Below are 288,358 nucleotides of genomic sequence, written 5' to 3'. Positions count from 1 at the left end.
CTGATGCATTTATAAGTCTCTCTAGCTTGTCTTTTTTTCTTCTGGAATTATAAAGTGCTGTGCCTTGCTAAATAAGCAACCCCCAGCATTGCTCACCTCCAGTTTAGATAACTTAAAATCAGTCAGATCAGCAGAAGACACAAGCAGGGGGACTTCTTTGAATTTATAAAAATACAGTAATTAAAACTGCAGTGCAGGAATCCAGTCCCAATTCCCATTTTGTTTTATTTCGTTCTTTCACTGCTTCATAGGAGTTTACTCTTATCTTGCCTTGGTTGCATTAAAAAATCCACATGAAACTCACTGAGAAACAGGATAACGATTGTTTTTTCTATTTTGAATGTCACTTTTCCTTTTTGTAGTTTTGTCATTCTCATAGATATGCATGTGCTGAAGTAAATTTGTTCAATAGTAGAATTTACAATTGAAAATTTTATAGATAGAACTAGGAAAAATAAAGTCAATTATAACATCACAAATAAAGAATGAATCTTGCGTTACATAGGAATCATGCAGGTAGTGAATTCCACTAAGGATAGTAATTGTTCAAAACTTCAGATCTGGAAAATATTTTGAAATGCTCTTGAAAGTTGAATGAGTAGAATATTCTTTATCTTCAAAATCAAGTTCAAAGAACTTACCTTCAAGCAAATGATGGCATTTCCAAGCAGTGATCACACTACAGGGTAAAAGTTAAGGGGAACTAAACTTAAAGCAGCCTAATATAGAAGCTTGGCTGAAATAAAACTTGGAAGGGGTTTCCCAGAAGATGATAAAAAAAAAAAAAAGTTGTGGCCAAAAATAGTAAGATGAATGAAGGCCTAGGACATTCACACCAAATACTTCCCTCTTCCACTTTTACATGTGTGTTGCAGAACCATGTCTCAGTGCAGCTGAATCCCATCAAGGGTCCTGTATAAGCCTAATGTTTTTCTTTCATTTGGAAGGAAAGGTTTATTTAGTACTATATAGTTCTGTGTAAGTGGTACAGGTTTTGTGTGCAAAATCAATTTGATCTTCTTTCCTCTACTAGTTTTAACTTCATAAATAGTGTTTGCAATAGGTGAAATGAGTAAAACAATGTAGTAAAACTGCCTGTCCCAAAACATTTCAAACACGTAAATATCAGTTAAGATTTTATGCCTAAATATTTAAAGCTTAGTTTATCAGGATTCCAGAAAATAAGGGTAGTTCAACAGGTAAATAAAATGCCCAGAATCTTTCCTCTTGCTTTACCTGCCCCCAGGATTTGTAAAGATGAAAACCTGTCATATCTCAGGGCATAAGCCAATTGGTGAACTTGAGCTGCTTGAAGAGAGAATTTTATAGTCTTTCTCTGCAGCAGATGGTACTGGTCAACATAGGATATTTGATGAATAGACTGAATTTCTCTTTCAGAACAGCCATTCCCATATTTCTTCCAGATTCAGCTTTTCTTTCTCCTTTCTCAGCTGCCAAGATTATATTTACCCCAACACACCGCTCATGGTCTTGTTTTTAAAACTTTCATTGAAGACAGATTTATTTGGACTTCTGCTAACCAGTTTAGAGGAAATGGTCCTTCTGGCAGCAATATCTCCAGTGAATCTGTCAGTGTTAATTCTTTCTTTAGCTGTTGAGGCAAACCAGGAGTCAAAATACGTATTTAGGAACCCAAATAAGTTTTTCAGAGTTTCTGAACATCAGCAGCTTCCACTCTGGTCAGTAACAGCTGATGGTCCCCATCTCTGACTAGGGCACTTATTGGAGAAAGCTCTTAACTCTTTTATGTATCAAGGGATGGAACTAATTTCCTTGTGCCAACGTTTGCATAAAGTCATGTTTAGGAAGGAAATTTAATTTAGAGATTTAATAGTATGAACTGGTCATAGAAGCAAAACCCTCTTGCAATGTGCTCTCTGATGCATTTAAGCTAAAGCAATTTGTGTTGAAAAATTCAGCTCCAAAGGAGCAGGATAGAAACCCAAATTCAGGTCTTTTGTGGGTCAGATTGAACATGTGTCAATGATGTCCCTCAGTCAAAACATTCAGATTTCAATTTCAGAATAAAAATTCTGATAGAATTTCCTTTTTTTGCTTTGAGCATATCAGAAACCTCCAGAGTAGAGATAGAACATAACTGTTCCCTTTGGGGAACTTTTCACTTAGATCTGCCTATGTGCAACCTGATTTTCAACAGTTATGATGAGGGCACAGGCACTCTGTAAACATCGACAGGGTCTGATCAAGGACAGAAGAAAAGTGGAGTGGAGAGGTGTGTGGCAGAAAGGTTTGCTTTTCTGAAACCTAGAGAGAATTGAAGGATTTCAAGCAAATATAGGTACATATGCATACATATATAAATGGGAAAGACTAAGGTCCCTCTGTTTGAAAATATTGCTCTGAAAGTTTTATCATGTAACTGATGAAAGAACAATTTACATTAGTTTTCTATTAAATTAGTTTTCTATTGAAATTCTTAGAAAATTTTAATCTTTTCTTGAAAATATAATCTGCTTTAGACTGGAATAAAACAAGCAAACTTGGTTTGCAGTTACTGAAAACCGACATTATTTAGCTGGAAATGCTTCCAAACTTAGAAATATCTGGTAAGTACCCCGAAGGAAAGAAAATTCTAAACTTCTTTCGTGCCTTCAAGTGCCTAATGATAATTTACTGGTAAGCAACTGGGAATTTTAACAAATGAGAGCAGGTTAATGATATTCACCTAACTAGAAGACCAAAAATAGAAATTGAATACTTGTCTCTTTGAACACTTGATTGTCTATGGTTAAATCCTATAAATCTTTGTTGTTAATCTGAATCCAATATGTAAGACAGAGATGTATTTGCCTGCTTCGGAGATAAGGGAGAACTCTTAGAAAAGAGGTTAAGAAAATCTCTTAAATGTTTACTGCGGTTCAATTTTTTTAGGAGGTTGGCTTTTTTAATTTTTTTTTTTTTATTACACATTTGATAGTAGCATGCAATATAACTATACCAATCTGGCAAACAGACCAGGTAAAGGACATTTCTCACTACTTTCAGGCGCACTCATATTCTTCAGTGCAGGATTTGTATCATATAAATACAGCAGAAGTATATTCTCAACTGCTGACCCAGGTATTGTTATGGATCATTTAGTTATGCAGCTCACGACCACTAGACTGTAATTTCTTTTGACACAAATACACCATTCTACAGATTCCAGTTTCTTAGGCTAGATAAATTCTAATTTCCAGGGGTATATGTTTCTTTAATTTCCTTCTTGAATACTTTGGTAAGTTCCAAGGTTATGCATTACATTACAAAGTATGCAATTTTCACAATGCTATTTCTTCTTTTGCACGTTAATTAATAACAATTAATTAGTTATTAATTAATAACTGTGTTAAAATGCTTTTGCAAAAAGCAAGATTATACTTTACTTTAAAACTGCAAGAAAAAAGAAAGGCCTTTGAGTAACATTAAATCCATCTAAATGTAATTACTCATTGGAAGTTCTGAATAACAGTACCCAATATCAGATGGCATATATATTGACAACCGCTCAACGTCAAGAATATTTGACTCCTAAGAATCTATCTGAGGACTTTGTCAGACAAGGTTCTGTTAGGGTAAGAGGACTTTCAATTCCACCACTGCAATATGACTTGCTATCTTGCCCAGAGTTGTTACCTCCAAAAGTTGTTCAATAAAACTCTGATAAGCTATCCGTGGAATTTTTGGCACGAGTTCTTTGCTCATTGGGTGACATAAACAGTTCCCAAAACTACCTTTTCCATTTTTATAGGAAAACATTTCCCACCTTGCATGGTTAAGGGCTGTTTTGTCAGCGTAGATTGTCTCCTCTGACAAACAGACCATGCAACTAGGACTTCCTTTTCATTAGTATCTGTAGATTCCTTATACCTGAAGAACCATCACACTAATCTCTTGTTTACCACCCTTTCCCGGTCAGGCCATATCTGTCCTTTCTTTGGAAGGCTCATTCATATTTTCTAATTTTCTAAGCTGTCATTTGAAAAGACTACTCTGGAAAATGTTTCCTCGCATTTGGGCCTCCTGGCTGAGCACATGTTATGGTCCCTTCTCTTCTTTTGTGATTCTAGAAGCAGACTCTGAGATAGTGGCATTTTTAAACAATTAGACATTGCAATTATCAACTTTGAAGCACGGAGGTGATGCCACTGCCTTGGCTGCTCTACTTTGAAGCAGAACATACAAAAATTTCAATGCACTGTAGACCAGCAACCTCTCAATAATAAAGGATGTCATTTCTTTTCTCTCTGAAAGTTCCAATACTTGCTCAAACAACATGCATTTTCTTAGCCTGAAGGTGTCAGGATTAGGTTGGATTCAGAACACACCCTTCTTTTCAATGAAGGAATCTTCCTTTTAGGTTATGAAACAGCTGGGAGAAATACATTTAGAAATTGCCCTTGATCCACTTTCTCTGGGAACAGTTCAGGAGCACAGGATTTATTTCTTCATGATTGCTTCAGAATATTTTAGTGGAATTTGTTTTCTCTCCCAAAGAGACTTTCTGTGAAGCCTTTTAAGAGGTGGCTGCTAAAATATGTATAAACATGCACATTCTATTTGAGGGATATTGCTTTATACTCAAGCAAATGTTTGGAATGCTACAGATAATTCATTTTCTAATTACGTAATGGGAATATTTGCTTTCTACATGGATGCCTTGCTGCTTACTACCATATTAGCTTAATGTAAAAGATTTTTTTTTTAGTTTAGTTTGATGTCTGTTTTAGGCTAGGGCAAAGACATGACTTGTGGGTTTGTTTTTTTTTTTTTGAGATGAGGAAGAAAAGAGTAATTTTTCAAAAAGGAAGTGCTTTCTCATCTTGTTTTCATTACTTCTTGTTTCCTTCTCTACATCCCTTCTTATGTCCATTCCTTCCTCAGAGAAGATAGTTGAGTTTGGACATTCTGGTTTGAAGAAGGTGCTTGTAAACTTGTTCTAGATAGACTTGAATTCCTCAGAGTCATTTATACTCTGTTTCTGGACCGTGGAACTATTATTTAACTAATGGGAAGAATAAGCAGTGGTTGTTTACAGATAGACTTAGGAAAGGAGGAGGAGGAGATTATGATAGACTGAATTAGTAGCAAATAATTCTTTCCATAGAAAAGTGGATCTGTGGTTCTGTGAAAAGGACTTATAATCTTCTCTGTGAGTCACTAATTTGTTTACCTTCAAGTAAAATCATATCTCTGGAGCCAGCCAATTTTTATACTGAGGTGTAAAAGAGCTGTCCTGTGTGGCAATGTGATGGATAACTTCATTATACAACTTAAGAAGCTCTTCTTCCCTTTCTTGTACCTTTTCACACTCTAGTTAATCACCTCACCTTGGTTTAACCAACTGACTACTTCAGCATTAAAAGTATGCAAAATTAACATTTTACAGTGCCATTCCCAGATAAAAGCAGACATCTGGAGAGCAGACAGCCTTTTTGAAATGATCCTAGCTTCTCTACCTGATTTGTAGTCCTGCTGATGCCATTCCTAATCAAAGGATTGAGTCGTGCTCTCATCGTCCGTCTCTTCTCCATCTTTTTCATTGTAAGAATATAATGTAAGGATGGCTGTCTTGGGCTGTTCCTGTCTTTGATAGTGGCAGATGCTGACTGTGGAGTGTTTATGAACAAGAGGAGGCTACAGAGATTTTTCTCCAGAATAATCTGTCAACCTCCAGCAATTTATAGTTCAAGTGCTGAGTCCAGGATGGTGGAGTCCTGGTTATGTCACTGGATCTGATCCTGATCCTGGATCTGCAAACTGACATCCTGCCCAGCCCTGGCCTGTCCCCAGGGAGGTGTCCTGAACATTCTCTCTTCTCCATTGTATTTAATATGAAATTACTCTGATGATTCTTTCATCTTGTATTTTTTCCAGCTTTTTGAGATGGAGGGTAGACCTAGACCTGTATACAGGATTCAGCCTATTGGTTCATTTCAAATTTATACAGCACTATGACAAGATATTTTATTTTTATTTTTCATCTCTTAAAATGCTTTCTTAATCATGATTTTAAGTTTGTAGTTTCATAAAACTGAGTGGAGATTGTTTTCATCCCTGGGGCTCAAATCATGTACAACCCTTTTACAGAAATTGCTGCAGTTTTTAATAAAAAAATATATATCTGTTTGAGAGTCTATTCCCAACCACTGAGAATATCAGTCTTTCTGTCTTTTTGGAGTCTTATAGTAAGGATTTGTATCTGTAAGACCTTATCTGCCCTTCCTATAAAGATATCAAGATGGATTCTTCTGTTGCAAGACTTTACAGGGTAAAATTCACCGCACTTTCTCTTTGCAAGCAACACTTGTCAACTCTCCCTAAATTCTGGGATTCTCGGATCAAACAATAAGAAGCTGTATTTTGAGGTTTTTTCTTCTTTATTTTCAACCGAAACATTTATCCTCAAAGCTCTTGCATTAACACTTCACTGTTTGAAAATGAAAACCAATATGACATCACATTTTGTCCCCATCAATCATTTGCTATGCAAATTGAGATGCCTATAGGACTTCAGAGAGTTCAAGGCCTGCCTGCGCACAAGGCTTGTAGGAGCAATGAAAGATTTACAATGTGACTAATAAGCACTTTCAGGAATAGTCCAAGTATAAAAGGATATGGATAGAAAAAGAAAAACATAGCAAATGATGATCACAAAAGGGATAGAAAGGGAATAGTGAACACATCTGGTAAAATGGTTTTATGAAACACTTATATTTAAAAAATATACATTAAATTCTTTTGCCCAAAACTCCTGCTTACTTTCCAAATTATCAGCAACTTTGAAAATTAAATATTTTGATAAAGTCCCAACAAGAGATCAGAGCTGCATCCACAGGTCATGTCTGAGAGGTTCACAGAGGATGCCTGTGCTAAAATGAATTTCCAAGGTAAGACTAGAATGATGCTATCCCAGGCTTCAGCCATTGTCAGATCAGGATGTGAGATGAAAGTAGTACCTCTGTGTTTTGACACCCCTGATTTTTTTTCCTGCATTAATTTTTTCCGATTCCTTTTTGACTTCCTCTGCATACCATCATTTGCAGTATCCCGTGGCAAGGATTTCCAACATATTCATTCATTGAATGAAGTGCCATGTTTTGCTTATTTTGAACTTGCCACACGCTAATGCCACGCTGTGATTCTTGCCTGCTGGCATTCACTAGAAAAGTACACTCAGTATCTATCAACAAAAGAATTGAGGCTACTGTATAAAGGCAAATCAGGTTGGTAACATGTTTCCCATTGAGACAAGACAGGGCAGATTGAGGTCGTGTTAAATGAAAGTCCCAAAGCTGCCACACTTCCCAAAAGACAGAACACATCATTCCTCTTTCTGGTAGAGTACTCCCCAGTGACCTTCCCCAGGCCTGTTTCTGAAAGGATTTTCCAGCTCTTTTGAATCCACTGGCAAAGTTGGGTTAAAGATAGACCTCAGCTGTAAAAATAAAAGAGGCTTTAAGTGGACAAGTGCAGATTGGATTGAATATAGAAGGTAGTGACCATTATCAATATTAGCGAATGGCAAGTTGAGGGGAATAATCCTCGCGCGTCCTGAGGGCTCCTCTTTTATTGCCTGATTATGGAACCGGAGAAGAAGCTGCATTTACAGGCATGTCCCTCCACTCTTCCCCACTATTATGAGTGACTTGATAATCATGATAAGTTCTGACCAGGTTTCGGACCATGTAGTGTCTGTAGGGAAAAAACTTACTTCCAATTTTCAACCTACCAGAGGGCTGCGGACTAAGAATTTGAGTTGCCAGTCTCCAAGAAAAAGGTGTGTCTGTGTGCAATCACTGACATTAAACTGTATCCATAGTTATATATAAATAATAATAACAAAAAAGACAATGTGATATACATCGTTATCTGGTACTGAAATATCACACTCAGTCTTTAAGCCTCTGCAGTAGTAAAAACCAAAAGATAACTTGCAGGCAGTGTTATAGGATAATGAGTTTCATTCTACCCAGTAGACTTTGAAAAGAGATCTGCATCCAGGTCTTCGATGGCAACATTTTATTTACTTCTCTTTGGAAAAAAAATATCCGTTCAATTTTCTATCATCAAACTAGGCACAATCATATGATGAGGTATGATAAGCAGTAAAAGCAACTGATACACTGATCTCTTGTAAAACCAAAGAAATCATATATAATAATACTGTGCCACTGCAAAAGCAACCTGTTCATGGCACTGACCATTATATATCAATTAAGTACAATCTGTTAGAATAAGGTCCTATTAATTATCTATTCTAATTTTAGTCAGACACTTGCTGGTTTATACACTGAAGGAAGGAGGTTATTCTATGGAGATGTCCCAGTGTCCCCACTGTTTTCCATCTACTTTCAGAACACTGCAAGTCTCCTGTATGTTTTCTATTGCATTTACCACATGGATCTCTTACAATAATTTAGATAATGTTAAAGGTCTCTATGTGTTGTGTTCAGTAAACAGAATGACCCCCTTCCACACTGTTAATATTTGAGCTGTTGGGTTCAATTGTATGTTACTATATGCAATGAGATCTTCTGATCCCTTTCAAAAAAGAAAAGGATGAAAATCCTTTCTAGGTCGCTAGTTTTCCTTTTTTTTTCTGCAATGAGGAGACAAATAGGAGTTCACAATTTGCTCTTACCTTTGGATGCATTATTTTATTTCTCTTTTACATATTTCCTCTACACACGAAAGAATCCTGAGCTTAAAAGTTTTCATTTCAAGGAAATCTGTTGTTGTATTTGCATTAGTGTTTTGTGAACAACTTCCATTTGCACTCTATTATTCATTTTAAATAAGGTGACTGGAATTAAGCACAACATTCAAAATCATAGAATCATAGAGTCATAGAAAATTCATACAAGTCTGGAGTAGCATGTAGTGTGTTGATGTCCACAACACAGACCTCTTGCCTGGAAGATATTCCAATGAAATTTTAAAACAGATGGTAAAAAGGTGAATAAATTATAGAACTGAGAAAGGAAAAGTGTGCAAGGAAATAAAATGGTTTATGAGAAATTAACACAAACCCAAATAATCTAATTTATGAGGATTATATGTAATTTTTCAAGTATTATCTTAATAAATTTTAAAATATATTTTAAAATTTAGTTCCCCAAATCCACAAATAATTAATAAACATGCTAATGGAGATGCCAACAATGACTCATTGTCTCCTATGCCTGACTCTCAAATGATTATTATTCACTTAGACTTCATGAAGGTGTATCATCAGCTCAGATCATCTTGAATGTTTTACCCCTCACTGTACATTAGCATGCCTTTGTTAACATGGAGTTTTAACTGCAGTCAGGCTGTGCAGTTGTCTGTCTTTTAAAGTGCCTCTGGAATTCCACATTGTTCTTCCTGGTTTTCAGTAACCTAAATTATTTTGACATCTGTGAATATGCCACCTTGGATTTCACCTTTTCCCAAATAATTAATAGACATATTAATTAATAATTTCCCTCTATTTTAAAAAGAGTTCTAATTTTAGTTCTATTGTTTATGCAAGGAACACAGTACAGGCATAATCACAGAGCCAAAGTTGTAACATATTTCCTGGGTCATTGCCTATAAAAATAACTATAAACTGGTATTTTTGAAATTAGAAATTATTGCTAAGCAAAGACTGAATGTAATTCCTTACTCTAGGCCTTCCTTAAGTAGAAGGAAGTTACAGTCACTGGTTGTTCTGAGCCAATGGAGGACATTAACTCCAAAGCAAAGCTGCCTTTGATTAGAAAATGCTGATTGTACCTCTTCGGTTTGAAATGAAAGGTATTCAAAGGTCTCAAATGCAGGAATGTGTCCTGAGAAAACTTACAGTGACTCAGAAAGAAAAGGCAAATTAGGACTGCACAGGTAAAAAGCAGTGTCTTAAAATTCACCTAGAAGTAGGTGTTACAACCCGTTGACAAGAGCAGAGGCAGCATTTTAAAATAAATCTCTAATATAAGCATGAGTTTTCAGACTGAGAATAAATTTAAAGATGTGGCTTCAGATAGATTCCACTGCAATATTTTGATCTAGAAATGCCAATAAAGTACGGTGATCGTCATTTCAGAGGTATATCTTAGCTAAATGTAGCTAGAAAAACAATTCTGATCATAGCAGCTTCTTTTACATGGTCAAATAGCAGGGAACCTCCGTTTTTGAAGTAGTGGACTGTGATACAAAATGTAGTGCTGTAAATTACCTCAAAGGACTATTTGTACTTACCAGGGTTTTCAAAAGCTTGAAGATTTTGAATTGTTATTGAAAACAACAGAAAACAGGCAGTTTCTAAAAAATCCACTAAACATCTGCATCTAAATTCCTGTATTGAAATACTGGAAGTGTTATATAAATTTCTGAAAATTTGGATTCCGTATGTTAATTACTTACAAGATTTAAAAATTTTACCTTGGATACTTTAGTAGCTTGTGGGGCAATGACTGACCGCACTCTTTTTCCATGCCAGATAATTTCAGCTTAAGACAGTAAACAAAACTGAGGGAAACTGGGAAAATTATCTCTGAACAGAATAAAGATTTATTAATGGTTTTCCTGCCGAGAGTAGATACATGTTACTTTCAAGGCAATCTGTTGTTCTTAGGAATGAAAATTACTTTCTTATAGACCCTACCAGTTTGGAGAGACAAAGATTGAGAACATAAATGATTGTAATATAGTCAGCACATCAGTTACTATCAGCTTTTTGTCACTTCTAGTTCCTGTGTTTTGTTTTCTGCCCTGGAAGAGTTCCTAGGTATAGACAACACTTCACAAAACTTTGTTGGTGGCAGCTGATATTGTTTCAGTTCTGAATTTCACATTACTAAAAAGACCCTCAGAGAAATTTAGAGAACAACAAAAATAATCTGGACGGAAACAACGTGAGACAAAATTGTTTTATGGAGACACTGTATAAAACTGAGACAAGCACAGCTTTGTCAAGAGGTGACTGCAGAGGAAAGGTGGGAAGAAAGAGAGCAGCACAGTAACTGTATATAATGGCTAAAGCTTTTTCAACTGCAGGAACTTCATATGATTTAAGAAGATGCAATTATGAGTAGTAAAAAGACACTGAGAAAACCAATCAGATACACGAATATTGCAACATCAAGACTATAGTAGGAACCTGCCTTGGGGCTCCAAGACGCTACTGGTCATGTTGGTAAAATTTCCTTTGAATTCTGAGGGAGCTGAGAACACTCACCTCTGGTTTGTGTGCAGATATCTACTGAAACACCTCAAGCAATGTTTCAGAGTCCAGAACTGAATCCTGCTTTAGCTGTGTTTTATCTTTCTGTGACCAGGTAATTTCTGTAGTTAAATCATAAAGTTATCTGCAGATTATAGCGTAACTCTAACTTTAAAAGATCTGGAAATTAGTTCTGATGTGTAGTTAAATGATAGTCTGTCTTTTCTCATACAATGCTCTTAGAATAACATGATAGAATTTCGGTGTTTGGTTGAATGAAGTCTTAACAGTTTTGAAAATTATTTGTATCTGCCCAACTTATTTTGTGAAATCTTTTGGAATAGTAAAAATCTAAGCAAAAATGTTCCAAATCCTTTCCTGTTACCATCTCTATTTACTTTGGTAATGTCAAAAGTTCCACAATTCTAAATAACTTAATTATTTAGCATTATCTGAATAATATGTAATAAAAAGAGACAAATCATCATGTTTTTTTCAGTAGCAAGTGCATCATACCTGAGTAAATGACCTGACTTTTCCATTAGAGATGACATGGCATGCTCTGAGTACTCACACTCAAAAGAAATGAAGATTTATTTTTAACAGTTTGATGAACATTTAAATACAGAAATGGTTCAGCAAATCTTTCCAAGAGTTTTTGCCTTTTTGTGTCTAGTTCACATTATAAATAGATAGCACACAATTTCAATTTAAAAACTATTTTGATATTTTAAGAATCAAAATATAAATGTGCATCTCAGAGTTCAGTACATGCAATATCTACATCAAATCACCTCATTTCACTAGTTTTAATGGGAAAATAAAGTTTTACTAAAATTTTGATGCTTGGGAAAACCCCAAAACCACAACAGTAAAAGCATGCTTTATTTTCTTGTTTCAAACACACAAATAAATTTTAGTAAAATATGGTTTTATATATTTTACAACCTACTTGACATGCAATTAAATCAATTATAGTTTCTGTTAGGACTAAGTTTGGTTTCCTTAACTCATGAACAGCCACTCTATAACAACACGTTATCAGAAAAAGTGCATCTATAGAGTTATAGAGTTGACAAACCACATACCATGCTTCAAAAAGATGAAAAAGCCAAGATAAACTATAATTCACTGTATGAAAGGAAAATAAAAAGCTCAAGCCTTGAACCAAAATATTTTATTTGTCTGAAGCAGAAAGAGTTGTTGATATTCTGCATTGTGCTTTCCTCCTGCCTTTATCTTCAATAAAGCATGACAGTTTTACAAACTTCTGGAAGAGGTCGAGCACTGTAATTTTTATCAAATGTAGTATCAGTAGTTTTCTGTAGTGGTTTTGGAACAATGGTAACTGCTTTACTTTTGCTTGGGAAGTGAGTTGACTGCTTGCTTTGTACCAGCATTTTGATCCTTGTGGTGAATTTTGAGGGTACACTGAGAAAGCTAAATAAGCACTCCAAAGACGGTGGGGTTGGTGTGTATAAGGAAAACAATGGTTGCCTTTTAATTTATTTTGCTATTGGTTTGGTTTTTTTGTCAGTATATCCCATTTCTGAGTACTGAATCACTGTGTAGATCAAAATCATTTAATGCAGCAGTTTCCCAGAGCAATTTGTTAAGATTGGGAAATGACAGACTTGCATAGTGGATGAATAATAAAGCTAATACTTCTCACATTTGACTCTTCAGTGGATAACTCTATATCTAAACTTGTCCTCTAAGTTGCATTTAATAGTGCTATTTAATGTAACTTGCTTGGCACTTAAAGGTATGAAGTTGAAAACCTCTTATATTAAATAAAGAAATCACAGCTTCTGCCTGCGTAACAGCTGACAACAAAGCATCCCTGTGAAGGAGGAATTATCTGTACATCTTAACTGTGTATAGTAGCAGGGGATATATGACCTGGTTTTCTGTGATTAGGTAGCTGTCTTACTGTAACTCATGTACAATATGTGTCAGGGTTTGCTTTGCACAGGGATCTTTAGTGCTAATTTCACATAGCAACAAGATTATGCAGCTTAGTGCATAGTAGAAACACAGGAAAACAGACTTTGGGTTCTGTTTTCTGTTCTGTAAGTTAGAAGAACTCAACAGAATAACAGGTATGAAAGGCATATTTCAGGTATCTAGATAAATGTGTATTCTTGTGGAAAAATTCATACATAGGAAACTAAAAATAATAGCAATTTGAAAAATATCGAATAATTTGATGTATGTAATTTACTGTCACATTCTTTTATGTCCATATACAGAGCCAGAAAAATGCTATGTTTTTGCATATTAGACTGTAAAAAATAAATTTAAAAGTGTTGGACCGATATATGTGATATGTGTTGCTAATACTTCTTAAAAGAGGAGGTATGAGCAGAAGCAATGAGCCAAACAAATTTGTGTTTTGTGCCAATGCACTAATGAAATCACTAATGACTCTGTTAAAAAAAAAAAAAAGCGAGAGAGCTTGTTTTACAATGATTGTACCTGTTAGGGGAACATGGTAGATTCGACTGGAAATTAGATACACTTGTGTCTTTAAGACAGGCTTGTGATATGATGACTCCCCAAAGTCTTCACTGAGGTAAGCAGGAGTTAAACAAATAGCAGAGTCAGTGGGGTGTCATGGGTTAAGCAGCCTTTCAAATCAAATATATTTGGCAAGTGAAAACTGGGGTAGCAGTGATGAACAGGCTGGTGGGGGGAATAAAGTGCACCGGTAATTTAACACTTCCTTTGACAGAACAGTGCTCTCTTATTGATCAAAAAGCTACAGATTCATTGGAGAGACTCAGATGGACTTTTGGTGTACTGTATGGTAAGGGGGCGTGCAAAATTTTTGCTTTTTAGGCCATGTATGTTCAGCCTTAGATCTTAGATCTCATACCCTGTCAAAGTATTACTGAAGTCAGGATATTTCAGGCAAGTGAGGCTACGATTCAGCTCCTCTTCTTCCCCAGACATCTATAAAAATAACAAAACCAAACTGCATTTTTAACAAAGGAATAAAGATTTAAAAGCATAAAACTAGTTACAATTGCAGTGGGAAACAGAGTAGAAAAGGAAGCTTAGTTCCTTCAATCAATAGTCCTCTCTCTACCTTCTGTGCATGCTTCAGTAGCTCTCTTTCCATTCTTCTGTATTAAGCCACTTTGTAGGATTAGGACAGATGAATGATTATAGCTAAAATCTAAACTCCACTGGGATTAGGTCAAAACTTTCCTAATCGCTTCCTACTTCTTCAGTGATAATATTTCAGACATTTTTCTTTGAAACAGCCCAGAGCAGGGATCTTGATCCTTCTGCCTCAGCTTTATGTGTACCTAGGGCTCTGCAAGACCCACCTCAGCATATTGAACCCTATTATGCACCCATTTAAGTGCTTATTCTCAATGGAATTTCAATAGGATTACAGTCACTGTAACAACTTCAAAATATCTGAATTTATGCTGAGCACTGGCCTTCAGTCAAGAAAGCTGCAGTTGTTATGAAGACATAGTCTAGTTTCAGGCCATAGTCTGTGCTTTGGGTGTGTTTTGTTTGTTTGTTTGTTTTGGAGATTTTATTTTTATTTTTTTCTCAGCTTGAGTGATTTGAAAAAGTCTTCATGCAAACAGAGAACACTCTACATAAGCACTTTCCAAAGGTAAACACAAAGGGAATATCTTGCAGCATGTATTTGGTAAGCCATAGAAACACAGGTCATCCAACACCAGATTCTGCTAAATCTTCTTGTCTGTGTATAACACATCTTTCTCCCTAGATAATTCCACTGATTTCAAATAAATAATTATGTTTATTAATATAATTATGTTAGCACAAGAGCTCTCTCTAGTGGAGCCAATGACGCTTTACTGGTTGTGTTGCTGAGATACTGAAAATAGAAGAAATACTTAATCCTGCTGACTCCCAAATAGTCAGAATAGCATTACAGACACACAGTATATGAGGAATACTATGTGTGTGAAATATTTAAAAAAATAATTTACAAAAGGTGCTAGAATGAAATCTTTATCACGCACTAACATCACTGCCTCAGCAGACCTTGGATTTTTTTGAAGGTCTCCATAGGCTATTCAAGAAGAATGTGAGGTTGTTTCTGAACAACCTATTGTATTTGTTGAGTGTTTTTTTCCCCCACTGTTCTTTTCTGAGATAAGGTGGCTAGAACAGGACAAAATACAGAATGTATTGATGCTGCGTCTGTTCCATCAGAGGACCATGACATTGTACTACATTCTCATCTCTCATACTGCTCCTTAAATAACAACCCAATCTCTGCTATTGTGCCAGATGCAGCAGCTTTCAAGAAAACATTGTAGTAGGTAAGGAACTTTAGGAGATGAGTGGTCCATCCAAAATGCCTTTTCTCTCAGCTTTGTGGTTGGCTTTTAAATGCAGAAGATAGTCATTGAGAGAAAAATCTTACATATATGCGCAAAATAATAGGTCATTTTACATTAATCACATGCTGGTTATGCTGACTTTCTTGTTACTTTGCCCCTACTGGTGGTGGGTAAGGAGAAGGAAAAATTTAAGACAGTGCTTTTGGAGAGAGTGAGAATTAATCTACATTGCATATTGTTTTCTCTATTTTATTTAATGATCTTTCAGTTTTTCATGTGTTTGGCTTTCATAGCTACAGCTATTTTTCCCTTAGATTTTCAGAAAACCCTTATGAGCTGCTAAAGAAACAAACTTGTTCTGCTATGGGAACAATATTGTTTCGATTGGAAATCAGTTAAATTGACTAGTAAAAATAGCATGTTTCTGTGATGGTACATGGTTAATAGGGAAGTGCTCCAGAGTTTAATGTAATGGTCAGCATTGTTTTAACAAACTCATTTATGCTGGTGAGTGTGGGATGACAAAATCCATAGCAGACAGTTATTTGGGTTCACTGCCATCAGGAAAGATGAAGAAAAACTAAGTAAGCTGTGAGATGTAGAGAGTTGAGGAAGTTGAGGTAAACCACAACACACCAGGAGGCATCAGAGGATACTTATGCCCTTGTAAATCCATTATCTTCCTTTCAGATCAGGCAAAGAAACGTGGACCTGCATCTTAAAATAGGAGCAAATCTAAGCAGGAGTGGCTAAAAGCAGTTCCACTGAAATGTCTTGGGTCAGTGCTGAGGGTATACAATGCAGAGGGCTGAGGGCCTTCTGTTTGCTTGGCAATTTAGATTGAATGATCAATTGATGCCACCACTAGAACTGACAGATGTTTCATAAAGAAATTGCAGCTTGGAAACCTACCCTTAAAGTAAGTACTTATTCTAAAGTAATTCTAATCTAAGTGCTGTTCTAAAAAGAGGTCTTAGCGGTAGCCTGGTTGAACACTAGACACTTTCAGAGAATTGAGGAGCCTGTGGTCAAGTTTCCATCTTTTTTTCCAAAAGCCAAATCTTTTGAAAGGGAAACATGGATTTCCCTCCTTCGGGGCTTCTCCTGCATCTTCCTCGTATGCCTGCCCCGTGACTAGATTTATGTTGAAGCAACCGTCTAAGAACAGCAAATAATTTTTCCAAGGAGCCTATTTCAGGAGACAACGCTGGGGAGTTTTTGAAAGTCTCAGCATCTGCATGGTAGCATTTCTTTGCTCTGCTCCTGCCTGTCTATCCCTTGTTGTAGCTAATGATCTTTATTACTTTGGATGTCTGTTTTTTTTTATGATTGGCCTGCTTTTTCGAAAGTCATTCAGTCCTTGTCTTTATATGACTCATCCTTCTCAAATGTCATCAGAGGCAAGTGGGATAGTATTCATGCAAGCGTCTGTACTCCTCATCTTTGGCTTCTCTCAGAATTAAAGGACAGAAATGTGCACCTTTCGGGGCTCAGATCACATCCTTTCAAAACCAATATCTGAAGTAGGTCATGTAAATCATGACTTAACTATTTTATACCCTGTTTGTGTATAAAAGGAAAAGCTAGTGGACAGTCTCCTACTGCCTTCAGGGATAAGGCAAAAGTATTCTCTGCTTTTTTATGTGATAGGAAAAAATGTTTCAAGAAGCAGCTGACTCAAAGATGTTACCAGGAATCCAAATAGAAAACAATATGAGGAGTTGAAAAAATGTAACTGAGAGTCTAATCTGGTTTGCAGGAGTAGTAGTATCAGGAAGAAGACTGTGGTCTGTCCATCTATCCTGTTGGAATTTGGCAGGGCTGGCAGGTGGAAGGTTGTGGTTTTCCTCTAACACTGAACATGCTGATATGGCCATCATTTGAAGCTGAATCTTTAGGTGTTAAAATTATTATTTTTACACATTTACTTCTTAAAATAGGTGTTCACTTCAGCTTTAATTTTGTACATTGGCATTTGAAGAAAAGCAAGCTTCCTTCATGCCTTTTCTTCCTTTTCTTCTTTGATTCGTGCAATACAGAATCACCATCCCTGACAACGACAAACGCATTTCCAATTCTGGGTTGAACAGTTAGTGTATGAAGTGTTTTATTCATGGGCACCATGTGCAAAAAGTGAGTAGTTTTCCTACTGTGGAAAAGTAATGTTATGTTCAGAACTGCCAAAGTTACTTGAATTTGACTTAGCTGTGTTTGCAGGTGAACCTAGAAATAAATGGAAAGTTGAAAAAAGCAGCTACATGTTAAATACATAGTATACCTGTAGTTTTAATTCTTTTAGGTCAAAAAATATTCAAATGCATTCACAGTATTTTTGATTGAAAGAATTTGTAATTGGATTTCCAAACATGCTGCTTTCATCTTGGGCAGTACAATATGCACTTTGATAATAACATGGCTATGTCATTAGAAAGAAGTCCATTTACTAGTTTAGGCATAAAATGAGATACAGACGAAGACAATAAAATGCTTTCTAACATAATGCACCTTATTTTTTATTGTATTCAATAGAGGCATGATGAATAAGTAATCTTATAAGTGCATCAGAAGTACACCTAGGCTGATCTCTTGGAGGTGTTGAGATTTCACTGCTATTGAGATTATTCATAATATCACTTTAATTTCTAATAAAGTGCATAGAACTTTATAATGGATCAAAATATGTGCCCACAAGGCTCTTAGATCATCTGCTGGAAGACGCAAAATTCCACAGTGTAAAAGTAATCCAAGATATGAGGAAAGGAAATTAAATGAAGATGAAAAGTAACATCTTCAAAATTACTTCTTTTTTAAAAGATAAAGCCTTAAATAATAATTCCCTTATTTTCACTTATTCACACCCTTTTACTGGTAGTTGAGCTATATACCTATAAGCTGTTCTGGGCATTAGTTACATTTTCCCCTGTGTTTAATGTTATCTCATGCAAATTAGATTTGCACCAAACTAATCTGGTCCAGGTAGTAAACGTCACTGCTTGAATTATTTTATTCATCCGTTCCTTTTTTTTTCTATAGCATTTATGCAATTACCACTGCTAGTGGGATTCTCCTCTTCCTCCCCCCATGAAATCAGAAAAAATTAAATCCAAGGAACCTAAATAAGGTTTATAATTTTTTCTAAGTTCTTATTCTCTAGGAGAAAGAGAAAAAAGCTTTATTTGCTTTTAAAACATCCACAATTTAAAATTTAATATCAGAACATAAGTAATTTTCCTGATAATAGCAGCACTTATATTCATAGGAAATTCTTGAAACTGGGTGATTTTGCAACCTCAAAGACAATAACAAAACCAGCAGAGTCGTTCTTTGTCAGAAGGTGTGCAGCTCCAGTTTTGGACTCTTAGCATTTCATACATGGCAGCTCTGCCTGCTTTATAATAAAGACACTCTTATGATTGCAAGTGTATCTAGACTGATTTTACACAGTGTTTGTTTTGAATTTTGTTTCTTATAGAGAGCAAAGAAGGCTTTTGAGCTGATGACTTTTTCTTTTTTAAAATAAATTTGAATTGTGTACTTTATTGGAAAAAGTGTCACAAAATAAAATCTAGTAATTGCTTCAGGATCTGAAAATGTAAAATATACATTGGTATTAATTTTTTGATGTTAATAATATTCTTTCTCTAGATCTGATGAAACATTGAAAAAAATTGGATTTTTTTGTTTGTTTGTTTTCTTTGTTAGGTGAAGGAACACTTCAGGAACACAAAAAAACAGTTCATGACATATAGCACAAATTTAAAGCGGAAAATATCAGCTACTGTAAAGGCTCATTAGTAGTAATTTATTGCTTATACCTGAAGTATATCATAGTTGAATTTCAGTGCCCTCATCCTAGTTGTTCCTATACTGAGGTAGGTACTGTACAGTTTTCCAGAACATAGCCCTTTTAAAGAAATGAAAGATACCAGAGATTTTGACTCTATTTTATTCATATATATAATTTATCTAAAAAACAAGCGTTTCATTCCAATGTTTTCAGATAATGATTGTTTTCCATGTTGATACTCTTGTCATTTAGAATACTGCCAAAACTGATGGTAAAAAGAAATTCAGGTCATTAAAAGATGAGTAGCAACATAAAACTGTAAATTTAGAGTTTATCATGAGTTTTAAATTACATTTTAAACTTTTCTTATATATAAACATTCATATTATTCATTTTTTTTCCCATCTGAGTAAATATAAAGCAAATTAGTGACAACATTAGTCCTGTTCCTTCAAACAGTTGTGCACATATTTAACTCTTCCCTTGCAAGAAGCATCTTTTGTTTTAGCTGGTCTGCTCCTGGTGTTGAAGTTAAACTTATGTGACCAGAGACATTTTCAGATCAAAAGTTATGTAAGACTGATGTAAAATGCAGGAAAGAGAAATAATTTTTAAGTAAATCAACATTGTTTGGTTACATTTTCTTGCCCTCTATGTTTTTTTTAAAATCTGATTTTGTGACAGGATAAGAATTACTATTGTTGCGTTGTTTCCTTTTTCCAGAGTGAGAGAGAAGAAATCCAATAGTTATCTCTTCTGCTCAGTTCCTTTGTGTTAGATCCATGAACAATGTTACTGGGTGAGTGGACTTTAATTTTTTCTCACCAGATTCAATGGCAGATGACCTTACATATAGAAATAGTCAAAGCTTTTTATTTTTTTTAATTATCCCTTATAATTTGCCAGTCCAAATCAATTTTGCTATTAAAACAGGCTTATTTGCAGAGGTAGACCAGAGTCTAAATAATGATGTGTTGTGATATATACTGCAATTTGCAACTAGGGAGGTTAAAGATTCTCTTCAAAAGTGTAAAGAACACAAACCCACAACTTTGTCAGATTCTCCAAGCCTGCACGCAAATGAGCTGAAAAAGCAAACAAAGATTTTATGTGCCCTCAGCCATGTCTGCTTTCAAGAAATCTTAGAAAATGGGGGAAAATTCCAGGACAAGAGTGTCCCTCATGTTTCCTTGAGACTCCAAGAGGGTGCATGACAAGGCCTGGGAAATGGTAGGGTGGGTGTCATGCCATGGTAAATTAGGAGAACACCTTGTGGTCATAGTAACAAAAAAAAAATCAGACCGAAATTAATGTTAGTCAGTGTGGCTTAATGGAAAACATCTTTGTTAAACAAGCTTGATTTTATTCCTTGGTGATGATAAATATGGCTGATATGGTAAATGAGTAGGTGTGATGCACTTAGACATTTAAAAGGCATTTGACTTTCTACAACATGCTGTTTTGATTTTTAAAAATGCTGTCACTTGACTATGTCAATAAAACACGTGTTAAATAGATTATAAGCTGGCTAGCTAACAGGTAACACGGGTAGTTGTCAATGGAGAGTCATCATCAAGTGTGGGTGTTTCTCATGGCCTTCTGTAGGGACAGAAGCTGTACTCAGCACAATATAACACTTACCTCAGTGTTCATGAAGCTAATCCAGGATCATTGTTGATAGATTAACAGAATGGTAAATAATCATGAGGACAACATAGTTATGTGCAGAGACTGCCACTTGCCAACCACTTTAAATTGATTTCTTTTTCTCTGTTTGAACTTTGATCCGTGGTATACATTCATATTCACAGGATATGAGATTATCTCACTGAAGAGTCTACAGAGTAGTGGCATCTATGACAGGACAAGAGGGAATGGCCTCAAGCTGCACCAGGGGAGATTTAGGCTGGACATTAGGAAAAAAATTTTCACAGAAAGGGTCATTGGGCACTGGAACAGGCTGTCCAGGGAGGTGGTTGAGTCACCTTCCCTGGAGGTGTTTAAGGCATGGGTGGATGAGGCGCTGAGGGGCATGGTTTAGTGTTTGATAGGAATGGTTGGACTCGATGATCCGGTGGGTCTCTTCCAACTTGGTGATTCTATGATTCTATGATTCTATGAAAAACCTCACTGGAATAACGTTAATGGATTGGTGAGATGGTTTGTTGAATTTCACAGGGAAACTAAGATTTCATGTCGTTAATATAGGACACAGAGTATGGGAAGCTGCGCATAATTAGCATGGAGATGAACAGTCAGCCAGTTATATACTTGATTAAATCAATATTTGTAAAGAGAAAGACATTACGTGGTATAGGGACCATGTCTGAGTCATCAATATAACATGCAAATGGCTAATGTGCTGGTGGTCCTTACTTTTCAGCATTCAAGAACACTGTTGAGTGACTAATGTACAGTGGGGAACATCAGATTTTGCTCCTAATGCTGGTCTTAATCTTAACCTTTTATTTCCTGGGGCTGTGTGTGCAACGTCGATAGGTTTGCAGTGATGAAAATGCCAAAGCCTAGGCAATATCTGCCAAGAATAACATAAATGTAGCAGATTTCCTTTAAGGAATGAGGCTGGACAAGATGACCTCTTGAGGTACCTTCTAGACCTCTGCCTCTATCAACCACATTTGAACTGACGTGGAGACGACAGGCAGAATCTTTTACAGGAAACCCGTTACACAACCTGTCTGGGGATCACATGTGCCCCTGTTTATTTCCTGTACCAGTTCTGGGCTCATGTCCACAAGACTCTGTGTTGTCTGGGCACTGACTGCCTGAGGCCAAGCCATTTCGTACAAGTATACATGGCATCAGCCACAACGGGACTGAGCCAAGAGAGCTTTGATTTTAACCATGAGAGAGCTAAAAGATCTTTTGTGAGAGTCTTAATGCCAAACCCGAACGGCAAGAGATGATTTAGATTTACAGAATCTTTCTTACAGATGGGTTTATACGTCGTTTTCTTAAGGCACTCCCAAAGCTTCATTAGCAAGTTGGGACTGATGTGACTCAGCAGAATTATAAATTAAAATGTCAGTTTTGTAGATGTGCTGCAGGATGGGGCAAAGCATATGTTTATAGCTTAGAAAATAAAATGTGAAAGAAAATAAAGACTACAGTAAGCCTGTAAGAAACACAGAGAATTTGTAGCTGCAATATTGTTTGTCTTGTGAAGGAAACCATGGCATGTATTTCTTAGTAATGTCAGCTGATGGAGCTGAGACCATAAAATGTTCCTTGCCACTAGCGGAACATTTCTATTGGTAGTTATTGATCGTATTGCTAGTTATGGTGAAAAACATATATTATAAATTGCATTCCTTTTTTTTTTTTTTCCCTTATGTGAAAAAAGTTACTGTGTGGTGATGCAGAGGAAGCTACTGCCACACAAATTCTCTGGAGAAAGAGGAGGGCACATTTCCTCTCCACAGCCTAAGTTTAGTATGCCAAATAACAGGCAGGCAAGGAAGCTCATCAAATTTCTTGCGTTTTCAAGAATCCTTGTTTTCTTTGATGGCCACATAGATCCCTCTCATAGTCTATAAGTCTCAGGCTGGTTGAAATAAAATGCTATTCAGTAAGAGTATCTTAGTACAATAGATGATAGATGGTCATGTAAGGAGGTATATAGAATTGCAGATGCTTCTGAAGTGCAAAATCACTAGCTACACTCAAGCGGTAATAAGGTAGGGAAATAGCTAGACATTTAGGCTGTGATTAAGTTCACATACAGAAAAATCACAAATGGAAAAATGCCAGGAGGTTGGCCAGACCAGCTCTTTGCGGGTATGGGCTGTCACAGATCAAAATGGTTCAGACACAAGAAGTCTCTCTCTTGCTTCTGATGCTTTTGTAATTTAATTTGTAGCCTTCAGTTCCACAATGCTTGATTTCTGTGTTTATGCTCTTGATCAGGATGAATGATTATTGTTTTTTTTTTTTTCACAGCTGTAAAGGTAATAATTAAATGACACCTCCACACCTCATCTTTTCTGAGGGATGCTCCTAGCTCCCCGGCTTCCCCATTGTAGGGCTTTTCCCTTCCAGCCAGCTCTCTGGCTATTGCTTTCTAAGCTGTAGAAACATTAATAATTCATGTTCTTGTCTTGCTTTCATTTTCCTCCTTCCAGGCGCAGTCACAGCTAAGGTTCAAGCCTTAAACAAAATGCTGGGCACAACTGCACAATAAGCATCTCAGTGTGCTCCCTAGCTTGAAGGAAGGGCTGGTGGAGCACACCTTGCCTCACAGTCCCCTGCAGCGTGGAGTCATTTCCCTCCCACTCCCAGCCCAGTCTTAGTGGCTCATCCATCCCTGGGTAACATGAAGCCCACTCCTGATGCATGGGTTGGCAAGGGCCAGAGGTAGGCAGGGGCAAGGAAAGCTCCACGCTGCTTTCCTCCTTTCCACTGCTGCTCAACACCAGATTGGTTGTTCCTTTCCTTGATCAAACAACTCTCATGCCTACAAGTGTGACTGCCACTCCTCAGGCTACTGGACTATCAAAAGTTCCTTTCATGTAGCTTATTAATTTTCTTTTTGCCTTGCCCCACATGAAGTCACTGATGTTTTGCTTCATTTCTCACCATCCATCCACCCACCTACCCATCTCTGCTCGTTACCATCCCCTAAGCCCTCCCATAGGTACCAGTTTCCCATTTCTGTCCCATCATCAGTACAGTTACATCTCTCCTCTGCCCCCACCTGGCTTTCACTGCTTTTTGGAGCCCTCTTTCATACATCTCCCTTATCACAGAGATGTCCAGCTGGAGCCGACTTCTCGCTAGAAACGTATTTGCTAACAGTCAATTCTTGCTACTCCTTCTTTTCCACTTTTCTCAAGGAAGTTCATTACTGTAGTCCCTGTCCTTCAGCAGTCTTCTGCCATTATAGAAAAGTAATACGTGACATTAATGTCTGTGTTTTGTTTAGATCAGAACATTTCAAACTCTGGTTTACAGTACTGACTACATGCTTCTAGTACTAAATACCAAAATACACTTTCAGTCCACAAAAAAGCTTTTTTTTGTTTTTTTTTTTTCCTTAAAAAGTGTTAAAAGCTCAAGAGCAGATATTGCTGTTTATCACGTGAAAATTTAAGATTTTTTAGGAATATTCCAAAAGCATTTTCCAAACATTACTTTCATGTGTTGAGTTTCCCTGGAAAGGAAATTATTTTCATCCACTTTCCAATTGCTTAATGCTTTGTATGAAATGCAAGCTTATCGGTTATAATCATTCCACAGTTCTTAAACAAAGATAAAAATATTTTGAATGAAACTGGTTCTGAATAGTTGTTTTAAAGGCTGGTTACTGCTCCTGGCTCTTATTACACAAATCCAAATATGCTACGTTAATGATCAATATCTCATAAGTTTAAAATTAGCTTTTCATTTGCTTTGTAACTAAGCAGTAAAAAATTTCTTTATAATCAGTGAAAATAATTTGATTTTGGCTTAGTAGCCAAATGAGATTTTTTTTCAAGTTGCTTTGATGGTTCACATGCCTTTGAATAATAAAAGGAGTAGACAGAGAAAGTAAAGTTATCTAGGAGCAGATTATCCAGATCAATGAAAGTTCAAGAATTGGAAAGAAAGTAAAAATAAAATATGCCTAAAATAATTACACAACAGATTTCTCTTTTCTCTCCCCTAGCATTGTATTTCATATAGAGTATGTTAAGTGACTCAGAGAGGAGAATGCTACAGGATATATAGACTGGAGAACTGTGCCCATAATTAGCAATATTGCATCCTGAAGGCTTCATATGTGATGTCTTCCCCCTGTGCCAGGAACATTGTTCTGAAAATAAATGTTGGCCAAAGTATTTTTTTAGCTAGAAACTTGATAACATTTTTAATTTCTTCCAAGTAGCCTACAGATAGGGAAAGCATTAGAAAATTGATTTTCCTACTTTTGAAATTGACACTTCCCTCCACGATGTGTAGATAAGTGATGTCAAAATGAGCTGTTTCATGTTTGGGGAGCAAGCAGGACTGGGTGAAGTTTCAGGCATCACATTTGCTCTGTGCATAGTGAACACCATATTTTACTCCAGAGCTCTTCCAGCTTGTTTCTCCCTTTCCATCTGCTCGCTAACTAGCACCACTGTATTGCTCTTGATCTGGTGCTTTTCAGGGTCAAGACAGTGGCTCTGCAGTCATCCAAAATAACTGATAATATCTTTCAGCAACTCATTTAACTCTGATAATACCTCAAATGTCCAACTTATATATTACTTTAAAGATACATGCTCCAAGTCAAAGATTTAAACTCTCCGTGGGATTATCTCCCTATACTTACTTCCATGGTGTTACCACTGCTCTACTCCTCAGTAACTCTGTGGTTCAGCTGAGCTTAGTGGTACTTTTCCCTCCAGATGTGAGTTTAGTACCTGCAGCTACTTGTTTAGTAGCTGCAGGTTCTTCCACAGCCTGGGGTAAGGAAAATTGCAGATTCTGTGGTGCGTTTAACTCTGAACTTTTCATTTTGCTCATAAAATGGGCTGGTTCAAGACTAGAAACAGGACTCATAGGAAGAACCAGCCCATTTTATGAGAACAATTTGTACAGCCTGAGAGAGATATGAAACTAGCATCTATGGAGAAGACTTTTAACAGTGGGGGACAAGCAGAATATATGGTAGATAAAACCATTAAGGGCTATTGCATGCAAAAATGCAGATTAAAAATAAAATAATGGTTTAAAAAACTAAAGAGTTTTGGAAGCTGGGAGGATGCAAGAGAAGAAAGGATCATTTTAGATGAGCTCAGAATGTGAGTGAACAAATTCAGGGTAACCAAAACCCCACTAAACTGACAGCTGTGGAATGCCAAGGTGCTTCTGACTCAAAACAGACATCACCTGCTGCTCAGAGGATGTTCAGGGGAAGTCTCACTGCATGCTTGACAATAAGTGACAATTGTTACAGGCCAGATACTGAGTTATTGGTGAGACCTGCGGTCTGAGCCGTAGCTCTTTATATTCCTGTGTTGTACACTGTTCATGTGGCCTTTCTTGGGCAGATATTGTCAGGAATGTGATGCTGGAAGAAATGATTCTTTACTGTGATCCAGGTGCGGGTTTGTTGCCTCAGAAAATATATCATCACTTCTTTTGTTTTCTTCCACTGAGACAGAGGCACTCGAAGTATTCTTATAGAACACAGACTGGTGCATTTTCTATCATCTCCAGATTTTTTTCCCACTGTCTGTGTGACAGTGAGCTCAATTGTCTGAGAACACACAAGGCATTCTGAAGATACTTTTTTAGCCTTCATCTTAGAGAACACTGTGAGTGAGGGCAGATGAACTTAGTGGCTGCAGTTCTGCTTTGTCTAAAACTCAGTCGTCTCAAAATCTGGCATTCCATGAGCACAGAGACGATTCATACTTGTGGCATTTCCTGGTTAACCAGTGCTATACCTTGAATCCCTATAGCTGCGTCTACAGAGTTTTTCACCTCCAGTAGTTTTTTACTTCTGTGCTCCTGAGGTTTCAGATTATTCCCCCCTGCAGTGGAAATATGTAGGAAGTCAGGTAGTGGTCAATAGGATTTTCCTTTTTGAGCAGGAAGATATTACATAGCCTTTAAAAATGAAAATTGTAAAAAAAATCAGAAAGCTTTAACATTTTTACAATTGCTGGGATCAGTCGTCTTAAATTTTAGTATCATAACTGAGCTCGGGATAAGTAAACAAATATAGAAATGTGTAAGGGTGATGAGAATCTGTCTTTCCAGTTTTCCTATCACAATGTCCTGTCATAGCAATGTAATTTCTTTAATGGTCTTTAATGGTCAATCACACTGCTCTTTAAGTAGATTTCCATTTTTTCCAGGTTATGTAGACAAAAAAGATGGAATTTACGTAATCATGTTTGTATTGGTTATGACACCAAACTAAAAAAAAACCTCCTGATTCTAAATACTTATAACACACCCTTTATATTGGAGATAACAAAGAACTGCAAGTTAAGTCATATCTGAAGGAAAAATGGCAAATTTTTTACCCAGTGATGTATTTTTTTAAGTCCTCTTTCCATTAGGGCACCTGGATCTATAACTTCATGTGATAAAATAAGTGTTATTCATATATGAGTGAACATAGTGTACTGCTCCTTCTTGTGGGACTTACCACTGTTACTAGGGGACCCTTTTCTTTTACTGGAAGCAGTTAGGAAAATCTCAGCAGGCCTTTGTACAATTATTGTGGCCCCTGGTTTCCATCTAGTGCACTTCCAGCTTTGCTATTCCTAGCCAGTGGGAATTTAGCAAACTACTTGGAAGGAGATCTGGTCACTGAGGCATCAAAATCTACCTTCTTCTTGCACACCAGAAGGTACGGATGCAGCCTGAAAGCTGCACTGTACCTTTTCACACAGCAATCTCATCAGGGAGAGAGTCCCACGGTTGGGACAGAGTATCCAAAAATAAACGCTTTTCAAGTGCTTTCATTATGGGGGCTTGTTGCCTTTCCTCCTTTTGTCTTGGCTCTGGAAATCAGGTGAGGTATCTTGCCTGCTTGGCAATGTATAGGAGAAAGTGAAAATTTGAACAGATGTCTGCAGTTTATTAACTTTCCCTGGCTGCCAAAGGCAGGGAGTGAGCTCTCAAAACATCTCTCTTACTAGGAGATCAAACCTGTATATGTCTGTGACAGAAATATTTGAAAGCATGATTAAGTGAAGTTGCCTGAGCCAGACACATTTTGAAAAATAAGCACTGTATTACTTCAATTTGCTGTAAATAGTAATTTACTTTGGTTTTTTCCTTTAATTACAGCGCTCCATCTTTGCACAAGGCTGTACTTGGGAACAAAGGGACCAGTGTCACTGTAAGGTGTATGTTATAATAGAGACATTTGTATTAAGCTTCAGGAGAAGCCTACGGTGTAACCAGCAGTTCTGTGGCTCTTGTGATCACCGACCCTTTTCTGGTTTTGTTAATGTATTTTTTTATATATACGTGCTCATTTAGGCTCTTTCTCATTCTGCTGTGAAGTTCGTTTGGCACTTCAGCTATTACCATGTGCTGTTCTTTCTTTTCTCATAGACAGTATTAGGATAAACCAGGATTAGAATAGCTTCTTCAGTGCAGATCTTAAGGGAAACAATACAAAAAGAAAATTTTAACCTAACAAGTGTTATAAATGAGCCAATTGTTTCAAATTTTTTTACGAAGAAACAGGAAATCAAGTTATCTCGTGAACCTATTTATACACAGTGGGTAACCCTGGGTTGTAGGCAGGACTAATAAACAAAGAACGACAACCCATTTCTTTTAATGACAAGCCGACATATTTATTTTTATTATTTCACAAAAGTATTCACCAGACTCATCTGTCACAAAAAAGACCCATTTTACCTCCCTGCAGACAGAACACGTAGCCTTACCACACTCAGATTTAGTGTAAAAACCCCTAAAACTAACCTTTTTGGAATTAAAAAATGTATAGTTTACTGTACTGGAACATAAAATGTAAGATTTTTCTTGTCTGAATAAAGTTTTATATTGCTTATCTTTGTAAAGTTCAATTATGGCTATAGAAAGTGATTTTTATACTAAAAATTAGCTTTATGATGCACTTAAGTTGAATTTCTGGTTCTCTAGGAAATGAAATATCATTTTCTATAAAATTTGACTGATCTTTCTGCCTTAATAAGATATTTCACAACTTTTAGGGAATTAAATCAAAGCGTTTCTTTAGAAATGACAGAGCCTCTCATAGTATTTAAAAACTACAACAATGATTTTCAGATACAAATTAAGTTACCATAAAATGGGCTTACTTTTCTCCACTTAGTGTGGCATTTTCCAGTAAGAACATTTTCTATGACAAAAGTGAGAATTCAGTTTTGCTCAAAGGAACAATCACCTTAGTTTTGTGAAATGCACATTTTTGTTATTTGTCATTTGTGTAGCACTAACATGGATATATAAAATAATTTAGAGTGCCTTGAACTAGACTTTAGGGCAGCTACACATCAAAATTTGCTTTCCGATCTTTGACATGCAGACGTTATGCATGCAAAACTCACACTGGAAAAGAATGAATATCTGTTTTGCATGTTACTTAACGGAAAGTCTGTTAAGTAATTCAAATGAAATTGAGTTAAGCTATGAAAGTGTTTAGACCACAAAGATTTTTCTTTTTACTGTTCAATTTTGTATAAATACTGTACATAGGTGTCAAGTACAAGGTCTGAGCACTTTACCCCCCTAGAAATATAATGGTTGTTTGGAATATGCAAGAAATTCAGGTCTAGGACCTAAAAAAGATAATAGAATGATAGTGTAATGTGACATAAGTGGCGGTTTCATATGTTCATGTGTATGCATTTTCTTTCTGACATTTATAATAGCTGTTCCATTGTAGGAAATATGTTATTAGTAAAGGAACTTTTATGCTTATTCAAAGAATTGTGTTGTAATAACTAGAGGATAAAGTAAAGGACTGCTAATTTATAAGGTTGTCATTAGTTTAATAAAAAATTTGCATACTGCCCCCCCATTACACTGAAAACAAATGAGAAAAATATTTTTAAATGCTCTAAATTCCATGTATAATTTCATTGTACAACATAACCCATGAACCACTCATTAAACTGATCTTTCAGTTTCATGTAAACACTGCTTACTGTAAACAAGCAAGCAAGTGACAGAACTTTTAACAGTCCTGAGGATTTTATAATTTTAGCTTTATATATAAACACTTCTGAGAGTGAGTGGATAACAATTCTATGAGCACAAAAGCAAAGATAACCTAACCATTTAAAAAATATGACACCAGCATCTGCTTTATTAAATGCTTGAAAACATCCTACAGAGTTGAAACTGTGCTGGTTTTGAATGTGAGCTAATATAAAGATACTGTCATAGCCTCTTATGTGAATTCAAACTTTGTGGAAAATAGTTTTCTTTTGTCCCTCACATGCTTTCACTCAAAAAAAAATCACACTACTTTAGGTGTCCTCAATCCTGCCAGTTCCCTGCACAGTGTTCTATGATACCTACATTTTTATGGGAAAAAATCCAACACAAAATGCCAACACAGTTTTTACATTACCATGGGTATACTAGAAAAGTGCCATTATTGAGTTACCTACCTATCCCTGTTCATTCATGAATGAATAATGTTAGAATTAACACGAGCTATAGTGCATTATTTATTATTTCTCTGGATTTGATTCTTAGCAAAGGTGTTAAAGGATTCATGCCTTTTAAATGTAATTCATTTCCCCTTGTTATGTATCTTGCTGACTAAAAAGTCCCTTCAATTTTGTTTTGCTATTGGTAATTTTGGGTAATACTTCTAAAAATTAGAGTAATATTAAAATTATTTCAAGTAAATAGTTAAATAAATAGAACAACTAATTCTACTTAAAGCAGGTGATTGTTTAGTGTTAGCGAATAGATCCTGAAATAAATTTGAAATCTGTGTATTTGGCTAGTGTCTGTAGTTGCATTATGAAAAGGAAAACAAAATTATGCTCTTATGCTCTTCCACTGTGATTTTTATTTCTGAAATTTTGAGAACTAGGAAGAAAGCATCCATACTAGAAGACTGGCACTATCAAGGTAATGGGAATTTCATTCACAGTAGCATAACCCTCTTCAAAGATCGTTTGTTCTTGTTTAAACAAGACTCTTATTTATGTTGTTAAAAACTCAAGATTAATATTTTATGATTCATAATACATGGTGTAGAAGGTTGGTGAACCAGGCAGTAAACCAGACATTTCCTAAGAAGCATTTTCAGCCCAAGTAAAACTCTTTGAATGTTGTTCAAAGGAGGCTATTCACATGGATCTGAGCAGGAGTAGGTTCCATACAGAAATCCAGGGTACTATTTAGAAGCTGGGTAAACATCCTGTTGAGCTGTAAAAATCTAGCTATTGTGTATCAAGGCCAAACTGAACAGAGAAAGATTCTTACAAGCCACTGTGAGAATGCTTTCTCACCTGTGGGTATATCTGATTATCAGTCTTATGGTTTTGAGGGTTTTGGCAAGACTTGCAAATTCCTGCCATGATTTCTGTCTACTCAAAACAAGCTTTTGGCTAGTGCTGCTGGCAAGCTTAGCATTTGCCGTGAGGCTTCTTCAAAAAAGAAAAAAAAAAGAGTTTCAGTCCTTAATCATTTAGGAGAACGTTTGCTTCCCCAAGGCTTCTGTGTGCAATTTGAACTGATACGTCTCTGCTGTAGAGATGCCATGTGACATGTCTCACAATCACCATAATTTGAATTCACAGAACATATTTTCAAGGGTTCTCTGTGTAACTCTCTGCAGCTCTCCAAACTGTAACTTTCCAAATAACAGCCTGGAACTGGAGTCATAAACCCTAAAAGAAAACCCAAAGCAACAAGATAGAGGTACACAATTTGCAGTGGGTAAGATGGCAGAACTAGAAAGAATTTCCCTCTCTGAAAATTTATGACATAGAATCATAGAATCATAGAATCACCAGGTTGGAAGAGACCCACCGGATCATTGAGTCCAACCATTCCTATCAAACACTAACCCATGTCCCTCAGCGCCTCGTCCACCCGTCCCTTAAACACCTCCGGGGAAGGTGACTCAACCACCTCCCTGGGCAGCCTGTTCCAGTGCCCAATGACCCATTCCATGAAATGTTTTTTCCTAATTTTCAACCTAAACCTCCCCTGGCAGAGCTTGAGGCCATTGATGATAGGACAGAACATCACTAAGTACCACCACATCACCCCAGTTTTCCTCAGATCCTGAGTTAACAGGTACTTCGGCTCACATTAGGTTTCGTATTATTGTTAGCAAATGCTCTAAACTTAAACAGAAGTTGTGAAATTCAACCATTCTGCAATTGCACACATGTCTAAACAAAGATAGACAGATAGCTGGTTGATCAAACTAACTGGACTTGGCAGATGGCTCCTCCTGTAAGCACACTGCACTATCTCATCTCTCTGTAGTGGCTTCTGCACTGCCCAGAGCATCCGCTTGTGAAGCCTAGCTGGGCATTTTTCATATGTGTTACAGGATCTGAATACTTTCTCCCTCCCCGTGTCACTATTAGAAGGCAATGCATAAAATAATAGTTATTAAATATAGTGTTAAAGTCACGGAGTAAGACTAATCTGAAGCCTTACTTTTGTAGAAGGTACAAGAAGGAAAAGCACATTTCATAGTCATTAAGTGCCTGCTAACTTCAGAAATGTAAACTAAGTAGAAAGGATTAGGATGGAAAAGAATCGCAACAGCCACAACTTAGGTCTGGACAGTTTCATTCCCTTTTTTATAATGGGCAAAGACTTAATCCCACAATACCTTTATTTAAATCCTGTTTATTCTAATTGTAATTGTGAATGTAAGCAGGGACTAGACAATGAAATGTGTGTTTTCAGGAAACTGGGTCTGTGTGGTTTGAGTATGATTGTGTTGCAACTTGTTTCCCTAAGGCTTCAAATACCTCTCACCCAAAACTGCGAAGTAAAGTATGAAACCAATGAATAAATAAATACATTTAAACTACCTAATTAATTAAAAGCCTGAAAAATTAGTATTAAAATTGCATTCTTGCAGTAGTAAGAAGATTATTTACAGGTTCTTTCTATTCCATATTGAAATGATAAACTGCTCAAATAGCAAAGAAATTTTGGAAAATATACTTTTCCTAGAACCTTTTAATTTTGTTGTGCAGAAAAGATTCCACACAACTGGAAAAAAACATACGCATATTTTAAAATCCATGGATAATTCATGTATGTGTGTATGATTTACTTTTCTGAAATTTTGGAGGTGTAGAATATTTAGAGATAACCAAATATCCCACCCAAACCATTTCCAGCAATCCAACCCATGCCTTGAATTTATAAAAAAACCCAAAAAACACAACAAAACTTGTAGTCAACACCCATTAAAAAACAACCAACCAACCAAAAAAGCCAAGCACTAAGCAGTAGAAGGTTGGAGTCAGCATGCTAAAGCACATTTATGTGCCCTGCATCTTGTCATGATTGATGTGTTGCCCTCATGTGGCATTTGACAAACATTGTATGGCAGGTACTTAGTCTGATGACAAATTAACAAATAGAACAAACGGATAACAAAGCATTTACATAGTCATTTACGTCTTTTCCCCCTCCGGTCTAGACTACTATAAAGTGATCTGAGACTGGTTACTAAGAGATACAGAAGCTTTACAAGGTGCAGCATGCATCAGGGTGATTAATGCAGAAAAATTAATGAATGTAATTTTGAATCAATAGCTTTCGTATTACATTATTTTCTCATTTTGTTATTAATAAGCACCAAAATCACGATGCTTACTTCATAAATCCTCAAAAGGCTGGCACTGGGCTGCCACAGATAGCACTCTTGAAGTATCTTTGAAACAACCTCTGACAAATAGGGACAAAAGAGATTATCATCCAGGACCAAACATCTGAGAAGCAGGGTGAATTGTCTTGGGTGATGGTCCACTCTATTATGCCAGCAGGGCTTCTGAGTCCTCCACACCCCCCTATATCTGACACTATAAATATCAGTGGGCTATTGCTGAAGTGCCCTGAGGTTAGAAATGACTCAGTGGGGTGTCTCCCAAGATTTTTATGGTAGGGAAATGATAGGAGAAATTTTTCACATGCGTCATCCTTCCAGAAAGATGACTGCTAAGTAGTGATTCTCCATTTGTAGATAGTGACCAAAAGAGTTCCTTTCTGGGAGACACCTCATGGGATCTTGATGTTTCTGCAGAGGCTTCTGTAGCATGAAAATGCCCCTCACTGGGGCAGGTGCCATTAGTGTGCAGTGCTAAGCTGCTGCAGATGGTGCCACACTGCATTCCTGCTGCCTCTTTCTCACTGTGTAATAAGATTGTTAAAAATAGTTTTGTTCACTTACCACCACAGACAGCAAAGATCATGATCCTAAAGATATTCCATGGATGCTTTCCTTTGTCCTGTTTTGGACACATAAACAGAAAGGCAATTTGTATCAAAAGTATTTTGGGTTCATTCTTTTTTAAAATTTAATTATTTAGATGATGTGTATTAAATCTAATGTGCACTGTAAGATATAGGAAACTTTTGATCTTACAAGCTCAGCCTAGCAAGTTAACATGTGTCAGCAGGGCTGTGCTAACTGCCCAATTTTGTGTTCTTTGCCTGTGGCAGCTGTATAATGGTTCAATTTAACTGGCCCTCAGAGAAAGCACCTGCAGAGATTTGGTATACCACGGATTGTTTCAGCTCTTACAGGCATGCAAAGCTGTGAGTTTCTCAGTTTGACCACTGCAGTTTACTTGCATGCCTGTACTGTCTTGGGTTGCAACATATGTATTTGTGGGGGATGTACAGAAAGCCAGCTGAGAGGATTTTCTGAGGTATGAAGCTCTGAACACCTGCAGGATGAGCTGTTTCAGGTACTTCTTACACTCTGGGAGGAGATAATTGCCTCCGCTTGCCTCTATGACTGCTGGAGGACACCTTTTCAGCAGTGGAAAAGTTGCACAATTTTGGCTACTGAGGCGTTGGGGTGAAGAGCCAAAGGCTGGGGTGTTTTGGGGCGATTGGAGAGAGTTTTAGAGAAATGAAGTCTAGCACCACAGATTTGCAACCCATTCTAGGAATGCTAAGAAGCGCTATTTCTGAAGGTGTTTTGCTACAGAAATGCACCACACCCTGTCTGGGGTGCAAAGGGGGAAAAGAAAAGAGAGAATGAAGTAATAGATGAGGGAGTGACAGCAATTAAAGAGTTGCAACAGACACTCTGCCTCAGGGGGCATGGGTGGCATGAACATATTGGAGGAAGGGAATGAAGGAGAGTTAAAGGAGGTGTGTTAATCTCTGTGTAAGAGCTGTCATTCTTAGCTTAAACTATCAGCTAAAAATTTAACATGTTGAATGAAACTCAATGACCAGTCTACTCTGAGGCAGTTGTATGCATTAAAATTCAACAAGAAAAAGAGACACAGAGTAAAAAGAGTGATAAAATAATACTAAAATTAAGAATGTCGTGCTTCTGTGAAAATCACATGTGAAATAATGTGCCTGAAAGCAAGCTCTGGTAGCCATAAAGTAGAAAACACAAAAGTAAATCTATATGATTTTTTCTTTGCATTTCATGAAAACATTTGGTAGAAAATACAATATAGAGATTAACAAACAGAATTGATGACAGAAGGAATTAAAGAAAATTCCATTCAAATTATTATATAAGCATAAAACTGGTATTTAAGGGTATTGGAGATTTCATAATTGGATCATCACAACAGCAAATGTTATATACTTTAGAATTCCATATCCATGCTAGCTGAGGGGTGACAGCATTTAGTCTGAGTGCAGAGCAGCACTAAGGCTTTGTTTCTGTCAACAGCCAAGCTATACCTGCCTGTTGAGTATTACACCCTCAATGACCCATTGGGTTCAACACAGGCACTTCAGCCAATTAACTTGATTAAGCACGTGTGGAGAAAGCAAAGAAATGTTATGTTTATTCAGGAATGTAAGAAATGGAATAAAGACTGTGAGATCTTCAAGAGCTTAGCCCTGTAGCTCACAGGACAGACTCATTTGCAGAAGGTAGGTGACGGGCTTAGGAGAGAAGGGCCTTCTGGATGGCTTCCGAGTCTCTTGAAGCGTTTGAAAAGTTGCCTTGACCATACTGGAGTAATTAATGTGACTTGGCTTTTCTGTGTGTACTTAACTACAGATTTATGCATGGTGAAGCTCACCACTGTCCAAATGTACCTGTAGGGGCTCAGCTAAAGCCTTTGAAGTCAGTATCAGTCTGAAGTGAATGAGAGGTGGATCATGCCCTTAAACAAATATTTCTGGAAAGCCCGCTGAGCATATGGAGAAATATTTTCTTGCTAAGCTGACATTTTAAAATTAAATATTTTTTTGGCTCCAGGCCTTAAAGGAAATGGGACAACTTTCTTTTCACATATAATTTTTTTTTAATGATGCAAAAAATATGTTAAGCTTACTTTTTATTTTAAAGTGACTGCGTATCTTTTTTCAGACTTTCTGAAGAACCCGCCCCAAAATAAAAAACACCCAAGCCCACTGACAGAAGAAAAAGCATCATTATTGGCCTGAAATGCTTCTGAAAGTTTTAAGTTTGGAAAGCAGGGAATAAATGGAAAACTCTTTTGCAACCACAAGAACTATTTCAATCTGTGTGCTAGTCAGTGGGTGTTTGCATGTGTCAGAGCTCCTCAGATAGTTAGTGGGATTATATTTTCCATCCGTTCTTATGAATCACTCAGAAACAGATCCAGATCTGTGCTGTTGCTTTGCTATACGTAAGTGTAAATTGGATAATCCAGATGATTAAGTTTCAGACTACAGTCCATAAACTGATGGCCACATAAGGTGGCTGATTAATAATTTTACACGCAAGCTCTCAGCCTCCCTTTCAGAGAACTAAAACTTTTAAGAAGATTGAACAATGAATATTAAATTAAGTCAGAATTTAATAACAGTTAAAGGACCCCTTTATTGCTCTCTTGTGAGACCTCATCTGGAGTATTGTGTCCAGTTCTGGAATCCTCAGCATAAGAAGTATATGGGACTGTAATGTTAGTAAAATTTTGCTTATTTGAATTGTGCTGCTGAATCAAAAGAATCACTTCCAGGAACTACTCATCATCAGTTTTTCAAGGACACTTTTTGGTTTAGCACATCATGTTCAGAAGTTATGTTTCTGCACAATTTAGTTAACAACTTCAGTTATCTTGGGTGTGGATCCACAAAATCTGCGGAAAAGGAGAACTATATGCATGTGTGCTTCTTGTCACTATTCTGTTATAAGCAATTGTTGTTAGTCCAACAAGACTGTAAAACAAATGGCACTGTTAAAACATATGGGGGATAGATACCAAAAGACCTTCGGAGGTGGTTAGTCCTTGCATGCCCAGCCTTTATGTATTGTTAACACCTGGGTGATGCCTGAGGCATGCCAGCCAATAATTATATACCTTCATATTTCTTTCCTGACAGTCTGTCATCATTAGTTCTAACTGTGAGTTAAAGAGACATTCTTCATGCCTACCTTTTTTTTCCTCCCTGTATCAAATTCTACAATATCTTCTGCAAAATCATGTTTAGTTCACCAGTAGTTTACATAATGGGGTTCATTACAACCTTTTTGCAATACAAAATGAAAACAATGCTCTGCTGGATCTTCTGAACTACTTAAGTGGCAGCTACAGAACAGACTGTTTGAGCAAAGACACTGCAGAAAGTATTTTTAATTAGTTTCCTAATGACCAGATTTTGATCTTATTTCAAACCAAGACTATCATGGTTTGCACCTCAAAGAGAGATGCATAGGATTTGCATGTAATTCATGCACGGTGAGTCCAGTAGCTGACTTTCTGTGGGGGACAAGGAGTCACAGAATGTCCATGCATCCGTAACACATAAAAGTTGGGTTGAAACAAGGGAGTTCAGCTCTTTACATGAATTTGTAGGGTCAAAGGACAGAAGAAATCAGTATGTCATGTGGTCTGATCTCTTGTATAATACGAGCATTTACCTCATTAATGAGGTTAATAATTTGCTATAAATTGGTCTATGTGTTGCATCTGACTCAGTTAAGTCTTACAGAAAAACTTACAGTCTTTAAGTGAAAAAATTAAGATGTGGGAAAACTACATGTCCCTTGGTCACTGGTCCAGGGATTAATCATTCTTGCAGTTAACAACTAGAGCATCACCCACCTAAATTTCTTTGTCCTTAGCCTTCATCTGCTGGGTGTTTGTTTTTTTTTTTTTTTGTTATGCCTTTCCTTATTTATTAAAATTCCTTGTATAGTCACTGTTTTTTTCCCATGTCAATATTTTATGTGTTGCAAGCAAACTATGTCTCACTACTGTTTTTTAAAAACTGAGCAAATTCCTTATTCTCTCTATGCAAGGCATTTTCTTCAAGCTCTCAAATAAATGGGTTGACCCATTATGTGCACCTTCAATGCACTCTTGAAGAAAGAACACCAAACCTAGAGGAACTGTTCCAGTATTTGTCTCACCAGTGCCATAAGGGGTAGCTAAAGTCACCTGGGCTGTTGATCTTTGTGATTCTGAGGATCACAAAGGATTTTGCTGGGGATTTTGCTGGGGACCATAATGGAAGCTTGCCTTCACACATCTGTGTACTTAGATGCCCTTACATTTTTTTCTGCCCCCTGAATGCAATTCCCTAATCTGTGACTATGGTCAACATTTATTTTTCTTAGATGTATGACTTTCCTAGAATCATAGAATCAGAGAATAGTTTGGGTTGGAAGGGGACCTTTAAAAGTTGCCTAGTCCAACTGCTCTGCAATGAGCACGGACATCTGCAAATTAGATCAGATTGCTCAGGACCCCAACCAACCTAACCTTGAATGTTTCCAGAGATGAGGAAACAACATCAGAGATGGAGGATGAGGAACATCAGAGATGAGGTTGTCTCTGGACAACCTGTTCCAGTGCCTCACCATCCTCATCGTAAAAAAGTGTCTTCCTTATATCTAGTCTAAATTTGTCCTCTTTCACTTTAAAACCATTACCCTTTGTCCTATTGGAACAGGCCCTCCTGAAAAGTCTGTCTTGTTGGCTCCTTTAAGTGCTGAAAGGCTACAATAAGCTCTTCCCAGAGCCTTCTCTTCTCCCACCCGAACCATCCCAGTTCCCTCAGCCTTTCTTCAAAGAAGAGTTTGGTCCCTCTGATTCTTTTTGTAGCCCTGTTCTGGACCTGCTCCGATAGGTATCTGTCTCTCCTGTGCTGAGGACTCCAGAGCTGGAGACAGTACTGCAGGTAGGGTCTAACCAGAGTGGAGTAGAAGGGCAGAATCCCCTGGCTTAACCTGCTGACCATGCTTCTTTTGAGGCAGCCCAGGATATGGTTGGCCTTCTGGGCTACGAGTACACGTTACTGGCTCATATCCAGGTTTTCAACAACCAGTACCCCAGTATCCTTATCTGCAGGGCTTTTCTCAATCCTTTCTTCCCACAGACTGTATTAATAGCAGATGGCTGCATAACTGTTTAGAGTTTGGGTATCTGGGCTGCCCTCCTCTCAATTTCATTTGCCATTCAGCTAGACTCAGTGGCAGCTACAGATTTGATTACAATCTTGATTAGCATCAGGCTAAATATGGACCCCACTAGAAACATCTTCTGCTGTAGGTGATTCCCAGCTTTTTGAGAGATCTCTGTGAGCCATTATTCTCAAATCGGTTGTTTTGTCAAGATGTACTTTTCAATGTACTCTGATGGGTGGTGGTAGTATTAACGTTCCTATCCTTTAATTCTTTGTAATGTAAATTCTGCATGACCTTTTCATTAATCTGTCCTGGTTTAATATCAGAATTGCTGGTCTTCAGTTATTCAAGTTGTCTTCTTGACCTTCTGTTGAGAGCTTTCACAAAATTATTGCTCTCCAGGCATCTGAAATCTTTATGCAATTGCAAGCTGTACTGGAGATGAGTATCAGCCAGCAGGGCATTTCAGCTAATTCTTATGGAATTCTTGGCTGAAATTTTCTGAATCTTCTGTTTTTAAGATATTTATCTCTTGTGGATGTTGTTCAACATCCTTCTTAATTACTTACAGACTGCAAAGCACTGCAATGCCCTGCAGACTCATGCATCATCCCTTTGATTGTCTTAGCAGCTGCATTTCTTTGTGACAAGTCTTTAGCTCTGATCTAGGTATACGAGCTGGCAATTGTGGTGAATGCAGTTAATTTCTTTCCATTGTGATTCATAAACACTATAGGAACAGTCTGTTCCCTGACTTGCAGGTGTAATCGTCATTGAGTTCAGCAGAACTTGTGGCAAATGCAGTAAATGAGTCGCACAGCAAGATAACGTCCTCTGGTTGATAAACTGGTCGAATGAAAAAAAGTCATCTCTCACTCTCTACAAACCTTACCCCATTCTGTTGGGACTTGCAGCTGTAGTTTGAACACATCAGCAAAATCGTAAACATGTAGTCTGTGAATGACTATATTTTTGGACATCACTTAGTGTGCATGTTATACTAAAGCCGCTATTATCAGTGTCTTTCAGAATGCTAGTCATGCCCTCTTAGGTCTTAATACTAATCTAGCACAGTTAAATGCAGTTCCTAAAACTAGAACTCTACATGGTTTCACTGGAAAAAAACAGAGAGTCTCAGTAATTGTTGCTGAAAAGAGTCTATAGAGTGTCTAGGAGTGAACAAAGTAGTACAAATCTATAGAAAAGTATTTCCTAGTAGCATTTGTAATGTTTTCGTGATTTTTTGGTAAGGCTTGAAGCTTGTATGTTTTTAAAATGTCAGATTATTTAGAAACAATTATGTTTGACTATTATAAACATATTTTCTTGAAATATAGTGGTAGCAGTTAAATTGGTGTTTGTTGAATAAATAAAATTACTGGAATAATAAGAACTAACATTAATTTAGTTACTATTTTGAATGCATTGTAAGTTCAAGGCATAAAACCTGTATCTTTGGTGGAAAGATACTTCTCAAGAATAGAAAAAGGTATGAGGAAAACCCATGCAATTCAATGAAAGCTGCAAAAAATCACAACATAGATAAAGGCACCTCTCAAAGAAAGGATATGTTTTTTGGCTCTGATTAATACAGCATTGACTCATTAAGGTTATGAAAAATATTATATCAGAGCATTCTGTAATAGCAGAGAAACGCATTCCTACTGGTAACCACAAATGTACACAAACCTAAACAAATTTATGTATATCCACATGTGTAGAGTAACAAACAACAGTAGCCCTAAACACTAATTCAGTGCACTGCCTGGAAAATATTTTGTCCAAGATGTGCTGAAATTGGCCAGGCAACTTTATACTGATCATGCCCTGTTCTGACATGTTTTATTAAAAAAACACGTATTGTATGTATATATCTTCTTCATGCCAACAGTCAGAAAGGACAAAAGACTCAACTTGAGGCTTGAAAAACCTCGGAAATGCAGAACCAAATGACATTCCATCACCCGTTACATGCACTTTCTGCGCTGAGCAGCCTATATTAGAAACAGCATGTGCTAGCAAATATTGGCATGTTATTTCTTTCTTGGTAGACTTCAGAAAAGTCTTCTGCAATTACTTTATGCAGGAGGGTGATGAATAAGACTAAAGTAACCATTACTATGGTAACTTCTGTATTAAAGGTAATTTTGATACGGCCGAGTTACTTTTAGCCCCAAATAAAATCATCCAGCATTAGTATCAGTACATAATATCTAGACATGTAAACAAAAGAGGTGTTTACAAACTGTTAAACAGAAAATGAAACTTGTTTAAGAACACAGTTTTATGACTAAAAACCTATTCTGTAAGTTATAAAGCAGAGTACAATATATAAGGAAAGAGAAAATTAAAAAAGTAAAATTCACAGTCAGCATGAATAAGCGAATATAAATAAGAAAAAAGACCTATAAACTCTGTATAATATATAAATTCTGGCAGTACCTACTGCCAATTGATTCAAGGACAACAGAGAGGCTGTAAGGGTTATACCATGGTTTGGAAAAGAGTAACAGCATCTAAAAAAAATATGAAACCAGCTAAGATAATGAGGTAGATGCCCATCCTAGACAGAATATAAAAATGGCTAAAATGGTACACAACAAAACAGGAACATGAAGCAGTAACACCTGAATTTTCACTGCCCTGACACAGTGATTTCAGGACTAAACCACTGCCCACTTCTTTCTCCTTCACAGCCTTTCTTATCCTGAAGATATTACAGTGACTTCACTGAGAAGATGCAGAATGAAAGCTGTGGACGTGCCACAGAGTGCACAGACACCTATTTTATGCCCTTCATGCTGGTTGTCCAGCATATAAACAAAGCAGAATGCTCTCCAGATGCACAGTGATATGATGAGGAGACATCTGAGAGATTTCTGAATCTATGGTAGTAACAAGGATAAAGCATCTAGTCCCACATTTCCCTAGGAATGGGTCACTGAGGCCAGAGGTCAGATATTTTATCCTGGTGGTGTTATGCTGAGCCTTGTGCATATGGAGTCGAAGGATGGAACAGGAGTTGCTAGTAAAAACTTGGTTAACTTTAGAGCAACGTAGTAATATGACGTATTTTAATATAAGCAGAAACAAACTCAAACCTAAAATATGACTATATTTGCTCATAGCCGCTTCCTCCCCATGAACAAGGATTTCTCATATGCTTAGAATCATAGAATCATGGAATCACCAGGTTGGAAGAGACCCACTGGATCATCAAGTCCAACCATTCTCCAATCTAACCGGTTCAGTCAACATTTTTAGATCTGAAGCAAGTACCTATGTAATTAGGGATCTGAAGCAAATAACATCAGAAAAATTTGTATGGCTTTATTCAGGTGGTAGACTAGAAAAATATAAATGGTGTGATAGTCTCAGTAGCACTGAACAACAGCCATCCTTTTTGGTCTAATATGAATAAAAGCATCAAAAATGAAATAAATGTATTATTTTTGATAAATGAAATAATGTATTAGGCTCGAGTATATAATTCACCTCAGCTTTTTCTACCACAAGCTGTAATATAGCACAAAACACACAAATTGCCACAGACATGTCAGGTATGCTGCTGTCCAACTTTTTCTTTTTTACTGAGAAATGTGTAAGTTGTAAAATAATATCTGTGTTTAATTTCAGACAAATCATTTGCTGAGAGCACCCAGAATTACAGGAATCCAACCTTGCAATGGTGAGAGTCTGGGAAAGCACTTTATTTCTCAATGAGTGTGTCCAGGGGTACTTAATACCTCCCTGACTCTAAAGACAGGTTTGATCAGAGATCAGAATTGCTTAGCTAGAACAAGATAATTCTTTGTACAGAGAGAACACTGACTGTCAGGTGACCCACATTAAGTGAGAAAGTTTGAAAAAAAAAAATCTCTGAATTCCCCTCTCCTGCCCATTGTATCCATCCAGGGCAAAGTCTCCCCCTCATTTGCTTTTCAGATCAGAAACAGTCAATGACCCTTTATTTCTCAAACCCCTTTCTCAGAAAAGTTTTCGTTTCATTCCATCATACCAGGGGAAGATCTGCTCCCTTCTGCACACAGATTTGTGCCAAATCTTTCCTCCTGCAGACTCCTGTTCCATGTCCCCCCTCCTGCTCATACCCTAGAAGCATTTTGTGCCAGGCATGTCCAGGATGGATGCAGTTATCCTCCCTTCAGAGGGTCCCCCAAAGTAGAGCAAACTGGACTAATTGCTTTCCTTTCTCCTGCCCAGGCCTCCTGCTTTCTTTAACCAAACATAATAAATGGTACACACAGAATAAACAGAAAACAAACTATTTACTACTTGCAACATTGCTCTCAATCAGATTGAGAATCCTTTATAAAAAATCCTTGGAATAATCCAACATTTAGCACCATTTGTTGCAACAAGAAAGAAAACCTATTCCCGTATTACATTTATTGCATATGTAATAATTAATAAAATTTAGTTCCATTTGGAAGGACCTGCAGCGTCCTGTCTGTTTCAGAAGAAAAGAAATTCCAAGAGACCACAGCTGTAAGTATTTCAGACATTAAAACAAAAAGGAAGCAAGAAGAAAAGTGAAAGTGCTGACCACAACTAACCAAATTAAAACATAAAAAAACCAAATGTGGTAAGAGAACATGAAAACAAACAAATAAAAAGATGCTGCAGCGTATAGATCTAGGAAAATATTACAGCCACTGTTTTAAAAATATTTGTTTTATTTAATGTGAATTATTTTCCATAATGCATATAGCATCTATGCATTTGTATTTTATTGATATTCAAACACTTGTGATGACTAGCAGAAATGGAATATATAGAGTATTTGCAGAAATTAAGACTCTAATTCATAACTGCCATTCTTGTCCATAGAAAAAATATGGAGAAAATTACATGAGAACGGTAAATCTATAGGAACTCTTTAGAGCTTTTATAGGAATAGAATCCAAACTTGAGCACTTCTTTGATGCTATGGGTAGGTCCTTCTCCCAGTCATTGCACTGGTTGTCAGAGTCTCATTATTGTTCACTTCTGCACAATATCTTTCAGAAGAGATGACCCTGCAACTTCTTCTTCCATCACACCCTGTATATCATTTAGGAGTATTGCACTATATTTCTCTTTTGCACTGCTGTGATTTATAATCTCCTGTTGATATGTGAAATTATTGCTACTGCTTCTTTTTGAGTTGTGAAGGCTTTGATCATTCAAATATTTATTAACATTTTTCTGAAATACATAGTATTGACAATTCTGCTTGCAATTATATCTGAAAAAAAATGAGATAGATTTTTTATATTCGCAATGGCCATACAAGATATGAATGTAGTTTGAATGTAGTAATCAAATATTAAACACATTTTTACCTTTGATATGCATAGACTCTAGGTTGAGTTTTAAGAATAACAGTGTTAAGGTATGGAAAATATTATTTATTCATTTTTATTTTGGCATATTTCTGAGCTCTGAAAAAAAATAGGAATCTCATTTGTGACATGAACATAATAAGCTATTTCCCAGGATGGCTTTTATGCTAGCTGACAAAAGGAAAAAAAAAATCAAAATTATTTGGCTATTAATAAAAAATGGATTTAATATATTAACCATTAAATATTCTTTTAGCATTGATAGAATGGCTTGAATAATAAATACTTTTAGTTGTAAATAATGTATTTTATTTCTAAAACTTTTGAATCTATTATACCCTCAAATATAATTTGACCAGATCTAACAGGACTCAATGGATTTTTCTCCTCTGAATATTGGAAGGCTGCTACCTTTGCTGGGATAACTGGGAGTGAGCATGGCCATTCTGGACACACAGGGAGAAGACCCCTTTGCTTGGACTCTGTTTGGCTTGTTGTTGTTTTGTTTGCATTCCCACTCTCCCTAGCCCTGCAGGGAATGGAGATACTAGAGAACTCCCTCCGCTGCTGCCAGGCCTGGGAGAATGTCACACCTCCTTGAAGACTATTCCTCTCCCTGGATATAAGCAATTGTTGCTAGAGAGCAAATAAATTATATAACGGACCATAGCATTGTCCATAAGCAATAGGCAACCACAGAGGTGTCCATATTCACTTTACAGAATCACAGAATCACAGAATCACCAAGTTGGAAGAGACCCACCGGATCATCGAGTCCAACCATTCCTATCAAACACTAAACCATGCCCCTTAGCACCTCGTCCACCCGTGCCTTAAACACCTCCAGGGAAGGTGACTCAACCACCTCCCTGGGCAGCCTCTGCCAGTGCCCAATGACCCTTTCTGTGAAAATTTTTTTCCTAATGTCCAGCCTAAACCTCCCCTGGTGCAGCTTGAGGCCATTCCCTCTTGTCCTGTGCCCTGTCACTTGGGAGAAGAGCCCAGCTCCCTCCTCTCCACAACCTCCTTTCAGGTAGCTGTAGAGAGCAATGAGGTCTCCCCTCAGCCTCCTCTTCTCCAGGCTAAACACTCCCAGCTCTCTCAGCCGCTCCTCGTCAGGCCTGTTCTCCAGCCCCTTCACCAGCTTTGTTGCTCTTCTCTGGACTCGCTCCAGAGCCTCAACATCCTTCTTGTGGTGAGGGGCCCAGAACTGAACACAGGATTCAAGGAGCGTGACAAGTCACTGGGAAAGCTAGTAGTCCCCAGCGGTGAGGGTGGGTTTTCCTCCATTTAGGCAGTGTTTTCTTTTTGCCTATCAGCTGGCCTGACTTAAGCGGTGCTGGATGTTCTGTTGTGGCTTGGCAACTCAGACACCCTCCATGAGTCAAAGGAGGGAAACTTTAGTCACATGGAAGTCAAGCTCCTACAGGAGGCAAGTTTGCGTTGGGCTGGAGTGTGTGAACACTGTCTCCTCTCACTACGGATGAATGGATGGGCAGCCTGGGCAGCTTCCCACTCACAGTCACCCCAAAGCAAGGAGCTCCTTTCTGACCATGGCAGTAGACAGACATCTGGGGCTAAACACGGCATGTCCTCTGAAGAGGACAGCAGTTTGCTGAAACACCCTTCCTGCTAAAAACACCTGTATAGTCACTGGAGGATCAGTGGGGAATGGGATGGGTGTTACATCCATGCAGAAAGGTTTGGGTTCCCTAAATATTTTTAGGGAGTATAAAGCCTTTAGCAGTGACTGAGATCACTTATAGCAAGTGATAGTCTGGAATTAAGAAAATTAACAGTTTAGAACATGGGTAGTCTTCACTAAGGGCGATCAAAATTTCAATGTAAAGGGAATTCTCTGAAACTTTCAACTGTTTTCACGACGCTCACTTTTCTCACAACCTGCACATTAAAAGCAAAAGGATAAATGATGCCTGTGTCATGACTTTTGCAGTGGTTTTGTTGAGTGTTGCGGTTGTTATGAGGCATTAGCCATGGGAGAAAACAAATCCACTTGAAGTTTTTAATTTTAAACAACAGCAGCCGTGAGTCAACCCCTAGCATTAACCTACCTTTGTTATTTAATGTTGGTCTTAATTGTTTGAGTAATTGTGGGAAATAATTTTACTTCTAGAGGTAATACATGAGCCTGAAGGCATATTTTGTGATTATCACTTTCTTTTTATTGTCCATTACTTTTTCAGATAACAAGGTCTGCTCAGAAATAGCAATTAGGCTCCATTTTTCACCTGAAAGAAGCGAAAAATATTTAACAATAGTGATCATGAAAATAACCTTGTATAATTAAAAATCCAAGAAAATCTTATCAATCTGAAAACTTGTGTATATTCTTCATTTTGACACATCATATTTATGAGCAAAATTTTTAACCAGCATCTTCTGGAATCTTGTTAGCTGTTTTTCTTCTCGCTAATATAAAATGACAAACATACAGCATCGGTAAATGCTCCGGAAGACCATGTAGGCAGAAAAATTATCACATCAACACTTCACTTTCAGCACTTTTTCTGAGTGATGGTCATGTTTGAAGGACAGGAAAGGGTAAAAGGTCATACTATCTTATTGGCTGTCATGGCTACATTCAGTGTAATAATAATAATAACAACAATAACAACAACAACAATGTACAATCAGATTTACCTCTAAAGACTTTAACTACAGTCTTATATAAATTGGATTTTTCTAGGAAAATAACCCAAGGATGGGATCATTGAGGCAAATTTTGCATTAGGAAAATAATACTGTGCTTCAAGGATCATTAAAATATGTTTAGATTAACAATGGATTAACATTGTAAAAACTGAAAACCGAGTGTTGCTAGTGTCTCTGAACTAGACCCAGTTTTTCTGAGCCAAACCTGAACAAATTTTTCATGTGTGGAATGAGGTGGGAGTTTCCAACTTTTCTTTTGCTAAAATTCAGATTAAAAACTCAAACCTATTGATGTATTTGTTTCAGCCAAAGTTTCCTCATGGCTTGGATAGAGTTTTATGTGGAGTGAAGGAGAGGAAAAAAGATTCCAGCCACAGGATAATTCAAGTGAGGAACTGCACCTGGAAAATGAACAAGAAGAATAAAATTAAATGGTTTTATCCTGGGATAAAATATGGCAGATGGTGTAATGCCACCCACTCAAACTGAAGTTTTATCTGTCCTTGCATATAGCAGGGAAACAAATTAATATTTCACAGTTAATGAATAAATTGCTTTAGCTGATTTGGTTTTGTTTTTGTTTTCTGAAAAAGGGGGTAAGAAACTATTCTCTGACTCCTGAAGCTTCTGGACTTTACAGAAAAAGTACTGCTGGTCATATTAACAAAAGGCATTATAAAGCTGTGATACTTACACAAAAACTGTTTCATGACAGATGCAGTCAGCCTTACCAATTGTCTATGCAGTTTATTTGCAAAGAATTAGTAATTATAAATAATTTGCATATTTTGAAGAGACTGTTGTACCATTGTGAAACTAAAATAGATCAAATTTCAGACCAAACTGAATTCTGTAATTCTTGAAGACCTCCACTTTTAACTCTGTTTTATTTATGTAGAAAATCCACTAAATGGAGAAAGAGAAGGATAGGAATGCAAAGATGTTTTTGTCCTCTGCCCTTTCGCTCATGACCCTGGACAGTAACTGGCAGGGACCCTCTGTGCTCCTAAGGTCTTCTAGATTCCTGCTCTATTGGAAAGACTACTTTGAAGTGCCTAATGTCCCACATTTATTTTTTATGTAAAAAAAATTAGAGTTGGAAGTGAAGTAACCATGAGGACATGCCCTGCTGTTGGAAAGGATTGGCAAGCACAAACATGAGCATTAGGCAAATGGTTTGACAAGTTTGGAGGATGGGAAGGGGAAGAAAAAGGTGAAATAATAATATTTTAGCAATAATGTACGGTTAGAAAAGGCAAACAAGAGTGAGGATTTGTTTGGTTGTTTGTTTTCTTGTTTTTTGATATCTCCTTTACCTTCCTGCTTCATTTTTTTAAATGAATTTGTCCTGTGATGCCCGAATTATACACACACAGAGACACAAACACAAAGAGATATCTTGGAAAATTTATTTTATTTAAAAGTGAGCTACAGAAATGTGGGTTAATAGTAATTGCAGCTGTCCCCAACACACTGTGCAGTGGTCAGCTAATTCGTGGACACTGAAGTCATATAGCCACTAGCTTCACAAGAGGAGTGCCCCTGGGTTGCAATACAGCAGTTTGCTCCAGTGCCACTTATTTCTTTGCCTGGAAGCATAGGAGATAAAAGACTAACCTTAAGATGATAGTGCAAGTCAATAGTAAGGTCCTGAATGAAGTGGGAGACGCAGTGCTTATAGTCCCTGCTGGACAGCAGTCAATATCAGACATCACACTTAAACTGTCACAATTTGACCTGACAATCCTTTTTCAGAAGGACCAGAAATAGAGCTAGCCAAGTTACCTTGCATTTCTGAAGAAGGTCATGAACAGGTCACTGACAGATGGAAGTGTCTATTAAAGATGTCAAGTATGAGTATAAGCATGAACATTTTTAGCCTGCATAAACATAAATGTTAAGATGCATAAGGGATTGTTACCATCTATCTGGGACAGAAGCACAGTTAAAAGATCTTTATAAGAAACAGAGAGAGATGTTTGCTCTGTTCATGTGAAAAAAAATATTACTGCAAGAAAAAAAAAAAGGAGACTTATATAGTCAGCAATATATGTTCTAAAAATGCAATTTCCGGATTAATAACAAAGACACTGTTCTAGTTCACTAGTTCCTTTAGGACGTGCGCTTTTGACCCATGCAACATATTGTGCCCCATGGCTCTTAGCTGAACTGTGACTTAACTGTGCCTATTTTTTTTTAAATGTGTGATGTCTATTAAAACTAGCTGGTGCTTGTATCAGGACCCCAGTGGAATTGAAAGAGATGTCTCAGTGGACTGTCCATTGGTTAAATATTAAAGGATCAAACTTTAATATTTAAGTGTCTATGTAGTATATTATATAAAGCAAATTCTCATCTGAGTATTTTAAGTTTTCTCTTTAATCTCAGGAAAGCCAGCGCTTTGACCCTTTAACTCTAATTAACAGATAAAACAGTGTTTCAGGGATATATCTCCTATGAAAAGAGTCAGGTTTTCTGTGATTATATATAACTTTGCTCCAAGGCACTTATTAATTTGCTTAAAAGTCCATGCATCATTTCACAGATTGTTTTAGTACTTGTCATCTTATCAGTCCACGTCTGAGTAAGGCACACTTGAAAAAAATGAAGTCAAAGATTAAGCACTGTAGCATGCTCTACATTATAAATATAACTGTCTTCATTTTACAAATTAATTTCCATAAAAATGGAGTGACAGAAAAAGGTGAGAGGTGATGGAGGACAGTGAGAGACGGTGGGCTTGACAAATGCAGCTGGAGAGGGAATCAGAGGCAGCAGCAGGATAGATACAGCTGGAAATCTTCTAAGCCCCCGCAGGAGCAATACACCTTGACCCCACTATTTCCTGTCTCATGTGCCAAGAGAACAAGAAGAGCAGGTGCTCTGCAGGGGGAGGGTGGTGGGGCAAGAGAGGCAACACCCTGCTGCCTAGGGCTGCTGTCCTGCCCTACCTTAGCAAGGAAGGTAAAGCTGCCTAGTGGTGGTAACCCACTGCCACCATCACCCCAATAAAGCCACCATCAAAAAAAGTGTGACCGGCTGATCGAGGGAGGTAATTCAGCCCCTCTACTCTGCCCTTGTGAGACCTCACCTGGAGTGCTGTGTTCAGTTCTGGAGTCCTCAACACAGGAAAGACATAGATCTGTTGGAGTGAGTCCATAGGAGAGGCATGAAGATGATCAGAGGGCTGGAGCACCTCTCATACAAGGACAGGCTGGAAGAATTGGCCTTCTTCATCCTGGAGAAGAGAAGGCTCCAGGGAGACCTTAAAACAGCCTCCCAGTACTTAAAGGGGGCCTACAAGAAAGCTGGGAAGGGCTCTTTATCAGGGAGTGCAGTGATTACCTGAGGGGTAATGGTTTTAAGCCGAAAGAGGGGAGATTTGGATTATATATTAGGAAGAAATTTTTTACTGTGAGAGTGGTGAGGCACTAGAACAGGTTGCCTAGAGAAGTAGTGGATGCCCTATCCCTGAAGGTGTTCAAGACCAGGTTGGATAAGGCTTTGAGCAACCTGATCTAGTGGAAGATGCCCCTGACTATGGCAGGGGGTTTGGGACTAGATGATCTTTAAGGTCCGTTCCAACTCAAACCATTCTACGATTCTATGATGAGGACGGTCTGCTGTCAGGGCAAGACTATTCTGTCCTTGAAGTAACATAGCCAGCTGGAAACAGAAAAAAAGGGGTCTTCAGGTTAATGAAACTGAGGCCCAGATCCCCAAAAGTATTTCTTCGGCATCCCTATACACACCCACCCACCATTTCAGTGCTCAAAATCTCTGCCAAACTAACACTTGACTAAGTGGGTGTTTAAACCTTATAGCTTGCTGACCAATGACCACACACAGTGTAGCCTAAATGCTGAGGACACCCTGCGAGGTAACAGTGGCTGAGAGCCCTGCCTCAGCATGTAATTGAGTTTTAGATTGCGTCTAAATATAATCTCCAAATCCAAGGCTTGAATATTACCTTCCTACATGTCAAGTGAGGTCTTTCATTATGAGTTGTCTACTCTCTTGCAATCAACATGTCATAATTTGTAGACGGTGGAAGGGCTTCAACAGGAGACCTAGAAGTTCTGCAATGAATAGTGCAGCTCTGTGGACAGGTATGTAACTTGACTCTGAGCAAGATGGCTCCAGAAGTAACATACCTGAATCAGAGTTGTGTTTCACCCAGGTGAATTAGCCCCACATGCAAGAAGCCTAGGAAGTTGTATTTGGGCTGAGAAATCCACGAGGTTACAGGGAGAATAAACGTTAGCTTTGCAGCATTTAAATACCTTTGAAGATCTAGACCCAAAGGCTTAATCCCTATATCGTCATAGTCAATAGGAGCTTCCTGAAAATAGGAAGGGAAATTGAGGCAAGAATGTGAAAATGTTCTTTTATAATTTCTTTTTTATAATTTCTTTTATAATTTCTTTTTTATATTTTCTGCTGATAAAAGCCTTTGAATAGCAATTCTTCTTTGATGCTTCTGCTGTAAAATCAGAGTTCGAAGGGGCTGGTTTGGATCTATACAATAGTCAGATATTTTATTCGTTTTCTTCAGCTGCACAATTACATAAGCAAATTGAGCAGCAGAGCAATTAAAAGAAGTGCTATGAAAATATTGTCAATTTTACCATCTGCTTGGCATACAAGAGAAACTTATCTGAGGAATCAGATTTTGCTGGTTTGGGTGAAGAAGGAGAGGAAGGTGTACTATAAAGTTACAAGTATGGAGAAGCAGAAAGGACAAACTGCAAAAAGAAGGAAGAAATGCAGTGTAAGAGCCACTTATTGTAATTAAGAACTTTGACCTGAAAAAATCAAGATAAATGTTTGTTATTTTTCCTAAAACAAATGAAATATCCACATATGATCTCATATGATGATACCTCTTTTTGCTTATAATTAAATGGAGCAGGTTCAAGATATTAATTTGGTGTGCTACATTTTCTCTATACCTGTCTGAACTGCAGAAGGTTCAGAAAGTTTTGTTATGGAAAATTATGATATAATCTGCTGCTAGGAAAGTTTCATCCTGGTCTGACTCTGGTAGATAAGATAATAGCCATTTAAGTGTTGAATTGAAATCTATCTAATGTAATAGGATGTTCGCACTCTCTGTAGAAATCTCTGTATTTCTTTGTATTCCTCTAAGCTCTTGGTGTCAATGTAATCTTATTCCAAGGAAAACTGTGCATAAGACATTTTATGCATAAGAAAATACTTCCTTTTATCAGGTTTAAAAATGGTTGCATCTCAGTGTTATGGCAGTTCTGTTTACTCTTATATCATGTCAACAGCAAATTTGCCTACTTAACTGCAGCTGAATCACTCTACTGAGAGAAGGGTCAGAGAGTGGTGATACTGAAACTTATTATTCATTGACTAAGCTTGGTGAAATGGTTTATCTGCAGGCCAAAGACATTTTCATTAATTTTTTCCTGCAGCTTTTCCTACTCGTTTTTTTTGAAAATGTTTGTTCCACAGGAATTTTTTTCCCATGAGTCTGGAAAGGAGGAATATTGATTTCCAGATCTGGAAAATCTTATTGGTTTCTGAAAGAGCATCAAAGAGGACAACTGAAGCTGGATTGGTAATGGAAGAAAAGCATCAGATGGAGAAGAGAGGAAATGGAGAAAGCAAGGAGCATCAAGATGAAGAAAAATAAAGAAGTCAGGACTGAGTGTATTCACACTGTATAGAATGGAAGCCAGAGCTTCCTTCCACAGGCTAGAGAAGCAGATATCCCAAAGCACTAGTAGAGAACATTTTAAATAGGGAAACTCATAAAATTTCCTTACAGTAGGAATTACATTTCCTGGCAATGACACAGAGTAGTTCCTTCTCCTTAGCTGTGGGTCACGTACTCGGATACTGTGAATGAGGGAGCGAGGGAGCGAGAAGCTGGGGAACCATCATGCTGGAAACACAGAAATACACAATCTTGATACTGTTGAGTTTTGCTTGACTCCTAGCCAATCCTCTACATCATTTTTCTAGTAGAATAAGTTTCATTATAAGTGATTTTATTAAGGACTTGATACACAGCATGAGCAGTTCTTCCTGTGAAAATGCATAAAGCTCCATATGCTCGGGACACTATGACTAAATTTGTGTGGCAAAAAGTGCCCTGTGTAAAAGCTTGCCTTTTTTTCTTAGCACATTCTTAGAGAAGGCACACTTCTAGAAAATGGACCACGGTGATCCTTGTGTGCTTCAGTCCAAATTATACAGTGGTGTATATTGCAAATACTAAGTATAGGAGAGTGTAGCTCAGTCACACCATCATCTTTAGGATTACACTTTTAGAAATGTAGTGTGGAGGAAACTTGAATTGTTAAGAGAGGCTCTGAATAATTGTATTGTTCAGTGGCAGGCCTTCATGATTTGTTAAAGGTCATGTTAGCTTCCAACAAGAGTAGAATAACAAAAAATGTGGAATTCCTATTTTGAAACACAGTACACTTAAAAAATAGAGTAAACTTGTCAAAGGTTTAACTTAATCACTTTTAAATACAAAATATGTTTTTAAATGAGTTGTCTCAGATATTCCCAAAGTCTGTAATGGTCATTTCAAATTTTGGGGCGTATTACTTTTGGAAAGGCAGTGAACAATCAGACTTACTTATAAGTCATGCTCCTTGTTTAATTATGAACTGAAAAAGCTCCCTCTGTTAATTGAATAATATATTGATAATAAAATCTTAATGTTCTATTTTAATGTTGCCTTCCTGGACTTAATATTAAGTTTTCCACACAGAAAAACTGGCGATTTAAATAAGGTCTCTCAGCCTCCCAACAACAGGAAAAGTATCACTAGCAGATTAATAGCTGGAATGCAGCTGGAAGTTCCCTCTGCCTGTCAGTAATTTAACTGGGATTTTTACTAATCTTTAGCAGTTTTAAACTACTATGCAGCCAAGAGTATATAGCTAGAATTAGTAAAACCTATGAAGAAATTCCACCCTGTGTGATACACATAATAAGCTTAAGCAGATTTGGCTTAGAATAAGTTGTTAATTGACAGCATATGACTGCCTAAAATCACACAGCTGCTTTGCAAACCATTCAGACAACCAGTTCTAAATTAATACACATCTAATTCATTATTTATGTAACAAATTATCTCCTTTCACAGTTAACAGTAAGGAAAAGCATTTCCAAATGGGTCATCAATGTAACTGGCCATAGACTTATGTGGATTGCCATTTTCAAGGGATGAAGAGAGTTTGCAAATGCTAAGAAAAAGCTGAGTTCATACTGGAGCTGGCCTTCATCTCACATCTCAAAAGGAAAGGAACATAAATAAATAAATATTTTTCTAACTGCTTAGCTATATTTATTTTCCATTGCCTCCCTGCCTACAGCAACACGGATGTCCCCTGAGCTCTTGAACCTGTTTATTTCCCACCCGCTACCTGTCCAATTGAAGCAGCACTAATTATCCCAGAAGGCTTTGCTCCTGTCAGTTAAGGCAGAAAAAGCACTCAAAGCCTTCTGGAGATGCACCAGTGCCGCTGCAGGCAACAGGTTGTGGAGTTCCTGGTGAAACACATCTAAAACCTGGAGTCACAGCCTGGAGCTGGAGGTGGGAGGGCATTGAAGTGGAGGAGCAGGGGTAGTATTTAACAAGCCTAATATCCAGCAGCATCTAAGAAACTCATTGTTATGGACATATGCACTTCTGACCTAATTACAGTTAGATTTATTCTACTTCTGTGTGCAATTTATGTTGTTTTGTTCCTGGTGTTGCTGAAAGGAGTTACCTTCTAGAATTTGTATATCTCTCCCAAGATTGTTCTCTGCAGGTCCATTCCTTTTCATTAAGGCCTTTTTCATAGCTCATATGTTTACTGACTGTCTCCAGACTTTTCCAGATTTGTAGTTTTGGAGGAGAATGTTACAGTTCAAATGGGAGAATGCAGATACATGGTCTTTCCAAGCTATGAAGAACTGACACCTCAGGGTCTGCTGGTGACCACCTGCTCCATGAGCTGTGTGAGCACTAAATCAGATAATTTTATAGGGCTAGGGAAAAAATGACTTTAAATAAAAAGTAGTAAAATTATATTAAAATTGTAAAAGCATCCTTCTCATTTAATTATTAGTGGAAATATAAAAGCTATTTCACCTATTCTTTCTGTAGTCACATAGGACCTATATAGACCATAGCATGATGTACAGGCAGATCTGGCTGATGTGCCAGAACTTGCCCTACGCAGGAACAAAGTCACTAAGAACGAAGAAATCTTTCCATCTTCCCTAGTTGACTGCAAGTACATGGACAGGGCAGATACAAAGTGGGTAATAAATATACTCCCAGTATAGTAGTGTTGTAGTTTTACCTCTCCTAGGCTCTGCATAAAAAAGGGGAAGAGCAGATGCTCCTATTGGGGCAGCTACTTGGGGCCTTTGCTCTCAATCTGACAAGAGCCAAATATGGGATGAAGTGTGTGACAAATGAGAGGCACAAAAGTATTCATGCAGGAAACTTGCGACGTTCTGGGATGCACTCCCTTCATATAAATAATTCATTTTGTAGCTGGAGACTCTGCTTATGACATGTGTAAGATTGGCAGCAAAATATAAGACGGGCCATGTGATTGTCGAGCTAGTTGAAAATGAGAATTCAAGTTCAGGGAAAAAAAAACCTGGGAGATTTGTAAATAGATATTCATTCCATATTAAAAAAGAACACGGGACTTTAAAACATTTTTTTTCTTGGTGTAAAACCTAAAAATAAAGAGTTATTCTCAGAATAGCAGTGCTGGAGGCACTTCAGTCAAATGAAATACTCACTCCACAGTGAAATTCCTTCTGTCTGATGTAGACAGGAACTTGCACCTGTGGCTTCCACATCCCATTTCAACAGTCTTTTGGGGAAGAGCTTCTGTCTCCCTTTCTCTCATTTGGATCAGAAATTTAATACCAAATCCAAGGGGAAAATTTTGAACTTAAAATAAATACATCTGGAAGAAGATTTGGGTTTGAATGAACTTGGTATTTCAAAATGAAAAAGGTAGAATAATTTGTTGATATTACTTGTGCAGCTCCACATGCAATATCTATACTCAGTGCTCAGTTTAGCTCAAAGAGATTATTAACGCTTGGTGAAGTCTGTTCCTAGGATAAAATTAATAATTAAGAGATTTTGGTTACCTCCTGTTATTGTTAGGTTTTATAATAGCATTGTGTTATTTTCATTCTTCATCTGGACGTTTTAAAAAATACTGTTTGTCAAAATGAAACTTCATACTAACTCTCGTCTGCGGACTAGCAGTAAGAGCAAGCCTTGTTTTAAATTGTTTTATTGAAGATCATTAACTTTGGAAGAAAATATGGCCTCTTCAGTGGAATATTATGAATTCCTTACTCTACTATGTATAGCTCCTCTAATAAAGATAGGGGTTTTGGCACTGCCTGCTGTATGATGCCATGGTTCAGTTTTAATTTTCCAATCCATAAAAAGCTGTGCTATTGCTTTTCAAGAACACCTCAGTAATGGTGCTGAATACTTAAAATATATACAGGGAAATTTTAATGTATGACATTTATGATGCTGTAATACTCAGCTGTCCATTACAGCCACCCTCTTTGTCCTAGATGATTTACAAAAAGGGAGAATATGGTCATAGCTCAGCTGCCCCCATACACACTCTTAGTCTTGATTAGAGAGGTAAACAAATGCACTTGGCAGAATGCAGAGGCATCCATGGCCTAACCCTTTGGTCTTTCTCTGATTCCACTACCTTGGTGGCACCCTCAGCATTGGGTGGACAGAAAAAAAGAGGAAGCTTCCTGAAGGTGCTGGCAAAGGTGCACTAAGCAAGAAGTGAATTGAGTAGATGAGTAGTTGAAGGAACAAATTCAGATTTCCAAATAAAGGAAAACTCATCCAGCAGGATAAACTCACTTGTGCTGAGGAAAACCAGAGTCCTTCCATAACAAAGTGCTGGGAAAATGTGCCTCATTGCTTAATGTTAATTATCTAACTGATGCACAAGTTCATCCTTCACGATTGTCTTGATGTACTTGTCCACAGCTTGATAATGCATGGGTGTACTTAGCTATGGCCTTTTGTTACAGTCACAGTTGTGTGATTATCCACAGAGAAGTCTGCAGGGCTGTGTGTTCTTACCTGAATAGGTCCACAGGTTGATTCAGTTTGCTGAAACTTAAAGTTCTTTCTGTCACATGAAATAAGGTAACAATGGTTGGTTTATGAGAATTTAGGACAGCAAAAAAATGAGTATTTAACAGGAAAATAGCCCTTGAAGCTTGAACAAATTAACAGTATTACCATGGAAAGAGCTCAACAACAAAATATACTTATCTTCCAGGTGAAAATACAACAAAAAGAATAAAATTATATTTTGTATATATAATAATCTTTATATAGGGGAATACAGATGCAGTCATAAAGGTAAAGATTTTCAGTCTCTCACTGAGAAGACAATGAAGAACTTTTGCCAGGAATAATGCTTGAAACACTAGGACAGCTGATAAAAAACTCTTCTTGCCTGACAAGCACTGAAACTCCACTGAGAATAAGAAATTAGAAAAACATTTTCCTTAAGCCCAGAACCAAGACGTTAAAGATGACAAGGAAACTTATATTACAGAGCTCAGGCTCCTAGCACCCACATTTAGCTTTGGAACCACAGACATTTGGTTAATTAGAGACAGAACCATACGTGAGACACACAATAACATCTCCCACTGCTAGGCAGTGAGCAATGCCAGCCAACAGATTTGGTTGTAGTACACTGCCAGATCCTCTTCAGTTTGAGAGAAAACCAGCTCTGTTGTCCAGCATCCTGACAGAGCATGAAATATCTTTTAGAGAGATGGACTGTGAGGGATGGAGCTGAAGATGGAAAAAGGCCAATGAAATTTCTCAAATTCAGCATTTGTGAAGCAAGGGATTGGTGATGAGAATCTAGTAGTCTGCAGAGATGATACATCTTAGTGTTCACAGAAACTAATCTTCACATTAGCAGAGATGAGAGATAAAAAGAGGATAAACTCAAGGATCTGCACTGTAGTGCAGTAAGCACTGTAATGACAATAAGTTATAAAACATTAAAAATTAGTGTAGGCTAGCAACCTGATTTATTGAAGGCAAAAATAATATGTTTGCTGTTTATGTTAAGAATTATTTTTTCCTGTTAACTATACAGACCAGTTGTGACGACTTGTGCACATCATTTATCAGGTACTGTTATACAGGCATTTCTGTCAGTAGCAGTTCATCCCAAGACCTATTTGAGTGTTATCTATGCTTTTGGGAAGAGTTATTGCCTACAGTTGCCTAGGAATTTTGGGTAAAGTATTTTTAAACCAAATCAACAAAATCGAACCGGACTTTGGACAAACATCATATTGAAAGGCGTTCGTGAGGATGAAGGCAAAGTCCTGTTAAAATCTCACGTAAATTTTTGATAGGAATGTTTGGACTCGATGATCCGGTGGGTCTCTTCCAACCTGGTTATTCTATGATTCTACGATTCTATGATTCTATAAACTGCTGCCCGGTTTCTCATCCACTGACTGAACAAACAGCTTGCGAGTCCAAGGCAACAACCTCCTTGAGACTGGATAACCCACTGCTTTTGGACAATAGGGTCAAACCCCTTGGAGGGAAGGCAGAGAGCTTTAGTGTCTGGTGTGAATGAGAAATGTCTGCCCTGGCAGTACTGATGTTGAAGTAGCTCTAGGGGACTCAGGCATGGGCCCTGACATTGGAGTGCAATCCTTGTGCCTTTAGGGACCTTTCAAGGCTCATGAAGCCTTGGAGATTGCCTGGGAAGCTACCCTCAGGTCCTAGGTAAGCACAAATCTTCCCAGTAGTGAGGATGGCTCTGAGCTCTACATCAATCAAGAAATAAAGAGAGAGAAGTGTTTTAATTTTGCCTTACAGAACAGACTGACTATCCCTCCCCATGTATTTTTTTCATTTGAGATCTGAACTGCAAAGTATTGTCAGTCTTGTATAAACAACGGGGGGCAGAGTGGGGGGACATGACACTTTCTTATGGAACCACAGTCCTCAGTTTTGATTGGTTTTACTGTAAATTAATATTCAGAGACAATCCTATGCTTATCTTTAAGCAGATAGCAAGAGTGACAAATGCAAGAAAAATGCAGGCACTGGGGACTGAAACTGCCTCTATCAAGCACCTATTGTCTTCTGAGGCGCTGGTCCAGACAGAGTCTAAAAGCCCATGTCAAAAAGTGAGAAGGAAGCCCATGGGTTTAAGTTGAGCTACAGCTTTGAAATTTTTATGTTAGAAGTCCTGTCAACCTTTGAGCCACACGCACAAGAACATTCAATTGCAGACATTTGGAGATGCAAAGGAAGACTTAGATATTGTGCTCTTTCCAAACAGCCCCAGCTTTTCAAAGTAGCTAATGCTACAAGGCCTAAAAAACCGAGTAAAAGGTGAATGTAGGAATTGTCCTGATGCAGAGCTGGCAGCCTGTGCTTGCTAAGAAAACTCTAAGAAATGATGGCAACTTGTGCAATCAGAAAAGGAGCTACTGTGTGTGCTCTGGGAAGTTAAATGATGCCATCAAGTTGCCATTTGGCACAACCTGGATTTACCATTTATTTCAATTTAAAAGCATCGTGAAGAGGCTAAGAGGTTATCCAGGAGCTGACGCGCCAGGGCTGTGGCACTGCTGAACCTAGGTGGAAATTTGTTAGTAAAACCTACTTTCACTGCAAAATATCAGTCACTTCTGCCTGAAACATCTCTGCTTTGACAAAAAATCCCTTCCCACTGTCTTTATCACTAGCATTAGTACCAAAGCATCCTGTGGTTGCATTTCTCTTCTGTACAACTATTCCACGTTCCTGATGCGGATACTGTGATTGCCTTACACACCCAAGCATTTCTCCCTCTCCCTCATTTTTAAATTACCAGGTCCCATCAGAAATGCTTTACCTTTTTCATTAAGTGACTCATTGTGACTTACCACTATTGAATTTCATCTTATTTGATTAAAATAATACTTCCTACAGAGACTCCCAATTCTGCTCTTTATTCACAGTTCTTCCCCACATTTTCCATCAGTACATATAATTAACTCAATCCTGCTTCTTGTGTCAAGATAATTAATGCAAATACTGAAAAAAAAGAAAAGTGTCCTAGAACCAATCCATAGGAAACTCCCATTCTAATCATCACTTCAGCCAGATGCATCCTCTTTCAATACTACTCCCTGCTTCCTGCCTTTTACCTACTATTTTACTCGGTTTATAGCTTTTCTAGTCATCATTCTCTTTTTCCATTTAGCTATTAATTCCAATCTTGAGCTGTATCAACAACTGTATAACATCTGAGTAATCATGGTATATATCATCCCCAATATCTTTTTTAAAGAATCATGTCTCTCATTAAAGAAGACTATGTGGCTGTGGAATACAATTTACATATGCTAAATCCCTTCTATCTCCTTTTCTGTTTATCTGCATTTTATTAACCACTAATTTCTTTAAACGCTGTTCTAATGTCTAATGTATTAAGGCAATCATCTTGATGGACACAGACCTGTCTCAGCATGTTTCTTCTCCTTTCATCCTCAAACACAGACATTACATACGTTGTAATTCAATCAGATGGTATTACACCAAATACACTGTGGTGCTGTAAATGCTAGTTGTGAGTGTCAGTTTTCTCATAATACTGGGATAGAGATTATCAGGTTAATTTTTCTTCTCCCCTGCTCTTGCCCCCATTTAAATCTTACAGTTTATCTTTCACTTAAGATGAAGTGATTTCTATTTCCACAAACCTCATTCCCATTCACTATCGCTCTACATTGTTAGTCTTCATAATTTTTGTTAGGCTATTGATTTAGTTTGGGGACTATATCTCAGCTGTCTTTAATCTCCACCTCATTGTCACTGCATTCCTGTTCCCTTTCTTCTTACTATATTCTCTATTTTTTGCTAATTTTTACTTAAGTTCATGCAGCTAAAGTACTTTTTTTCTAATATTTTTTCCAAAATTTAACACAGCGTAATTTTCATCAGTGATTTTATAATTTTCTTCTGATAGTTCTGTCCTCTAAAAGACATCTTTTTATGTCTTGATTAGTTTTTTCTATTGTTAAGACATAGGTTTGGGGGTCATTGTTCACCATTATATGCACATAAGTCTTCCTCATGTGAGATTTTACCAGTTCTATAGAGCACAAATTCCAGGTAATTTTGTCAAACCTACTTCTTGTCCCTTGCCACCAGCAAACAAGCCAAGTGTCTCTAAAAACATCACAATTTCAGCATTGCAATTGGCAGTTATTGACAGTCTCGGTGGAGAGGACAATGACTAGATTGGCAAGGAAAATGAATTAATTTGTCATTCTGAGTGGATCTTCTGTAGGAAAGCTAAAGGAATTTGGCAGCTCATAATTGGAAATCTTGTTTTTTTGCTGGCAGTACTCTATCTATACAGCGAACGATGCAAAGGCTCCAGAGTTATCACTCTGGTGCGCGTTACTAATTAAACATATAGATAAAAATACTAGCCAAGAAATATTAATTCAGCTAAACAGAAACATAAACCAGAATGTGAAGCATACTCTGACTTGAAGTTTACCTTCTCTTGAATAGCTTTCTCATTTGCAGTTTGGAGAGAGCCCTGTAACAGGAACAAGACTTTTAAAATCAGCCCTCAACTGTTTCTCACAAGCATGATGTTTGAACTAGCAATTTTATGGGTCAGAGGGAGGTTTTGCCAGATGCACAGATTTCAGTGCTTTGTGAACAACTACTGAGTTTAGAAATGTGGCAAAAGATTTTTTTGACAGTATCAATTAGATCTTGTATCCATTGGGTCTTGCTGAGAAAGTTGTAGTCTAAGCACTGACTATACAGCATGCAACATGGGCAATTCCCTTTGGAGGCCATTTAAGAAAGATTGTAACCATTTTCTTTTACAGACTGTTTACTTGCAGATTATTTTCTCAACTCTTAAAGCACTGCTAAGCTACACATACATTTGTTTTGCAGTTTCTACCAAAGCTGGTGCCATCAGATGTGAGATTTCTGTCTTAGGCTATAATGGCAAACGGAAGAACTCGTGGTTTTGTATCCTACTTTTCTCTCAAGCCGTCTTATTTGAAAAAAAAAATGACACTACAGTTTTAAGTGTGAAGGCTGAGGACAGTTGTCCTTTAAATGTATTCCTCCTTTCTATAGCAGTGTTTTCTTCTACTGGAGAGTGATTTTCCCTTCGGTCCCTTGGTAGCAAGTATCTTTCTGGAGAATCCCTCTACTTCTTTATTTCCTTTCAGCCTCCTTTTTGTTCCTCACTTGCCCTTTACCACTTTCTGGTATTGCAGCTCTTTCTGTTCATCCCTGTAGTTCCAGGCTATTGTACAGGTTTGCTTCTATTTCAGTCTCCCAGTCCTTTACATTGTGACCTCATGCTTTCTGCCACTCATGTTGATTTCAGAACTTTGTTCTCGTTTCACTATATGTATCTTCTTTATTTTTTAATGTCCCAGACCTAAGTGAGATGCCTATAGAAGTCACAATAGAATAGGATTTGGCTTCTCATCTTAATGCCAGCTTACACACCTCCTGACAACCTGCCTCCTTAAAGCTAAAACCAATACATACATATCACAAATAAGGATAAACAAAGAAAGATTTTCCATATTTTCATGCTTTCTGTGGATCACTTTATGGCTTATGAATGAACACAGTTGCAACTGAGGTGTAGTTTATGCTCTTCAGCTTATTCATAAATGCTCTATAAAAGGCCATACTTTGGTGACAGTTTGCTGGTGATAATTTATGACAGTGAAACTGAAAGTCAGCTGTAAAAGAGGTGCAGAATTATCACACAATACTGAATGGACAAGACAAATGGAAATGCTGGTTACCATTGATGAACATAAAATAATGTACATGGGACAAAAATCCTAATGTTGCATGTATTGTGAGCTGACCATTACTACTTAGAAACAAGAGCTTGGATGTAACACATTCTTTCAGTAGCAGACAAGTAAAAAAAAAAAAGAAAAGAAAATTGAATGTTAGGGGTCCTGAGCAACAGTAGTAAAAACCAGAAGACTAACATTATTCTGCCACCACCTGATGGTGACGAATCCCTGAGGCATAAGCCTGAACACCCTGTGTGCTTCTGGTCTCTTCCTCTCAAGAATAAATTAATAGGACTGCAAAAGGCTCAGACAGGGGCAACAAGGACAATCAAAACTCTGGGATGGTTTCTAAGCCATGTAGAAACCGCTGAGCGGACTAGAGATGGCTGAGGGGGTATGCAACATATTTGTACTAAATCATGAGTGCCATTAAGAGCACAGAAAGGGAATTGTCTGTCCTCTGTATTCTCTTCAAGACCTAGGAGTGAAAACTACCAAATGGTAAGTGCAAAGCAGGTGACAAGAGGTTGTTCTTCTTGTAGCACAGAATTAATGGGTGAAATTCTCATACAGAACATTGTGGGTGCTAAAAGTTCACATGGTTTGAATTGATGTTTGGTTTAGAGAGACTAATATAAAAAAATTCTTCATAGAAGTGATGTTGTTGGAATAGGCTGTCTAGGGAAGTGGTTGGGTTGCCATCCCTGGAAGCATTTAAAAGATGTGTAGATGAGGTGCTTAGGGACATGGTTTAGTAGTGGAGTTGGCAGTGCTAGCTTAAGGGTTGGATTCATGATCTTAAAGATCTTTTCCAACTAAATTATTCTCTGATTCTATGGTTCTATAACTGCATGAATACACTGGGAAATGTTTATCTTGCCCAGCATTTGATATGATAAGGTGAAGAAATAGATGTTACACTTTGCTGTGAAGGTGAATTCATATACTGGTTGTCAATTCTTTGCTTCAACAAGGACATAACGAGCTCACATAATTTTTGCAACTGTCTTGGCAGAACCATAAAGGAACAAGAAGTCAAAATCACTAATCAACCAAAACACAGGATTGAGTCTTTATTCACAATATATCTCCATTACATGCTCACCAGTGAAACTCGATTTAACTAGATCATCCTGAGCTAAGCTCTTCCAAAAACTGTTGTAAGAGTGAATTGACCCAGTTTTTAGTTTCAACTCTTAAGGCAGTGTAAGACTTGCAACTGAAACTTTTTACAATTTACTTTTGAGGACATTTTCAAGTAAGTATTTCAGCTATGCACTGAAGCTAAAGAGCACATATGGAAGTTCTCCTTGTTTTTCATTCTTTCCAACATACCTGCCTGCTTTGTTTTGATCTTAGCAATGCCACTTCGATGTCCATTTCCACACTAACATTTGTGATACAATATCCAACACAATAAAACCCTGAGACTGTGTCTGTAATTCTATTTACTTAACAAATTAAGAAAATCAACTACGATCACCTTCAAAATAGTTCCTTTCTATGTTGACACAGAGCTGCACACAATACTTCCAATGTTCAAAGCAATTCTGCAGATTGTTTTCTTAAAGGCTGTTGAGGATCCCCATGATTTTTGTTTTCACAACTACTAACAAAACATGAGTTCCTTCAAGCATTGACTTGATCTTGAAGTAGAAATCCTCTCACAGAATAACTGAAAAGCCTCTGTTGCAGATTTCTTCAGTTTCACAAGAAACATGATTTTAACTCACTGTTCACTCTTGCATACTGACATTTTCCATCTGAGGGTAAGAATATGTCTATATTTGAGCATCCATTGACTTGTATTGTGTGAAGTGATCGAGTTGAGCCTTTTCTCACTATCACAGGCTAGAACATGTTCTATAACTATCTCTTTCTCTCTCCTTCCCCATTTTTGGTTCCCAAGCTACAGGGATAGTCTTGGGTTTTTATTTGTTTGTTTGTTTTGTGTTTTTTTTTTTTTTATGTAAGAACCCTTAGATATTTTTGTTCTAGGCTATGTCTGGAACTCTAGGAAGTTTGAGAGTTGCCTACCAGTGTTAGGTCACTTTTCTGAGATTTTTTCCAAGAAAAAGTTTCCAAAATCTTTTCCAGGTTTTTTAAAGGACTCATCTCCTAAACAGAAGTTGTACATCAATTATACATTTGCTCCTGTAGCCTCACATATATGATTATTTTCTGAATGAATACATGAAGCTTCATCCACAGTTAGAGTAAATGTATAAAACCATGTTGCCTTTAACTATATTTCTGTGTTCATCTGAGTAAATTAAACGAAAATAACATAAATAATGTGCAATATATAGACAAAATAGTAAATTAGATTGTGACTGGATATCATCAGAAACTGCTTTTTCCATTAATGAGACCATCTGAAAGCTGGCAATATCTGTTAGCCCCTCTTTTGACAAGGAAAGCTGACAGAAAGTTCTCTGTGATGAGCCTCAGCTCTATAAGATGATTTATTTCAGGACATGAGAACACAACTATGTTGACCTCTCCAGTGACACATGGCCCATTTGTTCTCTCCTCTTCTATTTAGAGAAGAAATGGATGTTCGGGTGTTTCTGAAAATGAAAACTTAGAGCAACTCACCATGCAGAAGTCAACTAGAAAGATGGATGAGTTTGTAGGTTGAGGTCTGTTTCTGTATACCCGGGTGATGTTCTGGTATGTCTGCTGTTAAAGACAAGAAAGGGGTTCTCTATACACCATGCACATCTACTGCAGTTTCCAAGGAAGGTCTGGTTTTACAATGGTGATATTTTCTTCTTTATCCTGGCACTTTCTGTACAATTACATGTGCCTTTCAAATAAAAATTTAAGATCCCTGCCTTGTCTTACAATCTACAAAAACTGATGGGCGACCTCATTGACATTACTTACATAATTTGTTTGTGAAATGATGCTCATTCACCATTCAAATGCCCTCTAACTTTTCTTCAGTACCTTCTGAATTTCCAGTCATGACTGTCAATGTACATGATACGTATTATGTTCCTTTCCATTAGCATTTTCTGCACTGCCAGTTCTTGAAGTTATAAAAATGCGGCCAAAGTAAGGAGGTGAAAGTGAGCCATTTCAGCACCTTTGTCTTTGCCTTTCTCATTTCTAAGACATCTGTGGCTGAAATAGCAAGTGCCATGAAGAGAAAAGTGGACTCCATGTCATTTCTAAAGCTCTCTGTGCCATGAATTAGCCTCATTACAATGTTTTAACTACCTTCTTGATTCTTTAAAGTGTTTCTAAAGAATACTTGCATCCTAAATATCCCTTGGTGGGACACTAAGTTTGACCATTAGATTAAGTTTTGGAGCCATGTGAGTATAGCTGTCATCATCTGCCCCCTTACTGTCATTTCTTAGTAGAATTGCTGATTTTGCTTATTGTTAAGTTTCATGCTTTATTTGTTTTGAAAAACTTCCCCTTCCTTTGGATGTTTCTGAACTTGCTTCTGAGAAGCAATTACATCAGATGTCACAAAATTTCTTTCCTTAAACTGTGCCGCTTCCCAGTTAATACGAGGATAATTTAAATAATTTGATACAAGAAAGGACTTAGAAGTTATTGTCAGAAGGTAATATTTGGCATTAATTCTGCTTCCAACAGTCATTCACTTACCTTCAGACTGTGAATTTAAAATGACTGAAGAAGCAAAGGAGAAAACACAGTAGCATTTCTTTTCTAGATCTTTTTTTTTGTAATTGCAGTCTCCTTGTTCTTTAAATGATTCCTTCCTACTTCTTCAAATATGAGTAATATGAAGAAGGGGCAACAAGGTGGAAAGTGCTGTTCTTATCCTTGTTCCTTTCTACCTTCGTGAAAAGAACTGAACCAGAAGACAGGATAGAAGATGGTAGGATTATGATTTGTTGTAATGAGGGATGCCCAATTTCCCATCTGACAGGACTACCTGAAAAAATTTCTTACCCCTCCCCTGGGGCAGGGGTAAGGATAAACCAGACAAAACTATACTTAATGGATCCACTGCAGGATATAAGCAAGAGTTCTATAAATACATAAGATAAAATAAAGCAATATGTAACAAGACAGTGAGTATTATCTCTCTTTTTAGCTGGAAGAATGTGTGCATATACTTGGATATTTTGGAAAACGTTCAAAGTGTTTCTGCGTTTTTAGAAATACACACGTGTTGCTTCCCATTATCCAGGAATGTTTCTTTTCTTGGGCCAATTTCTTCTGTGCATGAGATGAATACAGAAAAACCTCCAGGTAAGGTGTTTAAAGTAATGAAATCATAGAACTCAAAACAATTTTTGCAATGGTTTCATATATTTTTCTACAGTTTTAGTCTATTTAAGGACTAGTATGAGTAAGGAACACTTAAAACATTTGCTTAACACATCCTGGAAAAGAAAAATCATAATGTAAAATGTTTTTCTGTGATATTTCAAGATGAACAAGTACAAAAGTGTTCCTGTAATACATATACTTCTTGGGTTTTTTCACATGAAGAATAAAAGTGACTTGCAGAAGTGTATTTTCAGTGTAATTACATGTAGTACTTCTTCAGTATTTTTTTCCTGAAGGTAGATAAAACTAATCAAATCTTATTTGACTAGCTTTTCTTTAACTTACAATTCAGCCCATGACTTTGTGTTTGCCTTTCCTCCTCTACACCTCTCTTCCTCTTTACGTTTCTTTTCCCTTTATTCTGATGCCTTTCCAATTGAATCATTCCACTTTCTCCTCCACCCTTTGCTTCTGCCTCTTTCTCACACTTCTGTATCCAGCCAAGAAAGCCCCAAATTTTGCTACGTATATGCATTCATTCTTTATTTCTTTTTTTCTGCACATTCCATGACAAAAGAATTTTTTCTTCCAGTAGACATGCTATATTCTTTAACAGAAAGTACTACATCAACAATAGTTGATAAGTACACCATGTACGTAGATGAGTTGCTTAGTTGAAAAGTTCTCAGTATGTACAGAACCTGTTATTACATTTTTTGTAGCTTATTTTCGCTTCAGATATTCCTCATTCAGTACTTAAATAGAACCTTTCTTTGCTTCATCTTAGCAATTATGACTAAAAGATGAATAAAGCCCTCATAATTTATATGCTCTTTCACTCCTCTTGTCTTTTCCTTAACATATTCTTCTTCTTCTCAGTATTTTTTCAGCTGCCCTGATAAACCTGTTTTCCCCTGTTTCCCAGTTTTCCTTGTTCACGTTCCTGACTTTTGAATCAGATAGTGGGTGATTCATTTGACCTGCTTGAGAAGTCTATAGCAGAGTGAGACAGATTGCACCAGAGAATTGCCTTTTTTTTTTTTTGCCATTAACTACAAAGGGATACTGTATGACTAGTTCAGATATTAATACCTACAACGTTAGAGGAACTCTGTTGTGCTCTTTTGCCCAAATAAAGGCAGAAAGCATAGAAAACTACTGTTTTATTCCAGGCTGAATGTAGGGGTGCTTAAAGAATTCTTCCATTCTACAAAGCCTAGAGCTGGGCTGGCTAGGGGACGTGAAATAGGATGTACCACTTAGGAAGCAATGTCAGTCTGTAGCAAAGAAAGGCAAACATCTCACTGAGATGATAAAACATGGAAATGCCATGCCAAGATATGTAAGCAAACCTTCTGTTCTATCAACATGCTTCAAGTATTAGCAAGAGCAAACTATTCAGCTTAGGCTACTCAGAAATATTTGCTATGAGGAACAGTTGAACAACCTGGAGTAATTTAACCTAAAGAAGAAATGACTGAAGAGGGATATGACATTAGCCTTCAAATACATAAAAGATTGATGAAAAGAGGAGAGGCACAATCTGTTCCCCCTGTCCAAGGTGCACAGAAGATGTGAAGAGCCTCATTTGCAACAAGAAATACAATTTAGAGCCCTTTTTTTTCTATATTTCTTTAAGTGTCAACAGAACAAAAAATATCTTAGTCTCTGTGTGCATGTGTGTAGAGGTATATATTTTAAAAGCCTTTCACGTGAAAGCCAGCTGGTAAGTGCTAAGCTGTAAAACTGAGGCTCAGGTTTCAACTGGCTGGTGCCTAGGGAACAAGAAGAGCACTGTTTCTCTGATTCATAAAAGGGGTGTGTGCTTGTCACCATCTCTCTTATTCTTTTGTCTGTAGAGAAACTGGGCACAGCTTGGGGCTATCAGCTGAGAAAACAAACCTTTAAATCATAAGCTTCAGGCAGTTAAATGAAAAGTATCAGTGTTTGGCTTTTTTAGAGGAGGGACTAGCACCTCCGCCTTATTATTGTTTTAGTCTTTTATTTAATTTCATTGGGAACTCAGATACGAGATTTTATATCCGGTCAGTGTTTGAACACCACGTTATCGGTATGTAGCTTCCAGATAATGGAGACATAAAAGCTCCACAGAAATATGAGGTAGAGAGATACTAGAGAAGTGAAAGTTTAAAAACGAAAAATGAACTTTTTCCCTTCCAACATGTTCGACAATGTACAGACAGAACTAGCAGGGAAGGCATACTGAGGTGGATCAAAAGTGACAGAAAGGCAGCTGTGCATATCTGGCACACATTTGTGGGAATAAACCAGCATCTGTATACAATAAGCCTTGCAAATTTTGGTTTTGGAAGTGATGTGCTTTTCCAAGTTTTATTATATATTCCTTAGTGGTGGCTCTAGCAAGCAGTGACTGGCAAATCCATACATATCTGAGTTGGCAGACATCTTTAAAGGATAATGCATATTTTCATCCCGGAGAGAATCGGACTAGGTCTTTATTTCATAAATATTATACAGTCATTTATTTCTGCAACCTCTTCAGCCTAATTCAGTGAAGCATAAGTAAACAGGGCTGACAATGTGACACAACTCACCTTGAAATAAAGAGATGGACATTTACTGACCACAGTAGGAAAAGTACTTGCTCTTTTAAATAATGAACATAGAGGGTTGTATTCTTTGACAATGCCAGTCGGCATAGCCCCAGTTATTTACATTATCTGATTATCTAGCTGATATTTTTGGCGCAGGATAGGAGTAGTATATTTTTTTAATGCACCTTATCAAAGAGTGAAAAGCGAAGTTTTATTCAAAGTGAAGCTTCAAAAGTAATGTTTTTTACGTAACTTCTGCATCGTTATTTATTCCTCTCAGCATATTTTAATGTGCAATTTTTTTTGAAAAAAAAATGGTGATGAGTTAATTATTAAGAAGAGTGATGAAAGTTATCAGTCATCCTTTGATTTCTTAAAAAAATATCTCTCTGACATATATGTACTTCAGTATATATGTATATCATATATATATATACATTTTTTAAGAACTCATAATCTTTTTATGGCACCTCCTCCAATAGTAGTATATTATGCATTGACTTAATCTTGCAACTTGCTTAACATCATTATCACGTCAAATCAAACTGACTGTAGTTACCAGCTTACAGTTAAGATGCACTCTTTTGTAAACAGTACATTTTGCATCTTAAACTGCTTGTTGTCCTGTTGCCACCACAAATTTTAGTTTCTGAATAATAATAGGGATGTTAATATACATCAGAGAAAGAAAATAAGTTCTTAATGTATGCTAGAAAGTAACAGAACTTACAGAAAATGTCAAATCATGTTTTTTCTGTAGTTGATAATTAAGTTTTTTTTAATTTCCAAACATACTTTTTTTCTTTACCTACTCCTAAGAAATTAGTAATGGATTTCCTGTCTGCAGGCTTAATGAACCAAATTTCTTTCTATCAAATTGATCATAACGTTATATAAGGCACAACAACATATTTTAATTAACTTTCCCGCAACTTAGGATGTTTCTGAGTGTTGTATTAAGAAACCTGTACAATCGTATTCTCTCTGCAATGCCACATGAATGCTGAAGAGTCATTAGGAAAGACTGACAAATCTGCTTAATGAAATGATGATGACGTTAGGGAGTCCATAAGAAACTGGATAGCATATCCATGAGGAATCAGGACCTAGATTGCTCTTTGAGTAAACTGAGAATTTATATAAAAATTGAGTTCCTAATACTGCAGTACCTGCAAGAAACTTTCACCAATATATAACACAGCCTTGCTGACTATAGCTGGAACTATGCAGTGTGAAGATGGGCTCTTTCTTTACTCCTAATTATTATTAAAAAGTGATTGCCACTGTCATTTTATGCAAACACAATTCCTGTTGGTATGATAAGTTCTGCCTTGCTCTAGAAAAATCCACCCTAAAACAATATTAGGCAGAGGAACACAAAATGTATTCAAGCTTTATAAGAGCTAGGTTTCAATAAAAAAGTTGTGTTTTCAAACATATATTTTTAAACTAAAAATCTTATCTTAGCCAGAAAATGTCACGCAAAATCAGTATTCATGTAATCAGGAAAAATGCTTTGCAGCAGAGTATTAGAATATTTGCACTTGGGGCTGATCACAAGATAAAGGAGAACAGACTGGCAGACAATATTAACTTCACCCAGATTATTTTTATATAAGTTGTAAAAAGATGAGTTGTTCCATAGGAGAAATATTTTTGTGCTGAACAATTTTGGCTGAGACAGGAGAACAAAAATAATAATAGTGCCATAGTGTCCCCTCCTTCCCCTAGTATAATAAATCACAGTAGAGCTATGAGTTCTTAAGTAAAAACATTGCTAATGGAGCAATGATCTAAATTCCAGATTTACTTTTTATCTTTTTTAAAACATATTTTTATTTTACAAATTTATAATGTATTTTATTATGTTTGGATGTAAACAACATGGAAAACTTTGAAGAGAATACCACTCTTGTAGGTGTCTGTTGTGTTGTCAAAATACATGTTCAACAGCTTTCAGCAGCGTGTTAACAACCTATCCGACACCAAAATCGTGTTTGCTCTTGTGTTGAACTTTTGTCTTGAATCTCCACTTTTAATGAAGGGCAGGGCAGGAGGATTTGAGAGTGGCTGGTTGTGGAGGTCAGTAGGAGGGAGAAACAGCAGTCCTATAACTCACCTTCAGTCAATTTAACTGCAAGACAAACTCAGGATGATCAGAGCTGTGCCAACTGTGTATGTGCACTGACACGCTGCAGAGCGTGTTTCATGATTCATCAGCTGCATTGTGATTGATTGGCCCAGCACCCTGGCACAGCCCAGAAATTTTTTACTTCTCTCTGAATGTGTTTCGTGATTCTTCAGGCAATCTCTGATTGATTGGCATGTGGGCTGAACCCAGATTTATTTTCCACCATGCCTTTGCATATTTGTTTGATGATTCATGATACATACATATTGATTGGCATATTGGCAGAGTCCAAAGTTTCTTTACGTCACAAAATATTGTTTCATAATTTGTTGGATAAATTGACTGTTTCCTGCTGACATTTTTAGATAAATTGTGTGAACTGGAGGGAACAGTATGACCTTTGGCTTACAGCTGGTTTGGTCAGTCAAGGAGGATGGGGTCCCATCGTTTGGTCATAGAGAACAGTTCCTTTTGCTTGAATGCCATTGCACTTTTTAAACAGTTGAAAAAAGCATACCTGGAAGAGATTGTACTAGAAAATGCAAAGTGAGGGCATCGCTTTTACACATTAATTCTTGTTAATATGAGTCTGCTAACTGCACTGAACAGGATACAAAGCATGACTAAATGAAAGAAATGCTTTATCTAAGTCTGTAAAGAGCATAGATTTTTAATGACTCTTTAAACTGTGCCACTTGCCTTGCGTCACCAAATCATACCACTGTTCTCTAATTGGCTTTTAACCACACTCATTACTTGAAAGTCAAAGGAGAGATTTTTAAAAGCTGGCAACAACTTTAGCACTGGCGCTCCAAAATGAGAGTGACAAATCAAATTCTCCTTCGAATACTTATAGGCAATTATTTTTAGGCCATCCTTTTCTCCCCTGCTCATATGAGTAACATTTGTCCAGGGTGATGGATTCACAATTTGTAATTCAGAAAATGATTTATTTAGCATTACATGTCAGTGCGTAAGAATTGACTCTTTGACAAAAGTTTCTGGGAAGTTTATGTTTTCTTTTGTCTAGGAAGATGGAGGCACTTCTTGAAGTCGGGTTTCCTCACAGAGTTATTGAAGCATGGAGACCACCACATGAATTGTATACCTCCTGAACCAGGTAACTATGTATCTTGTACATTTCTACATGGTCTGTGCTCATTTCTCGAAACTCTGTCCACACAGGAACATTTCCACATCTACAGAAAATATTTTGTAGTCTCTTTGGAGTCAATGCAGAACCTTTTTTTTTCAGGAAAAATGGAGCATAGATTAAGCAAAGTGTTGCATGAATCAGTTAACAAAAGTCTTATTCCTGGAGTAATCTGAAGGAATATAGAGTAAAGGAGAAGAGGAAAATATAGGAGTGTTGAAATGCAGAGGAATGGAAAAAAGGAACTTCACTCCCTTCTGAATGGCCTGTAAAATAAAGGCATTAAAAATAAAATTATGTTATAGGCTGAGAAATCATAGCACAGCAATGAAAAAGAAGACATGGAAGAATTGGAAGGATGTCTTTTGATGATGGACACAACCTAGGTAGTGTTAAGCTCTTTGCCAGAAAGAAGAGATTAAGGGCAATATTTTCCAACTGAGATGGCTTCCTAGATTAAGCCATATGGTTCTCCTCATTGAAAGGGAGAACCTTCAACCATTCTTCTTCTTTCCTCCTTTCTCCTTCTTTCCTTGCAGGTTTTCCTTCTCTGGGCTCGTCTCCAGGCATGTCTGTGATGGGAAAGGGCTACCTCATTCTGCTGTTAAAATTGCAAAGAGGGAGGGGAGCAGTGAAGGTCTCACTGCCTCCTAGGCAGGGATCCAACTGTCTCTACAGTGAATATTTGTATTCATTGTTCCTTATGACTTCATGCAGCTGAGACATCATATCATAGAATCATTAGACTGGAAAAAAACTTTGAGATCATAAATTCCAACTGTACCTGTCCTAAATCATATCCCTAAAATCTTCTCGCCTTTTAAATATCTCCAGGGATGGTAACTCAACCACCTCCCTGGACAGCCTGTTCCAGTGCTTGATAACTCTTTCTGTGAAGAACTTTTTTCCTAATGTCTAATCTAAACTCCCTCTGATGCAGCTTAAGGACATTCCCTCTTGTCCTATCACCTATCACTTGAGAGAAGAGACCAACACCCACCTCTCTACAACCTCCTTTTAGCAATAAGCCTCCTCATGCTCCTCTCCTCCAGGCTAAACAACCCCAGTTCCTTCAGTCGCTCCTTTTAAGACTTGTTCTCCAGCCCTTTCACCAGCTTCGTTGCCCTTTACTGGACATGCTCCAGCACCTCTTTCTTATAGTGAGGGGCCCAAAACTGAACATGATATTCGAGATGCGGCCTCACCAGTGCTGAGTACAGGAGCAGAATAACCTCCCTGGTCCTGTGGTCATGCCGTTTCTGATACAAGCCAAGATGCCATTAACTTTCTTGGCCACCTGGGCACACTGCTGGCTCATGTTCAGTTGGCTGTTGACCAACACCCCAAGCACTTCTCTGCCAGGCAGCTTTCCAACAACCCTTCCTCAAGCCTGTAGTGCTGCATGAGGATTTTTGTCCCTTGTTAAACCTCATCCCATTGGTCTCAGCCCAGTGGTCCAGTCTGTTCAGATCCCTTTGGAGCCTCCCTACCCTCCAGCAGATCAACACTTCCTCCCAGTTTAGTGTCATCTGCAAACTTGCTAAGGTTGCACTCAATGCCTTCATCCAGGTCATTGATAAGGATATTGAATAAGACTGGACCCAGCACTGAGACCTGGGGACATCACTGGCTATGTACATCAGGTCTTCTGCAGGTCTCTGATATTACTGTGGTGTGTCCTTTTTAGATCTATAGTTCTTCCTTCATTGAAGAAGGGATTGTTATCAATACTAAGCCAAATCTTTCTTCTAATCTTAACTACATCAAAGAAGTCTACCCAGGTTTGCTAAGAAAGGATTAGAAAAATCACTGTTTCCCCCTTAATTGGCATGTTTCTCTGGATTTTTTCCTACAACAGCCAAACTTTTACTGACTCTTCCACCCTAAGAATGGCTCCTTAAATTTTAAATTCCTTTGCAAAAGAGATTTCAAGTTATTTACAGTGGTTTTTACAAGCACCAGCTAAATGGGAACTGTTTCTTTTTATTTTTTTTTCCTACAGAAAAGATCTCAAATGGTGTAAGGCTCTATTTTCCCTGCTTCTTGGCTTATTTGTACATGTAGCAATAAATTTATAACAAATAATTAATACAGTCCACATGAGAGGGAAGTTAATGGAAATGAAAGCAGAGAAGTCAGTTGTGCATTTTTTAAATAACTGGGTTTCAGTTTCGTCCAAGTCATCATATTTTTTTACCACATTAGGAACTGAAGACCGAGATGCTATTTACGAGTCTTTAGAAATGGCACAAGAAAACAGTCATTGTGCTGGGGCCCTGGGACATGCTCATGTTGCCTACAAACTGGTCTAAAAAGACAATGTGTAATATGTAATGTGCACTGACTTGCATCTTGCAAAGTCACTTATGCACTTGCCAAGAGCAAAATACTGGTGTGTAAACACTTTAATTTTACTTGCTGTGTTTTTCTGTCATCTTGTACATTCTGTGGCCCTTTATGACTGTTCGAACAGTGGAAAATTGTCCTCATAAAACCAGGGAAGATTTTGAGCAGGGTTATCATAAAATCCGAAGTAGATAAAACTGGGGTCAAGGGAGTCAGTTTAAAGATAGTGATCGCTAACAGAAGGCAGCTAAATTTATCGCTAAAGCTTTCTGTGAATCAGATTGACAGATGTCAGTACTGAAATACTGTATCATACATCCTATTGGCCTGATATGGTTTATTAATTTTGTAATTTTATTTTGTATTTAAGTCTTTCTCCAGTTCTAGCTTAAAAACCACAGTTCAGAAAGTGTGTATATTTTCATTAAGCAGTACTTCATGTCTTTTTAAACTTTTGCATTTTAACATAAAAGTAGAATACACTGTGGAAACATAGGTACCAAAAAGATGGCTCTATTTGTATGCAAAACTGAAAATAACACCAACCCCCAATTTTATGCACTACTGGTTCTGCCTACATTCTGCTTAAAAATGGGAAAACAATGCAAGAAAATGTAAACGGAGGCAAATTGAATAAATTTGGGGCTTTAGTCATTTGTGGTGTTGCCATGCAAGAATGCTTGAATTGCTTGAAGGAATGGCAGTCACCCACCGTTTAATGAGAAGCAGTGATGGGCCTTTCACCTGTCACTATATGAAGTGGCATCGTGGAGACCTCCTGCATTCAGGTTAGTAGTTACAGCTGGGAAGAAGAAAGAATAGGCCACTCTTTCCCCCATGCACTTCGAGAGGAGGGTGCTGGCCTCTTCTCCCAAGTGACAGGGGACAGGACAAGAGGGAATGGCCTCAAGCTCCACCAGGGGAGGTTCAGGCTGGACATTAGGAAAAAATTCTTCACAGAAAGGGTCATTGGGCACTGGAACAGGCTGCCCAGGGAGGTGGTTGAGTCACCTTCCCTGGAGGTGTTTAAGGCACGGGTGGACGAGGTGCTAAGGGGCATGGTTTAGTGTTTGATAGGAATGGTTGGACTCTGATCCGGTGGGTCTCTTCCAACCTGGTTATTCTATGATTCTATGATCTCAAAGAACACTACGGTATCTGCGGTATGATTATATGCAGAAAAGTAATAACAAGATACATGATAACCCACAGGTCATTATCTATCCTAGTGAAATCCAGATAAAGACATTGGTTTGTTTGCAGATTCTTATACGAAAGTGATTTTATTTGCAGTTTATTTATTACTGGGCATTCTAAAAGAATGTTATTCTCTAATAAATGAATCTGGCCACTGCCATGTGAAATAAAACCAGGTTGTTCTTGTGCAATAAAATATGCCCTGGCATTAAGACTTGAGAGCTACTGAAGAAGGGTCAAACAAAATTATTTTTTGAGGGTCTCTACTGTAAAACATTTGGCATGCTTTGTGTTGTATGACTGCCCATGACTGATGAGCAGTAACGCTGGTACTTGTTTGTGTATTCACAGGGGTGAGGACAGCTCAAGCCTGGTGTATTCCTCCCTTTCCCGGTCCATGGATTCTGTCAGGTGCATTTTTATTTTTGGTGCCTAGAACTGTTCATTTCCACCTCCTGGGCCTTCAGACAGGAGTTTCTCCATTAATAACCTTTCCAAATAATTATGAGTTACCACAAGACCTCTGACTCCAGCCCCGCATCACACTGCACCTTCACTGAATAAAATTATTTAGATTATATTTTTCATAGAATCATAGAATGGTTTGTGTTGCAAGGGGCCTTAAAGGTCATCAAGTTTCAACCTCCCTGCCATGGACAGGGACATCTTCCACTGGCTTGGGTTGCTCAGAGCCCCATCCAACCTGGCCTTGAACACCTCCAGGGATGGGGAGCGCAAAACTCCTTTGGGCAACCTGTTCCAGAGCCTCACTACCCCTACAGAAAAAAAATTCTTCCTAATATCTAATCTAAATCTCCCATCTTTCAGCTTAAAACCATCGTCCCGTCACTGCAGTCCCTGAGTTTATGAGGAAAAAAAATATCTTTCTGCCTGTCTGAGCAGAAATTATTTCTAAACAGCACACAAAGTAGTGTTTTCATAAAGACACCTAGTAATATCACGGAAAATACTTCCCAGAGTGAACACAGACACACTTCCAGTTACATGTAATTAGTGGCAAAATCCAACAGGTGGCACAAAAGTATTTGAATTTTATATTGATTTAACTCATCCTCCGCTAAATTAAAAAAAAAAAAAAGAAAAAAGCGGGGAGAGGAGGGGGGGAAGGAAAAGGGGGGAGAGAAAAGATAAAAAAGTGAATGGGAGAAGGGTTCCCGCGGTGCCACTGAGGATGCTCCGCGGGCGCCCGGCACCCCCGGCAGAGCAGCCCCGCGGCGCCCGGGCTGGGGAGCGGAGCGGGCGCCCTCCGCTGGCGGCCGCGGGGACTGCAGCGGGGCCGGCGGCGCCGCCGAGCCGGGGGGATGCGGGGAGGGAGCGCGGAGATGCGGGGAGAGACACCGCAGCCCTCCCCGGGCTGGGAAAAAGAGAGGTGGGAGCTGCTGAGAGCTCAGGGAGAGCCGCCGCCCCACGGGCAGCGCTCCAGGGTCGGCCCGGCACGCTAAGAGTCGCAGACTTAGCAGCGTCTTGTCCCGGCTGAGCCTTCCAGGTTGTCCCTTTGGAGAAGCAACTCCTGCTTTTAGTGATGGAAGAAAATGTGACCGGCTTTGTGAAGTAAATAAACCCAGCGTGCTATGATTCTGTGCCTGCTAGGCAGTACTGATGGTGGTTTAGAAGAACTTGGAAGATAACTGAGATAACTCAGCCCCAGGGCTCAGTGCTGGGTCCAGCCCTGTTCAATGTCTTCATCAATGACCTGGATGAAGGCATCGAGTGCACCCTGAGCAAGTTTGCGGATGACACTAAGCTGGGTGGAAGTGTCGATCTGCTGGAGGGTAGGGAGGCTCTGCAAAGGGATCTGAACAGGCTGGACCACTGGGCAGAGTCCAATGGCATGAGGTTTAACAAGGCCAAATGCCGGGTCCTGCACTTGGGGCACAACAACCCTGTGCAGCTACAGACTAGGAGAAGTCTGTCTAGAAAGCTGCCTGGAGGAGAGGGACCTGGGGGTGTTGGTTGACAGCGACTGAATATGAGCCAGCAGTGTGCCCAGGTGGCCAAGAAGGCCAATGGCATCTTGGCTTGTGTCAGAAACGGCGTGACCAGCAGGTCCAGGGAGGTTATTCTCCCTCCGTACTCGGCACTGGTGAGACCGCTCCTCGAATCCTGTGTTCAGTTCTGGGCCCCTCAGCACAAGAAGGATGTTGAGGCTCTGGAGCGAGTCCAGAGAAGAGCAACGAAGCTGGTGAAGGGGCTGGAGAACAGGCCTTATGAGGAGTGGCTGAGAGATGTGGGGGTGTTTAGCCTGGAGAAGAGGAGGCTGAGGGGAGACCTCATTTCTCTCTACAACTACCTGAAAGGACGTTGTAGAGAGGAGGGAGCTGACCTCAACTCCCAAGTGACAGGGGACAGGACAAGAGGGAATGGCCTCAAGCTCCACCAGGGGAGGTTCAGGCTGAACATTAGGAAAAAAAAATTCACAGAAAGGGTCATTGGGCACTGGAACAGGCTGCCCAGGGAGGTGGTTGATTCACCTTCCCTGGAGGTGTTTAAGGCACGGGTGGACGAGGTGCTAAGGGGCATGGTTTAGTGTTTGATAGGAACGGTTGGACTCGATGACCCGGTGGGTCTCTTCCAACCTGGTTCTTCTATGAGTCTATGATTTTTTTTTTAATTGGTTTAGTATTTGATAGGAATGGTTGGAGTCAATGATCCGATGAGTCTTTTCCAACCTGATGATTCTATGATTCTACGATTCTTTGATTCTATGATACTATGATTCTATGACTTGCACTGGAATTTTGTGTGGGAGGTCGTGAAGATTTTCAGATACCTGTGGAAAAAAGTGTTGTAAAAACATGACTTGCCTAGGATGGTGACACCGAGGAGATGCAAGCACAGCTCAGCTTTTCACTTTTGAGTGCAGTACACCCATTGTGGATATTAGTATTGAACTGTTAGTCTAGGCCTTATGAACAGATTCACAACTACGTGACATAAGTTAGGTGATTGCTGTCTTCATTCGTAAATTATTTTAGTGAGTCAGATGGAACTTTACTGACTTTTTTGTTTTCAAACATGCATGTGGGAGATATATAAGGAATAGCTTAAATTCTTACACAATGGTGCACCTAAACCTGGGGCATAAGGGCAAGTCAAAAGTGTGTTTGAGAGGTTGACTAACATAGATGAAGTTGGCTGAATTGACTAAGAGTGACACAGAGGAAGAGAGGGGAAAAACTTTGGCAATCGTAATAAATTAAGAAAGGAGTGCTAGTTTGGCATAAGGTCTGTAAGACGTGGTCTTGTGGTAAACAAAATTAATTCATGCCATTTCACTTTATACATTTATTTTTATTTAAATCAAAGTATTAGAAACCCATTGTCTGTGACTTGTAATAGACCCAGCTTATAGATACAGAATGCCAGCCAACTTCTTGGTGCCCTAGGATCCCGTGGTGATCTGTATTCCTGTGGGACTAAACTAGAGGAAACTGTGTAGTAAATAGCAAATGTACTAGTACAGTCCAGAAGGAAGCTTCATTTTGAATGCAGAAAGCAATGAAGTCACACCACTAAGCAAATGAAAGAGCTACAGACCTTTGAAGAAACTAGTTGTCAGGATGTGGGACTGGGCAAGTGCTCTGCCTGAGTTACAACCAACATCTGGAATATGTATATTGCTGGGTTTGCAGTCCATGAAAAGTTCAGAAGAAGGTCAATCTGGTAAGATTGAGAAAAAACATCATAGTTCATTTCTCTCAGTATCCCATTTTCCAAAATGGCCTGAAGAAATGAATATGAAGACTGGAACTGGAGGAATTGTGTGTTTTTCTGGCCATCAGCGTGCCCAGCCAAGCTCTGCTTGACTTGGGAGATCACAAACTTTAAAAAATACTGGGGTATCCAGGTCTTGTAAAGGTCTGTGAGGTGCCCTGCCAAACCAGGCCCAAGAAAAACATACACAAGAGCCATTTCCAATATTTTAACAGCACTGAAAAATTAAGTGAAATCCCCCAAACTCAGTCATTCTGTGGAAAACAAAACAGAAAAAAATTGCCTCATGGACACAAAAAGCATAGCCTATAAATCTGAGTAGTGCTGATAGTCACAAATGTCAGATATGAAAGTCATTCAGCTGTTGCAGAAATGGAAGGGTATAAAATAGAAACAGCAAATAAAACTGCAAGAGTGACCCTAAAATTTAAGTTCTGGTCTAGGCAGCTGGAGATCAACAACACAGGTCTAGCTGTGAAGTAAACTGTGATGGTGACTTTTGGGGCAAGGAAACCTGTTAGTAGATGTGATAAAAATGAAATTCAAATAATAAACATATAGAAAATAAACAGAAACAGGAAAACGCCAGGACTTCAGGAGCCCTGATAGACCTTAACAGCCTTCACTAGCCTAATCTGGGGGCTCTCCCCATACTCCTGCCTATGGACCCAGAAGTCCCATTTCAGCTCTGGCGTAGGGCTTTAGGTACACCTCAAGTTACACTGTAGGTGTGCCACTAGCTCTTGGAGCCAACTCAGACCTATGTTGTAGACCAATGTGGTCTCCTGGGTGGATGCCTCTAGATGTACTTTATTGCTTGTCTCCTGTCTTGTCTTTGCTTTCTGGATTGACTTTGGACCTGTGTTGTAACCTTATTTCTAGATTTGTCTCTTTGCAGCTGACTGGACTGCCTGCATGGGCTCTGGACCTGGTTCACCCCTCTGCCTTGCTTGCATCTATCAGAGGGCACTGTTATCAGTAAGTACTCTGTGCGGCGTACTGTGTTCAGATGTTGTGGGACTGTGTCCAGGTCAATAAGGATAATGCCTGCATTGGGTCATCCTTGACTCAGGGCTTGCCTTCCCTTAGGGAGTAGCTGACCCTTGTGGCACCCTGACAAAGTGTGACTACTTCTAACTGGTTAAAATTGATTAGGCTGTGGTTGATAAACATGCATTTACCTCAAACTGAGATAACTGAGCCTGCAGATTTGACCACTGAAGAAGAAAGCTGGAATTTAAAAAATAAGGATTGAAATAATAGTTATTTTTTACTCCAATATGACACATAATCACTTAATAAGTGGCAAGGAACACATCCAAAATCTCATCCACAGAAGTTACTCATGCAGTTGTGGGCTAGATGAGGCAAATTGCATGAAAGAAGTATGTTTTGACAGTTGTTTTTTCAGTAAACAAACTTTCCTCGCTTCAGGGATAGAAATCATAATGGCAGCTTGGTGTAATGAATGGGAGCTCAGTGAAGGGATTTGTTGAGTCTTGTCTTGAAATTTTCTTAATAGAATTAAATTAGCAGAATTCCTTGAAATATAAACAGTTGATGGTTTTGCCAAATAACTCTCACAAACAGTAAATACTCAACAAAGGGGAGGGTTGCTGAGTAGCATGAAACTATTTTATCTGGTAAAAGTAGAAACAGGAAAAAAGCACAAAAGGAAAGAGAAACTCTTGTTTCAGGAAGTTGGTAGGATATTTTTAACCAAATAAAAAATTGAGAGAAATGTAACAGAGGGGGGTAGCATAAGCTCTTTTCTGAAGAACGCTGAGCCATTAAGTAGCCATCTGACCAAGTATCCCCATCAGAGAAGAAAGAGTTTTTGGAGGTTATCGAAGAAATGTATCAAGAAGCACGGATGTTCACTATTCCCGACTCCTATTAGTAGTTTGTTGCTTCAAGATTTTGAATTGCAAACTGCAAGACCTGAAAGTGGTAGGATAATAAATAATATAGTGTGGCATACATGCCTCAATATTTATTGCATGGTACAGTGACTTTATGTTACATGGTAGAAACTACTGAAACCGAAACATTACTGGTAATCTGTGATAAGTGCATGGCCAAAAATCTGAAATTAAGCCCAAGTAAACCAGAGCTGCTTTGGAAAGTAGCTATGTCCTTTGGGCATATGGTCAAAGAAGGGGAAATTTCTACTAGTGATGACAACGTATACTCTATAGGGTTTACTAGTACTGTAAGCACTCCCACATGTGTGCAGTTTTACAGTTTCAAAAAACAAAAATTATGCTTTGGTGCACAGAGAAGGAAACCCATTTGAATGTGACTTGGAACTGATACAGTTAAAACCAGCTGCCTATGCTCTTTGGGTTTCAAAACAGATACTTGCTTGCAGGGACTTGGACAGTCATGAAACAAACAAGAAGTCTAACAAGATGAATGGTTTATACATAAAGCCTGGGCTTTACAAAGAAAGAAATAAATGCACCACTGAGTGTTTTCATTTTTTAGGAGTAAAAGAAATTTCTGTGACTGAGACACTGTCAGCATTTGGCTCCTTAGAGCCAATAATCCTAGTGGTCACCCTCTTGACCACCTGGAAAATCTGCAGAGTGATAATACTGTGATCAGACAGAGATGTGGCACTGCTGAAGTCTGAGCTGCAATGGAATCATAGAATGGTTTAGACTGGAAGGGATCATGAAGGTCATCTAGTCCAATGTCCCTGCAGTAAGCAGGGGCATCTTCAACTAGATCAGATTGCGAAGAGCCCCATCCAGCTTGACCTTGAATGTTTCCAGGGATGGGGCCATAGTCATGAAAAGCCAATAGCGGGTTTTTATCAAAGTTGGAGAGAGGGTTACAAATGTTGCATTTTGTGTCTTGCTGCAAGCCTACAGAGGTATTTTCTTAAAGCCTGGATGGTTGCAGGTTATGTAGACACAAATGGGATACAATTACATCAAGTAACTAATGAGCATGGCTATGGAAGCACAGAACTCATCTCAAATTATGAAATTCAAATGAAATTATCCATGAATCTATATTAAGGTGTAAGCAAACAAGCTGAGCTAAGATATGTAATGCTAGAGTACCTGAGATGGCTATCTGAAAATTAATATAGGTTTGATCACATGAACCGTGGTTAAATATTTGTTATAATGTATGTAAAGGCTGAAAGAAATGGAAAAGTTTTAGGAAAGAGATACCAGAAGAAGAAAAGAAGAAAAGAAAGATCTAACTTATGTTATTAGAAATGTCTTGATAAAAATCAACAAGCTTGGATTTTAAGCTCATAGTTTAAATAGTTGTTTTAAGAACTTGGAACCATTAGTAATAGATTAGTATGCTTATTGTTGCAATGGAAAAGGGATTTCCAAAGCTATATCATGATTCAAAATCATCAGACTTCTATCTGCCTCCTACCTATGGGTATCAGTAGCTCATATGAATCATGATTCATTAATGCCTTTCTCTGAGTATATGTGATCTGAAATGTGTTACGTGCTTGTTATCAGGCTGTTCATGAACAAAACCATGATTTAGTTGAAATAGAAGAGAGGTGGTGTGACATAACAGAGAATTTAATAGAGAGTTTTGACTGAGGAAGAAGGGGTCCAAATATCTGAGATGTATTCTCATATTCTGAGATGCAGGATGCAGAGGGGAGTTAAACCTATTTAGATTTTCTCAACAATGACGGTGGAAATAGTCCAAGATCACTATGAAAACGATAGTTCATGGCAAGCCACCAAGCCAGGATGATTGCTTAGCTCAGGATTTTTGCTAGTGATTTGCAGAATCATCCTGAGTACAGGATTTAGTTGTAACAGAGGACTTTAACTGTCTGGATTGTTTTTGGGAAAAGCGCATACCAGGATGCAGATTATTCACCTGGTCCTTGAAATGCACTGGTGATGCTTTTGATACAAATTGTGGAAGAAAACCCTCACCAACAACTAAAGATGAAAGTATTCTAGGTTTGATTTTTGGTTTTTGGAGTGAACCGAGGCTGTTCAGGCAGAAAATAAGACAGATAACAGGGATCAGGAAATGATAGTCTAGGAAGACTACTGGAAATAAAAAATTGGTGGATTTTCAGGAGGCAGACTTCAGTAATGTCAAACATCTGGAAGATATAATTTTCCAGGAAACTCATCTGAGAGATAAGGGAGCCAAAGGAGGGCAGATACTCCCTAAATACATGAATAGTAAGGCATGCATAATTTTCCATTTTGCATGACAGATAAGAAACATAGTAAGATAGAAACTTTTTAAAATCGGGAGTTCTTTATTTAACTCAGGTGAAAGAAGGATGCAGAGAGGAAAAGATGAGGTTACTCTCTGAAGCACAGCAAAACTAGGAAGATAATGACACAGAATGGGAAACAAGTTGCACTAGTAGCAAGAAATAATTGGCTGTGTGCTCTAGTATTAAGAGGAAAGTCAAGGAAATTGTCATTCTGTGGAGGGGACAAACTTGGTTCCTTTGGACAAATAACACCTAGAAGGCAGATGTCATTAATGTGTTTTTTGTTATCAGCCTTTACTAAAATGATCACCTGCAAGAGGCAGGTAAATCATTGTGGTACTGTGAGAAAGAGTGGGTAATCTCAGCCTTGAATGGGGAATATAGTTTAGAGAGAGTTAAGATAAAGTAGGTATTGCCAAATTGGCTGAGCCCGAGGTACTTCCTCCCAGGGTAACTGCAGAATTACCTGCTGTCATCAACAGCCACCACAGTCAGACCTGGGACGGGGTGATTGCTCATGGTTTCATACTTTATGAACTTTGTGTTGACAACTGAAATGAGATTTGTGTTGGTATTTGAAGTAATTTTCTCTTCTGCTGTTCTGTCATTGGAGGGTGACATAGCTTCCTGTCCTACAAAGTTATTCCAGTTTCCCACCTGTAATTATAATAAATTCTGTGAAGCCTGCTTTCCTAGGTCTTGAGATATATTAACAGCCACACGAAAGGATTTTAAACTGGTGTGTGTGCCACGGCAACAAGATATTACACTGGTGTTTGCTGTTTCTACCTGAAGAAGCCAAATAAAATTGTTTTTGTGGTGGAGGGGAGGGGAATCTGTATGTGAAAGGCGATGCAGGTTTTCAAGCATTTGTTTGAGCTGTGCCAGAGAAGCAGAACTAAAACTTTCTCAAGCCACTTTATGCAGCCTGTTTCCACTCGTAGCATGTTAGTTTTCAGAGCTTACTTGTGCATGGTTTTAAATAGGGCATCTCATGGCAGGTTTTGCTTATGATATTTGCTGATCTAAAGGTAGTTGATGAATTTTAGGGCACATTCAGGCTGTTGGTTTAACTTGTGTCCTCAAAAGCTGGGCAAGATATCAATTTCTATAAGTTCACTCCCATACTAGTTTATGGAAAATGGTTGAATAATCCTGATTATAATCTAAAACTGGTGATTTATTTAGTTAAAATAATATAAAATGTAGTAGTCATTAAAACTGTAGTTTTTTTCCTAGATAACAGGTTATGCTCTATGTAAAGTAAATTAGATAAAAGTCTGATTTTTCTGTTATTACAGAGCAACCTTTCAGAACCATTTTTTCAAGAATCATGCCGTACTGAAGGTTTAATTTTTTTAAATACAATTTTCATTCTCTGCTAAATTATGGCATGTTTGGCTAGTATTTTGGAGGGAAAAACAGGTGTATGTATACAAGATCTAAAGATCTCTGTGAAGAGATGTTGTGTATGTATATGGCAGACATACATGTATTTTGTGCAAGTGCACATGTATGGATGCAAAAAAGGTCCTTTTACATACTAAAATGATACTGATGAGGAGAACCTAATTCCTCCAATACAGTTGTGAGGCAAATACAGAGGTACTGTAGTAATAAAGACGTTATTTTACAATGTATGTGTATGTGCATACACACATACTTAAAAAGCCATGTCTGCATCTCTTAGTCCTGATGCCTGCAGTGGACGGTTTCAGTACTTGGAGTGGGTTTGGTTGGTCACCAGGCTGTAGTAGCACACACAAGCCAGGAAGGTCTCCCAGAAATAATTCTGGCACTTGCAGGGTGGTGGGGAATAAGCTATGTGTGACTGTAGCACATCCCACTGTAGTCTGCTGTTACTGAAGTACTGAGGTGCTTTGAGAGAAGCGCTAAAATTGCTTCTTTGTCTTTGGCTGTGCAAAACTACTTTGTGCGTGGTGAGTGGCCAGTAATGATTTTTTTTTGATCTGTGAACTAAAGATTAAATACCAATTAATGCAGTAATTACTGAAACAGGAAAATAATGATGTGGTTATGAAAAGTATCATGGGGTATCTTAGAGTGAGATATGTCTGTAGTCACTCTTAGATGCCTAAAGTACATGCTGCTGATGCTAGATTTGGTCTTGTCTTGTCCACCCTGGTTTCTTGCCTACATTTCTGTCCCATCCCTTGTGCTGGTAACAGTTTTTCATGTAGCAGTGCTGCAAGCTGAATCTGTGTAGTGACCTGAGGGAAGAATAACCTGGGAGGAAGAAAGGTGAGATCAGAACTTGACCTCACTTACCTTACAGCTATGTTAACACTTGAAAAGGTGGATTGTATGGATGAGTGGCTGAGGACAAGGCAGGTATGCAGGACTTCCCACTTGGCAGCAGGCCACCCTTAGCATCTGTATCAAGGGCTGGAGTGACCTCTCTAACTGAGATCAGATAATGTAGTCTTCATGTTATTCTAACTGATGACACAAATATGAATGTCTCTCTGAAAGTAGTCTGCCGAAGTGGGCATTCTCAAATAAATATTTATTTCTGACTGTGCCTGTTTTGTCTGGTTTTGGCTTCTTGGCAGTATCAAGTTCTAAAATAAAAATTAATTCTAAATAATTTTCATCATGGCAGTGTTGCCTAAAAACCAAATAAGTGACAATTTTTTCCTTGCTATATATATTCCATCTGCTGAAATTTCAGATTTCCTGTGGACTACTTTGTAAAAGAAATACTAGTTAATGAAACATTTAATAAATATTGGGTGTATTTAATGAGCAGATTTTTGTGTTAACTAGGACTTGTTGTACAGGGTAAGAATGAGGAGCTATAGAGTACCAGGATTTGTTTATTAAAGAGCTCGGTTCCAGAGACTGAAGATAGGAGCCTATTTTACCTTCAGTGAATATTCCATGCTTTCCTTTTATTATATCATAACCAGTACTCTTAATCAAAAATCCCTGTTGATTTCATTTGGAATCTAGCCAAGAGAAATAATATAATACCAGGTTCTTGGAGACTGCCTTGGCTTGCATATTGTAAAACTGATTAATATGTGTTAAGAAAATGAAGTGTTTGTTAAATTCTGGTAAAACAGAATGATATAGCTTCCATAAAACCCAAGATACTGATAAATATATTTATACTTTTCTAGAACACAAGAAATGTTTAATCAAAGAAATTTTGCAAGCAATCATGAGTGTCAGTAACTTCTGTTCATAACACTTTGAACGTGATTAAAATGGAAAGAAGCAATACATTTGTTTAGTGGGATCATTTTCCAAATCAGGAACAGTGATGTTATTTGGCAACATGTGATTGATGATAGTTGCAAAGAATTTATTCAGGTACTTGTTGCCCTATAGCTTCAATTGCTTCACTATGTTCCTTGATGCAAAAGTAAAGTGTTAATAGTAATAATAGTTTTCAGAAGAAGTATTAACATACTTTTTATCATAATAAAGGTGTTATTTGTGCAATAAAACATGAAATCTGAGCTCTTTACATAGGCTGTATATGCAAACAGCTGAAATTTTGTTTACAGGCTAGTTTATGCCTCTAATTAAGATCTCTGTTATAAACCAGCATTCTTCAAGATACCCACTTCATGAATTCTTAACACAGATTTCCAGGCTTGCAAGGTAGTGCCAGATTTGGTTGGAATTCTGCAGGAAAAAAGAAAGTGAAATAGCTTACCTTTTCTTAGAAACACTCAAAGTTGCATAAATTGCTGTTCAGATATCCTGAAGAATTACTTACATATCCACTTCATCTGAGATGAGGACCCTGCTGTGGCACAGCCTGTTCACTGTCTGAACTGCTGAGAGTTCCAGTGTCAGAATTACAACATGGATATGTAATTGCCATTTGGTTTGGATAAAGAGATCAAGATTAGCTTAAATTTGGCCACTTTGTGTGATATCATACTGGTTCCAGGACCCGCCTGAAAGGTTAAAACCCATATGCCCTGAGTTTAGAGACTTCCTAAGGATGGATCTATGACTGGATCTGTCTGCCATGGTCTGATGAAGGGGGAGAAGGAGATTTTTCCTGTCTCTTTTCAACCTCTGGAAGCTTCTGTGCTTGCTTCTGCCACTTAAGCCTCGTTTATTGTGCCTTGAGTGTATTGTCAGATGCCACTAGCATTGAGGCTTGCCACCACTTTGAACTGCTGGTGGAATGGAGTATTTAGGGCATGCAGCCTCCTGAAATTCTTGAAAATTTCCTCAGTTTGTCCTGTCTTTAGGTTAGGGCATATTCTTGTTGATGGTCTTAGACCTTTGGTTGTATTAGGTATTGTGTTTGTTGGCAGGGATGTGCTACTTTAAAGAGAGGATTGAAGATTACTGCTAAGTGGGTTGTAGTGAATTGATTTTTTGGCAGCATGAGTGAGGTTTGAAGCATGTATAGATCAAAGCACATATTTTGAGTGAAAGGTGATTCTGAGAGCTGTTGAATTCTCAAGATTTCCCAGATCTTCACATCTTTTTTTCTGTGTGGTGGTGAAAAGCTGCAGCCAATGTGGCTGGGTCCTGGACAGGGTCCTGTTCCTCTTTGAGTCTGTGGAGTGGCAAAAAAGCTGTCAGAAATATCTTCATGAAAAGGCAAGGGCTTGAGAAACTGTGTTGCCTTACAAGTCAAAGCTCAACCTTTTGAGGCTCTTTCCAACTTTTTCCTGTGCATTGAGGAAACCAGGGAGGAGGTTACAGTCTCCTCTTTATTATACCTTCTGGTATTGCTTCCAGGAAGTTTTACTCTTTCCCAGCTGAGGCCATAGTGCTTTGAATTTCTGTTACTTTTACCTCATTCGTGATAATTCCTACTCCGTATTGCTGCTGCTATCCATGACAACTCTGATAGTTAGTCATCAAAACCTGTCTGAAAACAGATGCAAAATACTAATTCAGCTTCTGGTCCAGTTTAGACTGTTGGTCTTCGATTGTTTTGTTTTGTTCTTTTAGCTTTGCTTTGCTGTGCTACGCCAAGAAAAATCTTGGCAAGCACCTTTCAATTTCCATGTTGCTGTCGAGGTTAGATGACCCTGATTATTCTCTCAGCATATTTTGACTCTTTGCTTGTAGCTAGTAGCCTACTTTGTGATGGTTCTTAATTTAATTAGATCTAGAGTCCTCTCCAGATGTCTGGGATACAGATTACTAACCATCCTCCTATCTCTGACTTAAAAAATATTCTGGCCTCTGAATTCCTCAATTTGAGTTCCCTGAAGAACTCTCTAAGTTTACAGAAGCTGATAGCTGAGTTATAAAACTACTATTTAAGCCCTTTGATTTAAGTCATGCTAACTCAGCTTTTGATGACATGCTACTCAAGTCTTCATTACATGACAAAATCAAATGTGAATAATGCAAAGTTTTGTTAGGTCCAGCTACTTGTTACACAGGTTGTTGACTGGAACATTCAACAGTGGGTTGCCTCCACCTGTATCATTATCTTCTATTACTGTCTATAGTCATTTCTAATCTTTGCCATGAAGTTTGCCTCCTGTGACAAGAGATATTGTCAGAATATCTAATAGTTTTTCTCCTTACAATGATGTTACAGTGATCTTTATCCTTATTTATATCTGCTTATGGATCTATCATAAACTTTCACCTTCATTCCAGCAGAAACTTCTCTTTTAAAAAAATGGATTTTTTTTTAAAAAAAGCTTTCCTTCATAATGCCTTGTAGCTTGCTGCATGTCCCACTGCTCTTATCTTTAATACTATCTTCCCTGAATGGCATCTGTCCTTTCACATCTATACACAACAGAGTATCCCTGGGGCTAATTCCTTCAAACCTCAACATTCAATGTCCCAGCATGAATGGTGTGTAAAGTGAGTTAACCGACATTTTTATGTTTGTTATGTGAAAACTTACATGTGTTCTGAACATATTGAGTAAATTGGATCTAACAAGTGCTAATGGTTTATTTCTTATGTTCTCTGGTGTTTAGATGTACACTGCAAATCCACCAAGGTGGTGGTACCACACTTGGATGGGGAGACTTTTTCAGGAACTTCAGAATTTATGGATTGAGGAGGTTCTAGGATGAGATGTATTCTATTCTGGGTATTTGACAATGGCATGTTGCTGAAATGCTGAATCAGTCATAATTATACAGAGAGCATGTACCTGGACCCATAAATCAGCTGAATTGATGATTAAGTAAAATTTCTGTGTGGATTTTTAAACCTTTTAAAGCTAGTTTTGTTGAACTTTATATTTTAGTATATGAAGACATGCATATATTTAGGACCCCAGAATCAAGGCCTCAAAAATAACTGAAGTTAGTTGTTTCACAGATGCCTGGAACTTATAGGTGGGCTTCTGCCACTTTGCCATGTTTGCAAATTATTTGTTTCTCTTTGCCGCATTTTTTTCTTCTTCCCATTGCTGTCAAGAGCACTTCAAAATACTTCAATTTAATGACTGCTAATTGGTCAGTAGATACAAAGACTTGTAGAGAATACTGAACTGGCAAGTGTAGCTGAGGGAGATAACAGCAGTGCAAGAGCTGAATAGAGAATCTATTCAACAGGACCAGCTGAATGAAGCTCTTTTGGACCAGAATGTGTTAATGAGTAGGGAATAAATTACCCAGTTTTGCCTAGCAAACGAATGTACATGTTAAAGGGTAGTAGGTTCTAGTTCCCTACTTGATGGTCTCTGGTATATTCGTGCTGAATATCTAGGTGGCTTGAGACCTTTTTTTCCCTCCAGCATGCAAGGCTGTGAACCTGTTTCATGAGGACAGTGCTAGCCACTGTGGATAACTGGGACTCTGAAAGAAACTCTTAAAGGAGCCAGCTGTAACTTCAAATCTCGTGCAGGGTACACAGTGCTAAGCTGAGACTGCAAAAAGCAAACCTCTGTCATATTTCTGTACCCTGATTTCCAAACAGGACTTAATACCAGAAAAAAAAAATATATACAAAGAATACTTCTTTGTGGGAAGAGTGGGGTAACTGAGAGCCTTATTAATACTGAAATGAAAAAATTGGAAAATGTGAAAGGAAGTATAAAGACTGTTTCACTTTGTAACTGCTAGGCCTTGGAGGAGTAAAAAAGAGAAAGGCAATAGGAAAACAGCAAAGCGGCCGGATTTTGTTATTTGATACTGTTTAATTATATTATTCTATAATAAGAGTCATGTTATATGGTTAAACTTCAAATGAAATTAAAATTGTTAAGATAAAATAGCAAACTAAATGCAAGGAGTTTTATGCAAAAGAATCTAAGTGTACAGGGAAAAGTAAAATTCCTCCAGTTGGGATAATTGTCATTAAAAATAGCCGAACTCAAATATACTGACAACTCAGAGCAAATGTGTATTGTCTATATGTGTTCTGAGGGGAAGTCTTTGAATGCCAAAAGAAGGATACTATGGGTAAAGAACATAACTAAACATGCTTTGAGTAAATAAGATTTCTGAAAATGCGAAGTTACTTAAAAATATCAAGATTGTACCTAAATAAGAATAGAAAGGCAATTAAAAAAATGAAAAACAATGAAAGAAAAAATCAGAAAAGAACTGAAGAAATAACTTGAAAGAGGCATAGACAGAATAACAAATCACTTTTCCTCGTGTGTTCAAAAAGTAAGCCTATTGGAGTCATATAAGTCGAAGAGCTGACCAATAGATGAAAGAGTAGACAATATAATTGGAAAATTAAACTCATTTGGTTTTTTTATATGTATGTACATTCAAGAAGAACTTGGTGAGATTTTCCAGATGGTAATCCTTTTTGATCGGGGGTAAAACGTTGGAGGATCTTTCTCAAATCATGTTATTGATGCATGAGGTCTGAGCGAGAAAAACCACAAGAATAAATCTCTGAGCAGACATGGCATTCACTCAGGAGCTCTGAAGAAACTTGTAGATCAAACAGCTGAATTACTGAGACACGGGACACATGACCAGTCATTTAAATCTGTTTTGGTATCAAAGATAGCTAATGTGATATCAGTTTTTAAGCCACTCTCTCTAGGAGCTACACGTCAGTAAATTTAGTGTCAGATAAGCAGGAACAAACTGTTATGAGGAATATAAAAATTAGATGGACAAGTGCAGAACATATATTTGGGATTAGCCTTCATCTTTTGTTTTGTATTGTTTTTAAAAAAAGCAGATCAATCTGTTCTCTGGATTCAATAAACTTATTTCCATAAACAATTTGTCAAGATTTCTCATAAAAATCTTCTAAGACCTAAGAGAACATGGAATAACAGGGGAGGTTCTCACATGGGTTAAATAGTGGATTGTAAACCAGGAAAAGAGAGGACATGGGTAAAACATTGTCACAGTGGAAGGAATTTTCCAGTGAAGTCTACTGTTCTGTGTTGCAGTGTGCCTTTTAGCATATTCATAAATGATCATAAAAAGAATGAATACTGAGGCAACAAAGTTTGCTGGTGATACAGTCTGCTGATGATAAAGAGCTGCAAAGCAATCCAGGCATGCTATGATGAAACAGCTGATTAAATTCAATGTAGATTAATAGGTAAGGATGCCCTCAAGGAGAGAGGGGAAGAATGCTCCTAATTTTACATATTCTTAGATGCGTTGTGAGTGGACTATTACAACCCTAAATCTCGTTCTGAGTGGTAATAGATAGCTTTATAGAAATAGGAGAGCAGTGTTCAGCCGCAGTCAAAAATCAGATAGCATAGTATGAATTATTGTGAAAGGAACAGAGAGCAAATCAGAACCTCATTATGTCACTTTGCAAACCTATCATGTACAATCATTGTCAATATAGTGTGGAATGGTCGTTTCTCAAATTAAAAAGAATATTATCAAATGAGAAAAAGTGTGTAGAATTAAAAAATACCAGATGGTATTGATGTAAGAATGAAGTATCTGAGATTTTAATTTTTGAACAGAAAATACAAGAAAATAAAAAAAATACAGACTTATTATCAGTGTGATGTGGCTGAAAAGCCATTTTCTATTTCTTTCCCTCTCCTTATTTTGCTGATTTTTGCTGGGATTTTTTCACTAATTTCCAGCTTTATGAACAGTTTGTGGACAATATGTGGAACCAAAGTATCAAAAAAGAGCCTACTGTGTAGCCCAGGTTTAAGACTTAACAGAAGTGACTTTTTACTTTGAAGGAGTTTGGTTTAGGCATATGTATGTGGAGTACAGATGCTGACCTCTGACCCTAAAGTCATGATATAGGTTCCAAAATACAGTAAGAACACAGGAAACATACATAACTAAAAGTTACTCAAAAAAAAGTGGAGATGGACAAAAAAAAAAAAAAAAGGAAGTGCACATGGTTTGAGAAGAGGCAAGAATTCCAGTGGAATTATATAACTTTGCAAAAATTAACAAGATCTCAATACATAGCCAAGTATGATAATGATAATATCACTGCTAGAGTGAAATAATTCCCAATAAAGGCAATAGCTAGTATTATAAAATTAATCTGATATCAAATGGCATTTTTTTCTTTTAGCTGAGTTGCGCACTAGCACATTGCCATGGGCAAGGGCAAACAGTAAACCAGAAGATACAAGTGGCCAAAAGAAGATGGATACATTTCAGGGCAAAAACTTTTGAGCATGATATTCTTAAGGAATGTGGTAGAGAAAAGTGAGTGAAACAATGTGAAAATACATAAAAGACTTGTAATGAAAATATGTTGTTAATAATAAAATAATGGTAAACCCTTTCACCAGGAGAAGGTAATTTCTGGAGGAATGAGGGAATTTGAAGAAATGTTTGAGGGCCTCATTCTCGGAAAATAGGAAGATTTTAACATGCACAAGCAGAGCTAAATTCATTCAGTTCTTTCATGACTTGTATACCACAGCAGTTTTGTATGCCTGTTGCTCTGGAGGGCCTAATGCAAGTAATCCAGAGAGAGAGTACAGTTGTTATTCTCTGTAGGGTGGACCCTACCGTCCCTTCCTAAGTGTTTTCTGAATTCACACATCCTTAATAACTGTGTATGTAGAAAGGGGAATATTTTCAGTACTGCGGTTGGAGTAATACAATAAGTAGTGTCTGATGCCCAATGTTGGTTTGTTTTTTTTTTAAATTATTCTTGATGCGGTGATGGAGGTCTGGCAAGTGTCCTGGGAGAAAGTGGTGGTGTACAGACATCTGTATATTTTCAGCAATCTATTTGGAAAACATTTCTTCTGCAGACTGCTATATTAGTTATAATTGGCACACAAAATACTGCACCATCAGGAATGATAGAAAGTTAATCCTGCAGTGAGTTCTAAGATCTATATACAGAACCCTTAGTTTTAGGGCAAGATTTTAGAAATGCATTACAACAGGATACAAAGGAGGCTTTGAAAGGAGCCTGAATGCTCAGCTGAAGTGAACCAAGGAAATGTATACACTCTCATGTAGCACTGTTCCTTAGAAGAGCTGAGTTTGCTTTAAATGGACTTCAGATGAACAGTGATGTTGATGCTATTAAGGCTCGTGTGGTAAGAATATGAGTATAAATAATGCCTTAGAAATGCACTAAAACTATAGGTTTAGTAGGGATAAAGCAGGACAGTCCATCTGGGAAGCACAGGGGGAAAAAAAGATCCCATGAAGTAAAGTGAAAAAAGTTGTTAGCCTTGGCTCCCCATCTGTTATTTCACTCCTCTGAGAAAGACCTCCCTGAACATACTGTCACTAAAAAGGTCACCATGAAATCAAATCCATTTGGGCTAGCCCTCGTGTACTTTAATAATAGCTCCTGTCAGGAGATTAGGCTGTTTGCAGTGAAATGTGGGTACAGCTATGCTATCATAGGGTTGTGAGGCTAGTAAAGGCCCTCCTGAAGAGGAATGCGGGGTCTAATCAGAGGTGTATTTCAGCTACTATGAAGAAAGAAAAGCTTGGTTTTCTGCTTGTTACCATTTTTTTTTTCTCCCCTCAGAGAGCTGAAAATATGCATGTCAATGCCACCAGAATGTTATGCTACCACTGCAGGTGTATACAGGCAGAGTAAAATGAAAAACTCAGCATTTTGACACTCAGGAGAGACTCATAATTCATAAAAGCAATGTTGTGCTATGATGTTACAGAGCTGAATGATTCTGTAGAGGAGAAACGGAAACACCTTGAAATATTATTTTGGAAAAGATAGCATTCCTGATATATCAACATTTACAGCAACAAAGTAGATATTGTCTTCTCAGCATTCAATAGGATCTGAATAAGTGGTCACTCAACCAACTATTTTGCTCAGGAAAGTGCCAGAAAACAGCTGCTGTGGATAGGGTGTCACTGGGGTAGGAAGGGACCAGATGGTTTAGAAACAAGTCCCATGGCCTCTACAGCCATTTTGGGGTGTCATTTTCCTAAAATTAGATGGAATGATGACTAACCACTGCATGATAATACCACAGAGCATTAAGTAATAGGTTATTCAGTTTTTTCTTGGGAAGGGAAGATACGAGTAAAATATCTCAAATTGCTTTTGTAAGAGATTTTTGGAAATCTCTTTCGAGTGGTGTAGGAAGTCATGTAAGCTACAGCCAATCAGATTCTATACATTAAGTGAAACAAGCTTTTGTTGGGCTCCTTGACTCTGAATATTAAAAATCTCAAGATACAGAATGATTTTCTCTTGTTGTCTCAATGAATATTTCAGATTGGAATAGCTTAAACAGGAAAGATTGCAGAGCATCTCAGCAGAATTATGAAAGGCATTGTGTTGCAGATATTCTGCAAGGAGTGGTAAATGAGATCAGATCTCCACAGGTGGAGAGTGGTTGAGTACGTTGTAAACGCAGCATTTTTCTATGGAAAAAAAAAGTTATCTCCTCTGTTTTGTGCCTAACTAGCTCTCCATTCCATTGCTTTGCTGCTTTTGCAATACCTGTGGTAAAAATAAAGCATTTTTCTGGTAGCTATGCTTTCCATATTGTTAAAGAGAAAACAAACGCATTCCTATCTGCTACCATCAACTTGAGTTTCATTTTGCTTGGTCAGATTTTTATGTTCAATCTCCAAGAGGAAATCCATTGGTCACCTAGCCCTGCTCTATGTCTCTTAGTGATCAGCTGCTCCCCATTCTCTTCCAGAATGAAGGGCTTATCCTTAATATGTTCCCTGAACCCTTACATGCCAGAGAGGATGTGACTGTGGCCACCTACGTGCTGCTGAACTCAGTGCAGCGTAAAGCAGTGTGCATCCTTGTGTGGACAGTTTATTGTAGTGGAGATAGGGTAGAGAGCAAAAGGAGTAACATGGTACTTTCACTGAAATGTGTTTAGACCAACTAAATTGGAATAAGAAGCATATAAGTTAAAATAAGAATGTTCATGAGATTTTTTTGTACTGGTTAATAGAATTAATGTTATATCTTTGGATAAAGGACATGGTTCTGATTGTAAATGAGTCACGAGTCTATAAATATTCTTTAGATCACTAAAACTCTAAAGCATATACTAGCACATCTTCAGTGAGCAATTAGGAAGGATAGAAAAAGGATAGAGAATGTTTTATCTTATAATAAATATCTGGTCAGTGTTCAGCTTCTGTCCAAGAATATGCCATAAAACCTTGTTACTGGAACACGCGGATACTGATTACTTACATTTCCCCCCCAGATTTAACTGATGCCATACAGGTGACTTTAGAATGATCCAAAGTTTTGACAAGGAAAAATTGCACTTTGATTAAATGTGACTGTTTTGATGCTTCCAGAAAGTAATTGATATTGTGTTAGAAAGGACCATTAGAACATTAAATTCAAGCTAGCAAAGTAGCAAACCCCCTAGATCCTTACATGCGTAGAGTTTAACAACTCATACTCTATAATACTCTTTCAGAAGGGTAGGCAACTGAAATTTCAAAACTGTAAAAATTATTCATTATTGTATCTCATTACTCCTCTCCACTAGATTAAAGAGCCTTTTAAACACCCAGTGGTTTGTTTCAATGAATATACTCAGTAACTCTAATGAAATCACTTCTTGATCTTCTTCTGGCAAAGTAAACTGGTGGAACTTCAGAATTCATTTACGGTTAGGCTTAGTTCAGTCTAAATCACTTCTGCAATATATATATAACACAATATATATATTTTTTCTGAGACTAGAATTATACTAGCTTCATTGTAGTTCTTGTCAATGTTATGAAGAGATAAAACATATCTTGGTATTCTTACATACTGTTATTCTGTTTATGTACATTCACAGTAGACTTTTGTGTGGCAGAGCTGAGCTGGGAGTTAGTTTTCAGCTGTTTGACTATTATTTTGAACTCATAATGGATGAAGTCACTGTTTTCCTGAATACAGTAATTTAGTCAAGTGATATGACTAACATTTTTTGCCTCTGTGCGCATGGCCATGCATTTGACTGTAATAAGGTATATACTGTATGAATGGGCCTAAACATAATAGATTACTTCTCAAATCACTCTGCACAATTGTGCTTTCTATTTTGCTTAATATTCTGCAGACTTTGGTGGATCTAAACTTGTCCATTGTTGACACCTCTCTCATGTGGTCACTGAAATGTATTTTCAAACTCCTTGAATCAAATCCTGAAGTTCTTAGCTTTTTTTTTTTTCTGAGATATTTGTGATACACGATTGGCAGCCTTTTTAGGAATCACAGTAATGCTGAGTTTGGAAGGACCCCAGGACATTGTCTAGTCCAGCACAAAGTAGAATCGGCTAAAGCAGGCTGCTCAGGAGTGTGTCTACTCAGATTTTGAATATTGTCAAGAATGAAGACTCTACAGCATTTACAGGGAATACACCCCTGACCACCAGTGACTCGCTTACAGATAACCTTGTGTGCCTGACCATAATAATTTGAGCCCAGCTTTTAATCCAGTCATCCAGTTTTTAATCCAATATCACCTGCTGCTCCTTCCATAATTTCATTGTGGAAGGCTATCAGGTTGATCAAACATGATTTTTCCTTCATAAATCCATGCTGGTTGCTCCTAGCCACCTTCTGATTCTATGTGTATTGGGAAATGTCTTCCAGAATTAGTTGTTCCACCATCTTCCCAGGAATTAGAATAAAACTGACCAGCCTATAGTTCTCCTGATTTTCCCTTTTGCCCTTCCTGAAAAGAGGAGTAATGTTTGCCACCTTCTGACTCTCAGTAACCTCTCCCAGTCACCACAACCTTTCCAAGGTAATGGAGAGTAGCCTCACAGTGACATTGGCCAGCTCCCTCAGTACTCAAGGGTGCCCCCAATGAGGACCCATGAACTTGTGGATGTCCAATTTCCCTAACTTGGTCCTTCCCCAACAAGGGTAACTCTTCCTTAACCCAGACGTTCTCACTAATCTTAGGAGTCTGGGATTCCTGAACAGAGTGAAGACTAAGACAAAGTACCTTGGACTTTTCCCATGTCCGTTGTCACCAGACTCCCTGTCCCATTCAGCTTCAGGCCCACTTTTTTTCATCTTGTAATTCTTTTGCTGTTGGTAGGTCTGTAGAAGCCCTTCTTATTGCCTTACATGCCCCTCACTGGATTTGACTCCAGATGGGCTTGGGCTTTCCTGACTCTGCCCTTGTGCAGTCATATGGTATTCCTTCAGGATGACCTAACCCTGCACCCATCTCTTGTGTGCTTCCTTTTTGTGTTTGAGTTTAATCAGGAGCATCTTGTTCATCTGCATGGGCTTTCTGCCACCTTTGCATGAGTTCCTACACATACAGATGAACCATTCTCGAGCCTAGAGGATGAGTTTCTGGAAGAAAAACCATTCCGAGAGCATTTGTAAGCTTGATTGCAAACAGCAAAGGAGAGTCTTGCTATGGCAAATACTGCAGAAACAGAATCATTTTAAAATTACTTGTCAGTTCCCGGGTTAAGTGAAAATGCTACAAAAATATTATTTCCTTCCTTTCCTGTCTGTACATGGATATATAAAAGTGTGCGGAAAAAAAATGAACTGAAGGAATTTGGGGAAGCAGACTCAAACTTAGCAGTGAAGTTTTGGATCTGAACAAAAACCTTGCAAGGGTAGGGTAGCTAGAAATTTAAATGGACTATACAAAATCCTCTTTGATCTTACTGAGTTTCCTCGAGGTATGATGTAATTCCTGACAGGCATCCAAGTCAATAAATATGCCTTCAATTCAAACAAATGCAGCTTTCTAAGATACAAGATAACTTCCATGTTGTATAATGACATGGCTGATGCTTTTGATTGCCATTGTCCCTGTCAAGCAATCATTTCCTGTTTTGCAGATCTGTATAAGACAGCATGCAAAACTGCATTTCCCTTTGCATTAATAGGAAAGATAACACATTTTACATGTTGTTACATTTTCAGAGATAGCAAGGGAAAAATAACCTATAACCCTTTGCCTTCTTGTGGTGGTCCTCAGTGCTCAGCTGCTGAAGTTTGGGAAGGGAGGTTTTCTACAATTTCTCTTCTTAAAATTTGACTGCACTATACTTTGACATCACTTCCATGGAAACAGATTAGAAGTATGAAATATTCCAGTCCTGCAATATAGCAAGGGGAAAAAAAAAGGGCTTTTTTAAAGAAAAAATGTACACTTTTAATATTAACATTTCAATTTTAATAAATAAATTCAGGCAAGAAACTTGAAAATAGAAAAACTTCCATGAGAGTATTTAGATATTTAGATACCGTATATAGTTGAGAAGTGTATATGCTTCAGTGAAAGTTCATTTTGGGTGTGCTGTTTCAGCTTGAGCTCACTCTTTCATTGAAGGCTTATGCTTGTTCAAAGTATTTAATGTTTTCCTTTTCCATTAAAGTCCATTCTTTTAAGTGCATTGGCTTTATAATAGTGATGGCCAGAAGACAGCCAGCTCTATCATTATTCAAATATGAAAGTTACATAAGAACAGGATACGCCAAAAAGAGGAGGTAATGATCTATTTTGTTTTATCTGATTGTTTTAGCACCTTGAAATTTCCTCAGCCATCAAACCAGGCAAAAAAGTGTGAGTCAAAATCAGAAAAAGATGGGGAAGTAATTTGATGCTGTTGGTCTTGTGCATTTTGGCAACAGACTGTGAAAATTTGCAAGAGTGTTTGCAAGTGGTTTGGATGAGTATATGGAAAGATGTGGATCTGAGGTACCTTTTTAAAAATAAAATAAAACACTCTTAACACAAGAAGAGCATTTTATGTTTCCCTGGTGTGAAAATTATTAGCAGCCCCCATCTGAGAATTTGGAACCTGCTGTCTGGTCTTTCAATCAGATTAGTTGGTGATACTAGAAGGAATAAATGATACTTAGAGGAACTGTGCGTAGTTTATAACAACAAAAGACTGGATTGGGAACATGTGGCTAACAGCTCACTGACATCTGGTATAAGCTATTTTCCTCAGGAATTATTTTTTGTTGAATATATATTCCAAATCTTTACTTCTCTAATGTAGCCATTCTCAGGACACTAGATGAATTAAAAATAAATACTGTATCAAAGTTGCAATGCTAACTTGACAGGAAAAGAAAAATGCTAGGTTTGGACCCATAAATTTTTCTTCATAATGTTTTAAGAAGGACTGATGATCTATTGGTGCTGGCTTTTCTGAGGAAACGTGGAGATGAGAGGGATTACATCTTTTCCTGCTCTATTTTTATCCTCAAAAGTATTGGGAATGTTGTGGCATGATTAACAGATCGTGCTGCTGCTGGGGAGCGAAGAAGCTGTAGTCTGTTTGAAAAAAAAAAAAAAAAAATCCCAGTGGACAATTTTCCCTTGGCAGTGGTTTCTCCAGTGCTGCAGAGCTGACACAGTATTTTCAATCCTATCTTCTTTCTAGCTGGGGCTTGAACAAATGAAATAGAACAGACAGAATGCAGGTGCCTCCATATCTTGCTCAGACATTGATTATTGTATCTTGTGAAGAAACTTATGAATTATAGTATGTTGAATGGGCAGAGAATTTCACTTCTTTCCTTTGTTTTGTTAGTGCTTTTCCTAGGAGGATACAGGGAAGTGATATGGGAGGCTGGGATTTTTCCTGTCTGTAACTGAAGAGACAGGAAAGTAAAATATTTAACAAAAGATTTTTCTTTTTTTTTGTATCAGTAGTAAACTTGTTCTGACTGAGCAGTTGTGTTCCGTGTGTATGTAGCTCAAAAATGGCTGCTTTAATTTAAGATATAAACCCCAGCTTTGTTGTTTGACTTCTTTGGACATTAAAATTGTCATATGGTGTTGTAAGAAATAATTCCATGTCTTATGTATTTTACATCCAATATTGATTATTGAAAAAACAAACACATAAGTGAGAGAAAGGGAAGTTTGAAACAGCCTGGATAATACATGAGGACCTGTCCACATGTCCCTTTTTGGCTGCAGTTGTGCTGGCCCAAGATGTTACCCTCAGCAGTCTACCACTGTTTGAGTTTGCAGTCTTCTGTAATCTACTGGCTAAGCTGTGTGTGCCTGCTTGCTGACTTGTTTTTCTATTAAAATTATATGGACTATGCTAAATAGCCTGATCTTGAGATCATGATTTTCGCTATCGAGCACACTTGACTCGTGCAGTCACTCACTTGAGTGTTTTATGTGGCAGATCAGAGATGGGAATGATCTCTGAGCATGTCAGTACAGTCACATGTGGTCCAGGTCTATCTACGTTTGTGTTTCTAATAGCCAGCTTGCACCTCTACCCATTTAGATGTGGCACTGTGCTGATGTCTAACTAAATATATCTTCTGTCCAGCAATGCTTGCTGCTAGAGATCTGGTGCTACAGTTACCCAGCTTCCCTGGGTCTTTCTTCTAACTGTTCTTTCTGCAAGTGACCACTCTGCAGGGAAGGAACTCGGGGATTGCATGGGCCATGTAGGAGTTATTTATGCAATTCCTGTTTGGAGTGCAACCTGGTGGAGTTTGTTTTTTTTTGTCCATGATGTTAATTAGGTTTCTAAAGCATTCTGTTCTTGCCTTCCTGATAAAAGGGGTCATCCCTTGACTCGTATCCAGAATTACAAAGTTCCAATTCAAACATATGGTGTCATAGCTCTTTTTGATTCTTCTAGGTGTTTAATAGTCTACTCCCACAGCAACCTAGATTCTGTGTTTGAAAGATCAGGGTGCCATTGCCTGTCCCATTGCTCCACTGTTATATGATGATGGTGATATTTCCTTTGAAGAAGTATTGGGTAGAGTCAGTTCCCCGAACATGAACTTTTGTTGCCAGTTCTGATGCCTTCAACAGCTGGCTTCCAGTTGGTATCTAGGTACGGAACTTGTCTGCTACCTGGGCCATATCTGTCATGCTGATGTCTCAGGTACCTAAGATGTGTGAAATGGCACTTGTTACCTTTGTTTAGCAGCAGACATTCCTATCTTCCCATTTTTTTTTTCCTTTAGTGTTCTACTGTACTTTTTTACAGCCTGTAAGCTTTTAGGTGCCAAGGATATGTTTATGTGTGTGATAGATGTCTGAGAGAGTGCATGGAGAGTTTATGGCCATGGCAGAAACAGGTAAAGGTTTTTGTCCTAAAGGAAAAAAAATAAATATGACAGTTCAAAATATTTTATTTTATTTTTATATCTTTTGGGGTTACCCAGATCTTCAGTTTCTGACTTCACAAGATGTCCTAAAAATCTCTTTTGTTCCCACCAAGTAAAACAAATAGGTCATTACATTCTTTGCGAAAGCTCATGATCACCAGAGGTATAACTGTAAGGACATGAACTGTCCAGAGATGATAAGCATATTGTCAGTAATCTCATCTTTGCCTGTGTTGTGCCTTTATGATATGTTTACCTGTCTCATTGATTCCTCTCTTTGTGTATGTGTGTGTGCATGTGCGAGCAGTGAGTTATGTATACGGGTGAACTAGTTATTTCTCTTGCACTGCGTACAGTTAGCAAAATAGTACAGGCTCTGAGGGTCACTTGCCTTTCCTTCACAATGCATTAAAGTAATGCAAGCAATTGCTACATTATCAACTGTCAGACTAAAGGTATTAAGAATCAGCCTTAGGATGAGGAAAGAACATATAAACTATAATGTACTTTAAATGAGATAAAATTGTAGCTGCAACTTAATAAAAGTCTCGTGTTTTGAATAGTCCCTGCCCCTAGAGCATAACACAACAATTAAGTGCTACAGTCACGGTGGCCAAAGCATATGCAGCTAACAAGACACAAAGCATTTCAACTGAACATTAATACAGCCTCAGTATTAACAAGCATAAATCAGAAAGGTTATATAAATACAGGGAGTAACAGGCCATAGATCATGTATTTATGAAAAAAAAAGAAAGCCATGCCCTTGGAAGACCAAGACAGCACTAAAAATGCTGGGTACAGTGACCAAAAGCCTGTGGGAAAGAGTGTTGCAGTAACTCCAACTAGGGGAAACAACAAGGGGGTGTTCAACAATCTGGAGAGAAATAAATGCTTGATAGCTGAAATTATTTATTTATTTTCATGTATTTGGAAAAAAAACAGTTGAATGAATGTCTTCCTGCATCACTCCCGTTCAGAACACAGAATAAAATGACCATACATTCCTTTTTTCTGGGGAAGAATTTTGCATTTGAAGTTTTACATCATTATTAAAAAAATCTTGAAAAATAGAAATTTATATGATTCGGTGCAACTCTAAATTTCCAATAGATAAATTAAAATTTAAACATTTGAAAATTGTCAAGAATCCCAAAGTGTCATCAATATGATGTTGACAGTGCCTCAGTCTTGCACCGTTCATAAAACGTCTGAGACATACAGAATCCTATAATATTTTTGTTTCAAAATTTAAATGTTTCATACAAAAAAAGATCATTTTTAGTATTGTAATTAAAAAATACAGTGATAAACGAAATACTCTAGAAAAAGGTCAGTATTTAATAATATGTCACATCTGGACTTTAGTGAAATATTAATGTTAAGTTATGATAAGAAGAGTACCTATTTTCCGTCTTTCTTTTATTGAAATTGTTTAATATTTCATACTTTCACAGAATCACAGAATCATAGAATAACCAGGTTGGAAGTGACCCACCGGATCATCGAGTCCAACCGTTCCCATCAAACACTAAACCTTATCCCTCAGCACCTCATCCACCCGTGCCTTAAACACCTCCAGGGAAGGTGAATCAACCACCTCCCAGGCAGCCTGTTCCAGTGCCCAATGACCCTTTCTGTAAAGAATTTTTTCCTAACGTCTAGCCTAAACCTCCCCTGGCGGAGCTTGAGGCCATTCCCTCTTGTCCTGTCCCCTGTCACTTGGGAGAAGAGGCCAGCACCCTCCTCTCTACAACCTCCTTTCAGGTAGTTGTAGAGAGCAATGAGGTAAACAGAGGGGTAGAGAAGACCAAAGTAGAGTATGATACTGTTTTATTATGCATGATTTTATTACCAGATAGGGTACTTAAAAATGTTTAGAGTCTCATAGGATGAGATACAGAATATTAAAACGATGTAATGCAGTCTCTAGCAGATGCGGAAACCCAAAAATTTTCCTTGTCAAAGGAGACTGTAGATATAAACCCAAAATTTTTAGAACTGTCATTAATAGAAATAGTTACATCGAAGTTCCTTATGGGTCCCTTTCACCTTGAGATATTTTGTGATTCTGTTTCATTGTTGCCGTAAGTATAGCAAGGTTGGTGGGGTTATCTTGTTAGAAAAGGTGGTGCAAGGAATGGCATGTCAGATATGGAGGGTAGCGTAAAGAAGTCTCAGTCAAACCTTATCAGAATGTTAGAACACAATATCTGAAGCCTGATGGAAATGTATGACTGACAGTTGCATAGAGACAACTTTAGATATGAAGGTATCCTACTAACTGTATCTGTCAACTGATGAGACTAATCAAGTGCTGAGACAAAAAATATATTTAGCTGATATTATATAATTTTATTTAACTGATGTATCCTGTTGAACTTTGCTGACTTTATTCTTCATTGCAAAACAAAATCAGGTAACTACTAACCAAGAATGGTAATAAAACTTCACAGGATGTGCAGAAAGCTTACAGAAACAGTATTTTCCAAATAAAAGTGTTTAGAAACATTGAAAAATATGAAAAGACAACACAGCTTGGAAAAGATTTTGGCAATACATGAGAGAGACAGAAAAAAATATCTTCCGAATCAGATTGCTAAACAGAATTTAGCTATCAATTGGTTGACAGTTGCTATTTCATCATATTTTAAGTACTCTGACATAAAGTTACGTAACAGTAGTTTGACACAGGATCTTTGTCCCCACAGATTTGTGAACTTTCAAATTCTTGGAATAGGAATTACAAGCAACCATAGAAAGCCAAACTGTAGTTATGTAAAACCAAATCTATGACAAACCAGTGGCCTCACTGAGGTCATGCTGAGTCATCTATTGTAAACTTTAGGGAACAAGAACCAGATTCCTGTCTCTGTTTGAATCATGTAAGCAATACCTGGCAATAATATAAGATTAGACAGTGATTTGGATTCAATCCCCGAGCAATTCCTACTTTAAGTGAATCTTTGGATTTGAAAAGTGTGTTCTGTTCTTGCAGGGAATTCAGCTTTCTAAACTGAGGCTCACTGTGATAGTCAGAAAGAAGCCAGAAGTACAACTCAGTTAACACTTTAAAAGCATGATTTTTCTGTTACCCAAACCAAAATTTTGTAAATCTAAACCTGAATTGGAGAAGGTATCTTTATTTGCATTACTTGAATGGATAAAATTAAATGATAAACCCACCTTCATATGTAAATTCTGTTAAAGATGAGAAACCCACTTGTATATGTAAACTCTATTAACACTAATGACAGATAATTTCAAGCTATTGTTTCCTCAAAAGTACCTACTCATTAAACACAAAATTAAGCTCAGTTACCTATATGCTTCTGTAAATGACAGATTTAAAACACCAAAGAATGATGACATGATAATGAGCAGCCCTGCAGAGAATGACTTGGGGGTGCTGGTTGATGAGAAACTTAATATGAGCTGGCAATGCATGCTCGCAGCCCAGAAGGCCAACCGTATCTTGGGCTACATCAAAAGAAGTGTGGCCAGCAGGACAAAGGAGGTGATTCTCCCCCTCTACTCCGCAATTGTGAGACCTCATCTGGAGTATTGTGTCCAGTTCTGGAATCCTCAATGTCAGAAGGATATGGAACTGTTGGAATGTGTCCAAAGGAGAGCCACAAATATGATCAGAAGGCTGGAACGCCTCCTGTACATGGACAGGCTGAGAGAGTTAAGGTTGTTCAGCCTGGAGAAGAGAAGGCTCTGAGGAGACCTTATAATGGCCTTCCAGCACCTGAAGGGGGCTGCAAGAAATCTGGGGAGGAACATGTAGTGATAGAACAAGGGGAAATGGCTATAAACTGGAGAGGGGAAGATTTAGACTAGACATAAGGAAGAAATTCTTCACGATGAGGGTGGTGAGGCCCTGGCACAGGTTGCCCAGGGAAGCTGTGGCTGCCCCATCCCTGGAGGCGTTCAAGGCCAGGTTGGATGGTGCCTTGGGTGGGCTGATCTAGTGGGAGGTGTCCCTGCCCGTGGCAGGGGTGTTGGAACTAGATGATCTTTAAGGTCCCTTTCAATCCAAGCCATTCTATGATTCTATCATTCTATGATCCTATCATTCTATGATTCTATGATATTTGACAAGTAGATAGGTGCCTAATGAGGTTTTTCAGAAGTGCTAAAACTTTGTGCTTGAAGCATCTTTGGTTATCTGGATAACCTTACAGTACAGCCAGAGGTGAGGAGGTAATTGAGAGTAGAGTTAGAGAGAGAACACTCTAAGCTTAATAGTCTTTTAACAGAAAATTTTACTTACGTAGTAAGAAGGACAGCTAAAAAATCCACCGTGTTGCAGGGATTAGCATTAAATGGTGTGAATAAGCCTAGAATTTCTGTTTGGTGATCAAAAGAAAACTACAACCTTTTTGGATAAAAGGAGGAAGAAGCCTTGAGTAATTTCCCAAGTTAATATTTCTGCCCCTTTTTTAAACATTTGGTCTCAGCAGTGTAAGATCTTACTCTATGGGCAGCTTTAAGCTCCTCGAGGAATCAGAAATGATGAGATGTGCTCCAAGCACGCCTGCTCACCTCCTGCAACTATGCTGAGTTTAACATCAGGGGAAAGACTCCTGTCCTTGCTGCTGGCATTAGCTTTTGCTATGCCTGATAAGTAATAAAGAGCCTTTCTCAGAAGAAGAGGGTCTGGTTTTTGGATTATTCTCAGCTTGGGAGAGTTTGAATTCATAAGTGAGACTGTTGTTAACCTTAATGGTCCAAAATATTCATATAAATAGGTTATACAATTGCAAATAAAAATATTTCTAAATTTTTTTTTGTTTTTTTTTTTCTCTCAGTGTCTCTCAGTTAAGAATTCTCATTAAAATAGTCTTGACTTAACTTGCCTACCAAACCAGGAACCAGAAATCCGTAAGAAAGGCAGTTTGACTATGATGCTAATATCCCAGACCCCAGATCTTCTGTGTAAAGAAACAGGCAAAGAAGGAAAAGAGAATCATTACTTTCTTGCAGCAGATTGCAGTGTTGGGTCATTCAGCAGTCATTAATGAAATGGGTAGCACCCTCAATTGCACATATTTCTCTCTTAGTGTAAGCTGTCTTCCTTTTTGCGGATTAATAGTTGTACAGAGTGGCTCCTTCAGCAGTCAAGTGCTTTTTCACATGAATCTTTCCTCTGCTGCCGTCTGGGAGTTAAATGTGCTGGCTGATGGGCTTAAGTCTTCTGGAACCGGGCACAGAAAAAGAATGTCTCACTGAAGGCTAAAATCTTTAAGTTACTCTTTATCTTTTATACACAGTTTTCTTGGTGTACATATCCAAGATTAATGGCTTTCTGGTGATTTGACCATTCTCAAAACCGTATGGTTAGTCCTGCTATAATAAATCCTACTTGAAAAAATAATAAAAAACCCCAAGATGTGACATTTTGAAAGTTTAAATATTTATCTTCTCGTGGATATAAAGACAACTATGTAAAATATTGAAAGGCTATGACTGAAAGAAAGACTAGCATGCTCTACTACGTGCATTTCACCTCCTTGGTTCTGCAGCTCCGATTAATTTTTGGCTGGGATTTTAAAAAATGGAGTGTGAGATTTTTGACATTCACATTATAGCTGACATAATTTTTAGTTATAAACTGTGGCATACCGGAATACTAGCAGCGTTTTTGCAGCAGTTTTTTCTTTTATAGTGAATTAGTGATACGCTGACAAAAGGGCTAATGTGATCCTTAGGTGTGAGCTCAGAAGATCACTGTCTAGGTGATTTTTGCCTCTTTAAACCAAGCCAGTAAGACAGATATTGAGAAGCTAAATTTGCTCTGTTCCCCACATTCTGGCTGTGGTCATATTTTAAGAGTGAGGCCAGTGTGTAAATGAGCTGCAAAAATGATGTAGAGGCTTTTGAAGAACAGACTCAGAAACCTCCAGCTGTTCAGCTGGGAGAAGGAAAAGCAAAAGGTTGTGGTAACTTGATTACTGCGTACTAGTATTTCTGAAGTGAAAAAAATGCTGGCTGTTGGTGAGGTCTTCATTCTGGCTGGAAAGGCACAATGAGAGTGCCTCCCTGGGAGCTGCTGCCACACAGTGAGAGTGGGCAAACACAGAAATGTACTGCAGGGTGAACGGGGGGGTTCTTTGCCTGATGTATTTTGGCAAGACCTAGGGCAAATGTTTCTGCATTTGTTGAGCAAATGTTACTTTAGCCAAGGTGCAGTTTTTCAGTGCAGCATAGGATAGCTGGAAGATACCTAATGCATGTTACAATAAATCAGACTGAGTGGTTAAAGAATCCCTTCAGGGTTTAAATTCTATGATGATTTTTCTTTAAGGACTGCTTCTCCTTGCATCTTAAATTTTAGACTTTGCCTTTGGGTCCTCAAATACAGTCACAGACCCTTGTTCTATTTCGTCCTTTACCTTATGTCAGTACTTCAAGAAGTGGAGACTATTGCCTTTAGAGCCAGGATACCCTATTCCTGTATATTTATTTCTGGATATGTTTTCCAAAACATCTCTCTGATATCAGCGTTTCTATTATTTGCACCTTGGACTATGAAAGGAAGGTCATGTCGCTTGGAAAACTTTTTTAATATTACTGTGTACTGCTTTTACAATACAGAATATTTTTCAGAGAAAAGGACCTGCTTTTGCTTAGCAGACTCTGCTAGGGCATCTTTCTTTTAAGAAAATCCCATGTGTACTTCTGTACTTCTGGTCCTTAATTTTCTGAATAAATTAAATAGAAAAACTGGAATATGTTTTCATTGATTAGGTTGACATATCTTATGGTTAAAAGATTTAAGAATAATGGAGAGCATTTGTCTTAAATGTTGCAAAACTGTTGCCAGGTTTCTAGTGTGGATAGTTTGGAGTGAAAAAGAAGCCTTGCTAAGAGAGAAAGACATACTTTATAAAGCTCAGAGAATTTAAGAGAGTCTAACGTGGTGATGGGATTTTTAAAAGAACATCCTTGCAGAGAAAAATGTCAGGACGGTGCTATTGGGAACAACAGACAGTGTCATACCATCTGCTTTCCTTCACCCAGTTGTTGAATCCTTTAGAGAAAAATCTCACCTGTGCAGGGGAAAGTAACTGATCCTGGGACCTAAAATTGTAAGCCTCTCACTAAAGGGTCAGCTCTAAAGGATGAGCAGGTGATGTGCACTGTATACATGGCTGAAGTCATAAAAGTCACTTGCAGACTTTCAGCAGTAACTATTGCATGTTACAGCTGTGGAAAACAAAAGAAAAGTATGAAAGAAATGGGTAATTGCCTTGGATTACTGAAGAATATTGTCTCTGTCAATCGCTGCTGCTGGTAGATGACAGTGATACAGTCTTTTCCCTACCAGCATGCCTTCTGTCCCCTTACAGTTGACTTTCTCCAAACCCTGACTCCTGACCTTTCACCTCCGTTAGTGCAGATGATGGATGAGCCTTGTTAGGCTCATAAGATGTGCTTGGTGTGAAGGAAAAATGCCAGCAGGCATGTTGTGTTTGTTTTACATTTTCATAAGAATAATTTAGCTTTAAAATGGATGCATGGCAGCACAGGCTTAGCAAAATAAATTTGTCACAAATGTTTTGGTGCTCTGCCATTCCGTGCTGAATATTGATGTCATATTGGCAGATAGGGAAAAGTGAGCAAGGCAGGAGACTGAAGGTAATAAGGAATAGACCAGTTGGAGCTGTAAAGGAACAGACACTCAGTATTGCTGCCTGATTGTTAGCTCAGGGAATACAGAACAGCTTGGTTCAGAAAGAGAATAAAGATTCAGTCCCTGGTGCAGTATTCTGTAGAGCTGCCCATGTTGTGAATCATAACTTGAAATGGAAAAATAAAGCACTAAAGTAATGAAATCAGTATGCTGTGATTGTTTTAAGCAGTTTGCACATAAATTTAGTTTGAACTTGTTTCTAATAAGACAAGTGGTATGAACTTGTCATATAAAAATCTTGAAGCAGACCTACATGGTTGAGGCTTTTCTACCTCTTTAAGAATCATCAGGGAAACTTTTCTGTTTGTTTTTTTTTGTTCAAAGACAATTCTCTTCATGTTTAGTGGCAAAGCAGAAGTAGGGAAGGTGTTCACTTTAATCATTATATGGCAAGGTAGAAAAGACATTTCTAAGGAAGGAGAAATAGGAAAGATAATTTCTATGCTAAAATAGTAGATAGGACTTTTATTTATTTAAGTCTAAGAGGCATGATTCCATGAGATGTGTTTTTAAATCTAGATGTTTTCATAAAAATACTTAGATAAGTACAATGCATCCAGTGTTAGAACTCTGGGTGGATTTTTTTGAGACTCCATGGGCTTGAACTCAGAAGTCCAGGGAGCGAATAGCCCATACAGTATCCACAAAACCAACTTCTTTATGTTTGTCAGGGCTCATGAATAAGACCAAACCAGTGTATTTTGGGAACAACATTTTCTGGCAAGGCTTGCTATTTCCTACTCATTATCATTTATCAGATGTAAGCACTTATTGAGAAAAATCTTGCTCTGCCAATCCAATCGCTTGTATTTCTTCTGTCTGTAGTGCACTTAGCACTAGTAGCCTTTTTTTCTAAAGGTTCTAGTTGGCTTCAGAGCCTTTAAGTTGCTGAAGGATAGCTGCCTTAACAGTCCTTTTAACACGATTTTACTTGGCTTGAAAAACATAACAAACAGGAAAGACCCAGATTCTGCTTCTGAAATTTTGTTTACCACTGAACTGCTTTATCATGAAGAGATCATGGAGAGGCAATTTCTTTCATACCACGCCAAGCAAACAAAATTAGCTGTAAGCCTTCTCAAACATTAGCGTTTTAATCAGCCCATGTTTCAAATTGTGTGCTGTCTCCCTGTCATGAAGAGGTTCTGTTTCAGTTGTGGGACCAGTGACTGACCATGCTATGTGAAGAATTCACAGCACAGGGAGCTGCTTCACTGTGCTGAAAGCTCTGCCTATAACATTGGCTATGATTAACTGCACTTTTGTTTTCTTTAGTAAGTGGAAATGTTCTCTGTGAAGGGAATCTTGAGCACGAGTGTTTTGCTGGGTGCCTCATAGCATGGATATGCTTTGAATTTGGGAAGCTTGTAAAGGAGTAACTGCTGTGAGAAAAAGTGTGTTTACTGGGTTGAGTACAGCCACTACTTGAATGGATTTGTTGAGTATGTAGAGAAAGAATATTGAACACCTGGGAATAAAACACATTTTAACTGTCTCTGTACATTACATTTCTGCATTTGGAACAACAATTTCAGAGACTGAAAACAGGGGAAAATAAACCAAAAATTCCATCACAGAAAAGTATGTACAAATATAATTCAAGAATATTTGAATGATCGTAATTCTTTTAGCATCTTGGCAAATGGTGAAGAGTAGGTGTTGAAAATCAAGACTGGTGTTCAGCTTTACAATGAGGCCCAGAATCGGTCGGCTACTTATGCTGCATTTTTGTCCCTAAATAAGATCTCAGGATCATCCTGTGAACACAAAGTTTATTTTCTTTTTTTTCAGCATTGCTTCTCATTTAATGGAAATAAAGGCATGGAAATAAAAGCAAGGCCAAAAAACTTAGAATGTGAGATTTGGAGTAAAGAATATCAACAGTTGCTAAAGTGTGGTGTTTTTACAGTGGCTTGCTTTATGGTTCAATATTCACTGCCTGTATATGAGCAATGGCATGTAGGGGTGTGCTTTAGTGTTTGATAGGAATGGTTGGACTCGATGATCCGGTGTGTCTCTTCCAACCTGGTTATTCTATGATTCTATGATTCTATATGCCTGTACCCTGCTGGCATTAGCATGAAATGAGCTGAAGTCTTGTGAACTGAGGAAGTGGCACCAATGTATCTCCAGGCAGTCATGGGTGCAAACTACATCCACATGAGTAACAACCCTTTATAGCTCCAGAATTGCAAAGTGTTGGAAGGACTGAGCAAAAGGGACACAAAAATAACTTGTGTGTTGAGGCAAGTGAGTTGTAATTAGGATTTCCATCTATCCATTTTAAAAAAAGGAGATTTGAATGTAATGTGATTATAATGCAAAAATACCTTCATGTTCAGAAAATTGTGCACTGTAACTTAAGAGAGAACCAATTAATGGCAGGAAGTTAAAGGCACACAAATTTGAATAAGGAATTAGTCCTAATTTTTAACAGTGAGGGCACTGAAACATTAGCACAGATTACTAGTGGAACTGATGATTTCTACACCTTATGAAGTCTTCAAATCAGCGCTGAATGTGTTTCTACAATAACTGATCTAGCCAAACAGGCTTTGGGAATACAAATAAGAGGAACTGCATGACTTTTAAGGACTTCTGTTACACAGGACACAATAATTGAAGTAATTGTCTTTCTGACCTTAGTTTCTCTGAATTTAGTAAAGATAAGTTTTAGACAGCAGATGAATCACCAGTCTGAACTCATAGTTTTATCTGTTCTTATTCTTGGAATTTCATATAACTACTATTTTCCTCAGTGAGGAATTCTCAGTGAGAGAATCAAAGTTTATGGCAAAGTTTATGGTGTCATCTGGTATATTTATTGTAATTGATTATATAATTTTAATACTTCATTTCTTCAATGAAATTTAAACGTCTACTTTCTCTGATATGGTCTTGTCTGCTTGACCTGTCCTGACCAATCCCCTATTATCCAGGAGCATAACATGGCCATTTCAGAGAGAACACTCCTCCAAGTCACAGAAGAGAAGAAAGATACTTTACTACCACCTGGGGAGGTTACTGCGTGGTCACTGGTGATGACCAGTGAGTCACCTCCCTTAGGTGAGGAGTGAAGCGTCTTTTGTTCACTGGGCCAGAGGCACTTTCCCTTTGCAGTGGACTCGGACTACTTTTCTGCCTGACCTTATTAAGATGTTTTAATGTAAGATCAGTGTGATCAGCTTCTAAATACAGATTGTATAAATATTTCCTTTAAATTTTCTGAGTATGATAAAATACCATTCCTCTCCCTGATAAACATCACTATGCACACATTCTAGCCCTTTGTAGGTAGTAGAGTTGTTTTTCCCTTAATATTAGTGTGTTTGATTCTGTGGGTTTTGACAACTCTATTCTTTTGTCTGACAAATCTGTGCGCTGACTTGTAAAAAAAATCAATATTGTTTTCCCTGGCACTTTCTCTGCAGTTGAGTTGATTTATTATCACCGTTCCCTCTCCCCTCTTTTTATCAGTGTGTTTCTATTGCTTTAGGGTTGAGTACCTGATAACATCACAGGGTAGAAGACACACAGAGAGTTTCCATGACCTTATCCCCTGTGTGATCTTGTCCACTGTGACTGTGAGCTATGGCTATAAAGTGAACAACGATATTATCCAAGCTCTGTGATCAGATTTATGTTCAATTACATTGGAAATAGAGATGAACTAGAACCAATGAACAAAATTTAGATTTATGTTTAAACTGTACTTGTCCAGTATCTCGGCGGTTAAAGGGGAGTAAACATCCACTGAGTAAAAGGGAGTACTATGTGCTGGAAGAGTCATACAGCCTGTAGCCCTTGCAGGATTTAAACCATAAAGGTGAGCTGCTTGTTGCTCCATGAAAACGTTGTTTTATTACTGCTGCTTGTTTTAGCCACTTATATCAAGGTAGTATTTAAGAACCTCAGTAAAAGGTCAGAGATATGTTGCTCTAGACACTGTGGATGTGTAAGAAAAGATAATGTTCACAAGTAGTATTTTGGAACAGATGCAGCCAAATGCTGCAACAGGTAAATGCGCTGTGAGTGTGTTGACAAGAGTGAGCACAGTAATGTGAACAGAATCTGTGTTCACATAGAGGCACCCCAGTAAAATGTAAGTAAGTTTATTTTCCCTGTGCCTACTGTGGCTAGAGCATATTAGAGCCACTTTATTCTTGGAAAAGAGTATCTTCATGTAATGACTTCTGCCTATTGACTTACTTTTTCTGCTAACCATCTTCGTAATTTCAGACCATTCCTTGCCTTGCCACTGGGGACTGCCATTATCTGTAGGCACTGCGAGAGGAATTTGCTTGAAGGTAGGCTGTGAAGTGGGATTTTGTAAAGGATTTTTTCTTATTGGTAGGAAGTAGAAATGAGGAAATGACAGGTGCTCATCAGAGAGGGGGGTGTGTGTGTCTGCTTGTGGCTGGAGGGGTTGGGAGACTGAGGGGGAAACTTGACAGCAAAATAAACTCATACATCTGATTGATAACTAGAGCAGGGCAAAAGGGTGAAGTCTCATAAGAAAGGCAAAATAATGTGTTAACTCAGTTGGTGGAAAGATGAAAAAGTGTGGAGAGAAATGAGAGAGGAGGACAGTTCTAGCAATTATTATACAATGTGATTTGGAGGTAAGCCTCTGGCTAGACTATATCAGAAGAAATGATGGAAGCAAAACGTTTGAGAAAAGTTGGTTTGAAAACCATGCCCTTGCACTGTTGCCCTTTCTTTTCTCTTCCTTTCTTTCCTGCAGGGACTCAGGAAGATTCAGCAGAAGGACAGTGGATGTGGCAATGGAAAGAGCAAGAAGACATGGGTCTCTGGTGCAGCTGCTCTAATGCAGTATGTTTCTTAATTATGTCAGAAGCCTCAATCTTCCTTCAGCGCTGGTTCAAAAAAAGTAAGTCCTGATTGGCTTTTCTTTCTTTTTACTTTTTGATTTTTCTTTTTCTCTCACTTCTTCCAGTAATGTATCAGAGGGATAAAAGGAGGAAGAAGAGAAAGCTTAGTAGCTTTGGTCTTTTCTCTTGTTTTCTTCTCCTCGAGAGAGAGAAAAATCCTCCTCTGTCTTCTGCTCTGCTCATTAGCTGTAGGTCTGCAGCAACTGCAGGCAGTTCAAAGCTGGAACAGGAGCAGATCTAAAGGTGAGAGGACAAGTACCTCTGGTGCTCGTACTTATTTTGGAAGCAAAGAAAAAGATTGCTGTGGAGCTGCAGTGGGTCTGGATTAATTGACTTGCAAAGTGTGTCTACCAGGCCTTCATACATTTTGGTGGTATTTCTTCATGTATTTTTTTGTAAAAAGAAGCATGAAGTTAGTAATATGTTTTATTTTCCATAGACTCATACTCATCAATGTGAGTTTTATTACTCCCTTAAATTATTTTTTAAGACTTCAGCTATTGACAGATATATTTTTTATACTTTCTATTGACTCTTTTAAGATGTCATCTGAACTTAGTTCTTTGTTGGTTTTATTTTTTTTCCCCCATCCTTTGGAGCTTCCCCAGCAATATACTGCACATTATGTATAGTTTTAGCCGTAGCTTTTTTAGCATCTTACTTAAGTGTACTTTTATGGAGAGTATTTATTCATCATCATAGAGCGATATCATCTCTCCTTTTTCCAGATATTGAGCTATAATTTTCTGGAGGCACCATTGTATGATTGTCTTCTGTCTTAATTATGGAGAAATATGTCTTTAAATTGTCCTTAGTTCTGGCATAATGATAGATCAAGTTGTTTTTCTTCCATTCCATTATCAATCTTCTACAATTCCTACATTGTGATTTATATTTATCATCAGCTCCTTGTTTCTTTAATCAGCTAGCAATAGTTTCATAGTTGTTGTCATATGTGTTACAGTAGTTTTAACTTCTAAAGGCATCTTTCTTAATTGCTTAAGCAGAAGCTTTTCAGACTTGTACAGAAATGCTTTCACACAGTTTCCAGTTTATTCTTTAATTTTTCTGCTTAAATTATTTTCCCAATGGATTTGGTCATATGTTGATAAAATAGCTAGGATGTTTGGGTGGTACAAAGGTTCGGGCACAGCAACGTTAGAAGTACTTGTAGCTACTTATTCTGTGAGTTTTTGTTCTCCAAATTAATTGATAATTCTCTGTTGACCCACAGGTGTTCTAGCCTCAAAGTTATTAATTTCTAAAGTGAATAATGCTCATATTTGGCATAGTGCTATGAAGTACAATGGTATATACTGTTATTAACACAACAATGCAACACAGATTTTTTCAATCCCACCTTACGGGTGAGTTCTTCTCTTGCAAGCAGTGCCAGGATACTTTTTTTTGCTGTCATTGAGTCATAATTCAGTTCAGTGCAGGAGAAACCCTTCCTCACAAGAATCATCCACATTGATACATTTCTCTGAAATTCGTAAACTCATTTTTTTCCAGTGCAAATGATCAAAATTCTCTGCTATTTTTACACCTCAAATATTTCAAGTTAGCTACGATATGGGAAAAATTATTACATGATTGTGTAACAAAAGAGTGATCCTTCCTGTCTTCCTCTGGAAGGTGGCATTTTCTGGTTCTGAGAATTGGGACAATCAGAGGTCATGTTCCATCCTTCAAATCCAGGCTGGGAGGGTGGCAAGGATGGTGACACATGCCAGTTCTGTTAAACTCTCCTGTCAGCCCATCTGCCCTGTCTGTTTTCCATTAAGCATCTACAGCTGTGGCTGAGAGTTTGGAGACAACATCAGAAGGGACTGTGAACATTCATGTTGTTGCTTGGCAAACTGCCAGCATTTTCCCGATGGATGGAAGCAAAATATGGTGGGTTTTAGGTGTGTTTCTTTCTTCGGGAGGCAGAGTTGCACAGAACAAAGAGAAGGTATGTCTATAACCAGAGGACTTCAACCCTAGTAGGTATAAAAGGCTGTCACAAATGATGGAGGTGAGAGACCGTGCAAAAGCAAAGGTCACAATTACCTTTTCGAGGAGAAAACCTTCACATAGGTGTCGCTTAATACATAGTTGTGTCTCTGTATATGCTGAGCAGGAATAATTTTTTTTTTACTATTTTTGTCTACCCAAACAGAAAGAGTTCTAGGTCAGATCCTGATTCCTTGCATAACATTAGGATCTACATTGCCCCATAAATTGAATTACTGATATGAGTTGAATTATTTGGAAAGATGCTACTCAGTCTGATGATTCATGTCCATGTATATGACTTACTTACCGTTATTAAGATCATGTGAACAATCAGTCTTTGCAGTTTTAGATATCCATATTATAGTTTGATCATGAGTAGGTGTAGTATTTTCTATTGGATTTGGTAGCAAAAAAAAAATCTAAATACATGGCTGAATTTGTGAATATAACTGACAGCTTTGAAAGCCTAAGAATGTGTGACAATTTTCACGTTTTTCTAAAACCAAACCCTGCTTTTGAGAATGGAGTTGAAATCTGTGGGTGTCATTTACCTTTTATTATTACAAGCTCCTTTCCCTAAAAGAATGACAATAAATGTCTTCCTCTTTCATAGCATACAAAAGAATGGGTTCTTGTCTGCTCTTGTCTATCATATAATTTTTCAAATAGCTCTAGTGATTGCAGTCTTGAGTGTATGAATAGAAAATTGAAATCGTTTAGTTGAGAGTCTTATGAAATTTGCAAACATGCCCCCCAAAAAGACTGTGTAGATAAAACCAAGATGGCTTTTGGTTATAATAAATGCTAAAGATAATAATGAAAAAAACTATTCCAAACCTGCAAGACTCTCATAAATAGGCTGTTCTGAATGTTGAGAAAATCACAGAAAATATAGTAGCTTTACGGTACTTATAGCGTTTTTTTGAAAAATCTACTCTGACTACTGACCTATAATAAATATGCCAAATTGCTTCTGCTATACTTGAAACTCAAACTACAGGTAATTTTGCAAGATCACTTTGCCTTTTAGTGGATGTTTTTCCATACACACAAATACAATAATATTTTCAAGTAAAAAGACAAAGATATTGATTACCGGTGTCAGTCTGAGAGTGAGAAACTCTTATTTTTCTTGTTAAACATTTCTAGTGTCTTCTAGATAAGTGATTTCCTGTCCCATTTGTGAAGATAAGGTTATGATTATGGCTTCACTCTTAGTTAGGCTTTGTGTGCATTTTGTGGCAACAGATCTTCAATTTTCCAAGTATGTCTGGGAGTTGAGATAACTTACTGCTTTGTGAAAGAGTGATGCTAGTTAGAAGGTTTATATGTTAATACAAAGTTTTATCTTAGTTCAATTTATCAAATTTAAAAGAGCAATATCTGTATTATAAAAGGGTTTTTAACTTTTAAATAAATACTTGCATTATAGGCTGCTCTCCAGGGTCATACCTTTTGAGTGCTTTGGTAGGGAAGCTGTGAAATGAGAGTACTGTTGAATTAGGATCTATGGATGCATGTGGGTGGCACATACTATCCTCCTGAAGTAGGGTTTGGTTCTGTGAAAACGACACTCACAGGATAAAGTGGGAACCAGCAGCTGCATGTGGTTGAGAACTGAGCTTTCAGTATTTACCTGATCCGAGTTTTGTAGCTTGCACGGTGGCATGCTTGATCATTAGTCAATAATAATGCTGGACTATTATTTAGTAGCAGTTTAGGAAAGAGTTTATTTAAAGACTTAATTAATGGAGATAAGTGATTATATTAAAATCTTGGCTTTCATTTAGAAATATATGAATGCTTTCAGTCTTCCTTAAAACATAGCACCAAGACAAAAGACCTCAATATATCCTTATTTTGTTTACTCTTCCTTTTTTCTTTTTGAACAACCTCGTGGTGCTTTGGAGTCACAGCAATGATTTTTGAGTGTTTGATATCAGCCCCACTGCACAGCCACTCAGCAAACATTAAACTGTTACAAATACTAAACATAACTTCTGGATCCCGCCTGTCCTGTCCTCCCTCCCCCACCATCTTTTGAAAAATAACATGTAACAAGCATTTTCTAGTAATTACTCATCTGTGATCTTAACATACAGTTCCAAATTAGCAGCTTATAAGTGTCACACATATGTTTTAACAAAACTGTTTATAAGCTGTGAATGAGTTATAAGCCACATAGCTCTTCTATATTGCCACCTTTATTTTTAGCTCTTGGGTAGTCTTGGTGAGATAGGGAGGGAGGATGCAATGAAAAGAGAATTCTGTAGGGGTGTCAAAAAGCAAAAGCAAATGTGAACATATTTTCCTAGTTGATTTTTTTGTGTGTGTGCTTGATTTCTGTGCTAAACATTGAGAACCAAGGTTAAAGATAGGAGATAAAGAGTTGTTCCTGTGAATTCTTGCTGGGAATAACCCTTTGAAATAGAACTGTTTGGAATATGGCTCTTTGGAATAACTAGCAGTATTGCTTCTTGATCGTCAATTGTAAGATCCGTTGTTTGAATTTCTGTCTGTTCAGCTGACAACCTTGTTTTTTAGAGGTAGCTCTTGTGAAAGGGCTTTTCTCTAGCATCCCATCCAGAGGTTTCCACAATGCCGTGGCAGAAGTGAAAAGCAGAATGAACTAGGCATGGGTAGTGGGTTGTTATTTGAATGGTACAGAGGTGTGAATGTAAGCTTAGGTGTGAGTACAGGTCTTCTCTTGTGTCAATGTTTTCATTTACTGTTGGTGTCATGAGCTCCTTTGCCAGAGGGATCCATACAGGCAGTAGCAGACATGATAGGTGAAACAGAAGATAGTAGTGATGCAAGAGAAATTGATTTTATACTAACTGTGACATCCTGCAAGTCTAAAGGGTGAAGATTGACTGAATAAAAATTAGCTTAAGAGCTCTGTACTGTGATATCATGAAGTTTGAATGCTGTAGCTGTATATACTTTACCAGTTGTTCTTTGGTTAATGGGAGCTATCCTTTTAAAACTTAGCTTGGCAGAGAGGGTGACCGACCTGAGGAAGGGGTAGCTGTTTTGCCTGTGAATCAAACAAGAGAAAAAGTCTATCTTATAAATTTCAGAAGGCTGGAAAATCTGCATTGACAGGAAACAAAGATCGTTTTTTTCCTTTTCCAGGCAGAGGGACTAAAAGTCTGAAGTCACTGCTAATTCACCTCCTATATATGAGCAGTCTGCATCCTGCTTATTTCAGACAGGATTGAAAGTGGACCCATCTAATGCAGGCTTCGTAGCCACACCAATAAGTAAGTTTGATAAGGCTCTGCTCTTAACCCCTACATTGATTAGGATGCATCTCTCCCTAGGCCTGTTTACAAAACCCAACATACAGGACCATGAATTTTCTGGGTTCTCTGCCAGGGACTCTTGTGTTGATTGTGAACTGATATCAACAGTCCTGGCAACAGGTTTTTAAAAGCTGGAAAAACTAGCTATAGCAGAGATGTTCATGCAAAGGAATTTTTAAAAAGTCTGATGATAGTGAGTAATTTAGACTGAATTTCAAAATAAAACAAGGCATTTCTCATAGTCTCATGACTTCCAACTGCTGAACTTTTTCTTCTGGTAGTACTGTTCAGATATTTTATTTTCCATAGTTATGCGTATATTTTATATTTCATAGTTTTTCATCTTTCTTTTTTTAAAAGTGGTGGTGAGGGAAGTGAACAATGTTACCTGTTTGCTTACATCATGTATCAAACAATCATGGATTGTGTGATTCCTGAAATTTCATGGCTAAACTATGGAAGAAGTGCAATCTGAGGTAGCTGTGACACAAAATAGGATCTCTGTCCTGTTAATTAAATTTGTCTTATTAAATGTCCTTAACACACACTTAACTACTTTATGATAAAAGATCACAAATACTATGTGACTGATTTTCCATTTTTTTTTGTGATTCAGAGATGCAGTCTTTAAGTGGGCTGTTAAGACTGTCTGTGCTATCCTCTGGAATAAAGCAGTTACAGACAGTGTGGTTTTCTATACTTAAATGAGTTTAGAAACAATACTGGATTTTGTATTGAATAGAACTAAGGTTTCTTGAATGAGAGGAGTAAGTGCAAGAAGCCGGAGATGTAATCAGCTCTACACTATACACTCATAAGAAAATGAAGAAGAAAAGCCCCATGATTCAAAAAAAAAAAAAAAAAAGGTATAAAGGTTGCTAGATGATTTAAGGCCAGATTAACAAATCACTACAACACAATTTATGGCTTTAGATAATGGGAGGTCAAACATGTATTACCAGCTGACTTAAATTTGATTTGACTGAAAGATAAAACTCCGCTACATGAACCATATTAACTGAAAGCCTCTGCTTTACATTTCTCACTGATGGCACCCCAGGGAGGTAACTTTCTTGGCATTTCACATCCAATTTAAGCACATCATTGATAAAAAGATGGCTCAATTGGTGCGTCGTTTTGTAATAAAATATCTCACAAATTGTTTATCTGATCAATGGAGAATGCAGTCTCAAGCTGTTCAGGGCTAATGTGCTCATTGCACTAGAATAGTAAGTTATTGACTGTCAGAGAGACCTGGGAATTCCTAAACTTGGTTCAGATTTCCTGAATGGGAGAAAAATATTACATCGGAACAATAGGTTGTAAGAGATTAACTCTGCTAGCTGAATTCTCACTGAAATCAAATAGATGTGAGTAGAGGGCACTAAGCACTTATCGGGAAATGTTCAGCTTCTCATATGATCAGCTGTAGAGGACAGAAAGTGTCTTATTCTTACCTTATTTTTCTAGGCTTTACACCACTGTAATTCCACTGACTTTATTTGACAAAGCCCTGCAGCACAATAGGGAAAGTCATGCTATATGCGTGTTAGATGTCAAATGTTATTTTTGGAACTGTAGTGAAATATTTTAATGCCTGGGGTGAGGTGGGACCACTCCTTCCCAGGTGGGAAGCATCTGGGTCCTCCTCAGGACCAAAGTCACACGGAGGCTCCCTAGGGTGATGCCTTCTCTTCAGACACAGGCTGAGGCAGCCCTGATGGGAGCTGAGTGGATGTGGTGTCCGGAGAACACAGAGCCCTCCTGTGAAAGGGCAAGGAAGGGAGGGAGGGAGGACAGATACGCATTTTGCCGTCCAGGGCTGGCAGCTATTTTTGCTGGAGCTGATGCCTACTTTGCATCCGAAGGATGGGGAACCAGCACCATAACAGTCTTTAAGTTCAGCTGGCCTCAATCCTGGCCACACAGGAATGCAGTTGTATTACATATGCAACTTTATTCCTAGCATCCATTTCGCTTGTTTTGTTACTTCTTTTTTCGCTATCATTTTCCCACAAAATGAAGTGAATAAGAATGGTTCAGAATGTTTTTTCACAAGAAGCAAGACCTCAGGAGGCCTGTGTTTAGGCTTCTGTCTCTACAAGACTGACCTCATTCACTGTAGATTTGTGTGAGAGAATGAATTTTGTGTTATAAGTTTATTTATTATTTATTTATTTTCTGAGACATGTTCGATCCATCACAGAAATGATTCACAGGCAGAAGCAAACATAAAGAAAAGTGTTTGGTGGATATTTTTGCTGTGAGGAAAGCGTTTTTTTACCCAAGCTGAGAGAGGAAAAGCCTTCTTTCTTTGCAGCCCATGGGTTTACGACTCTGCAAAACAGGGCTTACATACTCCTTCCGTGTAGGAATTGGTAAAAGAGGGGAAAAGAGGTGTAAAGTGCATGCACTAGGAAAGCACCTTCCTTGAAGAGATGTAGGGTATTCCAAGGTGAGTACTCCTTGGATTCTTGATGAAGCTGCTCCACTGTGCACAATAGATTGCAACATCATTATGCCTACAGGGGAGCAGAGCACCGCAGGCTGCTGACCTAAGTGTTTGAGACCTGGAAACAATAGGTTCCCGTGCCCTTCCCCCTAGCAGCCACTGTAATTGGGTAATAAAATTATTGTAATTACTTTATTCAGCCAAAAATACTAGATTATGTCCAATGCAGTAATTTCATTTTGTTTGGCTGAAACTAGTAGTTTTGTTAATGGGATATGAATCATTATTACAGGAAGAGATAGGGCTCTCTCATACTTAAAGCAGTTATTAGTGACAAAGAAAACTCAGTTTGGTCCCCACCAGTGATCCAGAGTACTACAGAGGCCAGATGGCCAAAACACACACTCCTTTTATCTTGTCTGGCTTTTGAAAGTCAAATAGTCCAAGGCCTGCCCCATACTTGAATAAGAGACCTTGGAAATCACGGATAGCAGATGAACAAATCAAAGAATACTGCTTTGTTGCCTGGTGAATCTTAAATCAGAGAGGCTGAATAAGTAGATACACTTAAATTTGACACCCCATTATGGCTCGTGGATGGCTCAGGAGGAGAGAGGTTTTGCTGAAGTACTGATGCTGGTTCTAAGCATGTCTTCAAAATAGTATTTTTTTTTTTTTTGGCAGAATTTGTCACTAATTTAATCCTTCCCTCCCCCAGCGGTGTTTATCTTCAGGAAAACAGTTTCCAGAAGACTTAAGGGCTTCTGACTGTGTGTGAACACCAATGGTTTCTTTGAGATCACAGTTGCCAGGGCTAGTATGCAAACAAGAAATGATAGAAAATGTCTTTGAGGAATTTGCTGTTCAGAAACATCTTACTTGAAAAAAAGTGAAATGAATATCATTTTGTCAAAATGAGAAACAGTGGTAGTTTGGATTTATCTTTTTCTTGATCTCAAAGACTGTGAACACGATTACTCTATTTTAATTTTGGTATTTACTGTCATCAGAGAGAAGATATTGATGAAAAGTTGCACTGAGCAAAATAAAACAAGGAAAATCAAGGAATATACTCCTGATGATCAAGCCCTTTGTATGTTCTGTGGTGTTTTCATCATCCTTAAAGTAATGACACCCTATTGTTTAAAAAAATTAACAGATTTGAAGATGATGGCAGAAGCAGCGGAAACCCAAGTTTACTGTTTTTTACTCAAAAATACTTTCCTTATGTCCTTGTGTTTTCCTGACATTTGCTTATTTTGGTTTTGTGCAAATGAGAAAAGAAGTCTTTACATATTACACAAAATTATTCCACTCCCTTATTAGTCTCGTAACACAAGTTGTTTGTATAAAATCACTTCTAAGAAATCTTGAGTATTCATTAGCAGTATAACAGACTTAATTTAAAATATATTTTTTACATGCACAACCAAGAATACCACTTTTCTACCTAAGTGCTAGTAAATAATTAATTTATATTACTGTTACATTAAAATCAGTGTGTTGATTGTGTCCTTATGATCAGGTGAAGGAAAGAATCCTTAAGAAATAAATTAATCTTTATGATTTATTAGATTATAAAAATCACATTCTTAATAATAGCTACATTCAGAGCAGTACTTTTCATGTCCAAAACCAGGTAGTTTTGCAAGTCTGGCAGATGACATCTCCAGAGTTTTTTCCTCACACAGAGTACTTTAAGCAAAGCTGAAAGGACACATACATAGCTCAGGGAACTGATGATTTGTGTCATTGTCGTTATCACAAGACATGCTAGTGCCTGAATGCCAGACTGAAATTATAGTTCTGGTGAAAATGGAGTTGGAATCTTAAATCTCTTGGTTATCAGAGCAAATCTAATCCTTATTTGATTTCTTTCTTATCCTAGTCAGGGTGCTTTTTCTGCCCATTAGCAAAGTCACTACCAGGCAAGTGTGGACGTACCAGGTGGGCAAATGTGAATCTTGAAGTACCATTCTGACCTTCCAAAACATTAAATCTATCTCTTTTTTCTAGTTTTGAGGCATAGTAAGTGATAACAAAAATATTCAATCTTATCACTAAACGAGGGACATACAGGTATCAAGGGGCTGGAGAACTTGTCTTATGAGGAAAACCTAAAGGAGTGAGGTCTTTTCACCCTGGAGAAGAAAAGGCTCACAGAGGACCTCATCATGGTATTACAGTGCTTAAAGGGTGGCTGCATAGAGGATGGAGGCTCTCTCTCCACAAGGAGCCACATGAAGAGCACAACAGGTAACAGATACAAGTAGCACCAGGAGAGGTTTCATCTTGATATAAGAAAGAAAATTTTCAGAGTGAGAAGAAACTATCAATAGAACAACTTCCCCAGTGATGTGGTAGAACGCCTGTCCCTGGAGGTTTTCAAGATGTGACTAGACTGGGTGCTAGAAAAATCTCATCTAGGTTTCCTTTTCCATGAAAGGCTGGACCAGGTAATCTTTCAAAGTCCCTTCCAGCCTGGGTTGTTCTATGATTCTATCTCACGCAGTCATTTTTTTTTTCTTTCTATCTCTGCTTTTACAAAAGTTGTAGGATAAACATGCCTTTTCAATAAATTACCATAGAGCTATCAACACACATGCCCATTTAGTGTTTCTTTCACCCAGCTCTTGCTATTCTCTGTTCTGTTTTAAATAACCTTTCCACCCACGCTTACTAGAAAGAAAACTCTGGTTTTGGATACAGTTTTTCTTCAAAATGTGTTTCTAAATATATGAGAGACAACATGTGTATGGTAGATACCAATTTTGTCAACATCTTTTGGATCTCATCTTTAATTACAGGTTACCATGACTACACCATGTGATTCTTTTTTTTTAAACAAATGTCATTTCTGAGTTGTGGACATATTAATTTGTGAAATACTCCAGATATTAATACATGTAGATTAGATAGAGTAGGAGTTCAGAAAAGGGAAAAACAGTTCTTTCAAAAATATTTTGGCATATATGCTATTCTCATGTAAGTTAGCGGAAATGTTTGCACCTGTTCTGAAATTTATAGCCACCTTTTCAATACCAAGTGCTGGCACTGAACATCTCTTCTATTAGTTTGTCTACGGACAGTCAAGCCATAGTGAAAATTTGTAAATAAAAAAAATAACTGAATTAGTCAATGAGACATGACTGAACAGACTTCATAATGAGATAACTGTAGACCTTCAGGATATGGTGAACTCCTTGAGGTGCAGTGTTATCTCATTACAACACACATTTTACTAAAGAATAGCATGCTCTGAGGCATGTATTTATACTGCAATACATTCCTGCCTCAGGCTTCTTTTGAGGTATAAGGTGAAAGGACAAGTAGCTTTAAAACCTGAAAAGTAGATGCCTTTTACTGTAGCTGCATATGTAACATGCAGTTATATTCAATGGTTTATTGAGTGTGTTAATTGTGAGCAATAAGGCTGAAAAATATGTGTTCTAATGAATAGCTTCCCCCAGTCTCCTGCCACTAATGCTGTTCAAAATATTTTCACAAAGCAGACAGAAACTCCAAAGAAATTCCAGTTGCATTTGGGGACTCAAATATATGTTGCTTTTAAGTCAGAACAGCAGCTTAAATGTTACTACCTTTCTCCTCCTTACAAGGAACTTAGCAAATAGAACTACCCAATCTATTGCATCTCCACTAAGGATAAACCTATGGCAAAGAAAGCAGCTCTCCTAAGAATGAACAGTTATACACGGTGCCTGGTTGTTCTTTGCTTCTAGTGTAGTGTAAATTTGGGGTGGCCCAGTGAAATTATTTGAGTGACATCAGTAGAAACAAGTATTGAGGCAGAGCATCAGACCTGTAACACGAAACTCTCTCTCCATTGAAATCAAGCAGAATTAGAGACCCATTTTGGTGCTGGAGGGATTTCACCCACAAGTATGTTATTTGAAATTATAGTGGATTGCCATGAGGTGTGGAAGTAACTTTAAAAGTCAGTGATCATTGATTCACGGCAAAAGAGATCTTGTGTGCTTCATCAAGCAGAAAAAAAGAACAGAATTATTTCCAAACTTTAAAATGGTGTAGAGTAGGAGAATAAGAATAATGAGTGACTAATTACCTCATTGTGATCTGATTTTACTTTTACCTTACATGGCTGATAAGTCTGTAACTATATGTTCTCATAATTTTTGCAGGATCTTGCTCATTAGGCAATAATTTTAATTCTATAGAAACTCCTTTTGACCTCTGAGATGTAGCATTTTTCATTGACCCATTCTCTTTTTCCCTTTCCTTACATGCTTTCCATACTGGACAAATAGCAAACACTAACGAACAATGGAATAATCAAGGCTGAGGCTCACGCCTCAGAAGGATCCTGGGAGGGATATCAGTGTTACAGAACAGCATGATGAGACATAAAAATCACAGATAAGTTTCTGTTGACGTTATTCCACTATTAGAAATAAGTTGTCATTAAAAAAAGAGAAAACTGACAGGGTTGCTGGGAAAAATATTTATTTAAACTAGAGAGAAAGGGGTTGTATCACACTTCCCCTTTCAGACTTTTTCAGAACAAAATTCCAATGAAGATATACAGTTCAAATTCTGAAATTTAAGCTTGTTGGAGAAAAAATAAATAAATTGTCAAATTCAAAAGTTTTTGACTAACTCAAATTTTTCTCTCTATTTTTTTTGGCCTGTGATATTTTTACTGTTTTCCTCACTTTCAAAGTCTGTGGTCACCGGTTCCATATATCATGGAGCTACTTTCTTCCAGATGGAATCTAAGTTTTAAGAGAAATGTCTGGAGAAAAAAAAAATGAAAATTGAAATGATTGTTTTTGTCATTCCTTAGAAAATAATGTGATAACTGAAAAAAAAAATTCAGACTGAACAGCGCTCATATTTGATGGTCTTATTTTTGTAGAAGAGTCTCATATTGACTGAATGATATACTGGAATTGAAACAACAGTGTCTAAACAAGGGAACTACCCTGTTTAATAGCATCAATTGAAAATGATTCAATTCTTTTGGCAGAGACAAACATAGGAAGGTGGAAAAAGATAAATAGCTATTTTTAAGGTGAAATAAAGGGGGAGGAAGCAAAGCAAACAACTTATGGCCCTGAAATACCATATTATTATATCTAGGAAACCATGACCAAAAGATGCTAATTTGCCTCAACTCACTCACTGTGAGGGTTCTCTTTGATCCTCCTGCCTTTCTGAGAGTGTGATGTTCTCACATTTTAATGCAATATCATTTGACATTGAGATGCAGGCAAAATTTTCCAGTAAACAGCTTTCTTGTACTGATTCGGAGCTTGTGGGAAAGATTATAACATGAGCTGGAGCCTGCCACAAGAGAAATGGATTATTACTCTGGGAACACTTACATCAAGGAGGACCCTTTTACAGCTGAAAGAGGCAACCTTTTACAAAGAGCTGTGTTCTGTGAACTCCTTGTCAGCTTGCTGAAAGTGCTAACTCATTTACAGCATACAGGTCGCTCCTCCCTAGAAACATGGGAGAAAAGCTTTAGCATGCTGTTTGTGACTTCTTCTCCTCAAATGTAAAGATATTTTCTACAAAATGACACCCCATCAAAGGAAAAAAAAAAAAAGTCAGGTTTAATGAGACAGATGGTTTAGGGAGGCAGGAGAAAAGGGGTGGCTTAGAAGAAATGAATGCTTCATTCACAGTAGCTTAAGCTTTCAACAGACAGCCTGGATGATTTGGATAAAATGGGAGTGGTGGCATTTTCCAAATGAAACCCCGTTCTGATAAAACTTGGAGCTGTTTAACAAGGTCTCCCTGAATTTCCCCACCCCTAAAATCCTGCTTTTCTTCCTATCAGTTTCAGTGTTGTGATAAAATTAAAAGCCTCACAAGGGAACATTTTTCATTTTGTTTTTGAAAGGATTTATTTTTCTTAAGTCAAAGAGAACTATAGAATAAATTATTACAAGGACATTAAAAGGATTTCATTTCCTTGAGCATACATATGCATTCTACTGCAGCATGTCCTCTCCCTCCCAGTGTAGCCATTGATCCACAGCTTTTATAATGAACTCTAATAACAACTCTATTACTGCAAGGCTCCTGATTGGCTCAGGCACCCACAAAATTAGCTACAAAGAAGCCAGCTTGTCAATATTAATTCCGCCACAGAGATTACTTGTTATGGTAGAACAAAGGTGTTTTGGCTTGAGCTGAACAACTTAACTCCTTGTCTCTTAAAATTTAAGCTGCTATTGATCGCCTTCTTCTATTGTGCTGAAGGATTAAAAAAACCAGGCGCAGGCGCACGCACATACATGCAGGCAGACACCAGCATGCTGAATCACTCTGATGCATTCTCCTAAACCACCAGCCACCCCTTTCCTTCCCCTTTCTTCCCCTCCCTGTCTGCTAAGAATCATTCAGTAACATGAAGCAAATTAAATCAATGAATTCATCCTAGCAGATGGGTGCTTTAACAGTCAGTTAGCCTTTAGATAATTGAGGCGTTGACTCCGGAATCATAAAATGGATGGCTCGTTTGTACATTTTACTGAAATAGATCACCGAGGTTAAATAAATGAAATCCCATTTGTCAGGCGGTAATAAATGGCCTCCCCTTCTGCAAACAGCTCTGTTTGGCCTAATAAATACAGGGATGTTACAGTGCTCCTCCCTTGATAGGGTTATGGCTTAATGAAATGGTCTTTCCTCTGCTTGTTTTTGCCTCCTCCTGCACCGTGTGATAAGTAGCGAACCAACGAAGCTTGTAATTACAATCTTACAGAGAACCCAGCCAATCTGTATATAAATCTCACCATCCAATTACAAGATGTAATAATTTTGCAGTCAAGCTGGTAATGAGGTCTAATACTCATGCATGTGATAATCCCCTCTGGATGCTGACTCTATCAGATGTTAGCTTTGTAATTATACTGGCAGAAAATCATTATTTCATGTTCAGCAGAAAAATGAGGTTGGTGGGAAGTTAATTTTCTCTATGCTCTGTGAAGCATAGACAAAATTTTAATGATTTAATCATTATGGTTATCCCTTTTGCAATTGACCCGCGTTACTTCTGTAGAAACATTGGCACATTTAAAAGTCCCTGTTACCCGATAAAGCTTGCCAGGTATGCAGCTTTTAATGTAAGAATAACCATATACAATTAAACTATTAACCTGCTTGATAGGAGAAAAATCCATAGTTTTTATGTTTTCATTATTTACACATAAGATCTAAAGGAATGTTTATGTCCAGTCCACACTGTGATAAAAAAAGGCTCTTAAATAAAGAAAAAAGAAAAATGCTATCATTAGGATGTAAGCTCTCAGTACAAAACAGCAGGTTCACAATGTTCACAATGGTATTTTAGCAGCTCAGTAATCTTTTGTTCCTTTCCAGTGTAGGAGACATTCTTGAGAAGTTATACTACTACAAAAGAGGTTATTATGCATAATTAGCACATTCACAAGAAATAGTTTAAGGGACTTGCTTGTGGTACATATTTTTAGTTGTTCTTTTCTGTTCTCAATTTTTTCTTATTATTTCTGTTTGTCCGTCCTGCCAAGGGGAAGGACACAGAATAAGAGGAGACACAACATTGAGATGGGAGCATGAGAAAATTAACAGCAGTGCAAACCAAAACTGCAGGGAAGTAGCTATGCAGGGGAAAAAAAAAAAAAGCATATTGCAAATTTGTAGCGACTAGGATATTTAATGATAAATTACCTCAACATTAAATTTAAAGAAAATGTCATTACATTCTTTTGTGTTAGGCTTTCAACTAAAGGCTGGGAGACATGTACCCAAATAACACTTAAATGGTACCCAAAGCACTTAGATTTGTAAGCTTGATTCTGCTGTTTTTAACTTTTGATTCTGTGCCTGTAAAGTTCATTTACTGGCTCACATCGTATATGTATGTGTGTGTGTGTGTGTGTGTGTGTGTGTGTAAGTATATAAATATTTACATGTATACATACTCTGTTTCTCTAAGACAGGTATTCTGAAAAGGTTACCTGAATTTTGTTTTCTAGAAATATCTTCATATGTCCTTTTAAAAATGTGACTGGGTTAGGACCTGTGCTATACTTCAGTTGAAGACTTTCATGTAGATTTGATCTGGCATGTCTGAAGGCTTAGCAAACCAGAACCCAACTAGTTTATGAAGTATGGAAAAAATAACCTCATATTTGTTTCCTGCTGGGCTCACAAGGTGGACGTGGAGCTTTTGTTTCAAGAAAAAAGCAGTTACGGGTAATGTCCAAAGAGTGACCTGCAGATGGAGACATATTCTGAGCCCTTGGGATGTGACTTCAGATTTGGTCTTCTATACCTGGTCAAGTGATCTAGAGCCCCTTTACAGCCAGTGAAGACACCAGAGCTGTCCTCCTCTTACCCAGCTGAGGCATCTGCCTTTGAATAAGGGGATCTGTGTCCCAGAAGTGCCTTTTGGCTATAAAAAATAACAAATGAGTAGTTCATATGTTGATGACTATTCTGTAGGCCTCAAAGAAATGTTGAAATAAATTCTACTCTTATCTCCTTCATGGGTCCAACCCAAAGCAGCTCTGGAGAAGGCTTGGGCTCTATCACTTATCATGTATTATGTATTATGTATTAAGCTTCTAATCTAGTGATATAAAAAAGGCAACTTGACAGACACGAATCCTGATCTAATTATGGTTCTCAGCCTTAAAAAAGGATTATTTTTTAATGAGTCCTTTAACTCAAAGCACATATATATTTAGACAATTTATCAAACCTCTTAAGAAGAAAATCCTGACACTAGTGATGGTGGTTCCACTGATATTACATTTGTTTTCCTCTTGCAAAAGAAGCAAGATGGTGTTGAGCAATGCAGTTGACCTAAAATTAATTAGGTTATTAAGAAGCAGTGTAGACCTAGGAACTTGAAGAAGGACATAATACACTAGTCAAATGCACAGTCCTTTGCTGACAAACCTATTGCATGTAACGTGTTGAATAGAGTAATTTGGAATACTTAATGCCTTATTGGATACAAAATATATTGTTTTGAGTTGATAGAAGGGTGAGGGTGTTATTATATACAGCTGAGTCCAGAGTAATAAAAAACCACAAATAAAATATTAGAGTGAGAACAATATGGAAAATAAAATATGGAATGCCATTTAAGTCAAAGGCACTTCCTTTTCTATAATATTGCATTCCTTTCATGCCATGTTAGTCAAGGTTGCCATCTGTTAGAAATTTTATCATAAATTTGTCATGTTTTGGAGGTGCTGTAGTTGGGTTAGATGTATTCTTGAAGTCACAATTTTGGGTTATGTTTCTAGATTTCCTTTAAAAAAAAAATTCTATCAATCTGTTGGGTAAATTATGTCTCTGGTGGAATGTGGCTTCCTACAGATTAGTGTCCTGCATTTTTTTCTTTCCCACACTTCTAAGAATCTCTTTGTCTGCATATACCCTCATCTGCTCGACCCACTTACTCATTAGGTGAGCATGAGTTGGGTAGTATGCAGCAGTGTATTTGCTGAACTGATGGTGACTGTGCACCTACTGTCAAACCAGATTTTTATGATCTTGCAAAATGAGTATTGATACTGCTGTTTAGATGCCTTTTCCTGGGAAAGGTCATTGAGTATAAAATAGAGTGTGCAAAATTGATGAAATTGGCTTTTCTGTCTGAAATTTAGTTTAACTCTTGCCTACATACTTTTGCAAAACACTGTGAGATGTAGAGATGAACCTGTTGTCCTGAACTCACATCATGAAAAGTTCTTTAATTTTATTTAGCCAACTAGACGTTTTTCTTGCTGCTGTAGATCTAAGATTAAAAGTCAAGTGAGTTTTACTACTGGCTAGAGAATAGCTGAGCAAGATTGTATTTTTGTAGCATAAACTATGTTACAGGCTTCAAGCAGAGAGAGACTGGGAGCTCTTGGTTTAAGAAATTAGATTTAATCCTATAGAATACTTCAGGTGTTGCATAACTATGGTGATGTTCTAGAGGGTGGATGCTAATTATACTTTCCTCATTTTCCACATGAAATATTAGAGACATTAACTTGTCTTGCACAGGACTTTGACTAAGTAAATCTTTGCTACTCAGCAAGTTGTAAGAAGCAGAAATGGTAACTCAGCTTATCCAACTTCAGCAAAATGTTACTACCTCATTTTATTCTCCTGGAAATAACAGAGGAGGTATACGGATAGTGGCTGTGTAAAAAAATCAGCACATTTGTGCTTTTTGATACAGCCTGCAGTAATGGTTATTCTGTGGTCTAACCATTGGATCTCTTGGAGGTTTTTGATGCTTTTTCTAGTACATTGTTGCATGGAAGGATGTGCCTGCAAGACTCCCAATTTCTCAGGTTACACATGCTGTTTGGTAGGTGAACTGTGTATGAGTTTGGGGGCTAGTTTGTTAACCTAGAGATGCTTCATTGAGAGAGAGGAAACATAGACAAATAATGGGCCATGACTGAGTCCTAGGGTGTGATAAAATATCAGGCAGAGAGGTTATCCCCTTCTTAGTGGCTCTTGGAGCAGTTCCTGCCTGCATCCTCTAAAACAAGCTCACTTTTCCCCTACTTGACAGCTCTGACATTTTCCGTAAACTCCATAATCTTCCAAATGTCAGCTATTTGGGATGCTTGAGACAAAGAGCTTCCTTTAGTCACATCCAGTCACGTTCACCCCCTGTTTCAATATGGACTTTACCTTCAGAACAGTGGAGAGTGAGTCAGTAAAACCGCGTGCCCACGTCACAGAAGGAGTGGTGTCTGGGGATTCTCTGTAGACTTCGTCTTGCACATCCACCTCATCTCAGTTTTACAGCTCTCCTGTTCTGAGACATAACTGCAGCAAAGACATGGAGGTGGAAACTTGTCATAAAATATTCTGGAAACTCTTAGTGAAGCAGTCTTTGATTTTTATTTACAAGAGGTCAGCATAATTCTATTTGAGCGCAGTTAGGAAGAAATCCACCGAAGAAATCCAATCCTTAAAAGAATTTCCAGGTTCAGCCATGATTTCATTGGGCAGCTTTTGGCAGCTGAACCCATTGAAACTGGAAATAAAATTCCTAGTGTGTTTTGTGCAGAAAATAGGAAGTCCTTTCATGGTGTGAGGTGCTATTGAAGTCTCATACGAAGGGGTTAATTTATAAAAAGACACTGGCTTTTAGTAGTTGCTAGGTAACATTGACCTTTTCCCAAAGGCTATACTCTGCTAAGGAGGGTGTCTTGGCAGAGGTAATGATTCTGTCTGGGGTTTACTCAAGGAGTTGGTGGCAAGCAATCCTGCAGGGAAGTTGAAAGGATATAGTTTTGGAACAAACTGTCATCTTCCACTCATCCTGCTCTTCTATTTCCATTTCTCTCCTTTTTAAAAAGAGAGGAAAAAAAGAGGGAAAATAGAGTTTCTTTAATTTTCCTTTGACCACAGCACTGCAGTTGCAAGAACTATCTGTCCTGTCCTGCAGACTGGGCACTAGAAATGTGAACAACTATTCTGTGTCTGCTGCTGCAAGAAGACCCATATTGTATTTGTGAAGCCTTCTCTTCAGAGCAGTAAAATAAACAAACAAAACAAAATATGCCCATTTTCACAATGATTATTGAAAACACTTTACTTTAGAATGAGTAAGAACTTCATAAAGCAATTGATTTTTAAGGAAGGTATATTTTTTTGCCTCTGATTGTTTCAGCATTTTATTTTCTGAAATAGGATTTCTGCTTAGAGTTATTTCTTTATTACTTCTGTGTTCTGTTGAATTTTTTAAGAGGAAAGGGAAAAATCCTTGAAAATATGTTTATTTTCCATGTCCGCACCCAAATGATTTGTAAGTTGATGAGACAAAACTAATGACAAGCAGTGTATTTAGCTCTGTAGCTCAAAAAATAGAATTAGTTTTTTAAAAAATATAAATGTTTTTAAATAGAAAAAAGTTACATGGACTTCATCTTTATGGGCCAGGGTAACTTACATGACAACTTGTTAAATCGATTTTATGCTTCTTTTAGATCAGCTATTCAATTTTTTAAAGTGCAGATACCATGGCAACCCCCTCTCTCATATGGAACGTATGCTGCTTTAGAGATAAAGAGCAAGTACATGCAAAGATGGAACAAGATGGCATGTAAACTTTTTTTATATTCACACTTCTTTGGATGAAAAAATATTCTACACAAACATCTTTTCTCTCAGCTGCAATATATTTTATTAAACAATCACATTTTTTATGATGCAATTAATTAATATTTAGCTTGTTTTATAAATAATGTAGGAGGAAATTTCACCCTATGTTCTTCTGATGTGTATGTGCATGGACGTGTAAAGGTGCATGTATGAGTATGTATACATATATATATGGCCAAAGAATTATTCATACCTCTATGTTTCCTTAAAGACTGACTCTAACATTTATATTTTTACTGATTTTCTTATCATTCCTTAATGGTAATCATATATTACAGCTTTTGTGTTTGTTTTTATTTTATGGAAGGGCTACATAGCTGCTAGGACTAATTATTTTTAAAAGAAAAGACAAAACACAACTAAAGTATCAGTTCTGAGAAAAAGTGGGAGCACCTATAGGTACTCGGCTCTCTTGGCAGTTATTGAAATAGTCTGGATCAGAATTTTCAAAAGCAGGATATTATATTGGTTTTCTCAATTAGCTTTCTAAATAATTGACTTCAAAAGAGTCTGCTAGGGCACAGTGTTTTTTGAAAATCTGGTCTCTGAGTTACATCAGAAAGAATTGGATTTAGGTTGTGAGATATTGTTTATATCCAAAACAAGACAATTGATCAAGGAAACTGCCATTTCTTATCACCAAAACCCAGTTTCCATCTGTATTCCACACCTTGCTCAGAGATACGATATACTTGAAATTTCAGCATCTTGCTGCTCTTATTATTTTTTTACTCAAGCCTGGTTCTGTGATTAAAGAAAGACCTGAAGTATTAGTGTGTCCACGAATGTTACGTGTGCACTCATTTCAGGTTCCTGAATGAGTTAGTTTAAGAAAGAAAGTAAAACATTTTTTCAGGATTAAAAACACAGGACTTGTGATTGATAGGAATGGTTGGACTCAATGATCCTGTGGGTCTTTTCCAACCTAGTGATTCTGTGACTCTGTGATACTTAATCTGAAACCCTTGGTGTTCTGAACTTCAGTTTTGTCATTCCCACCCATAAGCCCTAACAAATTACTCTATTACGTGCTTGTTGTTGATTATATAGATGACTTTCATATGCTTGGAACATTGGAGGAAGGCAGGTTGTAGGGTCCATTGTGCCTTTTCCATCTTAAGCATCATTATTACTGGCATTCGAGTATATTTTAAAATTTTTGACACATGCACTGCTGTGTGGCTGTCATTGCCCATTTCCATTATCTGTTTTTCTGGTCACTATTTTCCCTTATTTGCTTTAAGTTTTACGAGCCTACATTTGTTTTTGGAAGCTTTAATAGTTTTAAAAGTTTAGGTTATTTTCTATAAGCTTGCAGAAGTCCCAAACTGGTATGTCAAATATGCTTGTGGCTGCAGTCTCACAGGAAAAGACTCTCATAAGAGACTAACTGCAAATAATAAGTGGTAATATAGGCTTTTCTTTCTTTTTCTTCACACTTTTCTACTGGCAATGTTTGAACCAACTCCCATTAAAACAGGAAATCCCATTGATGGTATTAGGATGTGCATTAGACATCCAAGCAGCACAGAAATTCACAATGGAAACTCTAAATGTCACAAAAATTGCTATTAAAAAAGTTAAATCTGCATTTTTGAATTATAAATAAATGTCTGTTCGTGTTTAGGGAGATTGTATGCTGGAGTTCATGTTCACAATGGTTTTCCTTTGTTGAAATCAATTTGCCTGTACCAACCACTTATGCTTTAACAAGGAAGTAATGTGATGGTGAGAAAAAGCATGGCATATTGGGATGTTCCTCTGAGTGCTATTCCCTGAGGCAGCTGCTGGAGAGTATTGAAGGGAGGCTAAATCAACAATGCCTGTTCCCCCCCCTTCCCCGCTCCCTGTAACCTCTGTGATGCAAATTATATTCAAGCAGCTCTGGGGACTGAAATATGGATTGGTGCTTTGGTGAGCCTGGGTCTCTCTATGTGGCCACAGAGCAGTTTGTCTCTGTGTGACAAGGCCAACTGTGATACACATTATTTGTATATAAATAAAGCAATAATTTTTTTTTTTTTTACAATTCTTAGTGACAGATTTGAATTTGTTCTTTTTTTTCTGTCTAGTTTTTATAAAATGATTACTTTCAAAGTGGGTAGCGGTGTTGAAAACCAAGATAACTGAAAAGCATATTACCCAACTCAATCTAACAAATGCATATTGAAGGGTTAACTTCAGTCAAAATACATTCATTAAAATACACTCCAAACACACACATTTATAAATGTAGATAGTGCATATAGCGCAATGTAGTAGCTTCCCAGCTCTGAGTTCATCATGGACTAGAAATATTAAAACGTGTTTTATAAATGCTGTCAAATAACGATACCTTCAGGACAACAAATGAATTACAAAAATCTGAAGGTCTCAAAGGTCTGTTTGTTTGGTATCAGCAATTATTGTGAGTGGATTTTGTAACACAGCTATTAGGAGTGTTAAACAGACCGTAAATGGTATGGAAAATGTATTTTATATTTATACATTCTAGCAAGTAGTCAGGAAATAACAGTAAAAGTAAAGCATATATGGAGATTTGTAGATATATATCTACTGTACTTAAAAAAATATTTTTGTTGGCTTTAATATTCACTTGTGGAAAATAGTCTTGTTATAGTTATTGCATATATTTAAAAACTATATTAAAAATAACTCTTTAAATTAAGTTTTTCATTATATTGTTTAATCACCATTTCCATGATAGCATTTTGTTAATTGTAATTGTTTGTAAAATAAATTTTTTATTTTTGCTCAAAGAATTTATTTATTTAAAAAATTCTTTCTTGAATTACGTCTTTTTTGCTTCCTCATACAGAAATCCCAGATAACAATCAGTTTCCCAGATCTATATTTGAGGCAAACATTTCAAAGAATAGGTTCTGAGTAAAAAAGATGTCAACAAATTACCTGATGGGCTTGCTTTATTTCCCCTTTCAGCAGTAAAAACACCCCAACAAACAAAAAACCCATCATCACCACCACCACCACCAAAAATGCTGTTGAAGAAGTTTGGTGTGAAGGTGTACATATCACATTAAGAAGTGCAATTTTTTTCTTTATTTCACTCAGGCTTTGGGGGAGGGGCAGCAGCAAAAGAAAAAGAAAGAGCACTTAACATAAAAACCAGACTTTCTCTTAACATAATTACCAAAGAAAGTAAATTTTGTCAGGACTTGCCCAATGAACGCGTCTTATAAATCTTTTTTTCCTCCTCTGTTTTTATATATTTTGTAAAACTTAATTCTCAGTAATAACATTTTTTGGATATCCTTAATACATTCAATTTGAATATTTTTTTAGTCTCCTAAATATAAAAATGTTTTTAGATGAAAATGGAACATATCAGTAACAACAACTTAATTATCTAAAGCACTGAATTTTTAATAGAAGTAAAAAAATAGCACATTCAAAATATTTATTCCTCCAAGATGAGCATTATTGTTAAATAAAAACTTGAATAAGTGTCTGATTTAGGGAATAGCGTGAAAAATCTTCCAAAAATTGTACACATTCCCATTAACTGCCATTTAAATGTTGTCAATCAAATCTGCTTGCATCTGGTACTGATGCCATGTGAAATTTATTTATTTAAACTTTCAGTCACACATGGAAAGTTTTACAGATGGTGTCTCTGTTCATCTTTTTTTTCAATTTTCTCCCCCCTCCACAAACTCCAGTTTTTACTCTCTCGACCCCCCAATTTGATTCCTCCTTCTTCCAAAAAAATAGATCTAATCAGCAGCATGTTAAACAAGAGGGGATCTTTTATGTATTCTGTGTTAGGACAACGGAAGCATCGCTGTAGATCACTAGAATAAACAACTCGGGCTGATTCAATTACAATGCCTGGGCCAGGCTTTTATCTGCTGGTGACATCATTTCAATCAAAATGTAAAATAATACAATCCAATAGATGCAAGAGGGAGAGATAGGACACAGACTGCTGCACTTAGTCATTTAATAAAAAAAAAGTGGAAGAAAGCTGTTTCTGACAGGCAGCTAGGACTTCCATTTCCAAAACTCTATTACCTTGTATAATAGTATTCAAAAGAATTGAATGCAGGAAATTGTCTATTACTTTTTATTAGTGGAAGCTGTTATGTAGGATACAGCCTACTGCACAGTTTTTTTTTGTGCCTTTAATTAACAAAAGCATGAAATCCTTCTATTGGCAAGCACTTGTTCCAAAGCTTCTGTTGCCTCTTTTCTTTTCTTTTCTTTTCTTTTCTTTTCTTTTCTTTTCTTTTCTTTTCTTTTCTTTTCTTTTCTTTTCTTTTCTTTTCTTTTCTTTTCTTTTCTTTTCTTTTCTTTTCTTTTCTTTTCTTTTCTTTTCTTTTCTTTTCTTTCCTTTCCTTTCCTTTCCTTTCCTTTCCTTTCCTTTCCTTTCCTTTCCTTTCCTTTCCTTTCCTTTCCTTTCCTTTCCTTTCCTTTCCTTTCCTTTCCTTTCCTTTCCTTTCCTTTCCTCTCCTCTCCTCTCCTCTCCTCTCCTCTCCTCTCCTCTCCTCTCCTCTCCTCTCCTCTCCTCTCCTCTCCTCTCCTCTCCTCTCCTCTCCTCTCCTCTCCTCTCCTCTCCTCTCCTCTCCTCTCCTCTCCTCTCCTCTCCTCTCCTCTCCTCTCCTCTCCTCTCCTCTCCTCTCCTCTCCTCTCCTCTCCTCTCCTCTCCTCTCCTCTCCTCTCCTCTCCTCTCCCTCTCCTCTCCTCTCCTCTCCTCTCCTCTCCTCTCCTCTCCTCTCCTCTCCTCTCCTCTCCTCTCCTCTCCTCTCCTCTCCTCTCCCTCTCCTCTCCCTCTCCTCTCCCTCTCCTCTCCCTCTCCTCTCCCTCTCCTCTCCCTCCTCCCTCTCCCCTCCCTCTCCCTCTCCCTCTCCCTCTCCTCTCCCTCTCCTCTCCCTCTCCTCTCCTCTCCTCTCCTCTCCTCTCCTCTCCTCTCCTCTCCTCTCCTCTCCTCTCCTCTCCTCTCCCTCTCCTCAAATGTTTTTGAGAATGCTGAGGATACAGTCCTCTCTGGATGAAGGTAGAACGTCTCATATGCCATTAGGTCAAGCAACATAGGCTATCTAGAAAATTGTCTTTAATGGCTATGCATGAATATTCAGTTTGTAATGGAAAAATTGTCTCCCCAGAATTTCCAGAAAACCCCAATGCATTAGTCACATGAGTTAAAAAAAGAAAGGAGGCAGTACTTTTTAGTCTTGATTCTCTAGGCAATCTAGTAGAACTAAGGAATACAGAGATTTCTACCTCTGCTGAATGCTCCTCTCTGTTCTCCTGCTGTGCTACTGTGTTTCTACTGTGCAGATCTCTCTCCAATTTTAAGATTTTTAACCCCATTTTCCAGTCGTACTTGGTTTACTTCTTCCTCCCTGGAGTCAGCCTTTGATATACTGCTTTTAGCCTGAATGTTTTTGTTCTCCTGCAGTTTCATGACTCTTTTCTGTTTTAATTATAGGGATATTCTTTCCTGAAAACTGAAGGACACAGAGTCCTTCCTAGCTGGAGATTGTTTCAAGACCTGGCCAGAAATGACATTTTTTTTTTGATCAAGATTACTTTTCCATGCCTAGCTATCATTATGTTTTGAAAATACTTGAAGTAGTTCGTTTAACTTTAAAGACTAAACATCATAAGAAAACCTATTTTTATCTAAGAAAGCTTTATATTATATTCTAGATCTTAGTAGGTCTGAAGCATTTCCATACTTCTGATTAAATGCATCTGATGGAACAAAATATATAGAAGTTTTAATAATAAACTATTAGCTTTGTATCTTTATAGCATTTAGTTTTTTAAGTATAATATAAAATTTTGTGCAAATAGAACCCCCTTGACTCGTATTTAAGGTAAGCTGAGCATCAAATCTACTTACCTTAGAACTTGTTAGAAGTCTTGGTGTTCCTCTATATTTCACTGTAGGATGATGTCCAGTCTTTTGGGGGTAATAGAATGTCTATAATATATCGGCATTTTCTCAAAATTTGACTTTCAGAAAGTGTTTTGCAAAGTGTTGGCAAGCAAGGAACGGGCAAGAGCAGGGTCTGTTGGGTTTTTTATAGCTTTCACTCTGCACATCTAATCTGTGTGTAAATTAGGATGATTATATTATGGTTTTGGAGGTTACATGGTTCCAGTTGTTGGCCTTCTATTTCACAATTAGCTTAACCTAAGTCATCCTTTGTTGCATATGCATGTTTGTGAGTGGACTGAGTGGTCAGCAAGATTTATCAGAGAAAGCTTATACAGGCATATACTTCATTCTTTGAGCATCTTGTGACATGCTGATCCTGCTATATAAAGCGTATGTATTAGATTTATACATGAAAGTACTTATTGGTCTGCTGCAGCTTATGAGGTTTATATAAAGCTTTGTGCTGTCCGTACATGAATGGACTTAATGCACCTAAAGAGAGACTTAGAATTAATTCAAGCCTGTGGATCCATCTGGAAGCAAGGAAGCAGATGTTCCTTCAAAATCTAAATCCTTTAAAAATCAGAGTCCAGGAAATGTTTGGAGATGGTACTGGATAGTGACTGCTGGGATGATGTTCTTCTGAAAACAAAGAGGCATCTAACAACTTCCTTGGAGAAATGCATAGTTTGAAAACCAGTTTCTGAACATGCTCAAGTCATCAGAAGGTCAGATTGAAAGGCCTTCAGTGGTGACAGGGCTATCTCTAGAAACAGGCAAATCAAGAAGTTGTCTAGTGCAGTAAGATGACTGTAACTGAGTTGACTGCTGTTGCTGCTGCTACAGGAGAGGTGAGTACATTTGGGGCAGCCACTGATTCTGGAAGACATCCATACTCAGCCTCTCTTCAGTGTGGATAGGAGAGGAGCTGTGAGTTCCCCATTGCTCCTCAGTCCTGGAACCTCTCCTCCTCCCTGCACTTTCCTTACCCATGCCAGAAGTGTCCTTCTCCCGTGGCAGTATTCAGAAGGCAAAATTCAGTTTTCCTGGTTTTACTGAGAAGTCTGAGCCAGCTCCAGCTGCCTGAAAGAATTCAAATCAGTATTTCTTATAGTGCTGTCTGCTGAGGGGCTGAGCTGCAAGCACACTTTTCTCCCTTCCTATGAAACTGTACTGCTGTGTGTGGGGTAGTCTGAAAGAGAGAAATTTTAGTGGTTACAGTATTCACCTGGGAGGTGAAACTGGGCTATCCATTTGTTGTCTAAAGGGCTTTTTATCAAGTAACCAAAGGAAACAAACCAACAAACAAAATGCCAAAGGGAAGAGGAGATAAAATTAAAGAGATAATAACAAACAGCAAAAGACCTCATGATGAAAGGAGAATTTGATTCAGCAAATTCTGTTGAATTGGTTACTTTTTGATAATTTACTATGAAAAGGCAGCTTTAAAGAGATTTTGGCAATGAATGCAGTCTCTTGCTGTTTTTCACTAACACCATAAATTTCTTATAAAGACAACTAGTCTTAAATATGCATTCTTCCTTGTCTAAGCTGTTCCAGATGGGTAATAGCATATTTTAGAGAGGAGCTAGATCAATAGTATTCCTAAACAGAAAAATACCTAGGTAGAGAACCACTTTTTGTAACTTTTCCTCTGAGACGTTGAGGCTGACTAGTTTTAGAATGTGGTCTTGAGTTCAGAGCTTTAGTGGGAAGCTCAGATGAAACACCACTGTGTCTGTGAGTTATTGTTAAAGTGAGGAAAAAGCATTGTCATAGTGATGAAAAAGGCTGATATTGACTTTGCATTGAAATAGACACATTTGAAATGTACCTAACCATATATAACAAATATCTTGAGTATGACATATTAATATCCATTATGCTGAGATTATTTAAATTATTTTAAACAGTATTTGGGTAAATACTATAAACTTTTTACTGCAACATTTATCAGATCTGAATTAAGATAACTTTAACTTTGTAAGACTGATTTAAGAATAACCAATAAGCCCATGACTAAGAAAGGACATTTATCCTACTGTTCCACATATGGAGAGATCTGCAAGCACCACAAAATAAACTGCTTGCCACTTTATCTACTAGACCTGTTACAGGGAACTGAAACCCTGCATGAAACTGGATCTGTCCCTTGGCAGTGATCCCAGTTAATCAGGCATGTCATTTATCAATGTGCCAATAACATAATTTCTGTGATATTTTTTCCTCCTAGAGTTTTGCATTGATAAAAGACTTCTTCAGCTAGTAATCTTCCTTAATATTATATCATAGAATAAAATTACCTCTGCTTTATTCTCCACTTCTTGCTTTGTACAACTGGGAATACTAAAACATATCAGTGAAGACTTAACTGTTTTCTTGACTGAGTTAAACTTGTTTATCAAAGTGTAAGCTACTAAGTATATATTATATACACTGAAAGCAAAAAATAGTTTCTATTTTGTATAGACTGTTACGTGATGTCTCGGGAGAAGAAAGTCGTCAGCTGTAACACACAGCCAGACTCAAACTTCCTTAAAAGTAAATGTGAGATCTTTGTTTCCACTTTGACCAGCAGATGGGCCTGGGTTTAAAAAGTTAATTTAATTCAGTTTAGATTCCATATTTTTGTTTGGTTTCACCATTGTCAATATTGTGTAGCTAATTATAATAGAGTATAAATACGAGCATTCTAGAACTTGATTTAAACCTACAGGTTTGTGTTTGCCCCCCCTGCTCCCAGTCTTTTTCTTAGTGAAGACAGTCAAGACATGCTGCTTTTTCTCATTCTGCTTCTTCTCTAAAGCTGCTTAAGAAAATGAGATACAACAAATCCATTTAGAATGATGTAGAAAAATCATCTCTGCTTTTAATATTAACCAGATTTTTACTGCTAAGTTTTGCTGGCAAATCTCTGAAAGTTTCAGCTTCAGCTTATCTGGATCACTTAAATCTACAACACTGGCTTTGCAGTCTTGCAAGAACATCTGTTTTGTTTTCCAATGCTAACTTTTTTAGCTCTAGAACACACTTCTTTAGTGTTTTAGGAAACTTTTTCAGACTCCTAAAGGGCCTTAGGAGAGTCTGCAAAACTAAATAAACATCAGCAGGAAATATCTTTCTATGACATTTCTTGCGTTAGTATTTTCATTGAATTTATTCAGTATAAATAGACAAGAAGAAGCTGGATGTCCACATCACAGTTGCTTTTCCATTACTTCAGTGAAACCTGGAAATACAGTATGATTATGCACTACACCTCTTATTGTGATGTTATTGGGGCATAGTTTGTACATACATACCTTTAGCCTGGAGAAGAGGTGGCTGAGACCTTATCACTATCTACAACTACCTGAAAGGAAATCATAGAGAGATGGGTGCTGGTCTCTTCGCCCAAGTGACAGGTGATAGGATGAGAGGGAAGGGCCTCAAGCTGCACCAGGGGAGGCTCAGATTGGACATTAGGAAAAATTTCTTCACCAAAAGGGTTATCAAGCAATGGAACAGGCTGCCCAGGGAGGTGGTTGAGTCACCATCCCTGGAGGTATTTAAAAGACGGGTAGATTAAGTGCTCAGGGATATGATTTAGCAGTGGACAGAAATGGTTGGGCTTGATGATCTCAAAGGTATTCTCTAGCCTAGTGATTCTATGATTCTTTATGTTGTAAAATATTAATTAATAAACTGAATTAAGGAATCTTAATGTGTCTAGTAGCATCCTGTTTCTTTTCTTTGATGGTAGATGGAAGTATTTGGCAGTGGGAAGTATTAGTCTGAACCTAAATTTTTAAAATTACTTTATCATTTTAAAATGAAATGCCTGAAAAAAGCTGATGTATTGCAGCCAGATGGTGACTATCAGGTAGAGAAAGGACTAGTTAGACATCTGTTCCTTAAATTGATTCATCTTTCTAAACACAAGTGCTAATAATGGTATTATGTACATCTGCATAATGGAAACCAAAACAGGTATGAATTAACTCTTGTTATCACTAAAAATTGGAACAAGAGCTCCAAAGGGAAAAATAGCTCACTGGCTGAAGCTTCTTAGATTAGCAAGAAAAAAAATGATCCCCCAGTGCTCAGTATCAGTTCCAAATAACTATTCCTTAAACATGCTGTTTTATACTTCTGGTAATTTATATGCATTAATTTCTTAGTACATGTATATGCAGATGTCTTCATTCCACTGGCTAAACTTTACCCTTTCATGTACATCTCTTGTATATTAACACAAATACCATACTATTGTTGATATTATTGTATCCTGACCCTCTATCAAACTGTCTACCAAAATAAATCCGTCACTTTTTCTATACGCAATCTGACCTAAAACCAATTATTTCTTTATTGCATAGTTGATACCAGCTTGATGTGTAGTGCCCTAAAAGCTCAAAGCTGCTTATGGGTAAAAAGCAAGGTAGTTTATGCATTATTTCACTTGTACATTTCTTAATAAAACTTCTTTAAGTGGCCTATGTGATACTTGCACTGTAAGATAATATGGCCATTTAATGATTTTTTTGGTACAACTAACATGAAAAATAAATGCTTTATTTAACTTTTAGTTGCTTAGGTTTCTTCTAAATGTTTTTCACCTTTTTCTTTCTGGGTAGGTTAATCTTAAACAAAAGTACCAATTTAAAAACAAAAGTTGAATAAGATTTTTTTCCTCCCTAAAATATAGAAATAAACCTTCTTGGCATACTCAGAAATTAACACTTTAAAAATATTGCCATGACATAAAATGAAATTTAGGAAAATCTCCTGTCTCCCTTTTTTAACTGTAAGTATTTATCAGACTTCCTTAAATCTTGTTGAAAGCTTTGTTACTGAGAATTATTTTCTATGAAAAAATGTATCTATATATTTTATAAACTTTTCCCAAATCTAACTCCAGGAGTCCATGGGAAATATAAATATTGTTTTAGTTAGTATCATATACTACAAATGGTAAAGGATTTCATGATTGTGTAAATTATTATGGTAAGTCCTAACCATTCTTTAATGTAAAGCATTCACATAGCTATTCATAGATTTTCAAATATACTCAAAAGCTGCTATTGCCTACTCACATATTTGAAAGCATGGTCAGTATTTGTGACATCAGGTATTTGCTATTTCCTACTTATAGTGCACATAGGTTTGTTGATGTAAGTCACAAGGTACTGTTGTACATGAAACCCAAACAGGTTAATGAAATGCAAGTCAGGAATCGTATTTCGTTTAGTTGTGTTTATGAAATTTTCAGAATATGCATGAAAACTTGTTGAACCCATGAGTGATTACAAAAATGCCAGTGCTCTGTGAATTGCATGAATTTAACACTCTTATTATTCCAGTATTTTCTAAACAGTCCTTGTGCTGGTTTACTAGCTCATGACAGTCCTGTGGATGGTGTGATGGACCTTATTAATTTTTGTTAATATCTGGTAGGAAAGGAATGTGTTAAAAATTTCTTTATGTAATTCAGTGACCTCTTCATAATTCTGTCCACTTCTATTAGCTTTTAATTGTGCTCTGCTGCCCATGTATTAAAATCTTTCATACTATGTCTCTTTTATTGAGGTTAGTGTTTATTTATATGACTAACTGCAAGGGTGGATGGGTAAAATGAAAAAGAAAGGTGAGATCGTGTTTTCCTCTTCTGTCTGTCTCTCTCTCTCTCCCCCTCTTTCCTAAACAAGCTAAGAGTTTTTATAATTCATCACCTGGCTGACAGATGAGTTCTGCTGGAGAATATTAGAAAATGTCTCAAATCTCATATATATGCTAATGGTATGCTGAGACTGGTTGGTGGTATGCCGGAGTTTTTAATCTGTCTCGACCAGTGTGGAAAGTGGAGGAGACAAGTCATTGCACTCGACAATTTATGATCAAACAACTGAATTGTAAAGGAAGAAGGACATGCAGAAAAGGAGAGTAATTTTCTGATTTAACAGCGTTGTTACTACAAATAAAGAAATCTTGATTTTGACTGCACTCGACATTAAATGAGTTTCCTGTGCCCTGCTCTGAATTTTTCATTTTCAGATTTGTATAAAGCACCCTGCTTAGATACAAGTGACAGATAAGGAAACGATTGCATATGGAAATCAAATGTGTATAATAAAGCCATCTTCTGTTTATTAAATAAACACATGTAGATGACTTCCATGGAGAACGCACTGATAATTCTTCATTGTGTTCTAGTTTTTCTGCAAGTCACAAAGAATCTTATTTAACAACTGCGAATGACTACATGCAAGCTTTTCTGTTTATTACCTTATAACAAACCAGACACACCAATATATGGCATTTATAAACATTTTATTTAGATTCTATAGTCCAAGTTTTAGCTGCAACAGTACAATGCATTAGTGATCATGCCATTAGAGTTCTGGAAGCTACATCCATATATTAGTTTTTTTCTGAATATTATATTTTCATGATAGAAATGGTAAAGATTAGCCAGATAATATGTACATTATTGTAAACTGCAGTTCAGGGGGAAGTGAAGTGAAACACACGGCACTTTGGTTTTCAGATAAAAAAATGAAGTGATATTAAATAACCAAAACTAAGAAAAGACCTAATTCAATTATTTAAGAGTCTTAGTTTCAGCTTTGGAAAACACTTGAAGTTCACCAAAGGAAGTATTTCCAGTTCTATTTGTCACTCTAAATTTTTTGCAAATATGCTCTTCTTAAAATGTGCTGCAGTTTTGGGTAACATTATGAATATGGGTTGGTTCTTTCCTGAAAGGGTTTTTATATTGCAACTGAAGCGATTGTAGGCATTTTAAAGTAAAAGAAAAGACATGTTTCTCACCTTCTACCTAAGGAGATTTCAGTTCAAATTTAGATTTTGGTTCGCATTTTTATTTTGAGAATAAAAAGAAGTGAAGAGGGATCAGTAATGTTCAGACACTATTGACCTATATTTAGTGAAAATTATTGGTCATGTCAGAGGAAGTCTACAGTTGGTAGTCTAGCCTGGCTAAGCTGAGAGGGCCATTATATTTAGTCTCCCCTGTGTTTAGCAATATCAGCAGTTGCATTAGGAAGGTTTTAGACTGTTAGGATATTTCTCAAATTATCAGCAGCACCACCCTCTACTTTTCCTGTTGCTTGAGCTCTGCTTTGATGTTTTAGTTTTTCAAAAGAAGAAAAAAACCCCACCAAACCAACATCCCAAAAGCAAAGCATGCCCACCTCCTGACAGGCATTTACCATGGAATGAGAGGGGAGTTGTGATATACTGGTTCAGACTTCCAAAGCACCAGGTGGCTTCTCTGCCTCGGGTAACCGTAATGTGAGCTTTGACGTAAGTGCATCAGAAAATCCACATGGATTTCATACTATGATTGGAAGTGATTGCTGTGTGTGGAAGTGCACAACCAGTTCAAACAAGACTAGATAAGCTGTGTTGCAAAGCCATATGGCTTAGTTTAAGCAGCACAAAGAGGAAGTCTTTGATCATGGCCTTTGATCAGAGTTAACCCTAAATGAAGTGGTGGACTAATGTAGGTAAGAAGGTGTCAGAATCAAAGCAACTAGAGGCTGGTAAGAGTCTAGTAAAAGAAGGATTTTGGAGAGGACCCTGGTATGCAGATGGTTTGTTTGATTTTAAATGTGGGGTAAGGAAGAAAAAACATAGCAACCTGGACATGAGTGGAGAAGACCAAAATATGGCAGGAACTATGAAGATGACTGGATGCAGAAGCTGTAAGGTGTATGTTATCCTTCAGTGAGTTTCTGACAGAATTTACATATGCATGAAGGGTCATCTTGTAATGTTCGGGGGAAAAAAAAGGTGTGAGAGCCTGAAATGCAGCTAGAAATGAGTGCAGAATACAGAAATACGTTTCAGGTTGACAGATAAGATTAAAGGGAAGAGCATGCGTGTAGGCTGGAGGTGCACATGGGTTGATTGGCAGTTGCCCAGATGAAAAGGAGACCTCTAGAACTATATGAAAATGATGACAAGGCAGAGGAAAATACCAGTATGTGAAGGAAGTGTGTGGAAGGAGTTTGTTCTGTGGAAGGAATGATGAGGTGCAACAAACCGGAGGCAGAGTTTTGAGTAGCAGGAAAAAAGAGGTTGAGTAAATGATAATAACAGGGGCTAGTGGCAAGAGAAGAGAAGAGAAGAGAAGAGAAGAGAAGAGAAGAGAAGAGAAGAGAAGAGAAGAGAAGAGAAGAGAAGAGAAGAGAAGAGAAGAGAAGAGAAGAGAAGAGAAGAGAAGAGAAGAGAAGAGAAGAGAAGAGAAGAGAAGAGAAGAGATGAAATTAGATAGGTGGAAAGCAAAAATGAAGCAAGAAGGTCAGAGTTTCACAGGAACCTCAAGTTGCTCTGAAAGATGACTCATTTTTAAATAAATTAAGAGACTGGACATCAGAGTGCATCTAAAAAACACTTCTGTGTGAAGTCTGCCCAAACATAATTCTGTAGGTATATGGCATGAGTATGAAAGTCATTCTGAAGAGGCTGGGGAAGGATCCTTTTGCTGTCATTCAGCCATTTCACTGTAAGAATAAGAATCCTGCTTGAGTGGCTCAAACAGCATTGTGCTAGGTGGAAGAAAATGTTCAAAGATATTTATTGGAATTCTTCTATTTCCTAGACCTACAGGGCAAATGTTTGGGAAAATAATGAGTGTCTTTGGGACTGGTGAAAACACCAATACAATTTGAGGTGTTTGGTTATTTAAGTATCTGTCAAAGTAACATTCTTGGGGTTTTGCTCACATGAGTGATAAGAGAATGGACAATAAAAAGGAGGTAAATTCTATGAGGATGATAGTGAAGGGGGTAGTTAAAAATAGGAGTGCTTCACTTGGATAGTGAGAGTCAACTGAAAACAGCCTCAATAATTCATAGGAACTGCACAACAAAGCAGAGGAAGTCAAACAAAGAGTCAGATGTGAAGCAACATTATAAGAAAAGCAAAATGAAATGGCTGTTATCACTAGAAGAGATATGGAAAGAGCTTAACTATTCAGAAACCAGTCTGGTACATTTTGTCCTGTAAAGGCCTCTAAGAAGTAAGAGGTGGGAGCGTGAGTTAGCTGCAATCTGAATGGTAATTTCTTTGGGGAAGACAATAAAGTACCTTTTGCTGTGAACTTGCTGGAAATCAGTAATTGAACTCCAGTGTCTTAGAATAATAAAAATTTCTATTGTCTCTACAGTGAATGAGGTCTTTCTAAGATGTTTTTTTTTAACTTATCTAATGTAGCCTGAAGTGCAAATGTTGCTAATAATGGTGCCACCTCAAAGTAAAGCAGACCTCTTCGATAAGTAGTCATTGAGCTAGCAAAGGACAATGTTACTTGTAACTTTGGTTTTAGATAGAAGACTGTTTAGCAAGGTATCAACACTATCTTCTACTTTCCTTCATCCTCATCCACTTTAGTTCTTACTGTTTAGCTCGTTGTTGGTGCAGCCCAGAATATAGGACATTGGCAACACCTCACTGCAAACTGCAGGCAATTTTCTTTTTATCCTGGCTATGGAGGAGGCAGCATTTTTAAAAGGTATTTAAGTTGCATTTAACGAGTTGAGAAGGTTTGATCCATGCACTTTTGTAGAAAATTCATGAGACTAACCAGGCATACAACAGTATTTTATCAGTAAAATGCTTCTAAACCTGACCTGCAAGCTGGAATTTTGAAGCTGCTTGATGGTTATACAAATACATTGGCACAAGAGGAAGTTGAAAGTAGGTACTTCTAACATTCTCAACATAGTACTTTAGAAAATATCTTATATTTTTAATTTGAAAATTCTCTAAAATGATTGTTTAAAAAAATGCATTAACATTGAAAAAATATACTAGACACAGAAATTGCTAAACAATAAACACACACTCTAGAATATAAAAATGGGAATTAATCGATGCTGCTCCCCCCCCCCGCATTCACACAACAAGAGCTCTATACACTACTGTGCTTGACTACCCTTTTATTCTGTAAAGGCAATGCCATGAATAAATAAAACTAGAAGTGTGAAACAGCATACAGTTGAAACATGCTCCTAAAAGGGTATAACAAAACTTTATTGAACCTCTTTGCCTACGAACAAAGCCTCATTTCTATCGTGCCAGCAGATGGCACTCTTTATATTAAGTAGCTTTCATGGGAAAATTTAATTTGTTTATTTTTGTCTTTATTTGTTAAATATGGGGAAGTACTGTCCCATGTAATGCTTCTCCCTGAAATAATAAGTCAATCTACATGAAATACTGTATTTATGATAGTTTATAAATTGATATTTCTAATACATGCCTTTCTCAATATGTAAGAAAAATTAAGACAAGAAATTCAGTATGGCTGGAGAGTTAGCACTCCTGACCGTTGGAAAATTAAGAGGAAGGAGCAGGTTTCTAGGAATGTTTTGCAACTACTCCATGTTTCTAGTGGTTAGGCACTTCCAGGCTGAAGATTGGATACTTGATGATGTTTAGCCAGTTAATTCTCTACGTTTGCAGTCTAGCTTTGGATGCCCTTTGCAGTTCCAACAGAGGAGATACCAGAGGAGATAAACACAAAAGTATCCTAGGTATAATGGAACAGGAAACACTTGGGAAGAAGGAGGACTTAAATGTCTCTTGTGAGATCCTGCAGGAGAAGTTCAGGTCTAAGGAAAGAAGTTTATTTCATCTCCTGTGGTAGGGCTGGGAAGCTCCTTTGTGAAGCTGGTGTGCAGTGGTGGCAAGGAGATGCCTCACCTCGTCTAAGCTGAGGAAGCGCTACCTGGGCAGGGAAAGCACCAGAAGCATAGAACCACTCTAACAGCAAAGAGCTGCTTTTCCTCAGATGCCTCCAAACTCCCTGCAGAGCTGCCACCTCCAGCACTGACAGCTGTACCCATAGCCAGTTAAGAGCAGCATATGTTTACAAAGGGATTTTAGCAGTGGAAAGTAATGTATATTCAATCTGTGAACAGTAATATAAAATGCTGTGTTTTGCAAGTGAAAGGGAAGACAAAAAATAGGTTCCCATAACCCATAAAATCTTCTGTAGCTAATAATGTGCTACATTACTGATGGACAGAAGACACATAGCCCCTGGGGGAGAATAGAAAGCCTTCAATTTTTCAAGCTACAGCAGAGACTCCAGCTGAAGTGGAGCCTCTTTTTCTGAGAAAGTAAGTGGAAATAGCTTCTGCTGAGCTGGAAAGATACTCTTGATTACTTGCTGTGCTCTTAGATAATCAAGGACACAGTGGAAATACCACATAGCATGTGACCGGCTTTGATTTATCCCAGGAAACCTCTCTCAGTCCCAGAACGTGCTATAAACAGCTGCTTCACAAACATCAGACAGAAAATCCTCTTCATTTTCTATATATTTGATAATAATAATAATAATTTATTGGATGTTGCACAACTGCATCATTTCTGGTCCTTGCATGAAATTAGAACATGAAACAAGGATGACTTTAAATGATCTCGTTTCTTGGGTGCAGTCTTTTGCAAGGTTTCAATTACTAAATCAAACCTGCTAAAAGTATTTGTCGCATTAATCACATTATGTGCTGCGTTATTTAGTATTCTGGCTATTTCTCTCCTCTAGCATGGAAAACTCCTGATGGCTTTTCATTACCATGCCTTTTTACTGCAACATTTAGATGTTTGCAGCTATAACCTCAACTTTCATATTCTTAGCTTTCCTCAGCTTCCTAGTGTTGACAACTTTTAGTAACCACATCAGGCATTGGTAATGCTAGTTTCTAGCTATCTTGATAACACTCTTTTTCTTAGTATAGATCCCCAGAGCTTCAAAATAAAAAAATACTTTATCTAACCCTTCTTCTCTTCTAACTATACTCAAAATTTTTTTCTCTCTGTCTTAATTTTCTTCTAGTGACTCTGGAATTATTCTACTCTTCTCTCTTCTGCGTTCACTGCTATGGGTGACATACTTTGTAACTCAGGGAGCCAAAACCTAAAACTGCTGTGTTCATACGCTCACTCTACTTCTCCCTTCTTATGACTTCTTCCTATATATAGTGCTGCTTGTTTTCCTTCCTGTTTAACACCTTTGAATCCCCTTGATGCTCTTCATTGCATAGCTTTTGCACAGGCACTTGGGACTACTTAAACTGCTTATTAGAAACCTTCTATCAACACTTACCTTACTGCCTTAAATCTACCAAAAATGCTGTCACATCAAAATAAGCTGTTTCACTTACACTTCTGCTTCTGCACAGTCACCTCCAAACCCTTGTATTGACACATTTCCTCTTTACCAAATGAAAACCTCCTCTGGCTTGCTGCTTGTTTCTTTCCCTTAATTTCTTTTGGCTGACCTCCCAGCCACTTTGTCCAGATCGAAGCCTTGCAACTAAGTATTTAACTTCTGTTTTTCATTTGATGCCTGTTCCAGGACTCCTTCCTGTGTCTCCATCCTCCGTGGCTGCATTTACAGCCCAGCAGCCCAGGTGAGCTACTGTAGAGTTGTGCATTTGAGTAGCAGTAATAGAGGGGATCATGACTACTTAACTCTCTGAAAACTGGCATTGCTTTCCTGCTTACTCTTGTTTGAATGTGCTTGTGACTCCTTTTTTTCTTGATATTACAAAATGGACTTTAGTATGAAGATGAAAAGTAAAGTAGTTAGGTCTTTTATTTTGCCAGTACATGACAATGTGTGCAAAACCATTTGTGGAAAGATAAAAGTATAATGAGAATTTCTATTAATTCTAATTAGTCCAGCATGGACTCTGGCATCAAGTTAAAGGCAAGGGCATTCACCTAGCTTCTAAACTTGGATGGGGGTGGTGTGATTACCTGTATAAGGTCTTGGTCGTGGTTGGTGATCCATAATGTCTGGATCAAGCCAAAAATCTTTCTAACCTCTCTTGGGCCAAGGAAAAAAAATGGAGCTCATATTAAGGAGAAGATAAACATATAGCATTGTTATATAGTGAAAAAACCCATATAGTCATAATTGTCTTGACTTAACCTATGATCTTCTATCATTCACTGTTTTAACTCTTTTATGATCCACGTGAGCCAGAACATCCAGAGAATCAGGTGTTCTAGACCTTGGGTTTCGTAAATACATCTTCATTTACTTCCAGAATTCAGTTATGCATCTTATTTAAAAAAACTGTTCTGCTCCTTTCAGACTTTCAACCTGATTATTGACTTTGATATTCCTAGCTCTTTTGTCAGGAGAAAGAAAGAATCATGGTTCCCTAGTTTTGTTGTCCAGGACATTCATTATTTTACATATCCTTGTTACATCCTTCTTCAGCAGATTCTTTTGCAGGCCAAAAATCCCAGCCTAGTTTGTCTTCCCTTGTGTTATTTCATATCCTTTATAATTCTTTTTCTTTCTGCATTTTGTTTTTCTTTTCACTGTTTGGAGTGTTTTGGGGTAAGATCAGTTTCCAAAATAAGATAACTAGAGCCACATGAGTGTTCAGGGTATGAACTAACAAGGAACTAATAGTCAGTTACTTGGTTTTACTCTTTTTCCTTAATACTTCCCTAATAGCGCTTTTGCTTTTTTTTCGCTTGCTACAGAACAGTGAACTGATGTATCCAGAGATCTCAAGCTCTCTTTGCAAGTGGTAGTAGATAACTTAGAGGCCAAAACTTTGTAATTAATATTTTTTGTATATGCCTTCCTTTTTTTTGTTAGAAATGCTTTTTAGACAGTGCTAGTTGTGACTGTCATAAATAATTTCCTACCTCAGCAAACCTTGTGGCCTCAGTATTTTCCTTCTTTTCAACATATTTTTTTGAGTATGCTGATGGACATGGATGTCAGTGTAAAGTTTCAGGGTGCACGTCAATAATAGTCTTTTTATGCTTTTTTATTTTCTGTCTTTGTATGTCCCTGTAAGTGTTTTACCTTTTATTCCATGATTGTTTGCCTTATTTAGAAGCCAATGGTAAGGGACTCTGGCTTACATCCCTAGAAATTGAAGTGCATTATGTCAGTGCTTCAAGCAGATTTTTCAGGCATGTCTTTCTTATAAAAACTGAATCAACGCTTCTCTAGTTCATCATTAGGTTTCATTGCATTTTTCAACAATTTGCCAGCATTATTTGTTTGTCATTCTCTACTAGATACTTAAAAGCATGGATATTTTGTATCTTTTAATCTTCCAAATTTATTTAAGTTGTCGTCTATGTGTCAACAATAATAGTGCAGATACTTAATACCTGAGTTCCTTTAACACTCTTGCATAAATGCCATGCTGTCCTGGCAGCTCTTACTGTTTTTACTGACCACCGGAAGTGTCCATGCTATTGATATTTTATAAAAACGTTGTCTCTTTAGTTATCTTCTTCAATGAATTTGCTTCTCAGTGGACACCTTGTTATCTAGTTGACATAAAATTAGTTCTTCTGCGTTCCCAAGACTGCTAGCCCAAGCCTTAAACACACTTTGCTTCTGCATTCTGTTCTGAAAAGTTCATATTTCATTAGTCAACATACTAACACTGAATATGTAACTGTGAAATATTACTTTTCTATTCACAGAACAGGTCTCATCTTTTTCAAGTCTAGGAATGAGTTGTGGATGGGGGAAATATCGTTTGTAGATAGGTGATACATGAAAGGTCAGTGGATTCCTTTGGTATCAACAGTGGTCAATGGCTCAATGTCCTGATGGAGATCAGTGGCAAGTGGCATCCCTCAGGGGTCCATATGGGGATCAGTACTGTTTAATATCTTCATCAACAACATAAAGGTATCTAGTGCACCCTCAGTAAGTTTGCAGTCAAATCCGAGCTGAGTGGTGTGTTGACATGCCTGAGGGATAGGATGCCATCCAGAGGGGCTTGGACAAGCTTGAGAAGCTGGCTCATGTGAATGTCATGAGGTTCAACAAGGTCAAGTGTGAGGCCCTGCACCTGGGTCAGGGAAACCTCCTGGTATCAGTGCAGTCTGCAGGATGAAGGGGTTGAGAATGGTGTGGAGGAGGACATGGGGGTACTGGTGGATGGAAAGCTGTCTGTGAACTGATGGTGTATGCTTGTGCTACAGGAAGTACAACATGGGCTGCATCAGGAGGATGGCCAGCTTGCTGAGGGATATGATTCTGTCCCTCTACTCTGCTCCGGTGAGACTCTGCCTGGAGTATTGCATCCAGTTCTGGAGCCCTTCATACTAAAAACACATGAACCTGTTGGAGTGGATCCAGGGGATGGACAAAAAAAGTCATCAGAGAGGTGGAACAACTCAGCTCTGAAGCCAGGCTGATAGATCTGGGGCTGTTCAGGCTGGAGAAGAGAAAGCTCTGGGGATACCATATTGTGGCCTTTCAATACTGGAAGGGGGTTTATAAGAAAGATGAGGACAAACGTTTTGGCAGGGCTTGTTGCGATAGGACAGGAGGTGCTGGTTTTAATCTAAAAGAAGGTATATTTAGACAAGATGTAAGGAAGAAATATTTTACAGTGAAGTCGTGAATAACTGAACAAGTTGCGCAGAGAGGAGGTAGGTACCCCATCCCTGGAAACATTCAAGGTCAAGTTGGACGTGGCTCTAAGCAACCTGATCTAGTTGAAGATAGTTTATAAAAAGTGACACCAAGTTGCAACACATTTTTTTTTCAGTTACCACACTCCTAGTATTTCTTTTCCACAATGGGCAAAGCGACTATGGTGCTGCCACTTTAGATATCAAGGTTCTCTTTCCAGATCTGCCTGAATTATTATCATACAATGTCATAGTTACAGGAAGAAGTGATAAACTATGTTGCCATCTGTCCTGTACCATCTCATTTGTATAATAACTCCCACTCTCAGTGCAGGATTAGATTGAGTAGAATGAGGTACCATGTAATGAAAGGGAAACACAGACAGCTGGGAGAATGACTAGGTGGGATGCGGGTGTTGCCACCAATTCACATTGTAGCTGGGAGTGGAGTGAGGATCAAAACAGTCTCCCAAAAATTGAGAGATCTGTGTCTTCCAGCTCAGTGTTAACTCCTCACTAGAGTAATATTGTCAGTCCAGCCAAAAGTTCAAAGCAGATTGCTAGTGCATGGTTGAAGATGATACATTCTGTACTTTGAAGTGGTTTTCTGCCTTGTCCCACTCCTTTCACATGTGTCAGATAATGCCAAAGGAGCAAAACTGTACCTAGCTCTTATCTTTCCAGGATCCCCAGTCAGAGGTGGAGCTAGTTACCTAGCTCTGATGGGTCTCTTCTCACCTAAGGCAGAGTGCAGGTGACAGTGACATTTGTTGTTAGTTGCTGCTGCTTGTTGGTTAGTTCACAAGCTTTTCTCGGTGCTTCCTGTGCTCCCATACATGCAGCTGAGCTTTTGCTGAGTTCCTGCTTGCTGTCGCTTTGGGTATCAGGGAGTCAGTGCAACAGGCACAGCTGTTCTCTTCCTCACCCCACAATGTACTCATAGGCAATTGTACAAGTAGGGGAACTGGGGAAGGGAGATCTCAACTATTATTAATCTCATTCATTCCCAGTTTGGACTGGGATATTGCTGCCACTTCACAGCTGTGCTCCAAGGCCACTGCACGGGGACTGCCTCCTACCCATTTGTTACATGCCACTAATGTAAATCACTCTGGCACACTAGGCAGTTAATGCTTCTTTGCACAAAATAAATCCAAAATAGGCAGTACATTATTACTTACTCATGGATCCATAGAGAAAAAACTCAGAGCACTATGAAGATCTTTATTTATGTGTGATAATCTATATCATACATACTCACAGATATGCAAATTGAAGCTTTACATCAGAAATTCACAGGAAAGCCTCAGGCTGATGATAATTCCATCATTTAAATAAAGAATTTCCCATTGTTACAGGGGCCTTGGAGTGCTTCTGTGCTCTTTCTATTTACATAGTCATTTTCTAAGTTGAACCAAATGTATAGTGATACGGGCTAGTGATACTCTTACCAGTTATATATTGAATTATTCATCATTACAGGAGATTTCAACCAATACTGATTAATAGCTTCTATTCTAAACACCATTTTTTGTTATAATTCTTCCACTAATTCTGTTCTATTGCCATTATATATGATTTCTAACTGTTATCTGAGTTTTCAATCTGGTATTTAAGAAGTACTGGAACTGTCTAAAGGCTATTCAGCGAAACAGACTTCGGAAAGATACACTGTCAAGGGCAGAGTATTGAACAAGGCAGTAAGAGAGAAAAGAAAACCCCAGACAACATAATGATTCAGTTACAGTGATTACACTTGTAGTAAGCATTACTTACCTGGAGAAATGGATGGATGGCCCACTTCCAGAATAAAAATAGACAGTTCTTATTCTGCACCCTCTACAACATTCTTCCAATGTCTCTCATGTTAAGGAATGGGATTTTTTTCCATGTCCTTTTAAAGAACATGTAGTGAAAGTGGTACTGAGTCTATTTCATTTGTGCTTAGGGCTATCAATCTAAAATGGTTGGACTCGATGATCCAGTGGGTCTCTTCCAACCTGCTTATTCTATGAAAATTAAGTCAAAATTTATGACTATGTGACGACATGACCCATGTTGTGGGTAACTTCTAACTTCTAAGCCAGCTGGATTGTGACACTGTTCATGTCATTGTCATTCAAAAGGAGCCACTAGCTAGAAGTGAACTGGTCATGTCCTCAAGGTGTATCAGTTGTCCTCATGGCCTTACTCAGTATCTATCCCCTATGCCCTTGCATTTACTCATGCACAAATCTGTCTAGTGTGCCCTGCTTCATATATAGCGTTTGACCACATGGAGATGCTTCAAATTAGGAAACCATGGGTAAAACACATTGGCAGCCTTGTTTAAGACAGCATGCTGTCTTCTGAGTCTACCAGCTGCTTGCCATTTCTGCCAACCCTGCCTCTGCTGCTTGTGCTTGAGAAGGCATATCAGCAATTCTATGCAAGTGTCCACTCTGTGCCTAGATGTCCCCATTCTGGGGGAGATAGTGCTTCTGAATATAAAAGGAAATTTTTGCCAACAGTATGAGCCAATACTGCAGGTCTGTAGTGTTAATCAGGGATGTGATCAGGGCTAAGACTGAGTAATCATCCCTTTGTTGAGAGGAGTACAGAGATGACCATGTGTCAGTGTGGCCTTTTTGTATTCTGAGATGACCAGCAGAGTACCCAAAACCTGGGGGTGAGAGAGCAGCATCTGAGCCCTCTGCTGTTACCACAAGCCCCTTGAACCTGAAAATCCACAAGGTGATGGGCAGCCAGTTTGGACTAAGGAAGTCTGTCATCGTTACGATTATGCAGAGGTTTCCAAAGCCTTTGAAGTGATCACGTTTCTACATGTGACCTGCATAGAAAACATCTCACAGGTCATGAGGGCCCATGGATTGTACAGCTGCAGGGGAAAGAAGATGACTGGTAGATTTGTATTATTGTATGATACTTTCACCCCTCCCCACACCTTCTGTACCTGCAACAGGCACATGGGCTGCCATGCTGTAATCCTGAGGCCTTAGCAATGGGAAATTCATGAATGAAATACCACATTATGCTGTGTGTGAGTTATTGTTTATCCACCAGAATCAGGCTCTTTTTCTAAAGTGCTACCTGTTTGTGTTGATTCAATAGGTGTCATGGCTGATACTGTGCACCATAAGTCCGTCTGTAATGAGTGGATCTTATAGCAAATTGTCTTCTCAATCCTACTGAATTTCCTCTTGGAAGGAAATTCTTGTCTCCTGCTGAGCTCAAGTCTGAGCACAGACCAAGAGCTATGCAATAAGGACAACTTGGATCCTGTAATAGAACAGTGACTAAGCCACATTGACAATTCAGACACAGACACATTCCAAGTTTTGGGGAAGTGCTAGACTAAACTCTTTAGCCATACCTCTAATTGTCACTTACATCTATTTTCATAAAGATGTAGATCTATCCAGATCTATCTGTGAATCAAATTGCAGCGTCTAAGCCCAATCTTCAGAAGAATTTACTTCCTTAGGTGACAAGAAGATTAAATCTGTGTTAAAGTGCTAGGGCAGCATTTTGCTGGGATTCTGAGACGCTTTGTTTCTCTGTTATAGGTCTGATTTCTGATGTGCATGTTAAAACTCTCTTCTCACACAACTGTCACAAACATTTTCTATGTTTTTGTGAGTTTTTTTCCTGCCATACCTCCTATCTGTTTACTTAGATTTATATATATGTAAAATTAGAACTCAGACTGGCCAATTCTATGAGAGATAATAAAAAAATCTTTCTACAAATACATCAATAGTAAAAGGAGGACAGGGAGAATATTGAGTCTTTATTGGATGCAAAGGGAACAACTGTGACAAAGGATGAGGACAAGGCTGAGGTGCTTAGTGCCTTCTTTGCTTCAGTCTTCAATAGCAAGGAAAGTTGTTCCCTGTGTGTGTGACCCCATGAGCTCGAGGAGCAGAACAAACCTCCCGTGATACAAGAGGAAATGGTTAGAGACTTGCTTGGCCAATTAGACACTCACAAGTCTATGGGGCCGGATGGGATCCCTCTGAGGGTATTGAAGGAGCTGGCAGATGTGCTGGCCAAACCCCTTTCCATCATCTTCCAACAGTCCTGGAAGACTGGGGAAGTCCCACTGGACTGGAGGCTGATGTTGTACCCGTTTACAGGAAGGGTCAGAGGGAGGATCTGGGAAACTACAGACCTGTCAGTCTGACCTCAGTGCCAGGGAAAGTCATGGAACAGGTGATCTTGAGTGGTATCATACAGCACATGCAAGAGAACCGGGTGATCAGGCCCAGTCAACACGGGTTCACAAAAGGCAGGTCTTGCCAAATTAACCTGATCGCCTTCTCTGACAAGATGACCTGCTTACTGGATGAGGGAAAGGGTGTGGATGTAGTCATCTTGGACTTCAGTAAAGCCTTTGACACAGGTTCTCACAGCATTCTGCTTGAGAAACTGTCAGCCTCTGGCCTGGACGGGCACACACTCTCCTGGGTGGAAAACTGGTTGGCTGGCCGGGCCCAGAGAGTGGTGGGAAATGGTGTGAAATCCAGCTGGAGGCCAGGGACAAGTGGGGTTCCTCAGGGCTCAGTGCTGGGTCCAGCCCTGTTCAATGTCTTTATCAATGACCTGGATGAAGGCATCGAGTGCACCCTTAGCAAGTTTGTGGATGACACTAAGCTGGGTGGAAGTGTCGATCTGCTGGAGGGTTGGGAGGCTCTGCAAAGGGATCTGAACAGGCTGGACCACTGGGCAGAGTCCAATGGCATGAGGTTTAACAAGGCCAAATGCCGGGTCCTGCACTTGGGGCACAACAACCCTGTGCAGTGCTACAGACTAGGAGAAGTCTGTCTAGAAAGCTGCCTGGAGGAGAGGGACCTGGGGGTGTTGGTTGACAGTGACTGAACATGAGCCAGCAGTGGCCCAGGTGGCCAAGAAGGCCAATGGCATCTTGGCTTGGATCAGAAATGGCGTGACCAGCAGGTCCAGGGAGGTTATTCTCCCTCTGTACTCGGCACTGGTGAGACCGCTCCTCGAATCCTGTGTTCAGTTCTGGGCCCCTCACCACAAGAAGGATGTTGAGGCTCCAGAGCATGTCCAGAGAAGAGCAACGAAGCTGGTGAATGGATTGGAGAACAAGTCTTATGAGTAGCGGCTGAAACTGGGGTTGTTTAGCATTGAAAATAGGAGGCTGAGGGGAGACCTCATTGCTCTCTACAACTATCTGAAAGGAGGCTGTAGAGAGGAGGGTGCTGGTCTCTTTTCCCAAGTGACAGGGGACAGGACAAGGGTGAATGGTCTCAAGCTCCGCCAGGGGAGGTTCAGACTGGACATTAGGAGAAAATTTGTCACAGAAAGGGTCATTGGGCACTGGCAGAGGCTGACCAGGGAGGTGGTTGAGTCCCCATTCTTGGAGTTATTTAAAAGATGAGTAGACAAGGTGCTGAGGGACATGGTTTAGTGTTTGATAGGAATGGTTGGAGTCGATGATCCAAGACATCTTTTCCAACCTGGTGATTCTACAATTCTATGAAAATACTGTTAATTGCAAGTTTTAGTCCACAGACATAAATGAAAACACTCTGAGAAGTGCAACATGCAACTGTCGAACCTATTGGTTTTCTCCTAAATTGTATTTATTTCCCCTTGGAGCTGGAAATTCTGTTGATGCAATTATATTCAAAAAGAATCAGAAAAAAAAAGTAGTAGTAGCACTTCATGAAAGGGTTTATCTTATGAAACTGTGGAAAATTAATCAGTAACATTAAAAATTCTTACTGACTGCAAGTGTAAGAAATAATAATGTAATATAATGGAAGAAGCCTGATTTATTTTTTGTACATGTTATCTGATTTTTGGGACGTTCATTTAAGACAGCTCACAAGACTCTGAAGTCAGACACCCTTTCAGAAATGTTAAGTATTGAATGACACAAGAATATTCAAAACTAAATCTAAATATGAATTTATGCTGGGACAATCTGTTTGTCTGTTTTCCTCAGTACTGAATTTGAATTACTGTTCTACTTTGTTTTCTAGATTTAATTTAATGCGCCAAGGAAAACATTTGGATTAAAATGTGTGCTCTTAATTTATGCTTTTAGAGCATGATGCTAGTGTTTTTGACAAGGAGGTTTCCAAAGATGTTTTACATAGGAACTATTTTTCTATTTCGGAATATACATTCCCTTTTCTTCACGGATTCTTTTTGTCAAGCAGATTTAGAATACACCACACATTCCTTTCTGATTTGGTCAATAAAGTTATCATGTAATTATCATCAACTAGTATTTAATAATTAATTCCTACCTCTAGGGCTTTCTGTGGACAAAGTATTATATCTCATCTAAAAGCAGTGGCTGAATTTGTCAGTGAGGTATAGGGGCAGATAATAGGTGTCATCATGAATAATAGAGCTTTCATAATTTTCACTGCATTTAGAAACCATTTCTATACTTGTAACATGGCCTGCAGCTCAGGACTTCATCGTACCTTTTGCATAGTCATTGAAAATCAGAGTAAAAATCTAGCTTTACACAGAATCTTTAATAGAGATGCAATGCAGTTGTGGGCATCTTGGGCAGAACTAAGCTCAGACACTGTCAGATGAGGCCAGCAGTTTCTGCATTTGCAGTTCACCTGAGGGGTGAACTTGGTTGCAGGTAATTGCATGTCAGCAGAGGCATCCTGCAATGGACAGAGCAATCTCACCATGCTGGCCTAACAGCATAATGCATAGCAACTGCACAGCAGAAGAGGATAAACTAATTTTCAAAGGTTTTACTTTCTATGTAGATATCTCCAGCAGTGAGTCTAACCTAGGATCTTGCCCACAGCTGCATACTTTGGTGTTAGGAGTGTAGTTCCTTTGAGAAGCTGTGCAAGGATCCAGGGGGCACTGTGTGAAGCTAAATGCTGTCAAGATTTGATTGTCACACTCCCTGCTGTCGCAGGCACTTCTTAGGAGAAGAGCTTGATTTTAGCTGTACTGCTTTCCTACAGCTTACTGCAAGGTATCTTTTTGGTAAAGTGTACTGATGGGAAACGTATTTCACATGGACACATGGTCTCCATTGATTGTTATGGCCAAAATGATCTGGATTTTATTTTATGATTTTTAATTGGCTTTTGTACAACTGAAAATTTATCTAGGTGATCAGGCGGCTCCAAGGCACAGCAGATGGATGAGGGCATATCTGGGACTCCAGTTTGAACGGGAGATGGCACTTGGAGGAGAGTAGAAATACAAGAAGGGTCATGCAGATCCTGGGGATTTTAATATTAAACTTAAAAGGTACATTTTTGTGTCCTCTTGTGCCTGACCTTTGTACTTTACTCAAATAAACCTCCTGGTCCTGTGGAATCTCACACATACTGGGAGATGATGAAAGGCAAACAGGAGGAGAATAGGTTGATATATTGTTTCTGATGCCAAGGAGGAAATGTTCAGATCTCAGGAAAAAGCAACATTTAGAGAAGGAGAAACAAAATTTTCATGTCTTGTGTGAATATGGACCTTCTACTATGTGAGTGCCTGCTTCTGCAGGGTAAGAGGGCTCAATTTATTCTTATGACTGCCGAAGACTTGTACACCAAGACTTGTGTTGAAGCTGCCTCACTGTTTGTGTGCAGATGGCCTAAAATATCTGTGCTTTGTCATACTCTCCTGTATGCTATAAATAGTGAAAGTGGATGACCAATGGGCAGTCATCACCCTTATGCAGCATGGACATGGCATAGTAGAATTCATTGACCCTCCTATCGAAGGTCTAGAGTATCTCAAAGGTCCACCCTGCGTGGTATATTCAACTACCTTAATTAACATTTCACCTTGACCATGCAGGAGTTTCTGACCTTATTACAGAGCAGCTGTGGTCCTTGATTGTTTGAAATGGCTATGTGATTCAGGGTAGTAGATAGCATTTCATGGTCCCTATAATGTGAGCTGGATTCCTGACTTTTTGAGTCCAGTGTATCCTGGAGAAAGAAGACATTGATCTGTTCCCTTCAGTGGACTCTGAGATTTAGACAAAATGGGTGCCATGAACTTAGTAGGGCAACTAGTAGTGATATCCACTGTTCTCCTGGGGTGAGCACAGTCACCCTTCCAACAATTATAAGAACTGTGTGAGGGCATGTGAATCCTGTTGGATGTGTTTCTCCAGCTGGAAAATTTATGCTGAGTGAAGGTTCACATGATGTCTAGGGATCCTGTCACTGAGGACTGTTCAGAAGCAAAGTATCTTTAGGGAAGCGCAGCAGAGCTCTGCCTCTCTGTGTTTCTGGTAGACTCATCTACCCTATACAGGCTGTCCAAGTTGAGATTATGTGCATTAAAAGATAAATGGCAATTTTCAGATTCCTGTGACGGTAGGTCATGATGCTGGTGCTGGAGGTAAGGTATAAACCCTCATAGCATAGGGAGGGCTTGGAATTCTGGAAGTCCAAGTCTGTTGCTGGTCAACACATGTCTATGGGACAAAGCAGTGCCTTCAGTGAATTTAACCTCCCTCACTCAAGCCCTCTGTGTAGCAGAAGGGACCTTTACGTGGATTATGATCATGCCTCAAGCCACTGTGAGAAGGTGTAAGTGTCGGTAAAGGTCCTGATGAGCATCTGCTGGGTTTCCTGTCAGTCTAGGCCAATTCACAGATCAGTGCACACCATGTGTCCTAGTTCACTTCGTAACAAAGACAAAGATCAGCATATATATCAAGACCGCACGCTCCTTATTTCCATATGTGGCAGAAGTGATCTTTATGGGAAGGAAAGAAAGATTTGTAAGCCTAGTCTGTGTTTGATCTGTCTTCTGTAAACAATGATTATTTCCACCACATTTAAGTGAAAACCTTTCAAAGTTATATTGTTTAGAAATTCTTAAAAATGAAAATAATATGGAATGCAATAATCATTAATATGCATTTCCAGAGTCTGCATCTTCCTTTGTATCTGAAGAATGCCTGTCACACGGTAAATTCTAATTATAGCCACAAACTTAATGGGACCCTCAAAAATAATAATGGCAAAATTCAAGGGAGAGGCAAAATCCCACTAGTATATTTAAGGCTGTAAGTATTCTGGCCTATAAAAGCTTAAATTTCAGTGAGCAGTGGAAATTGTTCAAGACCACCATTCAAGACAGCAGTAAGAGAAAAAGACTGTTAGGAAAATGATGTATCTTGTTCTATTCAATGCTAAAGTAGTTTAATAAAAAAAGATCTCTCTCACATCCCTTCTTCCACCAAATTATAAAAAAAGTCTTAGAAACAATTCTACTTAAAAGGGTTGGATAATATAATGTTGAGAGTCAAATTCTTTTTACTTTCAAAACAACGTGAATCAGTAATAAACCCCATGAGGTCAGTAGACTAACTCTAGATGCATATATATATATATATAATGAAGAGTGAAATTTTAATTCAACCATGGCTGGATTTAAGTAAATATTATCCTCCTGGAAGATTTGTCAGCATGATAAAATAACAAAATTAATAAATCATAAATCTCAGACAGTATTCTCTTTAAGATAGAAATAAGAAGAAGGAGTGAAACAGTGTGTGAAAAATAACTGGCTCATTCATCTTAGGTTGATCTATAAGCTGTGGCATTTACTGATCTCTACCACACTGTGGATTCTCAAAGACAAAAGTAGGCAATCAAATACATTGCAACTTTATTTTTTTTCCTTTCCAGATTTGTTTGATTTTTTTCCCCTGCTCAGAAATACATGACAATAGAAATGTTTTGCCCACATTATGTTACAGATGTCTTTCACAGGACAAGAAAAGGAAATTTTTCTGATCATCCGTTTTCTGATTTCTGAGCCATTTTCCATCCTACTAAATTGCTTAATACTCCCTGTAGCTGGACCTGTGACCTGGAATCTTTATGCAAGATTAATGGGAAAGCAAATGGGAATTAGTATCTGGGCGGGTTGCTCCACAGCTCTTGCTTTTATCTAGCGCTCCACCTGGTGTTTTTTTTTTACAATTATGCTTTCATTAGTTTCTGAAGCCAACGATCCTAAAAGACCTTCCCATTTCTTCTCTCTGTCATCCCTCCCCCTCGTCCTCAGTTCTTTCCATCTCCTATCCCAAAATTATCAAACTCACTCTGCTTGTAACTGACATGCTGACAGGAAATTATTACACGTCATTACACTTCTTAAAACACAATTTACTCAGCCTTTGCAAATTATTCTTCAGCAAGTGTGAGGGGGTAATGGAAACTGTCTATTTCACTTACAGTTGTCACTCATGCTTTCTTTTGTACAAAGAACGATTTATGTTTTCTCTTTCTCTAAGAAAAAGGCTGTGCTTGAAATATATAAAAGCAGCTTATAATGGAGCAGGAAAATAAACCTCCTGTTCAAGTTTCCTTACTCTGCCTTATTACAGAACTGATCCATTTTCTATCATAACCTCATTAGTCTTCATGCAAGCAGAGTACAGGCTGATGTTTATTTAGTAGTAGCAGACCTCTTTTTGACTTCTGGCCTACCAATTGCACTTGACACTGCTGTAAAAGAAAAGCGATCTTGTGTGACTGTAGTACCGAAAACTGATAATCCACAATCATAATAGTCCTATTCCTTGCCTGACACTTTTATTCTTCTTCACAGATAAATACTACAAAAGGGTGTTTGTGGTGTCCTTTTTTTCCTCCTGATGCTGCATCTAGGTTTTGGTTTGCCTTTCTTTATCTTTTGTCTTATATAAATTAAAACTACCAAATCTTAAAGTCTTTTTTTTTTATTTATTTAAAAGACTTAGAAAAAAATTATGATGCACTCTCCCCCTCAACTTGGTCATATTGATTAGCTCTCAGGCATTCCTCTGTCAGACTCATTCTGCCTCAATGGGGAGAAGGATGATGAATTGTCTGCCTACTAGAGGCAGGGAGAAAGAAATGCTAAGCTTGGGTCTGGGAATTGGCTAAGTACTTCTGTGGAACCTCAGCCTCTCAATTGCTCTCAGCAACTTGGCCTCCTTGATTTATAAACTGAGGTGATGATTAATGATCTTTTAAGTGGACAAGGCAGGCCAAATCTGTGCAAATCGGGCCACTCAAACATGACTACTACTTGTAGGAGAAGAATAACAGCCTTTACATAAAGGTAATTGAGACTGCTTCAGAGGATCTGGTAGTCTGCTTTAGCAGAAATAAATCAGCCACACAGGCCATCTATTTTTTAAATCAGTCCTTCTCACCAAACCTCTGCAAGTCAGCACGTGGAGCTGAGAATGTGGTGGGTTAGCAGATGTGCTTCAGGTCACAAACAAGGTAGACTGAGCAGCCCTTGTGCTCAGAGAGGAAAGAACATCCCACACAGGCATCTTGCTGCAGCTTCTCGGCATCAGCACTGAGCACGATCTCACCTTTGTCTGTGCCTCCATGTCAGACAAATGGGGCCTGCCCTGTGGGTTAGAAGCTTGATTCTTCTCCCTTTCATATTTGTCCCATACTTGTCTTGCTACAACCTTCACCTGGACTGCCTGTGCCTAACTGCTTGTCAGTGTGTATTTTCTTCAATGGCTTGTGGCCGTATCTGCCAGGGCTGAATCAGGATGCTTCCTAGTGGCCAAGGCACTCAAAATATATTAAGTAGGGCTTAAAAGCTGGGAGCTTCAGCTCCTCCTGGGGGCCTAATGAATTTAAACAGGCAGAAACACAGTAAGTGCTCAGCACACAGCAGCTTGTTTAGGCCATCCCTTTAGTCCAAAATTTGGCTTTTTGGGCCAGTACTTAGTTTGCCCATTCTTGGGTACAGCCCTGCAGAAAAGTGATGTCCTTTAAAGGGACGAGTGAGTTTGAAAGATACTGTAGCATCTGCAGCCCAAGACAAAAGTCTTTTTGTATTGTGCTTGTAAGACAGAGGACAGAAATCATGGGCAGTAATGAATATGTATCAAGGAAATTATACCTGGAATCAGGAAAGCTGACAAGCAGTAAATAAAAGAGGCGTCTAGAGCAACTGAGCAGCGTGTGGCAGCAGGATCAATAGCAGAAAGGTAGCCTGTGGTCAGAAAGGAGCACACACGCTTCCCCAGAGGGTGATTCCAAAACGATTTCAATCTGGTGTCCCCTCTGGGGAAAACTCTCTATCTAAGATGAGGAGGGGGAATCACAAGCCTGTTTTCTGAAGCTTGGCTATAACAAACAGAGCCATTTGCTGTGATGCCGGTAATACCTTTTCTGCTAAGCCTTCCCCAAGCAGAGGAGTTGCAACCAAAGTAATGAATTATCCCCAGACTCAGGCTATCTATGGGTAACAAACATCATTCGTCTGTTTGCCTGAGTGGTGTGACTGTGTGCTTCTATAAAACCTAACTTCAAATTGCAGTTTCTCACAAGAGGACGGGAGAGGTTAAAACACACAACACTAGAAAATCCTCTCCAGAGGAACTTTTTTGCCATTACTTAAATGTCGCTTTTAGTAGAAGGGGCGTGGAAGTCATGAGGCTCACAGCTCTGCACTTGGTTGTGTTCTTGAAGGTGACTTTCCCACTTTGCTGTTTAGGTTTGTTCCTGTAAAAGCTGTATAGAACAATATCTGACTCACAAAGACATTGTGAAAAGAAGCTTTAAATATCTGGAGACTGTCAGATGCAAGAATACAAGATTATATACACAAATATACATATATATATACATATACACATACATATACATACACACATACATATTATTAGATACTCCAAATACCTTATTGGATGTACTTGATCTTGCTCTTCTGACAGAAACTGCTTTGAGGCTAATGGCATAGTCATTATTTTTAATATGAACTTAAAAAAAATTAATTATTATTACTGTTATTGTTATTATTTTAACACTGCAAGAGGAGATTAGTATGTGAAAGATAATTCACTGCAGGGATCTTGTGCACTGGAAACTCTTCTGTCTCAGTGGTCCTTTCTGTAAAGCCGATTTTACTCTAGATGGAAATAGCAGCTTCTGATGGAGAGAATAAAAATTATCAGAGATGCATTCAGTGTTGTTTTTCTTCTATAGCCTCCACATCAATATATTCTGTTTGTGGCATAAATTATTCATAGTTCTAAACAGTAATAAGGTCTCCCCTCAACCTCCTCTACTGTAGTCTAAACAACCAGAGTTCCCCCAGTTGTTCCTTGAAAGACTTGTTCTCCAGCCCCTTCACCAGCTTTGTAGTCCTTCCCTGGACACACTCCAGAACCTCAATCTGTTTCTTGTAGTGAGGGGCCCCAAACTGAACACAGTATTTGAGGTGCAGCCTCACCAGTGCCGGATACAGGGGCAGAATGACTTCTCTGTTCCTGCTGGCCACACCGTTTCTGATACAAGCCAATCTTGGCCACCCGGGCACACTGCTGGCTCATGCGCGATCTGCTGTTGACCAACACTCCTGCGTCCTTCTCTGCCAGGAAGTTTTCCAGCTACTCTTCCCCAAGCCTGTAGAGCTATATGGTGTTTTTTTGGTCCCAAGTGCACTCTGCACTTGGCCTTGCTAAACCTCATCCCACTGGCCTCAGCCCATCAATGCAGCCTGTTCAGATCCCTTTGCAAAGCCTCCCTACCCTCAAGCAAATCGACACTTCCTCCCAGCTTAGTGTCATCCACAAACTTATTAAGGGTACATTCAATCCCCTCATCTGGGTAATTGATAAAGATATTGAACAGAAGTGAACTGTCGCATAGCCTGTAATAAGGACTCTTCTGACTTGGTACTGGCTGGAGAAAAATCTCTTTCTGCACTGAGAAGAGAATAGAACGTTCTATGTCAAGACTCTTGTGCAAAAAAAAAGGATAACTAACTTCCAAAAGGCTTATAGAAGCACTTTCTGACCTCTAATGCTGGCTGGGCACTGCTCATAGTAAAGCTCTCACAGGAAAGTGAAGCCTTATTACCTGTTCCTTCTCGAGTAGGTGGAAGTGGGGTTGGGCAGAAATCTGCTTTTTGTAACACTCCTGCCTTATTTTGGCCAGTCATTTTGACCCCATTCTCATTTTCTTAGAAGTTGGTGCAGTGTTCAGGCGAGACTCTCTCTGCTGCTGAAGAGAGATATGGAACTGGGTGTCCTGTGTCAGTGGATGCCTTGAGCCACCTGTGCAGTTCCTTGTGCAGGGCAGATAAAGAAGGCTTAGGATGAGGCTAGCAAAGCCCTGCAAAGTGAACTTCTTGTGCTTGAGTTGTGACTGCAGAGGCAGGGTGTAATTCAGTTGCAATCCAATTAGAACATTAATCCCAATATTTAACATATGGATAAGAAGATAAAATGGTTACTGCAAACAATGTAGACCAGACATTATGAAAAGAAGGCTGGTAAAGGAAGTTGAAGATGCCTATGTAGCACTCTAAAAGTCTAGAAACTGCAATAAGTTACATGTTTTATACTGTTGATAAAAGCTGTCAAAGGAAATAGCAGACATCCTTCTCTCTCTGCCTTTCTAGAAGCTATGCATTAGTTAAATCAAGTTAGGTTAATACAGGGGATGACATGCAATAGCCTTTTGTACAAAGGAAAAGGAATCATTCTATGTACCGACAATCTGTGTCAAGACCACAGGATCAAATTTTAGCCTTTTGCCCTAAGGTCTGTGTACTTCTGGAGGCCCTTTGGAGGGTTTCTGGAGGAGGGCTGCTGGGACACAATTATGCGTCAATGAACTCTGCCATTGATTGTCATAGTATTTCCAGCTAATGCCACTCCAAAAGCAGCTATGGTTTTGATTTTCACCTGTAGTGCCATGGAGTTTGCCATTGTTTTCATGAATTGTGTTTAAGTGGTTTCAATTCAGTCAAGGTTCTGTATTAAAGCAGCCACTCTTCTATTCTTTTAAATTTTGATCCATCTCTAGATGCTTTTCTACAATAAATATTTCGGCCTTCACCTGGGAGTTAAAATGAATTTAAGTCTGTAAATGTTAACCTGTTCATTCAGATTCTAGAGTTTCATGTTGTATTGTAGTCTGATTCCAGAAATGGTAGAAGCAGAATGCAGTACAATAGTGATTTTTTTTCATATAACTGGTTTCCACTATCAGCTGTTTGCATGCTGTCCTGTCTCCTTTTTCTTCCTTTCTTTCTTTCACAGCATTTTCAGTTTTCGCAAATACAGAGCCACTACTATGTCTTGCGAAGTGAGTCAGCACGTACAAGAACAGTAACTGTATTTTATGGCACAAAATCCTGCTGTTTGATACAACTAGGTTATAGTTTTTTTGCAGCCATTTATTAAGATTCCACATCTGCCCACAGACAGAATATGCTTAGAACTGCCTACACTGTCACGGCAAAAGTTTATTTTGCTATGGGTTGTTTCATCTCCAACCAGTTGCAATATTGATTTCTCTCAGTGGATTAATTATCAGTGGCAGTTTCAGTCTTCCTTGCAATGGGCGGAAGGAAAAATGATGTTTTTATTTCAAGGAGGTCTATTGACAATTGTGCCTGGGCTTCCCTTGGGTCTTAAAGTCAATGAAGTTAGAAGACCCATGTCATGAAAGTACTGTGCATGAAATTATTTATTTTATCTGTAGAGGTAATATCATGTGCAAGCCATGATGACCATTTAATTTGGAAAAAAAAAGCTGGCTTCATATGGTTTCCCTATGCTATGTAAGAGCAACACTGAAACTGGAGAAATATCAAATGACAGCATAATACATGAAAAGTAGCAGGAGTTATTCATATTAGCAACAAACTTATCAAAGTGTTTAGTTTGAATAGAAAGGCTGCATCTTCCTGAACATTTCCAGTTAAAGCCAGGATTCAGTATGATACTTCTAAACTAGAGTCCACTTATTTTATTGAGATTATGTTGTAGCTATGTAGGCTAATTGGGTTGCATATCTGGAACATACTCCAACAGTTTTGTTACTTTCAGGACACAGGCTGATTTTGTAGGAGTGCAACTGAGGAATATATGTATTCACAGAGGAACTAATTTTATAAAGAACCAAGCATAAATACAAAACTCAGCGATAACATTCACAGCTACACTGTTGAATTTACTCTGTAAATTTGAAAAGCAAGCAAAGCGTTTCTCTCAGCTGTTTGGTCCCTCAGTTTTCTGTAGAGGTGAACAAAGAAGGAAAAAATTATTTAAATATCTTCTTTATCTCCAGCACTTTACAAGATGGTTATTTCTCTAATCACTGTAGCCCTAGGCACTGCAAAAGCCTGGGAAGACATCTTATAAGGCTGAATAATAAAACCTCTTCTAGAATGGGAAATAGACTGATGGACAGGTAGTGGCAGTGAGTTCTCTGGATTTTTAATAAAATGACATTATTCTGCATTTTCCTTTCCCTTTTCCAGTCAGATATTCTGGATTCATTAACTAGATCTCAGCTACACTGTAGTTACAATGTTTTTACATTGCAAGTCTTATTTTTGCTGTACAGTATGGTCACTAATTTCCAACAGCTGTGCAGGTCATATGGTCATATAGTTTTACGTATGTTCAAGAAAAGCATAACAAGGTAATTTGTTGAGAATCGGACAAGAGCTACAAGCAGATGAATTGTCCTTTTTTTTTTTTTTAAACTAGATGTGAAATATTGTTACACTTCAAAGGAATCCATTTCTTGTTCCCTAGCCAGATGCAGTGAGTATTTGGAGAAATAGTAGAGCACCAAATACGAAGGAAGTTTACTTCTAGCAAGGTTTTGCATAAGGGACAGAATGATGCTTTTTCTTCATCATCCAAATTCCAGTTAAAAAAAATGGTTGTTGAAAACTAATGCAAACAGAAAGTGTCTGCAGTTTTTAGGTGTCTTCTTGGGACACAAGAGTTTTGAAAATAGTCTTTGAGGACTATAGGTAACATTTCAACTGACCTGAAAATTGGAAGATTTTGTACAAATTGATGTTTTCTGTGTGTTTATGTCATTTTATAGTAAGTTCAAGGGCAAATACTATTAATTTAATAAACATATGTATTGAAAAAATATAGAAAACCACATAAGAAAATTAACATCAGTAAGTTGTAGCAAACAAAACAAAAACCAAAGAAACCACAATAAAGTTAAAAAATGAGTGAAACAGATGTGCTTTTTCATGCTTGATCCTGTTAGGACCATGGCAGCACTGAGATTGGCTTAAACCATCACAGACGAAACACATTGGGAACTCTTCAAAAACCTGTGGTGTGCATGTTCATTTAGATATTACCATTCAGCATCCTGTTCCTTCCCTTGCAATTAAAATACATTATTTGGAGATTAATCACATGTATTTACCACAAAAGTCGTTCAAAAAGAAGCTTCTTTGGAGTCCTAAACACGATACAGTGGCCACATGTGATTGTATCATAGAATCATAGAATAACCAGGTTGGAAGAGACCCACCAGATCATCGAGTCCAACCATTCCTATCAAACACTAAACCATGCCCCTTAGCACCTCGTCCACCCGTGCCTTAAACACCTCCAGGGAAGGGGAATCAACCACCTCCCTGGGTAGCCTGTTCCAGTGCCCAATGACCCTTTCTGTGAAGAATTTTTTCCTAATGTCCAGCCTAAATCTCCCCTGGCGGAGCTTGAGGCCATTGCTTGCTGTGCTAGCTGGAGAACAAAAATGTAGGGTTCCGGCATTGTCCCTTCTCTCTCTTTATTATGTGCGTATCCGTTATCCTTGAAAGCCAGGATATAGATGCCTTTGGGTTCTTTTATTTTGTTATTTATAAACTTGTTTTTAGATAAAGCTCAATAATTATTTTCAGATAAGGTTCCCAGAAACAAATCACTCACTGCTCAGAGCTGTGAAATCCATGTGGAGCTACATAATTTTTAGACTTTCATAGTAGAATTACTCACTTTCATAGGTAGTGGCACACACATAAGTGTGTAAGATATTAAAACATGGAGTCACTCTCCAAAGTACCAAAATGAAACAGACGAAAGAAAACAAATCATGTTTTTTTTCCTTCTGAAGAAACACATTGATTTACTACTATCAATAGACTTTTATACAGATATAGAAGTTTGCTTTGAAATGAGGTATAGATTGGCTACTCAAGGAAGCATAGGTAAGTACAAAGAATGCAAAGCAGAAGCATAACAAAGTAGCATAAGGAGGCTGAAAAGTATACATTAGAACAGACTCAGACTGGTATCTAAACCTCTGATCCTAGGATTTTGTGACAAATTCTTATGTCAAAACCAATGAAACAATTACGATTTCAATGTAATTATCTAAGATTTAAAAAGACACAGAAATGGAGTTTGTTTTACTTATATGTATGAGTTGAAATTTTATACATATATCTCAATGATTAGTCCAGAACTTGGCCTACATTGTAATTACAGTACAATTACTCTGTAGTTATGCAGCTGCATCCAAAGATTAAATGCTTAAACACAAACTTCTGATATATAAATGCCTAGAAGAGGGAGTACAAGAAACGTTAAGTCCACTGTTGTTTTGAAAACTTGGATGGGGAAGGTATTGACAGACACATACTGTATAAATATCCAAACATATCTTTTAAAATTACAATGATTTGAAAACAAAGCCTCTCCTCTCCTCGCCTTTTCTCACCTCTTCTCCCCTTGCCTGGCCTTGCCTTGCCTTGTCTAACTTTCTCTTCCCCTATCGTTTCCCTTATCCTTTCCTTTCTCCTTTCTCTTATCCTTACTTCTTTGTCCATTCCCTTCCCTCAGCATTAGTCATATTTGTTGAATTAGTCTGTGAATTGGAATTTTTGCGAGTGGCCATACGATGCATCCTCACACCAAGTTGGCAAGATGAATTTCCTTCCCCTAAAGTTACTGTATATAAAGACCAATTATGCAGATGAGGAGAATTTCACCCAAAATAAATTGCATGTTCCATCTGATTATGGGTAATAGATTATTCCAGACCTATACTGTCCTCAGGTGGAATTGAAGGATCCTTTAAACATCAAGGAGTATATTCATAACCATTATCCTCTTAACCCTTTGATGTGAAAAGATTGCTATAAAATTTACTAAATTCATCTAAAATGGCTTTTGAATCTCCAATCACTTTGTTCTCTGCATTAATAATACTAGGACTAATCCTGCATGACTTGTGAGATTTAAGATGAGTAGCTAATAGCTTTTGAATCAAGGGTGCCTTTCAAGGGTGCCTCTAAGCAGTATCTAAAACTGTGCATGTGCAATTTGTCTTATCCAAAGTGGTGCATTTCAGAAAGCTGTGTAACCTATATACAAACTGCATTTTCATTCAAGATGTATGTAGACCACGATCTTCCTAACTTATATATGCAAATATAGTCTGAGGATTAACTGTGGATTTTTACACGGAGAACACAAAAGAGCTACACATGACTTCTTACAGTTACTTCTAAAAATTTAGCTCTATTTATCCAACTAGCAACTGTGGGGGTTTGATTGCTCTTAGTCTGATTTTGGATCCTGGGTATTTTTTTCCTTCCAGGATTTCATCACTGTAGTGTGAGATTAAGGCTGACACACCAAGACTAATACTTCCCCCTCTGTTCTCTAACCCTCACCATTTGTTCTTCAGGTAAATAACAGAGTCAGAAACTCTAGTCAGTGGGAGCAGCTGCAGACACAGACAAAGCCTCAGTCTTTCTGTATTCAAAGACTAAAAGCTTGCCATTTTCTTGATGCTCTACTTTGACTATCTTCTTCCTTCATAGTCTCTGCATCCAATGCTTATTCTCACCTCCTTCTTCTGCCCTTCTTCTCTCCTGTTTTCACTCCCTCAAATTCAATGCTCCTCTTCTTCCTTCATTCTTTTCATGTATCCCCAGGTAACCTTCTAGTTCTTTCTTTGACCTCCCTCCCTCCATCCATCAAAGACATAATGGAATATAAATGCTGTTTTCTGCTGATTGTACTTTCTTGATTATTTAGAAGATAAACTTCTCAGAATAAGGACTCTGCTACTTTTTATGCTTACTGCACCTAGAACAAAAGGACCCCCAAAAATGCACCTCAAAAAAAAGTTCACTCACAATCTCACACTTCTTAAAGTGTTACTTTTTGAGATTCATGCAATTAAAGCATTTTCATGTTCTATTGCAAATAAAATAAAGATGTTTTCATGAACAGAAACAAAATATATTCCAAAAAAAGTTGTTTCACCTGTCAAAAGTAATAAAATTACAACCTATTCAAGATCACATAGTACATGTGTAGTCTTGGATAGCATTACAAGATATGAATCCTGTTTGTGAAAATGTAACTGAGGCCTTTAAATAATTCAGGCTGTTTGCAAAATGGTTTTTTCAGAAGTTGGTTAGGTTATCATCAAACTGACATTCAAGATCAAAGCCTTGTGTATTGCATTGGCCCTCTAAAAATATGGAATCAGGAATGGTATCAGCACCAGTCTGATGCAGCCTCTCCATTTCTCTTATATTGCAAGGAACTGCCTGATTTTGAGTGAAATGAAATGTCCTTTCTGTCTCTGTCCTCAGAGAAAATAAGATCATTCCAGGCCAAAAATTATGAAAAGCATGTATTACCGTGTCTGTGAAGAAACCTGCCCTACACTTGGGAGGATAATTTTCCCCATGATCTAAAGGTAATGGAAACTGATGCTTGAATACCCAGAAATAATGACAAGAGCGGTAGGATCTGATGACAAAACTAGCAGCTTTCTGTATTTCATTCTCCCTGGAGCTCAGTTTGAGTCACCTGCTTGTGCTTGGGGCAGGAGGTTGAATAAGAGGTCCTGTCCAACCTAAATTATTAAATGATTCTTTGTTCAGGGTCAGGACACACAGGAGCACTCCAAATCCATGTCCTATCTCCATTTTGTCATGAAAGCTGGCATCATTCCACTACCTGTATCCCTCCCCTTTTTCTTCTTTCTTTCCTTCCCCCACAGCATGTGAGAAGGTACTGTTGTGGACAGTTGGAAAGGAGGCACGTACTGGACAGATTGCTGGTATGAATGCTTGAAACCAGGCTCTGATCTGGATGATCGGGAGACAAGGGAGACTACCACTCCTGCAGTTTGGTTATTATGATCTTTGACCATGCAGCTGAGCTCATACCCACTGAGAAAGGGAGAGCTACACTCACTTAAGGTATGGAAAATATGCTGTATCTCACAAGTCATCTTCTGAGTATACTGTAGAGCGGTGATAGCTGTGGGACTCAGTCCATAAAGGCTGTTAAGGAAAAAGCCATTTTCTGAACCCTTTCTTAGAGCCATTTGAGACCAGCATAGCAACAATTAAAATGTGCTGTAAAGCAAAACAGCAGTCAACAAACTGTGCCCCAAGAAAATCTAGAGCAGTAGAGTCTATAATTTGTAAAAGAATAGATGACAAAACTACGTTTTATTGAAAGCACAGAGTACATTCACAACTGGTAAATTCAAATGCTGGAAAATACGTAGATACGCACAATATCATATCTTAGCATGCGGTGTTTAGAGATCAGTAGGACAGATAATATGAACTTCATATATTGAGTTATATAATCCCAGCATAATCAGACTGAAAGAAAGATGTGTTTTACATGCCATCAGTCTTATGCAGTTCTTAGAATCACAGAGTCATAGAATGGATTGTGTTGGAGGGGACCTTAAAGATCATCTAGTTCCACCCCTGCCTGCCATGGGCAGGGACATGTCCCACTAGATGAGGCTGCCCAAAGTCCCATCCAACCTGGCCCTGAACATTTCCAGGGAGGGGACATCCACAGCTTCCCTTGGCAACCTGTTCCAGTGCCTAACCACCCTCACTGTGAAGAAATTCTTCCTAACATCTAATTAAGACCTTCCGCCTTCCAATTTAAAGCCATTCTTGGTTTTCTGTGGTGGCCAATGTAACTATGGCTGTAACATCAGGACTGGTTCAGACACTTAAGGGCAGAGTTGCAAACAGCTACATCCCTGTTCTTCACAAACCCCTTGCCAAGAAATAGGTAATAGTTTTCTTAATTATATAAAGGAAAGACAAGCTCACAAACCCTATAATAATCAATAAAACCACAGTTTGTGCATACCACCAGTCCTAGCTGCCCAGTGAGGTACTGTCTATCAAAGTAATAGAACAATGATTTATGCCATCTTAGAATATGGCATAGGAGCAGTGTTTAAAAGCATTTGTTGAGTTATCTTTGCTATGTTGTATTACATAGAAATAGCTTTTTAAAGCTAAACACGACAGTTCTTCATATTTTCCAGCAGACAAAGGGATGTCAAATACCCTTTGCTTTAGACAATCTTCTAATATTTTAAATAAACTTTGACAGAAAAAAATTTCCAAAGTTACCGACAGAAATCTGTCCCTCAACCTACTTAAAGTTATGCACATCTACTAAATACACATTTTTATTAAGCTACTATAGTTTTTATCCCTAAAATAGATATTTCACTGAAATAATTCCTCTTCCTCCATAACAAAATAAAGATAAAATATGTACTGCAGCTGACAGTAGTGCACTGTATACTGTGCTATTTTTCCAATCAAACCATGATTTCTGATGGAAACAGTCATTAGCTTTTACTTTTCTGTACATCTTTTGTCTCCAATTTACACTATCTCTCATTTTATAACTATTTGTGTGATGATCAGAGTACTTTGCATTGGGATTTTGCAACTGCTTGCCCGTGTTGGTGTTCAAATTCCCCAGGCCCACAGTATTCTGAAAGGAAGCAAATAATGAAACATTTTAATTAGTGTTGATTTTATAAGATTTTAACTCTGCCTGATGGATACAAGATAAAAATCAATCACTGTCTCTTAATTTTCAGATCAATCCAAGGATATATGAAATGAAACATCACAAAAGGCACTTATGTAGAAGATATAAGCTGATGTGAAGCCATTTGATTTATTATACAACAGATAAGGTCTGCATGATACAGCTTCTTGATGGCTTATGAACCTATGAAATTTTTCTAATGATGGTTATTCCTGAACTCATAAAAATTCATATTCCAGTCTGTACTCTATCATCAACCTGTAATGCTAGATTTGAGTTGATAAACTTAATAATTATAGAAAAGAAATCCTTCTGTTGATCTAATGAAGAGGTGCACTTTCGACAGAAGATATATAAACTGAACTAACTCCTGCCATAGCATAGCCACAAGGGAAACAGCAAAACTGACCACTTGTTTCCTATTATCTTTCAACTTGAAACAGAGCTTTTCCCATACCATTATTTCAGATTTTGCTTCTCAGAATTTGGTGTGCTATGAGAGATACAGACATTTGTGTTTTAATTTCTGTCTTAACTGGAAATTAGTTTAGTCTGTAAAATTTTGTTGTTTTCCTAGTAAGTTAAGTTTGATTAAATCGTAGCAATTCAGGAGAGGGGATAAGATGCACAGACACACCAGGCAGCACTGCACTGATAAGAATTACTCTGAGAAAGACCAACAGTGGTCACATGCTCAGTTACTTCTTTCAGCTAAGAGACACTAACAACTTGCTGAGGGACAGAGATACTCAAGCTACCCATCAGCTCCAGCTGATGTGTTCATTGGCTCAGTGGAAAAACCCCTTGGTAATGACAGAGGACACTTGCCTTTTATAGCTTACCTGGCCATCATTGCTCATTGCAAATATTAGGCTTTGCTGCAAGATACTATTGTAATATATCATATTAATTTTCAAGATCAAACCAGAGTAATAGAGTTAAGCTTGTGTTTCCACAGTAGGTCACACTCAGAGAAAGCACTTCAGCATGTGGTTAAATCCAACCCCATTGAAAATAAAACATAGGGATGTTTTTAACATCAATATAAAAATGTCCCAGTAGGAATAATTCCCTGAGTGGAAGCTTTAGTCTCTACCAAGTATTTGTTAGAACTGATAACAGGATAAACGTGGCACTTTTATTTTGCATTAAAACTTTGCATAATACAGGGTAAAATGACAAAAGAAATAACTTAAAAAATAATGAGTTAGCCAAATAACTGAAATATATCCTTGATGGGCAGAAGAGAGAAAGTGTACGTGAAAGTCTTTTGGGGACTTCTGTAAGAAACAAGGACCACATAAAAAGTCAGCTGATGTTCTGGTTATTTTTTACCCCATGTTTCTATGAATCTATTCACATGCATTCATAAACTTTATTTGTATTTCTCTGAAGCAATTAGAAAGCTTTCAAAGTGGGAACAAAAGTACTTTATCAGTTAACTATCATTTTCTATTTCTTTATTTATGATCCTGTAGCATCAATAATTTCTATTTTGCTACAATGTCACCAGGAAGATTGAATGTGCATGCCACCTCAACATGAGAAGATTTAAATGGAAAACATATACTTGCAACACTGCTACATTAGCTTTTGCAAAAAAACCCAACTCAATTATATTTTTTAAGATGCAAGCTTTAAGATGCATCACATCTTTGTTCAGATGAAAACTCTGAATTTTCCTTCAGCATTTTTATTGAAATACCTTTACCTACACAAACAGTGAGCATCATGCCAAAAATTTAGTATTATTGTTAAAAATCAAGCACTCAGGAAATAGGAAGTGCCAAGATCAAGGTTGCAGAGGTAAATTTAAACCATCTCCCTGTGCATATAAATTATGATGCAGGTAATTAAATGATCACTATAAGATTACATGAATATAGTAGGTCTTTGCTTCAGTCACTGGAAAGAGTAGATGGTGGTTAGGGAACTCATCAAAAATTGATTTTTAGATTTTTTCCAAAATCTCCTCCAAAAGAACCTAACCCCATTCTGATGAGCAAGATGCCTATGTATTTGTGTCTAATGCTTTAGGCACTCAGTTTCTACATGTTTACAAAGGCACTTTACCTATACGCTCTTTAGAACTACTATTTTCACAGGCTAGCATTTGCAGACCTGTTCAGGCTTTGGTGCTGCTGAAAGTCCCATTCAAGCCTGAAATGGGATTGTTGGGTTACTTAGGGGAAGGGCTCCTTGATCATGGGGTGTCAGCCTTTGGGTCTGCACAAGGCACGTTGAAAAGAAAGGGCTGATACTGTTTTGAGAAGGTTGTCTGCTCCACTGACTTGTAATGCAGAGAACTGAAAATAAGTGCCTGCTTCAGGAATTATGTGAGCTTCAGTTTCTAAGACAGTACTTTACAGAAGCCATTTGTTCATCTTCTGGCCCAGTAAATATTTCTTTTATGCAAAGATGTGCTGATCAGACTAAGGAAGCCAGGGATGAGGGATAATCAAAGAAAGTAAGTTCATGTCCCCGTCCCAAATTGGTAAAAACACAGAGAATTTGAAAATGCAGATCTTGTATCCCAGCTGAGCACCTCAATCAGGATTGCTCAGTATTCTGGTTTTGTCATCTCTCTGTAGTATAATTGCAGATGGAAGAGACCCGAGCTACTGAATCTCACATACCTTAAGTTCCTATCTTAACTCTGGAAGGGACTTTGAGTGAAGGGATGACTACATGAGGAGCACAGCAGAGAGACTGCAGCACATTCCTGCCAGTCTGCCCTCTGCAGTTCAGATACAACCCAGAACTGAGGTACTTCACATGTCAACCTCTTCTCATATTGCTGTAAGGCTGGAAAGCAAAGGAAAACCTAAGAACCAGCCACTAGCCTGATTGACATGTAACACACACCACAAATTGTCTTAGGGACTTGTGGGGATGAAAATATTTAACATTTTTGAGATGAGGAACAAATTTTGGAGGAAGTTACATATTGGATCACGTTAATTCACAAGTGGAATTTGTGGCTAGTTGAACAGTGCGTGCTTTGTTTTCACACAAAATACATTTTGTGACTATGTATTTTTCAATATGATAATGCTATATAGAATTGTTTTCTGGCAACATAAATTAGATTAATCCATTTCCCTGGAGACACAATGCATTGTGCTCTATTATTCAAATATAGGTGTCTGTTATTGACAATTACATTTTTTACCTTCTTGAGAAAATAACCTAAACAAAAGCTTTCTACCTGTTTCAGTATCTTTCCCTTTCCTTCACTTTGCCTTCAGCCTTTCTGCCATCTTTCTGCCCCAAATATATATAAAGGTCATATGCTTTTTATACTGCAAAATGAATGAGTCTTGGTACAATGTAATCCTGAATCTAGAATCTTGACCCTGTTGTTTTATGAGATCTGAAGCCTCCTTTCAGGTCTGGTTTTCTACTGACTTCTTTGACACGCTTCACTAGACCTAATAGCTCCCTATTACCAGTTACAATTTAGCATCTGAGCCAGGAGCTGGAGGAAAAAGGGAAAAAGGAGTGTAAATTATACGGAGTTGCGGTGAACAAAGGTTTTATTTCTCCTGAGCACAACCCTTTGATAGGAAAACGGGGGAGACAAATGTGTTGCTAATTTAATTAAGTAGTATGAGATGGCAGGGTCCACAGATGCCATTTAGGACTGGATTAATCAAGAGCAGGTGATGAAAATGAATAGTCACACATAATGTTAGCATTTTTAACAATCCGACACAGTCTAATGGAATCAAGTGCTATTTAACAACAGGGCACAGTTTTGCTTGCTAATCCAAATTTATCTACACTTTCACCCTGCACATTCATATGGATCAAGAACTCTATTCGCTCTGATTCCCATTAATTTTCTGGGGCATTTTTAGTTATTTAACATTTTGCACAACTTCTTCATGTCCCCTTGTACTGCACATGGAAAAAACACAATAAGGGCTGTGGAAGCATTGAATTCTAGGTGCTGAACAAGTTTAACATGAAGCAGATAAACACCTTTTAGCAGCTGAGAGGTCATACTTACCAATATGAAATCTTTCTTTTTCTTAATGCATTCCTTTCTAAAAGTATAGAAGAGCACCTTGTCAGTTGTTTCCTTATAGAATCAAAGCCTGAAAGTATTTTTGTTCATCAATTTTGTGACTGCCTACAGCTGTTCAACACAACTCTTCTGCCGTGGCCTTATCTTTCCTGACAATACCTGAAGAATGGAAGTTAGTTCAGTCTGGGATCTGGTGAAAGAGCTACTGGAAGAAAATTTAACTGAGTATGAAGTCACACTTTCCCAATAACCAGTTTTCAGCTAGAACAAATTTTTTGCCTGTAATTTCACTGCTTGCAAAGGGCTAGAATGAGCTGTTGGAAATCCAGAAAGTGTCTGTTGTGGTCTTTCACCTGTGAGAATGCTGTGGCCTCAGCAATTGTATCAACTTTATAGAGCAGTGGATGCATAGATGGTTTCTCTACTCCTCTGACAGCCTTTGACACAGAGGGGAGTGTGTAGGAAAGTGGTATGACATCTGTTTCTCATACAGTTGTGCAGAGGGGGTGTAAAGACTGTCACCTATGTTAAGGCCCTGAGTGCTTTATAACCTATTACTTCTTTATGTGGTGCCATAAAAGCAAACCAAATCCTGTCCAACACAAGACTGACAGAGCATTCTGCAGTATTCCTAGTTTTCAAAGTCTGAGCTGTCTTTATTAATGGATGGATTTACTGTTCTTTAGAGTGCAATTTCCCATTAGTTGTTATCAGGGCTGAGGGGAGCTTCTTTATGTCACAGGGAGAGATACTCCACTAGGTGCTATACATTTTGTTGCATTTACAGAGCCTTGCCAAGCTTGTTTTCCAAGCCTCATGAAAATCAATTACAAACAGACAGGTCTTAGTTGCCATCTTTTGATACAGCTACTCTCCAGTCCCTGAAGTCTTGTTAGAAGAGAGACTTGTGTGTGCCATCAAAATATCTGTGGTTTTAAGTACCTCTGAGTATTAACAAATCCTATACAAGAAATTCATAGATACATATGCATTTCTTTCCAGTGAGCATCCCCAGGATGACCTGCCCAGTTTTGTATAGTGGTCTTTGGCTCTCTGGTTTTTTTTCAGGTGAGAAGTTTATTTGTCAAAGTAGTCCTGGCAGAGAGGAGAGAATACTAGCAGAGAGTAAAAATGCACAACCTCACAGAAAAGGAACCCTAAACTACAAACAGCAGAACTCAAAGAAAATGTGTGTTTATATGAATGTGTTTTTATGCCAAAAAAGCTTCGCGATCACAATAAATTTCAGGATGCGTTGCCGGCTGCTGCTGAAAATAACACAATGAGCTTTAAAATTTTGGTAAAAGTACTTTGATGCACTTAGCATAGTGGGTCAGGGAAGCCCATTCCCAGCTGCCTGTCTTCCCCTGGCATGGTTGTAAATGCATGTTATTCCTCAACTAATTAATCCTCATCACTTGGGATGATCTCTGAAAGTATTATTGACCTCAGTGCCTGTTTATACGGTTTTGCCCTGTAGTTACTCCTATATAATATTAAGTTGTTCCAGCTGTACTTGTCAGAATTTGTATGTAATATTGATGAATTTGGGTGCATATATAAAACTGTGGTACCATTTGCAGAAGTTACCACATCTTCCTGCTCACTATTGCCCCCCTCTAAGACAACACAGCTCACGGAGAAAGTGCTCAGAGACTTCTACCTCGGCTCAGCACCAGGATTTTCACTTAGCTCATCCCTCTTACTTTGAACTGGCCCACACTACAGTCACTGATGTAAGGTGGCAATATCTTAAACTGTCATAGCTGTTTTGCCTACATGACAATGACCTGAGATTAAATTATTATAGAATCACAGAATCAGAGAATAGTCTGAGTCAGAAGGAACCACGAAGGTTATTATTTAATCTTCTCCTTTTTAGAAAAGCAGAAATAAGGAAGATTCAAGTGGAGATGGTATGATCACATAAAGGAACAGTGTGCTTTATTTCTAAAAATCTTCATCTAGAACTGGTAGCTTAGTGGTGAGATTTGTGAGATTTGTGAGGAGTAAGTGGTGATGGAGAAGGAATTTCTGTGCATCTGTGTTGCAGGCTCATATTGGAGTGGAGAGAGAAGATGCTCTGAGTTGAAGGGAAGGAGGAGAAAAGGGACTACAGAAAGTATTTGGTGTCTTTTGCTCTAATTAGGACTTCATAAATCTCATCCCTTTTTTTTTTTTTTAAATCACTCATACTTTCTCAAGTATGATCATTTTAGAGATGTGATCTTGTGCATTTCATCCCCATTTGAAGCCAGGGCTTATATTCTGAGATGTTTTAATTAAAAGTTACTGGTAAAATATTTAGAATACTTCTGAATTATGGAATATTTTTGTTTTGCAAATGGAAATGTGAAACCAATAGTCTTATTGCATTTTATATTAAAAACAGTGTTAAATTACAATCAAGGAGAAAAGTTTAAAGAATTATAGACTGGATTTATGTATATGTGTAGAAGATTAATGCCTTTGGTTAATTTGGGTTGAAATATATATTCTAATAAGGTGTTAAAATTAGTTCTGAGAGTGCTCATCTGGCAACCATGAATATGTTATACTGTAATTAAGCCTCTCTGAAGCTTTTCTCTCTTTTTACTTTTTTCTTTTTTTTTCGTTTTTGGCTGAACTTGTAGGAACTTAGAGGCAGGTGCAAGGAGGGTTTTCCAGGGGGAGTTATAGTTTCATAGAAATGCACAAGCAAATTCCTTTTTGTGTGTTCTCACTCACTGAAAAAGAAAGCTGAGAAAATCTTGAGTGTAAGACGCATAATGTTTCAACAATTTAGACATCTGTCTGTAACTGTTTTACATTACATTTACATGTACTTAGCCAGATGGGTGGAAAACTGGATAGGTGAAATTACAGTTAGAATGGCCGGGCTCAGAAGATAGTAGTTAGTGGGTCAGGCTTTGCCTCCAGGCTGGTAAGTAGTGGTAAATCAGGTTCTCTGCTAGGGCCTGAACACTTTAAAATCCTTAGCGGTGACTTGGAGAAGATGATGGACAGCAGTCTTACCAAGTTTGCAGGTGGCACTGAATTGTGGGGACTGCTTGCTATGCTTAAGGGCAAGACTGCCACTCAGAGACACCTGGAGCAAGGGGCTGAAAAGAACTTAGTGAAATACAACAGGGACAGATATTAAATCCTGTGCTAGGGAAGGAAGAACCCCTTGCAATAGTACAAGCTGAGCCTTGAGTGTTGGGGAAGAAACTTTGTGGAAAAATGCCTGGGAGGCGTGGTGAAGAGCAGCCTGGATGTGTGCCAGCAGCATGCCCTGATAGCCAATAGTATTGTTGGCTATTATCAACAGGGCAATAGACAATATTGAGAAAACAAAGCCAAACTCTTCACAGTGGTGCATGACAGGACAAACCCAGACAAAGCCATAGGTTGAAACAAGACAGAATCTGACTACATACAAGAAAAACATTCGCTATGAGGACAATCCAGTAGTGGATGTGGTCACCTAGAAAGGCTGCGAAGTCAAGATTTTCAAGACAAAATAATGCCCTGAGCAACTTTGTCTGACCTCATAGCTGACAGGTCCATACAACTTGAATTTGCCTATGATTTCCTAAGAGTTACTACTCATCTAGAGCAAATATATGTTTGAAGTTGCTACACCTGGATTAGCAGACAACTGGCCACAAGCAAATGTGGTAGTTCTCAACTCTTGCCGAGCTCCCAGGGTTCCTCAGATCCCAGAGCTCTGCCTACAGCACATAACAGAGCAGCACAGGCTTGCTAGGAATAGGAGGCTGCTGTGTCCTAAGAGGGCAACAATGGGTGCAGTCGCTTTGAGGAGGCTACTGATGCTTTCTGATCTTACTCATGAAGTAACGTAGCTCTTCTCCCTTCAAAGATAAATACTCAAATAGTATTGCTTGTCCTTCCCATCCCACCTAATAACTGTGAAATACACAGTAAATGTGCCTAGTCCCAATGAACACCAATAAATAGCGTGAACACTGTTGAAATTATTATTGTGGCATATGTGGAAAGCATAATAATCCCATCCCTTTGGCATTCTAAATATTGATTTTCTTGCCTTTTCAGTAGATTAATTATTTAGCTTTATCAATGCAGCTATGATGACAAACATACAGAGTCATGATCCAAAGTCCTCAAGAGGCAAAAGTTATCTCTTGGATTCATCAGTTGTAATTCCAGGTGAATTTTCAAATAGACATATAGCAGTATCAAAGAAACATTAGAAGGCAGCATATATTTATATCAGTCCTCATCTTTACCATATACCTCATGAATGATTACTCCAAAATGGAGCTGTATTGCACCTAGAATCAGCAGGAAAAGAACACTGGTGTGACCAAAGCTTCCCACCCTCATATAGTGCACAAGGAACCAAGGAAACCAATAAGAATCAATCAGACAATAGGGAACAAGTGAGTGTTGATGCAAGGTGGGGGAGTGAGGGAGGAAAACAGGAGGCTGGCAATGTAGAAAATAACATGACAGATTCATGGTTTTCAGCTGAAGTTTATTTCAGAACTTAGATCTATCTACTGGAATTGAGTAAAAGGTAAATCATAAAATTCAAACAATATATAATCATCCATTCTCCAGAACATCTTTGCTTGCCCATTTCTACCTAGTATATCTTTTGTATGTTTAATTTCTTAGCTGTTGATGTCAGGTATTGCTACATATTAAGTACCAGAATATTCTGACAATGATGTTTGATAATAAGTAAAGCACTGCAGAGCTGTAACTAGGAGAGAAAAGCTAATGCAGTAGAGTGTAATTGAAAACTTGTTTTCATCAAATGAACTATAGCTATATTCTCTGAGTAGATATGTAGTAATGAAGTTCACTAACTTTTTCTCCTTTTTTCTCCTGCAGCTGAAAATATTCTTATGCTGCAGTCATTGTAGAAGAGGACCTTCCATCCATTAAAAAGGTTAGTTGGATCTTGCAGATGTTACATGATAAAACTAAGAAACAAACCCCTAACAACCTTCCCTCCAAAACAACTTTACTAAATAAATCAACTGATCCAATTAGGTCTCGCATTATGCAAAAACTCCTGACGTTCCATTGGGAAGATTTTCTAAAAATATATATTCTGCCTGTGAGCCATGTGGCTTCTGGCTTATCTGAAACATCTCTGGAAAATGTGCAGTACAGACCTCTGATCAGAACAAGAGTGGAAAGAGGTAATGAGAGTTTGTTTTTGTCTTCGCTTCTATTGTCTGTACTATCATCACTCCTTCCTCTCTTCAGGTATTGTGATTAGCATCTGCATCTCCATGGTGCTGACAACCCAGTTCAGAGAGTAGTGTGGTTGCAATGGCCTCATCTGAAAAATATTGACCCTGTATGTGAGGAGGGAGAAAACAGTAGCCCATGGAGAAGAGGAAGAATAGAACTTATCTCCATTAGGTTCAGTACCCTGGGTACTTTTGGGAAACCTAATGGGAATGACTTCTGGGGTCAGATGCTTTGCCTTGGATTGTTAAGGTAGAAGATTTTTTACAAATATCAAGCAGACGAATAGTTAAACAGTGGCAAATCTGGAATGGGTGGCGAGAACAGGTGTTGCCTTCTTATGAAACAGGACAACAATACAGTTCAAAAATTTTCAACTTACTTCAAAAAGCATTGTCATGAGATGTGTATACAGTACTTGAGTTCCATTTCACTAACATTAAGGTAAAAATTTAATTTTCTCCCTACCTGCTACCACATACAGGTGGTATATATATATAAGTGGTATATATATATACCACTTGTGGTGTATATATATATATACAAGTGGTGTGTATATATATACAAGTGGTATACATACCACACACTCACCCTAGTGCTCTAAGGGGCTGTTCTTTGCAAAGAGGCTCTTTTGCTGTGCCATCCCACCGAAATGCTCTATATCACGTCAGGCTTTATTGATTTGTGTGGGTCTATGTTTCTAGATCAGTGGACATCTGCCACAATAGTAGCAGAGCACTCTTTAATTGCCAGGGCTGAAAAGACTTGCTCTCTTCCCTGCAGAGATCCTGAAGGACAAACTTTGAAGCAGTATATGTGACAATTTCCAGGCAGCTACCATTTCTCTCCTTTGCACAGATAAGATGCCAACCATTCTAGGTACAACTCCAACCACGCACAAGCTGCTGTTGAGTTTGTTGGGTTTATTTCAAACTGCAAATAAAGTTTTATTTGAAGTGAAAAGTAGGACACCTACATGGATGTCCAAAAATTCTGTATGTATATGCAAAAAATCTCTCTCTGGATTTCTGTACAGCTTTATGGCACATAAAGCTTTTCTCCAAGTTAATTAAGAAGTGTATATGAATGTACTTAAGACCTGCTAGGAATCAGCAGAGCTGTAGAAAATGTGGGGTTTTGTCTCATAGATTTAGCAACTGTATAGTTATAGAATTGTTATGTTTCTTTGTTTAGCATTTGCACTGCAGTCTCATTAATGAGTACAGCAATACTAAAATGGCCATGATTTCCACCAGCATGATAAGACATGTTGTCTCCTACATTCATGGGGATAAATTGGTTATTTTACAAATTCTCAAAGGGTGAAGTCTCGGGGGTTTTATTTTAATGTTTGTCACATGATCTCGCTGCATGACATCGCAAATCTCCCATCTCTGCTTTGTTGGCCTATATGCATGAATAATTTTCCCAGTGCTTGTTTGTAGCAGAGCGGGAGAAAGAGAGAATTACCGCCGCACAATCTCTTGTTGTTGGCGATCAGCATTCCGATGGTCTGAGCTGGCTTACAACAGTGTAAAGACATCAGTGGCATGTGTTATAATATATTGAGCATTGTACTCCTGAAGAACGCACGAAAGAAAGAACATTGTTCTACTAGGGAGCAATTCATCGGGTTTTTCCCAGAGACTCTTGGGTCAAGTTTTTATAGGCCTATTTGATTTTCAAATTCTTTTTCCCCCTTTTTCCTCTCAGTGAGCCATAGTGTCCAAACTTGTCTACATTTACTTCCCATGTTTTGTGCATGGTAGATGTCCTTTAAAAAGAGTATCTCAAATAAGTCTTTATTCTTGTTTTGTTGGCTCTTATTCTGTGTTTTCATGAACTCTGGCCCTGGCCATGGCAACTGCAAGAAAAATGTTAACATTGATTGACAGGATTAAGAAAGCCTCCATGCCTATCCGCATTTCAAACACTTTGGGAACAATGGTGTTTGGTGTGATTGAATTAATGAGATATCGTGGACTGTCAAAAGAGCACACATACTTTACATAAACCTGATTATCTTTGCATGGCAGAAATGAAAAAAAGGAGGGAACAGAGGTTTGGCTTTCACTCATACCTCCAAAGGAGCCATCAAAGTGTGTGCCCTGGCTCAGAGAGTGATGTGCCTGCTCAACTGGCCTGCCCTCCCTTTCTCTCCACATACTGCTTGGCTCTGCTTAGCATACATCAGCCATGGGCTTTAACAAGTCTATTCAGGAGACTGGGCCCAAAACAACACTCTTTTCACAACTCAGCACCTCTGTGCTGATTTTTTTTTCCCTAGGGATCTATTGTTTAACTTGAACTAAGCATACATTTCAACAATTAGACCTGAACTGGCTCCTACCACCCTAGCTTAACCCCAAAGAGTGACATCAGTCATGATAAAACATATATTTTGAGAGGTGAGTCACAGCTGGTGCTCACTTTTAGCAGTAGAATTGCTGGAGAAGAAAGTTTTGTAGGGAATCTCTTCCTACTTAAGTCTTTAAATGATATTTCTATGCTCTGGGAAATGTTCCAGCAGGCACAATAACAAATACAATTCATTGAAGTAGCGCTGTATTTTAGCATAAACTATTTCTTTTTTTCACAAGAGGACATCATGGATTAAGAGGCTCTGAAATGAAATATAATCTAAAAGCTGAAAGGATTCTACCTACCTACATACCTGTCTGTCTATCTGTCTACTTACCTGTCTTACGACATCTCTAATCATTTTACATGGTCCTTATTATCACAGATGAGCATTGCAGCTCAAATATATGCAGCTCTGGCTTACTGAAAATCATGAGTCTAATGGAGGCAGCCTTTGGTTAACTGCATAGTTTATATCAGGTTTTTAAACTTTTTGGAGCAAGTAATCACTTTTTTTTATTGAATTAAACTTCTTAAATTTAAGAATTGAGTAATTTTTTTTTCACTTCAAGCATGGCTCAAATACATTTTTTTTCCTCTTCTAAAAACAATTTCCTTTCTTTTACATGCTAAATCCAGCTGGAGAAAATGCAGGAAAGATTATATATCCAAACGGCTCTTGCTAGCAAGGCATGTCTGGCAATATTTCTAGCTTGACTGGAGTAAAGAGATGCTGGGAAAGCCTCAAAAAATTGTACGTATGAGAATGTCCAGTCTGGTTTTGCAGACACATGAAACATAATAATTTAAATAAAGTTTAAATCAGTGATCAGACTTTGCTAGTGTAATGACATCTACTCAGACCTCTAGTCCTCCCAAGATCCTCCTATTATTATATTATTTCTAACCCACTAGGAAAACGTAGCTGTTATGTAAACATTAAATATAATATTAATTTCTTTTTTAGGATACTTAACTGACTTGTGGCATACTTTAGGTCTTAATGATTAAGCAAGCTAAATTCTTTGTCTGTGTCTCTTCCGTGGTAATAGTGCTGAGCTGGAAATGATGAGATTCAGTGGCCAGATAGAGTATTTCTGCCTTTCCTGCTTTGTGGACTTCTTCCCCCAAAACCTTGTCGCAGTCCTGCAAGCTTTGGTGATTCTATGTTTTGATAAATGATTAAAATTCACTAAGGATTTTGAAAAACACGGTAAGCATAGAGAAGTTTAAAATCACCTGGTGGCACGTGTTGAGTGTTGCTTTGTAAATCATTAAATAATTTATGGCAAAACTCATTTTAACACGTGCATATTTTCTGAGGCCATGGATTAGTGACAGGCCTATCATAACAGATTAATGATTCAGATCAAAGAAGAGGAGTAGAGCACTGCACCGGTAAGTCACAAAACAAAATATTTCCCCCCAAAGCTTAACCAGTAGATGTCTCTGTTTCACAAACCCTGTCATGGCATCAGCTGCCACATCCTCCCGGTTACTACTCCTGCATCCTTCTTAGTAGTATAAATTCACCTTTACATAATAATGGCAAGTTGATGTGAAAAAGGTGGTATTCTGAAGCCTGTATAAAGTTGTCTCAATACTCAAGGTGTTTAAAATGCAGATGTGCACATAATAAGCAATAGAGATTGAGACAGTGAATTAGAGAATCTCTAATAACTGACTTGACATAATGAGATTGCTTTTCACTACATGACAGGGTCTTGGTGCTACCATCATTTGCCCCTTTTTATCCACAAAATACAATCAAGATTTATGGGATTTATATATAGCAATAGATAGAGATGCCACTGCAGCTCACTCAAGCTTATGTTCCTTGCCTTTTTCCCTCCATCTTGTTATCTGCACTCTGGCTAGTACGGCTTCCTCTCAATGCTTTATGCACTTATCTGATTCCTCTGAACTATTTTTCCTCCAGTGCTGTGACACAGAGCAAAACAAGAGGAGCTCCAGCCATCCGCTGGAGAACAGCAGCTTTCCTTCTCCAGTCTTAAGAACTTGCCTGCCCCAAAAAGAAAACCTGTGAAAGATGAACCTGGATAGAAAGGTGTCCTTGAGAAAGGAACAAGCGGAAAGGAAGGCTAAGTGTGATGACATAACCCTGCTTTTTTTTTCCACATCCTTGAGCTGCTGCCAACCTGCAGTGCCTTCTGCAGAACACCTTGCTTTGCACAGCATGGGGCAGCTTCACCCTCCATAGAATGTCACTGGACTCCTTTCTCTCACAAGAAGGAGCAAGATATTGCAGTAGTACCTGTTCCTCCTGCTGAGACCTCTGCCAATGAGTTAAAAAATATTATCAAGTAGTCCTTTAAATTCACAGGGACAATTACATGTCTATGAGAACAGCAACATAAAAGAAGAGAGCATGAAAGATGGCAACAGTGAATTTTGCTTTTGAAAACTACAACTTAATATAGACTTCAAGATGTTCTTCCTGCTCACTTAAGAGTAAAGATTCACCTTACCCTGTAATTTTCTTTCAACTTTCTGAATGGATATTTCTGGCTTTTCCTTCTCACTTCTAGTGAATTTGCAGTAAAATTGTGCTTTTCACTCATTAAGACTCTTATAAAAGTTGAAATGTTAACACTTTTGTTCTTGATATAAACAAAATACAGGCCTTTTCCTCATCAAATGAATAATTTCAGTTTGAGTAAGGTCTGAGGTTGAGGGTGCATAATGGCTTTAATCTAACGAAGGTGTGGTTGACTGCCAAAAGCAGGTAATCCCAGTCCACCCTCTGCCCTGTCTCATCATGCTTTTCTGCCCCTTCTCTTGTGTCAGAGCTAGCACTAGCATGTGTTCATGCCCATGGTGCTACTAGATTTCTTCCCCACCTGCTTCTCCCCTTGGCTAACGTCAGCACAGAGGAGGCAACAGCTGGCTGAGGGTTAGATGGAGGTGGGATTTCCAGCTTTTAATTGCACGTTTTTGTTAGATGAGCCTAGTGCAAGAGTGAAACCCCAGCCCAAGAGAAGAAGTCTTTGAATGCAAAGGTGCATGTTTACGTGCGTAATTGCCAGCCGTAATTGTTGTCATTCCACCCAAAGAGAAATATTTTGTCTTTTTCCTGACATATTTTTCTAGCTGCTTTACGAAAGGAGAGAATAATTTCTATTTTGGGTCCTTCAGTGGTGTCATTATCTATGATTTTTCAAAGAAACAGGCAACATTTTAATAAAAATTAAATGGGAAGGTAAACTACACAGTTTCTGTACTTGCTGAGAATTCTTATTATTACTGTGCCACAAATTTTTGCAATAGACCACAAAAGAAGCATTTGCAAGTAGCTAGGAAAGCAAGTAACAGAAAGATGCAGAAAATGTGAGAGAAATAATGAAGACAAACAACCTCAAGCTTGTTGTTGTTTGCCTTTGGTTCGCCTTAGTCTCACATTAAATCTCACACAGTGAATTAATTCCTTAATCCTGATTCACTGTCATGCACATGCGATCTTCCAGCAAGCATCGATTTACCAATGCCTTGGCTCTCATCGCTGACTCAAGCCTCTTTCAGGTGTAACTCAGCAGAATTCCTCTAGCAGCTTGCACTTGTCTACCAGAGCAGTAAGGACTTCTGCCAGTAAACTAGCCTGTGATAAACCATGCAGGCTTCTTCTATGCATATTTTTACTGCTAGTCCTGACATCCCCTCTGTCTGCTTTCTTGAGTAGGAAACTTCTCTTTCTCTTATCTTGACACGTATTTCTAACATATTCTCCCATGTGTGAGTTTAGTTAAGGTCTAATTACAGGAAGGAGTTGAGGTCATGGTAAGCTTATATTTATTGAATGATCTTCCTGCCTTTGCTCTCAAGATAATGGGGCAGTACCTTGTATTAATACTCAGGTGGCTGAGTAAAGGCTGCTGCCAATAAGTTTGAATTACCACCAGCAAACACCAGCAGATACAGAGTAATGTTTTAAAGCATACTAATTAAATCATGATGGCTAACATACTATAAAGCACCACTTATTTTCCTAATCCTAGCAGACCTTTTAAGCTTCATCTCCAGTAATATCCTGATACAACAGCAGTTCAGCAACAAAAGTCCCATTTACTTCAGGGTGCTCACAATTTCATTAGGCTTTCTAGGAAAAGGTAGAGAGCACACCTAGCAGCACAGTCTTCCCACTGCTTCCCCGTTTTTGTAATTATTAAATCAGCTAGTACAGAATAAAGCATTCTGAATGAATAGAATTTGTTGGATTTTTAAAAAAATTTCAATGGAATTATAAATTTTCCACTACATAGGCCACAAATCCTCTACTGTCAAAGATGTCTAGTATCCATATCCTTGAGAAATGTGATCTAAAATGCAGAAGAGAAATTTAGAAAACTGAAAATGATATTGAACATCATACTTGTTTCCGTTAAATAATAAATATCTATTTACATATTCCAGGTGGTACTAATTTCTAATTAAACTCTCCTAATAAATTCCCGCATTTTCAATTTTTGAGTGAATTTTGCAACAAAATTTTTAAAAGAAAGTAATTTTGTGTTAAACTTTACTGACTTCACAAAGCTCTGCAATAAAGATATTTTTCTCTAATGACAATGTCTGTAAAACAATTTACTACATGTACTACAGATTTCTTGATTCAGATAATGACTTTCTGATCATATTTCCTTCTGTCTTAAATATAATAGTCTTAATTTTAAATCTGGCAACATTTAGAGGTTAGGACTTTTCCTTAATAGTGATGGTTGCACTTTCTTTTTCAACTTTGTTTTAAGGTACATTCTTTGCACTGCAGATTCAGTATCCTTGAGTAACCGGAAATCATTAATTAATATAATTATCTCTAGCAGTGCTGGAACAGGGGAAGCTTTGAGGTTAGTACAATGCCTTCGTAAAACATATCTGACTAGATGAAAAAGTTTATAGAGATTAACACCCACAGAGTTAGCCCACTGGTAGGTTGTTACAGGTTAATGGAAATGTGTGGCAACAGACAGCAACATTAGCAAGGTCTTCATCTTTAAGTCTCATAAATATTCCCCTTAACCCCTGCTAACATCCATGTTTCAGGCTTTTTTAGAAAGAATTAGGACAGCTACCTCCATGGTTATTGTTCAGACTAGGCATATTCAGTTCAGGGGTTCCCCCCTCCCATCTATCAGTTCAGAACTGCCCAACTTTAGAGCCTGTATCAAATGTTGTGATTTTCTGATTGCTGCTTTTTCTCTCTTAACTAGAGGAATGGAAATTAATAGCAAATTCCTAGGTCGTAGAGGACTGACCTTGGAACGGTTTGTTTGAAATGTAGTGCTCTATTAAATAAAGCTATGAAATGCTTAACTGAAGGTTCATGTCTTTCTGGGCTGAGAAGCCAGTTTGGTCATTAAGTTGAATTTAAAAGGAGTATAAGCCTCTGGTAATCATATACATTTATTGCTTTTTTCAGGTCTTTGTCACTTTCATTGTATGTTAAACCACGGAGGCTTTATTCTGTAGTAGATTGAAAATGGAGCTGGGAAGGGGTTAAGGATCTTCGTTGACTGCAATTTCTCAATCAGCCTCAGGAAGCCTCAGGTCAACTTTGCTCATAAAACTCTGCACAAATATTTCTTTTTCTATCAGAGGAATTCTAATTCCACACACAGACCAATGCCACTCAGATTATTACACATTATTAAAAATTAATTTTAAAAAATGGTTTGGTCCCTGTAATCTCCTGTAGAAGTGTGAGAACCCAAGCTTTGGAAAAAAATCTCTCCTATAATAATAAAATAAATACTAAATATAGTTCTTTCCTCTGCTGTTCTTCCTATTTCTGTTATCCCTCAGTTTTGAAATCTTTGCTCTTTTGTCACCTTGCATGGTACAATGTACAAATATTACCTCTAGGTACGAGCCTCACCTTATTAAAAAAAGAAAGAAATCATATGGAACTTAAAAGAGATAAAAACCTGCTATAGAGGTTAATAGATTTCTACAGGAATTCCTTTAAACTCTGCATGCGAATATATTGGCTAAATGAATGCTGGTCCTAGGCTAAGGTTTATTTAAGAGGCATTCTTTTCATTGAACAGTTCCATTTGCTTGTTTTCTGTCAATAAGATCACAATTCTCACTGTGTTCCACAGAAAGCTTATGTACTCAGGGAAAAACAATTAAAGACTGATTTAATATATTAACAAGCAGGCGGAAGTCCTCTACCCTCCTGAAAGGCTATTTACTTGTCTATTTGTAGACCTTAACAAGCTTATTAAACATCAATATGAGCAACGTTCTTTACTAGCAGCGCCAGGCAGTTCTCTTAGTAAAGGTAACAGTTACTTATAATTTTATACAGTCCAGATTTTTCATTTAAAAAATTCTGTGCTAGTTTATCTGACACTTCCATAAACACCTCATAAACTAAAAAAGAGTTTCTTAACACCAAAACATTCTGAGACCAATTTCTTAGAGTAATGTATGAGAGTAGCAATCTTAAACTTTCAGAAATTGTTTCCTGCAGTGGAATACAGTAAAAAATAATTAAGGAGGAAGATTTCTCATTTCTCTGTATTTCTCCACAGTAAATTCTGATCATTGTGTTAATTCAGGTGCTTTTCAGGGCAACTTGCATTGGAGACCAAGAGAACAGAAAGGATGAGGCAGAGCAGATTAATCAGTTCTGCAAAAGGAAGGACAATACAGTTTCTGGAAGAAATCTGGTGCTTTCCTAGAGATGATCAATGTAAACAAACTATATGTCACTCAAAATTGCACAAATGGAACCACCTGTTGATCCTGTTCAGCTCAACATTTGCAACATTTGATACTTTTCAAACAGGTTGATGTTTGAAGGATGGTGGCAGATAATCCAAATTACGAAACATCTCATGGAGTTCCTTCCTTAATAACCAACTGCATAGTAATCATCAGTTTGTGATGGTGAGTAGATTTTCACGTGTTGGGGGTGTATACTTCTCTGTAGGACTTATCAATGTATATGCATAAGTACTATGAAACAAGTCCTGTGAGGATTTAAAAAGCTGAAGAGGTGAGTAGATGCACAATCAGAAACTGTAGCAAAGAATTGCTGAGTCATCAACTCCAACCATTATGAATCTATGACTCTATGATTCTATGAAAAATATCTTTTAAAGGGATTACAAAGAGTCTACTTGCTTAGTCTTGTTGCAGGAGACAAAAGTGTGTTGCATTTTGCATAAGTATATCAGAACCAAGTACTGCTGCTCTTTCTACTTTGAGAGTTTCCCATCACATTTGTTTTCTGTCCCTAGGACATTTATTTTTTTCCACTCCATTTTTCTTGCCCTGTTTTCCCACTCTGGCATTTCCTTGTTAATTGGAACTATTTGTTTTTAATTTGTTCTTATCCACTTTAGAGAAAGACAGGCTTGCAGAGCAATTTTTTAAGTATTGGTAGGCAAGCATTTTGTGCTGCTTCCACTGATATTTTCTAAAGTTTATCTGAACTAGATATGTAATTTGCAATTGTAATTGACTATCAGTGACTTAGTAAATTCAGAATTAAAGATCCAAACAAACAAGACCTTTTAGGCTTATTTTTTGCAGGAAATTATATGAACACAGTTTGTCTGAAGCAATAAAGGAAGTGTTTTCAGGAAGAACAGAAATCTAGCCACAGTGATATTTATCACTATTTAATATATAATGTAAAAATACATGATATATATTTCAGAACTGCTTGTCTAACTACTATAATTATGCACAAAAATATGCAAAAGGAGAAATAACATAAACACTTGAATGTATATTTTACTTAGCTAGCAATATATTTCTTGTATTTTATTCCTTGTTTTATTATTCAGGGAGAGGGCATAACATTTTAAAATGTGAAACTACAGAGCTATATTTAATGCTTGAAGTCAACTATCTTTCCTTTGGAGGATAAGAAAATTCATTAAAATTTCTATGTATTTTTCTCTCCTCTTTTCCTCACTTTAAATTGTTCTGCACTTGTCTCCTGAAAAAATCATACTTGTATTGACTTATTCAGACTATGCCTCTTTTTTTATAAAAAACACCTAGTAGAGTAGAATTTTTTATTTAGAGGACCGTATGAAAGATGCTTAGCTTGAGTAAGTTATCCTTGTTTCATTGACTTCTACAGTGCTCTGGAAATTTTCCCTAGCTGATGTTGTCCACGTTCCAAATTTCAAACATTCACTGGATATCTACTACACTTCTTGAGTCCCTCAAGTGGAAATGACCATCCTGAGGAAAATTTCTGAGAGAGGAAGGAGTGAGTGATTTGCTCACAGTGAATTGCTTATACTTAAGGACTCCATTAGAAAAAAGAATGCACTATCTTTCTTAAAATTTACATATTCCTTTGCTCAACTTCCAGTACCGAATGAAGGGGCATCCAAGGGAGTGGTTAACAAGTGCACTGAAAGCAGCCTCTTACTTCCAGATTTCTCCTAGTGAAACAAGCTCATCATACTTATATATATGTTTTAACCAGTAGCTGCAGAGAACTGACGAATTCTTCTTCATCCTATGTATAGGGTCCTTTCCCTCACTTGTTTCTTGAGCTCTGTGGACCAGGTTGAGGGAGGGAGAAAGGTTTATCATGCATAGTGTGATTAATTACTATGTAGCAAAGAATGAAGTTATTGTAATTAGTAAAATTTATATTAGTAAAACAGATATTTTCACACTAAACTTATACAGCTGTTTTTCAATCTTGGTGTAGAAAAAGTAGGAAACCTGATGATTATAGTAAAAGGGAAAACAAAAAAATTAAAAATATATTTTTAGAAGTCCAAATATTTTCTTATTAACATTGCAGGAATGGCTACAGGTCCTCGAGTGTCCTGACTTCTACCTTCCTGTTAATCTCCTGAGACTGAAAAGAAGGAAAACATTTCAGGCATTTCAGAACTATATCTCTGTGGATCCTTGAGGGCGTAAAACCTGAAAGCTGTAGTTTGCCTAGGTCTTCCAAGACTTCTGGGGCCATCTGACTCCCCCAGATGTGAACCAGTCCACATGTTGAGGATGTCTCCACGCAGCCCATGTCAAAAAAATCTTGGCCTGCCAAAATGCCCAAAGGAAATTCAGGACAAAGAAGTAACGCTTTTCACTGTATTTCTAATGTGGTTCTTAGCATGTGTCCAGGAAGTAGTAAAACTTATTACAATTTATTATCACCTCTTAAGAACAGTGTGACTGGAAAAAATGAAATACTTATGCTTCAGAAGTGGTAAGTGATATGAGCAACAAGGAACTCATAAATCAGAATGCAGTACCATAAAGGTTTTGTGAACATATTCAGAAGACAAAAATAATTAAAAACAGGAAGGTAATGAAAAATGGGATAAACTCTAATATACATTACAGATTTACCCGATGCCTCTCTTTCTATGATGGCATGTTTGATGATCAGTGTTAATGAAGTCGATGCACACCTTAAGTAAATTGGGTGTGATGCTGTAAGGAAAAACAGATAAAATAAAAAAAGAGCATGTTACTACAAGAATTGTTAGATGAATAAGGAGCCTGTGACATGGGAAGTACAGCAAATGCACAATAAGAAAACTATCAGACAGAAGAATACAGAGGAAAATTACTCATGCTCTCTCAGAAAGAAAGGTTTATGAAACCAGACTGTATGGTATTGTTATTAAGGCCTTTGATGGCATATGTTAATGAAATCTGCTGAAAACACACAGAGAGGAGATATCCCCAGTACAGCAAAAGACCACAATACCAGACTGGACAAACCTGAAAAGCAGAATTATAGAAACTGAATTAATCTGAATTAATAGGGCAAAATACAATACAGGCAAGGAAAGCTTTCTTACCTGCCAACTTTCCAGTTCTGAGAGAGTTCAGATCAGTGGTGCTTTCTGCAGGGGAATGTGGCAGATAAAATTTGATACATCCATTAAATATCCTTGCCATTAGGCTTATGGTCTACTAGGAAATAATCCCAGTTTCACGGTATCCTAATGCGTCATAAATACTCTTAAAGATCTGAAGATGTTTCCTTCTTGGAGTTAGGCAGTACAATTTACCTCATCCTGAGTCAGACACCTAGAACAGTGGCATCCCACTGTTTCCCTTTTCTTACCTATTCTCCTGTGCAACCCCTCCCGCTCACTGATTCTGCATGTTGATATGTACATCTGACTTCCACGCCATGCATTATAGATATCTCTCTGTTTGGCTTCCCTTTGTGTCTGAAGGAGTCCTTGACTCATAGTCACAGAAGTCCTAGATCTCGGAAAATGGGAAAAAGTGCATGCAATAACATCTCTTTCCAGTTACCAATAGAGAATCCCTTTGCTCAGTGGTATTTCCCATTTAATATAGTCACTAATTTAATTCCACTCCACTACAGTCCTCATATCCTCTTAGTAATGTTTTTCCAATGCCCTTGATTGCAGATATATGGCTGCTTGGCCCTCTACAGTCATCTGGATCCACAGCAACATCTGCACTTTTCCAGTTATCTCTCCTTAGGTTTTCCAGAATGTGTGTTTCTGGGGCTGCATGAAATCTAAGAGCTCTCCCAAGAAGCTGCTGAGATGTCTTGTCTTATTATTGGTAGGGGTGAAGTATCTTCTGCTGTTGTTGCTTTTAATTTCCTAATTCAAAACTAATGCAATTCAGTTACAGATCTTAGACTTGAAACCTAAAAGTCTGGCTGACTTTCAGTAACTCTCATTTGCTCTTTTTCCATATCCAAATTAAATCTAGGATCTTACAGAGGATCTGGCACAGACTTTACACCTATTTTACAATTCCTTTCCAATGCAATCTCTCTCAAACCTAATGAAACACTCAAATTGGCCTGCTGATACTAATGATGATGCTGAGTATGTGACGGTATATTCAGAAGGAAAACTTGCATTTAAAAATATAAAAGAAATATACTAAATTCCTCCAGTTTCTAGTGCTTTTGTCACAGCAGTAAGTGAGGAGTGTACCTTGGATCTCCCGAAACCTCTCATTAAACTTGAACCTGTTAGAGATTAGTTTGCAGCTCAGCTGTAGGATTCTTGTGGAAGCTGGGAAAAGTCCATCTTTTTGCTTGTAATCCTGAAAATATTTAAAAGCCTAAGGTAAGTCAGCTTTCATGTACTGACTACATTGCGTTTACATGTTGCACTCCTTTGCACTTAACGATCATTATATATAGAATATGTACTTTCTTATTGAATCTTTATACAAAGTGGTCTCCAGTGTTGGTTAACTGATCTATGTATAAAAATAATAATAATTAAAAATATGAAATTACCATTAGTGGATTAAATGTCCTTTCTTTTTTCTATTTTAATATACATAGGGCCTAACGTGATGAATGGAAATAACACAGAACGATCATTTAAAATTTTATTCTCTATAAGAAGACAGCAATTGAGGCAGGAAAGTAATAGGATTAAAGTGGAAATAAATGTAAAAAAATGTTTCCTTTTGAAGATTTCTTGTTTAAGGAAAAAACCTTCATATTTTCTGTTAAAGAGTTCTTTGTACCCAGGAAGCCTTTCTTTCACTCAAAGAATGCTTGTTAGTAACAATTTCTTGTTGGTTGAAGTTAAATGTCTTTTCTTTTTGATCTTAAAAGTTTAATTCTTCTATATTAATCCTACTCTTAATCAGAGAGATTTACCAAGACTTAAGAAGGACACATGTACGCACACAGCAGGGAACAGACAAGAAAGAAAAAAAAAAAAAAAGATGATGACTCCTATTTATGGTTAAGCTTTGGAAAGATATAATTAATTCAGAACCCAGATTATTCAGGATTCAAGGGACAGTAGCTTTCTTTTCCTATCAGTGCAGATTTTAGCCCTGGACTCTTGGAAGGTAATTTGGTTTTTTGACAGAAATTCTGGAGCCTTCACTTCTCTTCTTCAAAGGCCTCCCATACCAATTAAAAGCTCGCTGCATATCATTCTGGCACCTCATGAAGGAAGTTCTTTGTTTCTTCAGCATGGTAGGTGCTGCGAGCCAGCGAAACTACAAGTCTATACAGTTTAACGTTAAGAGGCATAAGAAATACGAGGGACAAAGAAAACAGAAGGGTGCATGTAAGCAAATGCGATGCTACAGCCCTTTGTCATGAAATGAGGCTTTACATCAGACAATTTTTCCATCACATGGTCATTTGTTGATCTGCATTACAGTGAAAGCTTCGAAAAAGAAACTTTTTTTTAATTTGCTTTTCAGCAAATTGGTTAGTTGTGTATAACAATGCTTTGTTTTATTTCACAGATCGGTCGTTCTTTGTAAAACATCCAATATACCTCAGTCACTGGCCCAGGCTATGGCCAACCTCAGTTGGTAGTGGCCAGTCTCAAAACGCAGGATAAAAAGGTTAAAATATAATTTAATGATAGTTTCTGAGCAAGCTTTTCCAGCTTCTAGTGTTCTGTGGTTTAGTGTTTCTTGAGAAGGAGACCTTGAGGGAGTTTCTGTCCATGAAATTTGATCAGTCATCTCTTGAAATTGCATGGATTTCCAATATCTGTAGCATCCTAAGAAAATGAGCAACATTGTTCTTTGTGTGCATAAGTATCTCCATTTGTTTGTTTTCAATTTACTTCACATTTGATGTCCCCTAGATGTTGTATCAAGAGAAACAGTGAACAGACATTTTGATTTTATCTTCTGTGAGGCACACGTGGATTTTTATGGAACTCTATTACCCCCTCATTCCACCTCAGCATCTCTTTTCCACACTGACTATTCCTTTCTATTAGTTGTTCTTTAAAAGGAAACTGTTTTTCATCTTTTATCACCCACATGACAATTCTCTCTGAGTTTCCTAGTATCTGGGTTTGAATTTTTTTTTTGAGAGGATAACAGAAAAGTATTTAATAAGCAGAATAATAATTTGCAAAAATATAATTTTCAAAGAGGAATCTTTTCTTTAATTTTTTTCTGTTTTGTTAATCTTTGCTTTTCTGCTGAAGTACAGTGGCAGATTTATTCTGCTCTAGCATAGATGGCAACAGAATTTTGATTTTATTTTTCCTGCAATTTAATTAACAAGTGTAATGGTGCTCCTTTTTTTTTCTTGGCTATTTAAAATACGTGTAGCATAGGTTGAATTTATTCTACCGTACATTGCTTTGAGGAAAGAGGAAGTTCTAAAGCATTAAAACCACTCTCATCAGACTGTGGAAAGTTGCATGACACAGAATTGTGGTGCAGTTTTCAAACCAGAGTCTCCAAATAGTTCAGGCAGGACAGAAAGTCTTTGCCTTTATATACTCACCCTGTTTTAATACATGCTGTTTCTACAGGGAGCAGTCACATGTGGCAACTCCTCTCTGAATGCTTGTAGTTGCTTTTCTTAACCTGAACAGGACTGGTGTGATCTTTTAATTTCTGTAGGGTTATCTACTTCAAGATTGGCAGTGGCAGCTGAAGGGTTAATTCCCAATGGACATAGAAAAAGCAAACACTCTGGGTACTGGTTTGTAAAAACGAATTTTCAATGTGTAGCCCACAGACTATCATTGATTGCGGTAAATAAATAAAACCACTCCTGACTTTTATTGTTGTAGGGAGTAATTATAATTCACAGGGCCAGACCTTTTGTGCCACAGAATGCTTCATTTGTGGTTTGCATGAGCAGATACATTAACTTCTGTAAGCTCTTTTCATTAGAACGCTATTACTCATTGAGGACTGATCAATATATCATCTATACAACATCTTGAATGTGGATGTCTGGACCCATTGTGGGCTTGCTGATAATGACTTCTTTATTCAAGCCAGCTTGTAGGAACAAGGAGATAAAGAAAAGGGAAGAGAATTACAGCATATGCTCATGAAAGTATTCTAAAGGTTATAAACAGAAAGCAGGAGTAAAGCTACAGGGCAGAGAAAGTGATCATAGAGAAAAAAAGAGTGGAAAGGAACTAATAACTGAAAAGGAAGAAAGGCTGGAGTTTCACTGTATTTCTTTTACTGACATTATGCAAAGGAAGCTAAGTTTTAATAAACTTTCTTTTGAAACTAGTCCTACCATTTGGGATTATATTGCCCTTTAGGCTTTCATATCTTAATGCTCTGATCATGTTATAAGGCATTTAAGTATTCCCAGTGAAAGTACAGCACCATTTTCCTTCCTTCTTGCAATCTCTTATTTACCTTTTGTTCATCTCCTTTCTTGCCTCCCCTTTTCTACCCCAAATAAATTCTCTGGACCTCAAAGGTTATATTTCTTCCATTAACTTTTGATTTTTTACAATATTCATCCTTGTTTTCTGTTTCAAACTTCTCTTATGCTCTTTATCAAATTTTATATAATTTTGCTAGAACTTTCATGTGTAGTGAGACAGATTACGGCTTGATTCAGGCTCTCTAAATTCTCCATATCTGGGCTACGTTTCGGTAAATGGCAACAGAGAGAATATTATATATCCACAAAACACTTTATTAATTTATTCTAGCTTTTTCTTTGCTGCTCTACTTTGCTGATAACAAAGTAAATGAAGAATGATAGTCTGTTCTATATATTGGAGTGGAGAAGCCATGCAACTGAAGGAAATATCGAAAGGGTTAGAATTGTTTTCAAGGGTCAGAAAACAGAATTTATGAAAGAATAACTAGAGAGCCATTGCAAGATTCAGGCCTGGGATGGGAGAAAAGAAATATTTTTTCTTTCTGAAAGAAGACAAGACCAGATTCCTCATAAATCAGGTCTTAATCAAGTAGGTATTTTCAGTACAGTGCCAACAAAAGGAATGTGAATTAAAACATTTTTTAGTAGGGCATGAAGTTAAGTACCAGCATAATGCATGCTCCATACATGCATACATGAAAATGAAAATCTCATAAGTTTATTTCAACAGATTCAGGAGTTCAGAAGGACCTTGCAAAGGAGTAGAGTACTTTCAGTGACAGAAGATCAACATCTGGAAGTCAGTAAGGAACTCAGGTGATAAAGCAGCACACATTGGTTTTCTGAAGCTGATTGAAAATACACAATTAACGATGTTTATTTATATTTTTAGAAAGACCTCATAAGAGCAAGCTGATTTTGACTTCAGTTCAGCAGTCTAAAGATGCTAGACAACCACTTGGAAATTAGGGTCTGGATCGCCCCACACACAGAAGAAGAAAGATACACAGTGTTTTATGCTGCTGTCAGAGCTATTGAAATATTGCCCAGTGCTGGTTCATAACATTAGCAGAAATTATCAGAAAAGCTCATTTTTGTTAAATTGGAAATATATATGGACAATTTCTAATAAACTCAGAGCAGGAAAAATGGATTTTAAGCTCAGAAAACTGAAGTCAAACTACCTTCATATTTTCTGTGGATTTCAGCTAGCAAGTATTTACACAGAATGCTGTGTGGGCTTGGGCAGCCTGCGTTGAAATCCAAGCTGTTTTGAGAAACACATTCATGGGTTTTCCAGGTTGTCTCTAAGCAAGCTGCAAATATATCCCTGGATTCCAGTATTGTGATGTACCTGTTGAAGAGTTTTGATACCAGGATATTGTAATCCAAAGAGCTGTCCTGGCTATCCAGACCCTATACTTCTTGTTGCGACAAAATATTATACTCCCTGTGAATCTTTTCTATATTAAATGAGGAAGAAATTTCACATGAAACATCGTTCTTCTGTGTAATTTAAAAAAATGCAAAATTAATTAACTTGTCCTTAAATTCTTTCTGAGTGTCCTGTGAGTCCTAGGCTCATGATTTCTAGATGTATTACATTATCTGAAATAATCTGTCAGTATGCTTATTGAACCATATGAGTGAATCTGCAATACTTGCATATCTTGACAGCTTGATGAGATTAACTGTTTAGTACTCTTATAATTAGGAACACCTTCATATCCATATCTTGAGTGCTATCATGAAGCACATGCAAGAGAACCAGGTGATCAGGCCCAGTCAACACAGGTTCACAAAAGGCAGGTCTTGCCAAACTAACCTGATCGCCTTCTATGACAAAGTGACTCGGCTGCTGGATGAGGGAAAGGCTGTGGATGGATCTTCCTGGACTTCAGTAAAGCCTTTGACACAGTTTCTCACAGCATTCTGCTTGAGAAACTGTCAGCCTCTGGCCTGGACAGGCGCACACTCTCCTGGGTGGAAAACTGGTTGGCTGGAGGGCCCAGAGAGTGGTGGGAAATGGTGTGAAATCCAGCTGGAGGCCAGTGACAAGTGGGGTTCCCCAGGGCTCGGTGCTGGGTCCAGCCCTGTTCAATGTCTTTATCAATGACCTGAATGAAGGCACCGAGTGCACCCTTAGCAAGTTTGCAGATGACGCTAAGCTGGGTGGAAGTGTCGATGTGCCGGAGGGTAGGGAGGCTCCAAAGGGATCTGAACAGGCTGGACCACTGGGCAGAGTCCAATGGCATGAGGTTTAACAAGGCCAAATGCCGGGTCCTGCACTTGGGGCACAACAACCCTGTGCAGCTACAGACTAGGAGAAGTCTGTCTAGAAAGCTGCCTGGAGGAGAGGGACCTGGGGGTGTTGGTTGACAGCCGACTGAATATAAGCCAGCAGTGGCCCAGGTGGCCAAGAAGGCCAATGGCATCTTGGCTTGTATCAGAAACGGCGTGACCAGCCGGTCCAGGGAGGTTATTCTCCCTCTGTACTCGGCACTGGTGAGACCGCTCCTTGAATCCTGTGTTCAGTTCTGGGCCCCTCACCACAAGAAGGATATTGAGGCTCTAAAGCGAGTCCAGAGAAGAGCAACAAAGCTGGTGAAGGGGCTGGAGAACAAGTCTTATGAGGAGCGGCTGAGAGGGCTGGGGTTGTTTAGCCTGGAGAAGAGGAGGCTGAGGGGAGACCTCATTGCTCTCTACAACTACCTGAAAGGACGTTGTAGAGAGGAGGGTGCTGGCCTCTTCTCCCAAGTGACAGGGGACAGGACAAGAGGGAATGGCCTCAAGCTGCACCAGGGGAGGTTTAGGCTGGACATTAGGAAAAAATTCTTCACAGAAAGGGTCATTGGGCACTGGAACAGGCTGCCCAGGGAGGTGGTTGATTCACCTTCCCTGGAGGTGTTTAAGGCATGGGTGGACGAGGTGCTAAGGGGCATGGTTTAGTGTTGGATATGAATGGTTGGACTCGATGATCCAGTGGGTCTCTTCCAACCTGGTTATTCTATGATTCTATGATTCTATCCTGGTGAGCAGCTATATGTATATCAAGTTTTATCTTCTGATCAATATTGGGAGTATATGAATTGCGCATTCGTGCATTTACTATGGAGCCTTATGACTATATGAGAACAGGTCCCAAAAGATCTTGTGGATTGTCAAAAGAAAGACAAGTGACGTACCTCTGTCACTCTTGCCAAACTTGTAATTTGAGATAATTTGCTACAGTGGAGATGTATTTCCAGTTAAACTTCAGTTTTTGCAGGGTGTAGTGTATGCAATATGTATAGTTTATGGGTATACTTCAGCATTAAAACTGGAACAATTTATGCTCATGCATAACTTCCCTCACTTTGGGCACAGAAATCTTTGATGAATGCTCAAATGGATAAACTAAAGGATGTGCCTGAGTGTTAGAGGTATAAGAGCCTCAGTTATTATCATTCTTTGGAAAATGAAACAAGGCCACAAATAGGTCTTGTATAAATTAAAAATGAAGCAAAATGAAAAAGTAAATAAGTCAGGAAAAATAATTAGCTGACATACGTTAATTTTTTAAAAATACTTGTTGGTGGAACAGAGTGTAATTAAGTCCTTAGTGAGCATATGGTAGGCAAATACTAATGCAATTTATTAGTATGTATTCAGCAGAATATTTGGGTAGATCATTCACATATACATATAAAAGCAAGCTGAAAACTAGAATGTGAGAATGAGAGCGATCTAGGAATGATGAAAGTTCATTCTACTGATATTTTTGGTTTTGAAGGAATCCAGCGAAATAGAACATCTGTAAGGAATACAAACCAATTTCTTTTTTTAATGAGGGTTAAGATCTAAAGAGGAGGGGAGTGTGAAACTAGTTATGCTGAGATAATTAAACCTATTCTCTTTCTTGTTAATTTTCTAACACTAAGTACTGAATTAGGTGTAACCACTTGTAACAGTTCTGGCTTCAATTCTCAGTACTGTGTACACCCAGATATGCTGGAATAATTCCTCCTTCTTTACCTCTGCCTTTTAAGAGAGAGTCCTTTAGAAAGTTTTGTTCCAAGACTTGACTTACTGTTTTCACAGAGAGGTTTTGAAGAGGTTTTATTCAACATTGTGGTCAAATTAGCATTAATTAAAAAAAGAGAAGTTAAAAATCAGTAGTAACTTATAAAGCTAACATATTGGTTTTTTTCGAAACTGAGACAGAATACAGTCAAAAAATTGGTCAGTCATTGCGTTATCTGGTAAAGTCTTCCTAACATGAGCTGCTTGAGACATTTTTTGTTGTGCAGACATAGTGAGATGGGATGAGGGAAGGAGGTAACGTGGAACAGCAAAAAATGGATTTGGATTTGTGCAGAGCAGTAGCATTTGGAGGTGAAGGAGCTGTGCCTCTGACTCCATGGCAAGCTTCATTCCTTACCGCTACGCTATCTCTATGACCTCTCAGAGAGCCTAAATGTAAGCCATAACGTGTAAGCATATGTGCTAGATCTCAATCTCTGATCACAGGCAGGGGATCTGTTTTTTTTCGCAGCAGAAAGTAAAACACAGCACCAAACCTAATGGGACCATAGGAGTTTATGGAGGTATTCATTAATAACAAATCTTATCCTTGGCTTGGAGACCTATCACTGCAGTGCACCCTCATGCGGATTCTTCAAATCCACTTGCAAAATGATCTGTGAAGTTTTTGATCTCCCAAAGTGCTCTATGGGCAAGAGTTCCCTGTTCTGGAGAACAGGCCTTATGAGGACAGGCTGAGGGAACTGGGATGATTTAGCCTAGAGAAGAGGATGTTGAGTGGAGGCCTTATTGCCAATTGCCTGAAAGGAGGTTGTAGCAAGGTGGGTGTTGATCTCATCTCCCAAGTGATAAGATGACATGAAACAGCCTCAGGTTGCACAAGGGAAGATTTAGATTGGATATTGGGAAAACAATTCTTCACTGAAAGGGTTCTCAGGCACTGGCAGAGGCTGCCCAGGGAGGTGATTGAATCACCATCCCTAGAGGCACATAAAAGATGGGGAGACAAGTTGCTCTGGGACATGGTTTAGTAGTGGACAGGTATGGCTGGACTTGATGATCTCAGAGATCTTTTCCAAACAAACGATTTTATGATTTATCCTAGTGAACACATTATAGGTCCAAACAAATAAGAATGTATACTGCTTCTATACTAATTTTAAAAAGTCTATCTGATAGGCTGATTGTGGTAAATGCATTTCCGTTGACCATAATACAGCTCTAGTAACACGTACAACCTGAAAACTTGGCATAATGTCTTCGTATATGAAATAGACAAGTTGTCATTGAGTTTATGAGATGGGAGATACTCTTGGAACACTCTGGTAATGTATTGACTTACAATATGTATATCAATTTTCTTATTGTACAATTACATTTTGTGTTTCTTCCATAACCTTCACTATGGAATATTTTATACTGAGGAATTTGACTGACTTTTTAAATTGAATTCATAGGAAGCTCCATCTTGAAAGTTGCAATAGTGTGTGAAATGAGGCTGCAGAACAAAGATGAGCTTACCAGAACAACTGCTGAATGGTGTTGCAATATGATTTAAAGTAGTAGGAGAGTGAGGAATGCTTTCTTAATCATTTTAAATGGTAAAATGTTTCCATACACTGATGAAGAAAAAAATTATTTGCTTTATTGCTCTGATTCTAGCATTTACATTGCTGACAAAAGTTTATCGCAGAGCACTAGTAGAACTCCAGCAAAATGGAAATATCGTTTAAGATGGGGAAGCACATCATACCTTGCTTTCACCTCAACTGATATAAAATTCTCTGATGGCAGGAGCATTTCTGATTCCCCTGATACAAACCATGTTTAAGCTAATGGAATTACTCTCAGTTTACCTGCAGTATAAGGTCTTTATGCCCTTAAGTCATATAATTTACACCTGAGAGCTTGCAGGCATTGTGTACTTTCAGGTATAAAAAAAATCCCCTCTTAGGTTGAGCCTACAGCACTGAAAGTCATATTTTGCAGATGAGAAGACAATACATTTTCTGTAGTGCAGAAAGATACATTTTGGTTGCTTTGAAAGAAACATCTACACTTAAGGCTCTTACCAATGACTGTGATATGTTTCCACTGCAGGACAATTTTCAGCTTTGCTGTTGTCTTTCTAGTTTTTTGCTTTGTCTCTGCACAGAGTTTCTTGAGCAAATTAAAGCTGTCTGTCCCACCACCTTTAATTAGGTGAAGGTATATATTATGTTCATCTTTCTATATGAAGAAAATCACTATTTTACTATAAATTAAAGATTGATTTTTAAAATTACAGTGGAGTTTGGGTGCCATTTAGTTCAAAGGAAAAGAAAATCTTACTCCTGCTATAACATTTCACGTAAAGTACTTTGTGTTTGGTTTTTGTGGCTTCTTTTTTACAATCCTGTCTTCTTTTACAGAAGTAATTCCACAAACTATCATTTCTATTAACTTTTTTATATGCTTAACTGGAAAGAGCTTTTCTCTTCACCTATATTCAATTCACGTCATCCTCTCAACTGAGATTTTTATTAGATAGCTAAGATACACAAACAGAAAATTGGTTTAATTGAATATTCTCTGTAGATCATTAATTTTTAGGGTAAACCCTGAGTACATCACAAAATATAATTATGTTCAGACAAAATAATATGAGCCTTGTATTTTTTTCGTTGAAGACATCCATGGGCTCATGGAGTTGATAATCATGGAGATGATAATCGTGAAGTTGATAATAAAGCTTGAAAGGAGATCATTATGTTTTATAGAAATTAATGTGAGATATACATATCATTCAGTAAAATGGTAATTTCTCACATATCACACCAACTGAGATCTGAATTGTGGCTGACATGTTTCTGAATTTATCAGTGTATAGTATGCATATCACATGTTTTTAGAAAAAGATACTGTTATATTAAGAATCCATTACTGTTTGTATTAGCGTTGTTTAGATGACAACACACGTTAGGACTCAAGATGTTAGTGGCACAATTTGTATTTTTATTTGGGCATTTCAGGTCCAAATGGAAATATGAGTTTTCATCTCAAATGTGAACCTAGAGCTTTTTTTTTTTTTTTTTCTGTGAATCTTCAGAAACCCGGTTTCTTTTATTTTAAAGAGAAGACTTCCCTTTTCTAGAACTTCACATGTATTTTAAAGAGAAAAGGAAGGCAAAGTAAGACATTCAGGATGTTGTCATTCAACAACACTAGCTGGCACTTAAAAAAACAAAACAGAGGCAATTTATTTTAAGACTAGTTGGTATGACTAGGAAAACTTAGTCAAACTGTCAAGTGGACAAGACCTTGAGGTTTGTCTTCAAGATGGGAAGAAGACTTGATTCTGAAAATTTGCCTAATTTTTCCAGCTATGTCTATTAGCCAAAGAAAAGGTATCATGCATCCCAATAAACCTCTTCTTACCTACAAGTGAATAGTGAGCTTTTTCATGTTACTTTTGTCACTTTTCATTATTTATAGTGCTGTTTTTTTCTAAATTAACATAGAAAGGAACAGGAAGAAGCAGTATCCTGTTGAACCAGTTGATATAGTTGGGGAAAACCCAAACTGAGCAGATTTCAGACATTCTGCTACTTCTACAGGAGGTTACAAGTCAGTCACGTTTTCTGTGGAAGGTAGCACAAGTGCTGGAAGGGATAGTTCCCCTATTGTGCTCCAATGAACTGTTTAACCTGCCCCAATGTGTGTGACATATATAAGCGTGGAAGTTGTTGCTAACTGTCACATGAAGATGGAACTAGGTGAGGCATCATTAACACTTAATAGTTTTGCTTGGTTCATTTCTGACTGATCATGCTAAAAGTGTCATAGGGATCACATAAGGAGAAAACAAAAGACACAAATTGCCATCTTGGGAGAAGGAAGTGAAAGAGACATTGTTACAAAACAAAGAATTCTTTCTATTTGTTTTCCTCTAGGTATCTCCTATCTCAGATCTGGATGGTCAAGGGGCCTCCTCCATCCTGGGAAATGTCCGAAACAATTGTCTTAATAGTTCCCTTTTATAACACAAGTAGTCTAATTTACATATATCTCTTAATGCATCTGGGATAGCTTACTGTTGTGTACACAATTTACAATAACCAAAACCCTCAATGCACGCAATGTGCAGTCCAGTGGGATTGAATCAGAGCTGAATGAGGCACAGGCAATGTCAAAGCTGAACACCGTAACAGAGACAATATGTGTTTCATGCTTCTCAACCAGAGTGCAAACATGTATTAAGTTCAGATACTACAGGCTGAAAAGCACTTAAGTACTGTCTGATTTTAAGTAGACAACAAGCCCTGAGGAATGTGATTCCTTAGAGTAAGTCAGATACATATGTGACCTTTATAGAATATCCTTATAGCTTTGTAGAAAGATTAAAGGCAATGGATTAAAGCCAAAGACTAAAGGGACAGTATTAAACATATACAGGAATGCTTTCACGCGTTACAATCATTTTGAAGAAGTGCCCCTAGAAAACAGCCAAGAGACAAATCTCAGAATTTTGCAGAACTACATTTTCTCCACAGTCAAAACAGGAATATTTCTCGGATCTAGGTAGGGCCAAAACCATTGATGCAGACACGGGAATGATGGTGTTGTTGAGACTTCAAGCTCTTCCAACAATTCTTCTCAGTGCAGGAGAGCACGTAGAGACTGGCATCTGCAATGGGAGCTGGTATGTAAAATGAAGAATGTAGAAAGCTGAGACACTTCATGGTGATGGGATTAAGTCCTGCTATTAGAGAGATATGCATAGATAGCTTTGCGTACTAAATCTCCTGATTGCATACTCTTTGTGATGGGGAAGAGAGGTAGAACTTGGCTATGAGGCTCATGAAGATCTTAAGATATCTCATATTTATTACTCAGAGTGCTTCTCAAGGTTCAAACAGAACCTTGAACAGCTTTGTGACTGTGTTAGACCAGCAAAAAAATTACTTGAACTCAAGAATTGTGAACCTAGCCCTGAAAGTTTTTTTTTGTTTTTTCTTCAATGAATAACGTACTGTTGAAAAGCAATATATTCCCTGTTTTTGCCATGTTTCTTAGTATACACTGCCAAAATTAGACGCAAAATATGCAGCAGCTCTGAGGTGTTAGGTAACCGTTGATTCATTGGAAACTGATCTGACATTAAGAAACTCATGTAAAAGACAGAAATAATAGGCAGTACTTGTCATTTGTTGACTTCATGGGCCAGATTTTGGTTATAAGGGGTTTATATCCCATTATTAATTTTCTGAGAAGTTGAATCCTCCTTGAACTTCTCTTTGTTCAAGGAAGACTAAAGAAAACCTGTATGTCTGTAGTTTTATTTGACTGTTTAAAGAGAGGAAAGTGTGCCCTTTTTTTCTGCAACACTCCTCTATATTATTTACCTGATTCCAAGGAATTCCAAGGGCAAGACATATCCTTTAATAAGGCCATGAACTGTATATCACAGCCACGGCTAGTAATAAACTCTAATACTGATGTTATAAAAGCCTTCTTAAAGCAAGGTTAATAACATGACAATAGTAAACACCCCAGTCAGCATAAAATGAAATGAAGCCTACAGTATTTTAAATGCATAGGTCCTGTGAAAAAGAATACCAAAGAAAGACCTTTTGTTCATGAGCTTCAATATATTAAAAAAAAAAATCAGTTTTTCTGCTTGTGTCTCAGTTGAAGGTCATGTGTACACAAGTAAGAGAAAAATAACTACCATACTTGGCTGCAAAATGTTAGGATTGCATAGCAGCATTTATTACAATATTGCAAATATAATGCTTTAATCAAAGATTAATATTACTTATGAAAGTAAGGGTGTTCTAGACGTGAATTGTATTAATATGTATTTCTTTTTTTTTCCCATTTTTCCTCCTTCAAATAATCTGTATGTTCTAGAAAGTGACAGAAATACTTTTCCTCTACTTCAGCACTCCAACAGAACCAAAATAATGTAAAAATGTCAGCATAGTTATCTGGCCAGTTTTTGAAGAAGCATTTTCTGTAGGAGGTCACTGCTACACCACTCATTCAAATGGAAGAAACAGGATATCCAAGTTCAGGATCAAATTTACATTTTGATGGGGTCTTGCACTACTGATTGGAATTAAGGATGCTTTCTGAAATTGGTGCCTTAGTCTCCAGTCAGTTTCTTCCATCAGAAGGCATTTCAAGAGAGAGTGTGTGCAGAATATTTGAACTAAAAAAAGAAAAAAACCAAACTATTTCAGTTAAATAATCACTCCAGTTGTTTTCAGTAGAGAACACAAATTTCTTCCATTCATGAAAATTATTAAGAGTATTTGAAAGTTTTCAACCCCATTGCTTTTCTCTCAGGACACAGAAAATAAGAATTATCATGCCACACATGAGATAGTAGGCCATTATTTGCCCGTTTTTTCTAAAAGGAGCTAGATTTAGACTGATTCTGATGAAAATGGAGTAAATCTAAGAGAAGATGTAGACTGCAATAGGCTATTTTCTTAATCTTTTTGGTATCTGGCTTTTCTACATCTTTGTTTAAAAATTTTCTCAATTTGCTCGACTTTGAAAACTCTGGTGATCACTTATCTCCTCTCCCCACAAAGAAACCCCTTGCAAGTTCCATGATATTGTAGTACCAATGTGTAAAACCTGATGAATGTCCATATAAAGTAGCTTAAACCTGCATACTACGAAGTTTTTCAAGCTAGTCAGAAGAGAACAAGGTATATTAAGATCGTATGATAAAACTCTCATCTACAAGTTATGAAAATGTTTCAGCTGGGTCCTTTGAATTTGCCAGCAAACTTTTCATTTTGGCTTCAGATACTCTTCAAAAATGTATTATTTTTAAAGTAGTCTATTTATTATCAGTTTATTTTACAAAGCAGCTTGTCATACATAATATAACTGAACACTCTAGAAATGAAAATTCAGTTAATGCTAAAGGATAAAGCAGCATTAAACAACCTGTTATAATTTTTTTTTCTTGTTCTTCTTAAAACTCACCAACTACTGAAGTGTGATAACTGTTAGGACATCACGGTGATTTGCTGCAATATTAGATGACAAACTCTCCGAAAAAGGATGACTGTATTTTCATAGAGAAAAAGAGACACGCAGTAATTTCTTGAAGCATAATATGCAGCCACTTTTCAAAATATTTCATTTATGAAGATGTGGCCATATTTTTTAATTATTATATTTTTCATTTTACTTATTTTTCTACCAGATTTTCTGCTAATAATTGATCACCTTTCCATGTACAACAGTAACATCTACAAAATTTCTTTTTCTCTTGCATGATGACTACGTTAGAGGATTCATTTTTTCCCTAAGCCTAGTTTTCATTTACTAGTGTCTACATGTTCAGCTCTTGGCTGAAGCGATTAGCACAATCTCTAGAGGTATATAGAAGAAAACACTAACTATAAGGTGAAAGTTCATATTGTCTCTATATGTAGCACTGCTGCTATCTTTGGAAAATTGTCCCCACTTCAGTGTCCAGACTTCAGACTAGCTGCTGATAACATTGCAAATGCCTGCAGAAGAGAATTTAGAAACTTTTTATCCTGTCAGTGAGTTACTTAGGAGGTATCAGGTTTAAGTCAATGAGTATTTAAGGGCACTGTTGGTAATGGGTTCTTTGATTGGGTCACAGATGTTTACTATGATTTAATGAGTTGATATCAAAGCTAGAACAAGTGAAACTTGAATTTTGTTTCCAATGAGGTTAATACATAGCACAACTATTGGTATATTGTTGCACAGAAAATCCACGCACAATTTCAAAGACAAGTTTGTAATATTTTAACCTGAAACCCATCTCCTAGTTCAAATGAATACTTAATTCTGTTTTGGGATACAGCTTATCTTACACAGACAGACCGAGTTACCAGGATCTTCCCTTGTATGTTGGTCCATTCAATGCACTGTTCAGTGTTTGTTGCTCTTCTGTGGTCTCACTCCAGTTTGTCAATGAAATGTCTTGAACATGTTATTCCACTTGTGCAGATTTCCCTGCTCTGGGGTCTGTCAGCATCTGTGCAGGCAGATCAAAATCACTGTGAACATTTTTGCTGCCAGTTCATGTTCTGCCAAGTATCTTTCAACACTACAACCTTCTGCTATCAGGTATGTGTTCCTGCAAATGCACTTCGCAAATTTTGATTTGTAGTTTTCTGTCTATAGTTTCATCTCTGCAGATGCAGGTAGTTATCATTTTTTGTCACACTGGAGGTCACAAGTCCTACAGTGTGGAGCTGGAGATTGCAATTACAGAACATGCTGCAGAAAGCTCTGGACATTAACTTCCATCCCAGCAAGGTGCCTAAGCACCATCCTTGTGTTCTCAGAGTACAGAAAAGCCAGTCTGTGCTGTCAGTCCTGGTGGTGGAAATCCCAGAAAAGTCAAGTGAATGTCATTGCATAGCCCTTCATGTACTAACACGCAGAGGGGCAGAGATCCTGTAGTGTGTCACCTCAGAGATTAAAACTGGGATTTAACATTGCTGGGGAAGGATACTTCATCGGGGAGTGCAGTGACAGGATGAGGAGTAACAGTTTTAAGCTGAAAGAGGGTACATTAAGATTAGACGTTAGGGAGATTCTTTTACCATGAGGGTGGTGAGGCACAGGAACAGGTTGTTCAGAAAAGTCATAGATATCCCATCCCTGGAGATAGTCAAGGCCAGGTTGGATGAGTCTATGAGCAACCTGATCTATTGAAAGATGTCCCTGTCCATGGCAGGAGGGTTGGAACTATATGATCTTTAAGGTCCCTTCCCGGCCAAACCATCCTATAATCCTATGATTGCACTTCAGGCCCTTTGCATGCTTCCTGATATATTCAACAGCGGGTTAGAGTTGCATTAGCTTTTGTTAGCAAATGCTGTGATTTTGTCCAAAAACCATTAAATGTAGGTTACACACCCTCCAAGTAAATAGAAGTAATTTCCAAGATGTGAATCAGAGCTATGTGGATTTGCCAGCTCAGGTCTCTTTCACTGCTGTCAGAGAGCTGCTTTGCTTACTTTAGGGTTGCTCAGACATGCTTAGAATACAGGATATGAGGGGACAAAAGGGTAAGACCTCAAGAAAGACTATGTAGACATACTGTGGAATGCCATGAAGAGGAGAGTAATGCTGTGCTGTAGTCTTTGGCTTCAGAGCCTCCACTCATCCTTGAGGAGTCAGTAAGGAACATTTGCAATGCTACTTCCCACAGTCACCTTTTTTGGATGGAAGGAATGCATTTTCAGGGCTATCCCAGGACATGAAGAAATCCAAAATATCACACAAAACAATGGCATACCACTTAGGGCTGCCTCCAGAGTCTATGGGATCACATAGTAAAAAAATGTAGACCTTAACATTAATTGGATATACTCTAACCTTCTGTTCTGAAATTTTTTTTTTGTTCATTCTGTCAGCTTAATCAGGGCTCCATTACTATTTCCTCATAAAAGCAAATTTAAGCAGGACACTAAGCCTCAGTTTGGGATAGCTGACTCTCACCTGCACCAGGACTTTTATTACATGTCCTGTACCTCATGTACACCGTTAATGAGTGCAGCACAGCAATATGAGGTGCAAGAATCACTCCAAAGTAAGAAATAAAGGTCCTAAAATCAGTCTAGGAATCAGCTATACCAATTCAGAAACATGAAGATATGACTCCCTTCAGTTTAAACATAATTTCCCAACAACCACCCTGGAATATATGTTTAACATATTAAAAAAAAATGTTTGAAAGGAAAGAAAAAAAAAGTAGAGCAAGCCTTTTATAATGTTTGAGTCAAAGCAGTCATTTCTCTGTTAGATTAAAAAATTGCAACTACAGAAGACAAAAGCATTGAACAGGGTATTAAAGAGAAACTCTCCTTCTGTTGTCTGCTTTAACAATCTAAAATAAAAAGTTATATTCACATACATAACCTCCAGCTTTTCAACTCACCTGGAGAGCTCCCCTACCCACAATGCACTAAGTGGATGATTAAAAAGAAATGGGGGCTTAACTGAGGGGTAAGCGTGGGGTCTCTGGAGCTTTGCAAAGCACTGAACCATGCAGCTACAGCTGTCCTCCAAACAAGCCCAACATTCTTTATTTATTTGTTATGAAATATTTATGGATGTTATGAAAGGTTTAAAATAATGTGTGTCTCTCTCTCCCCTCTTATTTTTGCCCTGGCAGAGTGTTTTCTAATGCATAAATAATTCTGGCCTGTGGACAGTGGGACAGCACATTAGGTGGGATGTATCCACTGTATCACATTCTTTCTGCCTGAGAGAAAATATCATTCCTAGTAATTTTCTACACTTATACAATCTGCGTTGACAGTAAATAATTGATGTATGAATTTAGGACTAAACTCCAACACAATATGACTTTATGTCAAGGGTTACTCCCAGCAGATTTTGAGCTAAATCATCTTGCAAAATGGGTTCTTTCAGTGGAAAAAGGAGGAAAAAAAAAAAGCTTTTTGAAATTATTTTAATGGAAAGATGGGACCTCTGCATAGTGCTTCTTTTGATGAGGTCTTGCTTTGCATGGGTGGTAATAAAACCAAGCAATCTACCCATTATGAGATTGGAAATGTTTCATTTGTGATCACAAATGGATTTTTTTTAGCTTGACATAAGGAGTTTTTTTTCTGTTCCTTTCAGTTTTCCCTTCCCTTCCCTTCCCTTCCCTTCCCTTCCCTTCCCTTCCCTTCCCTTCCCTTCCCTTCCCTTCCCTTCCCTTCCGTTTGTCTCTTCTCTTCTCTTCTCTTCTCTTCTCTTCTCTTCTCTTCTCTTCTCTTCTCTTCTCTTCTCTTCTCTTCTCTTCTCTTCTCTTCTCTTCTCTTCTCTTCTCTTCTCTTCTCTTCTCTTCTCTTCTCTTCTCTTCTCTTCTCTTCTCTTCTCTTCTCTTCTCTCTTCTCTTCTCTTCTCTCTTCTCTTCTCTTCTCTTCTCTTCTCTTCTCTTCTCTTCTCTTCTCTTCTCTTCTCTCTCTTCTCTTCTCTTCTCTTCTCTTCTCTTCTCTTCTCTTCTCTTCTCTTCTCTTCTCTTCCTTTATTTTCTTTCTTTGCTTATTTCGTGGTAGGAGACTTAGCATGTGATAGGGTGCCCTCTGCTTTCCATGCCTGTATTTTCCATACAAAGTAAAATTATGTTTTAAATTGCAAGCTGGATATATTTGCAACTTACAGATACATAACTGGAATAAAGGCTTCATACAAAGGATTACAAATTTACTCCTAGTGCCTCAATTAAAATCCTTTTCATCATGAGAAAGTGGTTGGCATCAGACAAAAAGGAAACAAGGAAAAAATGGATTAGAGAAGAAAGCTTTTATGATAGAGATGGAACTGAAATACTCAATACCTCTATATATCTTATTAAAGACTAGACAGGAAGATCAAAGAAAAATCATTATATATGTAAGCCATCATAAAATGCTCTTATTTAGAGGAAGGGAATTAACAGAGTGGGACTGAATTATTTGTTTGGTTTTCATTCTTTGTTATTTCATGATTTAATGCACAGTAGAAAAAAAATGTATTTCCTGTTATACTAAATATTTACACCACTGCTGTTGCAGCAGGCGTATACAGTTTATTTTAAATTAAAACATCATCACAGGCTTTGAACAAATATCAATATCATTATCTCTGTCTGTGACTCCTTCTCTGCTTAAAAGTGTAATGACACTTGTTTACTTATGTTAAACCTCCACTAGCAGAAAATTACTGAATTTATTGTGACACATAAACTGAATATCAAAAGAGTTTTTGTTAAAGGGACAAAACTGTCTCCTGGGACAACAGGGACAAAACTCTCTCTTATTTCTCAACATTCAAGTAAATATCTACTAGTGACTGTTCTATAGATGGCACTCATGCCTCTAAGCAAGAAGCACAGATCTGAGTTTGGGTAAGGAATATTAAAAACAAGCACTTCGATGGGAAGAAAATTTCCTTAATCAGATTTTCTTGTTCTTATTTATACATTTGGCATCTAAGATCACAAAACAGCAACAAAACAGTGTCTCTGATAGAGAAGAGCTGGTTAGCAGTAAACTTCTTTCTTGTGCCTTTGCTTGAGAAAGTTAAGCATATTGTAAGTTTTCCTGTGATTTTCTGGAGTGAGGAGAGGGAAGCTGTGAGAAAAGAGTTGAAAGTAGTCATTGTTTTAGTTAGAGAAGTTGTAATTAAGACATATAATTTAATTTGCTCAATTCCTGCAGCTTAGACAAACTGGTTTTAGCTGTGGTCTCTTGCAGGAGTGCCGTTTGGCTTGATACAAATCTGCCTGCAACTTACTAAATATTTCTAAAATAGATGGTGCATGTAACTTTTACAAGACAGAAATTTAAAACAAAAGAAAAACTATGCATTTAATTGTTTAAGAAAATCTGAAAGTTATTTTTAACGGAAAGCACAAAGAACTTAGGAAGTTCAAATTTAAAGAAATCTGCCCAGCAGTTACCTGTCAACTTTAATAGCAACATCATCTTTGGCTGAGTTTTAACTGAACCAATTATCAGTACAAGCAAATACAGAAAAGTAACATCCTGTTTCATAAGGAAGCTATTTGATTTTCTCAATAGGATGTTCTGCAAATCCAGCAAATCGGGGGTGCTCTTCAGACTGTTCCAACTTCAACATCAAACTCGTAATTGCTAAACCTCAGTTCAAAGGGATCCTAATTCATATATCTCAAATACATTGGCACGGTCCCTGTTGAACTAAGCTTGTCTTGAGTCTCATCTTAAATGATTAAGCTGGAAAAGGCTTCTCTGAAGATGAATCCTCAGGTCTTAGGGTACTTGGTATCATTTGACTCTGTTTCAAACATGGCCATGAGGAGTGGAGATCTTCCCTGACAGAAGCATTATCATGGGGCTGCATGTAACCTAAGAAGCATTTTGGAATCGGAGTTGTTCATATCACTCCACATAGTGTAAACTTAGACTTTAGAAAGAGAATTACTTTCTACAGTGTAAAGGGGGTAAAGTGAGTCTAGTATTCCTGCTGACTTAAAAAGAAACTAGACTTCATTCACCAACTTAGAATTAGGCCCATAAATATAAAATGAAATATGCTTAAGGAGGACAAAGTGAACTGAAAAGATTAAAGGATTAATACTCACAGTTGTAAAACCCGTAAAGGCATCAAAAGCCACTGTCATTGTTTTGTCCCTGGCAATAACAGTAGCAGATGCTGAGGAAATGAATAAAAAACAAAGCAAGTACAGCTTGCTCTGTCATTCAGAATGGCCTCTTTACTTTTGAGGATCAGTAGAACAAGGGCTTCCCAAGATAGAATTTGCAACAAAACAGTGTCCTTTTGTTTTTGAAGCCATACATACCTTTGGTATCTGCAACATAAAGTAGTAGTGTATTCTGAGCTTTATTCTGTATGTTGTTCTATACAAAATAACTATGCAGGTTTTTGAAATGAATGTTCTTTTGCTTTTAAGACTTCTCTCTAATTCTTGTATTAGGAGCCCCCTAGTTTTCTATTTAGTTAGAAATAATCTCCACCCATATAATTGGTATCTCTGGATATTTTATATATCCACTCACCTTCTGTCTGGTGATCTGTTAATCCAATCCCATATGGAGGTAATTCTGGATTTCTGAACATCCTTATCTGTACTGGTCTTTGTTCTCTTGCATAATCATTCATACTGAATGGCCAACATTGGGGTCAATGCCAAAGATAAAGGTTCTTTGTGACTTTATACACAATAGTAGTGCAACACTTGCTAATTTGTTTTCTGTGCTTTTCCAAATAATTCCTCATGTTCTACTTGTTTGGTTTTTTTTGGTGCTGATGAACACTGAGTTGACGTTTCCAGAGAATGATCCACAAAGACTCCAACATTACTCTTCTGCATTGAAATACGTAATTGAATGCCCACAGCTGTATATTTGCATAGGTAGAATCATACACTTCACTATGCATTATTTTACATTTGTGAAGACTGATTTTCATATGACATTTTAAATCTCCATCCCTTGGTATTGTTAATACTTCCCCCAGATTCTCAACCTCAACCAACAATAGTTTTGAGTAAACAGTACTGTGTTGCTAGTTAACTTTATAACTTTATTACTTCATTTATAAGGCTATTAAAATAATTTTTGTAGGATTCAGGCAGGATAGAAGGAAACTGATGCTCTAAAATGTGGTAAATGCATAGACACATTGAAATACCATCAGAAGGTCATGGTACCATTGTTACCATTCACAACTGTCCATTCATGTTGCATTGGCCCTTACTGTGAGGCTCTTATAAGTGATACTGCAGTTCTTCCTACTGATTAGGTACATACATTGTTGGGAGACTATTTTTAGAAGAAAATGATGCAGTAGGGAACAAATAAATAATAAAAACATTTCTTAGGTGCTCATGCTAAATTTTATTTCTTTCCATGGAAGAAAAAATAATACTTCATGGCAGAGCCAGAAATCAGTTCAAGAATTTACCACCAAGTAGAAGTGGATTTTCTAGGAAGTTTAAGAAGGTATATTCTTACATAAGATCCAGTGAAAAAATATACTATTTAAAGAGGACTGGAGTAGAGACAGAATTATCTGAGGACATCTAAAGAAGTTTTGTAGAGGAATTGATGGACATAGTGTTAGCAAAGTATTGTGTTTGTTAGTCTTTCTAACGTATCCTTAGTTTCGTACCTCTACTGCAAGATTTCAGCTAGCCAACAGATTCGCAGGTATTGCTGACACCACATATTCAGAGGTTAAGTATGACACTTGAGAATCTGAAACCACTTCAAGTGTTATGAACTGTTTCTTCTCTTTGACTCAGCTTCTGGATGTTTTTGAACCTATGTGATTTTTTTGCGTTGGAAACTCAGTCCTAAACACAGGCACAAATTACAACCTTACTGATCTCTGGATGTTGGAGATCTTTGGTTAGTCACTTTGTTCCAATACTGAGAAACTGTCAGCTCTCTACACAGAAAGTCATAAGTGGAGAATTTTTGATATTTCCCTGATTTTATTTCCTTTAACTTCCTTACTTCTACAGCCCAATGACTCTAGATCTTTTCTGTCGATAGCATCTGCCAACTCTAGACATGAAGAGTCATAGTCAATAAAACCTTCTTGAGACAGGGAGGGAGCAGGACAGGGAAGCTATATGAAACCTTATGTTACACAGATATATATACCAGGCAGAACAGGCATAGCAGGGTATATAGTGTGGTAATAAGTGCTTCAGATCGCTGTGATAGAGGCAACCACTCAGTAAAACTGCAACCTGGATATTAATGAGCAGTAGAAGAGGCCTACTTATTAGCATTTGGTGTGTTAATTTAAACACACTGTGGAAGTATCAGGGACACTTGCCATGGTTTGCAGCAATCTGCAAAGTTTAGGCTGGACATTATGAAAAAATTCTTCACAGAAAGGGTCATTGGGCACTGGAACATGCTGCCCAGGGAGGTGGTTGATTCACCTTCCCTGGAGGTGTTTAAGGCACAGGTGGACAAGGTGCTAAGGGGCATGGGTTAGTGTTTGATGGGAATGGTTGGACTTGATGATCCAGTGGGTCTCTTCCAATCTGGTTATTCTATGATTCTATGATTCTATGAATCTATCTTTGTCTTTCCTGGTCTATGTCTGTGGTCCTTCCTATCTAGGCCTAGGCTGGCAATTAGCAATCTTCAACCTGATACAGCTGAAGTTGGGCTCTACACTAGAATAACTACAAGCTGCAAGGGAAACTCCAGCTCTTGCAAATAGTTAACCCAAATGAGTGACACACCGTGCTAGGCTATAAGCAGATATGCCAGTTAACCTATCTTTACACTAAATTTGCACTACTAAGCAATGTTTAACTTCTTTTCCTTGTCTGCAATCTCTTTCCTCTCCTTATTGCCTGCACAGGGTCATTTCATTCCCTGCACTTCAGATGTCCAGCCCCTTTCCTCCCTATTATGTGACGACTGAGGAATTCCCCAGGAGCTCTAAGACCATGCTGGATTTGGCCATGCTTGTGCCAGAATTTTACTTGTGACAGCCTTAATTCCACTTTCAAACGTTAAAAGTATGTCCCATGAGCTCTTTTCCCTATCAATTTCTTTGCCAGACTTTCTTGTTTGACAGCAGCATAAAGAGGGGAAATGTTATAATCTGGAAACTCAGTTCGTATTAAGATTCAACATTAAGGAAAAAATATCAGACTCCAGAATTTGGAGAGTTACTGATGCTGTCACAGTACTTGCTTGCTTGTAAAGGTAATTACACATGCAAGTGAATTATGTAAGCATTTATAACACTTCTTTCTGGAGTGAAATGCTCATCAAATGTTTTCAGCAGAGGCAAATATTTTCTGTACTCCTGCTTCATGTTTCACAGCACGAGTTAATGAGTTGGCTGGCACTTTGATGTTCAATGTGTTAGTCTTCATTGTAGTTCAGAATCTCAGTCCTTGCTAATTTATGTCATTTTGCAAATCTATCAAAAGACAGGCCTTACCAGGCCTGCTTATGGGCCTCCTCCTCACACTCCTCTCCCCCGCAGCATGTTTTAGAATGTCTGCAGTGCAGTTGCTGTAGCACAGTGAAGTGAAGCAACATCTGAACTGACTTTAATTAGGCCTAGTGGTCCCACGTAACTGAACTGAGTTCAGTTACCACACGTAGGAGGGAGTGCTGAGCTGTGCCAGGGCTGGAAGAGTGATGCTGGTAGCCGAGCTTGCTCCTTGGCAGCTCATTTGGATGTAAAAGCAATCAGCCAGAGTCATTCTTTCATCTGCACTACATCCAGGCTCCTTTCTGTCCTGTCCTAAAATGAATTAATTTCTGATGGGATACTGAGCGATGAAAGTGACAGGGAGCTACAGAGGGTCATATTCTTCTTCTGTGTCTAATACTAGATGAACAGTACTGCAGCATTATGAAGACAGCATTGTATTCTAAACACATTTTTCTTACTTAAATTCCTCCTAGAGCTTTTTACTTAGTCCCATTTATACATTTAAGTCTACTCTACACAAATTCTTTAGTGTGAAATACTAGTCTTTTTGTGATAGAAAATTCATTTTGCCAAGTAAGACTACTTGGGTTTGCTCTTACTGTGTCAGCAGTGTGTCCCACTAGAATACAGCTGAACAGTTCTCTGTTCTCCTCAAGGTAAGGATTCTGAAATTCTATTTTTTACTGAATTTTTGTAAATTTGCATTCAGAAATTCTGCTTCTGTTGCCTCATTAATGTTATAGGTTGAACGGCTGTAGCACCCACTCTCAGCAACTGGCCAATTCTTATTAGAAATAAATTTTTTGAGATGCATCTGGTGAGGCAGGTACACCACGGGAAAAGGTAAATATGTGGATGTTGTGGTTTGAGCTAAATGAGAGTCAGTTTTGTGACTAACTCAGTTGCTGTAAGTAACTTAGTTCTCTGAAAGCTAACTGCACGTTTTTGACAGTGTTCTTCTCCCAGAGTGATAACACAAGGAACTGGTATGCAAGGAAGGGCAATGTTTATACTGAACCAAGGCCATCCTCAAGCTGGAGGAAGGGAGTTGCACCTGCGAGGATGGGTGAATAGGGCATGTGGCCCTAAACTGACCAACAGAGTATTCCATCCCATATACGTCATATTCAATATAAGCTTGAGAGATCACGAGGGTCTCGCTCTCTTCTGCGATGGTTGACGTCCAGTGAAGACCTCGTCTCTCTGGTTGTTACTGATCCCAGATCTAAATGTTCATGAATCCATTTCCTGAGTCCAGCTCCCTCCTAGCTGTGAACTCATTCTCTTGTGCCTGCTCTGCAGCATTTCTAGTGATGTATAGTCATCGTGGAGCGGGGTGGGAGCACTATCTCATGTATTTGTATATATTTTATTACTTTCTAATTATTTTCACTGTTGTTATTATTATTATTGTTTTCATTTCAATAAAGCTATAGTTATAGTTTCCAGACTTAAAGTCTTCTTCCTCTCATTTCCCTCTCCCTTTTCCCTATGGGACTGCAGACAGGGGAAGGGATTTTGGAGGCTCAACTGCCTGGTATAAACTGCTGAAATTTAGCTGGGTGAGGCTAAGCCGTGACAGCAGAACCCAATATACAGAGAACTTAAAGGTTTAGAGTATGTTTCTGTTCATTTTCTTCCACCTTAACCAAAACAGGTGTGGTTATTTTTGGATATTTCCCTTTTTTCCCAAAGGGACAAAAGCAAATATTTTCAATGTAAAAGCAGGCAGTTACAGAAAATCAAGCTTCATAGCCATCCCTGAGTACATATTTAGGTAGATAACCAAAACAAAGAACGTTAGAAACACAACTGCTTGACTTCCAAATGACTCCTGCTCTTTCTGCTGGGAAGACAAACAAATTCTTTTTCAATATTTTGCTGTACACTACACTGGGATGTCTAACTTTTCTCTCTGTCTATAGTAGTAAGTAGTATTGTATGGCATAGATAAATTGAAAATATTTACACAAAACTCTTGATAAAATGCTGAGTGCTATGCTGCATGAAGTGAAAAGAGGAAGCTTCTTCCATTTTTAAGAAATCTGCATAGAGTATACGATAGAATCACATTAAGCTTAAATTTTCTTTTGCTTTAGTACAATTTTAGTGTTTTATCTTCCAAAATGAAAATGAAAGGCATCCCTTTAATATGCTTTCCTTTAAAATGTAATTTTTTTTTCCAATGTCAAAGGTGAAAGCCAATGGTGCTTCAAGTTTCTGTGGATTTCCTGTTGGCCTGTGTTCCATGCTTTTGTCTCGACAAGCAATGTCCCTATAACATACAGATTTTATAGATAAATGGCTGTGGTGAATTGTGTGAAAACAGGTTTGTAGATTAGAGAGTTTATGGCAACCTTTGGACAGGTGAAATTTATTAGAAAGGAACGATGAACTGCACAGTGAGTTTTTGATGACAGATCATTCTCAAACCAGTAATGAAGTTACAGCCTAATTAAGTTCATCCCTTTTCTTTCCGTCTGAATGGCTGGAGTACAGAATGAGACCAGCTTGATGTGTAGGTTATTTTTCAAAGTGGCCCTTGACTATGGTTCGTCCTTTTACTCTCTGCCATGTCTTTGGTATTCTTGTGCAGAAAAGAGTAAAATCTCCACGCCCCTCCATCCCAGTCTCTGCAGAAGTCCAGTCTGACATTATATATGACTATAGATGCAGAAAGTAATTTTGACTAATGTAAAAAAGTTTGCATTCAGGACTTCTCTGATGCATGCTTAGGAGATTAGGGGAGGAAAGCACATTGAAATGGAAAAGTGAACATGGAAAACAAGAATTAAACAAATATTTGAACCCATCAAAATTTAAAACAGCATAACTAATATTTAGGGGAATATTTACATGTTAGGAAAAATATAGCAAAAGCTCAAAAGGCATCTATTTAAATAACCATCCTTTCAAGAGGTTAGATCAGCATATGCTGACAAGAGGCTTGTGTTGTGGTTTTTGTAGTACTCTTAGCCTAATTAACAAATGCATTACTGGCACAAGTGAGCCTGGAACAATTGCCAGTCAGAACACTCAGAGAGAAGCCACCAGGGAACACTGGATAGCAATAAAAAGCCATGGCTGCTTATTTTTAATTCTTTGGAGGGCCAATTCAAACAGCAAATGTAATTACAATTCTGTAAACAGAACACCCGAAAGCAGTCCTTCTGGCATTAGTATGCATATCTTTGATATTTGTTTAACAAATGATCAAGTAGCCCTTTCCCTATGTTGCTTCTTATTTAAGGGGTTTGCAAATTTGAAAAGCAAGACTGAAAATGCCATATAGCTGTGTAGGCTTTCACTTTCAGATCCACTGGAAAATCATTGATTTGGCTACTGCAGGAGCCTGAATGCTACTTCCTACTTCAGGTACAATAAACAGAAAGGGTAGATTTGCAAATACCTTTTGTGATAGTATTCCTTTATTTGAACACCAGACACTGATTATGTTAGAGTGTGATAAAGACAAAATTATTTCAAAGGGAAATTATAGCATTTGAACATCTAAATGTTAAACTAAATTATCTGTGTTCCCACTCTACATTCACTTAGCCCAAAACCAAGGATCAAAATAGAAAGAAAAAAACTTTGCTGTCCTTCAGATGTGACATACTTTCCTATTACCTTACTGAGTGTCTCAGCAGGGTGTTATCCTACTTTGTAGTATTTTTGCAGCAGGCAGATTTGCTGTGGTAGGTTAATTCAGAGAAAGAGTGAAAGTAGCTAAAGCACAGCAAGATGTGATCATAAATTAATAATGTTCAATGGACTGTGACTGTGAGAGCAGCTATTGGTGTTTCAGGTCAGGATAATCCCCAGACTCGGTTAAATTTCAAAAATGGCAGCCAGATATTTCACGTGTAAGTAGAAGAACACAAAAGTCTTGTGGGGAATAGAAAGCTCTTAGAGATGAAGGCAAGTATGGGAGGGAGAAAAATGGGAAAAAGCCCCAATATGGTGGCCAAAGAAAAGTAAACTATCCTACTGCCTGCACATGAGTACTTGAATAACTCTAATAACATGCTTCCTCTGCTAAAGATCCATGTGATCAAAAGTCCCAAATTCTTTCTAGGGTGCTCCTGGTTTTCCTCTGACTTTGAAGTTTAATTGACAGCTTTTTTCCACCAGCCAAATACATCGGTGAGGAACAGTATCAGCTGTCACTAAGATGTAAAGAACAGGGGAAAGCATTTTTAAAAGCTCTTTCTGTGCACCTTCCAACATCCCTACCTCCCTCGGTTTCATAGATTTGGTTGGTTTTTGGGTAATAGAAGCCACCTACTTGCCTACCAAATCCCATATTTGCCAACTCTTAATTTCATTGCTGCTTAACAGTCAGTGGTTGACATCAACTTTAAAAGACATCACTACATTCTCATCAGTCAAAACCATACCAAATTATTTATGCAGCAGACACAAATATTCACCTTGTGTTTCTACTATTTTTTAAAAAAAAGCATTTTTGCTGGTGGACCATATTTACATTTCTGAATTTACAATAGAGAGGAAAGCTCTGTAATTTTCTGCTTGCAGTTTTCCTTAAGAGCACTTGTTCTTTCAAAGTGGTGTGGTGGGGCAGAAGGGAGGCTGACTGTCTGTTTATCCTAGCTGGTGTGCTTCACTTCTATCCAAGCCATGACAGGAGGATGGAGGACTGCTTTTTCCTGAAAAGAAACAGTCTGCTCTGTCAGTAATGCTTTGGAAACGCAGCGTGGGGCAAGGTGAGAGGGGGACATCATGGGATACTCAGTTTTGTTTCTGGGCAAGCCATCTTCAGCGCATGCACATCCTTAGCTGCTACCCTGTGGCCATGCTCTATAAGATGTCTCTGATCAATTGTTTTGTGTGTTGCAAATCAACACACATGGAACCAATGAAAGTTAAAATTAAACTTTAAAAAGGTGAATTTTAACTCAGACCATTTCAGACAGCTGATTTACAGTGTGGGCTCCAAGATATTGTCCAGGCACTGCTGAATGGTCAGTAAACTAGTATGTGAGAACAAGTGCTTGAGGAAAGAGCCTTTTAAGTTCGCTTTGCTGCCAAACTCTATACATCTCCTACTCATGTTCTGAGACAGACAGCAAACGGGATGCTTGCAGTGTGATAAAAACAAGGAGGGAGGCTTCTGAAAGGATTAGGAGTCCTACTGCAGCTAAGAACAAACTCTCAGCCCAAAGGCTCAAAGGTGACGGATGGCAAGATGCTTCCCTAGGGACTGCACGGGACCTTTATAGCTAAGAAGTTCACAAAAACACCGCAAGAAAAAGTCATTCTCAGAAAGACAGTGCACAGCCTTATTTTTCTAACCTTCATTTCACCCGTTTGTCTTTGTCCCAGAAGATCTGAAGATTCCCTGTTAGGGGTATCACCTTGTTCTATTTTTCTTTGCTGACAGGTTAAGGCTTTGGAGGCTTGTGGTACCTCCATGGTGGGTGGAACAGGGGGCAGATTGAACCTCTCCATTGTGATCAGCATGGGATCTCCTTGTGGGGGGACTGCAAGAGTTCACAAAAGTGAAGAGAGCATTTAGTCTGCTGCAAAAGCTAACCTGGACATATGAGAAAGTTTGCATTCCTATTAGGTGGGGAGGTGGTGTCAGGAAGGAAAAGGATCTTCCTGGTGGAGAGGGCAAAAACTGGCTGAGCTCACTCTGGGAAATTAATTAATACAGCTGTAGCACAGTAGCACTGAGTCTACAAAGTAATATTACTTTCAATTGTAATACTAACGTGTCAAGACTGTTGGGTCAAGGCTGACCATGACAGATAAGCCTTCAGTATCCAATTCCCTGGATCAGAATTTTTGAATTTAGGGGAAGTGCTGTGAACAGCATCTAATCTCTTATCTAACTTTTGGATCGTGTCTATAAACTCTAGTGGAAATTACGTGTCCCCCTACTTGTCTTGCCTCTTGGACCAAAGCTGCTATGTGGTATCATTGTGGTGTCTTGTGAGTTCAAACCCATCTCCACAGTATGTGTCACAGCTGGTAACTGAGGTGGTGGTCAGACACTCAATCAACTGACCAGTGGTGAAAGCTCTTGCCTGTGTGTGAAAGATAGGATGTCAATTTGATAGGCATTTGAACCTACCTGTTGCAGCTGTCATGATTTAACTACCTTGTAAGAGACACTCTGGAGATTCAATTATTTTATTTTATTATTTCCCATCTGTCCCATCTTGCATAAAGTAATAAATCCATATTGGATATAATTCTACAGAGCAGTGGATACAGCAGATAACACAGTTCTAACTCCTGCTTCTATCACTGATGTATAATGCTTTCACTGATGAGTGAATGTGTAGCAGCTAAGCGCCTCCACTCTACGCATTTACTCAAATATCATCATTTATGTCAAGATCTTTGTTAGATCTGACCATAGCACAAAATAATGTGGGCAATAGGATTTCTAAGAGCTAGAACTAGTTTTTGTCAGAACACAAAGTAGGACAATGAAAATTTGGTAGTAATGACAAACAGGAATGCAGACTAGATCAGCAAAAAAAGAGTAAGAAACTACAAGAGAGTTACAAGGAAATCTTTCCTTCTGCCTACATCACTGCTAGGACGTCTCTTCACCTTACTGTTTGATCAAACTCTAGCAACATTTCAGTGTAGTCTTAACTTGCAACCAATTCTGTGCAGTTTCCTCTAGTCCTTATGAAAACTGTTCATTATCGCCCCCCCCCCCCAGGCCTAGGTATAGATCAAGTGATTTCTCTTTCTCTCTGTAAGTCTCTTAACCTCTCAAAAATTCTTTTATTTACTTATACATTCAGAAGTTTCCTCTTACCTAGAATACTGTAAATAGGCACCTTTCCTCTCTTCTGCACAACCATGATCTTTCAAAGTTGCTGAAGGGAAGGAGCATCTAGAGAGCAGCAAACAAGTAACAAGCCACACTATCTCATTGTTGATTCTGATTTCTTTTGATATTGCATTCAGTATCTCTTCAGAAGAGATCCCCCACCCTGCCCACATGCAATCTGACTACAGATCTGGTTACTACTCTTTTTCAGCCTAACTTGGTTTACTGGGATCTCATTCCCTGAACCTCTTCCCTTGTTTATCACAGTCAGCACAGGAGAAAAAAAATTGAAAGATCGAAGTGCTCTGTCCTCTTTGTCCTTTTCTAGGAGCACTAAGAGTGTTAGTTGGCCCAAGTACTTCTAGGTTGGGTGCTCTGATGTCATGAAACTCACTACATACTGCAAACAATGGCTGAGAAACAAATGGGCTTAAGCTTGGTGCCACCAGTGTTTGAGCTACCTCCTTCGCAGCTGGGTTGTTGGGGTAGATTCAGAAGCTCCATCATGTTCAGATATTTCATACAGCTCTACGTATCAATATTTTCAAATTGTTTCCTAAAGTTTTGTTTTAGGACTTTTTCTCTCTTCTCTAGTAGATGCAAATTTAAAGTGGGCCTGAGTTGGCCCTGACCCTCTTTGGCCAGGCCCTGGGAAGAATGGGGTCTTTTAGAGTGGACATCACTGAGAGGATGCAGAAACCCACTTAAATTGCTGAGATTAGGAGGAAGGAATGTTGTGGTCAAGGGTTCTAATCACTCCCAGATGATCCTCCAAGATAGCTGCATGGTAGCTCACAGCAGAGGTGCATAAGAGGAACATCACACAACCCCACAAAGACTGGAGTCCTTTACTCGTCATGGTTCTGGCTGGAGTAGCCATGGTTTGTTCCTGTGCATCAGGAGGCAAGGATAGGTGTAAAAAGGTTCTGGTAATGGCCAGGGATCAATCTGCTCTTTCTCTTTCTAACAGGGATGGCTTGTTTTCTCTCACTGAGAAGGATGCTTTTCCATACTGCTGCCTTTGGGGGCTATACATATTTGTGAAAGTTTATCCAGCTAATTTAATAAGACATATATAGTCTCTGTGGAAAATAAGGATGGAGCTTTTTTTTTTGGATTTTCTTTAATGACTATCTAGCATGCTTTTGTGCATCCTTAATGTGTGTCACAGTAATCTGATTTTTAAATTACTCTACACACCCTGAGGTAAATGACTGTCTTTGAATTATCATAGAATCATAGAATAGTTCGGATTCGAAGGGACCTTAAAGATCATTTATTTCCAACCACCCTGACATGGGCAGAAACACCTCCACTAAACCAGGCTGCTCAAGGCCCCATCTAAACTATCCTTGAATAATTTCAGGGAAGGGGAATCCTCAGCTTCCCTAGGCAACCTGTTCCAGTGCCTCACCACCTTCATCATAAAGAATCCCTTCCTAATGTCTAGTCTAAATCTTCCCCTCTCCAATTTAAAGCCATGTCCCTTTGTCCTATCACTACATGCCCTTGTAAAAAGTCCCTCCCTAAATTTCTTGTAGGCTCCCTTCAGGTACTAGAAAGACACTGTAAGATCTCCTCGTATCCTTCTCTGCTCCAGGCTAACAGCCCCAACTCTCTCCATTTGTCCTCATAGTAGAAGTGCTCCAGCCCTCTGATCATTTTTGCAGGCCTCCTCTGGACCCATTCCAACAGTTCCATATCCTGTTTATGTTGAGGATTCTAGAACTGGACACAATACTTCAAGTGAGGTCTCAAAAGAACAGAGTAGAAGAGCAGAATTACCTCCCTCAGCCTGCTGGCCACGCTTCTTTGGATTGAGAGCTGCCCTGTGGAGAAGGATCTGGGGGCACTGTTTGATAAGAAACTTGACATGAGCCAGCAATGTGTGCTTGCAGCCCAGACAGCCAACTGTATCCTGGGCTGCATCACAAGCTTTCCAGTAGCTCATGAGGTTCACACATGCCTACTTCTCCAGCTTGTTCAGGTCCCTCTGGATGACAACTCATCCTTCTGGTGTTACAACTGCACCACTCAGCTTGGTGTCATCTGCAAACTTGCTGAGGTTGCTCTCAATCTTGCTGTCAATATCATCACTAAAAATATTAAACAGTACAGATTCCAGTATGAACCCTTGAGGGACACCAGTTGTCATGGATCTCCATCTGGACATAGATCCATTGACCTCTACTCTCTGCATGTGACCATCCAACCAATTCCTTACCTATTGAATCCATATCTCTCCAATTCAGAGAAGGATGTTGTGGGGTCTGTGTCAAAGGCTTTACAGAAGTCCAGATAGATTACATCCACTGCTTTTCACTGATGTGCTCCCCCCATCATAGAAAACCACTAGGCTGAACAGGCAGGACTTGCCCTTGTTGAAACCATTACTTGTTTTGCAGAGAGAAAGGTACTTTTTTACCCTTTTTTTTCCTGTTTAAAACAATGAAGAACATCAGTTGACTCTGCACTAGTTACAAGCTTGTTTCAAGAATTATGATTTTTAATAATTTTTTTTACATTCAATTTTTCAGTTTTTTACATTCAGTTTTTCAGTTTTCTGTGTGCTTGATGTTTTGAGCTTTTTCAAGCCTTCTCTCCAATTGGTACTTTTTTACTCAAAAGCTGTGACTCTTCTCATCATCTCATAACTAGAAAATCCTGGTATCCCATATAGTACCCTTTAACTGTTTGAGACTAAGTATTATAAGATATGAAGAAATGCCAAAACTGAAGCTTTCTTTTCCCTTGACCATGTTGACCCTGTGTAGGCTCCCTTGCAGAAAAGGCAGAGGGTTTGGAAAGTATAAAAGATGCATATAAAACATTTCTTTTTCTCTTCTCCATTACTTTCCATGTTTCTCTAAGCATTCTCCATATGTATCTGATAAGGAAAAGACCTCATTTTGTACACTGAAATAGAATAACAATGATGAGAGGAAGTAGTTGGTGCTTGAAGTATCTAACTCGGTTGTGTTCCAAAGGACAAAATTACATATAATGATGAGAAGTGAAAAACACTGTTGATTGATAGTAGAGTACAGAGTGATGGTGACCTCACAAGCCACGTGCAGTAAGTGAAGAGAGAAATGTTCACTGTTTCCTGTTGAAGGTTTGGAAGGCATAAAACAAGAAAATAGCCAATTGAAAACAGACAGGGAAATGTGTTTCTTTTGCAATGCATAGTTAAATGTGGAGTTGATTGCCACAGGTCACTATTAGTGCTATTCACACATGAAATCAAGAAGCAGATAGGAAAGTCCATCTAGATTAATCATATACAAGGTTCAGTTCCTTCAGCTTAGGAAACCCTCAACTCCCAGATCTTAGGAACATTGGAAACCCATAGCTTCATGGTCTCTAGAGTTTGGGAATTTTCTGCTTGTTTCTCCAGAACCTGGAGGCCTTATAGTCTTATTTGGAATGCAGTTTGATTTCGCTGGTGATGACTAGGATGAATGAGCATTCTATGTGACATTGTGTGGCATTCTTAGAACATTAACAAAATGTTTATCAAATATTTCACTACCCATACCAAGTCTAAGGAGCACAACTGGTATTGGCTCTTCTTTCTGCTTTTTCAGGGCAAGATTTTTCTGTCACACTATTTTTCTTACTTATTTTTCTAAATAAAATGCTTATTGTGTCCAGACATCATGAATTTTCTTCTCTAGCAGGGGATTGCTGATGTGTGCAGAAGCAAAGTTGCCCTTGAAGAATATCTCATCACTTCTCGTTCAACCAAGTATATAAGAGCTCTCCTTCAGTTTTGTTATTACCAGATAACACGTGAGTGACGTAGAAGGTAGGGGAGGCTCACAGACAAATAAACTTCTGATGGGGCATGAGAAATTTTGCTCATCCTTCCCCCACAACAGAAACTAGAAAAAAAGAGGATGTAAAGGAAAGATTGACATTTTGAACAATCCTTAAATTGTTAATTCCATAGTTTTTGTGTGTGCATGCTATTGAAAAGCAGTGAGAAAGTTTCTTCTCAAAATGAAAAAGTAAAATTCCGTATAAAATATTACTACCCTGAGTGGCAGAATGGAAGCAGGAGGGAGGAAAATTGAAAAAGAGAGAGGAAAAAAAAGACTACAGTATTAAATTATATGAAATTATGTGAAGCTGATTTTTGTTTTACACCTATTAATCTATGGGAACTTGGCACGCTGATCCCCTAGGGTGCAACTTCTTAGTTATGCTGCTACTTGGTACCACAGCTAGCTAGCAAAAATGAAAGAAAATCTAAACCATAGATCAGTCTTAGAGCTATGATACTTGGATAAACACAAGGAAAATGAAGGGTTGGCAGTGTTTTTTCTTGTACATGCTGGCTAAATTGATTTATATCTCTCTGCCACTGAAACTCTGTTTTAAAACTAATGATTGTGGCTTCATGCAGAATAGTTGATATTCTGACCCACATCCTAGGGCCTCCTTCAGTCCTTAGCAAACAGAAATAAAAATGACCCCTGGAGCTAGCAGCCTCTACTGAGGTGTTGAATCAATGACATCTTCTTTGTCCAATTCTCTTTCTTTTTTAAAAAAAATGCATTTGAGCTTTTTTTCCTTTTTTTTTCTTTTTTTTTTTTTAAATAATGCTTTAGGGCAAACTCTTCTACCCCTTTCCTTTTTAAATGTTGCTGATGTACCAGGTTCTTTCCAGGCTTCAATAACAGGCCACTACAATATAAGTGGATGGGTTTGGCTGCCAATCTATAATGTTCTTGGCCATGATTAATCTGATAAATAATAAATATATCAATCTAGTCTTTTAGACAAGGACAAATTCTTACCAGCGGGGAGGCACGAGGCCTCTTTTACAGCTGCCTGTAGTGCTGGAATTAATTATTTAATGCTTAATTCTTCAGGAAATGAGAAAGTTTTGATTAATGTTGTCCAGTGTCATTTCTTGCTTGTTTGATATGTGTCAGATAATTTTTCCTCGGCAGTCGCTCTGAAGAAGCCAGAGGCTACTGTCACTGGGATCAGACACTGAATTTCTAGAGATTAATTGAAGTGAAAATTTAGAGAAATGCACCATAAGTGCTTCCCAAGATAACCTTTTACAGGCTAAATTTAGCTTCCTTTGGTAATGTTAACCTCCTATTGCCATAGCATGAAACATTTATTTTTAATTCTGTGAGAAACCTTTTTGTTTCTTTGGATTATTTTTCCTTTTCTTTTTTTAATTTTTTTTCCCTTAACTCCACATATGTTATTATTATTACAATATTTAGGGCTTGATTCTCCTCCCATTTACCCCACTATAATTCTGCAGCTTCCATTGAGAACGATATGTTTATTACTTTATTACAGAAAGGGATGGGTAGCTAGAGTTGAACCATAAAATTAGAAACAGGCAAGCTAGGTATCAACACTATCTGCAGATTTTGTTAGCTCTATTTCTGCAACAGAGTAAGCCTGACTGCTAGAGGCTTGTTTGTCATCCTATTTATGCCAAAGTAATTCAACTAGCATCATCAGATTTGCTGATTACATATATTAGTGTGAATTAGACATCACTCCTGCAATCACCAAATGTTTTGTGCTAGATAAGGTTTTCTTTGGAATACCTAAATATTTGGGGAAATTCTTCCAGTGCCTTCATACAGATGCACATTTCTTATTTTAATCTGGTCCTCAGTTTGTCTGAAGAATGTTTCTGTGTAAGTTGAAATGGTGCCGTATGAAAAAAACAAAAAAGAAATAGATGTTTTCCTTCTCCTTAAAGTTGAGCATGAAATTAAGAGACCAATGCTCCACATGCAAGTTATGTGCATCAGAAATCCCATTCCGCCCCTCCCCTCAATCCATCAGCGTAATGTAGTTAGTCTTGAAGAAAAAATCCCATCAAGACAGAGGATCTGATACTGTTATGGCTGCTGCAAAAACTAAGATAAAGGGCACCACACAGCGTATAGTACTGGATGTTCATATGGTTGTTTTCTCTGTAGCTCAGCACCCTCAAAACTAGTTTTTCTTATGCTGGTCTTTCCTAGCCTTTAATATGCTTCAATTACTGTCTTCCTTTGCTAGTATATAAATGCTGTTTTTAACCTTCCTGTCTATTTTAGTTCTCTTTAAAATCCTGCAAGTGTTCATGCGTATTACATCCTTTGAAGATGAAGTTGTTTAAATGCTAACACATTTTTCCTCTCACAAAAATACAGGTACATAGAGAGATTCTCATGAGTATGTTTGTCTAAAAGGTAACAATATCAGGCTAATTAGGCATGTTTGCCTGACAGTGGTACATTCATGATGTATGATTATGGCTCATCACATAGTGCTAGTGCTAAAACTTCCCATTTTCTCAGCCCTGCTGAGGCTACACCAGGAGTGCTGCGCCCAGCTCTGGGTTCCTCAGTGGTAGAAAGACATGGACATAGTAGAAAGAGCTCAACAAAGGGCCACTAAGATGCTGAAGGGATCATCTCTCCTATAAAGAGAGGCTGGGACAGCTGGGACTGTTCAGCCTGGAGAAAAGAAGGCTCAGGGAGGACCTCATCAACGTATATGAACACCTGAACAGAAAGTGCAAAGAGGATGGAGTCAGGCTCTTTTCAGTGGTGTCCAAAGACAGGACCAGAGGCAATCACCACAAATGGAAACACAGCAGGCTCTGTGTGAACATAGGTAAACATGTTTTTACTGTAAGAGTGATCAAGTACTGGCATAAGTATCCCAGGAGATCTGTGAACTCTGCATTCCTGGAGAGAGTAAAGAATTGCCTAGATATATTCCTGCATAACTGGCTCTACATAGCCCTACTTGAACAAGGGCAATGGACCACATGGTTTTCAGAGGTCCTTTCCCACTTCGACCATTCTGTGAACCAGTCTGTAAATTGTTTCTACAATCTGTGTTCCTAATTTATTACAAAGCCATGGTTTTGGTATATTTTAAGAGTTTTCTTTAGTGATGCTGGGGTTGTTTAATGAACTTGCTTGTCCACCCAGGTGCTACACCATTCAAATCTAAGGAGAAGAACAGAGGAGTGAAATATTTAAAACATATCCATAAATAATCCATGTTTTTTTCTAGTATTGAATGAAAACATGTTGAACTAGGCACCTTCACAGTTTTTGGTAAAATATGCAGAGCTCTTGTGACTGACCTGGCAAAGAAAGAAAACAAGCTTGAGAATTATGTTACATGTCTACAAAAAAAGTTCCAAACTTGATATTGTTGTTCTTTTCATTCCAGAAAAAAATAACCATTGCCAGGAAAGAGTAAAACCTTTTAAAATTTTACTGGGTTTTGTCACTTATATTTTAGGTTTGTTTCTAATATCAGCTGTTTGAAGCTGTATGGAAGTCAGGAATCTTACAATTGTAAAATAGATTACTAAGCAGGTGATGGAATTGTAAATATATGATTAATTGCACAAGGTTTTTAAAAATACATTTAGCAGTTCTTCCAGTTATCACATGGGAATCATGCACATGTGCACATACACACAGAGACCTGCTCACATTGAGTATAAACAATTTATATGAGGATGGATTCATTAAACTGATTTTTTAAACTTGTGAAGAGATATAAATCATCACTTTATATGAATTTCTCTAATATCTAAACGCAATTTGGGCATCTGAAACACAGGCAATGTTGGAAAATAAACCATCATATGAATATGTCTTTGCATTTTTTGACTAGTTCTTTGAATCTCAAGGGAATCTGACATTTCATTTCACTTGTTCTCAAAAGAAAACAAATGTCTTGAACTAATAAATATATGAAAATTAAAAACTACAAAAAGTTTGACTCATTCTTGTCTCACAAAACAAACTCAAACCAAAAACTTAACTAACCTAAGCTAAATGCAAGACACAAGAGAAAGACTTTACAATGTGTGAATGCAACTTCAAAAGTTGAATTTGTTTAGGGAATTTGTATTTTCTGCTTCTTTCTTCAGGAACCTATTTGCATTTTAAATAATTAAAACATTAAAACTGAAAAATTTATAAATGAGAGCTGCGAATAGAAGCCTGCTTGGCAGACAATAGAAAAGAAATTATTACCCTGCTAGGTTTGCTTTAATGTCATATCTGTCACTCTCCCTAAGGTAGGTTCATTACCATACCAAGTGCACCTCCTGCCAACCCCTCCTCCACTCACACATAGTCTTTTTCTTCCACTCCCTGCCACTTAAGGACTCTGGATCTCTAGGGGACTTTGATCTCATTGTACATACTAACCCAAACAGAACCTCTGCTGTTCTCAATAATTTTTTCTTTAAAAAAAAAAGAAAAAGAGAGAGAGAGGAAAGTGGAGGGGGGGGAGGGGAGTGAATTTATGTGAAGAGTGACAGAACGCTTTGTCCAGCGCAGCTTTGGCTGGTTGTAACAAGCGTCAGGACATTAGACACAACAAAAGCTGGATTGGCAGTATCATCAATCACAGGTCTGACAGTTGACTTCAGTTTGTTTGTTCCACTCTGCATAATAAGTGATTGGATCAGGTTTAATTAGATATTGGGTAATCAATCATTGCCAACAAGGCAACCCAGCTTGGGATCTAGATGCTGCAAAGGGGGGAAAAAAAGCAAATCTCATCCAGGGAGCATAAATACTCAAATGTATAAGCACATAGGGTGAAGCTTCAGAGGAAAGGTATAAAGATGTCTGCAAGATGGCACATAATAGAATCATTCACATCTGTAGTACTTGTTACCAGACATCTGCAGTTTGACATTTTACTTTCGCTGCATAATTACTTTTCAATATAATATAATATACTGACCTGAGGGAGAAAGACAAAGCAATTAAATTATGCATAAGATCCTTTCCTCCCCAATCCTCACCAAAAAGACAGAAAAAAAAAAGAGAGAGAGAGAAGAAGCAAGAATAAGAATTAGCATTCTTCTGGCTTTTTAAGGAAAAGGATAGAAAATTCTTCCTCCTGACTGCTATGATGAAGAGTCCCACTGCATAACTTGTCAAATCAGTTACTCTGAATTGAGATTAGAGTAAATGATTCTTTCTATCTGATTTTGCAGTGTGTACCTATTGATTAAGGCCCACACAATGAAGTAAGAAAAGTGATAGATGGAGCAAATTAATCTCATTAACATTAATTAATCCTGTAAATTGAGAGAAGAGTTAAAAACATTCTTTTAGAAGACCCAAAGGGAGGCATACTTGCATTTTTTATAAACACATAATGCTGATATAAATTAACACAGGATAAGATGTATCACTCATTTACAAGGACTTAGTTACCAGAGGCCCTTTTACTGTGCAAGGCTGGGCATACGCAGGGCAGATGGGAGCAATGCAGAGTGTCCAGTGTGTCTTGCTACCTAACAGTGCACACGCAACAGGCAGGTGTATTATGTTTCTATAAAACATATAAGGGAAGGTCTGTAGGAAAGTGGTTCTAGAGAAGCTGGCAAGTTGGCAGAAGAGTCACAGTCAGCAAAAGCAGGAAATGCTGTGACCCAGACTCCATAAAATTTCAGTGGAACCTGGGCAAGCATCATACCTGCTGTTGTCTAGTGTTGTTCTCATTCTTATTCTCTTTCACTGAATATTTAGGTGTCTTGTAGGAACTGAAAGAACTGCAGCAAGAGAGTTGGCATCATGGGGCACAGGACAGGGATCTGTCTGGGAAAAAAATCAGTGCCCTGATAAGGGTCAGGAAGGATTGCTGCCTGAACCTCCTGCATCCTGGGTGAAAGTTTCAGACAAGACAGTTTAAGGGTTTTTTTGGTTTATCTGATCTGCTACTTTTGTTCTGACACATGAACACATCAAAGATGTCCATAGCCTCAGCTAGGCAAGACACTGCTAGGTAGATACTATCAAAGAAAAACAATCATAATGAAAAGACCAGACTGGTTATGGGATGTGAAGGTAACTGCTGTCCTTCAGACCTCTAAACCAGCACTGAGGAAGAAAACTACCAAAGCCTGGTGACTAAGACTTCATAGGGTGAAACAGTCCATTTCCATTCCCTTTTCCACAACTCTCATTGCCAAAGTTTTCCGCTTTGCAGTAGGAGTAGAATAAAAGTAGACATAATGCTCAGACACAGTACCTCCATGTTGAAGATGTGTCAGCTGGAAGAAAAGAACTAAAGGTCTAGCCATCCAAAAAGCAAGCAAGAGTGTATTATTTGATTAAACAACAGGCTAGGAGATCTGTGGTATGGTCTGGAATTCGCAGGTGTTTTCTGGTCAGGGTGGACAAAATATCTGAGCTTTTATATAATGGAGCAATTTATAAAAAGCAAAGAAAAGGAAAACTATGATAAAAACTTTTCCTCTGCTCAGCTGCAATGTGTTACGTTGAACAATGTTTCATATTTGACAAACACTTTAACTTGACACCAGTGCAGTGATAGCCTGACTATTTTGTCCACTGGAGAAAACTTTTATCTGGATTTGTTGTGTTATGTATTGCACATTTTATGGTGTATCTGGATCAGCTGCTGTGATTCCTAGACCTGGGAGTAGCCATCAAATTATCAGTCAGCCATCACATCATTCTAAAGAGGTAGTCTCCCCTGACTCCTCTTCAGTCTTCTTAGCTGTAAGTCTGTGATGGGCCAAGCTTTTCTCAGACGCTCCATCACATTTATTTTCCTGATGTGACTAGTGACATTGGGTTCCTTCATAAGATTTACAGTGTAACTTTCTAACATCCAAGCACCCTGTAATCCACTTCTCTTAATTCTCTTCAAACTCACTCAAAGTTTGAAGTCATAGCTAGTGGTCTTTCTAGCCTTCTCAGCTTTCATTGCAGGGTGTCGTTATATCTGATGCAGTTGCCCTATACTGAGTCCTTATTTTCCAGCAAACTAGACAGCTTTGATTTGAAGATATGAACATATAGGAAGTTAATAATTCTGTTAATCAAGTGAGTGTTGACTGGCAGTATTTACAAAAAAAAATATGCCTGCTTTCATTTGTGCGGCTTGGATTTGAAATCCCCTGCAAAAGAGACAACAAAAAAAAATCTTAAATATGTCCTTGCCCTTAGTCAGAACAAGGGATTGTGTATTTTTTAGAAGGACCATAGCATTTATTGGCAGATAAGACACAATCAAGGAAGGGAGTTCTCAGGTTGCTGAACCTCCTACCCTGCTCTGGCAAGCCATCAGGTGCATTGCCTTCATGCACAGAGTGTGTCAGATCCTCAGCACTACAAAATCCTGGTAGCAAAACTGTTCAGTATCTTCTGTTAACACCACTGAAAATGTGATTTGTTCCTGCATGTGATATTACTAGCTGTAGAGTACTATGACCATGTGAAATTTTCAACAATTACTTGTCTAGATACCTACTAATTTTCATGAAGTCACTTATATGATAACAAAAAATAAATAAAATTATTTTGTTTAATGGTAACATTTTTTTCATCCTGAATCCCCTATGTCATTTAAACACAGATGATCGTTAGTTGCTCTCAGCTGCCTAATTGTGTCAAAATATTAGAGTAGAACATTTCACTAGTTTTGAAAAATAGTGGTTTCAGTTTCTTTTCAAAAATTTCTTTTAGGCAGGTATGGCATACATAAACCTGGTTCTTATGTATAAATAGACTTTCACCACTCTTCATGTACAGAGTTAACTTTCCAAACCTGGAATTTATTCGCATGTGTTTTATATGACTTGGAAAGCTAATAGTGACTAAGAAGAGGGAGAGACTGTGTTAAGAGCTCCAGTGCAATCTGCTTGGCAGCCCTGGAAATCTTTGGGCGTATCTTGACAGAAACTGTTTGCCAAACTGCACAGGAGCTGAAGATCCTGGGAATTTAGGCTGCAGATCCCCTATCAGACTGCCATTCAGGCTGCCAAGGAGTCAAATGGATGAGCAGGCATGAGACCTGCCTGAATTGGGTTGTAACCTTATCTAATTCAAACCTTCTCCGTGAAACGCTTGTGCTGTAACCAGTCTCAGAGATCAGTCAGTCAAAGGGAAATACAGTCTTTTGAAGAGCTTTTCAAAAGGTTGTTTTATTATCAACAGCATTACTACTAGTGCAACAAGTACTGTATCATTTTTGTCCTGGGGCTCAAATAAAGACCAGGGGCCCATTTTGCCAGGCTTGAGGCAGTTCTATTAGGGCACAGGCTACCTCTTTCACACTAACTTTGTTGGAGTTCATATACAGTACCACAGATAATTGGGTCTCTAATCCATCTGTTAACTGTTCAAGTTCACATGACTTCACTTTATTCAGAAATTGTGTGACAAAATAGTCTGCTATCTCATCATAGACTCCCTTTATTCCCTGACACTACATAGAGAAGGATTCTTTTTCTCTTCTTGCTGCTCTGATGCAAGTAATCATACAGCATGTGAAAGGATCTCTGCCCACAGTCTCCACTGATTCTTATTCCCTTTCCCTGAAAAAGACTTTCACAGCTGTAAATTCAGAAATAGCACTTTCATTGACAATTCTGTGACAATATCTACTTCAAAAGCTTGAGGGAAAAAAAAAAACAGTCATGCAAGGTCTCCTTGAAGCTAATATTATTGTTTTAGTGAAAGAAAGAATAGATGAAGGACAGTATGGACAAAACCAGCAAATGCTTGTTAGAAAACAGAAATACAATGCGGGGGAAAATATTTTCATAATCCATTTACTAATTCAACAAGGTTAGACCTTACTTGAAATTAAATTATAGCAGCATTCTTTTCAGAGAAAATTGGTTTTCTGTCAACAGTGTCTCACAAGATGGTTTTGCAATCATCTTGTAAATAAAATCATCATGATTTCACAGTATTTGAGAAGCAAGTCAGCTGGTTGTCAAGTTTTTATAATTCTGGCCTTGCTTTCTTTAGGCAAAGTCCTATTTTGAATGCCGTACTTGAGTTTATTTTACAGTGATCCCAGGCGTGCTACATTTTTGTGATCCCTTTAACTACATTTTTCCTATTTGCATTTATATACGTCTTGCCTGTGTACAAATCCAGAAAAAATAACCTGAGTTGGCAGTGTGTACACTTCCAAGAGATTCCCACTTTAAATATCTTCCCTCTGGGCCATATGGTTTAAAGATATCTCTAACTGTCCTCAGAGCTCATTTTCTTTAATCCTGGATTAGCCTTGTTGCCCTTCTTTACCTTTTCAAGTACTGCAAAGTTTCCCCACCACCTCCTCCCAATGCAGTAAGGAGAAAAGAACATAATACTCAAAATGATTTAAATTTTGACCACAGTTATTCATAATCTGAATATATTCTCCCTGGATTTCTAAACTTGCCTAACATTTAATTGGCCTATGCAAGAGAACGTATTTTCTACAACATCTTGCTTGACATTGTTAGAAAGAAGATGACAGTTGCAGCAAGGTCTTTATGGTATCTCCAGCAATCTTATCTGTCTTGAGCATTCTTTCATGAAAACTGACTTTAAGTCCAGTGGCCATGTACAGAAACAATTACAGTTAATTTGTTAAAACAGACATTTACTATTTATAATCACTGGTCACCAGTACCAAGTTGTAGATGATGTAGGTGTGACACTCAGAAGTCACCTGGGCATGTCCATAGATGATACTGAAGCAAGGTTTCTGACAGAAGAATAAGTGATGTTTGTTTGGGATCAAGAAAATAGAATACATAACAGTGTAGTAAAGGAGAAGCTGTGTTATATAATGCTTTGTGAATGTCAGATTGTTGTGGTTTAACCCCATCCAGCAACAAGTCACCACACAGCCACTTTCTCACTCCCCCCTGGTGGGATGAGGGAGAGAATATGGGTTGAGATAAAGACAGTTTAACAGGGAAAGCAAAAGCCATGCACACAAGCAAAGCAAAAAAAGGAATTAATTCATTACTTCACCTCAGCAGACAGGTGTTCAGCCTTCTCCAGGAAAGCAGGGGTTCATTACATATAACAGTTACTTGGGATGACAAACACAACAACTCTGAATGTCCCCCATTTATTTTTCCCTCAGCTTTGTATTGCTGATTGTGATACCATACAGTATGAAATATCCCCTTGATCATTTGGGGTCAGCTTTCCCAACTCTGTCCCCTCCCAGCTTCTTGTTCACCCCTAGTCTACTTGCTGGTGGGGTTGTGTGAGAGGCAGAAAAAATCTTGACTTTGTGAAAACAACCCTGTGTTAACAACACAGCAAAAAATCCAAAACATAGCCTCACACTAGCTACTACAAAGAAAATTAACTCTATCCCAGCCAAAACCAGCACACAGATATATTAAATAGATTTTATGAGTTTTTATACTCTTTTTTGCAATCTAGAATAGTAATGAAAGGATTAAAGATTGCTTCCATAAATCCTGCTTCTTACACTGACTTGAAAAATACCATTTAAAAAAGCATTCATCTTTTTCCTGCAAGTGCAGAATTGCTGAATGACACTCAAATAGTAAGAGGCAACATTTTCAAATTATGTGGCACTAGCTTAATAATGAAGACCCTCAGATCATGAAAAATCACTTACAAAACAGAAATCAGACTATTTCTAAACCATCAATTTAACTTGAAGTCAGTCAGCAGTGGCGATGATGGCATAAGCAATTATTTTTTAATGGAAGATAAACACCTGACAGAATGCTGCATATTGGTAGTTTTTTAGCAGTGAATACCCTCTCAGAAACAACTGCTATGCTCTTTAAAAAAAAAACCAAACCAACCTTAAAAAACAGAGCAAAAATGACAGCATTTAAACTAACCTGACCAGTCAGAAAAAAAAATAACCCAATATAGAACACACAGAAGATGCCTTCACGTCTGCTCTTATCAGTGTGTATGAAATTACATTCAGTGTTTATAAATTTTTTAATATCTTGACATATTTATTCAGATTTTGGGGAATACTACTTCATAATGTGAATGGTCTCCTTGCTAACTCTCCCCGCCCTGTGCACTGAAGTTTGCTGGAAATGATTTTGTGATGCTAAAGAGGAGAGCAGGGCTCCAAGGTGCAGGTAAGTGAGTGAGAGAGAGAGAGAGACGTGAAAAAGAAGAAGCTGGGTGAGATTTTGCACTCTTGCCACCAAGCCAGCAGCCGGCGTAGATGAGACAGTGTTACAAGTTTAGAACAGCTGCCAACTAATGTTTGATCAGGGATAAAATATGCCGAGGTGACAACATCTTGCTCCCTTGCATTTCAGGGACTATCATTAAAAATGCAGCAAGGCTCGTACAGGCCCAGAAGGTCCTATGTTCTCTCAAGATACAAGGGAGAGAGACAAGTTCACAAGATGTCAAGAACAATATCCATTTGTGTTTACTATGCAAACCCGCTGAGTAACCTTTCTATGCATGTTTGTACTAAGGACCATTGAGAATTTAGGGGGAAAAAAGGGCTGCTGAGAACGAGACGGGAGAGGCAGCCAGGGAGGAACAAATAGGCAGAGAGGCTACTTGTGAAGGGGAAAGTCGACACTGCATGGGTAACTTGCTTCTATGGAGAGAAATAAAGTAGAAATGCAAGATTAAAAGATGTCTGTGTTTATACACAGATATAGCTAGAAAAGCTGCAGTGTGGCTACAAGTTAGTGTCCATGGCCCCTTCCCTCCTCCCCTTTTAATAATATATTGATGTAAGCAGCTTGCGCATGCCAAACAAATTCTCTACATAAAAAGTCAACTGTCGGAAGGAGGCTCATCAATCTGGCAAAGTGCACTCAGGTAGAACGCCTCTTGGGGCGCCAGCCCTCGCAGCCACGCTGCTTGGGGGAAAGGGATCGCTCCAGTTGACGGGCTCATAAATGTTCATTAAAGAGTCTTTCTGCCAGTTTACAGAAAAAGCAGCTGTTTTGCAGGAAAGTTGGTAATTTATTTCTCAGTGATATTATGGAAAGCTGTTGCGGATAATTGAACTGTAGGAAGTTTTGCTATTAAAATGGCAGAGACAGCTAGCCGAATTCACTCAATCAACACCTCTTTACTAGTACAGCAACCACAGCAAATCCAGAGATGTTCAGTTTAAGCTTCTTTGCTGCAGTTCTCTAGGAGGCATGTTATTGCTTCCTACATTTCTCACATTGTCTCATCATTTCTTCTTAAGAGGAGGGAGAAGAGGAAATGTGTTTATTTTTATGCTGCAGCTATAATGTCCCCGCGGATGATAAAGAGATACGCAGCTTTAGGAGTACTGTATAATGTTGTCAAGCAACCACAAAAGGCACAGCTAATATTTAGTTGAATTAGGGAACATATTCTGTACCTTTAACTATGATAAAAAATAATTTCCTTATTAATTGTGGGATTGGTCTCCTTTCTCCTGAGGCTAGTGGTGAATGCCCTATTTATCTTCTGCACAGAAAATATAGCATGAATTAACTAGATATTTTCCCAAACTCTTTCAGTATTTTAGAAATTGAGGTTTGTGCTTTGGTTTTAACATCATAATGTTTCGCTGTAGTGATTTATAGTATGAAGAGCTTTGTGTGTGTTGTGGAAGAACAACCTTTTAGAGTAAGAACTAAAGCAGTGGGATAAGATCTTACATTCTTTTTTAATAGGCTGCTTAAAAATAATTTACTTTTAACATTTTCATTTATTAAAAATAGAGTCGTTAGTTTAGTAAGCCAGTTAGATAAAAACTGCAGGCTTGCATGAACAGTTTACCATCCTCATTTTAGTAAAAGAAGCAAAAAACATATTTGCATCTAGCTTTTAAAAATGAATAATGTCATTGAAAGTGCTTCCATTTTTAGATGGTCATTGTAAGCAGTGTGGTAAACCAACACATTTACCAGTTTTCAGGGAAGAAAAAAAAAAATCTTTAACTTAATTTCAGTAGAGTTGCACTGATTTGTGTTAGGGAGGATGATGATCAAATGATAAAAGTCTTGTGAAGCCTATCTCAGGCATTAAATTCTCAAAACAGAATAAAGGATCTGCAGTGATGAAGATCAGCTAGTTTGCTAGACAACAGCAATTTTCTGCTCTTAAATCAGGGAGGAGGTTCTTTTGGCATATCTGAAGTATGAGTCAGCGGTCAAAGTGCTCCCCATACACTGAAATTCTAAGGCACTAGTCCCATTTTCTAGATTATTTAGAACACACAAAATGGTATTTTTTTAAAAGTAGCCACTAAGAGGGCAGTGTAGACTGATGCTCACTTGTCTTCCTTTGTCTTAGAAAATGAATCAGTCAGACAGTGGAATTTGTTATCCAGATTTAAAGTCCTTGCAGGCTCCACTTGCTGTGGGATGGTCTCAAAAGCAAATGAATAATAAGAAATACCAGGTAGAGCCATGCAGGTAGAGTGCAGACCTATAGCGGTCCACTGTGTCTACCAGTTCCCTAACATAAGAATAACAACTGCACCAGCACGAATAGGACTTTTGGTGGAGATTTAGCAGTACTTAGCATGAGCTTACACTGTTGTAAGGCTGTGTAGTTTTAAATTTCCTGGGGGTTTTTTTGTGCATTTTGTGTATGGGTGTATTTTTTACTTTTTCCCTCTTATTTCTTTCTTTAATATATATTGAACCATGGAACGCAATCTTTACGAACATATTATTGACCGATTTCCAATCATACATTTCGACGCAGCAAATTGCCAAAGTCAATGCTCTATATACTCAGGTGGAACTAACATTTATCCTGTGTGCATTTGGGTTTGTTACAATGGTGTTTCATATAGCAGTCAAGCCTCTGAAACAATTTTGTGTGAGTGGTAGCTCCACATTGTGGGAAGTCAGATGGCTTGTCTTGTAACATTGAGGGGAAAGGGAATCTCAACATAGCCTTACATGAATTCCCCAAGCACTGGCAAATCATTAAAGCTGCTAGATATCAAAATCAAAGAAAACACTTCCCAGAGATCTTATTTATTTACCATGAGCCTGTCTCTAAAGAACTTTGGTATGATTAGATTCAGTGTAAAAAGTATTAATCTACATCGTAAATATAGCTATTTTGAAAACAAGTCTTTATCACAGTCTTATGCTAACTTGAGAGATAATGCTACTTTGAAGAGAAAATTTAAACTTTTTATTCTATAGTGTCATTAGCATCCTTATTTCTACAGGAACCGGGAAAAGGTCAGGTGAATGTGAAAAGTATTTAACTTTCCTTGAGGGAGGTAGCTAAGAATCTTTTTCCACTCCCTCCCTTTAACTTTCTTCAAAAACACCACAACAGATATGGACATCATATGAAGGTAGAACAAAATTTCAAACAAAAGTGGGGGGGAAAAGGAAAAAAAAATATTAAATTTAGAAAATTAGCATTACAAACCTTTCCAAGCCTTAAGATTATCAAAGATCAACCAAGTATTTTGTGCAGTTGTAACAAAGTTCTATTATTTCTTGATGTTTTTCTGTCATCCTTTCAACATGATTTCAGGAAAAGAAATCATGTGTTGCAAATAGTTATCTTTTTCTGCTGCACATGTTCTTCCAATTATTTGAATGATGTCATGGTCTAAGATTTGACATTTAAATGTTATGTTTGTGATGAAGAATTTTGATGATGCAGAAAACAGTGTGACATTGTTGAAAATAATTAACATGGGTACTGAGTATTTATAAGAAGGAATTATGTAAGTCTGTATTTCCACACAGACACTCCATTAACTAACTAGCACACTGTTTATGAAGTGTGGGGCATGCTTCCAAAATTGTATGTTGAAATACAAGCATTAATCACATCATTGTATGGATGCAAAAATAAATGTTCTCTCACGCTTGACCATCTGTCTGGTTTTGGTTTGCTTAGGATTGTGTTTTATTTTTATTTTATTTTATTTACCTCCAACATGTTTTTGTTTCTTTGTGTGATTCTCATAATTCTGCCTTCCTTCCTTTTACTACATTTTCTTTCTCCTTCTGTATTTGAACATGCATTTGTAGGTGTCCAAACTGGGCAACATTTTGGATGTATGCGAACAATCCTAGGTACAGTATTATTCTTGGATTAGTTGGGGCAGTTAAAACACAAACATTGCCCTTCTGCTGGTGAAACTGGGAACATTATACACCACTAAAACATTAAAAATGTCTAAAGAATATGAAATAGTAACAAGTTAGGCAAAAATTAAAGTTGTGGTTTGTGTGTAAGAGCTGTTCATTCTTGCAAGATTTTTGCAAGTGCTTGGTAAAATTCCCATCTCCTAGAACCTTTTCATAGTGTCAGAATCTCAGCATGCATTCATGAAGATGTAAACATTATGAAATTTTTTTCATGGAAGAAAGAAAATCCACCTGGACATGCCATATGAAGGCATGAAAAAGCCTCAAAAAAATACAGAGAGGCAAATTGAAAAGTAGTGTGTTATAAATACACATATTTAAACCTCATATTAACTACCCTTAGAATTTAGGATATCCTGAGTCTTAGCCTCTGTAAGTTGGATTGTTATCTCAGGATCTAGCATCGCTATTGTTGCCCCTTGCTTCCTTTCCATACTGTTCATATTCACAGCAATAATTTTATTTTGCCTTTTGAACACCATCTTAACCTCCCCTTGCACCATTTCTAACTATGTATCATTTCTGAGAAAGTCTTCATTCAGTTGTGTAACAGGTGATAAGCGTTTAGCCTCAGTGTGAATTTTGGGAGGCCTTCAAGATGAACCACTCTTTAACGCTTGGCTTTGACTTCCCTCACTAGTGAATGTCACCTGCAGTTGGTGTCAGTGGCTTGTACATAGCGATGACATCTGCACACACAGAGGTGAAGGGATTACGTGAAGTAGATTTAGTCTCCAAGTCTGTAACACATCAACAGTCATGCTGGTTTTAGCAGGTGGGTGTGCTCTTAGCCTCCAGCCCCCTTGGTTTTTTAAACCAGTTCAGCATTCAGGATAGGTCCAGCCCAGCCACGAGGTACAGCTGGCAACAGAAATACCTGGACTGCTCTAAGCCCAGGCTAAAATCAGAGAACCAGTTACCTCATAATTTTTTTTTTTTTTTTTATCATTTGTCACTATTTCATTTCTATCCCTAACTTTCAAATGGGCTGTGATTTTTAATTAGCTTATACCAGAACAGTAGTTTCCTGACGAACTTGGAGTTTTTTAAAGGGGAGCTTCCTCATCATGTCGGGTTGTCAGTGCTGCCTCGTCTCTACTAATTAGAAGTGCTTATAAATTAACTATAAGCCTGCTTTACAAACCAGTAGGAGAAAACCTGTGTGTTGTGGTGGATATGATTAAGATATGAGAGCAAAGAATTTGAGAGCAAACATAGAAAGAATGTTTATTGACTGGCCTGTCTTCTAGCTTTTTTCTTGTGAAAACCGTTTTCCTTTGTAGGAAGACCTCCTGCTCTTTGTAAAAAAAAGATTTAAAAAAGATTTAAGCTTCATTTAGAAGTGGAATTACGACTATTTTAAAGCAACATTGCAAAGAGAGCCTAAAATAAATGTTGTGGGTTTTTTTTTTAAAAAAAAAGAGGGTAAGATATATTATAATATACAAATAATTACATCCTTTACTTTTGACTCAGAGAAGAAGTAAATAAAATCACAAACAGTCAGTATGTAGCCTCAGGAAAAAAAGCATCTGTCCTTGGAAGCCATTCCTGCATAGCTGTAGTGGAACAGACGGAGTTACATATTGTTATATAGGATTTAAAACCTTCAGTCTCCACCTCAGTACTGCCTTTTTGCTAATCTTCCATACAGCTGGAATTACAACACCAACATTTTTCTTCAGGTTAATCAATTCAACTTTATTTGTCTATTGAAGAATGGAGTATCTGACACACGTGACATCCTTCCTTCTATCCTCTGTTTATAATGGCAGGTTCTTAGAAGTCCTATCTCAGTTGTAAATAAAACCATAGGAAAGGCATGAACAAAAGACAAAGATTTGAATGTTCAAGGAGGAAAAAAAGAATAAAAACAGCCAAACAAGAAAAAAAATTCAGGAGCCCTATTATGTGTATAATCTTATTGCTGTATTGAGATTGTTTCTTATAAAACCAGGAGTATGGGACCAGAAAATGTAAATTGCTTGTTAGGGTAAGATTAATGGACAATATGATGTCATCTCTTTCTGTTTGCTTATTTTGGGTTTTACTGTTTTTTAAGACTATTCAGAAGAAGGTAAAAATAAAAGAATTTGTAGTAAAAGAGAAAAATTGGTTGATTTCTGTTTCATTATGATACTTTGCCTTTTTTTTTAGGAGACTCAATGTGTTGTCAAAGCATCACCATCATCTCTGAATTAGCCTGAAAATAACATTAAGATCCCCTCCTGTGTATTCTTTTTTTCCATGTAATGTTTTCAGTTGGCTTCTCCATCTGATTATTATCTTGTCACCTAATCTAGAGACTGGCTGTGTCAAAGTGCACTAGCTCACCAACACTGCCTAAATCTGTTCTTCCTGAGCCTGAATAAAAAATAAACCAGCCCAGTGAAGTGAGCCAGGGCACAGCACACCAGCTATATCACTGAACTGCTTGGTAAAAGGCATCTGTCTTTGACTGCCCAGCTATCCTGTATGCCGAGAATGTCAACAAAAACACGTATTCCCCCATCTCTACTCTTCTTTTTCTCTTTTGGGACTTTGTGTATTTTGTCACATTTAGAACTGAATGACAGAAATAACCTTTTCTTCCCAGTAAGAAGGATAGCTTGACACAGAAAATTGACCTGAAGTCTTCTGTCTGAAGAAAGGACTTTTTGATATAAAAGGGACAGTTGGAAAAGACTTTGTGCCTTTTATTTATTTTTTTTCCTTTTTCAGGTTGTCTGTATTTCCAAACTTTTCTAAGGTTTCTAAACTGTAAAACTTGACACGTATTTAAGTTTGTTGTCGTATGCTAACAGGTTGCATCACACGTCTTTGACTCTCTGGCCCTATCACCCATTGAAATGAAAGAAAAACACAAATATTCTTTTTTTTTTTTCTCACCAAGAAGATGTGAGTCACAATCACAACACAATGCACGTATCTGCCACAGACTTTCCTTCTCCACAGATACATTGCCATCTGTAATGGAGTGGAGGAAACAAGGCTATAAGGGATAGTCACCATTTTCAAGAGGCACCTTCTGGGCAATTCTGAGAGGATGTACATAATCTCATGGACTGATACGGACTGTGTGTGGCAATATTTTGTATGAAGTTTGATACCAGAATGCTTACTCAGGACATGATTGAAATATGGAAGATTTTTATTTTTTTTTAATGAACATTTTTAGCAAGATTTGAGTATTGATGGAAATGCCCATCTGGAGCATTGACCAGTGGTCCCTAAGAATCTGTAGCAAATGACATTGCTTTAATGTCTATTTTCCACACTGTCTTCAGTCTCTGTTCACAAGCTGACATCTTTGTCAAGCATACATTCACTGAACAAGTAATGTCTATGGTAGTATATGATTTTTTTATGATCCTTAGGTCTTCTAGATTTTCCAGACAGACTCAGACAGACATTTTTCTGATTTCCACCTGTCTTTCTAGATGCCATGTGAAGTCCCAATAGGATTTCAATGTCTTTTTTCCTTTTTTTGACAAAGTCTTTTCGACTTTTCGAGTTTAGGAAGGAATTTTTGCTCCCTGGAGAAAAGATATTACCACAAAGTAAAAACCACTGTTTTATTTCCTGACTGGTCTAAATTGTGTTCCATCACACTATTGCTGGCAATACACACGTCATATACTTTGTAATTTGACTGAAAGTGATGTTGCATTTTCCTGAACATAGCATGTACAGAAGAGCACACACAAAGGCTTCGCATGCCAGTTTTAACTAAGCTGCTGAGAGCTGGTCTTGTTTTATTAGAAGGGTTTCCTTCTTTGTATGTTGTAACGTTGTTACTTTCATTTCTTTTCCAAGAGTGCAGTGGTGTTTTATCCTAATTCCTCCATGGCTGTTTTAAGCTGTTCCTGCATATTCCTTACTTCCTCATTGTTTTCACCATTTTTTATTTCAGCAATGAACTTGAGCTAACTTAGTCTGTCTCTTAGGGAAAGAATCTTCTTTGAATTTTCTTCATGTGTGAACACTGCTAATGTTTTCAGAGGTGACTGGAAAAGAAAGTTGTGACTTGTACTCATGTCACTTTAAATATCTTTCCTGTATCAGCCACCTGATACTAATTTTCATTTTGCCATACGTTTCTATATGAACTAGGTAATGATTGAAGTCTAATCGGAACTGTGTGGATTTAATAGGCTACTTTTTTATTAGGGAACATTAATCTACTCAATTGTTATTATGATAATGCTTAGAACAATTGCTTCCAACATCGACTTTTTACTTAAGGAATCTCATACAGAAGCATTGTTTTTAGTCTCAAGAATGGACATTTACCTTTTGTTTTGCACAGTTTTTCAGGGAGATTTTTATTTTGATTTTTTTTTTCTTGCTATTACTGTCATCTGAGGTGAAATATATGGTTTATTTACTTTGTCATCTAATAATGTACTTTGTCATTATAGTAATTATAGACAAATATTATACTTATAATAATATATAAATAGAACACTGTTCTATTCTCAGATATTTACCTCAGCAGAATCACAACACTGAAGAGACCATTAGAAAAATTAAAAGATCCTAACTATACTATAGCTTCAGTCTCAGAGTTTCATTTAGAGACATGATAGGGAAGGAAGATCATAATTTCGAGAATAGCTTTTCCAATATTAAAGGCAGCAAGTATCAGTACTAGTTATGTTTAATGTTCATGTACATATCTACAAATATATATTCACCCTCACTGTGCCTCTGCTTGGGCATCAGACAGTTTTATCCATGATTTTTTTGTATAACATTCTTTCTGCACTCCTTTCTATTTATGAAGTTCAACAGAAATGAGAAATCTTGTAATTCAACTCATGATTTATAATTTCAGAAAACCCTAGGTGCAAACCTACATTCTAAATATCCTCATTTAAAAATGGACTGCTGTAATTATATGATCATTTCATTTCAAATCTGCAGGGGACAGTAACTCAATATAAAGCATGAAAAAATTAATGAGAAGCTTAATTATAATAATATCATTAAATCCTAATATGAGAAAAAATCTAACTTTGCTTTATTTTAGCTTGGACACATAATACAATTTTATTACAGTACAGTAGTGAAATTTTATGAACTTTAAGAGAAACTAATAATGTAATGGCAAAGGCTGGATAATTTTAATTTTCCCTTCCTTTTTTTCTTTTAAATGTAAGTAAAAAGGAAAAAAGAAAACCTCTTCACAGTGTACAGGTATGTGGACAAGATCGAATGCTGTTTTATATCAGCGCTTTTTTGGAGAATTTTAACAGCCATAGCATAATTTTTCTGCAAAAATATAATTGTTATGTCAGAATTCAGGGGCTAAATATGTTCATTCAAAGCGGATCAAGACAGAATATTTGAGGTGTATTGCCTTCACTTTAAAGAGCAATGGGAGAGCAACTAGGGAGACCATACAGACCCTATTGAACTCAGAAGGAACAACAGTGACAGGGGATGAGGAAAAGGCTGAAGTACTTAATGCCTTCTTTGCCTCAGTCTTTAATTGTAAAGAAAGTTGTTCCATCTGTGTACAAACCCAGGAGCCAGAGGAGCAAAATGAGGCTCCCATGATCCAAGAGGAGGTGGTCAGAGCCTTGCTAGCCCGACTAGACACCCACAAGTCTATGGGGCTGGACGGGATTCATCCAAGGGTATTGAAGGAGCTGGCGGATGTGCTGGTCAAACCCCTTTCCATCATCTTCCAACTGCCCTGGAAGACTGGGGAACTCCCACTGGACTGGAGGCTGATGTTGTGCCCATCTACAAGAAGGGTCACAGGGAGGACCCAGGGATCTACAGGCCTGTCAGTCTGACCTCAGTGCCAGAGAAAGTCATGGAGCAGGTGATCTTGAGTGCTATCATGAAGCACATGCAAGAGAACTGGGTGATCAGGCCCAGTCAACACGGGTTCACAAAAGGCAGGTCTTGCCAAACTAACCTGATCGCCTTCTATGACAAAGTGACTCGGCTGCTGGATGAGGGAAAGGCTGTGGATGGATCTTCCTGGACTTCAGTAAAGCCTTTGACACAGTTTCTCACAGCATTCTGCTTGAGAAACTGTCAGCCTCTGGCCTGGACAGGCGCACACTCTCCTGGGTGGAAAACTGGTTGGCTGGCCGGGCCCAGAGAGTGGTGGGAAATGGTGTGAAATCCAGCTGGAGGCCAGTGACAAGTGGGGTTCCCCAGGGCTCGGTGCTGGGTCCAGCCCTGTTCAATGTCTTTATCAATGACCTGGATGAAGGCATTGAGTGCACCCTTAACAAGTTTGTGGACGACACTAAGCTGGGTGGAAGTGTTGATCTGCTGGAGGGTAGGGAGGCTCTGCAAAGGGATCTGAACAGGCTGGACCGCTGGGCAGAGTCCAATGGCATGAGGTTTAACAAGGCCAAATGCCGGGTCCTGCACTTGGGGCACAACAACCCTGAGCAGTGCTACAGACTAGGAGAAGTCTGTCTAGAAAGCTGCCTGGAGGAGAGGGACCTGGGGGTGTTGGTTGACAGCTGACTGAACATGAGCCAGCAGTGGCCCAGGTGGCCAAGAAGGCCAATGGCATCTTGGCTTGGATCAGAAATGGCGTGACCAGCAGGTCCAGGGAGGTTATTCTCCCTCTTTACTCGGCACTGGTGAGACCGCTCCTCGAATACTGTGTTCAGTTCTGGGCCCCTCACCACAAGAAGGATGTTGAGGCTCTGGAGAGAGTCCAGAGAAGAGCAACAAAGCTGGTGAAGTGGCTGGAGAACAAGCCTTATGAGGAGCGGCTGAGAGAGCTGGGGTTGTTTAGCCTGGAGAAGAGGAGGCTGAGGGGAGACCTCATTGCTCTCTATAACTACCTGAAAGGAGGTTGTGGAGATGAGGGTGCTGGCCTCTTCTCCCAAGTGACAGGGGACAGGACAAAAGGGAATGGCCTCAAGCTCCGCCAGGGGAGATTTAGGCTGGACATTAGGAAAAAATTCTTCACAGAAAGGGTCATTGGGCACTGGAACAGGCTGCCCAGGGAGGTGGTTGATTCACCTTCCCTGGAGGTGTTTAAGGCACGGGTGGACAAGGTGCTAAGGGCCATGGTTTAGTGTTTGATAGGAATGGTTGGACTCGATGACCCGGTGGGTCTCTTCCAACCTGGTTATTCTATGGTTCTATGATTCTATGAATGATAACAGCCAAACTTCAGTTACCATAGCTACAGAACAGAGGCTGGGACAATTTTATTCATGGTTTATTAATATTTAGCAGATATCAGAATTTCTGTATTTTTTCACATTTACAATCCAGATACTTTACAGAAGTTATTTATAAAGAGCACAACATTCCTGAACACACAGCCCTGCTGGTGACAAATGTTTAAATGTGGAATGCATTAGTGTGGCATCAGACATTGTCAATAATGCATGCTCACCACCATTTAATTATTTTGAAAACATCTGCTGAAGTAAAATATGTTCCAGAGGGGAATAAGGAAGTCAAGTGCATTAGTGACTGTGTTAACCACATTTCACTCTGTAACATATAAAACCCTAAAGGGAAGACCAGAATTCAAGGACATCAGGACAACGTTAGGCTTCATCTTCACTTTTGGTCTTTGTAGCTAAGGAAATGCTTTAGCTAAATCTTTTGTGTAGGGTTGGCTTTCCAAGAATTATTGAAATATAGCTAGAATATTGTATAAGAATATGTATTGGAAAGCCTTTATTTTTTTCACTAGTACACCTGTGTGTATGCCATTTGCCTTCTGAGAGATCCTAAACAACTACTGTTGTAGACTGATGCCATTTTACAAGTGAAGATTATGTTACTCTTGGTTATGAGTTATAGAGAGCTGGGTAAGATACCTCTCCTTAATGGTTTTGCCTTCCTCTCATGTAGTGTTTGGTTTCACTCTAGAAATAAATGGTTTCTTGCTTTTTTCAATTTTTTTTTCCAAACATACTTCAAATGCTAGAAATAATTAAAAAAATTATCTTTCCATGGTTAGTTTCAGAGTCTGATGTAAATAATCCTGTGTATGGCTATTTAAAATGTACAAACTATTAACATTTCATCATACTGTCTTTCACAGATCATTTAAGGAAGGAATGTTGGATGTTTATGGAGATGTTATCTGACATATTCCACTTGAATAATTCTCATCGTACACTTTTTATGAACATCGACTATCATTGTCAGTCTAACTTAGTGGGTCATAATTAATGGTACAAGGATCTAATAGACTTCTAGTCAAAGTATGCCAATACAGATATGCCACAGGCAGTATAAGGCAACAGTCTTAAATTATGTGGTTATTTAGAAATGGACAGCATGTTCTTCTAACCACTGAACAGAGTGGAAGGGAGCCAAATAAGGAATACAACAGCCCAGCATGTCACACTCAGCTATTAAACTTCCCTCAAAGTCCTCAAACTTAATCAGTGAAGATAGCCTTTTGCTCTAAAGAACAATATAGAAGGTCCAAGCAATGAGCTCACTGGGGAACTGACAGCAGCACCCAGCAGGAAACAGTCACTGCTTATCTGAAAGGATCTGTATGTGGCTGAAAATGCCACCAAAGTAAAAAATAATCAAAACAACAGAAAAGGGGAGTTTTCCAAAGAAAAGGTGATGCTATGGTCATGGAAAGAAACTTCTGTTGTGGGAGAAAGTGTGAAGTTTCAGGGAGGAGAAAAACTCAGGTTGAGGTTAGCAACGAAAAATGAAAGGAGGGCAGTACCCTGCATCAGAGAGGCTGCAATATGATGTACTCCCTGAGGTGGCAAGAGGAGGCAGAGTCCTATCCTTAAGCAGTCAGTGATAGACATATCCTGAGGTCCCCAGCTCCTCTGGCTCAGGGAGAAGGGACTGATTCTTCCAGCAGTGTTTGAGCTCACTTAAGAAGTGGTTACATTTCTGAAGGGCAAACATATCTATTGACTGTTGGGATATCTGTTCAAAGCCACCATTTCGAACTATCTTTTCAATGATGTAAAAAAGCCACCAACTTAATTTAAGCTGAATATGCATAAATACATTTTAACCAATACATTTTTTCCACTTTTGATTTTTCTTTTGAAATGCTCATTTGTCCATATAAAATAGACCTCCAACCACGGAAAAAAACACTGAAAAGAAAATTAAGCTTTCTGTGTACACAAATCTGGACTGCGTATATGATAATCACCTTTTATTCTAAGTTACCAATGAAAAATATCGCATAACACTTTAACCAGATTTTTTTAAAACGTGACAAGAAGCTTGTGGCTAGAATTTTTACATTCTCCCTATTCTCCTCTGCAGATAAGCGAGGAGAGGATGGATTTTTCACCACAATTTTCTGACCATCATTAAATGAGTCAATACTAGAGAAAATGTTTCTACTGAGGAGAAAACCTCCATTGAAAGATAGTGGCAGTGACTCCTGGTGTGGCACGACCTCAAGTTCAATACAGTGAACAAAGTCCTACCTTGTGCTGAAAGAATGTTTCTAGGGAAAAGGTTTTGCAATATGTAATGACACAGAAGGCAAAGAAATTGCAGTTTTATTTGCGTGGTTGTGGAGATGATAAAATATTGCTAGCAATGTGGCAACTCTTGAATTCCTGGTCTTGGCACTTCACTAATTATTTGTCTCTTTTTCAAATCTCAGCACATTGTTTTCTGAAATCAAATCCATTACACTTTTTGTCACACATACTATATAAAGGTTGTAGTTGCGTATATATGTGATTCAGCTGCTTATTTTCAACTGTTTGTTGGGCCTTTTTTATGTAATTCCAGCTTCTGAGGTTTTTTTTGGTGTTATTTGAAATATGACTGTTTAGAAATAGTTACAATAGAGAACTGGCTGTCTATAGTGTTTTTTTTCCCTCTGCTTCATATTGAAAACATATTCTTCATTATTTAGTTCCAACTCTGAGTTCTTTAAAACGGAGAACACACAAAAGTTTCTGCCTGTGAGTTCTTTCGGTACACAGCCAGTCAAAAAAAAAAAAAAGAAAGAAAGAAAGAAAGTGTGCATAGTTAACATAATTTAACATCTCTATAGCTTGAGCAATTATCCTAATAGCAGGGAACCAAAGCCTACTGGTAAGTTTTATCCTCCCTTTGTCAAGCTTGTTTCTTTGATATTAGTATCTAGATGCATACCACAGGGTGAAACTAGAGTTTATTAAAGGCGGGTCAGCATTCTGTTAATCTAATTTAAAATCATTAAGGGGAGTAGAGGAGCATTAATTGATTTGTTGGGAGGGTTCTGACTCCAACCAACTTGATCTTGCTGTTACACTCTCTCTTCGTTTAAACTATATTGATAGAAACTTCATGAGCTGAAGTACAACATATATTGTATTTTGTCTTTAATTAAAAACCAGCTATAGCAGATGTTGATGCATACGTTACACAGCTACATGACTTTATCAGTGAAGTGACAAAAGTGAAGTGATTTAAAATATCAGAACTTTCAGTAATTAGCAACAAGTCAGTTTTAACATAAAGATAATGACTCTGGAAAAACTGATCTTTAAGACTGTTTTGCAGAAAGGAGAATTACATGTTGAGGAAATATGATGTTACCAGGATGATCTTAAAAAAAATAAGAAAAACATTTCTAGAGTTTCTTGGATATTTTTTGGATGATGAATTAAAAATCAAAACCTGTTAAAATTGTTGGAAACTTCTACATCTGTCAATGACATTTTTGCACTTCAGCTTCAGAAGTATAATTGTAGGACTTGCTTCTTTGTTTCATAATTTTTTTTCCCCTGTGACTCCTATCTCGTCTCATACTTCTCTGTTATTTGCAATGAAAAAAAGCTGAAAGAATAGAGGTAAAATTAGTAACAGCCCAGAGGAAAAAAATATGGAAGTAGTTATCTGTGCATAAAGAGAATGGACACTATTTTTATGGATTCATGAAAAAGGATGAGTGTAAGGTTGAGGTACTTAATGCCTTCTTTGCCTCAGTCTTTAATAGTAAGGTAAGGTGTTCTCTGAGTGCTCAGCCTCATGAGCCAGAAGACAGGGAAGAAGAGCAGAACAAAGTTGCCATGATCCATGAAGAAGTGTTTAAATGTTTAGAGACCTGTTCGGCCAATTAGACATTCACAAGTCTATGGGGCCAGATGGTATCCACCCAAGAGTATTGAGGGAGCTGCTGGAGGTGCTTGCCAAACCCCTTTCTATCATCTACCAGCAGTCCTGGATGACTGGGGATGTTCCACCTGACTGGAGTCTGGCAAATGTTATGGTCATTTACAAGAAGGGCTGGAGGGGGGATCAAGGAAATTACAGGCCTGTCCGTCTGACCTCAGTGCCGGGGAAGGTCATGGAGCAGGTGATCTTAAGTGCTATCATACAGAACACACAAGACAACCGGATGATCAGGCCTGTCAACGTGGGTTTATGAAAGGCTGTTCCTGCCAAACTAACCTGATCGCCTTCTATGACAAGGTGAACCGCTTACTGGATGAGGGAAAGGCTGTGGATGTAGTCATCTTGGACTTCAGTAAAGCCTTTGACACCATTTCTCACAGTATCCTACTTGAGAAACTGGCTTCCGCTGGCCAGGACAGGCAAAACCTCTGCTGGGTAAAAAAACTGTCTGGATAGCCAGGCCCAAGGAGTTGTGGAAAATGGAATTAAATCCAGCTGGAGGCTGGTGACAAGTGGTGTCCCTCAGGGCTCAGTGCTGGATCCAGTTCTGTTCAATGTCTTTATCAGTGACCTGGATGAAGGGATTGAATGTACTCTTAGTAAATTTGTGGATGACACTAAGCTGAGAGGAAGTGTTGATCTGCTGGAGGGTAGGGAGGCTCTGCAAAGGGATCTGAACAGGCTGGACTGATGGGCTGAGACCAATGGCATGAGGTTTAACAAGGCCAAGTGCCGGGTCCTGCACTTGGGGCACAACAACCCCACACAGCATTCCAGGCTTGGGGAAGAGTGGCTAGAAAGCTGCCTGGCGGAGAAAGACCTGGGGGTGTTGGTTGACAGCCGACTGAACATGAGCCAGCAGTGGCCCAGGTGGCCAAGAAGGCCAATGGCATCTTGGCTTGGATCAGAAATGGTGTGACCAGCAGGTCCAGGGTGGTTATTCTCCCTCTGTACTCAGCACTGGTGAGACCGCTCCTCGAATCCTGTGTTCAGTTCTGGGCCCCTCATCACAAGAAGGATGTTGAGGCTCTGGAGAGAGTCCAGAGAAGAGCAACAAAGCTGGTGAAGGGGCTGGAGAACAAGCCTTATGAGGAACGGCTGAGAGAGCAGGGGTTGTTTAGCCTGGAGAAGAGGAGGCTGAGGGGAGACCTCATTGCTCTCTACAACTACATGAAAGTAGGTTGCAGAGAGGTGGGTGTTGGTCTCTTCTCTCAAGTGATAGGTGATAGGACAAGAGGAAATGGCCTCAAGCTGCATCAGGGGCAGTTTGGATTGGACATTAGGAAAAATTTTTTACAGAAAGGGTTCTCAAGCACTGGAACAGGCTGCCTAGGGAGCTGGTTGAGTCACCATCCCTAGAGTGTTTAAAAGGCATGTAGATGAGGTACTTGGGGACATGATTTAGTAGTAGGCAGGTACGGTTGGAGCTGATGATCTCTAAGGTCTTTTCTATATGAACGACTATATGATTCTATACGATTCTATGCAAACGACCGATGAAATCAGTATTTAAGAAGGTGCAGTCTCTGGTGGAAAATGTGATAGAAGTTTTCCCACAGTGGGAGCTTTTACTGAGTTCCTTTCTGTGTAGATTCTGTCCACGTGAACATTTGCTTCAGTGGAGACAGTAAACAATGTCTACCAATGTCCATTTTGACAGGGCTTGTAGGAGTTTTTCTCTCCAACAAATCTATTCCTCTGTCATATTTGGGGGACTCCGGTCAATGAATGAAAAATTGCTAGAGGAAAGACAAGCATGTGTGATAGCAAGAATTTTGTTAGGAGAGAAGTGAAATAATCAAAGATTTCCAAATTCTAAATTTTTTAAAAGTAATATACTTCAAAAAATTGTGAAGAAAAATTTATCCCAATTATTTTACACTGGATTTTCAGGTCCTTCAAATGATGATCATAATAAATTATTTTCAAAGACTTCTATACAAGAACATGCAAATACATAAGTCTCTTTTCAGACTACAAGCATTAAAAAACCCACAAAATTATTTCACTCCTATATGTGATCTGTCCTATATACTAGAAGAATTGATTAACAACCTGGTTAAACTGATGTCTGTTGGCTGCAATTAATTAAATGAATGTGAAATCAGATTTCTTAGACAATGTTGTGAAATGGCAGTAATTTGGGCATATAGAGAATGTGCCTTAGACTTAGCCTTGTATAACAACATCAGTTGAGAGTATTTCCATGCTTCTGACAGAGATCCTAAAGGAAGGAAATAATACTGGAAGAACTAGAGCTCCTCCTTAGAAGGCTCCAGGTCTATTAAGATGAGGGATAGTTGCCTGTGTCAAAGCTAAGGGAACAGCTCCTGTGCACAAAATACCATCCCCCCATCCCATCATTTACATTGCAGTGAGTCACTAAATCTCTGAGGTACCAGAATTTCCATATATTTGACTATAGTGGAGCAACCCACAAGGACTGAGAAGAAAGTTCTATGTCACTTTAGGTTTCTGCCATACTGACAAGAACTTTGCTGGTGCTTCAGTTCGACTTTGTGGAGTTTTCTATTCCACATATCCCTAGCCAAAATAATGCAGTGTACAGACTATTAGGCCCTCATGAGATATGATTGTATCCACTCACACTGTGCCCTGTCTATGGAAACAGCATCTAGCATTTTGGCAGTCAGAGATCTTGAGAATCCAAATCTCAGGCATGGGCTTCAGGCATTAGTCTTTTCAAAGAGTCCTAAAGAGCTGCTGCTGCACTTCAGGTGACTTGAGGAAGAATGGAGAGAAGGCTAGCAAATATTTGTCTGGAAAACACAAACTGCCTAGGGAATAGGTCAGATCTCACAGCTCTTCTGTCCTAGCTAGTACTAGGTTGCTTCTTTTTGCCCCTACACTTTAAAGGGCACACAGTGGCCCATCTTTTCTGAGGGCAAGTTGAGAGTGCCTATTGAAAACACTGTCAACCTCTGGGGCTCATACATCCCTTTCAGGAATGGCTGCTTCTCGTCTCAGCTCTTAGAAGTCATCTCCTACTGCAATGCAAAGAGAATGTCCAACTAGAAATTCTGCCCCTTCACAGGAGACATTCGTCTGCCCCTCTTACTGTGAGGTAAGAAGAAGGTGCTTTGCTTTTTTCCATCCGTGTCTTACAGAGTCACTCAATCTGGAATTTTCACATCTTCAGCTGGTCTCAATAATAGCTATAAGTGACTATTGAAAATCTATGCCAGAAAGAAGACATTTTGGGAATAAATGTGATAATCCACTCAGGCACATGTCTCTTGAGAAAGTAAAGTAATTTACCTGCAATTCATATCCTACAAATAACAATTTACAGTTAATTAACCATTTCCTAATTCTTCTCCCTGTAAAAGAATTCTGGTAATTTGTATACTTTTCTTTTGATTCCTGACTGATTTGGGGAAATTTAAAATATAGCTTGATGAATACTAAACACAACATTTTGAAACTCTTGTTTCAATTATGTCAGCTTTTCAACTTTAACCAGGTCAGTTTTTATTTAAATGTCAAATCCTTTAAAATCTTTTTTAATATACAGCAGCATTTGCTTTCCACGCTTATGTTATGAGAATGTCACTGCCAAATAAACAGGTTGAAAAAATAATATTTTTTGATTTTCATTCTTGAAATAGTTTTTGTTAGTTTTCTTAAACTGCTTTCATATTTAAAACAAAGCAAAAAGAAGGCAAAATTCACAGCTGAAAACCTGCTTTCCTGCAGTAAAAGGTGGAGTTTGCCAAGCTAAAGATATTCAAAGTATAGGAAGTATCAGGCACTTGGAATGGGGGTACTGCAGGTAACTAGTGCCATTTAAATTCTTACATCTTTTGTACTGGCCTGCTATTACGTTACCCCAAATAAAATCTGTGGAAGCCAGAAGAGAGCACTTAAAAAACAAAATCCACTCCCAAAAAGAGTGGGGTATTTTGAAGATCTCCTCAAACTTATTTTTTTGTTTTCACTCTAGAAGCTCTGCTTCTTCAATAATTCAGGAGGAGCAAGAACCAGCAGATCTTAGAGCATATTTGATGTGCCAGCAAACAGACTGGAGATTGTTTCATTTCAATTAGCCCCTTTGTTGCCAACAAAAGACTGACAAACACACTGAGAGAGGGACAGGCATATGGCACTTTTGCTTTCCACTTTGCTTTTCGTTTGATGATAGTCCTCTTATCACAGCCTCGCGCCGATTCCTCCACGTCATGACCATTTCCTCCTTTGCCATACTCTACCTACTATTGTTCTCCTTGTATCATCTTACTTGGGATCAAGTGATTCTTTCCAGCACAAAAATAAGAAGACATATTCTTTTTCAGCCTCTTCTGATCTCTGAGGCTAATTGGCTCAGGTGTAAACCAAGCCAGCAGGGCTGCGACTTTGATGTGACACTTTAGAGCCGCACACCTGGTAACATCCCTGTTTGTGTGTCAAATACCAGCCGGCCTTGCCTGCTGCTCAAACTCAGCTAATAAAAACGCTAGTAATCACGTTGTATTACAAGGCTCAAATTCATGCTGTTACTTTATTGCGAGGTTGTCATTAATTTTGCAGGGTGAACCTGAAATCCGATCTGACCTGTTTTTAATAAGTGAGGGTCTGTGCGCAAGTGTGTAAGTGAGTAACAGAAAGGTGACTGCCAACTGTTTCTTCTTTACATACGATGTTACCCTTTGCTTTGATCAATAATGCTGTTTCACTTTAAAAAGAAACTCATTTTGTAAGGATGCAGAAGACGGGCCTTTATACCTCCCTTGTCCCTACGGTTTATTTGTAAAGCATACCCAATTAGGGAAAGGTCAGTCAACAGCAAGTAATATCTTACTGCTTTGCTATAAATCGTCTGCCTCTTTGGCTCTCTATAGCTAGACCCATTGTTGAACAGTTGTCTTATTACTGTTGCTTATAACAATATTTGGTAGAAATGCAAACCTAGGTAAAGCCTGGGAAAATAATAAAAATTATTTTATAAATACTGCAAAACAATTTCACATCAAAAATGAAAACATTCAGACCTTTCTGAGTCACAAGCAGTCTTTTTAATGAAAGGCAATTGAAAATCATATTATTGTTCTCTAGTGCAACGAGTTATAAGGTATATGTCATTATGTTTGGTTTTGTTGCTAATTAATGATTATGTAAAACCAAATCTTTATAGTCCTACTCTGTGCCTCCCTGCACAAGGCTGTAAGAGGCTTTTCTATTTTTTTGTGTCCTATCCTTGCAGATTTGTAGGACTATACTATATTTAAGGTAAGCTGTGAAGTCAGCATTGGCTGTCATGGTAGGCAGAACCAAATTCTTCAGGAAGGCACCACATATTAGCATTCTATAGTAAAACAATATTTACTTAGTTTAGTAATGAGAAAAAATAATTTCTTAATATCTTTCAATTTTTAAGTTGGTGTTGGAAGTCAGCGTAGACATAGATATCATATAGTTGAACTGATATGTTTTTGTTCATCTGATTAACTTATATTGCCACTTCAAGGAAAAAAGATCTAAAATATGACCATTCTGCCTGTATTTTGCAATTTCCTCATTGCCTTTTTTTTTTTTGGATGTTTTGTTATTTTATGCTTAAAAGTCCTAACTTTCTTTTTAATTTGTAAGTAAACATAGTGATTATTTGTAATTTAGAGTCTTAGTGGCATGGTCCTGAGCCTGCATTTTTTCTGGCGTTCTTTGAAGAATTATCCTTGTGCACCCTTAAAATTTCCAGGTAACAATGAAGTAGAATGTCTTGGAAGAGTTTCAAAACCTGGCCTTTGAATTTTAATTATTATTGAGGGTAGGAAAGCCTGCAGAGGAAAAAATTATTTTAACTGTCCACCCTTATTGCTGAAAACAGTATTAATTAGCAAAACAAGATGAAATAATATCCATGTTTGTCTGTTACAAAAAGAACAGGCTAGAATAATATGTGAAACATTACTCTCTCTATATGTGTTTTCTTAAAATGATTATGGGTCAGATTCTATCCATTACTTAGTCACTTTATTCTGTAATGAGACTCAGGCTTGGGTCAGACACTTGTTTTAGGAGGGTTTGGTATCTGACGTGAGGGAATTCATAGTTCTGTGCAGCTGTTCCTCTTCCACCTTCATTATCACAGTTCTGTTTGCCTCTTTTGCATGCAACACTTCTGTCAAACTAAGGGACACCTTCTCACACTATGGAGCTACTAATTGCTACTACTGAGGATGCCAGTTTATCATTCTGTACAAAGTAAACTTCTTCAAGGGGTATGTTCATATGCACGTAAAGGTTATTTTAACAAGAACCATCATTGCTACTGTTCTAGTCAGTAAGATCAGAGAGGTGGAAATCCAAACCATTATTGCAAGCTGGAGCTCCTCTTCCCAGAACCACCAGCACAGAATGTTTTGGAATGTAGTTGAAGATCACTGGGATATTGTTTGTTAAATATCATATAAAAGCTTTTTTTTTTCGCAGAAGGTGGAATAAAGAGTTCTCTTTTTATGTCTCCCTTCCTTGTTACAGCTAAGTGTATTTGAAAATCTTTACAGAATATTTTTAAAGTGACAGGGGACAGGACAAGAGGAAATGGCCTCAAGCTCCACCAGAGGAGATTTAGGCTGGACATTAGGAAAAAAATCTTCACAGAAAGGGTCATTGGGCACTGGAACAGGCTGCCCAGGGAGGTGGTTGATTCACTTTCCCTGGAGGTGTTTAAGGCACAGGTGGACGAGGTGCTGAGGGACATGGTTTAGTGTTTGATAGGAATGGTTGGACTCGATGATCCCGTGGGTCTCTTCCAACCTGGTTGTTCTATGATTCTATGATTCTAAAGAAACAATCAATATAGATTTTGGGGGGATTAGGAAAAATATTCATTTATCTGCTTTATTTTTGCAAAGGGCATGAAGTCTGATCAGCAAATTTGCAACAAATATAATGGTATAGAGTAATTATTTAATTTTTAAAAAAATCTATTAAGCATTGATTTCTTTTAGACTGCATTTATTTCTTCTCCAATAACTATTTCTTCACCACTATTTCTTCAAAACAGTATCGTCATACAACTTTCAGCCTCTTTTAGTCCATAACTTTGAATAAGGCTTTGCATTGTAATTTTCAATGTCTTTCAGAAGAGCTGTGGGATACGTATCATTGAGAAGAGAATCCTGAAACAATTGACTATGGAAGATTGCACAGTGTGAGTTCAGTGGTGCTGTGCTTATATTTCTAGAAGTTTCAAAGAAGAGTGTGGCAAACATTTACATTCAGAATATTCACTTGTCTATCGAAATAAATTATAAAAAAAACATTTTGGCGGTATATTTATTTTAATAATAGCTATTCTGCTCCTCCAACAGATATCCAGCCCTACCCACTCTTCAAAATCATGTTTTGTTATACTATTTGCATTAGCCCATTCTTTATTTGTTTGGGTTTTTTTCTGTTTTGTTTGTTTGTTTGTTTGTTTAAGTGAAAAACCTGCCTTACTGGCAGGAGAAAACACCAGAAACAAAAGGAACCAATCCTGCTTAGTTTTTCTGGCTAACTTAAATCTGTAGGAAGAAGCTCCGTTCACTAGTACAGGAACTTCCCGTAGAAGTCAGAAATGAAAGTTTTTCAGAGCCAGTTTGTCTAAGTTTTTCTGTTCTCTTTTTGTTTTCTTGCTTGTTTCTTTTTTCTTTTTTATTTTTTTATTATTCTTTTAGTTTTCAGGGAATAATTCTACCTCTGACACAATAAGCCTCATAATATTTTTATAACTTATTTATAATAATGAGCTGCAGTACTAAGTGAATTGAATGAAGATGATGATGCTTCTTTACAGCATAAAATATGATTAAAATCCAGGTTTCTTTTTGTTATTTAATGTTACTGTCATTCTTGCATAGCCTCCCATGCACTCTAACCCTCAAGCCTTAGTATTTTATGCCAACTAATATGAAATTATTTTCCTTCCTTTTTTCCCTCACCTCCATTATTTTCATCCTGAATTTGAAACAATCCTTACTTGTACATTCTTTACATCCACTGTTTTCCATAATGGACTGAGAGTAGCTCTGAAGAGAAGTACTTGGGGATGCTAGTAGATGAGAAGCTCAGCATGAGCTGAAATGTGCGCTTGCAGCTCAGAAAGCCAAAAATATCCTGGGCTGCATCCAAAGAAGTGTGACTAGCAGGTTGAGGGAGGCGATCCTCCCCTTCTACATCGCTGTTGTGAGACCTCATCTGGAGTACAGCATTCGGTTCTGGAGTCCTCAGTACAGGAAGGACAGGAATCTGTTAGAACAAGACTGGAGGAGGGCCACAAAGATGGTCAGACGGCTGGAGCCCCTCCCATACGAGGACAGGCTGAGAGAGTTGGGTTTATTTAGCCTGGAGAAGAGAAAGCTGCAGGGAGACCTTATAGCAGCCTTCCAGTATTTAAAGGAGGTCTGAAGGAAAGCTGAGGAGGGGCTCTTTATCTGGAAGTGCAGTGACAGGATGACAGCTAAAACTTTTAAACTGAAAGAGGGTAGATTTAGATTAGACATTAGGAATTTTTTTGGTTTTTTTTTTTTACTGTGAGGGCAGTGAGGCATTGGAAGAGGTAAACCAGAGAAGTCATGGATGTCCCGTCCCTGGAGATGTTCAAGGCCAAGTTGGATGGGACTTTGAGCAGCCTGATCTAGTGGAAGGTGTCCCTACCCATGGGGGGATTTGAAATAAATGATCTTTAAGGTCGCTTTCAGCCCAAACCTTTCTATGACTTTTTAATTCTACGAATATGTGGAAATTCACACCATCTCTTTGAAAAAGAAACTGTTTAGCTGCTACTTATCCAAACAGTGAGCTAGGTGAAGGTGTGACCCAGTATATTTTTTTGTCAGAGAACCTGGGAAATTTTCTAGGCCCACAGTTTTCTTTTTCTTCAGTGTCTTCTTTCCTTTGGGCCTTTTGATTTCTTATTTTATACTCCACCACTGTGTCTGAGTGACTCAACTTGTACTTTGGATAATTTCTGATACTGCTGATTTCCTTCTCTACGCTTAAACAAGCTAGAAGTTGTCATAAGACATTTGTCCTGATTGCTCTCTAAAGCAGTTTCTTACTTGTGGTTCTATTTGTAGAAGGGATTCAAAGGTTTACAGGCACATTCACTCTTTAGGATCTGAGAATATTTCTCTTTGTTTTTCATAATCATATCCTCCATTTTATCAAAACTTTCTAATTGTATCCTTCCACACTCACATCTTTAATTTAAAACAGAAATCTGATGCTACTTGCTTGCGTTTAGTCAGTTTTTTCTCTAAACTGACTTAAACTTTATGAAATTTTATTTCTTTCAATATTAATTCAACTCAGTTTCTCTTCTTTTCTATGCTATTTACCACTCTGATAGCTGGCTGTAGATGGCTCTGTATCCATTAGATTAAGTGTAATATTAAGTGTGTTCACTTATTTCATACTTGCTCAGATTAGAATTTTTTAATCAAAGCTAAAATTTTTCAGTAAGAGATTTATTTTTTTTTTAAGAAATAATCTTATTTTCTGTAAGTCAGCCAAAGGCATTTCGTATTGTCCCTTCCTAGTTACTCAATAGTTTCTCTTAATGATTCACCTTTACTGGAGTTTTCATTCTGTGTCCGTTTTCATTCAGGGCACATTTGTTTTTACTTCAACTTCTCCTGCAGATTAAATACTACTATTACTGTTTTGCAAATTAAGGCCTTGAAGATCACAACGGCCTTTTTTAAATTCTGGTTCAAGCATACTACATCTGAAGAAATTTTATGAAGCTCTTTAACCCTTGAATTCTTCTACATCTTTATTTCCGTGCATGATAAGGAGGAGCATACAGCTACTATTGAATGTTATCTCTTCAGAGTATAGCAAAACACTGTAAATTCTTGATATTTGTCAATTCCATTCACATGCATGCATTTTGTTGAATGACTTAGCCATTACTAAACTCTGAGCTAAGATCTTCATCTACCTAAACTAAAATGCATTTTCTTGTCCTCATATAATTAATTGTAATGCATTTACATAAGAGGAGTTGCTGTATTCAGTAATGCATATTAAATACTATTCATTAAGGCTGATATTAATTTTCTAGTTCATTGTTCCTGATCACTTTTCCAGATTAACTTGTTCCAAATATTCAAGTTCAGAGCTCAGTGTGAGGATAATCCAGAGATAACTTCGTGGTGTCATGATTTTCTCCTTTTCCAGATCATTAGAATACAAATGAGCAGTGCTGATCTTCAGGCAGGACACTGAGGCATCTTGATTTCACTCTTTTCCCACCATGAAACTTTCCATTCATGCCCTCTCTTCTTGTCAGTGCTGGTACTTGCTGCAGCGCTGTCTTTAGCAAAAGGACTTTCCCCAAAGATCTCTAAGGTTCTTACATAGTGCTTTAGGCTTTTCTCCTTTATCCACTACTTTGTCAATATTTTCAAGCAATCTTAATGTATTTTTTTACCCCTGCTTGTACCTCTCCTCATACACACATGTTCTATATTAAGTCACGCCTTACTTTGTTCAGCTACTTCCTAGCCTTGGTTTCATGCAATTACCTTCACAAATAGACCATTTCAACTCTCTTTATGCAGGGCTCCTCTTTTGTTTTCACCTGGCCTTCACTGACCTGATCTCAGTGGGGTCAAGAGCTGTTCTAAAATCCCATCAATCCCAGCCAAGATTACAACACATCTGGCAGTCAGTATTGGGCTAGCTGCTGTCTTCAAATACTGCATGATCAGCTGTTTCTCTAAAGCATCACAAAAAATCTTGTATATTTAGGAGTGTGGAAAACCTAAGGAGCACATGCTCTAAGATACAAGTATTTGCAAAAGTACACATATGTCAAACACTTTTTTTTCCACAACTTGCCTTCTTTTTAATATCCCTTCCCTCACAAATACATAGAAATAGCATGCTTTTTGAAAACATAACTTGGAGTACATTATTATAGTAATCAATGTTTTTTGAGAACTTACAAAGCCCATTTTGTATCCCTCAGGCTTAAAATTCTTAAGGATAAACTTGAAGAGAATGAAAAAACCTTCAAGAAGATGAATATGCAGTTTGGACACTCAAACTACTGTAACTCTGTCTTTTAGTGAGGTCATAAATTTGTTAATTTATAGGCATGGCAGATTACTTTCCTTTTTTATTTTCCAATATTTTTCATGGACTCTCCACTGGAGCAAAAGCAGGAGAGTCTCTCAAAAATTCTTATTATTTCCAGTGGGAGTTAAACTAATCTGCCTTGCAATATCAGAAACAAAAAGACCATATTGAATGTGTTTCTCAGAACCAGGAGAAAAATATTATGTTCCAGAATCTTTCACCAATACATTAAATCTACCGGCAACATCAAGTCAATATTTGCTACAACTGACTTTTTTGATGACTCTAGTATTACAGAAGTTCATCTGGATAGGCTCAGTTGTCCATTAGTATCAATACCTCCTATCCCATATTATCTGGGAGTGGCACTTAAAATGACAGTAAAAGAGGACAAAGTGAGCAGTAACTATTCCCAATTCTACTTCCAACTTCCAGAGAAAAGTCAAATTGCTGCATTTTATAGTGCCTGATGAACCTCTTTTCCCATGAAGTTGTCTAATTTAACTCACATAGTCTTTTGAAATGTGAAAAATACTGTATTAGAAAGCTTCAGGTTTGTAGGGCAGAGGTGATTTCTCTTTTTTAAGCTATAAGTGTCTTTGGAAGATACACTGGGTGGAATGGACAAATTATGTTTCTGAAGGGAGAGGATTTTACTCTCACAGAGTCAGGCAAGGATAAACTTATGTTCAAAAGTTAAAAAGAAACTTAAAAGACACGTTTTAGAACCCACGGATATGAGAGGGGAGTGAGGTTGCCAACAGGTAGACCAGGAGATCATGAGAGGCGGTGCAAAAAAATCCATCTTGATTCCCACTCCTCCCCTACCTCCGCTGTTTGTTTCATCTTCAGAAAAATTGTGATAATTTTTACACTGTCACTTATCACAGGCTGGACCACTGGGCAGAGTCCAATGGGATGAGGTTTAACAAGGCCAAGTGCCGGGTCCTGCACTTGGGGCACAACAACCCTATGCAGTGATACAGACTAGGAGAAGTCTGTCTAGAAAGCTGCCTGGAGGAGAGGGACCTGGGGGTGTTGATTGACAGCGACTGAACATGAGCCAGCAGTGTGCCCAGGTGGCCAAGAAGGCCAATGGCATCTTGGCTTGGATCAGAAACGGCGTGACCAGCAGGTCCAGGGAGGTTATTCTCCCTCTGTACTCGGCACTGGTGAGACCGCTCCTCGAATCCTGTGTTCAGTTCTGGGCCCCTCACCACAAGAAGGATGTTGAGGCTCTGGGGCGAGTCCAGAGAAGAGCAACAAAGCTGGTGAGGGGGCTGGAGAGCAGGTCTTAAGAGAAGCGGCTGAGAGCGCTGAGGTTGTTTAGCCTGGAGAAGAGGAGGCTGAGGGGAGACCTCATTGCTCTCTACAACTACCTGAAAGGAGGTTGTGGAGAGGAAGGTGCTGGCCTCTTCTCCCAAGTGACAGGGGACAGGACAAGAGGGAATGGCCTCAAGCTCCACCAGGGGAGGTTTAGGTTGGACATTAGGAAAAAATTCTTCACAGAAAGGGTCATTGGGCACTGGAACAGGCTGCCCAGGGAGGTGGTTGAGTCACCTTCCCTGGAGGTGTTTAAGGCACGGGTGGACGAGGTGCTAAGGGGCATGGTTTAGTGTTTGATAGGAATGGTTGGACTCGATGATCCGGTGGGTCTCTTCCAACCTGGTTATTCTATGATTCTTTGATTCTATGATTCTATCATTCTTTACACTGTTGTTGAATCTTCTTTATTTTCAGATTCACATAGCTGCAGCTGGGGAGAAAACAATCAGCTCTGGTCTGCCTTGGATTGTTTATCGTTATGGAAGTGTCATGCCCACAGAAAAGTTTCCTGAGTATTCTGTTTATAATTTATTTCTCATCTGCTGTGACTCTAGCTTTAATATGGAAGTCTTTGGAGTGGTGGGTGTGAGGATTTTAGAGAACTGTTTGTGTGGATCCTAAAAGATCCCCTTTCCAAAAACCTTTCTCATGATCAATAGAAGTTAGAGTTAGCTAAAATGTCTACCTAGCTTTCTTGCTGAAACAGGTATATTTCATGAAGGCTTGTTTCTTAACAAGTTATGGTCACCAATTAATTATTTTTTTCTGTCTTCTCAATGACCTTTCACTTGCCTGTCATGCACAACCCTCCCTGATAAGGAGTCTCACATTGAATTAATTTATACTCAGTGAAATACAAAAGACTTTGTAGGGAAAGGAATGGGAAGGAGTGGCAGGTTTGAATTAAAACATAGTCACAGCCTGTGCGTTGTTTTGAAAAACAGGTGCTTAAATAAGCAAGTTATTTGTTGGCAACAAGAAACTGCTAACTTCATCGGATTCTCTGCTTGCTCTTAACAACAATGAAGTGTCTTTCCTCACTCCCCAGAGAAGAAGGAAGAGGTGGAAAGGTCAAGCAAGACACATTTACCACAGAAAGCACCCATGGCTAGCATATATTGGCAAGTGTTACTTGCAGCTGGAGCCAGTGGCATGAGAGGTGGAAGGGGTTTTGCCCGTGCATGACAACAGCAATGGTGTTAACAACTTGTACAGATAACAAACTGGTAAGCACTTATGCTGTTATATTTCATGGAAGACAAAAGCTAGTCAGATGAACCAAGAAACACGAGTCCAAAGCCTGGCCCATAGATAGCCCAGCAGGCTAGGGACATCTTCCCGCCTCTTCTCTATCAGGACATGGGAAAGCTCCAGTGTCCTGTGTCCCAGTCTCATGCTGCAAGTACTGCTTCTGATCTTTCAGTACGAACTCTAGACTATTGCTTTGCAGAATTCATGTCAATAGTACCTTTGCTGACTTACTACCCATAAGAACAGGCACCTTACCCTTGACTCCTCAGATAGGCAGCAAAGCATCAAGTGATAAGGAGTCAGAAACAAGATTGGCAGAGGCAATCCTGCATTGTTCCCTGGTACATTTTGGTTCATAGAATTGCAGAATCACAGAACTGTTTATGTTGGAAGAGACCTTTAAGATCATTAAGTCCGATCATAAACTTATGGCCTCAAGCTCCGCCAGGGGAGATTTAGGCTGGACATTAGGAAAAAATTCTTCACAGAAAGGGTCACTGGCCCCTGGAACAGGCTGCCCAGGGAGGGGGTTGAGTCACCTTCCCTGGAGGTGTTTAAGGCACGGGTGGACGAGGTGCTAAGGGGCATGGTTTAGTGTTGGATAGGAATGGTTGGACTCGATGATCCGGTGGGTCTCTTCCAACCTGGTGATTCTATGATTCTATGATTCTATGATTCTATTATTAATACTGCCAAGTCCACCACTAAACCATGTCCCTAAGCACCACATCTACATGTCTTTTAAATAACTCTGGGGAGGGTAGGTGAATCAACCACTTCCCTGGGCAGTCTGTTTCAGTGCTTGAAAACACTTTCAGTGAAGTAATTTTTCCTAATGTCTAGTCTAAACCTCCCCTGGCACAATGCACTGAAGAAAATCTTTTGCCACATAGGAAGTAGGAAGACATAATTTGATGTCTTGCTATTAAAAAAGAATGTTGTCAGATTAAAAATCATCAACAGTAAATTGTGAGGAAGCCATCTGCCTTTTTCTCATCCTCTCAACTGTTGACCAAATAACCTATAGCTAGCATGAAATACCACTGACATAAGCTACCTTTGATTGAAGTAAAAAAGTAATGAGTTGTAGTGTTGTTTGATTTGAGACTCCTTGAGACAGAGTAGGAATAAGAAAAGTTGAGTGAAGTATCTTTAGAAAAACAAAGAAGAGTGTATTGCAAATGAAGCAGGAAAAACAACTGCCTAGTCAAGTGGATGTATTACCAGATTTGAATAAGAACTGGAAAAAAACCATAAAAATTACAAAACGAAGGAACTTGTGAACTCCACAGGTTTATGAACACACTGACCATCAAAAATCTGAATTCACCAGAACTTCTGCAGGAGACTGCCTCCCAGTTCCCAAGACTGAACACCAAGCTGCCAAGAACTTGTTACCAGAGTTGTGTGTCTCCAATAGGTTTTAGAAAACAGACTGTCTTACTTACTGCCTGCTTGGTTATTTGCCATTTAGATTTATCACACTAGCAACAGATTTGGTGTCTGAGTTGTCAGCATAAGTTAAGGAAACTTTGGTGGATGAGGCTTCTGCAAGCTTCCAGTCCAGATGGGTAAATGCTTACTGTCTTTGTCAGGCAATGGGATCATGTTATTTCCAAACATGCTCCCTTTACTATACAAGAAGATGTTGACTAAAACACACAGCAATTGAAAAAAAAAAAATTGCTCCATTTGTCAGGTTGTGGATTGCAGCAACCTGGAGCTTACCAAGTAGCATGCTAACAGTTAGAAGACTGTCCAGGGGCGGCTGGAAAAATGCCTAATCCTAAAGACAAAATTAAAATAGAAGTTCCAATTCAAGGATCTCTGGTTGTCAGACTCAAATATTTTGTCTTGCAATGTTGCAGAGAATTTCTGATATTCTGGTATTTTTGTCCCACAAAACTTTTAATACTATTTGAATTTATTTTAAGCAAAAAATCCGGCTGAAAATTTTGAAAAAAAGAATTCTCTGAAGGAAAGCATGCATCAGCCTGGGAAAAAAAGTCAATCTGACTTTTTGGCCAGCTATAGCCTTCCTTGTTCTGTCAGGCTTTTACTGTGCCACAGAGTGATAGACACTCGCTTGCTTCCTTCTGGGCTGAACAAGCACTCTGGCACCACAGGCATGCTGCTCAGTGCTGAGATCCCTAAGATGCTGTCAAGTGACAGCACCAGGACTGGTGTGGCCCTATAAGCAAGGCAGAACTGTGGATCTAGTCTGAGTGTAGAATGACATTAACACAGATATTCTGATTCCAGGACCAGAACTGGTGGTGTTAAGCTTGTCTTTTCTTCCTTTATCTGTCGACAAAGAATCACTGGTCATGCTCTTAAGTTTCTCAAGTGCATCGTGTTTGATTTTTCTGAGGAAACGTGGTGGTGTTCTAGTCTCCCCAAAACATCTGCAGCTTTTAGAAACACCTTCTTCACTAGATCTGGTAATCTGGTGGGTTGATTTTTACAGTCTTTACTATGAGGGGCTGTCATAATCATCTGGGATTGTAGGAATGGCATCTGCATCATGGAAATAATTTGGACAGGTGCAATGTGCCAATTAAAATGTAAACAAACACAAAAGGCTTAGATTCACTCCAGCAGTTTATTTTGTTTTCTCAATCATAAAGTCAATTTGCAATTAATTTAATGCTAAAGTAGAAATGACAGATGATCTAATTGTTAGTGTGGTGCAAGTTTAGGAAGACATTAGAGTACAATTCTGAAGAACTGTTGCACATAATTGCTCAGGTGTTCTGAACACATTTCATTCTCCCTGCTGTGCAAGGACTTCTGTTCCTGGATTTTTTTTCAATGGTTCCCCCAGAAGTGGGATTAAAAGTAGAAACTTAATGATAATGAATTGAATTGTTCACATCCAAAGGGGGCTGATTGGCAGGATGCCGGAGTTGAAGACATCCCTGACGATGGTTAAAAAACCCAAAAGTAATTGAATTACACAAAGAAAATAAGATAAACATTCATTAAAATTACAGTAACTGACTGTGACAAATGAGCATACAGAAGTGCAAGCAGCACATATTCTTTAGGCCCTGCAAGGTCTATATCCAGTGGTATAATTAATAATTTTTAATTCTTTAGTAAGTAATTCTTATGCATTTTCCAGTTCAAAATATATGAACTTGTTTTCCCTAACCTGATTTTATCTGCGACTGTTAAGGACTTGTCAAAGATATAGTAGTTGGTAATGAAGTTCAGCCTGCCCTATTTTTGACTGTGAAATTTGAGTTTATGTGGTTCTGCTCAGGAAAGCCTTCATGGAACTTAAAGAACTCACCATGGAGGAAAGTTCCATGTATCTGTACTTCTTAACACAGGAAATAAAATTTCATGTTTGAATGTCAAAATGTTTAAAGCTGGTGGAAACAGCTGGTTTTGCATATTAGGTAGAAATTGTAGCTCTGCAGGTTACACAAACTTGTTCACCAAGTCTGGTAATTGAGTCAAAATACTCTGATTTTATCTGAAGATTAAATCAACCACAAGTGTAGGTTTGAGTTTTGCTTAAGGACTTGGAGGACTTGTAATTTCTGGAAGTTCTCAAAATGCTTTGATTGCTGTGGCATCTGTAGATCCAGGCCTAAGCCATGAATTGCTTGTGAGAAGCAAGCAGACAGCTCTCTGTCTGTCTTTTGGTTCCAAAATCCTTAACAACATGGTTCAAGAGTTCCTAAATGATAGAAAGAGAGCAAGTAGCGTCTTGATATCTGTAACTCTCAGAAACAGTGACCCTTTTAAGGGTCTTAAGTTCTGTGTCTTTCATAAGTCTTCTCTCTGAATGACTGCCTAGCAGGCTGTCTACAGGATGCTCTATTGCTGTGTTTGGGTGCAAAACAGCCCTGCAGGATTTTGGAACTATTTCTAAATAGACTGGTAGTACTGGTAGGGGAAAGCAGTGAGTTTGGGAATAAAAACAAAAAGCAGTGCTTACAAATTTGGCATCCTGACTAGAGAAGCTCTGAAGAGGAGTATATCCCTTTCCTGGAGACCTTGGGAAGCTTGCCAAAATTATTAGGTCATGCTGATTACTGATGCGCTCCTCACTGTCCACAGTGATCCTTTTCAACAACCACAGCCAAAGATTGTCTTCTAGCTGCTCAGAGCACAAGCTGTGTTTCTGTTGCTTTGTTTTAGTGAATGCATTAAAGCAGTGGGAATTTTGCAAGCCCTCTTCCTAAACGTTGTATCCCTGGCTAACCAAAATCAATGATAAGCATCAATGCCAACACTGTCATCACTCAATGTCACCAATATTACTGTTCCTTTAGGTTGCATTTCACAGAGTTTTCATCCCTATTGTCAATGCAGAACTGCTGTACTGACATTGTTACCCAACATGTATGCCTGATAGGGATTTTGAAAGCCTCCTTGCAAACATTTGCCTTTTCCCTAGTGTTCACTTAAGAACATAACTATATTGGCAGAAAGCAATGGCTGATTCATAGGATGCTGGATGATGTTGAGCAGGGTGGGTAATAGAGGACAGAACATCTTCTTGTTTACTGCTGAAATGCCTTCTCTTTCTGACTTAAATGACAGACTTGAGCATTCAAGGCTACAGCCACTTTCTTGCCAGAAGCGACCACAACTCTTTATTATAAAACAGCTCTTCTGATATCCAGTGCTGTGAGCCAAGAAGAAAATCTCTGATGCTTTTTTTTTTAAGAAAGTCTTTGCCTTAAAAGATAGTCATCTCTGGTAACTGTGGCAAGTACTCAGAGCTAGTTTTTTTCCGTAGTCCCAGAGCAAGCTTTAAACTTCAGTACCTATAGTAGTAGAAAATTACTAAGATAGACAAATTCTGAATTGCCCTTCTCTTTTTTTTTTTTAATGGAAACGCCTCTAAAACTTATCCACTTGAAAAGGGTGTCTTCTCACTTCTGCAGACATTTTTTACCATATGTGAAAAAAACTAGCTTTTGTGCATAAATTGTGTGATAAAGAGACTGATACCTTTCCATCTTCTCTATTCTGTAACTCAAAATAGCAAGTATCAAGAAAAGACATTTCAACTTCTCTTTTGTTATGGTCAGGAAGAATGAGAGTAGGCCCATGGAGCAAGGATGAGAAACATGGATCCTGAGATGGCTGAAAGGAAAAGACACATCTCTAGAGGTTTGGAGCTGAAGAATTGGCTCAGGTTTTAGAATGAAAAACAGATACAAGAAGAATGTAGGTGGGGTTTAGTGGAATTTTATTTCATGTCTTGAATTTGGAAAGGTTATTATAGATTTATTTATATGTTATTTGCAACTTATGTCCTAAAGTATTAAAAGCTCACATTCCTGTACTATGCATTAGACTATCTGCTGAGATCATAGGATGTCTAATGTGCCAGAGACAGACTTTTAACCTTTTTTTTTCCTTATTTAACAAACCATAAACATGACAGAATCCCTCTCCAGACATTCTGTCCTACAACATTCTTTGAGGCACAGAGGTTCTTGCAATCTGTCCTTCCTGACTCGGTGAAGAGGGGGAGAGGAGCATGATGAGGAAGTGAAGACAAACATGGGCCAGGTTTATCTATAGCCCAAATATGCACTAATTAGTGGTGGCCAAGATAGTCTTTCCACAAGTGGTGCAAATGTCTACTACTATCTGCCAGAAAGGTAGGCATGCAGAAGAGCCTCAAGTCTGTGGAAAAACAAATGTTATTGTTCCTAATTTCCTCTTATTTGATCTCATGTTCCTCAGCTATAGCTCAGGCCGTGACTCTTAATATCTTTGGTGTTTCCATGTCAATGTTTTCCTTTCCAACTACAATGCACTTTACACGCTCCCTGGTGTACATAAAGGTCCTATTGTAGCCATGGTACTCTTACAGGGCTACTGAGAACAAACACCTAACATTATCATGAGTGATTTCCCCAATAAGACTAATTTTAATTATTTAAGTGGATCAAATTCTTTTTGAAAACTCTTAAAAATACAAATTATATTTTTTCAATTAAGGGTAAAATTAGTATAATGCTAGTCCTGCTGGTTTTAAAAAATATAAATTGAAAGTACAATTTTAAGAAATTATGTCAAACCACACCCACAAAATTTATTCCTCCACAGTGATGGGATTACTTAAATCAGAAAATTGAAGGATGGACCCGTTACAAGACCTTTGAGTAAATACTATATTTCTAGTTTGGTGGACTGAGAAAATAATCATGTTTGGAGATCCAAAGCAATTTCCATTATGGTTATATAAAGATTCTTTATGTTTACTAACAGTCTGTGCCTTATGTGCCTTGTCAGTGTATGGGCTGTCATTTGAAATCTTGTTGTGATGAGTCAAGCTTCAGTGACAAAATGGAACAAGTGATCTTAAGGTTTTTTGAGGGAAATGAACCATAGAAAGAGACTCCTGAATCATCAGCCAAGAGGTATGTTACACTGACAAGACCCATGTGGGGTAATTTCCCCACTAGTGGGTCTTATCTCATTAACTCATAGCAATCAGAACAAGACCTGCCTGGTCACACAGGGGGGCATCAGGGTGCTGTTATTAAATACCATGATGTAGATATATGAAGTAGGTTTTCTAGCATCAGAAGGAACAGTAAACCCCTTTCCTGCTCTTAAAACTGAGGAGAAAATGGAGACCATGGAATTTGGGAATGAAAACTACTGGAGGTTGCTCTTTGGTTTAAACAGAACAACTATTGTAGTCACAGTTTGGCCTTTAAGACAAATAACTTTCCCTGTGTGGTACTAATAACATCATTTTTAATACTGCTGAAAGCAATGGATTAAAAAGCAACTAAATTTCTTATTTCCTTCAGGCTTTTTTTTTTTTTTTCACTTAAATGATGCCTCTTTATAAAATTTCTATCTTAAATACTCATCAAAGTCATCTGTCAATACCGATTTATACGCAGAAAGTTTGGACCTAGAGGTTTAATTTTCCCCTTAGTTTCAATTTGTCTGATTATATGATTATCTGTTTGATAACTAGGTCTAAGTTACTACATGCTATAAGGATGAGTAAGCTAAAAATTCTGATATTCGGGCATTTCAAGTCTACTTTCTATGCAGTGAACACAGTGAAAAAGTGAGTTATAAAGCAAGGAAAATACAAGACATTTTCTGGAAATCACTAAAGTAATTTTTGGAATTTTTTTATGGCTCTCTACTTGCAGACACATCACCATGATTTTCTTTCATACTAATTAGAGAGAGTAAAAATGTTTTTTTTAATAGGCATTTTGTAAATTATTATATTTAATACTGTTTTTCATGTGTAAAACGAAAGGAAAATTTCTTATTTGCTAATATTTCAAGCTTCATCTCAAACAGATGAGCCACTCCCTCTGCTGGGGATATTTCTACAAACTGTTCTGTAAAGGAAAATGATGTTAAGTGTTTTTTCAGGAAAATGCTAGAAACACTTCCAAAGTCTCATCAAACCTTAGCAGTGCTATCATATACAAATATTTCTCATTAGCATGCAAGTGTATTTGCTATTTTATATTCTTAAAATATCTACCTCATCCAAAAAAAACCAAAACAGAAACAGAAACATCAAAATGTAAAGATTTCTAAGCCAACTAGTTTTAGGCATTTTTCTTTTCATGTATTTATAACTTTATTTACAGTTTACCAAAGGCGACTTGCTGATAAGCCATTAGAGGGAAGTTTTCATTTTAGACACAGATTAGGTTCAGCCTGGACAAGAGCTGTAGGACATGAACAGTAGCTTTTTAACCTTCTGTTAACACTCAGAAAACCACCTAGAGAGTAACAGTTCTCAGGAAAAGGAGTTCAATTAATTCCCAGCTTTCACTCAGTTGCTGGTCTTTGGGTGAAACTGCAGTGGATTCCAAAGAATGTCTCTGATGGGATGCCAGGATGTGTTCCAACATATATCAGTTTCTCAGTCAAGCTGAAAAAGTGTAAAAGCATTTGTATTTTAAAACATAAGTGTATTTTAAAAGATACAGAAAAAAGCGGTACAAGATCAGGCTATGTTGTATTTCTCTTTTTGTCTTTGGCACTAATTTATTTGCCTATATCAAGTAGGTCTGAAAGGACACAAATTTCATAGACAATGAAACATCTATAAGCTCTCTGAAAACTGTTATCCAAGTAGAGGAAGGAGACCCAAATTAGAGATGCTGAAGACAAGGAAGCAGACCTCAACCATTATATGTTTAGGTTGATGGCCAGAATTCCTACCAGGCAGCAGGTATGAGAAGGTCAAAGTGCACAAGTATGACTGCAGACTAGCCACAGCACTACTTTTTTCTTCCTAGGTAAGAGTAGCAAAAGAAACAGAGGCCAGCTGATACTAGAAGGCACAGGGAAAAAAGCACACAACTCTATTGGGAATCATGTCACTTTCATTCTGGTTTTCATACCTTCCTGTATTTTTTAATTTATATCAATGTCAAAACAAATGAAATTCATAGAAAAAAAAAAAAGAGTGGAAAGCATTTGTTCTGTAAAGGTAAAATGGAAATTTCCAGCTCCTCAAAATTTCCTTCCAGTTTGTTTGCAGAATTTTACCTGGATTCAGAACAGTTTGGGTTCAAACAAACTCCTAAATTGATAGTAATTTTCTTTGAATTTTGAAGAATGACATGCATAGCCAGTAGTTAGTGTCTTTGTGGTGTTTCTGTTGTTTCAGTGGCAGTTTGTTCAAAAGGACAGAATAAAACCACTAAATGAGGGCTGAATTCTAACAGCCTTATATTGAAAAGTACTAATTTCAATAAGAATATTTGAACAGAGTGTAGTCTTTGAACATGCTTGAATAGCGCAAAAACTGGAGTGGTAATTACACTGGGAATAGACTACATGACTGAACTTATCTACTTTTAAATTTCTACAGGCTCATTTTCCTTCTCACATCCATTGGTAAACAGAGGGAATCCTAATGGCCACAGGCGTCATTGGAGAAGATGATCATACACAATGATTCACTCCAAATTACTCAGCTACAACTGATTTGGATCTTTTCCTATTCTTAGGACCTTGTTCTATCATTCTTTTGTACAATATACACAGGTTGCAAAAGATGGAACATTTGAAAACCAAGAAACCCCAGTTTGTTTCTTGAGAGCTGGACAATCTAGCACAATTCTGAATTATGTGAGTGATTTCTGGGAGAAAGGGAAAATAGTTGAGAAAAGTGATGATATACTCCTTATGACAATGTATGCATACTGACATCCAACTTTTTAAAAGTAAGCAAAAGAAAATTACAAAACCAGAGATGACTATTAACAAATCAATTTCAGAGTGAACTTGCAGGACCATGTCATTGTAAAGAAGTTTAACAAATAACCTATGAGATATAAGAATATTCTCATAGACAGAATCTTTGCAAAAGCTGTGTAAGACTTTAGGGACTCCATAGAAGCCAATGAATGAACTTCAGCTTTATGTAAGACATTGTATAACTAAGACTGTATTAAAATTGAAATTACTATAGGGGGAAAATTAAGAACACTATCTTTACTTTTGTGATTTGTTACATTTAGCCTCTTTAAAGTATATATTTAGTATGTTTCATTGCATTAAAGACCTCCCTGCTTAGACTAAACCCTTTTAATACGGTAGAAGCTATAGTTGAACATAGGCGTGTTGTATAATGTACTTAAAACACAGGGGAATGGCACTGGGTCATGAAGTCCAATTTCTTGCTGCTCTTGGTACCACATATTTATTCAATTTACTGAAAATCTCACAAAAAAAAAGCTTTGTTGCTGTTAAGTCGTATGCTAGGAACTTATGTACCTCTAATTCATTCCTTTACTACTGGTGTGGTATATAGTACAGCTCTTTTCAAATATTTGGTGGAATATGGCTGTGTTACTTTTCTCATGTCCCCAGGTAAAACTGAAGGTTGACAGAAGCATAGCACTGAGGAAAGATAAAGTGTGAACCCAGCAAAGCAGTTAGGTCCACACCTGAAGTCAGATAAGCACTAAATTGAGCACTAAAAGCTACAAATGTGGTTTCACAGTATTTTACCTGAGGGAAGGAAGAACCAGTAGGAATTTTTCCATGGGAAACAGAACACGCTGGTAGCTATATGATGGGCTAATTTAAGAGTTTAATAAATTCAAAAATTGTGGAACTGATAGGTGCTGAAGGTAGGGCAATGTTCTGCCTGCTGAAAATACAGCTGCTACTTCAGCAAATGCAGCGGTCATTCTTGCTTCTCTCCTGTGGTTCCTCCAGGTGTTTCAGTGAACACAACATCTGGAGGATAGTGCACAGTTTTACTCAGGTCATCTATTGCTGTGTGGATTACAAATGAAGTCATGTCAATTTAACTGTATGTTTGCTGGAAAAGCAGCATTAAAAATTACAAAACCAGAAGCATTCAATAGTTTTTCTAGCTAAAACAGACTGTCAAATTAAATTTTAAAGGTCTATAACTTCCCTCACCTCATAACCCTTACATCTCCTATATGACCATAACCATTGCTAATATCTTTGAGTTTGGGAAGTTATACAGTAGTACAGAGTGAGTATTCTGCACATAAACTGAGACTAGAGTGTATGCCAGCTCACAGCCAGTCACAATTCTGCTTCTATTATTTTCCCCTTTTACTGTCTTCTCACAGTATCTTTATCAAATGTATAAGCTGAAGTATGGTTGTCTGATACCGTGGTTGCTCTGTCCATGCAAAATGTGGCAAAAAAAGGTCAAGAAATACTTATCTTGTCCACGGATTATAGGCGTATCCTGAAAGTATTTAGATGTTTTGTGCCTGCTTTTGACTGAAAGGATTATTAGCCTAACAGAAATGTTATTTCTGTTTAATGTTCTCTGATTTGTGTTTCTGTAGTAATGGAAATGTGATTTATGTATTTAAACATGTACATATGACATAATCTTATTTGATCGTTGTAGACCATTGTTCACAAGGGTTCAAAAAAATTCTTCAGATTTTTATGTATATCTCTTCAAATTAAATAAATCTCGGAAACAATATGTTCATTCCTATTGTATATTAAACATTGTGCACACAGTAATTCCAGCCAAGAGTGTCAGTGGAGTGTAAAATGTTTACATTTAACTAATAAATCTTTGTACTGGAAACTTTGTATCTTGGCCAGATAAAAATTGTTTTCACCAAATAATGAGAAGATGCCTGTTTGAATGCTCCAGCACTATATACTATATTGCTGTCTCAAAATAACAATATCTATGAATACAGCATATGTGTCTGAGTGTGAATATTTGTGTGAGGGAATGTATATCAAATTCTGCCCCACTAGAAAATGATAAGTTTTCTGGAAATTAAACATGCCTCCTCTTGTGCAGTTTTCTTTTTCCTCTGTCCCAGCTTTACAAGCTTTCTTGGGACAACAGTGTAGAGTCCTAATAATGCCACATATTTTTCAGATCATTTTCATCATGAAATTGTGTGCAAATAAAGTAGGTTCAGTTAGAAATAGTTTTAAAGGTCTTGCAGTTAAGAATCTTGATCTCACATGAATGTGACTTTTTGTATTTTAGTGCATTACTTTCACACCCAGCCCTAGATATCTAACATTCACTATGTTTTGCATTTTAATAACAAAATTTTTTTGACAATCTGTCCTACAGTTACAGAGCAGGTCGGACACAGAGCTAGAAAGATAACCCAGATATTCCACATTATCGCGTAGTGTCATAGCCACTTTTAATACAATGTTGTTTCACTGAAGCAAGTTAGGTTGAACCTACATGTTTTCTTTTGCTCAGAGAATGAATTATCATGTACTTGTTGTTAAACTGATGACATATATGATCTACACAATATATTCCTTCTATAAGTGTCAATAATTTCTTTTAAAGTCTGTTACAAAAGCAGGTGCATGGGGTTCCTTTTTTTTCATTTTGAAATGTAATAAAGTCAGTTTTTGGCCTCAAGCA

The sequence above is a fragment of the Phaenicophaeus curvirostris genome, chromosome 3, assembly GCF_032191515.1.
Source record: "Phaenicophaeus curvirostris isolate KB17595 chromosome 3, BPBGC_Pcur_1.0, whole genome shotgun sequence".
NCBI lineage: Eukaryota > Metazoa > Chordata > Aves > Cuculiformes > Cuculidae > Phaenicophaeus > Phaenicophaeus curvirostris.
This window is presented reverse-complemented; position numbering follows the sequence as displayed.